Raw genomic sequence first — 288358 nt, forward strand, 5'->3', positions numbered from 1 at the left:
GTGCACTCCCTAAGTAGAATGTCATAGATGTCAGACGAAGTCAAGTTAAAAGATATATTTATATATTATGTTTTTCTAAATATGGTTTATATTCCTCAGTTTCTAAAAATTACTTGACTAATATACCTGAGACGTACAACCAAATTGCAATAAAAAAAAGTAATATCTCAAAATACATAGTTGTATAATGTCATAGATTAGATCTCATATAGTTAGGGGCTGTTTGGTTATTGGTTAGACTTACGCAGTTTTTAGTAATGCATGGTTTAGTTATGTAGGATTTAGTTATGTGGTATTAATTATGTTGGTGTTAATTATGCAAATATTAGTTATGTAGGTATTACTTAGTTATGTAGAGATTACAATACATAAATTATTAATTATTGAATATATTATTTACAAATAAATAAGCAAGCAAATAGTATAATTTCCAAAAAAAAATAAAAATAGAAAGAAATCTTCTCTATACTTAAGTGGGAATTCTATTTATTTTTTCTCTCTCTATTTTTTTTTAATGTTTAAAGCTTATAAAAATAAAATACCATAAATATATTTCAAGTACATTATAAAATCCTATTTTATATAATGTAAATTTCTATCAAGATGCTGCATGTATTGTTTGTACATTTTTAGTATACCAAATATATGAGTTATATATAAATTTATATTCCGAATAAAAAAACAATACATAATAATTAAATATGTGGAATATATTTAGTAATATATGGTGATAATATATGATTAGCATATGCGTTGTCAAAGTTATACATTCCGATTCATCATATTAATAAAATATTTATATTTTGATTTCAAATGAAAACAAATAAAAAATTGTTCGTATACAAAAGAAATAAGACACAAAAATAGCTAGGAAAATAGAATAGTTATGTAAAGTTTTTTCTAGAGTTTTCAATATAAAAAGGTAATAGGGATAAATGTGTAGTTTTTTTAATACATGTATAACTAATACCCTCATAACTTATTCCATCTTTTATCATGCATAATTTATACATAGATTCCCTCATAAGTTATGTAGGTATCAATTATGTAGGATTACAAAAAATGTAACCATACACCGTATAGAATTAATACAAGAATGAAACGTATCAACCAAACATGGTAAGTCATGTTGGCTTTTCTACCTAATACAAAATTTCTACCAAATATAGTAAAACAGATACAACTTTTTATATATGAGAAAAAAATGCATCTTATACGGTAACCAAACGGCCCCTTAAAATATTAACAAGGTTTTGAATGTTTTTCAAATTTCAAATACAACTTTAAGTTATATTTGTAATTTTCATAATCAGATGTTGATTTTCAAATAAAGTGAAATAAAAAGATTATCTATTTCTTTGTGTTAATTTATTTTTCATATCTATTAAAAATAAATAATTAAAAATAATTTTATTATCTTAAAATAAGATATAATTTTATTTTATTTTTCATGTTTATACTACTCTAAATGTGAAAAGAATATCATCAAATTAACTGTTTAATTATGTTTGACATTATGTTAAAATAACCATTGGTGCATATTATATTGTATTGTTAATTAAGACAATTTAAATAAGTTACAAGTTATGATTTGATAAAAATATATGTTTATATATATATATATATAATTAACTGTTTAATTATGTTTGACATTATGTTAAAATAACCATTGGTGCATATTATATTGTATTGTTAATTAAGACAATTTAAATAAGTTACAAGTTATGATTTGATAAAAATATATGTTTATATATATATATATATATATAAATTATTATTATTATTGTTATTAATATAAAGTGTGATTTTATTATCATTTACTCTCGTTTTTATTAGAAAATATTAATGATAATTTTTCTTTTCAAAAAATTAATTAAATACCTCTTAAATTTGTAATATTGGGCCCGTTAACGGGCCCTTTCATATCTAGTTTATAAAAAGAAATGACATATAAAATGAAATGGAGAGAATATTAGTTTTTGAAAATGGAAAAGGACAAAACACATATAAAAAAAAGTTGGTTTAACTCTCAAACATAAAAAGTAACATATGTTATTAAAAACTTTAATAAAAAGTACTATAATTTACAATAAATAATAACTTAAATTACTATATAAGAAGAGGAATAACCAAGCACCACAACCAATATATTCATAAAAAGAAATGACATATAAAATGAAATAGAGAGAGTATTAGTTTTTGAAAATGGAAAAGGACAAAACACATATGAAATTAAAAGACATATAAAAATAAGTTGGTTTAACTCTCAAACATAAAAAGTAACATATGTTATTAAAAACTTTAATAAAAAGTACTATAATTTACAATAAATAATAACTTAAAATATCTACAAGACAACAAAAAAAAGACTAATTTTTGTACTGCTTCTGTCACATAAATTAGGATTGGGATGATTTTAAAATTTTAATTTTGGTTATACATTATAAAATAGCCGAAAAATTGAATGATATAATTTTTTAAAAAATAACCGAATGAATCGTCCTATCGATAACCCTAATGTTACTTCTACTCTGTTTATTTTTACTTAAATTTAGAAAGATATGCTTCATTTCTACCCTCAATCTTATCGCTACATTTATTTGCTATTTAAAATTGAAATTAAAAAGACAAATGACAAATAAGTTTCTATATTAGCTCACTTATGAGCAAAATATATTATAACAATCTTTACTAATTTTATAACAATACATAAACTATACTCCCTCCGTCTCATATTAGATGGGCACTTCCAACTTTACATGGTAATTAAGAAATCATTAATACATTGGAAGACTTCACCATTTTGCCCTTTGTTTATATCAATGCACATTGAAATGAGTTACAAAAAATTCACATACAATATAGGAATGGTCATATTAATTGTAGGGGTAAAATGGAAAAAGAATTAATTAATTCTATCCTAATTTAATAAGTGCTCAAATAATATGAAAAAAATATTTTTAGTAAGATTCTCATCTAATATGGGACGGAGAGAGTAACAATATAACTTTATTAATGTGCTGCCCAGGCTTTCTTTACTAGTTATTTTAGAAAGCACGATAGATAATTTGTGATAAAAAAAATACAATAAATAATTTGATACGAATGGAGCATGTTAGTGTAGGATAAAATCGTATACAAAACTAATGTAGATTACAAATGGTATAGACAAAATTATCCCAAATTGAAATTCACGTGAAAATTCATAGAAGGGTCACATGAAGTGTCAAATCTACTCATTAAATGATATAATAAATTAATAATGTTTCATGGTAAATGACAAATGGAAACCATAATTAATACAGTAACACTATAGATCTTGAACACTGTTTTGTTTCTACAGAAGTTGTAAAAATAAAATAGAAATAAAATTTGTAAATTGTAGAATGTAAGAACAATTATTTGCTATTTAGGGTATGAAGTTAAATGATTCAAATTTGATACTCATTATTAACAATTTGCTATTTCTCATAGACTTCCTAGCCTAACGTGACATATAATTTTTTTTAAATATCTAAATAATTATTTTATAAATTAAAATATTTAACTGACACATAACTGATGAGTTGAAATGTCTAAATGTTACTATAATCATGTTTATGTATTGAAATTATTATGCCTTTAATTTGATTATAACTTTATTTTCAAAAAGTAAAAGAAAGAAAAAGACAAGTGTCCCAATCTAAATCCAGTCTAGCTTTGCATGTGAATCTATAAACAACGACCAGAAAAAGTTAAAAGTAACGGTTTTGTCCACTTACATCAAACTACAATAATATAATATGACTATATGATAAGATAATTTAAATAATTTATTAGGAGTTATTAAATAATAAGATTAATGTCACATTAGTATCGAGTGTCTACGAGACATCGTGAGTAAAAATTAAAAAATATTTAAATATCAATCGACATCAAATTAATATGAAAAAATTACTGAAATACACGTCTTATGTTTTCTTATTTCCAATATCCCTTTCCATTTCTAAAAACCTCTAAAATCTCTTATTTCTTTAATGTATTTGAGCTACATATTAATGTATCCGAATCAGTATTTAATGTATTCGAGCTACATATTATATATCCGGTTTATTTTATAATGTATCCGAGCTTGTTTTTAATGTATTCGAACTACATATTATGTATCCGAGCTAGTTTTTAATATATCCGAATTATATATTATGTATCCGATTTATGTTATAATGTATCTGAGATACTCTTTAATGTATCCGAGCTACATATTATGTATTCGATTTGTTTTATTTTTTAAGGGATTAATGTAATTACAAACTAAAGAGGTATAAATTGTAATTTCATATTAAAACTATGTGATTCCTAAAATTTATCCATATAATATATCTAAATATACTTTCTTATACTTGATGCTTAATTTGAGTGTCTGTTTATATAGTCGATCAAATTAATTATTATTATTATTTCTCCAAATATTCGGATCACCACAGGACTACTTCCATTATGGCGCCTTTTATTAACTTCCTCAAAATTACCCCTCATTTCTCTCTGTTATTTCCCTTTCATCTATTATTTTTCTCTTGGTGTATTTTTCCTCTTTAACAACTTTTATCCTTTCTGGGTATTCGGTTTTTTTCTTTTTACCACTTTTTCCTTCATATATATGTATTTTTTATGATGACCCACTTCTTGTATTTTAATAAAGATTGATTCTTTTTAGGTTTCTTGAATTTCTTTTTGGAATTTTCTGGTTCTGTTATTATCTTCTTGTTGAGTGAAATTAACGTGAAGTGGTAAGGCTTTTTAAAGTTGTGTAAAATTTCTTGTCAAGAACTTGTCTTTGGTTCATGTCAAGAAGCTGTTTGATAAAATTCCTGACTGAAATTTTTTAGATTAGAAAGTATGGGCTTTGATGACAAAAACAAGGAGGGCAAAGAGGAATCAGCCCCTGTTTGTGAGGGAAAGAAAGGTGGAATTGCTGATTCTGATTCTGAGATTGAACATGAGGTTCATGAGAATAAAGTTAGCAGACAGATGAGTGAAAGTTCAATGTATACTACTGAGGATGAAGATGAAGATGAAAATACTAATAAGATTGAGTTGGGTCCTCAATGTACTCTCAAAGAACAATTTGAGAAAGATAAGGTAAGGTGTCTTTGAAAAAATTGAATCTTTGTGTTTTCTTGGTGCTTAATTGTCTGTTTTTTATGTGGTTTTTGTTTGTAAGATATGATTTGTATGTTCAGTTTTGGGGAATTTAGGATGACAGAGGGAACATATTCTTGGTGCTTAATTATATGCTTTTCATATGTTTTTTTGTTTGTAAGATTGTGATTTGTATGTTCATTTTTTGGGAACTAGAGTTTGAGAAGATGGAAGGAATAGGTTCTTAATTGTATGCTTTCATATGTTGTTTTGATTGTAAGCTATGATTTGTATGCTCATTATTTGGGAATTTAGGATGATGAGAGTTTGACAATGATGGAAGGAACAGGTTCTTGGTATTTAATTGTATGTTTTTTCATATGCTTTTTTGTATGTAAGATGTGATTTGTATGTTCATTTTTTGGGAATTTATGATGATGAGAGGTTGAGAAAATGTAAGGAACAGGTTCTTGGTGCTTAATTGTATGCTTTTCATATGTTTTTTTTTTGTTTGTAAGTTGTAATTTGTGTGTTCATTTTTTGGGAATTCATAATGATGGGAGTTTGAGAAGATGGAAGGAACAGATTCTTGGTGCTTAATTGTATGCTTTTCATATGTATTTTTACTTGTAAGCTGTGATTTATATGCTCATTTTTTGGTAATTTAGGATGATGGGAGTTTGAGACGATGGAAGGAACATGTTCTTGGTGCTTAATTGTGCTTTTTCATATGTGTTTTTTTTTTGTAAGATATGATTTGTATGTTCATTCCTTGGGAATTTAGGACGATGAGAGTTTGAGAAGATGGAAGGAGCAGCTTCTTGGAAGTGTGGATATTAATGCTGTTGGAGGTAAATTAACTGATTGTTTTTGGTTCAAGATTTTCTTCATCAACTTTCATGGATTTATGTGCATTTAGAAATTTATGGCTTTTCTACCCTCATAAGGTAGGGGTAAGGCTGTGTACATACCACCTTCCTTAGACCCCACTTGTGGAATTTCGTTCGGTATGTTGTTGTTGAAATTTATGGCTTTTCATCTGCCTTTTTGTAGATTTTCGTCATTACCCCTGTTTAATCTTTCTTTTTGGTATCAATGACTATCCCTCTTTACAAAATGACAGCTTGAAAGAGCATATCATGTTATATGAGATTTCCTATTTTCAGAACATACTTTTTAGATTGAAGTTTTTTTATTTCTGTGAATAAATCTTGGGAAGGTAACTTTTAGTGGTGTTTCTATTTAATTCCCTGCATTGATCTTTCTTTTGGTCCGCGCAGTGCATGATAAAATTATTAACATTCAAATGTATGTCTTACATAAGAATGTATTTTGGAATATCTTAATAAGATTCAAATCATGTCCATATCCATGCAGGTGAGAGGATGCATATACACTGTAGAATAGTCGAGGTCCGTGTAAGCTGATTAGTCACGATTGTTATTAGCAAACATATATAGGAAAACACAAATCTTGTGGAATTTTTCACATCTTTCAGATCTTGTAATCAAAAGCTTCAAATTAAAATCTCTTTATGCATAGTTTACTGATTGTTAATTGTTGAATTTGAACAATGCTATAGACTGTGAAAAGCAAAGAGGGATCTTGTTTCTATGTGCAATTTGTACATAGAATGGTTCTTGTTTCACTGGCATATGTTCAATTAGATGGATCAATTGGTACATTTGGTAGGATCTTAAGAAACAGATTTGCTTTGGATAAAATTAATAGATTTGGTAACAAGATAGAAATTTGGTTACCTTTAGTGTTAATACTAGTCCCAAAAGTCATGGCACGAAATTCTAAGTTTCGGTTAGTAAATCATGGTAATTCAGTTTGCCATTAATGTAAAATTCTTCTCTGAACGTTGCTGTCATTTGCATGATGTGGTGTGCAAAATGTCACAACTCAAGAAACTTATCTTCTCGAATTTCCTGTAACTAGTTTATTCAATGTTCTCCCCGTGGGATTTGAGACTGGTAAATTCTTAGTGACCTTTCATACAAGAAGCGTTTCTATTTCTCCTACGAAACCATGTGTTTGATAGAAAATTCTGACTCTTGCCTCTGCTGCTTAAAATTGTAGAGTCACTCGATCCAGAAGTGAAGATCTTGAGCCTTGAAATTAAGTCCCCAGGTAGAGCTGATATTGTTCTCCCAATTCCGGAGGATGGAAAACCCAAAAGTCCATGGTTTGTCCTGAAAGAAGGGAGTAAATACCACCTGAAATTCACGTTCCAGGTGAACAATAATATAGTGACAGGTCTCAAATACACGAACACAGTTTGGAAAACTGGTATCAAAGGTACTATGACTACCCCTTTCATCTCCATCTCTTTGTAAAATGTCAATGTGAGGCCTAACAATTTATTTATCTTTTACTTTTTTTCGCAAACCTATCTAAGTGGACAGCATGAAAGAAATGATTGGGGCCTTTAGTCCTCAAACTGAGCCGTATACACATGAGATGCCAGAAGAGACTACCCCGTCTGGCATTTTCGCAAGAGGATCTTACTCAGCTAGGACAAAGGTGATTATGGTTCTCATTTCATGCTTTCAACATATTCTCTGATAGTAGTGTGTTGTTTTATGCACTTTGATTATCGTATTATTTTTCTGTAGTTACTATTCAGAATGATTTGTTATGCTTTCACTTCCCCTATCCTGGAATTCTTTGGACTGTTTTTCCTTGAGCCGAGGGTCTATCGGAAACAACCACTCTACCTCTAAGGTAGGGGTAAGGTTAGGTACACTGTACCCTCTTCATACCTCACTTTGTGGGACTACACTGCGTATGTTGTTGTTGTAGCATATTCTCATCTACCATCCAACTGAGTACGTCCTGTATACCCCAGAAATTAATTTTTTAAGCTTCCACTAGGGTCATGGTGTAGTTTTAAGGACCATCAGCACGTTTATCATGTATTAAATTTTGTGAACAGTCTTTTCTCCAGTATGATAGATTGACAGTAATGTTGCGGTTCATTGCACATGGTCCTTGTCTTTACCTTATAGTAAGGGGACCATTTGAGCTTCTTTGTCTTTTGTTTTCTACTACTCTTCAAGTAAGCATAGGACCAGAAACAGCGACATAGCCAATGTAATCCCACAAGTGAGGTCTGGTGAGAGTAGTGGGCTCAAGTAAAAGTTTAAGTAATCGTAGGACCAGTTTATGAAAATGCCAAATGAAGCAGAGTCATGTCATGGTTTCAAAAACATCATTTTTATGTAGGCATTCTAGACACGTCTTTCATCCCACACACTATTATGTGTATCAACTAATTTGTGGCCTTTTTTTGGTCTTACTTTGTAGTTCCTTGATGATGATAACAAGTGCTATTTGGAGATCAACTACACATTTGATATTAAGAAAGAATGGCAGGCAATATGAAGCAAAAAATCTGTTGTTGCTCGAATCGTTTTCCTAGGACCTTCATGTGCTTTTAGTTCCTCATTTTTTGTCAGTTTTTTTCAAAAGAGGAAAAAGGAAGGGGGAAATGATAGCTTATTTTTGTTTTGGTGAGTGTCATTCAAATAAAGCTGAGCTTTGTCTATGAATGATTAGATTAACCAAGAGTTCTTTTTTTCTTCTTTCTTTTATGTGCTTTAGGTGTGATTGGTTCCTTTTGAATGTCTAGAAATCAAGAAGAGATTGTTTCTAAGGAAATAGAAAAACTTTCATTCACAATTGTCATAAGTTTATTGCATTCTTTTGCTCTCCTTTCAACTAAAGATTTCCAATTTAGGATCTTTGGCTGCTTTTCTCTTCAGCCTATAGTAACTTGCATCTTTTTCTAGTTCAACAACCCCCCCCCCCCACTCCCCCTCCCCCCCCCAACTTTCATCTTTCCTTTTCTTTTCCATAACTGAATTGACATGATTGTTCATCATTTCTGAGTTATAAGCCTACAAAAGATTGACACTTGTCTGTAAACCCCATGTGTTAGATTGTTACTTGTTGTCATGTGATTAGGGAGGTTATGAAAATAGTCTCTTGTGTAGGCTAAGATTGCGTACAATAGATCCTTATGGTTCGATTCTTCTCTGAATTTTGTACGGAGTTTAGTACATTGAGATACTTTTTGTTTAGTTTATCTTTTCTTTATTTGAAGCAAAAAAAGATGAAGATATTTTTCCATTATTTTGACAGTCTTGTTGCCTAAAATCAATTTTGAGAAAACAAAAGATAAGATAATAGCAAAGTGATTTGGGTCCAAAAATAAAAGAAGGAAAGATAAATAAGAAATTTCGAGATTGATTCTTTTGGGTACCAACTACTCAAATCAAGACCACTAAAGACATAATTGCTCATAATGGCAACAAAAGTTATTATTCCATCTGTCTTTTTTTCTCTTTCATCTCCTTTACTTCAAATTCCTTAATAGATAAGTGGATAAACTTGGCCAAACATACTTATCATGACAAGTCCCACCTTTCTCCAACCTAACGAGGAGCCGAGAATCTTAGTAGCTTGATTGATTGACTATTTGAGTTTTAGAAGTGTGATCTCTTGCTTAGTATTTTCTATTTTAAATGAAAAAAAAATGATGATAAAAATTACTCTCATTTTAATTGTCGATTTAGCTCTTTCAAGCTCATTAAAAAAATACAAAATATAATTTAATAAATTATCTTTAATACTAATCTCCAATTTTAAATGGAAAAAAAATGATGATAAGAATTACTCTCACCATCTCATTTTAATTATCGATTTAGCTATTTCATGCTCATTAAAAAAAATACAAAATATAATTTATTAAATTATCTTTACTTATTACATATTTTGTAAAAAAAATTGAGAAAATATTAAAAAAAGACTTTCTTTATAGTTGGAAATAGTTGTAACATTGGTCTTAAAAGTGAAACTACTTGTTTTGGGATAATTTCTTAAAACTAAAGTGACCATTAAAATAGGACAGAAAATTATTACTGAGTGAATAAAATATTTGATCTGTCCAATAATAATTATTCACTATATTATTTTGGAATGTCCAACAATATTTGTTCACTTTATGAAATCAATGGATAATTTTACACTTAGTTCTTAATTTAACCTTTCCATTAATTGTTGTCATTTTTCTATTACATTTTTCAAGACATTGTATTTATTATATTCAAAGAGTGATATAGTAAAATTATTCTTCTATTTATTAATTCTTAAGAAATATACAAAGTCAATAGTGAACAAGTATTATTGGACAGAAAAAGTAATAGGATATTTTAGATAAAATATTTTTAAAAAAACTTATTCTTTCGAATTTCATATCCAATCAAATAGTGTCACGTAGATGCCTTTAGTCCATGAAGAGTAAGAGGGGCAAGTATAGAGCAACAAGGAGATGAGGCACTATTGAGGAAACCAAGACACAGCCAACTTTTAACTGCAATGTACATTAAATTGAACTTAAATGCTCATAAAGACCAAGACCAGAGAGTGATAAATTTTAAGTTAAAATCTGTGCCAAAATATGAATTCTGTCTAACAACTAGGGAAAAAGTTATATTTGATACTTACCTCAAATCAATTTAACTTATACTTTTTCTGACCTTAATTACTTGTCCATCTTTGAATTAATATATTTATTACGTAATAAAATAATGATTGACATAGTGAGTTTACCATTTTATCTCTATTAATCATGAAGTAGATGAATTAAAAACTTAAAATTTTCAAAAAAGTTCTATCTTTTTCAAAGTAATTAATTGAGGATATAATAGGTAAAAAAATTGTCCTTTCTTGATTTATCAAAATGAACAAATAATTAGGAACAACTAAACAAGAAAAAGTGGAAAAGTAATTAGAAACAGAGGAAATAATAACTAGTAATTGACTTAGTAAAGTGAATATTAATGTAATAAACATGTTATATGCATTTGATTTGATGTAAACATTGAAGCAGAACTCTTCAACCCAAACCCATACCCCTCCTGTATTCATTGGAATTCTCACATTTATTTTGGATGGGTCACACTAATAGAATGAAGGGTAAATTTTAGGAATCACATAGTTTTAATATGAAATTTCAATCAATCCCTTTTTAGTTTGTAATTACATTAATCTCTTAAAAAGTAACACAAACCGGATACATAATATGTAGCTCGGATACATTAAAGAGTATCTCGGATACATTATAACACAAACCGGATACATTAAAAACTAGCTCGGATACATTAAAAACTAATTTGAATATATTATAAAATAAATCGGATACATAATATGTAGCTCGGATACATTAAAGAAATAAGGGATTTTAGAGAATTTTAGAAGTTTTAAGAAATAGAAGAGGATATTGGAAATAAGGGAAACATAAAACGTGTATTTCAGTAATTTTTCCAATGAATCAAATGAGTTATGTATCATGAACTTTGTATTGCGCACCAGGTCAAAGACTATACATTTAAAGCATGGACAATTTTTTTAATATGGGAGTCCAATATCGAATAACAAAAATTGAGATGAATCTACTCTGATACCAATTGTGTTAAACAAACACTCAACATTGACTACCCTCTATAAATAGATCTCTTCCCTCTAGTCACCCTCTCATCACAAGTCACAAATAGGGTGTCTTTAAGCAAAGACATTTGTATACAAGAGACAAATGGGAAAGGGAAAGAGGCTAACAAAGACACTACTCTTCGAGTGTTTGATAATTCTAATAATAGTGTGTGACATAATCATTTTGCCTAGTTTTGGTTGTCCTACAGATGGTAATGGATGCAGAAATTGCATAGTAAATCACATAAAAATCGACTGTCCAAAATGCGCGCCTATTATGCGCTGCATGGCCAAGTGCTTGTGGTGTGGAACGTCGCGTTCAAAATGCATAAACAAGTGTGATTGCAAAGGTACTTACCCTAGGCTTTCGGATTGCAAGAATTGTTTGTCACAATGCAAATGTAGCTGCAGCTCTGTGTAAAACATGTCTCATTTTGCATATGTAAGTTCTCTGTTGTATCAAGTCATGTAGAGAAATCAAGCTAAGAGAATAGAAATGGTTGTTTGAAGGGTCTAGTTTATCATGTTATATTCACTTTGAAAGAAATATCAACTGCTAAAATGATGTAGACAAGTGTTTCAATAATAAGAACTGATTTTACTTCATTGAAATGAACTGCATATGCTTTTGTTAGAGTACTATTATATGTATAACTGTTATATAGGTGAATTCAGAATTTAACTTGAATTTTCCCATATTTTGCCTTTTGTATCTTATATAGACTTTTAATAAATAGTAATTACCAACACCTGGACAATCAACTTCGCCTTCAACTTATAATACAAGGATCTCCTCTTCCTTCATTTTGTAAGCTTGCTAGCTTACCGGCTAAATAATCATGTCATTATCTACTAGCTTGGTCACTTTGTGATAAGGCGCTTAAAAAGATTCTGGATTATATATATTTTGGGAACTAAAAGAGTGACTGGTTGAAGGGAAAAGGAAGCCAGAAAATCCAGGGAATCAACGTCCCTCAGACCGTTTGATATCTAGAAAAGAGGAGTTTGGTCGCCATTTAAACCCTTCTCGTGAATAGAGGAAATATCCAATCCAATTTCAATACTTGGTAGGATTCACTAGTTGCTAGACATAGAAAGGCATCGAACTTTTGGGCATTGCTTGGGCCGAGCTAGGCAACTAAGTGATTTACAAGCACCCTCACCGCACACTTTCTATATATCTATCTCCATCCAATCAAACGTGTTCCTGCCATAGAGAATCGGGCTCGGCAAAAACAAGATAGGGACCACACTCTTCGCTTTCTTCCTATGGTGATGCTTTTTAAAAAAAAATCCCATCCAGTGTATGGTACCCGCATTGAGGCCCAAAGTAATTCGGATTCTCATTGGGTATTTCATATAAGGGGGAAACACTAACTATCACAATTTTTTCCTTACCAGGGCTCAAATCCAAGATCTCTGATCAAGGGTTGAGGGATCCAATCCATCCACCACAACCTTGGTGGTGTACTAGATGGGTTCATCAACCTTTAAGTCTTGACACTCCACAACCTTGGTGGTGTACTAGATGGGTTCATCAACCTTCAAGTCTCGACACTTAATAAGTTCCTTTTCTTCATACATTCATCTTTCTTTTTTCTTATCAGATCAGTGTTAGTATTTTCTGCAAATTTTATAATAGAAAAATGCTCTGAAGACATATTAACCATAAAAAGTAATGTCTATGTTGTGGTCTACATCATGAAGACTTTAAAAAGTGTCCTAGTGCAGGAAAGAATTTTTAGATCAAAGTTTCCATTAAACATATAGAAAGAAAATGCTACCATATGTTATTAGCTATGGTGCTCAAACTCTTCAGAAAATGTCGATTGATGTGTGTAGGAGTGCATTTTTGGAGAATCAAGCACATATGCGATAGTATTTTGGAGAGTTTGAGCAACATAGGTTATAAGCACAGAGAGAAGGCAAAAAGGCAAGAGAAGTCATAGACAATAAGATTGCAAATTCAGATACATGTATAGATATTGATATAGATATACATATTAACATATTAAGATCATTGATCGTGGAGAAACCTTTGTAGGCATCGAAATCCTAAATGCTCAGCACAAAACGTCTCTAGTTCATCGCCGCCACCTCTCTCTTTGCATACATCCATTTCCATCCTCTCTACAACATCATCCCAATCCATTAGAAATCCATCCCAGTTTTGAATTTTAGTGTCAGAAACAGCATCTAGTATCTCTTGCAGCCCTACAATCCGGCGACTCAGATCTCGTCTCAGCTCCCTGACTGTTGGATCAATTCCTGGAACTGAGTCTAATCTCAATAGAAGATTCATTAGTGCCTCGTTCATCCTGATTCTCTCTCGTTCACTGGACCTTACAGCGTCAACTGTGTCCTGTTTATCAACAAGTGACATGTTACAAACGTGATTTTAGTGGGATTTGAGGAGAGTAGGATGTACGTAGACCTTACTCCTACCTTACCTTTGTGGGGTAGAGAGATTGTTTCTAATACACCTTCGTTTCAAAAGAAACGAAAACAAAACATGTTTGCAAGAAAAATATAACAGTACACTAGCAAGATACAAAGCAAAAAGCCATGATCAAATTTCGTTCACAAATCATGAGGGATGCGAGGTTTTGGCGGTATCTGACCACAATAACATACTCACTGTAATTTCACAAGTGGGTATGAGGAGGGGAGGACATAAGCAGACCTTACCCCTACCCATTAGAGATGTTGTTTACGACAGATCCTAAACTCAAAAAAATTGAAATCAAAGCAGGATCGAAAAGAAAATAACAGCATCGCAAAATATATACATAATGGCAACATTTCATCAATTTGCAACTACAATTACCAGCTTAAAAATTCTAAATCCGTCACTTTATTTCAGAGTATATGAACTAAAATAAACTGAAATTGTTCGGAACATATATATTTATTCAAAATTTTCATTTATTTTTACTGCATCTACTAATTCAAAATCCGAAATTTTTAGAGAGCAATAATAAAGTGATAGAAGTAAATAATAAATCAGTCAATACCTGCCGTTGGATAAGACGCTGTAAATAATTGGCTTCAGAATTGACGGCTGAGATCTTCTTTACAAGGTTTCGGACTACGTGAGATCTGTAAGCTGACTGTATCTTAACAGCAGCCTTTCCGATCGGAGCCGACGGTTTCCGAAGTTCATTATTTTCCGGCGGGGACTGAATCGGAATTTGGATAATCTTCGGGGTAGATTGGTCATTTTCCGCAAAATAGGTAACTGTAGAAGCACCCACACCAACACGAGCACCAGCACCGACAGAAGAGTAATAGCTAGTTCTACGAGAAGCCTTCATAGCTATTAGTACAGTAGTTCAAAATTTACTGATTTGATTAAATTTGTTTAGTAAAAAAAAGAAATTTAAAATCTACTAACTCGACTAATTCTGAAAAGAGGAAAGAAGAGGGGATGAATGTTGAAAGAACTATATTTATTAGTGTTGAGATCATACTTTTTGGTGGGTATTGCGCATAGGGACCGTTTGGGGACCCCTCTTTTTTTTTTGTCTTTTGATTTTACTTTAACGGCCTTGTTTTCTGGCTTTTCCATACGTTGGTGGGGGCTTGTGGCTGTCGGTTGTTTTTTCTGTATACCAATTTATCGTACTTACCTATGTATTAGTTATGATAGTTTCTAAATTACAAATCAAATAGTAGCTTATTAATTTTACGTGAATAATGTATCTTCGAACTAATTATTAAATTAAAAAAAAAAAAAAAAAAAAAACCAACTATTAAATATGATATTACTTATACATAATTTAATAGTGGTATAACTCACCTCCAAATCAATTACCAAACAAGTGAACAACCCTTTAGAGCTGTTTTTTTATGAAGGAAAATGCTTTTACCGAATTTTTCTTCTTAAAATAAGTGGTTTTTAAACTTATTTTCTGGTGGTTGGTTATTAAGGAGAAAATATTGTTCCAGGAGTATTTAAGTATAGCTTAGGCAAATATTAACAAGGACTTGGACCTTTGTACCGACCCAAGCCTGGTTAGGAACTTAACTCCGACCTTTGAGATCAAACCCCCACCTGACATCAATCCAGTATTCAGATCTTATTGATTCGATTAATTTAAATTTGTGTTACAGGAGATCTAATTATTGTAAATAGTTCTTTATGAGAATTTTTTTCATTCCCAAGTCTGTCGATTATTTTTAACATTTTGTTTGGAGTGCCCAATTTTAGAAAAGATACTCATTCATACATAATATATGTATCAAATTAGTAAGGAATGAGTACATGATGTGCGTAATTTTTATGTACTAGTCATGGACACGTGCGTTGCACGTGTGAGCCATGTTAAGTTATATCATTCTTGTTGTTGCCTCAATCATTATGTGCTACGTCACTACAACAAATGTGATTATCAAGGACAAATAATTTTGTCATTAATAAATCATATTTCGTCACTAAAAATCTTGTGTGACGAAAAAAATTTCGTCAAGTAATCATCCCTAAATGTGCGTCTCCAAAATTATTCAAATACGATTTAGTGCTTCGTCGCTAAAAGTATTATATTAACTACAAAAAGAAGAATCGTCGCCAAATGAATAATTATTTGTAACAAATTTATTTGTCATAAAAAGTATAATTTGTTTGTGGTTAATAGTATCTTTTGTCACTAAAAAGGTTATTATTACCGACAAAATTGTATTGTTGCTAATTAATTAGTTCAAACAGTGACGACACCAATTGTCTCTAAAGTTATATGTATTTCGTAGTTGAACAAATGTAATTTCGTCACTAATGACTACTTTTTATATACAAAAATAAATTTGTCCTTAAATGTATAAATTAGGGACAAATTTATTATTCTAAAAAAGGGTAATAATTTTGTGGTTAAATCTATTCATTTTGTCAGTAAAAGTATTGTTTTTACCGACAACACATATTGTCACTATAAATTATCATAATTAGTGACAATTATAATTGTCATAAAATGAAAAATTAATTCGTATTCAATAAAAAAAGGATAGTGGGACAAATATATTTTTGTCACTAAATGTAGTCAACTTATGTCAAATTTATTTATTTTGTGAAAAAAATATTTTGCCTTAAAAAGTTTAATTTAGTCGTTGCTAAATGTTACCTTTAATGAAAAAATCTTTTGTCACTAATTGCATTCATTGATGACATTTAATTATTTTATATTAGTGAAATTTTTTAAATTATAGAATTGCATAAATTAAAAATTAAATAATAAAACATGCTAGATAATAATGAAATCTATCCATTACAATTAAAAACAATTAAAATATCTTAAGGTACTTTAACAAGCTCCATGAACTAAAGTAAAATATGTCCAATAACAAGAAAATCTAACTGAAATAGAGGAAATATTAATCCTAAACCAAGACAGAAAAGTAGAAATTTCTTCCAAAGTATCAATAATATGGTGATACTTGTCTTGCATTAGTCTTGATTCAATTCTCACTTTTATACCTGTGTAAAAGAGAGAAAAGAAATTCATAAGAGTTAATAAAAAGTAGAATCTGTAACACAATATGATTTTTCATATGTTGTAATGTCCTGTTTTATGACCACTGCAAAAATAAATCATATAGAATGTGAAGCTATATATTAGCTATACATTTGCTACGATAAAACTCTCTATTTGTTTCAGGGCTTAGACTTAACATATTTTAACTATATGAAATGTTTAAGCTTCTAAACTCACTGCTCATAATTCAAAGAATGAAAATTTTTATTCTTCTATCTTGCAATAAGATAGACATTCCTGCTGTTATCTTTTTGTCCAAACCTGTCGACTACCACATTATCTAGTAATTAACTAGTTGACTTTGCCTTCACAAAGTAACACACCTCCAAGACAACTCTATAGAGTAATATCAACTTTAACAATAACAAGAATCTAAGGGGAATGTGTGACAACACCGGAGCATACAATAACCCAAAATGAAGGAAAACATGACAACTTTAAAGGGGATCACTGATTGTATGATATGGAATGCAGATGCAGTGGCAAAGTATCTATGGAATATAGCCAACATGCTAATAACCTTCGAGTAAAATGGGTGAAAAGTGTGTGTATAAAGGGGACTGATTGGTGGCAATATACACCTAGCAAGACAGTTGTTGGTAATGGATACTGTGAAAATGGATGGCTCAAGGCATTAGGAAAATAGTGAACTGCACCAGTGAAACTAGTCTGCTCAAACATGTTGTCATAGTAATCTTACTCTTTTTCAGAGAGCCACATTGAAAGGGCAATCAAAGCATCAGGGAGATCCTCAATGCCTTTTCCTTTAGGAAAATAAAATGGTGCAGGATCGCGGTATGCCAACATTTTATTAAGGACAAACTTAACACAAATTGGAACAAATTTAGCTTCAGTATCTCCTTGTACCTGCTGGTTAAGATCATACTGAATTTTCAGACCTAAGCCCCTATCTAACAAGGTGGTCTACGATCATTAAATCACTAGAAACAGGAGCAAGCTCTATGTTACCGCTAAACGATAAGCCTAGGGGCAAAGTCTCCAAACAAGTCGTAACTTTTCAACAACAGATGCAAAAACATACTCTTTCAAATCAAAGTGGGCAGACTAGGATGAAGTTTAATGTAAAGTTGTTCCAAACAAATTCATGAGATAGTTTATTGATCTTCTTTTCTTTTTCATATCATCTGCTTTAAATTTGCTGTGCAGACTTGATGGGATAGAAAATATATAATGGCTATCAATTATCATACAATAGATCTTTCACTTTGCTGGATCTTTTGTCCAGAGAAATGTAATTAGACCTATCAAATTTTAAAAATCAAGAATGACTTCGGCAGAAGAAAAGTTCTTAGGATAAGCTCATTTTACCATAAATTCCAAACTCTTCAAAAAGTAAAGTTCTTGCTATGACACTTGAACTCTTAAAAAATGTCCGATCCTCCAAAAGTAGTGCATTTTTGGAAGATTCGATACATCTGTAATAACATTTCTAGAGATTCCGAGCAACATAGGTTCTCAATATATGATCATCTTACCATAAATTCATTCACCACCATTTGGTATTTACTATTTGTACCCATCTTTCAAACAAAACTAAGCAGTATATTAATGGCAACTCAAAAGAATCTAAAAAAGAGTTAAAAGATTGTATTTTTGCAGCAGTTTTGATCAACCCATAAGAATAAGATTGACTTTTCCTTTTAGATTCATGAAAGAATGAAAAAAAATGGAAGTTAGTAGTAAGTGCGAGAAAGAAGCTATAAGAAGAGAAAGTGAATTAAGGATTCGTTAACAAAAGAAGAGCAAGTCAAACTCAGAATGTTGAATGAGAGGAAGAAATCAAAACGCTATGCCAATGATATTGGAAATAATGTATGGCTCATTCACACTTCTACTAGTATGTTTTCTCTTTCTACACTAAAACTACACATATCATATGAGTTTTAAGTTATTTTTCATGTAAGGTTTGAATTAAACCATTTAGCACCAACGGTATTACAATATTAACAAAGATTAACACACAATTTTATTCTATTCTAAATTCTAATCATGATTTTGCTTCCAACAGCTATACTGAATTATATATCTAGCACTACCAATCATATATCTAAAGGACTACTGCACTACTAGTAGAGTACAAAAGTATTCCAGTAAGCATATGAACAACTTCCTGTCAATTCTATGGCTAAGATATTAGAAACCTTTCGGAATATCTCCCAACTGTAAAAATGTTGGTTCTATGTGCTACTGATTTCCCTAAGAATACAAAGCTTTGCTATTAAGATTTAAGGAAAATCAAACTATATCATCACTAAATGACCAGATACACCCAAAGCAAGGAGTAAGAGACTGAGAAGGATAAGAATTGCAGCTCTACAATATTGATATTCTATTTCCATAGTCTGAAAATCTATAAAGTAGTGTAAAAAGGAAGAATCTTCTCTTTATATCTACTTAGCTACTTGCAATGTTTCCCATCTATATAAGGTATGCTAGCCTCTTCTACACTATGTCCAGTAAGATTAGGACGCACCTAGGGCGTAAAGTATATGGCATGTTCAATACTAACTTTTTTTTCTTGAGCTAAGGTATTAACGTATTAATATAATATAAATAAAATAATTGATATAAACTATAACTTTTGAAACTGGACTTTACGGGGGCGAAATAAAAATATACCTAAAGTTGGCATTCTCATGGAGCTCCTTCTCTGTTGCATCATAAAAGAAAGTATGCAAAGTTAGATACTAAATGCTACATATTTATATATTTCATAAAAAATAGTAAGCAAAAATTATCACATAAGTTTGTGTTACTTCTAACCTATTAGAAGGCGATGAGTGAGCAAAACATTGCATTTTCCTAAACATTTCCTCTTGGCATGCCACAATAGTATTCAATTGAGAGTTTAATGCTTCTATTTGAGATTGTTGATCTTGTATTTGAGACTGCTGGTCTTGTATATGAGTCTGCTGGTTTTCTACCACAGTTTTAGCAGCATTTAATCGATTCTGTAAATTATTTTGGACACTAGCAGCTTCCTATTTTGCTTTTCTGAGGGAGTCCTCTAACTCTACCGTTTTCCTTTGTGTAGCTCTTGTAGTATTAGGTTTTGGACCATAACCAAGTCCTCTTATGTACCCTGACTTTGTACCAAGTACGGTATCCACAATTTCATCAGTAGTCATGGAAGCCTCTCCCGAAGTATATAGTTCTTACAAATCTTTCATGTTGTTCTGCATAAAAATATAAATACTATTTAAAGGAGAAGACACAACTTCAGAAGAACATTAATCGAACAAACGTGTTGGATAACCATCCTTACATAGTGAGTCTCAGCCTCTAAAGATGACCATCCTTTCTTACTCTTGTAATGAGTATGCTTGTAGAACTCGATTCTGTCAGGCTCTACTTTTTCAGGTTCATTTTCACCCTATGAAATAAGAAAAACAATTGAAATAGCACTGAAGTTTTATTAGTAAAAAAAATAAAAACAATATAACTTACAAGTTCAGCACGAGCCGCTACAAATGCTTTTGATCCCATGAAATGATTAGATTTAAGCTTAGTTCGATTGACCTTGTTTATGTCGCATCGTTTCTACAAAGAAAATATAAATATCATAACTTTAATAATAACGAGAATAACATGAATTTAAATTACCTTATGTTTTGGATCGATCCACATGTCACCAAGTCTATTCCAATTTTCTGGGGTCAACTCTGGCACTTCAATTTTACGAGCTTCTTCTTCTAAGCGTGCACTTTCAAACAATTGTTTTAACTTGTAGCGCCATTGTCGGCTTCTGTTTTTCAGAATATCCTCACAGCTATCTTTCACGTAATGCTCGTCCAAATTAATCTCAAACCTCTCCTAATTATTTGTTTTTGAAGAAACATACAAAACGATCAAAATCCCTTTCATATTAAAATAATAATCATCAAAGCTACTAACATACTAATTAGCTTCAAAGTGAAGTTTCCTTAGAAAGGCATAAATTGTAGTTCAAAAAAATTCTTTGCACTGATAAACGTTGCTATTAACAGCCTATCTACATACCTAAAGTCACTATTTCCTATTCCCAGTGAGGTAATGTTATAATTTGATAAGTTAAGGAGAGACTTTCTATGAAAAGGAAATAGAAAAATTCAAAATTTTCATCATATCATGTGGCTCCACATCACTCTTTCTGAATATCTTGGAAGCTTAGGTATCAGAAACATAGCAGGACATAATAGAGCCCTTCTAATGAAACGGCTATGGAGGTTCAACAATGAAGACGGGTGCTCTCTGGAAAGAAGCGGTTTTTTGCAAAACCTAAAATACTATCACATTGGTCCACTAATGTATTCATATCTCCATATGGTGTTGGTCCATAGAAGAGCATAGCAAAGCTATGGGATATTTATTAACCAGCAATGCAGCTACAAAAGAAGATAATGACATTCACATTAAAATGGTGTAAACAGAACTGTATAGAGAAAGTAGAGGAGTTGGTTGATTTCCTAGGTACTTTGTAAAGTTTAGATTTGAATCTCACTCCCCTGTAACATGTTTTTGGTGGTAGCCAGCAGTCCTAATGCTGAAGAATACAATAGTACTAATTCTCAAAAGGAAAATTGGAAGGAAAAATGGTCAAGGAACACTACTCTACAAAGTAACTTTCCTACTCTCTTCTCAATAGCCTCTAATTCAGACACTATTATCTCCCAGAACAAAAAAAATAATGTCAGGGCACCATTGTTCAAAATAGAATTTCCAAGACCGGGAACTAGATAGTTTGCTACAATTACTATCCAATCTGGATTGTTGTTGCCTTAATGATCACAACCCATAGAGAATCTAATGGGATATGATGACAAATGGACAATACACAATGAAAGAATGGTATTCGTTATGATGTCCTCACAATTATATGATAGAGAAGTGGCCTTAGAAGCTTATTTGGCATACCAAAGCCCCTCCCAAGGTCAAATACTTCATCTCATGAGGGTAGTGTCACTCAGGACAACCTTAGGAGAAGGGGCATGACAAAAGTCGATAGATGTTTTACGTGCCAACAAGCTTCTGAGACTAACAGACTGTTGATTTTTTAAATTTATTTTTTTATGACGTATACATGTTAATTATAATAGTTGCTAAATGGCACAAGTTGATTGTGGCAATACTTATTGTGGGAGTTCTACAAACTATTGTAACAATAAGTTGTGAGTATTACTATTCACTGACCTTTTTAGTGCATTATAAAAATTAATGGTTTTCGTTTTTATTTTATTGTAATACAACTTAAAAATATGCATATGATTTTTATTAGCTGCAATTGTTCCAACGGATCTTGATATACACCTTTTCATTGAGTTCTTTTGTTGGACGTGTAAATGACAAACTATTTGAAAACTTGTTGAGACACTTGATAGTTTTGAAAGATTTATTTGTATTTTCTTAAAATTCAAATTATCTTAATGGTGTTTTAACATTTGATTTTTTTTGTTATGAGATATAGTCTATATCGCTTGTTGCACTGCAATATGGTTTAGTATTTTAGAAAAAATATTATGCTTGTGTGGTGCTTAGTATATAATCTTCCTCTAAAATATTTTTGTGTTGGTTAAAAGGTTGTTTAAAATTAATGATGTTATATTTTAATAACTGTGAATCTTTTCTCGTCGTCCATAATTGCACTATTCCACTTGGAAATTTAGGTTGTAGCAATTTGAACATATATTTTGTTGTGACAATTTTTTTTTGTAACTAAATTGTAGGTTAAATAGAGACAATAATACGATTGTCACTAATTTTTTGAACTATTAGTGACAAAAATGACGGTCACAATTGAATATAAAATTTTGTGACTAAAGTTTACTTTGATTAACTACAAATTCTAGTGCGTCACCTATTGTCAATATATTTTTTTGACAAAGTTTTTCATATCTAAAATCTAACTAATTTTAGGACAAAAAATGATTTGTCACTAATGAATCAATATATATTTTCGTGACGAAAAAAATTGTATCCAAAATTTATCTAGTTTTAGGACAAAAAATAATTTGTCACTAATATATCAATGTACTTTTTGCGACAAAAATTTTTTGTATACAAAATTTAACTAATTTTAGGACAAAAATGGTTTGTCTTTGATGTGTCAATATATTTTTTGTGACAAAAAATTTTCGTATTCAAAATTTCCCTAAATTAGGGACAAAAATGATTTGTCACTAATTGAGAATATCATTAATGACAAAATAATGTGTCACCGGTGACTTCAAATTCGTGGTTAATAGTACTCAACAAATGGCGCCAATTTACTTTTTGGTGGGAAACTCAATTGGACAAAACTTTGCCACGATTTTTTGTGTTTCGTCACTAATAATATAAGCCTCATGTATTTAACCACAAAATTTATTTTTTGTCACTAAAAGTGAACAATTAGTGACAAATTTCATGTCGTAGCTAAAAATTTTGTAGCTATATATCACATTTGTTGTAGTGACCGGCCTCATTGCCTAAGAGTTATAATTAGTAAAATGACATATTTTAGTAGTTATTCCTACTACAACCCATAAAATAGGATAAGAGGAGAAGTATAACCAAAGTACATCTTTGAGTTCTCTCTTTCATTTGATTTCGTGTAGTTTTTCTTGAACAATTCTATTCGGGTCCATTACGAAAGCAAAAAAAGATTACACGTTTTTAAATTTAAAAAGAAAGAAAATTATGGTGATATTCAAAATCATAAAAGTTATAAGAGACATGCACAAACATCCTTAGACCACAAAGTAACATGGTGAATATAATATTAAGCCAACTATTATTAAATATTAATAATAAAGTAGAAATAAAGCAATTCACGTTATATTAGAGTAGTAAAGCAATCTACTATAAAGGAAAAAAGTAATTAACCATCACATTATTCGTAATCTCATAAGTATAAGTTTCAAAATGGTAGGGAATTAGCAGAAAATATGGGGAAAAATAACCTGAGCGTTGTAGTTGTCGTTAAGAATTGACAGAGAGAAGAAGAGAAAACTGACAAAATGATGGAAGTGATTTAACACTTTGCCACTTTGGTGTCGACTTTTATAAAGTATTGTATAATATATGTAAATGATATGCGTAAATGTTAATATAATTAAGAACTTCTTGACCACATTTTCTACTCTATAGAAAAATAACAGAGAATAGAAAAATGCTTGTAACACACTATTATCATTGCAGTAACAAAAATAACTTTCAAGTGAAAATCGTAGACGAACTATAAAGTAATAATGAATCTATTAGATAAAAACTTACCAAATATTTCCATCAACTCGTGGAATTAAATAGAAAGAGAACTATAATATCATCATCATCATTGGTAATCACTCTAATTTAATTTCAACATGTGATACGGAATTCTTTGAAGATGGAAAAAGGTTTAAAAACTATCACAATGTAATTGGAATGAACTCAGAGACCACTATATATAGTTAGATTAAAAGTTGAGTGGTCAAGTAGAGAGTTGGAAAGGACAAAAATAAATAGCAAATTAGATATAATTTATACTTATAATGGTATATGTACTTCTAGTAACGATTGGCAAAATGATACAAAGAGATCTCATTGAATTTGTGAAGAAAAATGAGGAGGGAGACAGGGAGGATTTAGCAGAGAAGCCGTTTTTTATTTACTCAATGCTAAGCTCCCTTACCAACTTTATTCTATATATTTTCTTCTTTGAGTCATTAAAGTTGTTTACTCTTTCCAATTAAATTGAATTTGTTCCTCTCCTTATTTAAGATATAATTATTGTATATAGTGAAAGATGTAATTCAATTCCAAAATCTCCTCCTCTTCCCTTATTTAAGGCTCATAAATCATACTGTAATCATTTTAATTAGGAAAATCATTTCGAAAATTGAGATTTTATTGAAATACGGATGAAAGTTTAAAAAATCTGAAAAAAAGAAAATATAAACATATATAGATGCTGAGCTTTGGAGGTGTGAAATCACCATTTTCATTTCCCAACTATATAGTTATATATAGATTTTCTAAGCCAAATTTCGAGTAAAATTAGAATTGCACGGTTAGTAATTTTTTTTTCAAAAACAAATAAATAGAATGAAGTTGAACCAAAGAGATCTAGAGCCGTTAATTAGTTTTTAATGAAATGATAATGATGAGAAAAGTTTTTGGGTATAAATGAATTAATGATGTGCCAAACTATATTTATAATTTTTTAGTTTCTAAAGAGTAAAAATACACTTACCCACTTTTTTTTAATTTTATTTTTTTTTATTATTATTATTACTATAATAATAATAATAATATTATGGTTACTATTTAAAGTTTAATTTTATTTTATATATATATATATATATATATATATATATATATATATATATAGGAATTAATCTAAGAAAATTCAAAAGTCATTACTATTTTAATTAAATTTATTATAACATTTAAATTATAGGAGGGTAAAATCGTTTAACTTTTGACTTGAGTTCTTCCCACTTATAATATAACTAGTCTCTGGGTACGTGTGTTGCACGTGTATCCTATGTAATTTTATTTTAGATTGTTAGAACGATTACAATTCTATGAAAACATGTATGTAATGAGAAATAAAATGCAACAATTACAAATAATTAATCATTAAAAGTGTGACAAGAAACACCAAACAAGGGGTGCATTTTAATGTTTAAAAGCAATTCGTTATAAAGTAACCAACAGTACATCTGAACTTTGGTTAGTAGTAGCAAACTTTCACTAAAGTCACAAATAACTAATTTGAGCCTGATAAAAATATAGAAAATCGTAGAAAATTAAACTAAAGAAGTCTAATAGGGGAGAAAACACACAAAAAATATACATGAAAAAAATACAATATACACATCCTTCTTAAAATTTTAATCATAACAATGCATATGGACAAAAAAGGGAGGACAGAATTACTACATAATTTTTGGAAGGATAGAATTACTAAATAATTTTTGGAGTTCTTGTCTACACCTTCTCCCATAACCAATTAAAATTCAAGAGTCTTCTCATCGAATCAAAATAAATTTTATATATATATATATATATATATATATATATATATATATATAATGATTAACAAATCACTTTGTTACTTACTAATGAATATGATCACTTTATGATTCTTTAGCTTGCAATTAAGTTAGGAGGTGAAAAGGTTCTAAAAACATTATGATAATTAATATTTAGCTTATGAAAGAACTTATGTAGCACACCTATAAAAAAAAATACAAGTTTATCATTTCAAATGATACAAATAGAAGGATCTGCCTAAAAATGCAACATAAAATAAAATTATACATAAAATGTATTCATAGAGATAAGACCACACTAAATAAAACATAAGTGTATGTTTGTCATAGTTCCGATGTATCCATTTGAATTCCATACAGTGGAGGGTACAAGCCTATTTATAGTGATATAACCCTTTAAATTTCATACATAACTGATTATTGTCTTTTCATTTTTTATACACCCCTACAAATTTCCTAATTACGCACCATTCAACATGAATTTGTTGCTTCCTAGGCACCTACTCAAATAACCAGGGGTGCATGTTTAGATGCTTGCGGTATGCATCGGAGATGACTTCATTATAAGTATCACAAATTCAATGTAATATAGTACAATCACTCTTACAATTTAAAATAGTCATTTTACATCTAACAATAAATTATTATATTTGAAATAGAACTATAATTATAAGTATGCAACACACTAAAAGATCATTCACAATGGTATACCTATCATTTTACTTTGTTTTCAAGATTTTTGGAGGTTGATTCCTTTCTATATGACGATAACATCACCTATTAGAAAGTTAAAATTGTTAAAAATCAAGCAAAATAAAGGGAATAAATGAAAGAGATCCTGTCATAGTACTATACCTAAGAATATACCTAAAAAATTCTTACTTTTATTTTTCAATTTTTCACAGTCTTATATGATTTTGCCTCTAATTCAACTTACAAATATATTTTTCCATTTAAAAAAACATAAAAAATTTATTTTTAAAAACAAACGTAATTAATTAGCAGTCAAAAATTTAACCACATAACCAATTAGAGAATATTCTAGAAGAATACGTAAAGATAAAAGCTATTCAATAAGGTGATGGTTACACTTCCCAACTTATTTGTCCTTCTGTCATTTAATATAATTTGATTACAAATTTATAATAATTTAATGGTAATATTTTATGAAATGTTTTCTTACAATTTTGTATAACTTGAATATTGAAGAAATAGTTCATGACTAATCAGTAAAAATGTCCTTCAACTTATAATGGATATTTCGGTAATTCATTTTTTCAACTTAAAAGGCTTCCACTTTCAAAATAATAATATAATATATGCAAAAATGAAAATTTAGAAATTAATATAACATAAAAATGAAAATTATGTTTTGGAGACTTAAGTACAATGAATTATGAAGTATAATATTATATTTTATCCCAAAGATAATATTTATTATTGAAAATGGTATTCATTAGTAAGTATATTTCGAGATTTTGAAATGTTAAAAACAATTGATAAATAAAAAAAATGAGAAAAATAGACTTTTGCAATGAACAAACAATTGATAAATAAAAAATGAGAAAAAAAGAAGCAAACAGGAAAAAATTAGTTTGATAGTCCATAAGAAGTGCTAAAATATTGAATAGAACAGTTACCTAAGATGCGAACCGAAAAGAAAGAAATTATATCTTTTCATTGCTTCAATCGTATAAAATATGCATGCAAAATATATATAATTAATTGGTGTTGCAAAGTTAAGTTGGCATTCTATTATCCCAAAACCCTTGTATAAAACAACAATGTATAATCACACATATAGATATTCATGAAGAACACTAAAAAAAGAAAGAGATAATAAATCAATCCATGTTTAGAAAGATACAACTGACTTTATGATATTTGCCATTTTAGAGCTGACCTTCCCTAAATTAAAATTTTGTTTTCATGTTGCCCAGAAGATTAAGCTGATATCTTTCTTCAGCATCGTCTTGTAATTGATTTTGTTGATAAAATATGAATGTTTGTTGCCCTTTAAAAAAATACACGTGATAAGACAAAAAAATCTTTCAATCTCAACAATAAGAAAACAAAGAGTTGAATGTGGAAGATAAATAAATCTCTCAATTCTGAAAAACTTATGGGGGGTTATCTCTTAGAAGGTCATTGAATTCCCAGAACAGAAACGGTTCTTTATTAAATAAAAGTAATGACTTTTGGTCTTTTTTGTCTCTTCTTTTTTTGTAAAAATAAATTCAAATTAAGAGATTTTTGTAGAGAAGGGCAAAATGGTAATTTAACTTTGAAGATAGAAGCTTCCCACTTATAATAATAGATGAGATATGATATATGAACATTGGAAGAGCAGTTTGCTTCTGTAAATTTATAAACCTACTAAGAGTTTTGCTAAAAAAAATTGGCAATAGTCTTAGTAGCCTTAGTATATGGAACCACTTTCCTTGACAATGAGTAGCTCCATCTTTCAAAAATTGAGGCAGATTCAAAATTTAAAGTTTATGATTTCTACAGTGACGTCAAGTTAATACTACACTAATAATCAGGTTCACTATCAAATATTCATAGATATTTCTTAATATATCTACGAGATTTGGACAAAATCTATTGAATTCACGTGAACCAGTAACCAACCCACTAAATCCGTTCCCTGTTGTTGGCCTCAATGTTGGAAGGATAAAAAAAAAATATGACAACAGAAAATAAGAACATACTGCCAGGAGCCAAGACATATTTCCACAATCGAATAGTTTTATTGCTCAAATTGGTGATACTGCATATATAGTTCGCGTTACATGTTACAAGTACAACAATTTTGTGCACGAGTTTGCTAGTATCCTCCTAGTTTTATTTCGACGAGATTGAAGAGGACTGGATTGGGCTAACAAATTCATGTTCTCAGTATGGTGATGGAAGAATTTTACCAGAGCATTTTCCGAAACCAACTGTATAGCCATTTCCCTGCATACAATAATGAATCAAGTCCTCATCAATTTGCAATGCCCAATCAACTACAAATTCAAGAATTGCTTACTTTTGATGATAGGTGATCTAAGATAGGAAATGAAACTTCGAAAACAAGAAAAGATAAAGGAGTTAGCTAGCTCGTTTAATGTTTTCATTTTGTATAAACAAGCAATTTGTAATGCCCTGAATGTAGTGGTAGTTCTGAAATTTACATGTCTAATCGATATTTTTATGCTCTCTGTTATATTAGTGAATCGGTCAATCGACTCTTTTTAGTATATTTATTGTCTTAGTTATAATTGTCCCATGTTTGCATTGTTAATGTCGGGTAATTTCAATCCCAGCAATTAGGTGATGGATATAATAGGCTTATGAAAAGGAGCTTACTGATTATATCAAACAAAAAAATATCAGTATATCGAACCTTACAACACCCGGTGAAAATAACTTCATCTCCATCTTCAATGAATACACGAGTAACTCCACCTAAAGACAGAGGTTTTGTTCCGTTCCACGTTAGCTCAAGAAGGCTTCCGTAAGTTCCTGGTTCCTGGACGACGGAATATTAGGCATTACTTCACAAGACCAACATAAGAAGCACCTTCTAAAACTTGACTTAAGAAGACAAGAACAAGGAAAACCGGAAGACTTCAAAATCTTACAGGTCCACTCATAGTCCCGGATCCAAGAAGATCACCGGGCCTTAGGTTGCAACCGTTGACAGTATGGTGAGCAAGTTGTTGCGAAATTGTCCAATATCTATACCACCAAGAAAGAAATAATGTTTCTAAATCTCTACCTCAAGCTGGTTTAAGGGGAAACCAAGACAATATTAACAATGCAATAACATAACTACTTCGGACTCTATGATCACGAGAATGACAGTGGTGGAGACAGAATTCTTACAAGTGCTTGAAGTTGCTTTTCGTGACAGCATAGGAGTGTTCTTGTCCAGCAGGTTTAATGAAAACCTTTAAGCAGAAGGAAATCCACATTAAGGAATTATATAGCACTATTAGATACTCATGCAGCCAACAACATTTAGCAGAAAATCTAGAATACCTCCAACTCTATGTCGTAGTTTCTGGATTCCTTCTCCGCGAGATATGGTAAGGGAGGAGGATTCTGCAATGTAAAATGTCTTAGTATTTAATGGCGTATTTTCTGCGGTGACTAAAGTAATAAAGCTACCTGCTTTGGACCATCACAAACAAATGGTTCCAGAGCATCTAAAGTCACAATCCAAGGCGATATAGTTGTGCCTGATACAACATTTGTTACCGTATAATTAGAGGGAAGAAGTTTTTATCTTTTGTAAATAATGCGAGCAATGAAACTAGCAAGCACAGAATTCCTTACCGAAGCTCTTCCCAAGAAACGGACCGAGAGGTACACATTCCCAACCCTGGATATCTCTAGCTGCAAAGCTCGACGTCTAGTTAGTATGTTATCAACATTTAAAGCTGATGAAGTAGAAACAATACGAAATATATCATGTATATACCACTCCAATCATTCATCAAGACGAGGCCAAATATGTGATCTGCAGCTTCATTAACATCTATTGGCTTTCCAAGTTCATTTCCAGGCCCAACTACAGCAGCCTTCAACCACAAAATCAGAAAATTATTGAAAAGGTAGTCTAAACTAGTGTTATTGTAACAGTCATAAGGACTCTTACCATTTCTAGCTCAAAGTCCATTTTACGAGATGGTCCAAAATATGGTGGTGAGTTCCCTTTGGGACGATCCTGTCCTCTACATAAAAATATGACTATGGTAAAGATGAGAAGAAATCCAACTAACATCTGTCTGAGATTCTCTCAATCTTGATCGGAGAATATGTCTCACCTTGGTCTTATAATGTCAGTGCCCGATACAACAATAGATGAGGCACGTCCATGGTATGCAATAGGAAGACAAAACCTGACAGTAAGTTAATAATCACATTGAGTAAAGAACATATAAAGGAAGAATAGAGTGCTTTAGAAATTGGGATAACGAATTCTGGCTTAATCATTTGTCTTATACCAGTTTGGTTTGATTGGGTTCTCAGAGCCACGAAACATGAGCCCACAATTCGTGGCATGATTTATGTTTGAATAAAAGTCAGTATAGTCTCCAACTGCAACAGGAAGAAGCATTTCCGCATTGTCCTACAAAACTACATATCAGCCAGACCAACACAAATATAGAGCCCTCTATTACACATTGATGAATTTGAAAATGTCCTACCATAGGCTGAAGAGCTTTTTGCCTCAGAAATGCATTGTCACGCAATATTGGTTCAGTATCTATACAAAGGAATAAGTCGAAAACATAACTTTCTTCTGGCCGAGAATATAGTGAACTTCAGACAGATGCAAAAAGTAACTAAAGAAAGTGCAGACCAGACAATAGCTTTTGTAATGTAGCACGAGCTTCCTTCCATGCAGGACGTCCCAGTTCCAGGAACTTGTTGAGATTAGACTGCACCATCGATGAGAAAAATCAATACCAGCTCTGGCTTCCAATCCAAAAACTCAATGAAACAAAACGGAAGACAATTAAGAAAGCAAGATTTAGTCTCGTAATACATGAGATCGCCAAAATGAATAGTACTTCGAAGTCTTAAGTTTCGAGTACCAACAATATCAATCTACAACACTAAAATGGTTAACAATTGTGTTCTCTTGTAGAGTATATTACAAGAAAGACAGGTGATTTATATTTTTCGAAAATGTGTTTTTTTTCTATAAATAAACAAGAAAGTGAAGTTGCTACCGGAAGTGATTGATGATAAGTTCTATTTGGCTAACTTTGCATCAACATTTTCACATTTTCATCGAACTGCTTGTAAGTTGGCTCTAACACCACGACTAGCAAACTCGAAGAATCCCTTCCTATTTTTTCCTCACATATCAAATTCTGATTCCCACATGTGGGACCTGATTCCTATTTCACAAATTTTATGATTCTTATTCACATTCTTCGAAAATTCAGATTTTATGACTAACCGTTTCTCTTTGGTTAAACAATTTGAAATACACTTTTGCCTAATATTAAAGCAGCAATTTGTGCTTGGCTAAGGTTTCAAAGGCGCTTCGAGAAAAAACACATTTTTTCAAAACACGTTGAAGCACTAATATATTTCATTTTTACTTGTTCATTTTAAGTACTTATTCTCCATACTACATTTAGTCTTAAATAACTATATAAAGTAATATTTCCTCCATCTCAATTTGTTTGTTCAACTTCCTTTTTTAGTCTATTTTCATTTTTGACAACTCTTTAATTTCAACTTTCAATTTTGTATGTTTAAAACCACTTTCAACGTGACACATTTAAGACCACTTTCAACGCGACAGTTTAAGATCACAAAATTAAGGATATTTTGGTACATTCAACATATCTTAATTAGTTTAAGACCATAAGATTTAAAAGTGTTTTTCACTTTAAGTTACATGTTAAGTCAAAATCAGATAAACAAATTAAAAATCAAAAGAAGAACTACATATAGTAGTAGTACTCAAATTTAGAATTCTAAAATATCATTAATAAAGCTAGTTTAGTACATTACACACCTAATTGTTTCTCAAGGGATGGGTGAAGTCAACATAAGCCAAGTAAAATGAAACTTGTTAAACCGGAAGAAGTGAAGAAATTTGAGAAACCTGATTGAAACAATCCGAATTTTTGAGAAGAGGACTGTCAAATAGACCGGCGGAAGCAATAACGGAGAGATCCAAAACGTAATCACCAATGGCAACACCAATTCTAGGCTCAAAATCCGGCGCAGGCCGGAAAACACCGTACGGAAGGTTCTCGATCGGAAATTGGGAATCCGATTGAACTTCAACGAACGATTTCAATCCCATACTTATCGGAAAACCGCACCGTTTTAAGCTCCGGCTAAAATTGAAAACAGAGTAGAAGAAACAATAATGGAGGTTGAATTATACAAGAATTTTTATTGTGGAATTGAAGAAGATTACATAATTTATTGAAATACGCCATGAATGAATAAAATAAGAATCACAGTGCTAGTTTGAGAAATGTGAAGCATGTGACAAATTCAGTGAAATTATTGCTGACCTGAACTATAGTGTGTATACGATTTGTCGTTGCACGAATACAGTGACAGCGTCAGAATTTTTATTAACGAATTCAAATAATTTTTATTAACGAGTTCAAATATGAAGCGCGAACAGAGTGGGACTTGAAAACACGGAAAAGTTTTTCTAAAACTTGAATAGAAACATGAATAGATCATAATTCTAGTGTTTAAATGGTTGTGTAATGTCAATATTTTGCCTATGACAAGATCCACGAGAGTCTAAGGTGGCTCGAGTCGAAGTCATGATTAAATATGACACTTGTTTGTTAGACTTATTTTAGAAATAAAATTGCGATTTCGCTATCGGCTATAATTTTTTTTGACATGATGATAAGCATTGATTATGCATGAGGCAGGTGCTATGAGAGGATAGTAGGTTAATGCCAACATCTTGTTTGGATCGGAATTATGATCGAACATGATCTTTGCTTGGTGAATTTAGTTAAGAAATATAATTGCGTCTTAATTTTAATAGCCGTTATCATTTTTGACATGGTAAGAATTTGATCCCAACATATTTATGAATTGAAAGTATCTAATAAAAACATTTTATTATGTGATTTAGTGTCTAAATAGAACAAAATATAGTTCTAAATTAAATTTATCAATAAGTTTTAAGAAGTTGTTCGGGTATTCAACTATTATCTCAATCAACGTCATCTTCTAATAGAATGGTAAAAAATCAATCATATTTGGTGTGTATAGTATTCAAATGATATGAAATTCTTTAATTTTTTCTTTTTTTATATATAAATATTGAATACGAGTAAATATTTATAGTAGGTAAAAGTATCAATAATTGGAGAACACCTATATAATTAAGCATAGTATCAAACAACTTTTCATCGTTGATGTCACCATATCCCTATAATTATTGTCTAACAAATTAAAAACCTATGAAAACAACTATAGCATCTCAAAACAAAATTTATTCACTATATTTTATTTAAATCACTATATATTGAATATAGTATAAAAGCATAGATTTGTTTTGTTCCCTACGTGGGGATTATTTGATTCAAACTCTTTTGGTGGTTTTCTTCTAGGAATTTTACCAACTAATCATAATTAAAACAAGAGCAATTTTCACATATAGCAAATATAAAAATCATATTTATATGTTATAATTATAATTTGCATAATTGCGCCCCATAGCAAATTTTATGTTTGTTATGGAGCTTTTGATTTGTATAATTCGCTACAAACATTCAATTTTATACAAATTGTTCAGTTTTGTATATATTCATTTATACATTATAATTTGTATTTGTATAATTATAAGTGTATAGGACGAAAATATATGTATTTGTATTTGTATATACATTTTCCTCTCGCTTTATACAAACAGAAACACTTTTTATACATTTAATACCGAAATGTATAAAATGGCTAATTGTATATCGAAAATGGATAATTGTATACCGAATCAAATGGCAAAAAAAGGTGATGTTTGCTGCAAATTACAATTAAAATAAACTATAGCTATAACATTTAATTTGAATTAATAGTTTGCTAGTTCATATAATTTTCCCATTAAATATCATTAAATAATTAATTATTTATAGAATCCTTCTATAGAGTTACAAAATTAAAATGAACCTCTACATATATAATTTCACAATTCTCATGCATTTTCTCTGCTGAGTATTCAGAGGCTTATTCGGGATTTCAGAATGATGGGTGCACTATTATGAAATTGTGGATCTAAACAGTTTGACATTTAGGTTCGTATCATTGAAAACAATTGAAATTTTAAATTTATACATCCAAAATTGAAATGATTAATTAATTAAAACACCAAAAGTGCTACCAATAACCACTCAGAGAGGTGTTACCTAATTTTAAAAAGAAAAATAATACAAGATAGATATAAAATTCAAATTTCTAATCTCACTGAGAGATGCACCCAATCATCATTCCATTATATGATACTTCGATTGTGGGTTCACACATCCATATTTAACAAAAAAATTAAAAATATAACACTACTATATATGATTTCAAGAGGCGAGCATGGATTCACATGAACCCGATGACCCCTCCTGCATATGCCTCTGCCAAGTAATACACATGAGAATTCAAAATTTACGCAACATCAACAAGGATAATTGCTACGTGATATTGCTTGGTGGGACTTATTATATATTAAACTGATTGACATATATTAATTAAAGGACACCAATTTATATAGTTCATAGTTCATTGCGTTGTAAGATTATTGAAGAAAATATTAATCATAAATTTAGAAAGTTTGTTACTTCCTCCGTTTTAAAAAGAATGGCCTCATTTTTTTTTTAGTTTGTTTCAAAAAGAATGACCCATTTCCTTTTTTGGCAACACTTTAACTTCAACTTTCCACATGACATATTTAAGGCCACAAGATTAAAGAACATTTTGGTACATTTGACATTACTTTAATTTTGAACCACAAGATTTAAAAATCATCTTTATTTTCTTAAACTCCGTTCCAAGTCAAACTAGGACATTCTTTTTAAAACGGAGGGAGTACTATGTGGAAACGAACAACTTCGAGAATAATATCTCAAATTAATAATGTATATTACAAATTAATTAATAACACAGAGAGCATTGCATCACCAATATTAAATCATAAAAATAGTAATTTGATAGGCTTAATAAAAAATATCATTAGCAGCAACTAATTAAGGGTAATAGCTTAATTGCCGCTAAATATGTATTTTTAGCGACAATTAGCACTCTTTGTATATGTTCCTAAAACCTTTAGCGACATTTATTCTAATGACACTTAACTAGTGCCGGTAAAAACTTTAGTACTCTTTATTAATATCTATATTTATTTCGGCTAAAAGTTAGTTTTGTTATAGTGACAATTGATTACTTCGACTAGTCACACCCCGCCAAAAAAAAAAAAAAAAACCACAATTCCAGAGATATATATTAGAAACTATTTTAAATGGACTGGTGAAGGAAATTAATCTATAAGGGAAAAAAAATCATTTCTTCCCTTCTAACAAAAAATAGTTTCAAGAAAATATTTTTGGTATTGCCGTGAAATTCATATAACCAACTTCAACCTAATAAAAATTGAAACACAGTGTATACCCATTATAATGTCACACGAATAGAGTCTGAAAATGACAAGTTGGTACACAGATCTTAGAGAGGTTTTTTCCAACGATTGAAACATAATTATTATATTACCAAAAACAACGGACTTATTTTTTTTCAAAATATTTTTCTCCATACCGAACACACTCTTATTGTTCAAAACTCTTACTGCTATTTGGGGAGTAAAATATGATAATATCAGCTTCTTCAGGTAACCTAAAAGTCACTTTCTTCTTCAATTTTCCACTTGGACTTCTACTCATTGCTTCAAAATACCCTAATTCTCCTCCAACATTACCTCCAGCAACTAATCTTTCAGATGAAATACTAATTCTTGGAGAAAATAAATTATCTTTATTGATCATGAACTCTGGTGACAAGTAAACACTAGGGTTGACATTTGATGAAGCCAAGAGGATATCTTTCAAAGTTCTGTGAACTTGAAGAGGACTAGTTGTATTTTCAAGATTTCTTGAACAAGGGTTATTTTGTTTGATCTTTTTTGGTTCTTGGACTTCTGAATTTGGCTGGTTGAGACAACAAAGTTTAGCACCCATAATTGGAAATTTTGGAATAATTTTATTCTAATAAGAGAACAAAAACGACAACAACAAATCCAATGTTCAATGAGTCTAGAGAGGGTAAGATATAAGCAAACCTTACCCCTATTTAAAAGATAGTAAAACTATTTTTGTTAGATCCTCGACTCAAAAGAGAAGTATTTGAAATAGATATAATTTAGAAAGTAGCAATATCCAAGGAAAGAGAGAAGGGGTTAGAGAAATTTTTGGGAAAGGAGATTATAAAGGGACATTTTTGGAGAAACCTATAAGAATGGTTGTATTTTAATTTGCTCTATGTTTTGGCTTAGTTTTTATCATGGTTTATACTTTATGTGGATAGTACTGATCTAAATTCATTGTATTAACTATTGAGAGTTGGTAAGACATTCTTTTTACATTATTATCTGTTTTCAGAAATATTTAAAGAACTTTGGTCAACGCAGGTACTTCATGAATTTAATCGAGTAGCACGCAATCTAACACAGACAAATATGCTTTATATAAACTATGGCTTCATTCATTTTTCATAAAGGTAAATAGGTTCTTCAATGCTATTTAAAATAATGAGGGGTGCCCTGAAATTTGATTCTTTCTTAAGTAGTTCATTGATATATTCACTTAAGACAAACATTTTTTTTAATAAAGGTAAAGTTACCTAAGACAAACATTAGATGGGAAAAGCATGAATTGTCAACTAATTGAAACCTAGTTTTGCAAAGATTGATGATAAATGCAAAGCAAATTTACAATCCTACCAAGCTTGTTTGCATGTAAATGGATAACATTGGAGTTTCAGCACAAGGAAAGACCAAAATAAGCCAACTCTATCACATCTACTTATCAACAAATCGATTTGGCAATACTTGTAAGTTGCATCACCACATCAAACTCAACTGTCTGCTAAAGGTACACAAGAACAGCAAAAACCAGAGAATTTTAGTAGTGTTTTCTTGTATGCACTTATAGACGCGGACTGCTGGAAGTCCAAGCAGTCAGCCTGGAAAGTGCAGAGATGATTGGTTTAAGAGAAGGGCATTTTGAAAAGGCTAAATTCTATGCCATTTCCTTCTTCTACCCTTCTCATCCAAGGGACTAATATCGTGCCTCTGTTGTGTGTGTGTATGCGGTCATAGAAAAATGAATGACAAGTATTGGAGATGTAAGAAGTTCGGTAAGCAGATATGTCGACAGCAGAACAACAACCGGCCAGTAAACTCCTCAAATTGAATTCATGTTGCTACAGCCATATTGGCAAAATCAAGATCAAGGGTACATAATTTCACCCTTTTCTTGGTACATGTAGCTTTCAATCAAGAATAACATCACATATTGACAAATTCAAATTGAGTGCAGTTTATTTCATGTACACATATACACATAATGAGAGAAGCAAGATATCAGAGCAGGAAACATTTAAGATTGTAATAAAGAATAAATAGTTCCAACAGGGAAATCTCATATTGCATACTTTAATTTAAGATGATTCTCATCAACAAAACCTTTCGTGAGAACAACTAAACTCTTTTCAAACAGAACACAGGCAGAGATAACAAGATCAATTCAACAAAAAAGAGTATTGTAGAAATATTTAGCCTAAAAAACTAGCTCATGTGGTTTCATGCCTGACTTGAGTGAAAACCTTGCGGATAAATAACCCTTCAAATCAGGAACAGCCTCAATGGCTTTGATCAATGATGCATCTACAGCTTTCTGGGCATCTTTCTTTTCCTGTGGAAGCTCATTCTTCTCCTGAATTAGCAAGAACAGATCAAATCAAAAGAATCATCAGTATCTTAGTCAAAATCAATTAACACCATCTTAACCTAATCTTAGTTAAACTCAGCTTCAAGGGAATTCCACATATCTTTACATCCATTTAATTACATTACAAATAAATGAATTGCAACAAATTGGGAATGTAAGAAGTTCGGTAAGCAGATGAGTCGACAGGAGAACAACAACCGGCCAGTAAACCACTCAAATTGAATTCATATAGCTACAGCCACATTGGCAATCAAGATGTTGGATACTGAATTTCACCCATCTCTTGGTACATGTAGCTTTCAATCAAGCATTACATTTGATCTACTCTAATATTAGAGGCAGCTCAATCATTTATTGCCAATTTCACAGTATCCCCGTGTTTATTTTATAAGTACACGAGAGCCATGGCACCCCTGCTAACATCTTAGATGTCAATATAGCTAGTCAAAACTTTGGAAGTTTAAACAGTTTTCACAAGGAAATCCCATATTGCATGTTCTAATTTAAAGATAACCAGCTTTTTAAATTCTATATATCCATTTTTCAAAGGGAATACTTCATATCTGTTCCATCCATTTAATTCCATTACGAGTAAATAAACTACCACTAGTGTAAATGTAAGAAGTTCGGTAAGCAGATAAGTCGACAGCAGAACGACAACCGGCCAGTAAACCACTCAAATTGAATTCATTTAGCTACAGCCACGTTGGCAATCAAGATCTCGGGTACTGAACTTCACCCTTCTCTTGGTACATGTAGCATTCAATCAAGCATTACATTATGCTCTTCTCTAATATCAGAGACAGATCAACATTTGTTGCCAAATTAACAGTGTCTGTATTATAAGTGCACAAGCAATGGTACCCCTAAACATCTTAGATGTCAATAGCTAGTCACAATTTAGGAGGAATAAAAAGTTCTGACCGGAAAATCTCATATTGCATGTTCTTAACTTCTAATTTAAGATGACCAGTTTTGTTAATTCTCCATATCCATTTTTAAAAGGGTTATCCATATCTGTTCCATAACTACAACTAGTATAGGTAATGTAAGAAGTTCGGTAAGCAGATAAGTCGACAGCAGAACGACAACCGGCCAGTAAACCACTCAAATATAATTCATTTAGCTACAGCCACATTGGCAATCAAGATCTTGGGTACTGAACTTCACCCTTCTCTTGGTACATGTAGCTTTCAAACAAGCACTACATTTTGATCTTCTCTAATATCAGAGGCGAATCCATCATATACTTTAGCACACAATTAGGAGTCAATCCATTCCAACATTGTTGAAGTCTGTTATTTGAGTTAATCTAAAGGCTTCACAAAACTAGAAAATTACTAAAAATTAAGACTTTAAACTAAAATCAGTTAATTTAAACCAGAAAATGAACTTTACCTCTTTCTTCTCTTCAAAAAACTCCCCTTCACCCTTCTTCTGCTTCTTCTCAGCTTCCTTAGCAAAATACTTATCATCAATCTTCTCAACATTCACTCCACTAACATCAACTTTCGTTGAAGTACCAATCACATAAGCTTGATTAACACGTCTTAAAGGAACCCCATTAAGCTTAAACGGCCCAGTAACAAGAAGCAACCCAGATAAAAGCTGCTTCAAGAACACAACTCTCTTCCCCTTAAATCTACCAGCAAGGATAATCAAGACTGTACCTGGAGAAATACTCGCTCTTAGCTTTGTGGGTTTTGGTTTGTGTTTGTTTACAAGGGGTTTTTTTACGTCATCAGCTGGGTAAAACTTTGGGGATTTCTCAGCTGGTGGAGCTGAGATTGGTTTTTTCTGGTGTTGAGGGAATTTTCCACCGTTTTTCTTCTTGATTGCCCATAAACCCTTTTTGTGGTACATTTTGGAACGTGAGAACTTACCCACGCCGCGGATTAGCTCTGGGTTGCGGAGTGTCTTCTTAGCCGCCATTGTTGAAGCTCTGAAGAAAGAGAGAATTAACAGTAAACCTAGCAGATTGTTATATACAGCTAGGGTTAAATGTTGGTGCCTAAAATGTCAGCTGTCCATTTTGGGCTTAATGTTTTGGGCTTAACTTGGATTTAATGGATCATTTCATGTAATTAGATCCGGTCCACCTTTTTCACAAATGGCCTCTGGTGGTAGGGTTGTTCATGGTTATAGTTAAAAAATCAAATTGAACCGTAGTCGAGCCGATTAAAAAAATGATATTTGATTTGGTTTGGTAGATTTGGTTTTAAATTTTGAAAACCGATGCTATTTGGTTTGGATTTGATTTTATTAAAAAACAACCGCAAAAATAACCAACCCGAACCAATAAATTAGATATATAAATTTTATAATTATTTATATATTATTCATAAATAAAATACAAATATTTTAAAAATTTTAATTAACTTGCGTCTTTAACTTTACTATTTTCTCATGCCCAACACTTAAAATTTAGCCCAACTGTTACAATATTAAGTTGAAGTCCATCAAAATCATTTACTTTAGTCTTTACCTACCCTACCTCACATAAGATAGTCACATTTTGTCTTAATTGAAACACTTTGTCCGTGTATAATAACTCTAGTATTGTTTCATTTTTTAATTGAACTGATAGCAACTTTCATGTGGATTATTCATGTACTAGGTGTTTGTGTCTATCGAGATATGTATATCCTCAAAAAAATTATTACTTTCAAATCAAAAAAACCTGAAAAACTGAACCAAATTGAACCAAACCAACAATAACCAAATCGACAGTTATTTTTTTTTGTTTGGCATGGTTTGGTTTTAGAAATTTAAAAAATCGACTAGATTGATTTGATTTTGGTTTTAACCAATAACCGAACCACGAACACCCCTATCTGGTGGTCTTGATTTTTCGATCTCGCTTGATAGAAATTTCCAAAAATAACTTTTGTTTTAGAAAATTCGTTGTCCAAATTCCTTATTTGTCCATCCAATATAAGTTGTGGACATAAATTAGTTTTTGTCTATAAGGTTAAAGTTTAAAATATTTCAAGATAGTGAACTTGCTCATTTGACTATCAATTTTGTCTTATACGTAAAAATTAGAAATTATGCTTAATAGAGCAAACTCGGATGAAGTCTCTATTAGAGAAGAAAGAACAAACATATATTATAGAATTTTTGAGAAAGTTTTCGATTTCTTCCAAATATAGATAATTAATCATTTGTTTAACACGTTTTGTGAGTAGCCAGGACAATAAGAGATATCCACCAAGTCATCTCGTAAAGGACGATGACTATGTTGTTTTCTCATGTCTTTCTTTGTTTATGATTCAATATTTTAGTATCATAAACATAGAGGAACCACACCAATCCATTTCAGATTTGATGGTTAAAGCTCCAATACGATAAGAAAGGTCTTGCAAAAAAATTATCCGATCTCAGGATAATAAAAAACTTGACACCTTTTATTCTTATTATTTTTTTCAATGTGAAAGCGAGAAAGCTTAAGAGGCAAAAAAAAAAAAAAAAAGGTGCGTTCTATAGATATGAATTTTATAGGCAAAAGTTAAAACTTAAGTCCTAAATCAGATTTATTTTTTTTAATTAATAATTGAGGTAGGTAAATAAAAATCGTTAAGAAACTCGCAAATATATTACACTAGGTAATGTTCCCAATAATATAAATGGTATGTTTTGGAGCTAATAACGGAGATTTTGAAGCGATTGTTTGCGTGGATAAATGAATAAGTTTTTTTATCACAAACTTGTACTTTATTTGACGCTATTCAAGGCACAATAAGACTATCCACATACAATATTTTTGAAATATTTTATGTTGTCAATTATCATGATTTATAGTATTTTTACGATAGATTCACTTAAAGAATGAGTGGAATTTTTTGTATTTTTTTTCAAAACATATTTTATGTTGTCAATTATCATGATTTATAATATTTTCACGCATTTTTTAAATATAAAAAACCCAAAAAAAAATAAGACAAATAAATTAAAATGGACCCAATATATGTTATTTTTGTTGTCTCAATTTATGTCACACAAATAAAATTTGGAGAGTCATCCAAATTTTATTTTTAAAAAAATAAAATGTTTTAAGTTATTAATTATTGTGATTTATAATATTTTGATGTAACTTTCAAATAACCAACATTACTGGTCACTTTGTCCTAATTTATGTGATATGGATAAAATTACAAAATTAACCCTTTTAAAATGTCTTTAAGATATTTTAAGTTGTTAATTATTATTATTTATAATACTTTTTTGGTAATTTTAAAATGATATGTGTTATTTTTTCTGTCATAATATATGTGAGCTTGAAAGAATTCTGAGAGTGAACCTATTTTATTATATAGGTTTTAAATATTTTAAATTGGTAATTTTTGTAATTTTTAATACTTTTCAAGTCATTTGTAAATGATACATGTTGCTTCCTTTGTCCCATTTTATATAGTATAAATAAAATTCCCGAAACCAACTAAATTTTTAATATATTTTTAAAATATTTTAAATTATTAATTATTGCGATTTATAATATTAAAAAAAAAGTACAAAACTTGTATCAGCCTAAAAAATGACCACGATAATTCGAAGCCTACAGAAAGCAATATGGCTGTACGTAATTTTTAAATACTTAATATATATTACTCCACTTGTCTCAATGTATGTAGCATTGATAAAATTTTAAGATTCAATCAAATGTTGTTAATTGTTAACATTTATAATACATTTTACGTAGTTTTCAATAATTTCACATTAAACAATACATATTACTACTTTTGTCTCATTTTATGTGACATTGATAGATTAATTTTAAGAATCAGTCAATTTATTTTTTCTGTTTTTTTAATAAATATTTTAAGTGGTCAAAATCACGATTTATTGTATTTTATACATAATTTTTAACGATAGATTAATTTCAAGAATTAATCGAATTTTTTTATATGTATTTATTTTTGAAATATTTTATGTTGTCAATTATCATGATTTATAGTATTTTTACGCAATTTTTAAATATAAAAAAAATTAAGACAAATAAATTAAAATGGACGCAATATATGTTATTTTTGTTGTCTCAATTTATGTGACACAAATGATATTTGAAGAGTCATCCAAATTTGCATTTAAAAAAAAAATGTTCTAAGTTATTAATTATTGGTGATTTATAATATTTTTATGTAACTTTCAAATAACTTACATTGCTGGTCACTTTGTCCTAATTTATGTGATATGGATAAACTTACAAAATTAACCCTTTTAAAATGTCTTTAAGATATTTGAAGTTGTTAATTATTATTATTTATAATACTTTTTTGGTAATTTTGAAATGATATATGTTTTTTTTTCTGTCCCAATATATGTGACCCGGATAGAATTTTGAGAGTCAACTTATTTTATTATATATCTTTTAAATATTAAATATTTTAAGTCATTTGTAAATGATTTATTATATTATATTATTATATATTATATTATATTATATATATATATATATATATATATATATATTATATTTATTTCTACTATATAATAAAAGGGGTTTTATTATGATATTATATAATAGTAGAATATATATTATATAAACTCCCTTTTATTATATAGTAGAAATTACAATTACAAAATTAATCCTTTTAAAATGTCTTTAAGATATTTTAAGTTGTTAATTATTATTATTTATAATACTTTTTTGGTAATTTTAAAATGATATATATTATTTTTTCTGTCCCAAGTGACCCGGATAGAATTTTGAGAGTGAACCTATTTTATTAGATATCCTTTAAATGTGAAATATTTTAAGTCATTTGTAAATGATTTATTATATTATATTATTATATATTATATAAACTCCCTTATAATAGAAAAATAAATATATGTTATATAGTAGAAAAAATGATTTATTATATTATATATTATATATTATATATTAATGTCCAATCATAAACTCCCTCTTATATAATAAGAGAATGTTAGATTTATATCCCTACATAAAAAATAGCAAACTGTTTATTTTACTCCCCAACTAAGCACATCCCAAACCAAAAGGAAAAAAAATTCCACTAAAAAGAGCAAAAAGCATAAACGACTGATCGGAGAAGAAACAACTCGCCGCCGAGTTAACACCGGTTCGCCGTCGTAAATGGATGGAGTAGGTGCCCGTCTCGGCCGGTCATCAGCTAGGTACGCACCGACAACTGTATTTACCGGTCCGGTTCGTAGGTGGAAGAAGAAATGGATCCAAGGAGCGCCGCCCAGCTCCGGTAACAGCCATAGTCGGACCACTGCTAACGGCGGCGTTAATGGCAGTAACGTCTCTCATCTATTGCTTTTCAAGTGGATACCTATTAATGCGAGCCAGAACAATAATGACAGTTCCGCTAAGGACGACGTCGTTTCGGTGGAGGAACCACCTAAACGCAAATTCAAGTACATTCCGGTACTAATCTTCCTGATTTTACTTCTTTATGAACTTTATATACTGACTACTGTGCATTGTGTGTATATATGTATATTTTTGCTATTACATTTAAGTATCTGGTATCCCGAACCTACCGGCCTGAATAATCCAAATTGACGCTGTGTATTGTATATAACTATAAGCATACTTCAATATTGTGCAATTTGAACTAGCTTTAATGTGTTTTTTTTCTTTTTGTGGGATGTATTCTGTAAAAGATCAGACTCTTTGAAGAAATGAACTGGGTGTTTAGGGTTCTGGGTTAATAGTTGGGTTAGGAAGAACTGGTTAGCATTGGCGGATAGAGTGTTTCGCTTCGTGCACAGAAGGCAAGGAAATTCAGGTCATGAGACTGTAGTTGAGTGGACACGAAGTTTCTTACATTAGCTAGATCTCGTTATTGCCACCTAATTATCAAAAGATAAAGCGGTAGATGAGTAACATTTGGAGTTGTGCTTGCAGCTGCAGACATTGGCTTCATAAGTTCACCCATAGGTATAGTGATACACTACATAGCTTCCTAAATAGGACTTTATATGAGGTTGAAGCCCGGACACGCGAAGCAAGAGGAAATAGGTATAGGTTAGATCAATAAAAGAAAGACGAGGAAAGTGTACAAGATTCCAGTCGGGCGACCTCTGAGGAAGGTGGTGTCGAGGAAGGGTATTTTGAATCTCAATCAAATAGCTGCAGTGACTTAAATGCTGGATCTGCCTTTGCTTATAGATACTAGTGCATCTGCCCACGCTTCATGTGGTTGTGGTAAAGATTCTCTTACAAATACAAAAAATCATAAATTTGATTGAAGAAAAATGAGAAGTACAAAAAATTTGACACAGATAAGTAAAATAAAGGTATGGACATTAATCCCACATTTAGTCTAAAATAATTGTTTCTACCAAGGAAATAAAATTTTAGGATATAAATGTTGAAAAGTTAAAACTACCTTCTAATAAGGGAAATGGGTCAAAAATATGCCCCTACTTTCATTTAATAGTTAGGTTTACCTTTCGTTATACTATGCGGTTATTCATGGCTCACCCGTATCCCTACTTGGATGCAAACCCCCAAATATGTCCAAATTAATTATTTTTTTAAAAAAATGACCCATTCCCAATTGAAACTCATGCCCGACCCATCTATCTATCTTAACCTAAATTAATTTAACCATTTTCAAATGAACTTCATTTGGAGCTATTGCCATGGTTCTGCAAATTGTTTTTGCACATGTATGATGAAAAAAATTTGTTCTTCCTTTTAAGTTGTATACTCCTTTTATAATGGCCTTTATAATATGCAACTAAATTTTGTGCTAAACTTTTTCAATTTAAAATAAAATCAGCCGATTCTCTTTTTTCTTCCATAATCCTTCTTCGCCAAAAATTGAGTTTTGAAGAATTTTTCTCCTTATCAAAGTAACAATGCAGCAACCAAGAAACAATATAGGATATGAGAATTATAATACGAAAACAACCCGTCAATGAATTTTATAAGGGAAAAAATGAAGCTTCGCCGGAGCAATGATTTCGTCGATTAGATTCAGTGTTAATAAAGGAGAGAGGGGGAGGTGTGGGTGGCGTGGTTTCAATGGCATTGCCGGAGCAGCGCCTAAAACACAAAGATCCGATCAGATCTGGGCACTTTTAGACGAGTATGAAGGCTCTGTAAATGGAGGAAAGAGGGAAGGGGAGAGTGGCATCGTGGTGGATGGCCGGCTAGGGCCATTGCTGGAGCTAGCAGTAGTCATGAGAGAGTTTTTTCTTACTTTTTCAAGTCAATAACAAAATAAAAAGTTAAAAAAAAAAAAACAATGTTCTTGATGAAGCTTTTTTATTTCATCAATCTTAATGTGTATTGTAAATTGTTATAGGTGTTCTTGGTGTGGTAGTGGAAATACATGGTAAAATTGGGGACTTCTTTTTTTGACGAAATGTTTATTGATGAAGAAAAATAGGTTAAATGATTAGGTGAGTCGGATTGTGTTAAAGGAAGAAATTGAGTGATTTGGGTTGAAATTGGGGATTTGAGGTCATTTTGGGGGAAATCGTAAGTTTGGTGGGTATGGGTGTTAAGTTAAATTGAGTGATTTGGGTTGAAATTGGGTATTTGAGGTCAATTTGGGGGAAATTGCAAGTTTGGAGGGTATGGGTGTTAAGTTTCGTAACGGCGAGAGTATGAATAACCACATAGTATAACGAAGGGTAAGCCTAACAACCTAACTGTTAAATGAAAGTTTGGGGTATTTTTGACCCCTTTCCCTTCTAATAAAGCATAACAATTCTAGATTTTGTGACAAATAAGAGAGAAATATGGGTCAAAAGAAAAGGACATGGAGAATAAGAATATAGACATAAAACCTGACAAATATGTTTGGGTTTCTAATACTTTGGGACTCTTATGTAACAGTTTGGCTATTGATATTGATTGTTGGACTCTCCAGTAACTGCTTCTCCTTCAATAGTGAATTTGGAATTTTCAAAAAAATAATTAAACGAAAAGAATGCGTAACAAATACTAGAAAAAAAGATAAATAGGAATGTTGTCCATAAAGAGATGCCATATCACCTAGTCTATGCTCACCTTCATATAGATATATTGATTGGTTGGACATAAGGGATATGTTCTTACATTCTATTGTGAGCTTGCAAAAGTGCATAGCTGAAGGACTGATATGCGTAGTTTTCCAAATAAACATGAAGCACAGATTTAGCTGTTATGTCCTGAAATGTGGAAATCCGAATTTCAGAGTTCTTTAGTTGATAGAATATGGATTTCTTCATAAACTGAGGAACAAAAATCCTCTGTGGCATGCCCCCAAGGCCTAGCTCGAGTGGCAAAAGGTGGAGGATTTGTGGCTATGTCGCAGGTTCAATCCCCACACCATGCAAAGTGAAGCCCGGTATTTAAGTGGAGAAGGGTAGAGGGGCGGGCCCATTATCCACCGAGTTTAGAAGGCTGTGATTGGTCCAAAGGGTGGGTCACAGACGGATTTCTTGGTTATCAAAATAAAAAAAAATCCTCTGTGGCACAAGAACCATAGAACTACTCTTCTGTGTTGCAAGTTGTTAGTATGAGAATTGTTGGTGTCCCGAATATCTTTTGACTTTATATGCTTTGAAGTAGCAGTACTGTCTTTAGAGGTAATGAAGTACAAGTTTTTATTGACGACCATTTTCCCTCTTTATGGCGCCAAAGAGATTTCACTTTATCTCCTTGAGAAGTATAATTTCCCTTCCTTTTCTCCTACTTTAGTTTGACTAATCTATGTAAGAGCAAGACCAAATAATTCATTAGTTTCCATTTCTATGTTCCCCTTTTCCATTGTGCAGATCCAAACATGACAGAAGGCTGAGAAGTACACTTAAGATATCCTACTGATAAAATAGAATTACCATTTAACTTCCTTATGTGTGATTATGTGGTTCTCATGTCACTGCTTTCTTTGTTGTGTTAATGAGGAGATTAGCAAGACAGTAGCTGAGCCAGGGATTTTAAGAAGTAATAGATTTGTAGTAGTTGGAATTATTGACATTCTCAGTATGCCTTATTTCCTGATGGATATAAATGGGCAATGTCAAATCAAATCTGCTACAGCTAATTGTGTGAGTTGTGCATTGTCCGTATTCTGGTGGTGAAGCATACTTGATCTAACCAAAGTAATATGCACTGTGCCAATTTTTTTTTAATATTTCTTTCCTTTAAGTGGATTGCTTCTTGTATGTCAGTAAAGATAACAGGATTGGTTTGTGCTGTGCGAGTATACTTTTTCATTTTTTCTTAAAATGGTTGAGATAGATTAACGTGCTTGAAGAACAAAAGAATGATGCATCTGAACAAGCTGAAGATGATATTAAACCAATTGAGAGTGACACAAATAGTGAGGAGCCAACATCTCAGGTGGATGGTTTTGATGAAAAACCTGATATCAACGACGTGCCCATGGAAGAGAATCAGGTACATTAAGGCTATATAATATTCTTGCCAAACTTGGTATATTTTATTTTTTGGTTCTGTTTGATCTTTGTTTGTTTGTCCTTCCTGTTGATGCCTTTCTTTAGCTTCTTTGGAAGTGTTTTTTAGAAAATATGTCATGATTTCTCCCTCTGTCGTTTTCTTCTATGTGTGAACTTTATCTGGTTATACACTCCAGTTATATGGCTAGAAACACAATCCAGATTTCACAAGTCTAACAATGAACATGAGATAATGTGTACGAGTGTCTAAATTGAGTCTTTATCTTTCAGGATCCGAAGAGAAAACCTCCAGAACGACAGGACTTAAATGAAAGGACTTTGGACTTATCTTTGGGCTAGAAAGCTCGCGATGAAAACAATTCTGACTGAAAAACAGGTCAGGCAAGTGAGCTACAGGAGCACCAAGTCATTATGGCATTCCCCAAAATGTTGCCCTGTGTCAGTTGTGACTAAACTGCCTGTGTCTTCATATGGCACCGGCTTAATGTAATTGTATTCTGAAGCTATTGTGTTTACTTTGTAGAGGATTCGATTTTTCTGGGAACTATAGCAAAAAACCCTAATGTTGTTCCATCACATTTAAGTGCTAGAGCACAATGTGTGGATATGTGTTGTTTAGGCGCCTATTAAGGGTTCGAACCTTGCTTCAGACAAGAAGCCTGATATTTGAGTAGAGAACAGTAGAGGGGTGAACTCATTATCCATCGAGATTGAAACTGCTCTTCATAATTTCTCTGCATAAAAAATCACATTGGAGTGCTAAATTCATTTCTTTTATTCTCATAAGAAAGAACCAATGCTTTTAGCGTTTGGGAAAATCTTTAAAAAATGAAATCTATTCTTGAAAGTTAATTATATATACATGGACCAGCCATTGCAATTCAAAGTTGTGTTTTTTTTTGCATAAAATTACGCGGAAGTGAGGCTTGCCACAGACTATTTCCAAGAGAGGAAGTCTTTAAGTATCTTGGGTTGTGCTCCAAGGTTGTGGGGAAATCGATGATGATGTCATACATCACATTGGAGCGGCACAGGTGAAGAAGAGGTTTGTCTCTGGAGTCGTGTTATAAGAAGAAATCACCTAAACTTGTTTTGTGGGTGGAGTGTTGGCCAGTCAAGAAGTTACACATTTAGAAGATGCATGTTGTGGACATGAGGATGTTGAGATGGATGTGTGGACATATTAGGAGCAACAAGATTAGGAATGAAGTTACCCGAGAGAAGGTGGAAGTGGCTTTTGTGGTGTACAAGATAAGGGAAAGGAGTCTGAGATGGTTTGGGCATGTGCAAAGGAGGTGTGTTGACGCCCTAGTGACAAAATGTGAGAGGCTGATTGTAGGGGTACCTAGAGGGGTAGGGGTAGGTCGAAAATGTATTTGGGAGAGGAGATTAGACAGAACATGACACAACTTCATATTAACGAGGACATGTCTCTAGATAAATAGGAGTGAATGTCACATATTAGTGTAGAAGGTTAGTAAGGGTGAAGTGTTGTCTTGTTGTGCGTAGGTTGAGACTTGTTAGTGCATACCGTAAAATCTCACTCAGTGGGATTTTCATTGAGTATGTTGTTGTTTTAATATCTCATATTCACTTAATTTCTAAGTACTTTGTAGCATAAAATATTTAATATGTACCACCAAATGCATATTGGGATCCTTATTTTTAACCTTATTTGGTGTTTAAATTCTAAAAATAAAATATTGTTTTAACTATTCTTATCAAAGATCTAGATTCGAGTTTTGGGTAGCCGGTCGTCTTTTAATAGGAATGTTTTATTAAAAAGAGTATTAAATGAGCAAATTAAATTAACTTTGGACAAGTTTAAACAGATTAAACAATAAACTGGCAAGTCATTAATCCATTCAAATTACTTTAGTCAAAATAGAGTGAACAATAGTATATTTTTTTATTTTAACTAAAAAGTAGGGGTGTGTCTCGGTCGGTTCGGTTCGGTTATAAGTATTATCGGTTCGGTTTATCGGTTTTTTAAATATGCTAAACCGATAACCAAACCAATAAGATATTTGTTATCGGTTTTCGGTTTAACCAATAAGAAAATGCTTTCAAAACAAATATATGACTTATCCAATAATTTGACGCGATACGCATACATCGAAATAATCATTCCAAACGGGACAACAAGGACCAACTTGTTGTATTTTGGTCATCACAACAAAGACTTGGTTAATTTTCGATCACCATAATATATATAAAACGAGGTCCCCTTTATGCAATAAAGAGAATCAAATAAAACCAAATCATAGACAAAAGTCAAAACAGTAGCAAATGAGGCCATGCTTATGGTAACTAAATGAAGTTCTTACGTTATTTTAAAAAAAACACACACACAATTTGAATTCCTAACGTTAATCAAATTGCAGATATTTACAATCGTGCAAAAGCTAATATTAGTCAATTATAAACTAACTAAAGTAAATAAGTAATACTAAAAAGTAAAACCTAAAGGTTAAATAACTAAAAGTAGAGAGGAGAGTTAATTGTTAAGTAGTGTTAATTATTGCGTAGGGTTTTATATATTTAGTCTAATATACTACTAATTATATTAATATTTTTTTAATATATTATATATATGTATAACTAAAAATTAAAATAGTAAATTATTATATTCTTAATGGGTTATCGGTTAACCCAATAACCCAATATTAAAAACCAATAACGAACCGATAACCCAATAATTTTTTTTTGTAAAACCATTAAATAACCGTTATCCCAATAACCCAATAATAATAAACCAATAACACTTTTTTCGGTTCGATTTATCGGTCGGTTCGGTTTTTGCACACCCCTACTAAAAAGAGTGAACAATAGTAATAGATTTGCTTATGATCATTTTTAGTTTTTATTAATATATTCATTTAATCACCAAATATTTTAAAATTTTTTTATAACATATAAAACAAGATAAAAAAATGTTTTTTTTTTAAAAATAAAAATAATTATGAGTTAATTTAAGCAATATTTTATCCAATATATAAAGAAAACTAGTTACATGCTTTTATGATAAAAAAAAATAAAAATTACAGGCAACAACTCAGAGCTGAGACTATCTCCGACCGACCGGCAACTGCCGCTCTTCTGCCACTCATACTTGCCGCCGTTGAAGGTAAGGTATGATTGACTTCTCACTTGTAGATGCCGATAACAGACCTCTCGCTGGCTCCTTTTTTTAATAATAAAAAAAATATTTCGTGCCTGTACGTCTTACATGTGTTTGTATTTGAGCTTCGTTTCTCTCATGCATGATGTGATGTGTCGTTGTGCGTTTGAGCTGAATTTGGGGGCATTTTGGTTCTTTCGGAGCTTCAGGGATTTGTAATTTGAGGACCTTATTTTTTTGGTCCTAAATCCACTGCTTGCTTTAGTGGCTGGCTTTAGGGTTGAGCCGCAGCAGTCGAAGTTATGAGTGATGAATTCCTCCAAAAAATGGAAAAAAGAGAAGATGACAAAGAGTTAATGAAGTAAGTGGAATATGATTAGTGAGGTTTTGAGATTGTAGGACAAATTTGGAACAGAGAAGCAACATAATTTGTGAGGTCTTGCTGGTTGCTTGTTTAATAACCTGCAGATCTCGGGTTCAGGGCAATTGAACGATTCGAAAAAGCTCATTCGGAGTTGAGTGAATGGCTACCCCGAGATAAAACAAGAAAATTTGAATTTGATTAATTCAAATTTATAAGTCTTTTGAACAATTAGAAAATTGCAAAAAACGAAATGATTCAGTTTGAATAGTAAAGGGAGATTAATCAAGTCCGACAATGAGTTTGAGTGTTGAAGGAAATAGCCCCTTTGCAGAAATGCAAGAGGAAGACACTGAAATGTTAGGATTGCTTGTTTGATAATTAGCAGGTCTTGGGGGTAAAGGCGGAGGTAAGATTTGAAGTTTATGGGTTCAGGGTATGGGGGATGGAATAGACAAGGATTTCTCATGGGATTAGCTAACCCAACTTCTATATGGGATAGCTAATCTCAACATTTTAGTACATATCCCATAAGATTGTTATGCTGCATCCTGCCAACTAAATGTAGGATAAAATAATCTCTTGTAAATTAATAATTTATACATATTAAATAGATTTCTTAAGACAAATATAGAGTTCGGACGAAAGTTGTTGATTTCGGCCAAACCCGTACCTTGAAAGAGTACAGGGTGGTAAGTTTAATGGACATAATACTTATAAGAGGTAGGTTTCTCTTCTATTTTCCGATTGATTACAGAAGATTTAGGTTTCTGATTGTTCCTTAATTATTTGACTGCAGAGACCTCAGAACCAAAATCTCCAAAAACTGCACTGAATTAGGTTTTATAGATTCTGTTTATTTCTCCACATCTAGCTCGCTCTATGGCATTACGATTCAGTAATCTTTTTCTCCTGTCCCGACAGCTTCCCTCAGAATACCATGGATTCGCAAAGCCAGAATACTTCATTGCAGCGGCTGCAAAATGTTGAGAAGGTAAATGTTTCTACAGGATTATTGACTTAAGATGGATTGATTCAGTAGCTGGTATTCTTTGTCATCAAAATACTTAAAGTTCTGATTTCAGAATTGATACTACAATATTATTCCTTCCTTACTTGAGTCCTTGTTACTTGCTCTCCTATCCTGTATACCAAAATGTTTCAAGAAAGAAAGAGAAAGAGGAGCGTACTTTTTGAATTTAGGTGAAATCCATATTTCGTTGATTGGGTGAAACACATAGACAAGCTTGAAGATATATGGATGGTGTTATGCCTCGGAAAGGGACTCCACCATTGAGCTCTCCTAAGCCTTCTGGAGTTCCGGATCCTTCGATTTCTGGGACAAGAGAAATGAATGAGGACAAGAGCCGCTTGGCCAGATAACCATGACTAAGAATTTCATGTCACCCACCTATATCTGCAGCTTCCAAGAAAGTAAGTTCTGGCTGAAAGGAATGAGATATTTAGCTCTTGTGAAAGCCACCCTCACAAAGCCTTAAATCTTGGGTCTAAAACCGTCAAGTAAATTCAACTTCTCATTGTTCTTGAAGATTAACTATTTCTTCCTTCAATTTTGCATCTGAATCTGATCATGATCAATATAACAACTCTATTTTTTATTCATCCTATAAGCCATACGACCCTCTGACTAGTTACCACTCCCCTAGAAATTATCTAAACTACCAGGCCCAGCCATATAGGTGCCGTGGGACTTTTCTCCATCAAGAAATCATGAGAGGATAGGATGACGATGCTGTAGGATTCAAACGAAGCAGTTCTCTTGATTCCCAAAAATCTAATGATAATCAAGGGCCATTGCAGCAAGCTCAAGACTCCTCAAATCAGCCAAAAAAATATAACTCGAAGTCAGAGAATGAAGATGGGAATAGTGTTGAGGATGACGACAATGATGAATAAATGAAAGACGCTGTGGACCAAGAATAGGATCTGAAATGGCTATTCAAATTTCTGCTTCTGTTGGTTTCTTTCTTCCCGTCTGGCTCATTGAGTATCTTCCACGAACTCCAGGCTGATCTTCAACAGTTAGAAATCAAATCGTATTCGAGATCGTGCTGTCATATGCCCTGAATATCTCCTGACACGAGTTTTCTCTGGTCTAAAGGAAACAGCATCTCTGTTGTTTCCTAGTCTTTGGTTTTTTCAGATTAAAACGCGGGGGTGATGTAGCACGTCAAATGCAAAGACAACTAATTGTAATTTGATGAGGAAATCATGATCTTAACTTTCAATGGGGAATCAGTAATCACTTTTCTTTATAGAAAAAATGTAACTGAAACATTACTGACACATACCGTCTGTTGCTGTATCTTCCTCTGATGCTTGCAGAGGATAGTCAGAGTTCTGGAGCTAGCAGGAGGTGTAATGGATGAAATGGCAAATCCGAGCGGCCCCAGGAAGGAGCTTATTAACAACCATTGCAGTGAGTTCATGCAACTAATCAAGGTAATGACATACTTTACTATTTTGCACCTAGATATTCTTGAAACCTTTGTAAGAAACATGATAGAAAACCATGTAAATGTGTAATAAGAAGCCGTTAAACTTTCTTGTTGTCAGTCCTGGCCTTTGAATGTATGATTCGATGACTATTCTCATGCTTACATACTGTTTTTGGTCCTCCTTTTATGTGTATTTATTTGGTGTTTGTATTAAATTTGAAATTTTGTTCCATGTATACAAGGTAAAAATGGACAATTTTGGTTTGGTTTGGTTTGGTTTGTGAACTTTTACGTTGCGAGCTAGCTAGTCTGCTGTTGTCATGGCCAGTTTAATATTATCTTTTGTCTGGAAATACCGTCTGTAACTTGAGATCTGATTGGAACTAGATCAGTTTGAGAACTAAATGGATGATATTTTACTAATTACAACAGGACATCCAAGTCACACTGCGAGAAGAAATCAAAAGTGCATGTGAATATCGTCCTTTTGAGAAGTGTGACTATGTACCAAGAATATCAAACGAGATCTGTTGCAAGAAACTCGAGTATGTCATTTCTCAGTTCGACAATATGAAACAAACAATTGAGGGATATCATGCTGCAGCATTAGACCATATGGCCCTTGATTAGTAGGTAATATACTCAGTGTTGCTTCTTGTTCATGTGGAAACATAAATATCTACGACAGCAACTACTACACCTCAACTCCATGCAAGTTGTAGCCGGCTAATCTGCCAAAGTTTATTTATTTAAAGCGTTTAAATCAATACCTCAGGATGACCACTTTTGTGTGAATAAGTTTGCCGCTGGATCTCTACCTTAGGTTTTTCTTGGTTGTTCAGTAAGCGATGATGAGTTGAAGTACTTGGAACCTTGAATGGAGAATTCTCTTTGAAACAATTCCGAAATGTCCCTATACTGCTGGATTTGTATCTTATTTGATTCAATACTTTAGTTCAGTATCTGCTGTTGAATTGTAGGAATGATACATTTGGTGTTCACTTGTTTATGCAATGAACTTTGCTCAATCTTGCAAAATTGCTCTATAGTTGGTTATTTATGTCATAGTTCAGCAAACATAGTTTCCATTATTATTCATCATTGTATATGCAACCTGACACATGGATGATGTGTGATTTAAGTGTTCGCTTCGTGCAAGACATTGCTTAGAACCAACAGGTCAGCATGGTAGATGCACGATCTACTTTGCATGTTTCATCCTTGAGCCCTTCGCCTATCAGCTTGCTAGACAAACTAGCTTGATCCTTCTTCCGCTTCGATACGTTACACTCGGAAGATCCAACAAATCCTAAAGTCTCTTTCTGCCTATAACTAATCTGTAAGACTGATCCCCAAACTCAGTCAAAGACCATTGCATCACAGGTGACTCGATAAACCTAAAATAAAAAATTATATTAATAGTATTTAGGATTACTATAGACTTAACCAAAGATGTAATAGGATGCAAATATAAGATTCATCATATATAGATTGTAGATGATGATATATGTACTAGTGCAGGGTAGGATATAATATTATTAGAGAACTTTCATATTATTTTTGTTATTATTTATATATTTTATCTTATTTTTGTTTAAATGAAAAAGTGAATGATTACTTCAACTTAGTATTTTGGACTGAACAATAATTATTACTTTCTCAGTTTCAATTTATTTGTTTTATTTTTCTTTTTTCGTTTATTTAAAGAAGGTTATCTCTTTTCATTCTTGACTACATTTTTATTTTAACTTTTCACAAGGCAATTGACATGTTTAAAACTAGTATAAATTTGATACATAGTATATATCTTTAGTTTAAGAACATAAGATTTAAAAGTCTTTTTTATTTTTTAAATTTTATGTCAAGTTAAAATCAAACAAATAAATTGTAACGGAGGGAGAATGACAAGTCAATTCTTGTCCATAGGTAAACACTCCTCAAACCCTATCATCATTCATATACTATTTAAAAAAAACCCAAAATGTTGTCATCAACTTCCATACACCACCTCTCTCTTTTCTCTCATCATATAAAACTAGACCTCATCACCTCTTCAACCACAAAAAAACCCCATAAATTCTTTCTAATTTTCTTCTTTTCCCCCCTTAGTATTTTCATTTCTTTGAAAATATGACTATGAAGAACAATCCTTATAGAAAATCCACAGGTCATCCAATTACTCAACCAGACCAACAACTTTCTTTATTACCAACAACAATCTTGACACTAACAACATCTTTATCTCAAGAAGACAAACAAATCTTGTCATATTTAATTTCTTGTTCTTCTAGCAATTTCTCCAATAATCTTGGAAATTGTACTACTCACAACAATAACAACAAAAGTTGCTATTGTTTTAATTGTTATATGAGTTATTGGGTGAAATGGGATTCATCTCCAAATCATCAACTTATTCATGAGATTATAGATGCTTTTGAAAATATGGTGTTGGAGAAAAAAAAGGGGAAAAACAAGAAACAGAGGAGGAATAAGAATAGAAGTTCTTGTGGGATTGAGAAAAATTCTGAAATTTGTTTAGAGGAAAATTCAACAAGTTATGATGGTGATAGAGAAGAGGAATTAGGGTCTGTTAGAAGATTTGTGAGTTTTCTTGGTGAAAGTATTTGGAGTGTTTGGCATGTCTGAAATGTTTTAAGGTAATATTGGGAAAATCTAGGTTCTCTTTTTATTTCATCCGGTGTTTGGTATTTGTATTGGAATTCGATGAAATATGACTTCGCGCATGAAAGTCTCGATTTCATACTTGGAACTCGTATTTAAAACTTTTGGTCAAGGAATAGTTACCACCACTCAACTGCGACCCTCGTTGGATAGTTTTGTTCTATTTTATTTTTTTCCATTCGATGTTCGATACTCGTATTAGGATTCAACTAATCTTAATTCATGCTCTTACCAAAAAGAGATTTCATACTCAGAGCTCGTATTCGAAATTAAGGATGAAGGAACCCTTTATGGATGATTTTGTTCATTTTTCACTTCTATAGAGGTTTTTGTTGTTTCTTACTTATTCTTTGTTCCTATGTAAATACCTTTATAACAATATAAAATATGGTCCTTTTTGAATGTTCATGAGCTTTCAATTTTATTGTCTTCATAATTTTTTTTCATTAGTGTCTAGTTAGGACTTCCTTTATTTTCCACTTTTGCTTAAGAGTTATCTATGGAGTAATTGAGATGACAAATAAACCAAAAATGAAAAAAGTGAGTTTGCTTCTTGATTGAGGAAATGTTTTGTAAAGGAGATACATTCTGTTGGACTTTTTTTACTGCTAGTTAAAAAAGTATTAAATCTTTAGTTATACTAGTACAATTTTACATTCTTGGAAAATGGAATTTTAGTGAATTTTGTTTACTATTCCTTCCGTTTATTTTTAATTGTTATAGTTTTCCTTTTTTTAGAGTCAAACTATAAGAAATTTGACTAATATTTTACGATGTATTTTTTCATCATATTGATATGCAAAAAAAAAATACAATTTATAGTACTTTTTGGATAGTTTTTGAATATCTAAATTTTTTGTTTAAAATATTAAATTAATGTAATTTAATTTAACTTTAAAAATTAATTAAATTGACTTTCGAAAAGTGTAACGTGAGAAATTAAAATGAACAAAATGAGTATATTTGTTTTATTGATAATAGAGAATTTTTTGGACAGTCCATAATTAATGGATTTTAATCCTCTACATTTTTTCATTTAAATATACATTTAGAGAGATGCATGTTCAAAATTTCATAAATAATGGACACATCCTTTTACCCATTTTAACTTAAAATAAACTCTCTAAGTGAGGTACGGTTGAAAACTTCATAGATAATGAATAATTTTTTACCTTTCTTCACTTAAATATAAATTTAGAGAGTGATGCATCATTCCGAACTTCATAAATAATAGGTTTATAAGCACGTATTTCTATCCCTGTTTACTTATATATAAATTTAGAAGTGTGACACGATTCAAAACTTCATAATTAATGGATACGTTTTTCGATCATTTTTCACTTAAATACCAGAGTTAGAGAATTTTGTTTATTTATTGCCAACGAAAGAGGATGGAGATTCTCTGTCATCTTTGAAGAATTAGAATAGGTCAACCACAATTACTATTTTTTATTTTTTATTTTTTGTGAAATTGAAGAAAGTACTCCATTGACCTTTTATTGGCTTGGGAAAGTCTAAAAATTGTGTTCTACATTTGACATTAATTCGAATTACACGAGTGGATGTGTGAGAGCGATATTTTCGAAGGATTTTTTTCATTCTTAAAAATTCAACTACGAGTCCTTTAATCAACATGAAGAAACTTCAACGATTCCACCATAATACTAGTGACTTTGTAAAACAATTATCATTCAAAAATTCATCATCAAAAGATAGAATAGTAGATGTCAATTTATTCTAATTATCTTTTATTTTATTTTTCTATGTTATTTATGTGATAAGTAATAAACAAATTAAATTATGTATATTAAACTTTGGTTATAATTGAGACAGGTCATGATCCCCTCTCTCCCTACCAACAAACTTGCTCCTGCATCAACAGTATCTTAATTAATAATTAAAATAATTATTCATTAATATAATGATCAATTATTGTTACTTAATTAAAGCCTCTCTTTTTTTGTTTGGTGAAGGATGTTGGTCTCAACTCCTTTAACCTTCATAATCAAATTATTAGATGTTGTTATCATAACCAAATCTCTAATTTAATGATATTATAATCCTATATTATATGTCCCCCTTTTTATGGGTTAAGGAAGTTGATCGCAACTCCTATTCCATCCCTCATCAAACTATTAGATGTTGGGATAAAAACAATCAGAATGCGAAATACTTTATGTATTAGATTGATTATTTTTTTTAATTGTTTTTATAGTATGAAAATAATCATAACTCAATATTTAGTTTAATGGTAATATATATAGTCCCTTGTCATATGGACATTGATCTCAACTCCTATTCCTTTCTTCATCAAATTATTTGAGGTTTGAATAAAAAAAATCAGAATACGATATGTTTTATGTGTTAGACTGTCTTTTAATTTTATGATATTTAATAATTCCTTGTCATATGTCATCATCATTTTTAAGAAATTATTATTTTGGTAACTACATTGATCTCAACTCCTATTCCATCCCTCATCAAACTATTAGATGTTAGGATAAAAATAATTAGAACACGAAATATTTTATGCATCAAATTGATTTTTTTTATAGTATAGAATAATCGTGACTCAATATCTAATTTAATGGTAATATAGTTACTTGTCATATGGACATTGATCTCAACTCTTATTCCTTCTTCATCAAATTATTTGATGTTCCAACAAAAATAATCAAAATGCGGAACGCTTTATAATGTATCAAACGTGGTTTTTAATAGAATAAAAATAATCATAATCCAATATTTAATTTTTAATGATATTTTTTAATAGAATAAAAAAAATTATAAACCAATATTTAATAATTCCTTGCCATACGTCATTTTAAAAAAAAAATTATTTTGGTAACTACATTGATCTCAACTCCTATTCCCTCAATCATTAAATTATTTGATGTTGAATATAAATAATCAAAACCCAATCTTTAAATATTTATTTGTATTATAATACCTTGCCATGTGCCATTTTTAAATACTTTTTTTTGTCCCACAATCATCAAATTATTAGATATTGGATAAATATCTTCTTTTTTTTTAAAAAAAAAAACCGTCTTCAATTTGATGATATTATAATTCTTTACAACAATGTCAGTATTACAATAAATTTATCTTAGGTTCCCTTATCATTATTCTCTACACGCTTCGTACTATAATCTTTTTTTCTCATGAAAATATCAAAATTTCTAAGTAATATATATTTATTATTGAAAATTTTCATTAAAAGGATTTAAAATACAAAAATTAGTTAAACGCCTGAATAAGTCAAGAATTAATATGATCTTTATCGCTAATGTAAATATCGTAATTAAAGTGGAACAAGATAGTCATGGATTTTTTATCTTTGAATTGGTCATTAGTCAAGTATTATATATGACTGCAAATAATCAAATATTACACATAACTATCATAAAGGCATACTTAATTCCTCTTTTCAATTTGTGCGCCACATTTCATTTTTCGAGAGTCAAACCGTTTAAATTTGATTGTAAATTTGCGCATAAACTCTTAAAAAAAAACTGAAATTTAAAAGATGTATGAAAAATTTACGGTAAAAAATATACTTGTTTGAATTTTGAAATCCAAATTGTGTCAGATAAATTGAGACAGAAGGAATATAATTTTCTTTCTTTGACTTCTTAGTGAATTGTGACTTAGTCAAAATTAAATCTACTAGTTGAATGAGTCTTTAAATTCTACGTCTGAAACAAGTCAAGATAAAAGTTGAAATCAGTGTGTTTTGTCATTATGGAAAAGAAGTGGATATCTTTTTCCATAGATAATATATATTAGAATATTGGAGAAAATTTTGATGGAGATTTTGCGTTCTAAAAATTAACAATAATATTTATATTATTATATATTAGTTCAAGCAAGTAATATGAAGTCAAAATTTAATACTAAGCGTAAGGAAATGACTTCTCCCTATAAATGAGCGAAGTTATTTGAAATATGACATCATTAATCTTGAGTACAAGAAGTTATGTTTTGATGAGATATACCCATAGTGTGACAGGCGGTATGTATAAGGCTCATAAATGAATTAACTAATATATAGTTGATTAGAGATTATCAACTATTCTAGCTTTATGCCGACGAGTTAAAGCCTGCAAGTTTGAACTAAGATCGCGACCCTTTGTCCAGGTCATTCCCGTCAAACTATGGAAAAACACATTAATGGTGTCACTTATAAGGTAATTACATACAGAAAATCTATATGAGATACATTAGTGTTAGAATTTCTTAGACACAATGTTACATCAAATAAACTACAACACAATTGATGAATATACACTACACAAGTAGCTAGTTAATTAATTTACCAATGTACCTATTGAACAATTAGCATGATATATTAAATGACTAAGAATTATTATTGATTGATAAAAGATTCAAACATTTACAGGTATAGATGAAGAACTCATGGATACACAGCCTTTCAAACGTTCAATAATGGCATTCCGGCTAACTAGCCCTGAATGAAGGGTCATTGGAAGCCCTTCCTTGACACATTCATCGTACTTTTCGAGTGCAGATACAATGTATGTGAAATCTGGCCTCTTCGAAGGGTTAGCTGCCCAGCAACGCTTTATAAGTTGTGCAAGCGCCAGTTGACAACTTGCTGGCATAGGTGGTCGTTCGTTCTGCAAAATAACAAACGTTAATCAATCAATCAACGAACCAGCTTAAACGCGAAAAAACTTTTGAGAAATGTTTAACGTGATGCCAAAAGTAAAAGAAACTAAGGCCGTGACTTCTATTTGGCGGAAAGGTTCAAGCAGAGGTGGATTCAAGATTCAAACTTACAAACATATCAATCAACTACAAGTTAATCTCAAACCGGTTGAGACCAACTTAAAACGCGAAAAAAGTTTGAGAAATGAGGATGACTTCTATTTGGCTTAAAGGTGGACCATCACAACTCACAAGGAATACGGTCCAAGCAGAGGTAGATTCAAGATTCAAAATAACGAACATTAAATCAATCAACCAACCAACCAACTACATTATCTCAAGCATGTTAAGGCCACGTTAAAATACGAAAATTGGTAATGTGGCACAATTAGGCCTTTTTCAGGTCTAACTAAGAATCAGGTAAAAGTAAAAGTAAAAGAAACTAAGGTCATAACTTTCATTTGGCTGAAAGGTGGCCCGTCACTACGGATATGATTCTAGCAGAGGCAGATTCAAATTCAAGATTTAAGCATGATGAGTTCGATCTTCATATTCTTACTACTTAGCCCGCTATAACTTTAGAATTATGGTATCAAAATGTCATATATATCTAAGCTCCGTGTCAAAACTGTTGGGTTCGGTTGAACCCCTAACTTATTATCTACGTCCACCATCGGGTTCTAGGTAGGGAAAAGAACTTCTGATATAATGTTGAAGTCAATTCTACTTTTCATACATTTGGTTGAAACTTCTCTCACTGTTTTTTGTGCTTCTAGGAAAATAAACTATCCAACGTCACTACCTTATTCGAAAGAATTTTGAATGCGAACTCATTAAGTTCAAATTCTGAATGCACCTCCGCAAGAAGTAATATTTAACAAAGGCTATTTGCACCCTTGACTACTTGGCCTAGCTCAGGAAACAGGGCAATTTGCCAAATTTCAATTAATCTAAAAACACAAAATCAACTATGAAAAATAATAATTGAGTTTTGAATTAGGCAAACCTTTTCAGCAACAGCAAAAGCAGCCTGAACTGGTGTCATTCCTTGAAATGGTAACAAAGCTGTTGTGAGTTCCCACAGCACAATCCCGAAACTGTAAACATCAACTTTCCGCGTATAAGGTTTCTCCTTGATCATCTCTGGTGCCATCCATCGATACGTTCCCATATTACCTTTAGCCTCTCTGCATTGTGTTTCAAGACACGAGGTGCCAAAATCCGCGACCTTAACGCGCATCTCATCATTTAAGAGTAAATTACTCGATTTCAGGTCTCTATGGATCACCCCTTGTGAATGAAGATACTCCATTCCTCGCGATATATCGAGGGCTAACCTCAGAATTGTTTCTGTTGAGAGTGAGTATGGCTCTTTCTTGTTGAGGTACATCCTTAGAGTTCCTTGTGACATGTACTCTGTGATGATACAGTACACAGGAGGTTTCTTACACGCGGCGATGAACTGTAAGATAAACAAGAGATGTTTTAGTAAGAAAAATTGGACTCATTGGCAAGCATTTATAAGTAGCTATGTTGCTCGGATCCTCTAAAAATGATAGCTTTTGAATGATCCGACACAAGACACACACTGACTGGCAATATTTTTGAAGAGTCCGTGCAACATAGATTAGTAGGGTAGGTATTAATTTGTTGAAGCTGCATCAACTTTATTAAATTTCATATTGAATAAAATTACTTAGTGATAATGTTCTCTGTGAACTTTCTACAAACAGGTCTTGAGCTACTTCTCTGAAGCTGAACAGGAAAAATATAAAAAATAAGGAAAATCATGTTCCTTTATACTTGGAAACCAAAAAGTATATTAAGTGTGAATGTACCAAGTGCTATAAAGAAACTTTAAACTGTAACAAAAAAAGCATACTCCAAAAACACACTCAAAATTTGGCCTCAGCCGACAAGTAAACCTCGTTTCCATTGTGTTAGTTTAACAATCCAACTTACAAAATGATCAATAGACACCTCAACATCGGGTGTATACGAGACAGTGAGGACGAGTTGGAGTGTATAATTACAAGTTGAGGTGTCTAGATCCGCATTCTCAAAATTGGAGTGTTTATTTATCAATTGATGTCAAATTTGAATGTGTATTTATGTATTATGCCAAAAATAAAATACTTCAATTCAACTATGACTTTTCATAAATAATCATCTAAAACCCTTTACTTGTGAATTTATAGGTTCTGATTCTGCTTTTTCAACCAAAAGACCACAATTAAATGTTATACTCCCCTGTTTGGCATCTCCTTTTTACTATGTTACAAAAAAGATAAACGAATATCTATATTTAGAAACAATTTAACTTTAAACTTCTCATTTTGCTTAATGAGAAGCTTTGATTATGAAGTCCAATTATTATGACATGTTTAAGACTACAAGTTTCAGAACTCTTACGACCACACAAATGTTATGACATATTAGTTTCAAAAATCTTACATCCACACAAATTTTACAACATGCTTTAGCCCACAAGTTTCAAGACTCTTCCCCTCTACCTAAAACTCTATATCAACTTGAACTATGTCACATAGATTGGAACAGAGAATATAAGTAGAGAAAATTTGACCTGAACTATATTGGGATGATAGAGTCTAGAAAGCAAAGCAACTTCAGACTTGAACTGTTGTTCAAGCTTAGCTCTAGTCTCCTCCTTATGAGTTGGAATCCTCACCATTTTCACAGCAACTGCTCTCTGCTTATAAATACCTCTATAAATTCTGCTATGAGCACCAGAAGCAAATTTATTACCAATAAAAAGCTGAGATAAATCAGCTGTCCATTCTTCTTTTTGATCCTCTTTTGAAGTTTCCCAAGTCTCAAAATTATCAGATTCCAATATCATTGACCATGATTCCAAACTATCAAATCTCTTCTTCTCCATTGTTTCTATATTAGATGAATTCCACTGTGTTCTTGATGAGGAGGAAGGAACAGATAACGGTTTGCTCCTCGATCTTCGCAGCTTAAATGGATTGAAACAAGAAGTAGCCATTGAAAAGTTGAAATAGAAACCAATTCTTGGTTAAAGATCAAATCTTTTTCAGCCTAAAAAGATGTTGGAAAGTTTTAACAAGAAGTGGACATTGAAATAGAAACCATTTTTTTGGTTAAAGATTATATCTTTTTCCCTTGTTTCAACCTAAAAGGAAGTTGAAAAGTGTTAACAAGAAATAGCCATAAAAATGGAAACCAAATGTTGGTTAAAGATCAAATCCTTTTCAAGATGTTGGAAAGTGTTGACATAAACCAAATATTGGGTAAAGATCAAATCTTTTTCACACTTTTAGCCAAAAAAAAAAAGATGTTGGAAATTTCCACAATAGAGATACTTTCAAAGGGTATTTTGTGTTTTTGGATTTCAAGAAATGCATGAACTAATTCAAGAAACATGGATTTCAAAAGGTACAAGTTAAAAAGAAGTGAACTTTCTATCAAAAAAGAAAGAAATATGAGTTAATCTCAAAAGAAGAAAAAACCCCATCAAAACTTTCTACAAGTTAAAAGAAACAACTAAAGAAAAAAAAAAAATTGGTTAAAAAAATCAAATATTTTTCACTTGAAAAGTGTCAAGATAGAAACTTTCTCAAATGGTGTTTTTCTTCTAGATGTTTGCATTGATTTCAAGAAATGCATGAAGAGATTCAAGAAACATGGATTCCAAAGGGAAAAAAAGTTTAAAAGAAATGAACTTTATCAAATGAAAGATGAACAAAATGGCTGATCTCCAAAGAAGAAAAAAGAAGAAGGCTCATGAAAATGCAATAAAAAAAAAAGCAGAGAGTTTTTTCAGGGGTGTCTCGTGAATGTATTTGAAAGAGGAAATTAAAAAGCTTTTTGTATGTAAAATCTAACACTTTCTCTTGTTTTCCTTTGCATCTATCAATCAATGTTTAAAAGTTGGCAAGTGGCCACATTGTCAAAAAGCTTTATAAATTATCACTTCTTTTTTTGGAAAATTTTGTGAATTTTCAATTCAACAACAATAACATACTCAATGTAATCCACATGTAAAGTCTGAGAAGAATAATATACAGTAATATACTCAGTATAATTAGACGAGTGAAATCTAATGAGGATAATATGTATGATACCTTACATCTTTACCCTTACCTTTTGTGGAGTAGAGAGGTTGTGTAAATCGCACAAGTGGGGTTTGGAATTTCAATTCTCAAATTATTAATCAAAATTAAAAGTGTTTTTAGATTAATAATATTGTTGAAAATTATACCATTGAGAATTGTGGTGGGATGAATATGATTCTTCCTCCTTAACCAGAATTATGGAGTTCGAACCTTAGGTACATGAAAAATTGTGGTAGGTACGTAGTGCTTCCACTTTAATAACTCTTACATGGCGAGAATATGAAATAGTCGTGATCCAAATGTGAATAGCTAACCCAAAATTATAGTCAATGTTACAACATTTTGAAGCAAGATTTGTTTGTTTTTATTAAGATTAAAACGATTTGATCTAAATTTACATTTGAATATACATATACTATTATATTTTTAAATACTTATTTTGAATTATTCATCCTATGTGTTAGCATTCCATCTCTTTCTTTAATTTCCTTATTGTCTAAATTACATCTCATTATTATTTTTTTGTAGTATAATACACTACACAATAATTGGTGACAAATAGATGGAAAAATTTTCAAGAACTATTTGTATATGGTATCAGCAATTTATTATTGTCATTTCAACATTTTCTATATTCTCAAGGATAAGAGAAGCCTTAATAGGCTATCCTTTAATTAAAAGTTCATTATTCTTGTTAATATTATATTGTTTGATTGGCAAAAAACTGAATCAAGACATAGCTAGGAGATCCTTAATTAGCTAAAGGAATCAAAGTATAGCCTCATGTGTCTTCTATTTGCTTGTGAGATAAGTCTGCTATTCCAAAATAATTCCTATAAGCTTGGAATTGTTTGAAGTAGGATACCTTCCTATTCAAGATAGGATAAGACCATATTCTCACGAACGGTAATTTGACTGATGATGAAGAAAGATAATTTTCAATAGATTTAGCCATATCTATATCCGAAGCTACTATATCAATGGTTCTGCCATCATGCTGTAAAACAGGAGCTCTTATGGAACCTCTAGTGAATAACACTCAAATCAAAGTACTTTAAGTCATATATAATTGTATTGCATAAGTCAACTATATGGTACAAATGTCAATTAAAAATAAACAATTAGTACTACATAAATCTCATAAATATTTCATTTAGTAAGATGGACAAATCTCATAAATATTTCAGCTTGGGTTACTTTAAATTTCAGTCTTTTAAGAACAACCAAAAGATGGTCCACCAGGAAGATGATGGATCTGGAGTGACTTCAGGCCCAACATTTGAAAAACATAAAACTGTTCTGGGCTTGGGAGGAAGCCCAAATAAACCTCAGTTGGTCATGTAATTAATTAGAAGATTTTCGCCGATTTATCTCTTTTTGGAATAACTGTTTAAGATATGATCTTCTTTTTATTTCTCTTAAAACTCATGAACATGTTAGACTATGGTAAAAATATCTTTGTTGAACAATTCTAAACTTGTGAGAAAATGTTAGACCAACAACGTATTCACTATTCAGTGTGATATACCACAAGCGAGGTCTGAGGAAGATGGTGTGTATGTAAATCTTATTCCTTACTTGTGAAGATAATGAGATTGTTTCTGATAAACATTAGGCTCATGTAAATCATTTCAAAGTTGGTTTGAAGAAGAAAAATACACTAGTGAAAAAGTTATATAAAAAATAATGAAAAACGTTAGGCCACGCTCTAAAATTGTATAGTCTTAAACGACAATCTAATATTTCTTCTGTTCCAAAGGCTATATTGGCACAAGTTTTAGAAATAAGTAAAATATCTATGTGATAACCTAAAAGAGAAATTTACGTATTTCAAACATACCTAATTTATGTAGGGTTTTTTTTCAAATGCAGCAAACTATTTACAAAATTTAATTGGCAATACCAAATTTATTTTCTCCTAATAGGAAATGGATGAAAGAGCCCCACTAGTTTGAATTTTGAAATCACAATATTTCTCCTTGTACTTAATTTTGTTGACAAAACACCTCAAATGATTTGAAAATTAGACATCTATCAATTTTCATCATTCGTAGATGCTAGTGTTAATAAATAATAAATAGAAGTTTATACTCATTTGGTGTGAGGGATAAGCATAAATAGTCCTGAAATAAAAAAATAGTCTTGGGATAAAATTTAGATGTCTTGTTTGGTTGACATGCTTGGGATAACTTATCCCACCATTTATAGCATAGTGATGGGATAAGTTATCCCATATATATATACATGGTGGGATAAGTTATCCCAGGATAACTAACCCCAGGATAGTTAATCCTGGGATAACTAGTTCCCAACCAAACGATCCCAAATGAGTTATTATCAACTGATTAATAAAGTAAGGGGTCGTTTGGTAGGGAGTATATTATGAGAAATAGTCCATGTATTCCTAACCTTACGGATGATGATATGTTGTTCCACTTCATGGATGGGCTGCAAAATTGGGCTAGGACGGAGTTGGAACGCCAACAAGTCAGGACTATCGATGCAGCCATCACGCAGGCCAAAGCTTTGACAGACTTTAGGCACGAAAATCTCGATAGAGCCAGAGGAGAAGAGATAAGAGGTAGTCATGACCATGGTGGGGGAGATCGTGGCAAAGTTGAGGAGCAGCGGCCACATCCCAAGAATCATGATACCCATAGGTCCGATGGCAAGAAGTTGGACGTCATGGTGACACAGAGAGAAAGGCAGAAACTGTCAAAAGAAGTGGTTGCTACATATGCGATGGGCCGCATGGCTATGCAAGGTGTCCTGAACTGAAGAGCCTTGGTGCTATCCTGCGAGAGCGGAAGGAGAAGAACACATAGAAGCAATGACAAGGTGTAAAGATGACACAGTTGGGTTTGATAAGACTATGCGGATCTATCAAGAAGCAACCAGGAAAGCCGAAAAAATATGGCGCGCAGTATGTCGACATCACGATTAATGGAAAACCCGCTCGTGCGATGGTCGACACGAGTGCAAAAGCCAATATAATGACCAAGACAATAACGATAAGGTTGGGGCTGAGTTACAGTCCAAGTGACGCCCAACTAAGGACAGTCAATGCACCACTGACTCCCGTGTAGAGTTGCGCATGGAGTAATCATCACGCTAGGTGAGTGGCAAGGTAAGACCAACTTCACTGTCACTCCTCTAGATCTCTTTGACATCATTCTAGGGCAGGAGTTCTTCCAAGAGTGCCACACGGTGATCGAACCTTACCTCCAACAACTTCTAGTCATGGAGCAAGAAGGATCATATATGGTGCCCTTGGTTAAGGTACCGAAGACGGAAGAACAAGTCAGTCTAACAACCATGCAGCCCGTAAGAGGCCCTAAAAAGAAGGAGTCAGCGTTCATAGACACCATTGCAAGTTTGAAAGAAGACAATGGTGCAAAAAGGTCCTTGCCACCCTGCATGAAGAAGGTTCTGGAAGAGAACAACGTTGTGATGCCGAAGAAACCGCCAAGACGCGTGCCCCACAAGAAGGAGGCAAATCATAAGACCGAGCTGAAATAGATCAGGAAGCAGCTGAAAGAGTTGCACGAGGGCCATGATCAAGTTAATGGACTATTGGTCGCGCATTCACGAGACTCGGATGCTTATGATGCGACGCGGTCGTCGCATCAATATGTGGGGGAGAGTGTCACACGTCCCGTCACTTCATAGTTCAAATTCAACACCAGAATAAAGGAGAAGAATCTAGAGTTGTGGGGAGGTTAGTGGAAGACTCTAGAACTCCCTAGAGAATTTCTAAGAAGGCTTTAGAAATTCCTAGGTCTTTCATTGGAAGACTCTAGAATACCTTAGATATTGTCTTGGAAAGCTTTGGAAAATCTTAGAATATGTAGAGAATTCTAGAAAGGAACCAAAGTGTAATTATTAGAGGGACGCGTAAAGTAAATTTTATTTGGACTTTAGCCCTTAGGTTGTAGTATAAATAGATGGGGCATTCATTTGTAAGGCATCCAACAACTTGTAAGCAATCTTCCAAGCTTAATACAAAGCCTACTTCCAAAAGCTTTCTTGTTCTTTCTAAGTCTTTCTTTGCATTCTCTTAGAAATCTTAGTCTTAAAGGCTTACTTGAGCTTACGAGATCTTGAAAGAATAGTGAGTAAGTTATCAAGTGCCACACAGAGCTTTAGCAAAAATTCTAAGTCCGTGACAGTAAAGACTTCATACAAATTTTCTTTGTCGAAAATCATATATAAAATATTAATATATTTTATCACATAGAATTTACTATAACAAAAATAACTTTTAGAGACAATAAATATGTATATTAATAAGAGCAACTTTCACATATAGCAAACACAAAAACCATATTTATATGTTATAGCTATAGTTTGCATAATTGCGCTCCATAACAAACTTTATGTTTGCTATGACTATTTCGCTATACATATATACAAAAGAAGCAATTGTATAATCTGTTTCGGTATACATATACAAAAGAATCAATTGTATAATCTGTGTTTGTATAAAGCGATCAAGAGAGAAAGACAAAAAAAAAACTGGGCAGGGGAAGATCGTATTTGTATAATCATAAGTGTATAGGACGAAAATATATGCATTTGTATTTGTATTTGTATATACAATTTTCTCTCGCTTTATACAAACACAAACACAATGTACACATTTGTGTTTTATAAAGTGAGAGAGGCGAGTTAGAGCTGGGAGAGGGGAAAGAGAGAAACGAAAATATTTGTATATATACAATTTTCTCTCGCTTTATATAAACACAAACACATTTTATACATTTGTATTTGTATAAAAGCGAGAGAGGTGAGCGAGACTGCCCAGCGTGAACGAGAGTGGCGAGCGAGATTCACCAAGGAGAAGAGGCGAAATAGCAACATATTGCTATGAGGTACAATTAAATCAAACTATGGTTATAACATTTAATTTGAATTAATAGTTTGGTATTATATACAATTTTCCCTATTAATAAAGAGTGTTAAAGTCTTTACCAATACTAATTAATTTATTAGATCCAATATTACTGTAAGGTCATTTAAAACAAAAAAGCTAATTGACAATTGCCTGTAGCTAACAATTATCAATTGTCTATAATAAAATAATTCGTACCAAACATAGCGTACAAAAATAGCTTTCTTAAGCCTAAAGTTAGGTGTTTGTATAATATTCCTGCAGCTCAAGTTTCCCTACTATAGTTTTTTCCCCTTCATTTGAGATATGGTATCCGCATTAAAATTTGACTAAATTAAAATTTACACATTTAGAGCTCAATTTTTAGAACAACATCACTTCCAATATAATTTTTCTATTCCCATAAGTTTGAGTTTGAAATTTCTGACTAAGGATAATTTTTTTTAAATCATTCCAACCACGACTCATGTTGATTCCTATGATTGTTGGTATTTTATTAAAATTGTTATAGTGTTGAAGCATATGATTAGCTATAAGTTATTTTAATAGAATGATTTGGTTGGTGCGATTTTTAAAGTTTAAAATTAGAAACCTTGCCCATGTTTAGTCAACAAATGCATTAGTTTATGTCTACGTCAAATAACAACCTTGCTATTTTAAGAAACATTAAAATAAATAAAATACTTACCAAGATATAAATAATATGTCCCGTAAAAAATTACAAATTTTAATAAATAATAAGTAGAAAAAATTAACAAGTTATTTCATGTGTATAGTCACTTGAAAGATTTTTTGAGTCCTTTGAACGTGGAATTTCTTTTTCATGTTTTTTTTTTTAAATATGTATATTATAGATTACTTAAAAGAAAAATTATATTGGATATTTATATAGAGCTCAAATTTAATATTAAAAAAGTAAAATTGATCGAAATCTAAGATTTTGTTTTTTATATCTATTTTTCGGGGTCGGTTAATTCGAATTTGCATAGAATGTCTCATTTTTATTCACGCATACATATTCCACTTCATTCCCTATATTAATAAGAGTTATATTTGTTCTCTTTCCAACCACAACGAAACGTTTTCATCGTATGAGACTTTTCGAAGTGTTTTATTATCAAACATCATCATAATTTTTTAGTTTACCTCTTAGAAAACAAATCACAATCCCTTTTTTTCTCAATATATAGTCTTTAATCGTCACTAATATTTTTTTTTATACTTTGAATACTTGATCGATCCATACTTACTTTCATTATGTCAATTACTATTGTTAGAGGTATATCACTATATTAAGATGAATTCATTTTCAAAATACGAATCTAAAATCTCTAATTTAAAATGAAGAATATATATCACCTTATTATAACTTCTGGTGATAAATTCAAGATTATTTTCATTTGACCATTACATTATCAGGTTGGTATATAATTAGTATGATGTGATAATTGCAACATTTTGTCCCATATTAATTTGGAGTTTATTAAGCTTGAAAAAATGAATGTGTTTCATTAATTTGAGTCTAAATTGTGACAACAAAAGGTCAACCACCCTTTTTGGACACAGGATTTGAAAGTGACTATTAAGTTTAACAAATCAAGAAGTTCAAATATCAATTATATATCTTCCATTCATTTGGTACCATCTAAATTTATAATCTAGATACCTTTAATGAATTTATTTTTAAAAATTAAGATATATGAATTTATATATGTAGTAATTATATATTGATAAATATTTACTCTAACTCTATATAATAGTCTAATAAAACTTTTTTTCTCTCCACATGTGTGTATAGACGTATTACGTATATAACAGATGTCAAGAAGAACAAAAGTCCTTGGACACGTAATCGATCTTGATGTCTTTTCTTCGTAGATTATTAGCCTCAAATACTTATACCAAAAGGACATTGTGTAATTTGCATGAAATCTATTTTCCAACTTCTTCCTTATTCCCAAAATCCTATTTCTTTATTCTAATTCATTTTAAATCCACTCAAAATAGAATTTTCCAAAAATAGGATTTGCTTATTTCTCTCTCTCTCTCTCTCTTTATATATATATAAAATCTTTTTTTCCCTCCCTTGAAAGGGTAAGACACATGGACTTGGTTCTATTAGTTCGTTATTATGAATAATTTCTACAATGGATAGGACCAATGGCGTATACAATACTTGAATTTTTAATGTAAATGCTAAATAATTGATTCTCCTCCTTATTTTCTTTATTTATAACTTGATGAATACAAATATAGTACATAATCAAAATATATTAACAAAAAAACCTAATTTATAAGGGTGATATAAATTCTGTTTCAGGCTAGAATGGAATTAATAAAGTGAACGTAATATAAAGTATGAGAACTTAACTAAAAAACAATTGTAACTAAAGATTGTTTTATAGTAATTATATTTTACAATAATATTTCACTATTCCAGCCAGGTTTTCTTTGTAAATGATTTTCATGTTATGTTTTATTATTTATTCTCTACAATAATATTTTGTTGTAGCGGCTAAAATAATTTCAAAAAAAATAATATTGTTATAAAGAGGTTCGATTATATCGTCGTTAAAATATAAGAAATTATTCACTAATCAAAATTTTATGAGTTCAAGCCTTGAATGTAGCCCCTAATGCTTGCATTAAGATAGATTATATAACACATATTTTTTAGAAAGACTCTTTCTGAATTTTATGTAAATACAAAATACTTGATGTACCATGTTATGCACTTTACTAACTAATCAAAATTCCAATAGTTAAACATACTTAGTATTTACTAAAAGTGTCTATTTATATTTATTTAATTAAAAACTTTGAATAGTAATAATAATAATAATACGTAGGGGTACCTTGGCCCAAGTTATTCACATGATAATTCTAGGACATACAGATCCCCAATAGTTTTAGTATTTGCCACCGACACAAATAAAATAAAAAGAAATAAAAAAATAAAATTTAATTATTTAAATTATAATTATCATAAAAAGCCAAAAAATTGATGGAGTAAACTGTCAAATCAAGATCTGCTGTCTAACGTCATTTTAAAAAAAACAATAATAATACTATTAACAACGTAAATAGAAAATGCTTAACAATATGGAATATGGATTATTGGAGGATGGTCCGTTCCCTTCATTCATAATTTAAAGTAACTTATGTGAGTGAAAAAAGTTAAATTGGGAACATAGATAGATGCTATAATATAGTTGAATTTTAATAGCATAATTGATTATTTGAACTTTCACTTTATTAGTAAGGATTGATTCTCACTTTATAATTCTTTATCGAGCCTCAATATCAATCTTAACCACTAAATAAATAAAAATATAAATACAAATAACACAAGTTGATAATAATTCATACAATAAAGCAAATGAATAAAACTAAACTAGAGAAAATGAATATCATCTCTTATATTTTTGTATTTATGTATATTCCTTCGCTTTTTTCTATATTTTATCTTAATTGTATCGTTGAGCGAACAAAAATACCAACACTAAATACAATAGCACGACAACCAAATTTTACTACAAATTATAAATAATAATAAAAATTTCGCTGTAATTTATAATAAGGAACCAAACTATATTTATTTTTGAAATTTGCCTTTTTACTTCTATTTTTGCGTCATGAACGTTACATTCATTGCAATCTTTATTTAATTGAAGAACATAATAATGTAACAGTAGTAGTAGTGATAGATTTAATTTAATTTTTATTTGATGTTCGATAATTATATTAAAATTTGATTATAAATTCATACATTAACAAGATTTAACAATATTTTTTCCGGAGATAAAAACTTGGAGCGCGTAATACAGCGACACAACAAAGGAGTAGAAAGACAGCTCACGTTGTACTGAAAATTAATAGACAGGGGACAGAAACGTTATTATCATAATCTTGAGGTCCTTTTTCGTCTTTTCACACTTCCATCACCTTCATTTCCATCACCATTTTCACTCTCACTCTAAAACACTCTGCTTCTGCAACTTCACACTCTCACACACACACACTTTCTCTCTCTAAAAAATGGGTTCTCGAACCGGGTCACACCAGCTAAGCAATGGCTTGATAGTCTCGGGTCGACCCGAACAGCTCAAGGAACGTCAGCCCACAATGGGTTCCCGCGCAGTGCCGTACACCGGCGGTGATATCAAGAAGTCTGGTGAGCTTGGGAAAATGTACGGTGTTGGGGACTACCCGGGCCCACCACCAATTTTGAAACCTTCGTCAAGGGGATCATCTGCTTCACAGCATAACAGTGGATCCGTGAGATCCGGTCCGAATTCCGGTCCGGTTGGGCATAAACTCACTAACTCCGGTTCTATGCCGAAGAAATCATCTGGGTCTTTCTCCGGTCAGCTTATGACTCCGATTCAACCTACTGGTCTGATTACTTCCGGTCCGTTGAGTTCAAACACTGGTCGGCGGTCGGGTCAGCTTGAACCGGCTGCTTCGTTTAAGAAAGTTGTGTATGGTTCGTCGGTGACGAGCTTAAATGATGAGATAAAGCTGGGTTTTAAGGTTTCAAAAGTGGCAATGTGGGTGTTTCTGGTGGTCGTGTTGATGGGTTTAGTAGTGGGTGCTTTTCTGATGGTGGCGGTGAAAAAGGCGGTAATTCTTGTTGCAGTAGCTGGAGTTTTAGCTCCATTGGTGGTGATTTTACTGTGGAATTTTGCGTATAAAGAACGAGGATTGTTGGGTTATCTGAAGAGATATCCTGATGCTGAGCTTAGAGGTGCCATTGATGGACAATTTGTCAAGGTCACTGGGGTAATTTCACATCCATATTCTAGCTTTGCTTATATTAGTTCTCAATTTGCTTTCTTGTTTGTCTGGTTTTAACTGGACTCGGAGCTTAAGAAAGTAAATGATTTTTGAATCTCGTGGTCATTTATTGAAATGTCCTTTTAATCTTGTGTGGTCTTAAACACGTCAGGTGTAAAGTTGAAATTAAAGAACAAGGAGTATTGAGTATGATTTGGTGAGGTTGATGTGTCTAATTCTTGTCTTTAGTTATGGTTTTGTCATTAGGTGGTAGTTGATAACTTAGTTGTAGTTGATTTAGCAGGGACATAACTAATGCTAGTTTTGAGATTTACCATTTTGTCCTTGGAGGTATAGATTAGTAAAGATTGCTTATTTATGTTCTGGAATGAGATTCTATATGTGAGGATCTTTATTGTTCTTTCATTTTGAGTTGGAAAGAAATATATGTTCATATTGGTTTAGTTAGAAGTAACCAAGATTCTGCTTAAGTGTGGGTTAAAGCATATAACTTTATCCGTGGTTGCAGAAGTATAGATACTCTAAACAGTTTCTAGGTTCTTGATGGGGCAGATTTGTTGTAGGAATGTCAGAGGGGATAGTGTCATGACACAAACCTATGGGATCCGTGACAGGCACCTGGTCACTACCCTTGCCAAGCCAACCTGGCTTATTGACATTCCAAGGCAATAAACCGTAGTTAAAATACCGATAGAATCCATAAGATAGAGTAAACTAGCTAAATAAATCCCACGGTACACTGATATAATCCAAAGTTCTAGTTTGGACACAACTTGTTGACATAAATGAAACAAAAATAGAAAGTAAGCAGAGCCGCCACAGTAGAAGAGTTGATGGTTCATCTCTCTGTGGAAACTCGATGTAATCTACTAGCCACACTGCTCACTAATGCTAGGCATCCAATCTGCATTTTATGCAATTTTTGGTCGTAAGATATTTTAAATAGTTTTCAAATTTAAGGAAAACTGAAATACATTAAGTTAGTGACGAAAGAGTATTTAAATATATGTAAGGTTAGATTTTTTTTTTTTGATGTGCAATAAAATTCGTCTGGGACCAACCGCAGTCTTCGAAACTCGGGGTTAATGAGCTTCCCCCTCTTACCTTCTCTTCTTAAATATCAGGTTTAGTTGGCAGGACGCAAGGCTCGAACATGTGACTAAGTCACAAGTTTCTCAACCTTTCCCACTTGAACTAAGCTCTGGGAGCTATGATTGAAGGTTCTTTTAAATGTGAAATACTTTAGTAGGACAACTCTGTAATTAGTAGAGGTGTGTAGAAACTAACCCGGACACCATAGTTTATAAACAGATCCATTTTAGTAGGATGGTTTAGATCAAGGTGAAAAGTAAATCCTCATGGTTGGTATCCTTTTTTTTTTTTGAAAATGGCAAAAGTATTATAAGTAAAGGTACAAAAGTACAGGACTTTATAAAGACCAAAAGATACTAAGCTACATCAAATATGCTCACTACTTCCTTCCTCCAAACATTTCTAGAAAATCCATGTACTGTTCCATACCCATAATTTGCCTACTTTTACACCAGAAAACAGACCATGAGATTGTTCTTGATTCTAGAAATACGACATTTTTGGCCTTCAGAACAAGCTCTATCCTTTCCGATTATAGAGAAATGCATAAAGGAACAGGTGAAACATAGCTGTTTCAGATCCTTCTTAAATTCCTGTCCCTGCCAGCATTCTAGCAAACCCCTACTGCATGCTATTAAGCATTTTACAGGAATACCGCTTGAAAAGGAAATTCTTTTACTGGTGTATGTTTGAAAGGTTCATGAACCGTAAGCACTCCTAAATAGAAAGTAGAACGATGAATCTGGGTTTAAATTGTATTTATGTATCCGTTGAGGGTCTTTTGTTTGGTGATAAGAGCAAAATACGTGATGTGTCGGTTAGGAGTACGTCACGAATTTGAATCCTGTTGGTGAACTAAAATCTTGGTATTTAAATGGAGAAGGGTGGAGGGACAAGTCCATTATTTATCAAGTATCAAACCTTGTGTCGACTCTCCCTTGGAAATCTCTCAGTTATAAATCAGTTTGCAGGAGTCCATCTTTAAGGTTCCATGGTAATCATCCTTCTCAGACTGCAAGAGTACTTAGAATATGGTGGTTATTGGTTAACCTGTGCGATTGAATGTCTACTTCTATCAGCCAAAATGAATTTTATATTCCTCCTTAAAAATTACTCTCAAGTTCAGAAATTGGCATATGAGGTGGGTTCTGCATATTTGGCTGGACACTATACAGAATTACTTGCACATTTTCTGATTAAAAAAATATTCTCACATTTGAGAGCCTTTGAAGGAGAATTCTACAGAGATTAGCTCACATATTTTTTTTCACAGTTATTAATGATTGTTTTGAATTTTCATAGCATACTATTAGGGTGTAGTCAGATATCCAATTCTACATTGAATTCCGAGAACAATATGAAGGATATAATATATTGTTTTGTGTAGGTTGTCACTTGTGGAAGTATCCCACTTGAAACTTCTTTTCAGCGGACAGCAAGATGTGTATATGCTTCAACAGAACTGGACGAGTACAAAGGTTGGGGTGGAAAATCAGCAAATCCTAGCCACCGTTGCTTCTCATGGGGACGCAGGCATTCAGAGGTTAGTTTTGCATATATTAACGATTGCATTTATAGGTTTATTTGGCAGACTGAATTGGTGTTAACAATGGTGGTGTTTTATTACAAGTATCATATTATTCTTTTATAACACAGTTGCAAAGATATACTTGCTGGGTCCTTGTATCAATATATCCCCCATGAGAAGTTTTGTAATGCTTCCAAGTGACTGCCATAGTATTATAGTTTTATTATGTAGGAACTTGAATAAAGTTATATCAACTTGATGAACTGAAAGATTGAGAGCCAGGGCATGTGGGGAGCCCATAGACTGTTGCTGTTCAAGGTTGAACAATCGGGAGTTGTTTGGTGGAGTGTATAAGAATAGTGTGGGGTAGGGTATATTAGTAATGCTGATATTATTTCTTATACCTTTTTTTGGTTTGATGTATTAAAAATAACATGCATTGCATAATTTTTAAAATATAAGTTGTTTGTTTACAAAAATACCCCCACAAATACAGTGGAAAGGATGTGTAAAAGGTTTTGAGGGGCAATTGTATCTTTTAACCATGCTAATGCAGGCACTAAAAATTCTAATATCATGGTTGTCATGCATTAGTTATACATAGTATAATACAAAATAGAGAGGTTGAAAAAGTGTACCAAACAAGATATTAGTAATACACAAAGCTAATACATGTATTATTTTTTCTAATATATCCTACCAAATGACGACTTAGTGCTACATGTTAACCCTTGCAAGTTCATAGAATGTCAAAGGGCCTGCCACGGGTTATCACTGTTCAAGGTTGAACAAATTTACATGACATGCCAACACCCTCAAGTTTGTATAATGTCAACAGGCCTCCTGATCAACATCATATGCTAACAACTTGACTTTTTCAATATCAGTAACTTCATCATATGCTAAATTCCTGACTAAGGCTTTAGCTGGTTAGCTTTTGCATGGTTGTTGACTTTGTGTTGCTGCAGTATTAGTGATAGTAAATTCTTCTGATGCTGTCTGAACACCCAAGACATAGATGCTTCTTGCCAACTGGGTTTCTGTATTGGCCCCAACTCCAAATATTTCATCCAAAACTCCTATCAGAAATTCATGGGTTGTTTTTTACCTTTTGATAACAGAAACATGTGGCTGATTTCTACATCTCGGACTTCCAGTCTGGATTAAGAGCTATAGTGAAGGCAGGTTACGGAGCAAAAGTTGTCCCATTTGTCAAGCCAACTACAGTCATTGATGTAACAAAGAATAACAAAGAGTTGTCTCCCAACTTCCTGCGCTGGCTTGCTGATCGGAGCCTCTCAAGTGATGACCGCATAATGCGCCTCAAAGAAGGGTAAGTTGTGGATTGTGGGTTTATCTCAGCAATTTCACGAATTTGATAGATCATATTTACGTGCCTTCATTATAAATTTGTGACAACTTTCTGAGACTTAGCTGATTCTTTACGGTTGCTCCTAATGACAGTTACATCAAAGAAGGAAGCACCGTAAGTGTAATGGGGCTTGTAAGGCGCCATGAGAACGTCCTAATGATTGTTCCACCAGTAGACCCTGTTTCAACAGGTTGTCAATGGACCCGTTGTCTTCTCCCTACTTACATCGAAGGTCTCATCTTGACATGTGACGACAGTCAAAATGCTGATGTGATCCCTGTATAAGTTTGCTCATATAGTTTCAATTTTGATTTCTGATAAGTCATGGCGAAAGATTTGAGCAGATGGCAACGCGAGGACAACATAGCCTCGGTTATGCCCCTGATAATCCCCATAGGGAACATGAGCAGAGAAACACTGAAGATTGTAGATGTCTAAAGTTTATCTTCCCAAGTTTTAGCTGATATCCGGAAGGATGAGGAGGATAAAAGCGTGCTATATCTTAAGCAGCTACGCGTGTTGTATTGTGCTAATCTCTATCTGGTGTGATTTCAGCTACTTACTTTATTATGTATATAAAACTATCAAGGTGTTTATATATGTTCATATCTTTGTTCAGCTTTCATTTCGTATGCACATTTGCCTGTGGGATTCTCTGTAGAATTAGTTTCCATATCAGTGTAATGATTCAGCTTCTCTTATAATTGTATAAGTAATACTATTACTATTTCATTAATTCCTAATATCTACTATCACCAGCTATTAATGAAAAGTTTATTTCTCACATTTTCTTATACTTGACCTGAGGGTCTATCAGAAACAACCTCCTTATTATAAGGTTGGTGTAAGACTGTAAACTTATCATTTGGATACAGTGGTGAACTGATAAGGATACATGTGAACAAGCCAATGCTTAGATATTTATGGTCCTAATAGATGCATCTTTGAGAGGGTAATATGTGCTTATTATCATCTTGCAACCTGACGTTTGCAAAACTATTGGCAAAAATAATAGGTAAAAGGGTTTTGAGGACCCTTGTACTTGTATCAGTTTGTATTGTGAATTCTTTTACTTATCCTTTTGTCATTTGAACTTTTAAACTCAATTAAAATGAGACTTTTAAATCCCTCCAGCTATGTGTGTAGCTCACTCTCCCTTGCATAAATGACATGTCATAATTTTCTTAAATATTTTTTTGATAAAAAATATTAAACAAAAGACAAAATCAATAAATTTTTTATTTTACCAAATAAAATAAAGTTTTTGTTTCTCTCACCATTCCTCCACCTCCCCTAACCTTCAATCATTGTCAACATAGCCGAATGACTCGGAGACTCGCCCTTGTTCTGTCTCATCGCTAGTTAGTGCTTGCGTTCAGCATCTCAATCTCCATATCCCCTGTTCTTTTCTTCTTCAATTTTTTTTCACACCAAAAAAAGACATCACTTTATTTGAAGAGATTAAACAGGAATAGAACAACTTTGCGAAAAATAGACTGGGGCATTTTTGGGGTCTTCGTAGAAGAAAAAAGAAAAAGAAAAGTATGCATAGTCAAAATAAATCTCAACGCATTGTCAGATCTGCAGAAAGATGATTGCGATCATGAGAAATCAAGCAAGTTTCTGTGACTTGAAGGGAAACCAAGCAAGATATGACAACCATTGTTAGATCCGCAGGAAGATGATTGTAAAATTCATCCATGAATCAATTTGCAGGAAAATTAAGAAAACAACTTCAGCACATTTCCCCTAAAAATGATTATATTCAAAAGGTAAAATCCTCAAAAGTCAAGACCCCTAAATTTGATATTGAAAGGCTGATGAGGTTTATGATGACACCTTTAAAATTTGCATCTAATTCTTTGCCTTCAAGACAATGATGGGGTTGGGGACGTTTTCTTTTTCTTTTTATTATTTAATATTTTTTAAAGCAAATTCATTGCTTCCACTTGCTTTTATATGTGTGATAGCACGCGCCATATCTTACTCAGCAAAACAAATGCCACATAAGCCTGGTCAACGGTCAAAGGGGTTTAAAAATCTCATTTTAATTAAGTTTAAGGGTTCAGATGGCAAATAATTAACTAGAATTGTTCACAATACAAATTGATACAAGTACAAGTGTCCACCAGACCATTTTGCCAAAATAATATAAACAAGAGCACACTTTCCAAACTTCTAAGGCTATTTACCTTGATAATGCTAGAGAATTTTCATCTCAAACTTCTGTTGATTATTATTATCTATCAGTTGAGATAAAAGTTGAACATCTTGTAGCTAATCTGCTCTCAAGGTGAATAGAGCTAAAAGAAAGAAGTTGTACAAAAGTAAGGAATAAGGTAATGGAACTCCGGTGTAACGACAGGCAGAGAGCAGTGTCTTATTGGTCTGATTCATGCTTCCCCTTGGTATTGCATAACATCATAAGCATGTCCCTCCTAGGCTGATGCAAGTGAGCTAAAACCAGAAGGAGAGGCACTGCAATAGAGAAGTTAAAGTCTGGAAGGCATTCCTCCAGCAACAACCAGAGTTTCTCCAGTTACATAAGAAGCATCATCAGAAGCCAAATAAGCAACAGCAGCGGCCATATCTTGTGTTGTTCCAAGCCTATTGAGTAATGTCTTACCCTCAATATCTCTCCTCTAAACACAATCAGCAACTAGTTAGTAAGTAAATAGCGAATATTCGCAAGAGATTTAATTTAATAAGAACTTACCACTTGTTCATTACTTGTGATGAAATCAGTAAAATGTGTAGGTACAAAACCCGGTGCTACACAGTTTACACGAGTATCTGGACTCATTTCAGCTGCAAGAGCCTGGCTTTCCAAACAAGACAATAAGAAGAAAGCAGTAATAGGTATGATATATATATATATACTCCATAGATTAGTTACTCACTCATGTGCCAAGTTAAATAGTACCTTGGTAAGTCCGAGTAGTGCAGTTTTTGTTACCCCATACATACCCATTGAAGCTGGTGGGGAGTAACCAGAAATTGAGGAAATCAGAACAACTGATGAACCCTTGTTAAGGTATGGAGCTGCATCCTATAAACAGATAAGCGCAATAGCAGAACATGATCGGGAATTCGAGAATTTGGAGTATATATATGGAAATATGTGAACAATTAATAGTCAATGTATGTATGCTCCACACCACACAACTTACTTGTAGTAATAGTATAGCGGCCTTGACATTGATATCCCACAGCTTGTCAATGACTGATGCTTTAGTTTCTAATATTGCATCTACTGAAGGATTGACAGCGGCATTTGACACAACCACGTCTAGTTTCCCATATTTCTTAAAAATTACAAACGAAGTACTCCAGTAAGCATTGATTGACTTGTCATTGAAAAACCATTCCCAAGCATCATTTCATACCTGAATGGTCTTGTCTATCAAATTCTTCCTCTGTTGTGCATTTGAGACATGACATACTAATCCCAACACTTCAATTCCTCCATCTCTCAGTTTCTTTACTGCTTCATCTACATTTTCCTATAGACAATACCTAAAGTCAAAACCTCAATATGAAGAGATTAAACAACACACATACATATACAGAAAAAAAAAAAACACAAACCTGTTTGCGAGAGGAGATAACAACAGAAGCACCTTCAAATCCAAGTCTCTGAGCTATGCTAAATCCAATACCTTGTGTAGAAGCTGTAACAATCACCACTTTCCCTTCAAATCGTTTCTCCATTTTTATATGATTTTTGTGATTACATAGAGAAAGAAATATGAGACTTACTTCTTCTTCTTGGATAGACGATAACCATGTTGTGAATTTAATACTAATAATCAAATCGCCGATGTCAACATTAATTAGCCGGAAAAATATGTCATGACTCATGACAGGCTGTTTAAAGGTCGGTCTGCCAAAAAAGTCATTGGTACAAAATTATCCTTTTTCTATCTTTCGGGCCTAAAATATCCTTGCCACCTACCTTTTTGCCTTCATCACTAATTCATAACCAGTGGTGAAATGTGGAGAGGGCCATGGTATGTAGCCGAACTCAGAGTCTTAAATCTCAGGAACAATAGTCTTACGGGTTTAATCCCTCCTTCTGTTGGAAATGACACAAAAATGTGTCTGGGAATAGAGTCAGTACTCAGTGGCAACATTCCAAAGGAGGTCTGTAATCTGAGCCAACTTGCAAACGATGACGACGTTGTGAATTTAATATTAATAATCAAATCATAAAAATCACCAAAAAAGTCAACATTAATTAGGCGTAAAAATGTGTCATGAGTGGAGTGTTCGTGGTTCGGTTTGAATCGATTATTGATTAAAATCAAAATCAAACCAATCTAGTTGATTTTTAAAATTTTTTAAACCGAACTAAACGAAAAAAAATAACCGTCGGTTTGGTTCAATTTTTCTGGTTTATTCGGTTTGAAAGTAATATTTTATTTGGGAAGTACTTATCTCGATAGACACAAACACCTAGTACATGAACAATCCACAAAAAACTATTGTCGGTTTAATTAAGCAATACTAACTTATCGGTTAGCAGGATAGGTAAAGACAAATGAATTTTGATAGACTTGGACTTAGGATTGTTATAGTTGGACTAAAGTGTTGCGCTTGAGAAAATTGTAAAGTTAAAGATTTCGGTTAATTAAAATGTAACAAAATATTATATTTTATTTATGAATAATATATAAATAATTATAAAATTTATATCTAATTTTGTCGGTTCGGTTTGGTTATTTTTGCGGTTGTTTTTTAGTAAAACCAAAATCAAACCAAATGGTATCGATTTTCAAAATTTAAAACCAATACCTAACCAACCCAAACCAAATATCAATTTTTTAAATCGGTTTGGTTCGGATTGCGGTTCGATTTGATTTTTTAACCATAACCATGAACAGCCCTATGAGTCATGACTTAGTTCAAAGGTTGTTTAATGGTCGGTCCGCCAAAAAAGTCATTTTAACTGATCATCATATCATATATTATTATAAGTGGGAAGCTCCAAAGTAAAAAGTTGAATTATCATTTTGTCTTTTTACTAAATTTAAATTTGATTGATTATTTAATTAAATACGAATATTTTAATTACATAATGGTAGAATTTAAGTCCTTAAGCCCTTTAATAATTAAATTATTATTTTCTTGATAAGTGAGTACATTGATATTGCTTTTAATTATAATCATAATTCTCATAACGGAAGAATTTGAAAAGTTATGATTGATAAAACAATGTATATATCATCATCATCATATCATATATATTACTAATCATATATTATATATCATATATATTACTAAAAGTGGAAAACTCCAAAGTGCAAAGTTGAATTATCATTTTATCCCTACATTCAATCATAATATTATAAAATATTTAATTAATGAAATATTAAGTAGCTAATCATATTATATTATACTAAATACTAAAAATGAGAAGGTGTCAAATTAATATAATGAGTAATTCACTTTAAAAAAGCAATGCATTACTTTTCTTAGTTACTCTCAAACTGTTAAGAATCTAAAAGGTTACTTTGTATGGTTTAATGATATGGACTAGATTCAAATGGAGGTATAATGTATTCTTTCAAAATCAATGCATTGATTTCCTTAATTAATTTGAAAAATGGATAAGTAATTTAAAAAGTATAGATCAGATTCATATGTTGCAGTATAAAATGTATTTGAACAATCATTTTCTAAAGTTATTTAGAAGCTAATGTATAATGCAATGAAATCATAGAGATTTGTAAGAGTTACCTGGCACAATAATTTTATGGGTTACACAAAAGTTTAAGGAAAAATGCAAGCCACCCTTATTAGAAAATGAATCTATTTAGTTATATTTATTGTTATTACAAAGCACAATCTTATCAGAAATTGATATGAGATGAAGTTGAAAGGATCATTCTTGACCCATCTGTTTTATCGGGGAGTCAGGTAAGGCCGAGAGGGTTCATTCAAACCATTTTTGACGGAAAATTACACTATTTATACATATTGTTTAAATAGTTTTTATGTATATATTATAGATGTTGAACCTTTGTTTGTTTTGTTCTTCATATTTTGAACCCCTTTTAGTGAAAATCTTAGTTCTGCCGTTGATTCTATTATTAATGTCTTAAAATCATATTTTATGTGTTCAATTTTGTACTAAATGACTATGGTTCATATTGACTATTTGTTGCAATTTAGTGATTTTTTACACATAGATTTACGCTCAATATCGAAAGTGTCGTGAATCAGTCCTTACTTGAATATACGTACAATGCACTTACTCAAATACTAGTTTCTCAAAAATCACTCGACTAACACATACTACAAAAAACAAATGCATAGAGGAACGGTCAACCATATCTGTTTCAGATCCTTTTTAAATTCCTGTCCCACAGATATTTTGGCTGTATTACTAAAGTGGCAAATTCTTTTACTGGTGTATAATTGAGTTTGATGAAGCTTAAGCACTCCTAAGTAGAAAAGTAGAAAGATTAATCTGGGTTTAAATTGCATTGCTGTGGGCCTTCTGTTTAGTGATAAGAGGACAATACGTGATGTGTATGTCATGAGTTAGTGACCTAAAATCTTGGTATTTAAATGGAGTAGGGTAGAGAGTCCATTATTTCCCAGGGAATGTGGGACAGTGGGAGCCCTTAGACTGTTACTGTTCAAGGTTGAACAATTAGGAGCTGTTTTGATAGAGTGTATAAGAATAGTGTGTGTTAGTGATGTTGGTATTAGTTAATGCTGAGACTATTCTTATGCATAGTTTATTTCTCACTTTCTCTTCTACTTGAGCCGAGGGTCCATCAGAAACAACCTCCCTACACTTACAACGTAGGGGTAAGACTGCATAAACTTCTCATTGGGATAAAGTGATGAACTAATAAGGATACATGTGAACAAGCCAATGTTTAGATATTTATGGTCCTAATAGATGCAATTTCGAGATGGTAATATGTGCTTATTATCATCTTGCAACCTGACGTTTGCAAAACTATTGGAAAAAATAATATAAACAAGAGCACACTTTCCAAACTTCTAAGGCTATTCACCTTAATCAAACTTCTGTTGATTATTATCTATCAGTTGAGATAAAAGTTGAACATCTTGTAGCTATTTCCTCTCAAGGTGAATAGAGCTAAAAGAAAGAAGTTCTACAAAAGTAAGGAATAAGGTAATGAAACTCTGGTGTGGGCTTCTGCTGTTGTAACGACAGGCAGAGAGCAGTGTCTTATTGGTCTGATTCATGCTTCCCCTTGGTATCGGTCACAGGACTTGCATAACATCAAAAGCATGTCCGTCCTAGGCTGATGCAAGCTAACTAAAACCAGAAGGAGAGACACTGCAATCGAGAAGTTAAAGTCTGGAAGGCATTCCTCCAGCAACAACCAGAGTTTCTCCGGTTACATAAGAAGCATCATCAGAAGCCAAATAAGCAACAGCAGCGGCCATATCTTGTGTTGTTCCGAGCCTATTGAGTAATGTCTTCCCCTCAATCTCTCTCCTCTAAACACAATCAGCAACTAGTTAGTAAGTAAATAGCGAATATTTATAAGATTTTTCTACGAGTAAGATTTCATTTAATAAGAACTTACCACTTGTTCATTACTCGTGATGAAATCAGCAAAATGTGTAGGTACAAAACCCGGTGCTACACAGTTTACACGAGTATCTGGACTCATTTCAGCTGCAAGAGCCTGGCTTTCCAAATAAGACAATAAGAAGAAAGCACTAATAGGATATAATAGTTACTCATGTGCCAGGGATGCCAAGTTAAACATTAGTACCTTGGTAAGTCCGAGTAGCGCAGTTTTAGTCACTCCATACATACCCATTGAAGCTGGTGGCGAGTAACCAGAAATTGAGGAAATCAGAACAACAGATGAACCCTTCTTAAGGTAAGGAGCTGCATCCTATAAACAGTATAAAGATCAAAATATTGAGCGCATTAGCAGAACATGAAGGAAAAGAAAAGGAATTCGAGAATTTGAAGTATATGGAAATATGTGGCACTAGAACAAATAGTCATTGCCTTTCAATGTATTCAATAAATGCTTGACGAAGTAACACATGCATTTGCAACGTTGTTGTCGTGATTTTTTTATCATTAACTTACTTGTAGTAATAGTATAGCGGCCTTGACATTGATATCCCACAGCTTGTCAAGGACTGATGCTTTAGTTTCTAATATTGCATCTACTGAAGGATTGACAGCGGCATTTGACACAACCACGTCTAGTTTCCCATATTTCTGAAAAATTACAAATTTCAATTAACAAAGTTGGATCATACAAAGTAGTAAGCATTGACTTCTCATTTTCCGTAGTTAGACACCAGAAAAACCAACTAGCTTTACATAACTTGTTAGATCAAAAACCATTTCCCAAGAAAATAACATACAATTGACCTAAGTTGCTCAGACTCTCCAAAAATGTTGCCACACCCGTGTCGGATCCTTCAAAAATACACTATCTTTGGAGGATCCGACACGCACCCGTCGACATTTTTGAAGAGTCTGAGCAACATAGCAATTGACCTCCGAGATATGCAAGCACAGACCAAGAAGTGTTAATTTACAACAGAATCATTTCAATTCATACCTGAATGGTCTTGTCTATCAAATTCTTCCTCTGTTGTGCATTTGAGACATGACATACTAATCCCAACACTTCAATTCCTCCATCTCTCAGTTTCTTTACTGCTTCATCTACATTTTCCTGTAAAATGAAATAGACACTACCTAAAGTCAAATCCTCAATATGAAGAGAGTAAACAATACACAAATACAGAAAAGTCCAAGAAAAACAATGACGCTGTTTCTATTTCTTTGACACAATTTTTGTTACAAATTACTTGTAACTATAAAAAGTTTTGATCAGCTGAAATTCAAGTCAGTGTAAATTCTTTTTTCGATAACTCTAGTGGCCAGCCCAGCCTGTGTACACCTTGATCAATTCCATGTGGTACCTAATATCTCCACCAACACAGGTAACTTCCCACCAAGGCTTGGACATATGTGATTTGAACCTGAGACCTAAGGCACTAAAAAGCTAAATTCTGAATCCAAACAAGTAACTACCCACCAAGGCTTGGACATACGTGATTTGAACATAACACCTAAGGCACTAAAAAGTTAATACCCGGATCCACACGGAATTAGATGTGTTCATCCTCTGTGGTTACAAAGTCACACGTAATTCTTTTTTCGATAACTCTAGTGGCCAGCCCAGCCTGTGTACACCTCAATCAATTCCATGTGGTACCTAATATCTCCACCAACACAGGTAACTGCCCACCAAGGCTTGGACATATACGATTTGAATCTGAGACCTAAAGCACTAAAAGTTAATTCCTGAATCCAAACAAGTAACTACCCACCAAGGCTTGGACATGTGCGATTTGAACATAACACCTAAGGCACTAAAAATTTAATACCCGGATCCACACGGAATTAGATGTGTTCATCCTCTGTGGTTACAAAGTCACACGTTGGCAGTTGAAAGATTGGGAAGCTACATCTAAGATGTAGGATCTCTTAACGACGTAACTCCTTTTTGAGTTAAACCATGAGGTCTTGTCTTAAAATGGACAATATCGCACCATGTTAAGAGCATCTTTGAGCTGATTTAGCCCAACAATCTGCCATTCATAGGGATCATGTGTATGTGTGTGTGTGAAATTCTAATAAGGGGAATTCTCAAATGACACAAAGCACCACGTTGGTAGCTGACAGATTGAGAAGCTTCATATAAGATGTAGGATCTCTTAACGACGTAATACTTTTTTGAGTTAAACCGTGAGGGCTTGGCTTAAAACGGACAATATAACACCATATTAAGAGTATCTTTGAGCTGATTTAGCCCAACAATCCTCCATTCACAGGTATCATGTGTATGTGTGTGAAATACTAAAAAAGTTCCAGCTCTTCAGTTCATCAAACCCATTTGTTAGTATATACAATCAGATGAAAGAAAAGACATGAACTTTAACAAAATCTGCAAAAACCCATTTGAAGAATCACCCAAATTTTGGCAAGAAACAAACCCTTTTAGCATACAACCAGATAAAAGGGATAAAGACATTAACTTTAAGCAAAATCTGAAATACCCAATTGAAGAATCATCCAAATTTCCAAAAACACAAAAAAAATCCCAAATTAAAAAAAAATAATTGGAGTGAAGACAAAACACCTGTTTCCGAGAGGAGATAACAACAGAAGCACCTTCAAATCCAAGTCTCTGAGCTATGCTAAATCCAATACCTTGGGTAGAAGCTGTTACAATCACCACTTTCCCTTCAAATCTTTTCCCAATTTTCTCCATTTTTATATGAGATATGTGATTAGAGAGAGAGAGAGAGAGAAATATGAGATTTAGTCCTTCTTCTTCTTGGATAGACGATGACGACGTTGTGAATTTAATAATCAAATCATTAAAATCATCGATGTCAACCGTAATTAGGCGGAAAAATATGTCATGGCATAGCTCAAAGGGTCTTTAAAGGTCCGTCCACTAAAAAGTCAATTTGACTAATTTTCTAAAAATAGACTTAACACTAGGGGTGTTCACGATTTGGATAAAACCGATCCAAACCGATAAATCAAATCAGACCGATAAAATAAAACCGATTTTATTTGGGTTTGGTTTGATTTGGTTTTAGATTTTGGAAAATCGGTAGTATTTGGTTTGATTATAGTTTTATTAGAAAAAACCCGAAGAAATAACCGAACCGAACCGAACCGATGAATTATATACATATATTTTATTAATATACATACTTAATATATTATTTTTATAAACAATTTTAATGATCTTATATATGTTTTCATTAAAATTTCTTTATACTTTACTTATTGAAAGCAAGAATGCTCAAGGTGAAAACATTTATCTTATTGATTTCATGTATATGAGTGTCTGACAATTCTTTGTGGGATTGAAAATATTATTTTCTCTCCCTTCTAGACCAATATAATGAATTTTAAAGTTTTATTGATAGTCAATTCAGTGATTGAAAGTTTGGTAATTTAAGTCATTCTAACTATTATTTGTTTTGAATGGATTGTTGTCACTTTTTTCACATTTTGAATGAATTGTTTCTTTTTATTTTGTGTATGGTTAACAACCGAATAACCGAACCAAACCAAACCAAACCGATAACCACAAAACCGATAAATGTATATTATATTTGATTTGGTTTGGTTTTGATAGTTTTAAAACTAATTAAGTTGGTTTGGTTTTGGTTTTGACTAATAACCGATCCAAACCGACCCGTGAACATCCCTACTTAACACATGTATAAAAAAAATATTTAAAATCTTGAATTTTTATTTGGGGATGCCAAAATACTGACAAAAGAGACGTTGATGATGAAACTTGAAAACGTAATAATTATTGGTCTTTAGGCTTGTGATGCTTGATTTAGCCAAGTTTGAAGGGCAACGGAGAAGGATGAGTAATTTTCAGAAAACTAATGATATCACACAGGAAAACACTTTAAATCTTAAATTTCTATTTCGTGACACTGAGTACAGGTCATCTCACGTGTGAGACTTGGCCTGGCCTAGTTTGTGAGCCAACATAGTCAATTGACTGATTATTGGAAAAATCAATGAATTAACATATACAAAAAATTTTAAAATTCTTGAATTTCTATTTTGTGACACTGAAACTCTGCAAAAGAAAGACGCAACTAATGAATTTGCAATGAGTATTGGTTACCAGGGCCTATGGCCCCAGCTTGACCAAGTTTTGGGGGCCAACATAGTCGGTCAACTAATTTTTGAAAAACGAATGCACTAATATACACCAAAAATGCTAAAGTTTTGAATTCTTATTTCTCAACACCGAAACACTAAAAAAAGAGATGTCATTAATGAAAATGCAACGAGTAGAGGTCACTAGGCATTGGATAAGCTTAGGGACCAATGGAGTCAAGCGACTAATTATTGAAAAATCAATGGACTAACACACATGAAAAATGCTTAAAATCTTAAATTTCTATTTCATGACACCACAACAGTGAAAAATAGATGCCATTAATGAAAATGCAACGACTACTAGTAACTAGGCCTTTGAGGGTCAACGTTACCAAGTTTGGGCCAAGTAGTCAATCGACTAATATCTGAAAAATCAGTGGGCTAACACATACAAAAATGATTAAAATCTTGAATTCGAATTTTATAACACCGAAATATTAAAAAAGATATGTCATTAATGAAAATGCAACGAATACTGGTGTGAGGCCCAACCTGTCCAAGTAGGGGCCAACGGAGTCGGTCAACTAATTTTAAAAAAATCAGTGAACTAACACATTAAAAAAAGGCATAAAATCTTGAATTCCTATTTCATGACATCAAAAAGCTGGAAAAAAAGAGACGTCATTAGTAAAATTGCAACAAGTACTGCTCCTAAAAGGCCTGGCCTGGCCAAATTTGTGTACCAACAAAGTCGATCGACTATTTTTCAAAATATCAGTGGATCACAAAAAAAAAACACTTAAAATTTTGAATTCTTATTTCATGACACCAAAACGATGAAAAAGAAACATAATTAATGAAGATGCAATGAGTACTAGTTACCAGGACTGTGAGGCCCGGTCTGGACAAGTTTGGGGCTAGAAGAGTCGGTCGACTAATTTTTGAAAAGTTTTGTGGAATAATAATCACGAAAAACTCTTAAAAACTCACCGGAGTCAAGCGACTATTAATTTCATTCTGGTTTCTTTCAAGCATTCAAAACATAATTACAAATAGATAAAGTAAAATAGGTTCAAATCACTCAAATGAAATTACAAATAATACATGACTCCAAGTAGTAAGTACTATACGACGACTTTACTAAAGAAACAAAAAACATCATATTAACTTGCAGCTCAGAAAAGAACACCATCCGAACAGATGCTGATCACTTCTATGTTTCCAGAAATGTGTTGTTGATTTTGTTAAGCCTCTTCACTACTTCTTTCATGCTTATTCTTGATCCTGGCATTTCCATTGTGCAGTCTAAACCCAATTCTATCATGGACGCAATGCAGATTTCACTTTTTGAAGTGATCTGTTCTTCCTTGGAAAAAAGATTGGTATCCACAACGTCCATCATAGTCCCTGGAAATGATTGTGTGATCCATTTCCTCAAGTCAAGATTTTCATTGCATATCTCTTCATCTGTTGGCCTTCTTCTTGTCAAAACCTCCATCAATATGATGCCGTAACTATAAACATCGCCACTAGCAGATACTATTCCCTCCGAGCCATATTCTTAGAAAAGGTTTGAAAAAAAAATTATTCAATTGAAATACAACAATAATTCTGCATAAATAAAGACTTGCTCTTTTTACTTTTAAAATTTGGAGAGGCTTAATTATGATAAGAGAAAATCAAAGAGAGTAGATTTTTTATACCTGGTGCAATGTATCCAGGAGTGCTCAATGTCTCGGTATAAGCCATGGACTTGCTTATTGCTAAAATTTTAGAGATTCCAAAATCACCAACATGAGCCACCATATCTTCATCCAAAAGAATATTGGCTGGCTTTAGGTCACAATGAACTATTGGAGTGGCATGACCATGATGTAGATATTCAACTGCCATAGCTGCATCAAGCATTACAGTGACTCTTTGATGAAGGTTCAAGTGGCGATCTTCTTTGTACAGCCAATTCTCAAGACTCCCATTGGGCATAAATTGCAGAACAAAGGCTCTTATATAGTCACTAGAACATGTAGTAATCACTGGAACAAGATTTCTGTGTCTAACATTTCTCATCACTTCACATTCGGTATCAAACCTTTTGCATACTTGCTCATTTTCCAAATCTAGAACCTTAATGGCCACTGCAGTTCCACTAGATAATGTGCCTTTATACACAGAGCCAGAGCTTCCCTCACCAATTAAATTGGATTCATCAAAATTATTTGTTGCTCGTTGAATCTCGTGATAAGAAACTAAATGATGAGTCCTGATCTCCAGTACCTGTTCCACATGTTTGGACTTTCCTTTCTTCTGTTGTTTCATTATCCAAATTAAAACCAACAAGAATATCAAAAAGGATGCAATAACCACTGGAGTAACAATTTTTAGTAGAACCTCCTTAAGCTTTGATTGTTTTCCAGGATTATTGATAGCACAAGCAGGAATCTCCAATATGTGCATTCCGCAAAGACCTTTGTTCCGAATAAATGATTGCAGAGTTGAATTTGCAAAAATGCCACCACTCGGTATTTCACCTTCTAAATCATTAAATGAAACATTAATGCTTTTAAGGTATGAGAGTTTTCCCAAAGACTTAGGAATAGTACCTGACAATACATTTAAAGACAAATCCAAGTATTCTAAGCTTATCAAGTTGGCAAAGGATAATGGAATTTGGCCAAAAAATGAGTTGTTTGATAGGTCAAGATACTGCAGGTTTTGGAGTTCCCCGAATCTGGTTGGTATCATTCCTGAAAAGTGGTTACTGTAAAGATATAGTTCTACAATGGCTTTCAATCCTCCAATATCTGATGGAACTTCTCCCTCTATTGAATTCTGTGACACGTCTAGATAGAGAAGACCACTCATCTTCCAAAGGCTCAATGGAGATTTTGATGAAAATTTATTAGAACCCAAAGAAAGCTTTTGTAGCATGCTAAGATTTCCTAAGCATTCTGGAATTAATCCAGAGAGTTCATTACCATACAAATATAATTTAACCAAATTAGATAAATGGCATACCGCCTCTGGAATATGTCCCTGCAATTTATTGTTAGTTAGATAGAGCCCTTGGAGTTGTTTAAGCTTACCAACATCAGAAGGAATACTCCCTGTCAAGTTGTTTCCTCGAAAGTCTAGTGTCATTAGACTGCTCATGTTGCTTATACCTGTGGGAATGAGGCCGTTGATGTGTGCATCTTGTATATTCAAGTATGTAAGAGTAGATGAAAGATTCCCAATAGAATTGGGCAGATCGCCATTCAACGGATTTTCACCCACATCTATACATTGCAACATCCTACAGTCCGCCAAAGAATTGGAGAATAACAACTCACGCTCTCTTGGTTCATTGGTAAGTTGATTATGATGTAGTAAGAGTGATCGCAGCTCATGAAGATTCCCCAAATTAGTAGGAATAGCTCCCGTGAGAGAGTTATGTTCTAGCGCCAGTATCTGAAGCTTGGAAGCATTTGTTATGAACAATGGAATTTCCCCTTCCAGCTGATTGACTCCCAACTCAAGTACTTTAAGGTTCGGAAGATGAAGACCTGTAGTGGTTGGAAATCTCCCTGAGAGGTTGTTGAAATTGAAAAGAATCACTTCCAAAGAAGATATGTTGAAAATAGCCTCTGGGATTTGACCAATAAGATTAGAATTATTGGATAAGGTTAATTCCCTCAAATTTGATAGCTTCCCTAATTCTGGAGGAATTGGCCCCACCATGAGATTGTTTCCAGAATAAAGATATTGCAGAGTTGAAATATTTCCCAATGAAGTGGGAATAGTCCCTTTTATTGAATTATGATGAATATAAAACTCCTGGAGATTGGATAAACAATCAATATTTTTGGGTATGTCTCCAATTATGTTGTTGAAAGATATGGACAAAACTTTGAGCTCTCTGAGTTGGCATATGTTGGAAGGAATGCAACCAAAAATCTGGTTGCGAGATATCCTTAGAAACTTCAGATTTGACAAAAAAATTCCTTCATCTAGCAAGAGAGGACCGGAAAGTCTATTGTATAGCAGATTTATGGCAAGTAGCGACGAGATATTAAATAGTCCTACAGGAATGGAACCTGTTAATTGATTATCAGTCAAGGACAAGTCTGCAAGTTGGCTCAGATTACCGACCTCCTTTGGAATGTTGCCGCTGACTCTATTCCCAGACAAACTGAAGTTCATCATTTTTGTGGCATTTCCAACAGAAGGAGGGATCATACCCGTGAGGTTATTGTTGGTGAGATCCAAGACTCTGAGTTCGGGTACATACCATGGCCCTTTCCACATTTCCCCACTGAGTTCATTGAAAGCCAATGAAATTACTTGAACTCTCCGGTGTTGAAATAGACTTGTTGGTATACTTCCGTTGAGCTGATTGTTTTGAATATCAATCACTCGCAAGCGAGGCAAGTGGCCAAGTTCATAAGGGATGCCACCGCGGAAGTTGTTGTTCTCGAGATTGAGAACACTGAGGAAGGACAAATTGGCCAAAGACGTCGAGATTGTGCCTTGAAGATGCAAATTAGGAAGAGCCAAGGCCACAACCCTTTGCCTTTTTGGAGTGCAAGTGACACCAAACCAAGAGCAAAAGGAAGTATTTTTGGTCCAATTGTTGGCCAAAAAATGAGTGGGACTTGTAATAAGATTTTGGAAAGCTAATAGAGCTTGCTGGTCAGTCTCATTAGAGGAAGCATGTGATATAGAAAATTGAATTAGAAAGTGAAGAATCAATAAGAAGATGTGCTTCTCCATATTAATTTGTGTGTGTTGTATTTCCAATATCAAAGTTACTCCACTATATATATATATATATATAACACTAAAACAAATAAAGTGTTGAAAAGTATAGACTATAATTTCCAAAATGTGAAAACAGATTCATACGAGGAAAATAAGTAACAAACAGATTAATGTAAAGACAGATTAAAAGGAGGAAACTAATGGCCCGCTTGGCCATGCGATACCATATCACGATATGTTATCGTGAGATGGAAGAATATATTAATCCCGGTATTACTATTCCAACCAAAGATAGGAATAACTTATCCCAGGACTAATTATTAATCTTGGGATAAATTATCCCATGTTGTGCAACCAAACAAAGGATTAAATGGTGCTCAAAATTTATCCCAGGATTAACTCCCCTTATCCATCACACCAAACGACCCCTTAAGACTTGAGAGCAAAGTCAATAGGAGTCAATCTTTAAAATCAAATTTACAAGACTGTGTTACACAACACACATTTACTAATTAGCACAAAATGGAAGAAATTTTAGGGTGTGTTTGGTATGAAGGAAAATGTTTTCCTGGAAAACAAGTTGATTTTTGACTTATTTTCTCATGTTTGGTTGGTGAGTAGAAAATATTTTCCGAAAAAGATTTTTAGTGTTTGATTTATGAATGAAAAATATTTTTGAGAAATATCTTTTATTTCTATTAGAGTAGAAAATAATTTTTAAAAACAAACTTAAATTTTTTTTGGGGGGTGGGAGGTCGAGGGTAGGGGTGAAAAATTGAAATTTTGAAGTTGAAAATATTTTTTAAAAACAAACTTAAATTTTTTTTTGGGGGTGGGGGATGGTAGGGGGTGGGTGGGGTGGGGGGCTGGTAGGGGGTGATTGGGGGGGTCGAGGGTTGGGGTGCAAAAATATTGAAATTGAAAATATTTTTTCAAAACAAACTTAATTTTTTTTTTTGGGTTGGGGGTGCTAGTAGGGGTTGGAGGGGTGGGGGGGGGGGTTGGGTAGGGGTGAAAAAAATGAAATTTTGAAATTGAAAATATTTTTGAAAAACAAACTTAAAATTATTTTTTGGGGGTGGGGGGGGGGGGGCTGGTAGAGGGTGGGTAGGTGGGGGGTCGAGTGTAGGGGTGAAAAAATGAAATTGACCAAACTTAAAATTTTTTTGGGGGTGGGGGTGGGGGGGGGGGGGTCTAGGGTAGGAGTGAAAAAATGAAATTTTGAAAATATTTTTTAAAAACAAACTTAAATTTTTTTCTTGGGGGCTGATGGGGGGAGGGGGGGTGAGGGTAGAGGGTAAAAAAATAAAAAAATGAAATTATAAATATCTTTTAAAAACAATTTTTAATATTTTTTTGGGAGGGGATGGGGTAGGGGTGAGGTGGGGTAAAAAATTTGAATTTAAAAACAATTTTTTTTTTTTTTTTTGGGGGGGGGGTGGTTGGGGGGCTGGTTTGAGGGTAGGGATAAAATAAATTGATTTTTTCAACCAAAAAGTAATTGTAATTTGAAGTTGGAAGAGAGTTTTGAAAAATGTTTTCTTTAAGTTTTGAAGGGAAGTCATTTTCCTTAAATTTGAGGAAAATGAGTTGATTTGGAAAACATTTTCCAAAATATTTAACACAACCAAGCATGAGAAAATTGAAAAACATTTTTCAGAAAATATTTTCCTTCATACCAAACACACCCTCAATCTCAACTTTTTCAAGCTTTAACACAATTTAAGAGAATTTTAAATTGAACTCTGAAGGGAGTAGGGAAGAATAAAGGAAGACCACTTATTGATACCTTTAACAAAATCAAAGAAACCACTAATTAATACTACTATTAAAGACATTAGAAAACTCTTCATTACCCACCTATACAAGAACTCTTCGACTATGAGAGGTTAAAATATTATGTTTCAAGAAAAGAAAAGGTTGTCATTAATTGGTAGAAATAAATTATAAACTATTTAAGTGTAATTTTACTTTAGATTAAAGTAAATTGGTTGTTAAACATTTTTGAACAGATTAATAAAGGTGGATGGTTGTGATTTGCTCAACCTTTTATGTCATCACGTTAGGAATACATTGGCCAACTTTATAAAAGCAAAAGCACAAAAAGACAGGCGAATTGATTGACAAAGAAAGAAAGAAAGAAAATATTATTTATATTATACGGTCAGTCAATTATTTGGAGTTTGGAATCAAAAGGGCAACAAATTTTTTTGAAAATTTCAAAAGAGCAACTAAATTATTTATCAAATCAAAGGGCAACAAATTTTAACGGTGTTTAAATCAGGGTTTCCGCCGCAAGGCACAGAAATCCATGCGCCGTACAAGGCTATGACAACTTTTAGCCTTACAAGGAGCAGGCCCACCTGCGTTTTGCAAGGCTATTTTTTTATTTAAAAAAAAATATTTTTTGGATTGAGTAAAAATTTGCAAATCAAATTCCATTTTAGCATATGAATTTATATAAATTAGTAAATTCCATGTTTCAACGAAAAAATAAAATAAAATACTTCAAGTAGTAGTAAAAACTAATTAGATAAAGTGAATAAAAATAATTTAATAAATACTATATTAAAATTACAAATAAATAATTTTTTTTTAAAAATAATTAAAAAGTATATATATACCAAACATAGATTGAATGTATAAATAATGCAGTTCATTTGTAGTTGTAACCACAAAGGAAATGTGAACAACAAACAAGTGGCAAACTATAAGTTAAAGCCAGAATCAAATAAAAGTTCCTAAGTCCATTCATCGAAGAAATTTATTTTTATAAACAACATATCAAGCATAACATACTTGGATCATTATATTTTTTGATTGCTTGCGAGCACAATTTCTGTTACTAAACAACACTCCATACCTAAGAACAACTCATGTTTTAGGACAATTCTTCATGCCTAAACACAAGTACACGACAAACTCCAGTAATAGAAATACAAGTTAATCAAACACACCTCAATTATATCAAGTTCTAGCAAGAATGATACTTGTTTGGCCGAAGTAAATAACGGAGTTGCAACTGCTAAACATGTATCCACAATAGACGCAACTCCTAAACATGTACCCACAATAGATAGTTCAACACTATGCTTCAAAGCTATTATATATTCATATCACCATCAGCCTATATATGTTCTTGATTTTTTATTTTACGAAGTAATGATTGTTATCTCCTGTATTCAGATTAGCAAACCAGAAATAATAAAAATGAAAAGAAAAATACAAAGAACTATCCGAGTCCACAGAACCCACTGTGTGTCCTTAAGAAATTTAATCCCCCCAAGTACCCGAGGTTGCAGATTAATTCCTCCCAAGATAAACCGGATTAACCATTAAAGAATTAGCGGTACCTCAAACTTCGATAATTTCAACGAACTCAAAATGATAGCAACGAATCACACAGACACGATCGATCGATTTTGTTTTGTAAGAAATGTATGCAAAAGAAGGAAAGAATTTGATACAGAAAAATGAGAGAAAACCTCTCTATTTATAGCCAATAAAGGGTAAAGGTCACAACCCTTTGGAAAGAAGACAACCTTTCAGAAAGGTCACAACACTTTGAAAAAGGCCTAACCTTTCAAACGGTCACAACACCTTTAGAAAGGACATAACCTTTCATAAAGTTCACAAAGCCTTCTTTTGGAGATTTAATCCATATAAACACCCATTGCAGTCACAAAAATCACTAATTTTATGTCACTAGTATTTTTTTCCCCCTTTCTGTCACAACTAGACAAACCACTTAGTATTTAGAATACTAACAATAAAGATTCAATCTTTATACAACTTGTTTCTAGTTTAACGATGAAGTTTTATATTCTTCTAATCGTTAACCGAATGAACCTTGATTCTGATGAAGTTTTTATATTCTTCGCATCAGTTTCACATTTAGACAGATTAGTAAATCAAAAAGGTTTTAATCTCTAGAAACCTCATATACAACAATGTTTCTAGCTAACGATGAAGATTTTATCTTTTTCAAATCATTTAACCTTAATAATCCTGTCGAAGATTTTGTACTCTTCAAGTCAGAATATTCATTAAAACATAGTATTTAACAAATTGGTGAAGTTTCTATATTCTTCAAACCAATGCACAATCTGATTTGTTCGTGAAGTTCTTATATTCTTCAAACCAAAGGACTAAAAAAAATTCAGAAGATTTTAGTCTCCAAAAGTCAAACACAATCAAATTTCACATGGAGTAAAAAACTACAAAAGTTTTTCTCTTTTTTTTTTTCTCGTCTAAGCAGAATACATATTAATATTAATAAAGATATATTCTGAGATCATCACATAATGATCTTCTATCCTAACATTTATGAAATAAATCTCATAACTTATAAAGGATAGAAAAAATAATAATCAAGGGAAATAAAGATGAAACCTGATTATTACCCCCATTGAATCACATTCTATTTGTCAGTAATGATTCCATGCAAGTCACTTTTCTTGCTAATTTTTTCCTTCTTTTCCAGTTTCTATCATATTCCAATATTTCTTAGAAGACATTGAATTTCAATGAGAAACTAAACTCATGTTCAAATATTGTTAGGAGACAACATCTGTTCATTTACTTCTTCTCATAGTTAAATAAAACCAAGAATATAGGAAAAATAATTAAAGTGCACATCTTAGCCTTTATGCACAAAATAACTTTTCTCATTGAAAAGAAAATTGAAGGGGTGCGATGCTTGAATGCACTTGGGAAGAAAATAATAATAATCTTACCCATCCAAGGAAAACTTACTACAAAAAATATACTCGAACATACTAAAGTAGTACGAACTCAAAATGACAGCAACGAATCACACACACAGACACGATTGATCGATTTTGTTTTGTAAGAAATGTATGCAAAAGAAGGGAAGAATTCGATACAGAAAAATGAGAGAAAGCCTCTCTATTTATAGCCAACAAAGGGTAAATGTCACAACCCTTTGGAAAGAAGACAACCTTTCAGAAAGGTCACAACACTTTGAAAAAGGCATAACCTTTCAAACGGTCACAACACCTTTAGAAAGGACATAACCTTTCATAAGGTTCACAACCTTTTAGCATAGTCACAACTCTTCAGGAGAGTCACAACCCTTCATTTCTTGTTCACACCTTTAAAACCCAACAATGATTTCATTAATGGCATCAAGAAGATGCAGGAATTTACATATGTTTTTGATTTCTTTCGAGGGACCACGTTGATTTCTCTCTATCTCCTGGATTGGATTTTAGAAATATTACAGATTATGAGTTGCTATGCCAATTGTGCTTGCTTTATTTGATGAACCAGTTTTTTTTTTTTGCTTCAGCTAGAACCCTGTTTCCTCGACAAGTTTTGCCTTATCCTCTTCCTGCAACAATAGCTTATTCTCATAACAGAAATCTTGACTATTTAAATGATGATAATAACATTCACTTTAGTCAAGTATACAGGCAAAATAACAAAGTTTGTTAATTCATATTAATAGACGTATCTAGATCTGATCAATTAATTAGGTGACAAACTCACAGTTGGATAAGACTATTTTGAGTGTCATATCAATTCTTCAAAACAAATTGTATTACCAGGTAATTTTCCTTCACTCCCCTTCTAAGTCATTCCCTATATTCAATTATTTATCCAAATCCCAGTTGGTAGCTATGATATCCAAAGCTAACCACCTCTTGCTAATTGAGATGCATTATATTACAGTAGTTGTATTACCAGGTAATTTCCTTCATTCCCTTGCTATTGCTTGCTGCATTGAACACTAAATTGAGTAAACCAAAGTTCATAAAAGAAAAGTTATTTATCTATTAGTTAGAGATACCCGTATCAAACAGAAAGGTCAAGAAATGTGGTTTGCTTTCTTCATCGGCTGAAACAACCACAATGTTTCTCTTTTTCACATTCCACTTCTTTCAGTTGAGGAGGCAATAGCTTCATTTGTCATGCCTCCAAGAGGCAGATTCGAGCATAGATACTCAGATTCTCACACGATGTATTTTTTTTTTTTTTGTAAATAATACACCTTTAAAAATCAAAATATATATTTGTTATTTCTCTGAAGTCTCTTTAGATTTATCATTGCTCTACAAATAGTTCATTTGTTTTCTAAGTCATTTACATAACTTCAATACATCCCCAAGTCAAATTGGAAAGAGTGATGACCAACCGAAATTCCAAAATACATACACACGACCAAGCACATATACAATGTACCTCCCTATTGTTTTAGTATGTAAATTTCTATTATTAATAAGTAAACACAAGGTGTTAACAATTCAGTTTATAGTTAATGGTATTATAGAGTTGGAGCTATCTCATTGGTAATTACTAATTAGATGCATTCCCTGCCTTTCTAGTACTTCAGTAAAACTCATGTATCACTTTAGATCTAACTATTACTTTTATGGATTAGACTTAACTCTACAATTCTCAATTTCTTTCACTATATTATCTTTCTCTACAACTCTCATTCTCCTTTGCTACTTCGAGGTGTCATCCAGCTTTGGGTGAGTTTCTTCGTTGTCCTTCCCTCTTTCTTATTCACTCTCTCAATGTTAAATTTTGTAGTTTTTCTGTCGACGATTTCTAAATTTTCTTTTAAGTAACACTATAATTTAGTAACACTATAATTTAGAAATTTGAAACTTTTAGTTAAGGTATGATATTGGTGATTTCTAAAGAGAAATTTATCCCTTACCTTACTGGTGGACCAAACAATTGAAGAGTCTCCAAATGTACATAGAACATTTTTAGGATTTCAAGTAGAATAAAAGGGCAAGTACGAAAAATATATTGATGTACGAGATCTTTGAGTAGCTCATATTGAAAGCTAACTCCTCAATTCCTGAGAAAACTGTAAGATTTCTTTCCATATCAATGGTCATGTAATTTCCCCTATTGTCATTCCAATGTTTCTTGGTTTAAATTATTTTATTAGTCTCTTTGTTGTTTGCTGGAAGCAAGCTTTGTTTTCGCTGCATCAAATTAAGGAAAGTATTGCAAGATAATAAGTAGACTATAGAATTTGTTATTTCAAGTATTTGGAATGCATATTTCGTGTTTCTAACCTTCTATTATCTCTTTGAGGAGTGGGCAGCGCAATTTTTGTTTCTTCATCCCTTCTCTTGGAAGGAGAGATGGATCAATTCGGGAAAAGCATAATTTCTTTCCGTGCAAAATAAAACGACCAGTATAGTAGTCATTTTATCTGAAATTTTGAGTAGAAACTTTGTAGCTGAAGAGTGAACAGTTCACCAACCAATTGTCAAAAGGAGAACACACCAATTAAGATCTACATAACATGATATCAGTGCTAAATTATAATGAGAAAGCATGGGAATGTGTTATTTATATTTCAATGATATCTTTGTGTGAACCTTGATAGTGAGAGTTTCATATGTTTGTTCGGTTGTCATGGACATTGTACAACTTCTGTCTATAACATCAAGCTCAAAAAGGCAACTGCAATGAAAACAAAAGTTACATATAAGCCACTGCCTATTGCACATGATGGTGCAAACCAAGGTAACTCATATGATTTGTAAGGGTTATGTAGGGAAAAATAGAGCAATAATGTTGTCTTATTGAGTAGAAAATATGGTAAAAAGTTTCAATTTAGGTTTTGTACCCATGGAGATATGCAGCCGATTAAATGAAAATGGGGAGCTACATCCAAAAAAAAATTGAGCAAATACATGATAACTATATGGAAAGACATAACAGAGGATTGGCGCCATATGCTTTTTTCAACAACTTCTTCGAATAACCAAGAAAGTCCCCACGATACGCAACATACACATCTTAGTTAAACAAATCAGTTTCAAAGAAAGAAAACAACATAAGGTTGTTCTATATTAACACAAGCATACAATTTTATACGTATGCCAAGTTAGCGGTTACCATATTTTCAACACACCAATATCACTTTGAGGAACGAAGTAGGAATATCTTATCTTCGGTAGCTACTGGTTAATTCATAACTACAAGTACATTTCAAAACAAAGAAAAAACTACTTGTTAATTTTGGGGAGAAGCTACAGTAAATAGGCAGATTAAAACTAATCTTTTTTTATAAATCTAGAAAATTTTCATGAGTAATAACACGTTGAGTTTTCATAGGTGATATCTTTCCCAATTTAAATATATCTACTTTTACATTCTAGAATGAAGAGCTTTGCTTTTATGACTGGAATTTATGTTCACATGTGCTAAATCAGCCATCAAAAGGAGTACTCATGAAGAAAAAGAGTAAATTTGCTACATATTCGGGTATTCTGTTGATTTTATTTCTCAATATCGTATCCAAAAGGTGAGTACATTATTTTTATATTAGAAGTAGTAAAGTTTTTTTTTAAACTATCTATTGAAAAAAATTTAAGTCGTTGAAGGTCTTTATACCTAGCACCTGCAAGGTGAAGGCTACAAGCCTACAACGAAACAACTCCGGATTAGTAACGGCCTCAGCATTTTCGGTCTCTACAAGACAGTTATACTTATACACATCATTTTTTATATCATACACTGCACAACTCCCACAACTCCTCGGCAGTGAGGAACTCTCCCCTACGTCTTCTACCAAATTCATTTCTATATATACGAGTTCAAACTCCATAAAAAAACTCTTGAGAAACTGAATGAATAACTTTTGTACAGTCAAAGACTAACAATGACTTGTAAACAACCAATCATATCAAGGAATGCGGAAATTAATACAACATCATTCAAAGATCGAGATTTTATACACAAACAATGAAAGTAAATAAGAAATTCTCATTTATTCTATAGATTAGAAAGCATTTAGAAAATGAAAAAAAAAGTTGAAGTCCGTAGAATTTACAGAGAACTTGTCAAATTCAAGAGAAGAATAAAAGAAATTTACAAATAACTTACCTGAAATTGAAAGAATCCGAATAACAGAGAAAGGTAGAACCTACAATTTGGCAAGCCAGGAGATGAGCTCTTTGATAGAAACCTATCATGTTTATTTAAAGCATGAATAGAAATTTCTAGAGAGAGATATTTTTGCACTTGTATTTGATATTTCTCCATGTGGAGAGAAATTAGGGAACAAGTATGATAAAATCAGATATTGTGTAAAATAACAAATTATATTCTTTAAGATAGTTTCAAATCTATGTACAGTGACAACCATACTTTAAAGATCATTCCAAATCTGCTATAAAATAGTGTATCCTTTTTCTTTTTCTTTTTTTCTATTCACGCTTTCTTAACAACAATTTTCCTCGAACAACATATTAAATTTACCTCTTGTACTTCTCATCTCATCCTATTTATTAAGTATAATTATGATTTACCTAAAAAAAAATGAGGTAATTTATCGTTCATCAAACAAACTGCAAAGTAATTGATATTTTTATTAAAAACTAAAATTTTAAAAAAATATTTTTTTTTAAAAAAAACATAAAGACGGGAAAAATTAAATGAAAAATCTAGATAAAAAGAAAATTGGGTAAGAATTTTTCAGTCATCAAACTAAAGTACTTGAAATTTTTATTTAAAAAATAAAAATAAAACATAAATCCGGGAAAAATAAAAATCTAGATACAAAGAAAATTGGATAATTCTTATCTATTTTCATTAACAATACAGTGCGAATTGAGAATAAATTTTTCAAATATTTTTTTCCTTTTAAAAAAAATGGAGTAGAAGAGCAAATCCCCAATTATAGATGTGTTGTAAGCTTTGTAGGAAAAGTAACATTAAGAAATTTGAAAGAAAAACATACCTCTGATTTGCTGAGCGGAAAGAGAGTGTGCTGAAATGCTGATGAAAGATTGTGATGAAAGAGAGTGCTGAAATGCAAGTGTAATATGAAAGCTCCTGCCTCCTTTGCGAGTGCTAGAAAGAAAGGGGAAGATCAAATCTTATATAAGATGAAATTACTATTTTACCCTTATATAGTAATGATTTTTTCTAAAATGTCAGTGGTCGGAAAAGGTAAAAAAATAAATAAAAAAAGAAGTAAGTATACAGGGAGCTTGCGCCTTGTTTCAATAAAAAAAAAGTAGGCCTCTTGAAGAATTTACTAATTTGTATAAATTTATATGCTAAAATGGAATTTTATTCATAAATTTTTACTCAATTCAAAAAACGATTTTTTTTTTTTAAAAAAACCACCTGCAAAACGAAGGTGGGCCTGCGTCTTGTAAGGCTAAAAGTTGTCATAGCCTTACAAGGCTAAAAGCTATCATAGCCTTGTAAGTGCATGGGTTTATGCGCCTTGCAGGGGAAACCCTGATTTAAACGCTGTTAAAATTTGTTGCCCTTTTGGTTTGATAAATAATTCAGTTGCCCTTTTGGAATTTTCAAAATATTTTGTTGCTCTTTTGGTTCCGGACTCCAATTACTTGCATTATTAGGAAAGAAATAGAAAAACATATGTATATACTCCCTTTGTCCCCTAATTACTTGTTCATTTTGACAAATTAAGAAATGACAAATATTTTTTATCTACCATACCTTCAATAATTACTTTGAAAAAAATATAACTTTTTAAAAATCTCAAATTTTTAATTCATTCACTTCATAAAAACAATGGTCAGGGCAGCGATTTTGCTGTTGTAGTTGGTACCAAAATGGTGAATTTCTTTCCGGTGTAGCGAAAGAAAGGTTCAAGTTGGACACTTCTTTGTACAACCATTCCTCAAAGACTCCCATTGGGCATATATCGCAGAACAAAGGCTCTTATATAGTCACTAGAACATGTAGTAATCATGGGAACAAAATTTCTGTGTCTAACATTTCTCATCACTTCACATTCGGTATCAAACCTCTTGCATACTTGCTCATTTTCCAAATCCGGAACCTTAATGGCCATTGCAGTTAAACTAGATAATGTGCCTTTGTACACAGAGCCAGAGCTTCCCTCACCAATTAAATTGGATTCATCAAAATTATTTGTTGCTCGTTGAATATCGTGATAAGAAACTAATTGATGAGCTTTGATCTCCAGTACCTTCTTCACATCTTTGGACTTTCCTTTCTTCTGTCGTTTCATTATCTAAACTGAAATCAACAAGAATATCAAAAAGGATGCTATAACCACTGGAGTAACAATTTTAGTAGAACTTCCCTAAGCTTTGATTGTTTTCCAGGATAAGTGATAGCACAAGCAGGAATCTCCATGCATTCCGCAAAGACCTTTGTTCCCCAGAAATGATTGTAGAGTTGAATTTGCAAACACATCATCACCGGATATTTCACCTTCTAAATCATTAAATGAAACATTAATGCTTTTAACATAGATACAGACCTTGGAGTTGTTTAAGCTTACCAATCTCAGGAGGAATATTTCCCATCAAGTTGTTTTTTCCAAGGCTTAGGACTGTAAGACCGCTCATGTTACCTATACTTATGGGTAAGTTGATTATCATGTAGGAGCAGATATCTCAGCTCATGAAGATTTCCCAAATTAGTAGGAATAGTTCCTGTCAGAGAGTTATTATTTAGCTCCAGTATCTCAAGCTTGGAAGCATTTGTTATGAACAATGAAATTTCTCCTTTGAGCTGATTGAATCCCAAGTTCAGTCCTTTAAGGTTCGGAAGATGAAGACTTGTAGTTTGGTGGGAAGGATAATACCAAATAGTCCTGAGATTAAATTATAGTACCACTTAATTTGTTGTTTGGTTGACAAGTTCGGGATAACTTATCCTGAGATTAATAATTAGTACCGGGATGAGTTATCCCTCCCCTTGGATGGTATAGTAATCCCGGGATAACTTATCTCGGGATAAAATAAGTAAATGACAATAATGTCTCTTTCAACCCTTTTTAAACATTACTTTATACATTCATGAAGGACATTTTTGTAAACAAATAAATTGTTCTTAAAATTTATTATTTTGAATACAACAAACTAAACACTCAATAAAAAATAGGCAAAAAGGAAAAATATACCCCTGAACTATCGTGAATGGTGTGCAAATACCCTTCGTCATACTTTTGGGACATTGGTGCCCCTGCCATCCAAAAACTAGAGCATATATACCCTTCACTATAACGAAAGACTATATAGGGACACGTGTTGCAAGCTTATCCGTCGGGTCAGTGGATAAGATTATGACGTGTGTATCTCCATTAATATAAAGGGTATATACGCTTTAGATTTTGGACGGCAGGGGCACCAATATCCCAAAAGTACGACGGAGGATATCTGCATACCATTTACAATAGTTCGGAGATATATTTGTCCTTTGTCCCTAAAAAATAATCTTATCATAATTTATCCTATCATAACTAATTCCATCATAATTTATCCATCATAACTTGAATTCAAACCAAATGACCCCAGTGGTTGGAATTCTCCCCGAGAGGTTATTCAAACTGAAATGATGAAGTGGGAATTAAGCTCATTAGAGTAAAGTTAATTTACTAAATTCCCTTAAAAAGTAAAACACACCTAATTACTCCTTATCTAAAACTCCAATTATACCTTATGGCTTATGTAAAAGCAAATTATTTTTCATTAATTGACGGCCTGATTAATCATTTTGTATTTGACCAACATAGAAAAACTAAGTAATTAATTTATATTCATTGATCAAATTAATTAATCAAAATAAATTAATTCATATTCATTTATTGAAAACTTGACTTTAAAAGAATACTAGATAAAGGTACAATGACAAACTTACGGGACATGAAGTCTAAAATGATATAATAACTAATTAAATAGGAACGGAGGGAATAACATACAAAACGTATATTGTATTCCAACAGCCTTATTTATCTTTTTGTATTCATCAATAAGCTCATTATTTCCGTAAAATATAGTACTTACTAATGAGTCTAAAAGTAATTACCATTATTTTTACAATCTTAAAAACATTTCATTATTTATGATGAGAAGTCATAAGAGTAAATATCGTAATTTACAAATGTCATAAAGAGTAAATATTACTATAATTTACAAAATCACTTGTCTGTCACTCATTTGCATATCTGAAAGACTGAAAATGTACAGTAATCGAAGTGTAATAATGTATCATGTGCCCAGATCCATCTTTAACCTTGTGCAAAAGGAATGTTATCCCAGGCTTCTGCTATCGCTATCCGTGCTTGTTCCTTTCTTTTGTCCTTTTCTTTTTTCTCTAAACTCTAGAATCTTGAATTTTCCCTCTTTACTTGTTCAATTTCGAAAAATTGGTTTAATTAGTTTAGAGATATCAAAAGAAAAACGATGTAGGGGGTTGTTTTGTCAAGAAAAAGGGGGGGCTGTACATTTTCTTGAAATAGTTTCAAAATAAATGTTTTACACCTTTGAGCCCGCATAGAGCCTTTAATTATACCTCGCCGAAAATCTAATTGTTGCGAATAGCTTATTAAAGTCACTTCCTCCTTAGGATCGTTAATCGTGTTGTAATCAATAAAAATAGCTACACGTTTGGCTTTTCTTGAATGAAGTTGTGTGAAAAGCGCATGGGAAAACAGATTCTCGCTGAAATAGTGGAAAACTTCCTTGTTTTTCTGTGTGAAAACATTACTTTTTTTTCCATTTCACACCAATTTAATCAAAACATGTGGAAATAGCTACTGAACATTTTTAGATGTTGAGCGTGTTTAGAACATAAGTATCACAGAACTATGCTCCACACATGAGTCTCGGGGGTTTTCGTCCCAACTGTCATGCCCCGAGCCTACACCCTGGGCGGGACCGGCACTCGGAGACCATTGCTGGCCCTAAGCGAACCCTTGGCCTGGCTTTCTTAACTCAGCGGAAACCTAACTCAACAGAATAACTCAATGCAATGAAAGGTCATAAAGCAACCCAACTAATAAAATCTGGCCAATAGGCAACTCGTGTCTCAAAATAAAATATTTTTATATATACATAGATAAGAGACTCAATACTAACTGACTGACTGTCTATGAAGCCACTATAACACTGAGATGGATGTTGGGACAGACCCCGCAACATCCTAATAAAACAAAACTAGGCACACAAAATATCAGAATCCTCCGGAAAACACAAGATGCTCACCACTGACTCTGGAGTGCTCAGTTGGATCAACGACGTGCTAGATGCTGATCCTGGGTACCTGCGTCTGCATCATAATAAGATGCAGGCCAACTGGCATCAGTACATTGAATGTACGAGTATGCGAGCTGGAAAGCTAAACCACAACTTAAGCATGAAAGGAATACAAAAGAACTCTTACCTTGGCTCTGTTCAACTCATGAATAACTGAACTCAATATAAAGCAATAAGACACATGCAATATATAAATATATATATATAAAGCTTGTAAAACAGTGTAAACAACTTAGTTCGTTAATGATTAAAGCAATAACAAACTCAACTTTACTTATACAAAAGTAATATAACTTTAGTGGGAGATTCTTTAACCGACAACCACCACTATGAGCCTTAGTGATGATGCAACGTTTTACCTCACGTTGCCCAAGGACCATCCTATACCTTGCCGTGATATAGGACCTTACTTAACTTAGTGGATCCACTAGCTTAACTTACGTGATCATCTCAAAAGTATGACCAGTTAAATCCCATGTTTGGCTACATGGTTCTTATGGAGAGTTGAGTTAATATGAACTCGTGTCCCCAATTCGATGCTCAAGACTACTCCCAAAATATACTTTAGCTCATAAGTGTTTTAAACACATCTTTCTTTAGTTTGAGATAATTGCTCAAAGCTTAGCCCAAAGGCTCTCTTGGAAAACATAGTTCCTTTCTTACTCAAATGTAAAAACATTTATAAACTTCTTTGGGAATAATTAGTTCCCTAATAACTTTTGAGAAATGAACTCAACTTTATACTCTTGGCTTAGCTTGAAACTTGAGCCTTAAAAACGAAGTTACACGTTCAATAAAGACTCTTGAATAACTTTTAAACTTGCTTTGACTTGCTTCTTAACTTCTTGTTGACACCTAATTTTGACCCTCCCCGATAATAATTAATTTCGAGCTTCTTAATTTTCAAATGTTTTGAAGTAATTAATTTTAGAAATTTCGAAAAATAAAATATAATAGAATAATTTGCAAGTTGTTTCAAATAGTTGTCACTTGTTATAATTTTTAAATAATAATATGTCTTTTATATAATTATGTATATAATTAGTGTATTTTATAAATATTGGAAAATCGTCTCAAAAAGATTTTGTTTAATTAGATATTTGGTTAGTTTGTTTAGTTAACTAATAGTTTACAATTTTGAGTTAAGTAGTTAGTTTATAATTAAGTTAATTATTATATAATTATGTGTCTAATTAGTATATTTTATAAATATTTGAAAATCATATCAAAAGATTTTTATTTCTTTTTAGCTAAGTGTTTTACTAACTTAGTTTAATTTATATCATAATTACGATTTTGAATTAATTAGTTCATGTTTAAATTAATTATATTATTATCAAGTTAATTATTTTATTTCGTTAATTAATTAATATTAAATTCATCTTATTTATTTATTTATATTTTTAGCCACATTCTCCAAGTAAATCTGATTTGGTTAATTTCGTAATCCTAATCGGTTATAATTGCAATTCATTTGGCCAAATCCTAAATTACAAATTCAATCCATTCCCTACCAATTGTTTCAAACCCTTTCAGGCCATTTTTGGGCCTCATTTCCAGCAAAAATCAGCCCAATTTTCCCCATTTCCTAAACCAAAAATAATTCCAACCATCCCAGCCCACTTCCAGCAGCAGTCCAGCGAATTCCCAGCCCATAACTCCTTAAACCCAGCCCAAATTGTTTTTCCCCTTCACAATAGAAACCCAGGAACAGTAGTACGACGTCCAAGCATTAGCAGCAGCAACCAAACAGAGTAAGACATCGTTTTCAAGCTAGAAGGAAAATGACAGAGCCATTAAATGCTCAACAACAACCAACGTCCCTCTCAAATTGTACGTTTCCAGCAGCGAGCAAGCACGCGTCTGTTCCCATTCCTCTTCCGGAATGGGGTGAAATCTTCAGAAAAAGGGTGTCTCCCCTAAATGGTGAAAGGATTCGAAATTCAAATGGATGGGCCCTATTTTGTCCAAAATTTCCATTTCGTTTTCCCCCTCATTTTTTTTTTGAGAACCCTAATCTTCCTTCTATATATGTTGCATAATATTCATTGTTGAGGGAGATTTTTTCGGTTGGAATTTTTAGAACAAAAAACACCTAAAAGCTTAAGCCAAAGATAATTAAGAGATATACTAAGGAAACAGAGAATTTTCCAGGAAGAGTAGTCGTCCTTTGGTGTTGAAGTCGCGGTGCATTCTAGCTCGTTGCCTGTCCAGTTCGCTGCATTCAGAAAGGTAAACCCATTCCCCGATTCGTGTCGTTCATTTCTTAAGGTGTAAATCGTTTACTGTCTGAAGGTTGCAAGCTATATGAAATGTTGGGGGGTAATCTTGGCTTGCTCTTAGATTCGAAATCGGTGGTGCATCTTCGTTTGTTTATCTAAACTTTCTAGTCCATTCAGCTAGGAGTCTCGCCGACTCTATGCGATTTTGAATTGATTTTTCCTTCTATTTTCTTAGCATTATACTATAAATCTTGTTGCTTGGTTGTAGCTCGAGATGATTGTGATTTCTCTTTTCTGGATTTAGAATGCCATTTTGTCTCAGTCCGATAGGCAGGGTCATTTTTCTTCACACATTTTTTAGCTAGCGTGTCAAGTGATTTTATCGTTTACTTGGTACGGTGCTCGCTCTGTTTATGCTCGTTTAAATAATATGGTTCATACACTAGCTATTTGCGGCTCTAAATCTCATTCATAATAGTGTAGTCGTACGGTCCCTATTGGCTTACACTTTGAGTTGGATTTCTCCCTAATTTGTCTCTATCCGACTACGTTAAAGGCTAAATCGATAATTTTCCTGAGTGTTCGTTAATGTCAGTTTGCTTTGCTCCAATTTCGGCCGTCTTGAGTAGATTTGTTGTTTTGCATTTCTCACTAGCCGCATCATGAATCATGCTAGCCTTTGAAGTTTCAATAGTAGCTATCAGTGAGTCATTGCTTGTTAAATGTAAGAAATATTTGAATTAAGTCTTTGCTTTTCATTTTTATTCGACAAAGCTTTGTCAGGGGTGATTTGCTATTTATAGTAATGTTGTATAAATGTAAGACAATGTTTTCCTCTAATTACTAATTGTTTCTAGGTTGTTAGTATTATTTGCTATTTTACTGATCCCATGTAGCATATATTTACTAGGCCATAGGAAATCTGTTGTTAGTCTTTTCCATCATACAAATAAAAAATAAAATAATAATAAAATAAAATATACATATATTTATATATACATATATTTATATATTTATATATATATATATATATATATATTCATTCCTTTCCTCATCGTTTGGGTTCACTGAGCAACATAAAGAATAATATTTCTTTTCCCTATGTCATTTTATTTTCTCTTCATAACAAGCACATCACTTGTTTGCCCAAGACTCTAATGCATTAATGCGAGGATGAATTTCTTTCCGCTTTGGTCTGTTTGTCCACTTGAGTTGGCATTACTATTCTTTGAATGCGCACTTTCTCATGTCATTGAACTTTGGATTTTCTAATGTATTTCTCTTTGTCTGTGGCATGTGAAAATCTTCTTGAGTCCATGGGGATTCCACTTCCTATCCTTGCATTTCGGGGGTCATGCTTCCCTTAATCGAGTCTAAAATAGATGACGAACAGGGCACGCAAAATATATGGGCTGGAAATTAAACTTACAGATTCTGGAAAAACTAAAATCAGGCTGAAAAATGGCCTGTATACACTGATATACATGCTGTGTACGTTAGTATATAGACGGAAACGCAGTATACGAGTTTGAAATATGAAAACACAGGTTGCAGGCATCAAAAGGATTGTATACGCTTGGTATATGGTCCGATATACAACAAAACGGGTCAAAATACGACCCGAATGCAAAGTATACACTCACTGTATCACGATTTTCAGGAGCGAAAATGGGCTGAAAGAGGCCCAAAACACAGCAATAGGCCCAAATTGGAATATTTCCTTTCCTTCTCTTACTTACTTTATTTGTATTTGACCAACACTTTAATTATCTTATGGTTTAGTTTAATTAAATTCCAGAGAATGGTCATTTCATTTTTATTTTCAAATTAAAGTAAATATTTTATTACTTAGTCTTTTTTATTTTAACATTAGTCATGTTGATATTTCATGAACTATTCCCCTTTAGAAAAAGCCCCATTTAGTTCATTCCCCCTTAAAATAAATAAAAATGATAAAATGATAATTGTAATAATTAAATAAGTTAAAATAAATGAGTTCATTTACTTGGTTAACAATTTAAAAAATAGTTAAAATAAATGAGCTCATTTACTTAGTTAAAATCTAACATTAGTTAAAATAAATTAATTCTTTTACTTAAGTTAAAGTTTCAAAATTAGTCAAAATTATTTTGGTCAAATCGCCGGTCAACCGCGAGTTAGCGGGCATTCCGAGGGCCTAACACCTTTTCGAAATGTACATTGAACTTCGAACCTTTTTATTTTCAATTGATTTTATCTGTTTAAATCTTTTGAAAACCTTAAGTATTTTTTCTTAATTTTTTTACTAAAAATTAAGTGGCGACTCTGTCCTTTCAGAAATTCGATTTTGCTTAAATCATAAGTTTAATCGATTTTTTGAAAACTCAGTCATTTTCCTTTTAAAATATATTTTTAAATAAAACACTTCTAAGCTTGACTCTAACTTCACTTGACTTTGATCCTAACTTTCCTCGAATTGGATTATAAATTCAAGGATAATGATCTCAGGTTTATGGATGAGTTCTTGATGGTTAGATGTACCTTAGAGTGTTGAAAACAACTATAAAACATAGGTACATTACCAATGAACATGCATGAAAAAGTGGGGAAGGAATGGGGAGGATTGGCGCTCTGAGAGGCGTGGGGCGCCAGCCTTCAGACTTCAAAGGGGCCTGCTAGGAGCTCTGCAAGGCGCGCCGCCCCAAGGGGGAAACTTCAGAACCCCCGTTGGGGCGCGCTGGCTGGCGCGACGCCCCTCCCTTTTTCCCCGAAAAAACCCGACTTTTCTCCTTTGTTTTTCCAACTCTAAACCTTCTTAACTTCAAAGGTTCCAACCCCAAACACTTAGAATAATAAAACCCCCTTAACGTACAATAGATTCAACTCGAAATCACAATCGGTAACATGCACCAAACCAACAAGAAGCTTCAACACAACCACAAGATTTCAACAACCACAACCAATCTTTTTCTCGAAATTAAAACGAGTTTGGCGTGTGGGGGAATGAACCAACCCAACACTATGATCTCACATACCTTAATAGGGATCACCCCCGACGAAAACCACGATGATCTTGACGAACCTTGCTTGTTTTTCTCTTTCTCCTCTTCTTTCCCTCTTCACTCACAAACCCTCACTCTCACTTTTCCAAGGAAAAACTGATTTAAAATCAGTCTAAACCCTTAATATAACCAAAAGAAATGGTTAGGGAAAAGACCAAAATACCCTTACAAAAATTCGGATTGACTTCCCTGAGCAATAGCCCAACTTCCAAAGGGCATAACTCACTCATATGAACTCGGAATCGTGCAAACTCAGGGGCGTTGGAAAGATAATTCCAAGGGCTTTGCAAACATAACTTGAAATACACCTAATTCATCCTGAGCTAGGAGTTATGACTGTGTGAAGTTGACCAAAAACTCATTTTTTTCCATAAACTAAATTTCCAGATTTTGAATTCTTTCCAAAAATGACTATTTCCAATTTCAAGCTTCTTCATAGTTATTTCAAATTGGAAGATGTCACACCAACACTGCTTTTTAAAACACTGGTGATATGGCATGGTTATAGGATGTTTTCTAGCTTCCAGATGCCCCGATTGCTCATGTGATTATATGCTCTCATAATTCACTTATGTTCACATTAAAAGTAACAGATGCTAGTAGATGAAAACTTTCCATCTACTTAACCCTTGTTGATAGAAGGTACTTGTTTGAATAATCGAGGTGCTGACAAGTTGCCAGGCAACTACTGTTAAAAAGAATGACAGAGAAATATTTGCTATTACAGTAAATGTTTAAGAGACAGTATGTAATTTACTATTGGATTGAAGCTACATAAATCTCCTCTTCTAGAAAACCATTCAAGAATATTTACTTGCACTTACTTTGACTGATACTGAAAACAGGGTGATCAAATTTAAGTTTGAATTTAAATTATGTGTACTTACGATGTAGAAACTATTGAATTATTAGAATCTGATCTTTCATTCACCTACAAAATTCAACAAGTCCAACTATTAAATAGTTGAACATATCTATCGGAAGAAACTAATGAATCAAAAATATGAAGTAGAGACAAACAGAAAGTAAAATAGTGCAGCTAAACACATTCGTAATATTTCTTAGTTTTATTCAAGTATTCAAAACATTTTAAAGACTACTCAAATCTGAAATCACAAAATGAGGGAGATGCAACACTCTGAACTACAAACAGTAAATGTCTACAGGTAAGCAAAAAGCATCATATTAACACCATCGGAAGATATGCTAACGTCTACATTTCCAGAAATGCATTCTTGATTTTGTTAAGCCTCTTGACTACATCCGTCATGGTTATTCTTGATTCTGGCATTTCCTTTGTGCAGTCTAAACCCAATTCTATCATGGGCGCTATGCACATTTCACTTTTACAAGTGATTTGTTCTTCCTCGGAAAAAAGATTGGCATCCACAACGTCCATCATACTCCCTGAAAATGATTGTGTTATCCATTTCCTCAAGTCAAGATTTTCATTGCATATCTCGTCATCTGTTGGCCTTCTCTTGGTCAAAACCTCCATCAACATGATGCCGTAACTATAAACATCACCACTAGTGGACACTATCCCCTCCGAACCATATTCTTAGAAAAGGGTTGGGAAAAAAATAGTTATTCAATTGAAATACAAAAATAATTATCTGCATAAATAAAAACTTGCATTTTTTACTTCTAGAACTTGGAGAGGCTTAATTAATTATGATAAGAGAAAATCAAAGAGAGTAGATTCTTTTTTATACCTGGTGCAATGTATCCAAGAGTGCCCAATGTCTCGGTATAAGCCATGGACTTGCTGAAGGCTAAAATTTTAGAAATTCCAAAATCACCAACATGAGCCACCATATCTTCATCCAAAAGAACGTTGCCTGGCTTTAAGTCGCAATGAACTATTGGAGTGACATGACCATGATGTAGATATTCAACTGCCATAGCTGCATCAATTCTAGCCCCAGTATCTGAAGCTTGGAAGCATTTGTTATGAACAATGGAATTTCCCCTTCGAGCTGATTATGTCCCAAGTTCAGTTCTTCAAGGTTTGGAAGATGAAGACCTATAGTGGCTGGAATTCTCCCCGAGAGGTTATTGAAACTGAAATCAATCACTTCCAAAGAAGATATGTTGAAAATAACCTCTGGAATTCGACCAATAAGATTAGAATTAACCTCAAAGCTTATTTCCTAAACTTTGATAGCTTCCCTAATTCCGGAGGAATTTGCCCCACTATGCGATTGTTTGAAGAATAAAGATTACGCAGAGTGGAAATATTTCCCAGTGAAACGGGAATAGTCCCTTTTATTGGATTATAGCCAATATAAAACTCCTCGAGTTTGGATAAACAACCAATATTTTTGGGTATGTCTCCCGTTATGCTGTTGAAAGACATGGACAAAGCTTTGAGCTCTGTGAGTTGGCATATGTTGGAAGGAATGCAACCAGAAATTTGGTTGTAAGATATATCTAATAACTTTAGATTTGACATAGTATTCCTTTCATCAAGCAAGAGAGGACCGGAAAGGCTATTGATTCCAAGAGATAGGGCAAGAAGTGATGAAATATTAAACAATGTTACGGGAATGAAACCTGTTAATTGATTATCGAACAAGTACAAAAATGCAAGCTGGCTCAGATTACCAATTTCTTTTGGAATGTTCCCACTGACTCTATTCCCAGACAAACTGAAGTTCATCAATTTTGTGGCATTTCTAACAGAAGGAGGGATTATACCCATGAGGCTATTGTTCCTGAGATTTAAGACTTTGAGTTCTGGTACATACCATGGCCCTTTCCACATTTCACCACTGAGTTCATTGAAAGCCAATGAGACTACTTGAACTCTCTGGTTTTGAAATAGACTTGTTGGTATACTTCCGTTGAGCTGATTGTTTTTAATATCAATGACTTGCAAGCGAGGCAAGTGGCCAAGTCCATAAGGGATGCCACCATGGAAGCTGTTGTTCTCGAGATTGAGAACACTGAGGTAGGACAGATTGGCCAAAGACGGGGAAATTGTGCCTTGAAGTTGCAAATTAGGAAGATCCAAGGCCACAACCCTTTGCCTTTTTGGACTGCAAGTGACACCAAATCAAGTGCAGAAAGAAGTATTATTGGCCGAAATTTAAAATGATTAGTACTTGTAATAATAAGATTTTGGAAAGCTAATAGAGCTTGTTGGTCAGGCTCATTTGAGGAAGCAAATGATACAGAAAGTTGAATTAGAAAGAGAAGAATCAATAAGAGAATGTTCTTCTTCATGATTGATTCAAAGCTTGATTTGTTTTTCAAATGTATTATTCCATTATATAGCAGCACTTACGGAGCAATTGGTATTTGCCCAAGTCTTCACGGTATCTCTATTTCCATTGTCTTTTTTTTTTTTTGCTTTTCCACCCAGTGTTTGGTACCCACATTGGAGCCCGACAAAATTTGAATTCGCGCCGAAAAGCCCCACATTGGGGGTAACCGCGCTCCCTAACAAAGACGACTCCATACCCAAGGGCACTCACTATTTCCATTGTCTTCTTGAAAACGTATCTCTGTTGGGTTCGTGATTAGGGCGTCATGCGGAAGCTTACACTAGAAAATCATATGGTGTATAAATCAGATGACAAAAACTTATATTAAAATCAAAATATTATTATATGGAATTTGGCCAATTGGCCTACATATTAAAAATTAGTTAAAAATATTAAAATTGTAGAGAGAAAATCTCCCCATAAACAAAAGTCTCTAAACAACTACATTGTTGATACTATTGTGTTCTTGGTATGAGAAGATGAATCTTCAATTTATAGATTTCCTAACTTTTCCTATAAGGAAAGAATAAACCAAATATGGAAGAAAAATATATTTTCCTTTCTTGAAAAGTAAAAGCATTTATGGTAATGTGTTGTCTTTTCTTTTACGAAAAAATAAACTTCAAATAAAGTAAGAAAATAGGGCAAAACCCTAACAATCCACACCTGTACTATCACATCAATCATACAAAACATTAATTTCTTTGTATGGAATGATCCTTAAAATGAAAATTATTTGATACATAAACCACTAAAATATTTTCGTCCAAGAGTGAAAATCATACTGAGAGATATAGTCAGTTCATTTTTGTGTCAATCAAATTCAATGTCAAGATGTATTTATTATTACCTCTATGATCCTCCAATACACATTAATGATATCCGTGAATCTATTTCAAGGTCTTTACTTTACGAAACTCGCAAAAAAATTATACTTCTTTCAGGTATTTTTGGTTATCTCTTTCAAGTTTCTGGCCTTCAACAGCTAAAGCCTAAAACAGTATCGGAGATGCATCTTCCAGCTAGTATTACATTTTTGTTTTAGTAAAAATAGCAAACAATAAGTTATCAGTATAGTATAAAATGAGAAATTATCTTTTGATTTAAAAAAAAATATATAATTTAACAAGTAAAAGTAAACATCTACTTTTGATGTTATGAACAAGTAAAAATGAACGGAGGAAAAATTAATTAACTCTTACCTAATCCAACTAAAGTCAACAACCATCTCTATTGCAATAATAAATATAGTGACACATACTACTTACTAGACCATAGTTATTTCAATGTCATTTCCTTGAAATTTCTTTTGGAGCAATTTCACGGTAGTTTCTACTGTCAATTATAAATACTATTTATTGAAATTTCAAAGAAATTCATTTTTTTTACTTAGTGAAATTTCGGTTGATTCTCTTTCTGTTTAAACTTTCAACTTATTCATGATGAGGATTCGATCTTCCACATTATAATCTCTGTCCTCCCATCTAGCTTATGTGGATTCACATGAACACATACCACATTAACTAGATCTGCCCCTGACCACATCACAACTTGCATTTAACATCTATTACCATTGCAATATCTATTCAAAATATTATGTCTCATTTCCGAACAAGTGAGCAAAATTTATAGACAATAATGTAGAATTCAATTGCACCAACCAACCTATAAAAAGATGATACATTATCACTTTCATACTACAACTAGGACATTTGATCCCAACCAACTGGTTATCATGTAATATGAATCTTTATCTCCTATATATCGTGCTTGATAACTCTACATTGATTCCAGTAAATTGTATATATTTATCATGATAATTCCTTTCGTATGATTTTAGGTCTACCTTATTGCCTTTTAACTCCATCAATCATCATGGCTGTACATGCTAAACATAATTATTAAATTATTAATATCAGGATCTTGAACATGATGAACTCAACTGAAAGCATCATCAAATACGTATTTGAAAATTAAATTTATACCATATTATAAGGTTATCAATTCAGCTCTATGGAAGTGACAATTGATAACTCTAAAAAGAACTTGATCATTACCACCAAGATATTGGGAAAGAGCCATGAGCTAGAAGCGATAGTTTCAAGACTTAATCCAACTACAACTCATGATATTGACTTGGGCGGTGACAAGTTTGACGGACTTAGTCCAACTAACTATAACAGACTTAGTCCAACTATAACTCATGATATTGACTTGGGCAGTGACATGTTTGACGGGGATGATGAGTGATTTTATCATGTAAAATTATTATTTTTAATGGTAAATTTGATTGAGTGATTTTATAAAAGAAAAACTCAAAGTTAAGTGATTTTATTGATATAAAACAAAGTTGAATAACTTAACAAGATAATTTCTCAAAATTGGGTGACCTTTTGAGATATTTACTCATTTGTATTTGACTAATTAATTTGAGAAGAAATTAATGATTTCCACAAACTTTTATTGCAATATCATCTCACATTGGCCAACTTTATAAAGACAAACACAAGAAGAGAGGTGAGAGTCTGGGGCAAGGAAATTTTTTTCATTTAAGAAAAGTCAGTCAACTTGCATTATTAAGCTAAAAGAAAGAAAGAATATATTTATATTATATGGTCAGTTAATTACTTGCACTATTAAGAAAGAAATATGGATATATATTATATGGTCCAGAACCAACTCAATGGGAGTCTTCACAGTCTAAGATAAGCTAAGCAAAAAGCCTGTTGTTTGACCTTTTGTTATTGGGTGAGTACAAAATTTATGTGTGTAATTTTACTAATAGTAATAAATAGTGGACATGAACCTATAACTTTAAAAATATTATGTATTCAATGTTGATTAGAAATTTTAGAGGTAAATCCTGAATATGCTTTTGATCACGCAATCAGTAATGAAATAGTCTATAAAATGTTGTTGCAATAAACACAATAATGAATCATCATCTTCAAATCATATATCATCGTCATATCATATAGATATATATATATATAGGAAAAGGGTCAAAATTACCTCTGAACTATGTGAAATAGACCGTACTTATATCTTTCGTTACATTTTGGGGATCAAAAATTCCCCCGCCGTTATTTTAAGAGACCAAAAATACCCTCAAGAGTTAACACCCCAAATTTTTAGTGATGTGGCAAGCCACGTGGGACTAATCCTTCCACCTAAGTGTTGCCAACTAGGATTCACTACAAAAGAACTAGACCTTTGGCGGCGACAAAAGTCGCCACAAAAGACTAGAATATCGTCCACTAAAGGTTTTTTAACATTAAATTCTGGTTTGTGTTTTTTTTCTTCATTGTTTTTAAAAAGACAAAAATAATATCGATTAAGGAGGAGTTTGAAGACACTATATGTTTTATTTTTATGTCATATGTAAATGCATAAAATGTAACAATGATGCATTATGTAGTAGGAGATTTGAATCGAGAAGTAATTTTGTTGTTCGTAACAAGATTGAATGTTTTTCATATTGATAGTGCAAGTTATTTATTTTAAAAAATTAGGTTGCAACCAAAAATTAATTATCATTTTTTTTTGTTGAAAAAAAATAGATTTTACTAGCGAATGGTTGTTGCAACCTTAGTTGCCACTAAAAATCACTCATAACCTTTAGTGGCAATATTTTGGGATTTTGTGGCAACTTTGTTGCCGCTAAAGGTCAAGATCTTGTGCAGTGAATCATAGTTGGCAATGATTAGGTGGAGGGATTAGTCCAATGTGGATTGCCACATCACTAAAAATTTATGTAGTTAACTCTTGAGGGTATTTGTGGTCTCCTGGGATAACGATGGGTGTATTTTTTATCACAAAGTGTAATGGAGGGTATAAGTGGTCTATTTCACATACTTTAGGGGTATTTTTGAACCTATTCCGTATATAATATATATATATATATCTTCTATCTATATCTATACTACCTTAAAAGCATGAACTCCTAAATTGAATGTAGAATTACTATAATACCCCCAATTAAAAGTACTCAATTTATTAATTTAATTATTTGTATTATATTAAATGTAGATACCCTTTCATATTAAAGGGTTGTGATTTTCTCAAAGAGATGTGACTTTACCAAAGGGTTGCGACTTTTTTGATATTTTCGATGAGTTGTGACTTTTTCGAAGGGTTGTAATTTTTTCAAAGGGTTGTGACTTTTCCTAAGGGTTGTGCCTTTTCCGATGAGTTGTGACTTTTTCGAAGGGTTGTGATTTTTTCAAAGGGTTGTGACTTTTCCGAAGGGTTGTGCCTTTTCCGATGAGTTGTGACTTTTGCAAAAAGGTTGTGATTTTTCCGATGAGCAGTGACTTTAAGGTTGTAACTTTTCTGATAAGTAACAATTAGCACCTATTCATACTACTATTTGCTAGCTATAAATAGAGGATTTCGTCTCACTTTTAAACTACTATTTTTGAAAGTTTTCTACGGTTCTTCTTTTTAAAAAATCTAAGGGTTATTTACAACAATTGATTAAGTGCAAAATTCAACTAAATTTGAGGTACCACATAAGAAGGAGTTGATGAATAAATTGTAGCAAATCATTCATAAATTCACACTCGTATTTTTGATTTCCATGAGTTAACAGTGACAAAAAGTTGTGAAAAAGACAATAATAATAAACAAACATGAAAAAGGTCACATGATTTGGGTAATATATTTCTTCTTTGGTTTTTTATTTTTTATATTTTTACCCTCAAATGAAGCAGTTTCTTTCTGATTTTGCTAAAACAACGGGCATCAACGTTGTCCATTGAATCATTCGTTTTGATGTTAAATCCACTATTTCAAAAAGGGAAAAGGGACAGATTTAGCCCCGAACTTTAATAAATGGTACGTATATGCCCTCCGTTGTACTTTGTGTCCACATAAGCCCCTGCCGTCCAATTATAGGTACACATATATCCCTCTCACTAACGGACTCCTAATTTCTTACACGTGTCTTAATCCTATTGAACTACCCGTTTGACCATTTTTTTAACCCATAATCAAACTATCCGCCTCATAACCCAATACCCACCCAATTTCCTCTAAAAGGAATCCTAATTAAAACACCCAAGTTAAAACACCAAAATTAACCCACCACACTTCTAAAATCTCAGATGATGAGACAGTGAAGTATACCTATCTAACCAATATCAGAAGAAGAGTGAAGCCACCATTGCCAGCAGGTTACTGGGGCAATGGGTGTGTGCCAATATACGTTCAGCTCCTTGCAAAGGACCTCATCAATGAACCTATCTGGAAAGCAGCAGACGTGATAAAGAAGAGCAAGAACATCATCACAGATGAGTATGTTCATTCGTTCATTGATTTCCAGAAGCTGCATTATGATGAAGGGATCACATCAGGGAATAAAGTGAGTGCATTTACAGATTGGTGGCATGTAGGCCACGAGACGGTTGATTTTGGATGGGGTGGCCCTGTGACTGTCTTTCCTCTGTCTAGACACTTGATTGGGAGTGTTGAACCTTGTTTTTTCTTGCCTTATTCTTCTGCCGCTCAAGGTATGAAAGATGGTTTCAAAGTTTTGGTATGTCTACAACAAGAAGCCATGCCTGTTTTCATGGAAGAGTTATATATGCAGCTCCTCTTATTTACTAATAATATCACTCGAGAGTCAAACAAGAAATTCTTTTAACTATGATTTATTTATATGTGTTTTAAGTATTAAATTATTAATTGGTGTGTTAATTTGGGTGTTTTAATAAGGATTCCTTTTAAAGAAAATTGGGTGGGTATTGGGTTATGGGGCGGATAGTTGGGTTATGGGTTAAAAAAATGGTCAAACGGGTAGTTCAATAGGATTAAGACACGTGTAATTAAGAAATTAGGGGTCCGTTAGTGAGAGGGGTATATGTGTACCTATAATTGGACGACAGGGGCTTATGTGGACGCAAAGTATAACGGCGGGCATATACGTACCATTTATTAAAGTTCGGGGGTAAATCCGTCCCTTTTCCCTTTCAAAAATAGATTTTCACTTTTACTTATAATATGATAATATAGACATGATAATAATTATTTTTTAATAGATATGTAAGTAAAAATGAACGAAGAAAGTAAAGTGTTGGTGACAAAAGATTTTAATCAAATGAAACACTATAATGAATATAGCATGAAAATATATTTTCGTCTTCCTTCTTCATTGGCTATGTATCGTTCCATATATTTTTTTTCCTATCTTTTGTGTTTATTTGAATTTGAGAAAATTTTATGTCACAAGATACACTCCTTGTTAACTATATAAAAATAGATAAGAAAATAGTGATTGACCATAAAATAATCTTAAATCAAATTGAAGATTCTATAAACAATACTTTAAATTTTATTCATCTATTAATTTTTATTATTGAAAAGTTTAATATGTTATATCACGATACAACTTCAATAAGATTCTAGATACTTTCATTAGACAACAACTATATGATATGTATGCGGTAGAAAAAAGGAAAAGACTACAATTCTACAAAGATAAGGTAGAAACTTCAAGAAATAAAATATTTTTTTACCAAAGGTGATGTTGTTCATATATTAAAATTAAATTATGCTACTGATATATATACAAATAATTGGTCAAGCTAAATATTTGACATATACTCAAACCTCAATTTAACCATCATTCATCATAACAATAAAGTACCCCCTTTTTTTTTGTAGAATTACCTCTCTATGATAGTCTAACTCAAATATTAATTGGTAAAAGATAGATTACGTATAAAGATAAAATATTGAAATTTTTATGGTAGTCCTTAATAGTGTCATGCACATACTAAATTTCAAGAATAATATTTAAGAGAAAAAATATACTTAAATGGTGTCCATCAATTATGTCACAGCCTCAAGAGGAAAGACTATGGTGACTTTTTTGTATTGATAAATTTTGTTGGTTAGATTTGCTTACAAAATTGAGTGAAGTAAATAATAATACTACTAAATATATGTCACTTTCTCCCCATATTTAAACTTTGAATGTATTTTGAAATGTTTCAATAATATCTGATCATTTTGATCTCAAAATACAAGTAACTCTATGACAATCTTTATTAATCATTTAAAAGCACTCGTCCTATGTTCTTTAAATTATAATTATTTACTAAAAAACTTTAATTTAGTAATATTAATTCTATTTTACAACATCGTATACTATATATATAATACGCACGTGCCGTAGAACTATTATATATATATATATATATATATAAACTTCAAAATTGAATCACCATTTTTCCCCTATACTAAATCAAAATCTAATTAAATAGTAAAATTTAATTTAAGAGTTATATTTTATTTATGTAAATGTAGAATTAAAAATCCAACACTTCAATTTCTTAGTTATATCATTGTAAATTCCCTCAATTATTAATTAATGCAAATTTTATTCTTCTGTGTGTCTTGCCTTCTGTGTGTCATTTAGAGCGTTCCTGTAGCAACCCCAAGTCATTTATGACTTGCTGGGACTGACAGTTCAGTCACCTGATCGTTCATTTGGTTATGGTGTGAGTTTTAGTGTTTTGGAGCTTCTGAACCTTGAACGAACATTTTCGATCAAAAGTTCGAGAAGATGACATCGGAATCCAATTCTGACGATTCCATTAGCTCCGGAAGGGTCATTTTAGGCTTGCAGCCTGGTCAGCATGACTCTCGAGGTTTTCAGTGTGAGTCGGTGCGATTAGGCGTTTTAGCCTTTGAAATTTGGCTTAAGGTTGACTTTGGTCAACATTCTTGGAAAACGCTCTCAGATAAAAATTTCGTTAGCACGGTTAGCTCCGGAATGTCAAGTTTGGTCTAGATTGACCTTTTTTTTGTGTCTCGAGGTTTTTGATATTTTTCGTAGCTCTTTTGTAGTTTTTGACTTAAAAGGGCATTTGGAAGTGGGACCCACTTTTTATTGAGATGACCTTTGATGGAAATTTCGACTGCGCTATTGGGTCTGGAATGTCGAATTTGGTATGGTTGCATATCTCATTTGCGTGCACGGGGTTCCAAACGAGTTCGGAGCACCCCGTCGGAGTTTTTAGTTTTTGGAAAATTGCAGAAAATCTGCCGTAAATGCAGAAAATCAGCTATAAATGCAGAAAATCAGCAACATTTCCCAAACTTCAAACCCTCTTAACTCTCTCATCTCTCAACCGATTTGGGCGATTCAAAAGGCAAAGTTGTGAGATTTTTCGAGGACAACGTGTTGGTGAGCTCGGATAGTGATTTGGGGTCCCCGTTTGAGGTAATTTTTGTAAAACACCTGCTGCCACGACCCTTTTATGAGCTTGATTTTGGAAGATTTTGAGACTTGTTTTCTCAGCCATTCTAGGTCCAATTTCAGTGATTTTTGAGGCTATCTTGAGTGGTTTTTCGAGGAGAACCATCGTGGTGTTGTAGCATTTTACTGTAGACCTCCAGTTTCTGGTAAATACACTGATTCAACTGCTGTCCCATTTCTAATTTTTGAGAAAATTTGGGTTTTAGTTGCATGTTGATATTGTGTTGTTCCCAAGCCCTGAATTGTATCCCATTTTGGGACATGAGCTGGGGGAACTGGTTAGGATCCACTTTGGGGGTTAATTCTGGAATTTCCTGCGCGGGTCCCACTTTCCCCGTTTTGACCCCGAAATTGGTCCGTCTCCGTTTATTGTGATTTTGGTGTCTAAACGACCATAATAACGTTGTGACTCTATTTTGATAGCGGGGCAGCATTTCGAGGACGTTCGAAAAGGGAAAGCTCCGGAGAAGTGATTTTGGAGCGCGTGTGATCGGCTTACAGGTAGGCTACGGTTTCCCTCTCTTAGATTGAGCTTGAGAGTGTGAATGCATGTTTGATTAGTTGGGATTTTGGTTGGTAGTGATTGAATCACGCATAGGTGTTTGGAAATCATGTTTTCGGCTTATTTCGAGAATTATCGAGTAACTGTGAGCATGCTTTGTGTTATTAATTAACCCTCCTCGCTATGTGGAGTGGTTGCATGCTTAATTTACTATTTGTTGAAGCATTTGGGCCTTAGTTTAGGTTTGACTAGGGCTTGCCTTAGAAATACATGATTCGGATCCAATAGGCCTTAGTTTTGTCCCGACGTCGCTCGGCCGACTTAGATCCCTGTAGACTGGTGTAGCAGACTTGAGCCTGATAGTTTGGGCCTTAGCTAGGCGATACGTTTGCTTCGATGATAGTTATCCTTATTTCCCCGATGTTACAACTTCAAGAGTTACGTTGACGACACTAGATCTGCTTCGCGATTTGAATTTGATTTTCGATTCGGTTCCAAGGACTTTCATTGATTGGCTAGGTGTGGACGGTGATCCACGGACATTTATGAGAATAAATCGATTGGGACTCTTTCAGCAGCTACAGTGACACTTTTATAGAGCATCCGGTTAGAGTTCCGGCCTCTATTGCCCAAATACTTATATAGAGCATCCGGTTAGAGTTTCGGCCTCTATTGCCCAAATACTTATATAGAGCATCCGGTTAGAGTTTCGGCCTCTATTGCCCAAATACTTATATAGAGCATCTGGTTAGAGTTTCGGCCTCTATTGCCCAAATACGTATATAGAGCATCTGGTTAGAGTTCCGGCCTCTTATACTTGTTACTTGTGATTGGTTACTTGGGTACTTCTTGTGAGCATCCGGTTCGAGGTCCGGCCTCCGTACTGTCAGATTCTACTAATTAGGGTTGAGGTTCTGGTTCGATGTTCTTCGTTCTTAGGTTCTTATATGCAATTCTCTTTAGTTATAGTTATTATGTGTACTCGTCGGGCTTATGGGAGTCCGTTCGGGTTTTTATTTAACTTGCGCACGAGTGTACCTTCTGGGGTTATGGGGTCCAGTTAAGTGTAGTTAGCTTATAGATTACTTTAGTTAGTTCTTTGTACACTCGTGTGCATTCCTTTGTTAGTTAGATTTTTGTTCTTGACCTCAATTTGTGTATTCCTTCTTTTCATACTGCCTTTACTTTTCAAGTTCAGTCGGCCTATGATGCCTACTGGGTACCTCTTGTTTTGGTACTCATGCTACGCTCTGCATCTGTTTCGTGATGCAGGTCCGGGCACTAGTAGCCAGCGTTGATCGAGCTTGGAGCAGTCTGATCCGGAGACGGGGGTGAGCACACGACGTTTTGTACTATTTCAGTCTCCATCTGTATATATAGACTTGTCTTTTTCCTTTCTAGACAGTCCAGTCTTTGTTGTCCACTTTTGGGACTTGTACTCATTTTGTTAGTAGCTCTGTACTAGTGACTTTCAGGTTCTGGGAGGGATCTTTATTTGTATATATGTTTTTGGTTTGCTTCCGCCTGTTTATATTATTATTTGCCTACTCTTGTTTAGTTTCTACCCTCAGACTCATTACTTGTTGTTTCGGGTTACGGGTTGGCTTACCTGCTAGTGGGTTATAGTAGGTGCCATCATGATTTGAGAAATCGGGTCGTGACAGTCTCCTTTACATAAATGACATGGCATATCCACATCAGATATATTAATGCCATGTCATAATTAATTTTTAAAATTATTAATCAAAATTATTTAATTAAAGATAAAATAATAAAAATTTAATTATATTCTTTAAAGTTAAACCCAATACATTTTGTTGTGAAAGAAAAAAACCAATACATTTTCTCCATTCCCACTGTTTCACGCCCAAGCCGTCGTCGCCATCACCATTTTTGTTGGCGAAACCACTAGTATTCCTTCCACTTTAATCTCCCCACATCATTACCATTTTCCTTTTCCTCCTCCAACCTCCACAAAATCAACAACCTAAGCCATCGCACCAGATCTAGTCAAACACCATTACCATTTTCACCTTCATCTCCGCTGCACACCATTGCCATCTTTGCCGCCATGATTAGATCCTCGCACCCTCACCCACCTCGTTCTCCTCTCCGTTGACCAACTGCACCTCTCTCTCCCTCCACTGCATATCAGTGGTGTCTGGCGAGCACCACCGGCGCTGCTCTCTTTCTCCGTCGGTAAATTGGTGGACTCAAGAAGATGCCAAGATCATCTAAATAGATGAAAATAGATTGTGAAAAGAAAGAAAAAGGGGTTGGGCAGGGAAGGATATGGCTGAAAAGGAGGAGTAACGGGTGAAAAAGACAATATTTTTAATTAGTTTTGAAAAATATATTTCTTTTATAATTTTTAATATTTTTTAAAGTAGAAATGCTCCTCACTCGCCTTAATAGGCGTGTGTAGTTGCACACTTTTGCCAACTCAGACATCTAATGACACATAAGCCTGGTCAATGGTCAGAAGGATTTGTTAAATTGTGTTTTATTGAGTTTAAGGGTCCAGATGACAAAGGGGTAAGTAGAAGGGTTCATAATGCAAACTGATATAAGTATAAGGGTCCACCAGACCATTTCGCCCAATACATATTATAGGCCAAATTCATTTAGATAGTGAAAAGTCTATATGGACATACTCCAATATAAGCAGATAAAAACGTAAGATATATATATATATATATAAGTGGGAAGCTCCTAACTTCAATGCTAAACTACCATTTTGCCTTTACATCATGTTAAAATATAATAAAAATAGTGTCATATCACTAATATGATACAATAAATTTATTTCATAGTGATAGTTCATGATAAACATATTTATTTAATACCTAAAAATGTTATAAACCTGACAAAACTAAATAGAAAAAGAAAACCAATAAGCAATTACTCCTTGAAAACAAGAAATTAAATAGATACATGTATCTTACAAAGTTATTGTTCATGAATTATCCTTTTTATATTTATATTAATATTATTTGACCTTTCAAATTTTTATGTGACTTTTCATATTCAACAATTTTTGTTCTATAAATTTAACTTTTCCAGAAAAGATTTTTATGTGCTACTCCTACAATTCCTATGTGTAGGAGCTCTAAATCGGTGAAATAATGTCGTAATTTGTGGGAAACGTTGTGTGGTCTCCCTTATGTAGTCATGAGGATAGATAAGAATTCAATTACTGAAACACCATTTTTATCTCTATTTATATAGTTGAATTGTTGCTTTGTTTATAACTTGCTTTTAGTTTAGGAGTTTTATGTGTTCAAAAACAGATTGATTGTTACATTAGATTTTGTTTAAATTTTCATTATCAAGACAAGATCGAAAAGAATAATTAATTGTCTTGCTTATGTGTTTCTTTTTTGTTCTTTGTATTGGTAATATCAATTTTAAGAATGAATTTGATAGAGCGGGTACTCTTTCTTTTTATTATTTAAAGATGAAACATATAGAATTAGATTAATGATAGGTTCGATTAACATCATCTTTGGGTTTCACTGAGATGACTGCATCCTAGTAACGGTCTTGAGCTTCTCCAGAAGCTATATGTGCCATCATTTCCCATACATTATTCAATTTTCCACTGATGATAGTGGAGAATAACTAAGAGAAGAATCTGTCCAGGGCTTTTATTATGTCATCTTTTTAAGAATATTTTGATCTGTATTCTGTAAGTTAAAATTTGCTGACTACTAACTAAAGTTTAAAATCTATAAAGATTATTTACATACAAATTCTAAATCGTCTATGTCATTATTCCTTCTTACTGTTTTAAGAATCTCACATTTGAAGCCCACTCGACCATTATTTTATAGATTAGTGGAACCAGATATGCCCAATAAGGGTAAAATTCTCCCCATTAAGAGGGTTCTTCATTCATAAGGGTTTAAATTCGAGACATCTAGTAAAGGGTCGGAGAGATTTCAACCATCCCACTAGATAGTGATGCCATAGTGAGACAACAGAAACCTCAATTAGCCACAATTTTTTAAAAAAAAAATCAAATCACATTATTTAATACTATTTAATTTTTTAACATATAATATACTTATTAATACGTGTTACACGCGCAAAGCGTGTACCCAGAAACTAGTATATTAAAAGTGAGAAACTCCTATCTTAAAAGTTGGATTACAATTTTGCCCCTATATTAAATTAAAATATAATAAAACATCTAATTAAATATTAAATAATAATATTTTAATTACCTTTCAAAAAATAATAAAATTGTATTATCATGGTAATTTCAAGAAAAATTTAAATGAGCAATTGAAAACAATAATTCACTATTAATTCCAATAAAGACTCTACAACCAAGGTTCAATGCATTACCATGGCAAATGAGAAGGGAAACATAAATAAGAAATTTATAACAAAAACCTTTTCAAATTTCAGTCTTTATATTTGTTCCTTTCAACTTCCATATCAATAATATATTTACAAAGCATTTTGAAGTTCTTTATGCACTTTTTACGAGCAAATAACAAGGTATCAAAATTAAATCAGCTCATCATTTTGTACCAATCATTTTTTTGCTTTGTGAAAAAATTTATACTTTTTTTTCTAGAAAACTTGTTGCTCTTATAATTCTGTGTGTTTGCGGTGACGCTCACGTACACACAACAAACATGTAAGTATTTTTCTTTATTACTTTATCAACTAAAAATGATTAAATCTTATTTAAGATCAAAGAGATTGAATGAATTAGCTATATTATCAATTGAAAGGAATTACTAATAAAAATCGATTATAAAACAGTAACTAATGACTTCACATCTATAAAAAGTTAGAAAAATAGATTTTAAATAAAAATATATATGATGAATAAAAAATATTAGGGCCCTCTCTTAAAGTTTTGTTTTAGGCCTTCAATCTTGTTGAGTCAACCCTGCACATCAAAGGTTGCTGGTCAAGTTATGGCGGTTTTGTGAAAATATTAGGTTAGGGCCTGATGGGATTTGGAGAGTCGTCATAGGAAATGAAAGAGAAAACAGAGGAACTACTCTTTTATACAAAAGCGAAGATTTTATTCACTGGACAGAAGCAGAGCGCACTCTGCATTCGTCAAGTGAAACTACAATGTGGAAATGCCCTGATATTTTCAAAATCTTCCTTAGAAAATTTGGTATTCAAAACAAATGGTGTAGGAATTGTTTGCAACTTGCATTCTGAATTGTTTCAGCATCTCCGGGACATACTTTTGCTGATTGATATGCTTCCATGCATCCCAAAAAAGACTCCATCCGAAGCAATTCTTGCTCGTCACTGCCCGTAACAAGCAAATCGTCAATATATAAAGAAACTTCTGACAGATACTGAAAAACAGGGAGATCAAATTTAAGTTTGAGTTTAAATTATATGCACTTACGACGGTGTAAAAACAATTGAATTATTAGGAGATGATCTTTCATTCACCTGCAAAACTCAACTAGTCCAACTAAGAATTCCATTTATTGAATACTTGAATATATCAATATGAAGAAACTAATGAATCAAAAATATGAAGTAGAGGCCGCAAACAGAAACAGAAAGTAAAATAGTGCAGCTAAACACTTCCGTAATATTTCTTAATTTTATTCAACCATATTAAAGACTATACTCAAATCTGAAATCAAAAATAAGGGAAATGCAACACTCTGAATTACAATCGACTAAAGAAACCAGGCAAACAAAAAGCAACATGTGAACTTGCAGAACAGGAAAAGATGCTAACTTCTATGTTTCCAGAAATGTGTTGTTGATTTTGTTAAGCCTCGTGACTACATCTTTCATGGTTATTCTTGATTCTGGCATTTCCTTTGTGCAGTCTAAACCCAATTCTATCATGGACGCAATGCAGATTTTACTTTCTGAAGTGATCTGTTCTTCCTCGGAGAAAAGATTGGCATCCACAACGTCCATCATACTCCCTGAAAATGATTGTGTGATCCATTTCCTCAAGTCAAGATTTTCATTGCATATCTCTTCATCTGTTGGCCTTCTTTTCGTCAAAACCTCCATCAACATGATCCCGTAACTATAAACATCGCCACTAACAGACACTATTCCATCCGAGCCATATTCTTAAAAAAGGATTGAAAAAAAAGTTAATTCAATTGAAATACAACAATAATTCTGCATAAATAAAAGCTTGCTTTTATACTTGTAGAATTTGGAGAGGCTTTATTATGATAAAAGAAAATCAAAGTGAGTAGATTTTTTATACCTGGTGCAATGTATCCAAGAGTGCCCAATGTCTCGGTATAAGCCATGGACTTGCTTATGGCTAAAATTTTAGAGATACCAAAATCACCAACATGAGCCACCATATCTTCATCCAAAAGAATGTTGGCTGGCTTTAAGTCGCAATGAACTATTGGAGTTACATGCCCATGATGTAGATATTCAACTGCCATAGCTGTATCAAGCATTACAGAAACTCTTTGATGAAGGTTCAAGTGGCGATCTTCTTTATACAGCCAATTCTCAAGACTTCCATTGGGCATAAATTGCAGAACAAAGGCTCTTATATAGTCACTAGAACATGTAGTAATCACCGGAACAAGATTTCTGTGTCTAACATTTCTCATGACTTCGCATTCGGTATCAAACCTCTTGCATACTTGCTCATTTTCCAAATCCAGAACCTTAATGGCCACTGCAGTTCCACTAGATAATGTGCCTTTGTACACAGAGCCAGAACTTCCCACACCAATTAAATTTAATTCATCAAAATTATTGGTTGCTTGTTGAATGTCGTGATAAGAAACTAATTGATGAGTCCTGATCTCTGGTACCTTTTCAACATCTTTGGACTTTTCTTTCTTCTGTCGTTTCATTAACCAAATTGAAACCAACAAGAATATCAGCAAGGATGAAATAACCACTGGAGTAACAATTTTTAGTAGAACCTCTTTAAGCTTTGATTGTTTTCCAGGATTAGTGATAGCACAAGCAGGAATCTCCAATATGTGCATTCCACAAAGACCTTTGTTCCCAAGAAATGATTGCACAGTGGAATGTCCAAACACACCACCACTTGGTATTACACCTTCTAAATCATTAAATGAAACATTAATGCTTTTAAGGTATGAGAGTTTTTCCAAAGACATAGGAATACTACCTGACAATGCATTTAAAGACAAATTCAAGAATTCCAAGCTTATCAAGTTGGCAAGGGATAATGGAATTTGGCCAAATAATGAATTGTTTGATAGGTCAAGAGACTGCAGGTTTTGGAGTTCCCCGAATCTGCTTGGTATCATGCCTGAAAAGTGGTTACCAGAAAGATGTATTTCTACAATGGCTTTCAGTTCTCCAATATCTGATGGAATTTTTCCCTCTATAGAATTTTGTGACACACTTAGATAGAGAAGACCACTCATTTTCCAAAGGTTCCCTGGAATTTTTGATAATTTATTGGAACTCAAAAAAAGGTTTTGTAGCATGCTAAGATTTCCTAAGCATTCTGGAATTAGTCCAGAGAGCTCATTATTACCTAGATAAGAATGAACCAAATTAGATAAATGGCATACTGCCTCTGGAATATGTCCCTGCAATTTATTGTTATGTAGATACAACCCTTGGAGTTGTTTAAGCTTACCAACATCAGAAGGAATGCTTCCCCGCAACTCGTTTGCTTCAAAGCTTAGCATTAATAGACCACTCATATTGCCTATACCTATGGGGATGAGGCCACTGATGTGTGCACCTGCTATATGAAACTTTTGAATAGTAGATGAAAGATTCCCAATAGAATTGGGCAGAATGCCATAAAACGGATTGGAACCCACTTGTAGATATTTCAACATCCTACAGTCCACCAAAGAATTGAAAAATCGCAACTCATACTCTCCAGGTTCATTGGTAAGTTGATTATCATTTAGGATCAGATATCGCAACTCACGAAGATTTCCTAAATTAGTAGGAATAGTTCCTGTGAGAAAGTTATCAATTAGCGACAGTAGCTCAAGCTTGGAAGCATTTGTTATGAACAATGGAATTTCCCCTTCCAGCTGATTGACTGCCAAGTGAAGTACTTTAAGGTTAGGAAGATGAAGACCTGCAGTGGTTGGAATTCTACCCGAGAGGTTATTGTTACTGAAATCAAGAAATTCCAAAGAAGATATGTTGAAAATAGCCTCTGGAATTTGACCAATAAGATTAGAATTATTGGCAAAGCTTAATTCCCTTAAATTTGATAGCTTCCCTAATTCCGGAGGAATTTGCCCCACTATGCGATTGTTTTGACAATAAAGATATTGCAGAGTTGAAATATTTCCCAATGAAGTGGGAATAGTCCCTTTTATTAAATTATGACGAATATAAAACTCCTGGAGATTGGATAAACAACCAATATTTCTGGGTAAGTCTCCAGTTATGTTGTTGAAAGATAAGAACAAAACTTGGAGCTCCGTGAGTTGGCATATGTTGGAAGGAATGCAACCAGAAATTTGGTTTTGATATATACTTAAAAAGTACAGATTTGACACAATATTGCCTTCATCTAGCAACAGAGGACCAGAAAGGCTATTGAGTGACAGAGATACGGCAAGTAGTGACGAGATATTAAACAGTGTTGCGGGAATGGAACCTGTTAATTGATTATTGAACAAGATAAAAAATGCAAGCTGGCTCAGATTACCGACCTCCTTTGGAATGTTGCCGCTGACTCTATTCCCAGATAAACTGAAGTTCATCATTTTTGTGGCATTTCCAACTGAAGGAGGGATTATACCCGTGAGGCTATTGTTCCTGAGATTTAAGACTCTGAGTTCGGGTACATACCAAGGGCCTCTCCACATTTCACCACTGAGTTCATTGAAGGCCAATGAAATTACTTGAACTCTTCGGTTTTGAAATAGACTTGTTGGTATACTTCCGTTGAGCTGATTGTTTTTAACGTCAATGACTCGCAAGCGAGGCATGTGGCCAATGCCATAAGGGATGCCACCGTGGAAGCTGTTGTTCTGGAGATTGAGAACACTGAGGAAGGACAAATTGGCCAAAGATGTCGAAATTGTGCCTTGAAGTTGCAAATTAGGAAGAGCCAAGGCCACAACCCTTTGCGTTTTTGGAGTGCAAGTGACACCAAACCAAGAGCAAAAAGAAGTATTTTTGGTCCAATTATTTGCCAAAAAATGTGTGGGACTGGTAACAAGATTTTGGAAAGCTTGTAGAGCTTGTTGGTCAGTCTCATTTGAGGAAGAAAGTGATATAGAAAATTGAATTAGAAAGAGAAGAATGAAGAAGAGAATGTTCTTCTTCATGCTGTTACTAAGAATTACTTGAACTAGAAAATTGACAGAGCAATTGGTCTTCACTGCATATGTATCCTCACATCAAACATACAAATCATTAACTTCTTTCGTATGGAATGGTCCTTAACATGAAAAAATTTCGATTACAAAATAAATGTTGAATGTATTCTATTTATAGGGATGGCAATGGGGTGGGTTACGCTTCAAACCCACAAAAATTCAACCTGTACTACTTAGTAAAAAATTTTGCTTTCAACCCGTCCCACCCGCCCTGTACAGAAAAAAATACTCCCTCTGTCCCAATAATATGTGATATTTTTCATTTTTCGAGAGTCAAACAATTTAATTTTGACTGCGAATTTGCTCATGGAATCTTCAATTCATTTTGAAATTAAATTTATACATTTGTAAACTATGTAAAAGGTACTATAAGTCACGATAATTAATAATTCAAAATGTTTAAAAGATCTATGAAAAAATTACGGTCAAAGACACTTGTTTGAACCTCGAAATCCAAAAAGTGTCTTATAAAATGGGACAGAGAGAATATTATTCAGCATAAATTTATACATTATTATATCATTAAAGTTAGGATGAAATCATGCATTAATATTCTACAAAGATTAAAGCTTAATTATAATAAACTTGACTAATAAATCTCTAAACCCATACCATTTATTATTTAGTTAAGTCGCATCAAATTGTGAATAAAAAAATCTTTTATTTTTATGCTTTATTTTGAACCATATCAAAACAATTTTGCATTGTTATTTAATTTATAAATAATATTTTCATAAGAATACAATTTAATTCTGGTAATCATTGGTCATTTTGAAACATGAACTTTTAGATTTTAAATTTGAGATAGTCGGTTGTAATTTTCTTATCTAATCTATAAAAAAAATGGAATAGAAATATTTAAGGGGAGATCTTATTTTTTTGGTATAAATAAAAAGGAAAGTTTTACTTAATATGTTTAATATCTTATAATTTGCATGTTAACTGTGTAAAGTTTAGCCTTCAGTTGTAGGTTAATAATATAATGTGATTCACTATTGAAATTAATTCACTACTTCACCCCTCATTTAAGGTTTTTGATTTATGAGGAAATTGATGAAGACCAAAGGTTACAATAATTAAGTAGCCTCTTTTATTTTTGGCTCATTTTTTTTTTTTTTAATTTGATCCATCTTATCTCCATCACGTAAGATCTTTCTATTTAAAGTCACCTAGAGAGGGAGCTAAATTTGCAAATCTAATATGAGTTTCTTTTGTTACTAAAGTATGATAATTCTCTCTTATAAATTAAGAACCATTTTCTCATAATTTTATATCATTTCTATCGTCTTTTTTGGTTTTCTTTTCCGTCTTAGTCAATAGACCGTAAAGGAAAAGTTGGCATCGATCTTTGTAGAATTGTTAAGGGCAATCACATTATTGTTGCATTTAGATCAAAGATGTTATGATTGATTGATAGTAAAAGAATATTTGGAAGAAAATAATATTTTTTTATCATTTATGAACTACACCAAAATAACTAAATTTTTGTACTATTTTATGTAAAGTGATTATAGTGATGATCATTTGTAAGTGATTTTTGTAGTATATTTGTTTTGAATGTTCTTTTATAATGTATTTTTTCTTTATCCTTTTTTTAGTTAAATATGTTCTCGGCTTATATAAAGAAATTTGTGTAGAGATTACAATTATATAGATATTACTTATTTAGACTTTATATAATTATTGGCATGGAACAAAATATTATATTTCTTATTTTCAAATGAAATTAAAAATTAACTTAGTGAAAGATTAAATATTTTATGATCTGCAGATCATTGTATTTTACATGGATAATATGAATACAGATTTGTTGAATGACTATACATGCATTAATAATTAGTTCATTATATTAATAATAAGGAGACCTAAAAGTATAAAGTTGTTAGATCAAAATATTCATATAAAATTAGATAACTATTTTATTTTTCAAACAAACACTCTTACTCTATAGTATCTGTGTAACAGAAATAGGTAAAAATTCTTCCTATATCCAGTGTCAGTTATACTTTCAAGGCAACACTAAATTCTATAAACAATTATTCCCTCCGTCTCATTTTATGTGGCAACATTTGACCAGATACGGAGTTTAAAAAATAAATGAAGACTTTGAAATGTTTACCAAATTGCCCTTTAAAAAGTAGACTCACTTTTCACTCTCCTCATAAATGTTTTGGAGTATTATTTTAAGATTAAATGGGACCAACAAGGGTAAAAGAGGAATTGTACCTTTAAATATTTACCATATAAGGAAATGTGACATTCTTTTTGGGACTGACCAAAAAGGAAATGGTGCCACATAAAATGGGACGGAGGGAGTAATATTTTACGATCTAATTTTCTTAGACATAAAGAGATTATTATTATTATTATTATTATTATTATTATTATTATTATTATTATTATTATTATTATTATCTTAATTTCTTTATATTAAGTTTCTGCAAAAGAAAATTAATTCAATACCTTGAGTTGTTTTAGGCAAAGTGAAACATTATAATAAGATGTCTAAGGACTTATGTAGGGGACATGCATCATATACTATAAATTTATAAAAATTGTACACTTAGCTACACACATACCCAGAAAGTAGTTTATAATCTGCGGTTGTTCGTAGTTATTATTATGGTAAATCTTCCCCTAGAAACTTGTTTGTGCATTTCGATTACATAACAGTGAATCTGAAATCATAACTAATATATTTTTCCATTCACTATAATTAATAACTGTTGTGAGCATATAATATTCTTGAGCAATTTTTATGTGTAATATGTAACTGAAAGATAAAGTGATCATAGCATTCTTAAGAGTGAATAGGTTAATAAACCACTAAACTATTTTTGTCTTCGCAAGTTTCATACATAAACTATAAAATTCATATTAAATGAAATATATTTAAAGTCAAATCTTTTTATATATATGGTTGAGATTTCCACAAACTTTTATGTGATGTATATATTACAAGTTATTGAAATGACGTCACATTGAGAAATACATTGGCCAACTTTATAAAGACAAAACCACAAGAAGACAGGTGAATTATGCGTAAACTGAGGGGTAAGGGAATCGATTGAGAAAAGTCAATCAACTTGTTTTATTGAGAAATCACAATTTTTTTAATTAAAAAAGTTGCATTATTTATATGGTCCAGAACCAAGTCAACGAGAGGTCATGAAGTCTAAGACAAGTTTGGAAAAAAGTGTATGTATGTTGCTTGACCTTTCAATATAGACGGATTCCTGATTTAAAGTTGATAATTTTTTATGATAATTTTAAAAGAATATATCTATATAATAATAACTAGATTCATAGTTTTTAAATTGTTTTTTCTTTATTATTATTTTTTTTTAAAAATTGAATTCATAGTCAGATGTTTATAAATATTTTGTGAATTTCTCAATTATAAATATATAATTTGAGAGATATGTTTTGATAAATAATTGGTGATAGTTCAAGTAGGAAACTAAAAAATCTTTCATGCATAAAACTCGCCAAAAAATGATACTTCAAATGTGTTTTTTACCATTATATCTTGTCTTTTTTGCTAAACATGTTTTAGCTTGAAACTCAATCATAATAACCAATGGGCGATGAGCCTATACTCATACTAAGCTTAGTAAAGTTATAACAGAGATGTTTATTGCTAGCTTATATAAATGTGACACTGTTTATAAAAAATCATGGAATTTAAGTCATTTCTAGCGATCAAAGTGTTATTCAACCTATAAATGAATGATCATATATCTGTAGCATATATACATGGATTGGAAAAAAACCATCTAAGACATATTTTCAACCTATAACTATGATATCAGGGTGCTATTTCAATGAGATTGTTAGATTATTTTTTTCTCAATTAAACTCATGAATATAGCAGAAGCCTCACACTTACCTGAATATAGCAGCTGCACAATGAATGTCGTTGCGACTTTTGCATAAATCTTGAAGGTAAACTAGCATCATTAAATCATATCCTGAAGTCTTCAAGTACAAGAGACTTCCAATCAAACTTCTATAATACGAAGCATCACACTATCCGACTCCATCCTCCTTGAAAAAATTAGTATTCAAAACAAATAGTGTAGGAATTGTTTTGCAATTTGCATTCTGAAATAAATTGATAGAAAGTGAAACAGCTTCACATTTTCCGGCTCCATCACATTTTGGTTTATTCAAGCATTCAAAACATAGCTACAAATAAAGAAAGTGAACGAATGACTAAAGAAACCAGTACTCAAATCTCAAATCACAAAATGTCTCAAGTACAAACAGTACATGTCTCCAGGTAGTACGAACGACTAAAGAAACCAGGAAAACAAAAGGCAACATGTTAACTTGCAGCTCAGAAAGAACACCACCAGAAGAGATTTCTATGTTTCCAGAAATGTGTTGTTGATTTTGTTAAGCCTTTTGACTACTTCTTTCATGGTTATTCTTGATTCTGCCATTTCCTTTGTGCAGTCTAAAGCCAATTCTATCATGGACGCAATGCAGATTTCACTTTTGGAAGTGATCTGTTCTTCCTCGGAAAAAATATTGGCATCCACAACGTCCATCATACTCCCTGAAAATGATTGTGTTATCCATTTCCTCAAGTCAAGATTTTCATTGCATATCTCTTCATCTGTTGGCCTTCTTTTCGTCAAAACCTCCATCAACATGATGCCGTAGCTATAAACATCACCACTAGCAGACACTATTCCCTCCGAGCCATATTCTTAGAAAAGGATTGAAGAAAAGTTACTCAATTGAAATACAACAATAATTATGCATAAATAAAGACTTGCATTTTTACTTCTAGAATTGGAAAGACTTAATTATGATAAGAGAAAATCAAAGAGAGCAGATTTTTTATACCTGGTGCAATGTATCCAAGAGTGCCCAATGTCTCTGTATAAGCCATGGACTTGCTTATGGCTAAAATTTTAGAGATTCCAAAATCACCAACATGAGCCACCATATCTTCATCCAAAAGAATGTTGGCTGGCTTTAAGTCGCAATGAACTATTGGAGTGACATGACCATGATGTAGATATTCAATTGCCATAGCTGCATCAAGCATTACAGTGATTCTTTGAAGAAGGTTCAAGTGGCAATCTTCTCTGTACAACCAATTCTCAAGACTCCCGTTGGGCATATATTGCAGAACAAAGGCTCTTATATAGTCACTAGAACAAGTAGTAACTACCGGGACAAGATTTCTATGCCTGACATTTCTCATCACTTGGCATTCAGTATCAAACCTTTTGCATACTTGCTCAATTTCCAAATCCAGAACCTTTATTGCCACTACACTTCCACCAGATAATGTGCCTTTGTACACAGAGCCAGAACCTCCCACACCAATTAAATTGGATTCATCAAAATTATTTGTTGCTCGTTGAATCTCGTGATAAGAAACTAGTTGATGAGTTCTGATCTCCGGTACCTTTTCCACATCTTTAGACTTTCCTTTCTTCTGTCGTTTCATTATCCAAATTGAAACGAACAAGAGTATCAATAAGGATGAGATAACCACTGGAGTAACAATTTTTAGCACAACCTCCTTAAGCTTTGATTGTTTTCTAGGACTAGTGATAGCACAAGCAGGAATCTCCAATATGTACATTCCGCAAAGACCTTTATTCCCGAGAAATGATTGCGGAGTGGAATTTACAAACACACCACCACTCGGTATTTCACCTTTGAAATCGTTAAATGAAACATTAATGCTTTTAAGGTAGGAGAGTTTTTCCAAAGACTTAGGAATAGTACCTGACAACACATTTAATGACAAATTCAAGAATTCCAAGCTTATTAAGTTGGCAAACGATAATGGAATTGAGCCTGAAAACGAATTGTTCGACAAGTCAAGAGACTTCAAGTTTTGGAGGTCCCCCATTTGGCTTGGTATCATGCCTGAAAAGTGGTTACCGGAAAGATGTAGTTCTACAATGACTTTCAGTCCTCCAATATCTGATGGAATTTTTCCCTCTATAGAATTTCGCGACACACTTAGAAAGAGAAGACCACTCATTTTCCAAAGGCTCAACGGAAATTTTGATGAAAATTTATTAGAATCCAAATAAAGATGTTGTAGCATGCTAAGATTTCCTAAGCATTCTGGAATTAATCCAGAGAGCACATTACCATCCAGAAATAATTGAACCAAATTAGACAAATGACATACCGCCTCTGGAATATGTCCCTGCAATTTATTGTTAGTTAGATACAGCCCTTGGAGTAGTTTAAGCTTACCAATCTGAGGAGAAATATTTCCTGTCAAGTTGTTGTCTTCAAAGATTAGGGTAATAAGGCCGGTCATGTTGCCTATACCTGTGGGGATGAGACCGTTGATGTGTGCATGTTTTATTCCAAAGTATTCAATAGTAGATGAAAGATTCCCAATAGAATTGGGCAGAACGCCATTCAACGGATTGGAACCCACTGATAGATATCGCAACATCCTACAGTCCGCCAAAGAATTGAAGAATAACAACTCGTGCTCTTTTGGTTCATTGGTAAGTTGATTAGTATGTAGGAACAGTTCTTGCAACTCACGAAGATTCCCCAAATTAGTAGGAATAGCGCCTGTGAGTAAATTATTGGCTAGCTCCAGTGTCACAAGCTTGGAAGCATTTGTTATGAACAATGGAATTTCCCCTTCCAGCTGATTGTATGTCAAGATAAGCTCCTTAATGTTTGGAAGATGAACACCTGCAGTGGTTGGAATTCTCCCCGAGAGATTATTGGAACTGAAAGCAATTATTTCCAAAGAAGATACATTGAAAATAGCCTCTGGAATTTGACCAATAAGATTAGAATTATTGTCAAACGTTAATTGCCTCAAATTTGATAGCTTCCCTAATTCCGGAGGAATTTGCCCCACTATGCGATTGTTTGAACAATAAAGATATTGCAGAGTGGAAATATTGCCCAATGAAGTGGGAATAGTCCCTTTTATTAAATTATCACCAATTAAGAACATCTCGAGTTTGGATAAACAACCAATATTTCTGGGTATGTCTCCAGTTATGTTGTTGAAAGATATGGACAAAGCTTTGAGCTCTGTGAGTTGGCATATGTTGGAAGGAACACAACCAGAAATTTGGTTGTCAGATATACCTAATAACACTAGATTTGACGCAATAGTCCCTTCATGAAGCAAGAGAGGGCCAGAAAGGCTATTGTTTGCCAGAGATAAATAAACTAGCGATGAGATATTAAACAATGTTGCAGGAATATGACCAGTTAATTGATTGTCGCGCAAGACCAACACTGTAAGTTGACTAAGATTACCGATCTCCTTTGGAATGTTGCCGCTGACTCTATTCCCAAACAAATCGAAGTTCATCAATTTTGTGGCATTCCCAACATAAGGAGGGATCATACCCGTGAGGTTATTGTTGGTGAGATCCAAGACTCTGAGTTCGGGTACATACCATGGCCCTTTCCACATTTCACCACCGAGTTCATTGAAAGCCAATGAAATTACTTGAACTCTCTGGTGTTGAAATAGACTTGTTGGTATACTTCCGTTGAGCTGATTGTTTTGAATATCAATCACTCGCAAGCGAGGCAAGTGGCCAAGTTCGTAAGGGATGCCACCGCGGAAGTTGTTGTTCTCGAGATTGAGAACACTGAGGAAGGACAAATTGGCCAAAGACGTCGAGATTGTGCCTTGAAGTTGCAAATTAGGAAGAGCCAAGGCCACAACCCTTTGCCTTTTTGGAGTGCAAGTGACACCAAACCAAGAGCAAAAAGAAGTATTTTTGGTCCAATTATTGGCCAAAAAATGATTGGGAGTTGTAATAAGATTTTGGAAAGCTAATAGAGCTTGTTGGTCTGTCTCATTTGAGGAAGCAATTGATATAGAAAATTGAATTAGAAAGAGAAGAATCAATAAGAAGATGAGCTTCTCCATACATATGCACTAGACAAGTGATATAGAATGTTCAAGGGAATTAATTTGTGTGTGGGTTATTTCCACTGATCAAAGTTACCTCACTACATATATAGCACCAAAACAAATAAAATGTTGAAAATTATAGACTATAATTTCCAAAATGTGAAAACAGATTCATATTGAGGAGGAAAATAAATGACAAATAGATTAATGTGAAGACAGATTAAAAGGAGGAAAATAAGCAGCTAAAAGAAAAAGACACTTGTTAGGTTGTGTTTCACAAAACGAAATAAAAGTCATAATAGAAAGAATAATTGTTGCTATCAATTTTCATTATATTGTTAAAAGCCAAGTTTGTGTTACACAGCACACATTCACTAATTAGCCAAAATGGGAGAAATTTTAAGGTTTTCTCTCATAGAAAATAAACCGTGACACACACTACACCCGTTGTCATATGTAATTTGACATATACATTTTTTTAATTAGTATTTTTGTTTTCTTTTAATTCCAAAATATATTACATTTAACCAAATTCAAATGAAAAGGGTAATTGTTATGGTATGAACTTGAAAAAGAAGGGCTAGTTTCAAATATATACAATAAAATAATTAATTTACAACAAATATAGTCATGTTTTATTTACATAAAAAAAAATAGCCGAAAATCAGACGGACTATACAATATAGTTTGACAAAAGTCATAGAAACTAAGGGAATTTTTGCATATAGCCACTCAAAAGTAGCTTAATTATGCTCCATAACTATAGTTTGCTAATTACGATTCGTAGCTTCGTGTTTGGGGAGGAGAGAGACGAGCGAGAATGGGAGAGAGAGGAGAGAGGCGAGCGAGATTGAGAGAGTGAAGAGAGAGATGAGCGAGAGAGGGCAATAATTTGTACAATTCACACCTCGTTGTATAATTCGTGGGCACGTTTGTATAATTCGTGTGTACTTGTATAATTGAGTAATACAAATACTCAATTATACAAATATGATAAAAACTCAAAATAAGGAATTTATACAAATACAAACATCTGAAAAACAATTATACAAATTATATTATACAAATTACATTCTACAAATTATATTATATAAAATTCAAAAATTACACATTTATACAAACTTTAAAAAGTTATACAAAATAATGTATTTGGTGATAAAAGTAAAAAACCAAAGGAACTCACTGTCATAGACAAATACAAACCATCGTATACAAATACAAATCAAACGAAGAATTGTTAGTTGTGAATTATATAAATGTGGTGAATTATATAAATGTGGTGAATTATACAAACGCGGTGATTTATACAAACTCGAAGTCAACCCACGTAATTAATGCTTACTGTTAGTCACGAGTGGTAATTATAGCAAACTATAACTATGATGGTTAATTAAGATGTATAAGCTTGCTTAACCGCGTAATTTTCCCTAGAAACTATACACTGAGTATACAATATAGTTTATCTATACATGAGTTATACACTAACTATACATTATGATATACTCAAAGAGTTGAATAAGCTAATCGGGTTGTGCTTCACAAAACGAAATAAAAAGTCATGATAGAAAGAAGAAATGTTGCTATATACCATATCATATATATATATAAAGAGAATCTTAAACCCGCATATGTGGCGCTCTCACAGATCATAATTCTTATTTAAACCTTCTTAATAGTCACAACCTTACAGAATAGTCACAACTCTTTAAAAAAGTGGAAACTCTTCGTAAAAGTCACAACTTTTCACAAAAGTCACATTTATTCACAAAAGTCACATTTTTTCACAAAACTCACAATTTTTCGTCAAAGTCACAACTCTCAGTTTTTCATTCATACCTTTTAAAATCCAACACTTAATTCCAAGGCACCAAAGAAAAAAGAATAAACAAAGAAAATTGATTTCAATTGTAATGCGACATTACTACTCTTGCGCCTCTCAGTCCACAACCCATAACGTTGCTGGAATGGTTGAATTCATAAGATTTGGTTCTTTAGTAAACAAAACTTCTATTTCTGCCACTATTATTTGTAGGTTTTTTCCCCTATAGGAAAGTCGAATGCAACTACATTAATTAAGCTTCTTATGAAGTGAGTTTCTTTCTTCAAAGTTTTCTTCCTGCTGTTTCATGAAGCTTAATCTTTTACTGTAAGTCATAGTGATTCATGGAAATATTGCTATTTTGGTGATTTTTTTGAACTCTATTAAAAATCCTATCAAGGTTGATTGAAAATTGATCTTCTTTTTTGTCCTTTTTTAGAGGCTTTTTCATATACTTTTTGGGAAAATTGCTTGTGGGGTGTGCTATATTTGATAGCACACAACAACAAATATGTGATAACTAATAAGAACCAATAGTGAAGTTTCTTAAAAGAACCAAACAGATTGTTTTCTTGCTTGCCACAGTTAATATATAATTTTGATTGTTTTATCTTACGTACAAATATTTTGTATGCCATTGCACTCTTCCTAGAATATTAGTATAAAGACAATTAGTCCACTTCTTTTATTGCAAGTTGATTAATTTGTCATATTTCTTCCTCTCTTCTTTTTGGGCATAATAAGATATCAAGTTTTCTTGAAACTAACAGATGCCCAAAATACACTATAACAAAAACAACTTTTATCGGCAATAAATATAAACATTAATGAAGAGTGATAGAGCTTTTACCGACATTAATTTATTGTCATTAGATTCAATGTCGTTATAAACTTTAGGGACATTTATAGAAAGTACTAATTGCCTCTGAAAATACAAATTTAGCGGCAATTAAGCTATTAAATCATTTTTGTTGTAGTGATAACTCTTTCTTTTGGTTTCTTTCAATTAAATTTGTACGAATTGTAAACATGGATACAGCCCGACAGACTATCTTTTTAAAAAAATATGTTAAGCAACATCTCTTTTTCTTCTTGATTGTTAGGAAAGTAAGGTCGTCTGTATTATTATTTGTGGATATTTTTGAGTTCAAGTGCTCACAAAATTATGCTGTGAGATTTTAATATGTTATATATCAAAATTTTGATTTAGAATATCCAGTTGTGAACAGTTCCATTCAAAGGCCACATACTGCTTGGTTGATCATTGCATCAATTCTTTGTAACTGCATATTATAACCATAGCAATAACTATGGTTCAATTCCAAATAAGTTGGGGCCGGTGATATGAAACATAAGCAATAGTAATGACTATTCTGAGACAATGAGGAAAAAGTTTTATGATATTAACAATTTTAGGATCATTTTTGACATATACATGATACGACATACTATAATAAAAAAAGAGCTTGATAGAGGTTCATAAGAAAGGAGTCGAAGGTCCTCCATTTGAATTTAGTTAATTATGTTCTTGTATGAACATAATGTTCCACTTTACTTAGGAGTGATTTTGTTCGAGGCTTTTTGGTCTCTTCTTTAACGGCTAATGTTGTTCTTTATAACTTCCTGAAATTTAGAAAATTTCATTACTTCTAACCATCAAGTAACAAGTAACAAATAACTAGTAACGGCGGAAGTCTGGGTTAAAAGCCTAGTTTATCCTTTTCCATCGGAGGACCGGACTAGTGATGCAACAACAATCAAGTAATAGATAACTAGTAAGAGTTTCACTATGTCTATTTTCCTCAATGTGATTTAATTATATTTGTTATTTCAACTCCAGAAATTGCATGTGTAAACAACATTTAGACCATATTGCTTTTGGTTTTGTCAGTCATTTTCCCTTATTAGAAAATCGCCAGATAATTTTAAATACTCATTCACCAATGTTTCATATTTCGTGGATCGGATTTCATTTATCAATCTCTACCCTAACAAGTTCCTTAAATATGTTCCCTACAACTTTTTCATATCGTTATGTGTATGTGTCATTCAGACACAACGTAAAAAGTTCATATCAAAAAGCTAGGGAAAAAGGTCTGAAATATATCCGAACTTTGGAAAGGACCTTTTACCCCTCTGCAATATTTAATAGTGTATTTTAAAGGTATATATGTGTCCACATGGACATCATAAATATTGCATCATTATAAATAGTAATGTGTTCATGTGGACACATATATACCTTTAAAATACACTATTAAATAGTGCAAAGGGGTAAAAGATCCTCCATAAAGTTTGATATCGTAACAGCAATTTCGACCAAAGTTAAAGTATTTTTCAGACCCTTTTTCCAACCATTAAGTACTCTGCTATCAATCACGATGGTTTGAATATGAATCACTCGCAAGCGAGGCATGTGGACAATGCCATAGAGAACACTGAGGAAAGACAGATTGGCCAAAGACGGGGTAATTGTGCCTTGAAGTTGCAACAAGGCCATAACCCTTTTACTTTTTGGAGTGCAAGTGACACCAAATCAAGAGCAAAAAGAAGTATTTTGGTCCAACTATTGGCCAAAAAATGACTAGGACTTGTAATAAGATTTTGGAAAGCTAGTAGGACTTATATATATATATATATATATTAGATGTAATTGAACGAAGAAACTAAAAAAATCATCAATATCCTTTTAATAATATCAATTTAATAGAATTCATGAAATTTCTTTTCTATTTTTTCTATTTTATTTTAGAGAGATAGAAACTAAACTTATTTGATTTATTTGTCATTTATTCTTTTACAAATGATGACTAACCTAGTAAATTGAACTACATGAACGAAAAAAATTGACGATGTCTTTTATTTATCTTCTGAATATGCATTATAATTTAATAATGCTATACTTACACACTTTTAGAAAATCTTGATGATTTTCCTAGTAACGTATATTTGAGTGGATACTAATTTAAAATTTTTAAAAGGTGCAAAATAAAGTAAAACCATTACCAAATAAAAGTATAAAAAGCACAAGAAATTTTAAGAATGTTCAATAGAGTAAAATAAATGTAGGAAGAAATGCTTAATGCAGTATAATAAGGTAAGTTTAATTTAGCGAATTAAAGTAAATATTTTTCTTCTTCGACTCACTTCCTTTTTCATCATTTATATTTCACGTGTTTTAGGAATTAAATTATGTAAAACAACTGATCCACTAATTTTTTTTTAAAGTAGTTTTGTTCTCACTATCTTTGATTAGTTTGGTGTTTATTTTTATCAACCAATGAAACATCTATGGTTGCTTGTACAAAGAGTATGCCAAGGATTACTATGCTCATCGCGCACTTACATTACCACTTTAGCTTTTTCTTTAAACTTCAAACCCCCTTAACAAAATTTCTGAGTCCACCACTAATTGTCATATGAATACTTTTTGATAAGTCAATTGATTTGGTAATGATAAATTAAGGGATATTCAAGTTCATTATCATACAGTAATTGTCATATGAATACTTTTTGATAAGTTAATTGATTTGGTAATGATGAATCGAGGGATATTCAAGTTCATTATCATACACTAATTGTCATATGAATACTTTTTGATAAGTCAATTGATTTGGTAATGATGAATTGAGGGATATTCAAGTTCATTATCATATAAACACCCACTTTACTGATGAGATAACTTGTGAGGTTACATGGTATTTATTGAATTAAAAATTATTTTTTTCTAATTTTATAAATTTGTTTACAAAAAGAGTAATCATGCATATGATAAATGATATAAATGCATCACTTTCCATTTCACCTATAAATTCGAAAAAAATTATTGTGGGCGAGGTACAAGTAATGTTAGTTGTATAAGGCTTATTTGGCTGCCATAAAAGTATATGGGACCCACGTTTCACTTCCTTTTATTTTCTTTTGTATCCATCTGTAACCTTTTTTTCTACTTTTTCTTTCTCCTCACAACTCTTTTTTCCATTTTTTTTTGTAAGGGTTAATTCTTGACATAATTTTATTTTTATATGATATTTATTATTTGATTTTTTATTTTGCATCCCATAACTGCATTAAAATTCGACAATTTTAAATTTGCATTATATAAGACTTTGTTCAAAGAGACCAAGAAATTTTCATACTCAAAATTTGAACTAGAAACCTCTAGTAAAGCGAGAAGCAACATCATCTTCTGCCCCATCATTTATTTGAGGAAAAACAAAAATTGACGGTCAAAAAATTTAAATAATTTAAATTTTTTGAATGTGTTTTAAGAAAGTAGTTGAGTTATAATTACACACATATATATAATAAGTTGAGTATGAAAATTTCTTGATAGACAAAATATCTCTCCGAACAAAACCTACACAAAGCAAATATAAAATAATCAAATTTTAATATAAATATCAAATACAAAATTAAAAAAAAAAAACAAAAAACAAATATTGTACAAAAATAAAATTATTATATTAAGAGTTAACAAGTAAAAAAACAATGCAAGAAACAGTGGGGATGTAGAAGAAAACGTAGAAAAACGGTTAAAATGGATGAGAAAAGGAAATGAAAGACGTGGAATGGAGGTCCTATGTATATTTGGTAGCCAAATAAGCTCGACTAATTTAATAGTCCCTCCGTTTCAAATAAAAAATAATCTTCTTTTCCTTATTAATTTTTTTTACAAAAATTGGTTTTTCTTTTATGACAACACTTTCTACAACAAGCTTAACACCACAACAAGATTAAAGGGAATTTTAACGAAGGGAGTAGTGTATCACATCTAAATTTGCATATTTGAGAACCCCAAGTGTCGTAAAAAATCTCAAGATGATGCTTATGAAATTACCTCATTTACTTAATGGCTCGAAGTGAATAAATTCTTTTCAATTAACATTTTAACCAACTTTTGTCAAACTAATCTAAATCATAAAATAAGTTTGAATTTTAATTTTTAGAAAGAAAAAAAAAAATAACAAATGGAGAATGAAGAAAAGAAAAAAAAAAAAGATGTAGACGAGCAACAATCGAATCGTTAACCGGAAAAAATAACGATCGAAACGATATCTCGCCAATATCACTTTGCCTCCTGTAATTTCATATAAAATGATGAAACACACCAGAAAAATTGTTCATCATTCGATCAGAAGGAGGCATCAAACATATATACAAAGATATTATTTCTATTTAGCGAAGATAGAAAAACTGATTTCATATAATTATTTTGAGAAAAAAAAAATACAAAATAGGTTAAATTTAGATTCTGTATAAGATTAGAGAACAGAAGCTGCCTTTAGATACCTGAGAACTACCATCTGCTCAAGAGAAGAGTGACTTTTACAGAAGCTATTAAGGCCATTTATATAGATGGCCAAACCCTAGAAAAACCTTCAGAAATGGGCCTGATTTAGGCCCAGTTAGGGCTTTATGGGCTTTGGATAAGTGAGTTTATAAGTTTAGCCCAATTTAAAATCAGCCTAAAACAGGAACATAAGAGCAAATAACTCCTCAACTGGCCCAATTGACCCCCTGTAGCCCAATTACCCACCCCCAATCTCTGCCGGAAAAGTGGAAGAAACGCCATATCTCCTCCGTCGGAGTTTTACATCATTTTGCTCTCTCAAATTTTCTGATTCAGTTGAACTCAAAAGTATTATTATTCTACATTGAATTCCTCCGGTACGCTTTAGCGATTTTTTTCTATGTCCTGATCTTGTCACAAACTTAATTGTATCCCCTGGAATTAGTCTGAAGCAGGGGCGGATTTAGCAAGGGCTATGGGGTGTCGCTTGACAGTTGACACTGATTCGTTGGAAAATTTTACGAAATATGTACCGTGTGAGAAGGGAAAAAACAGATATATCGTTATATATTATAAACTAGTAAACTTAGCCGTGCTATGCGCGGTGTGAAAAAATTATTAAATTTATGATTTTTTATAAAATTAAATTATTAAAAATGTTTTAAAGGTTCTTTTCGAACTTCAAATCCAAATAAATAAGACAAAAAAATTCTTACACTTGAATTTGTAATTTTGATTTTTTTAAAAAAACATTTTTTGTAATTTTGATTTGATTCTTAAAATATTGATTTTATTTGAAAGAAAAGAATAAGCAAAAAGACTCTTTAAAATTTATGACTTTATTATTCATTTGAATGCATTTTTTATAGGGTTATGACGTGTAAATGAAGGAAAATATACATTTACAGTAGATAAATAAAATAAAGATTTGTAAGGATTAACTTAAAGTTTGCTTCCACTAAAATCATGTTATTTTTTCTAATATAAATGCATAAAATGTAGAACTAAATGAAAATTAATATAAAAATAATTGATCTATCAAGAAAAAATGAGATTATTAGAATTTTCAGTCTAGCCTCCTACATCTTTTGCTTTATAATATTTACCTTTCAAAATTTATAATTTTACATTTATCTTTCTTATTTTAATTATTTTAACACTTCTTTTGACCTAGTTAATATATATATATAAATATAAATATAAATATAAATATAAATTATTATTATCCCATTTATTTGTTTAGATAAATCTAACTCAAAAATCTCGATTAAAGAATCTTCTAAGTAGCATCACACATATAAATAGAATTTCCACTCTAGCCTCTTAGATATTTCAATGAAATATTTGATGCAGTGAATAAATGAACAATCTCTAATCTCCATACGAAAAGTATTATTACAACCCTTTTTAGGAAGTGATCTAATTTCAACCTATTACATTAGGTGGTTTTATTGTGGGAAGGAAATAATGCTTCCAATTGTTCATCACTTTTTTTCTTTTGCTAACCATCAAAGACAAAATTATTAGACTATTTACCATAATAATGCATTTAAATTTTTTGAATGGCCTTAATAAATTATACTCGCCGAATTTTGAGAAAAATGTGAGTTATGGAGATATTTTTTAAAAATAATATAATTGCAAAAAGAGTCAAGAAAAGGATGGGGAAAAAAGTTTGATCATAGCAAGGTGTCACATTACTTTATTTATACATAGCTTTATTATATATAGAGAGATTATACAAATATTAATGTTCAATTTACATATCTTTTGTGATTCTGACATTTTTTATGATTTTTTTTAAAAAGCATTATATGAAAAAAAAAATATTTCAACTTAAATACATAATGACTTAATTAAATAATGTATGTGAATGTAATTATGAAAAAACAGAAAGAGAAAAAAAATTATAAAGAAGAAAAGAACATGATGTAATATTTTGGGAATGTAAATTTGATATATAGCCGTCTTTGTGTATTTTATTTTTTAGTATTAATTGGCAACATTTATGTTTGATAATGTTGATATGTTTTCTCATTTTGATAGAAAAAAATAAAATAAAATAAGTTATAAAATGAAATTGGAAATAATGAAATGGAAATTCTTTGTTAGCTCTCCTCTTTTTCATTTAATTTAAAATATTTACAAACATAATTACAATGTGTCAACAAACATTTTAATCTCTAATTAAATTGAAAAATTAATGTATATTAATGACTATGCATTTTATTTTTCTTTCATGCTCATTTGCTATCACTTATCTCCCCTCAAATTTATTTTTCTTTCATGCTCATTTGCTATCACTTATCTCCCCTCAAATTTATTTTTCGTGTGCCATCATAATGCCATTGTATGTTATCACAAATTTTTTGTTTTCTCTCTATATATACAGTAAAGGAGATTCCCAAGTTGTTCTCAAGAGTCAAATTAGTTTAAACATATTTTTCCATATTGATAATAATTAGTAAATAGAAATTATTTCAATAAAATTAAAATAAATGAGATAAGGTAATATCATAAATCACAAAAACAAGAGAGTATTATGATGAGACAAACATGAACAAAGATCTTTGAAATTATTCAAAGAAAAGCATAAAAAAAAAAAGAGAATAAATAAGTACACACTCATTGTTAGCTACGGACCTCTCCCTTAGAACAACCTGCTAAAGTAAAAATAACAAAACAAAATCTAAATTTAAGAAATATGAAATTAGGAGTATAAACAAATTGCACAATACAAGTACAGAGAAAAAAGGTATAACCATCTAGAAACGAAAAGATAACCCAGTTAAGAATAAAAATCCACAATTATATTGAGATCTTTATTTTTCACTTACCTTAAACTTTATATAGCAATATATAAAAAAAATTCCACCAACAATGTGTATCCTGCATTAACAAAAAAAAGAACAAATCAACAACCAAAAGAAAAAAAATAATAATTTTGATACTACATATAAAAAAGTAAAAATGAGATTATGTAGAATGATATATTTTCATCCGTTGATATATAAGTAAGAAAAAGAAGGATGTCCTTTGGACTTTCATCATTGGAAGGTGAAGGGGTGAGTTAATTGACAGTTACTTATTTTTTTATTCAATAGTTACTTAATTTTTTTAATGACTTTAAAGGTTGTTAAAATTTAATTTAAATAAAATAAATAGAGAGATGAGAGAGAAAAAGCCATAAAATCACAAAAAAAAATAAAATGTTATTTCTGATCTATGAAGTGTGCCACATCAGCGGCCTTATGTTCCTGCTTTATAAGTAAAAATAAAAGAGCAAAATCTAAATTTAAGAAATATGAAATTAGGAGTATAAACAAATTACACAGTACAAGTACAAAGAACAAAGGTGTAACCATCTAGAAACGAAAAGATAACCTAGTTAAGAATAAAAATCCACAATTATATTGAGATCTTTATTTTTCACTTACCTTAAACTTTATATAGCAATATATAGATTTTTTTCCACCAACAATGTGTATGCTGCGTTAACAAAAAAAAAAGAATAAATCAGCAACCAAAAGAAGAAAAAATATTTTTAATACTACATATAAAAAAGTAAAAATGAGATTATGTAGAATGATATATTTTCATCCATTGATATATAAGTAAGAAAAGGAAGGATGTCCTTTGGACTTTCATCATTGGAAGGTGAAGGGTGAGTTAATTGGCAGTTACTTATTTTTTTAATTCAATAGTTATTTAATTTTTTTAATGACTTTAAAGGTTGTTAAAGATTTAATTTAAATAAAATAAAGGGCTAACCCATCGGTGGCCCCTTAAACTTGGCACGAAATTTCACTTAGGCAGCTCAAGTGGGTGATGTTCATTTTAGACACTTCATGTAGGGTTTTGCTGTGTCATTTTGACACTCTTTTGCCAATCAACAAAAATATATGAGGTGTGTGTTTACACTCGTGGATGACGTGTAAAGTGGCAAATTAAATGACGACATTTGTCAAAAAACAATTTGTAGATAATAAATTTTGAGTAAAAATATAAAGTAACCAATGACTCAATGACACATGTATTTTTACCCAAATAATTTTTTTAAAACAAATTAAATCAATAAAGTCCCCACATGACCCCCCCCCCCCACCCCCCCACCCCCGCAATTGTCTTCTCCAATAACTCATACCCATTTGCAGAAACACCCGCCACCGCCACCGCCGCCGCCGCCACCTCCTCCAAATATCCCTACTCATTTGCAGAAAAATCATACCCATTTGCAGAAACAAACCCCCCTCCCCCCTCGCGTCTTCTCCAAATACCCCTACTCTTCTTCAAAAAAAATTTCTTTTTTACCCTAATTAGCAAGTTTAAAATTCACCAAAAATTAAACTTACTCCTCTTTAAAATTCACACTATTATACTACTGCTTCTTCACTCCTCAGACACCCAACAAATTTCCAAAAAAATTTCTCCATTAGAGACAGACAAAATTCCTTGTTTCCTTCTTCCCCACTGCCTCTGTAATCTCCATTGTCAGCTTTCCTAATAAACCAATGCAACTCTCATTTGTCACTTTTCTATATCCCTGAAACCCAACTCAAAAATTCCCAATTCTTTCGTTATTTTCTTTCTTTTCTTCAATTCTTGTTCTGTAATTCAGGAGTGAACCATTTGATCTTTCTATACTTTTTTGTGATTCCCTTTTGGACGTACTGTAGTGGGGTTTTCGAGATGTTTGATCTAAATTTCTAAAATAGTTTCCATCATTATTCATCATTTTACTTTATCTATTTTTATTCACCATGTTGGATATTTAAGTTTGCAAAAATGGTGGCTGAAAATGGGAAAGAAGAAGAAAAAAATAATTAAAAAATCGACTAAATAGGTTTTCACGCGCGCTCAATAAGTGTATTGCACTCACTATGCCATGTAAGCAAAAAGTGTCAAAATGACACAGCGAAACCCTACATGAGGTGTCTAAAATGAACATCATCCACTTGAGGTGCCTAAGTGAAATTTCGTGCCAAATTTAAGGGGCCACCGATGGGTTAGCCCTAAAATAAATAGAGATGAGAGAGAAAAAGCCAAAAAATCACAATAAATAAATAAATGTTATTCCTGATCTATGAAGTGTGCCACATCAGTGGCCTTATGTTCCTGCTTTATATTAATATATAGATGTGACACTCCATCAATCAAAGTTGTATGTAGCCCAACTTGGTTGTGACTTGAAATTTGCAAGTGAGGTCGCGGGTTCAAACCTGTATGGCCTCATTTTTTGTGTTCTTTTCATTTGCCTTCTTTCTCACATGGTACTATTTTGAATACATTTTATTAAAAAAAGGAAATCATCGAAAGTTATTATTTTTTTTAATAAAAAGGTATAGTAATATTATATTGTTTATTTACTTTTTCATTTTAAAATGTGACACTGCTTACGAAAATTTATGCGTACGCCACTGGTCTGAAGTGTGTCCAGGCTAGCCCGGACACACGGTTATAAAAAATATATTTTTTTTTTTAGAATTTGGTATCAAAGTTGAGGAATTTTATTGTTTGAACATTTGGTTGAGATTGAATTTGCTGTAATGTATGACTTGTTGCTTCCTCTTTGGCCTTTAGTCATTGGATATCTTGTTAGAATGAAAAGCTTTATCAACTTGTTATAAAACTATTGAGAATACAACACAATGAAAAATTCAATACTAATTAATCGGGGTTAAACTAGTTACTTCTTGTTGATATTGTTGTTCCGTGTTTGACGTTGATGTTGTAGATATTTTGGAGAACTTTTGTAATTCGTTCATTGATATAGTGGAGCTTTTGGTCTCGTAGTTCTTACTCCACACTGAAGAGGTTTTCCATGTAAATTTAGTGTCACGGGTGGTTGAATTTATTTTGGTCTTGCTATATTAATTTTGTTGCTGATTATAGCTGTTGCCTGGACCTATTTAAGCTTGTGTTTGAGGTATCTGAACGTAGACACGATTTACAGAAGCTACTAGAAGAGAAGAAAGAAGAATTCCATTTATGAGCTCAAGAGGCTAACTTGTACAATGACATGAACATGTATTTATAGTTGTTTATGTAACTAACTATTGAAAGAATTAGTTATAACAACTTTTAAGAGAAAAGACTATACTGCCCTTAATCATCCTAACCACCTTTTAACTACTTAACAACCAACTACTCTAATGAAGTCTCATTACTCCCCTTCAAGCTAGGAGGGGCAAAAATGTTCAACACTCCTAGCTTGGATAGCAAATACTCATGTTGACTTCTAGACATCCCCTTTGTCAAAATATTTGTTGGTTGTTCTTGTGTTGGTATATAATTCACTTTGATTGAACCTTGTTGTATCTTTTCCCTTATGAAGTGACAATCTATTTCTATATGCTTTGTCCTCTCATGATAGACTGGATTTGCAGCTATTTATATTGCTGCTTTACTGTCACTGTATACTTGTATTGGCAACTGCACTTCAATTCCTACTTCCTTTAACATCCCAAGTAACCCTACTAATTCTGATACAGTCGATGCAAGACTTCTGTACTCAGCTTTAGCTGAACTTTTGGAGACTGTGGTTTGTTTCTTTGCTTTCCATGACACTAAAGAGTTGCATATCTTTGATCATGTAGCCTGTAACAGACCTCCTGGTAAGTGGACAAGAGGCCCAGTCTGCATCACAACATGCAGTAACCAATTCATTTGAAGAACTAGTCAATAGCAGACCCTGTCCAGGCTGTTTCTTGAGATATCTCACCACTCTTAAAGCTGCATCCATATGTGACTTCTTCGGCTACTGTAGGAACTGACTTAGAGTCTGAGTGCTAAGTGATATATCTGGTCTTGTCATATTAAGATACAATAATTTCCCAATTAGCTTTTGATATGATGTTGGATCCACCAGCTGATCTTCAGAATTCTTCTTGTCCCTTATCTGCTCATCATACTGTTTTGATGTTAGCTTGATATTAACATCAATGGGAGTTTCTGCAGGCTTTGCTGCTGACATTACTGCTTCAGCTATAAGCTCCAAGATATACTTTCTTTGATGCATAAGTATGCCTTGTTCTGTCCTAGTGAACTCAATGCCCAGAAAATACTTTAGTTCACCTAGATCCTTCATTTTGAAACACTTCTGTAAGGCTTGCTTTGTCTCTTCAATCAATTTCAGACTGCTTCCAGTAACCAACATATCATCTACATACACAAGTACAATGACTATACCAGCCTCTGAATCTTGAATAAACAAAGAATAGTCATACTGATTCTGTCTGAATTTGAGAGCAATAAGAGCTTCAGTCAGCTTGTGATTCCATTGTCTTGGTGCTTGTTTGAGACCATAAAGGGACTTAGTCAGTCTACAAACCTTCTCCCCTTGACTGAAAAAACCCTGAGGGAGCTGCATATAAATTTCATCTTCTAAATCGCCTTGAAGAAAAGCATTAAAGACATCCATCTGATGAATATGTCATTTTCGAGATGCTGCAAGAGAGACTATAGATCTCACCGTGACCATCTTAACCACAGGTGAGAAAGTCTCCTTGTAATCTATGCCTTCTTGTTGATTGTAGCCTTTAGCCACCAACCTTGCCTTGAACCTCTCAATTTCACCAGTAGCCTTATACTTAATCTTATATACCCATCTGCAACCTATAGGTTTCTTTCCTTGGGGAAGATCAGTAACCACCCATGTATTGTTGCTTACTAATGCCTGAATTTCCAACTGCATAGCATCTATCCACCTTTGATCTGACACAGCTTCAGAATATGTACTAGGTTTCTTCAGTGAGGAAGAAGCAACAATATAACACTGATAAGAGGAGGAGAGATGGTTATAGCTCACATAATTTCCCGTAGGATACTTCACTGTCTTTTATGTAACAAAATATGTCAGCCAAGCAGGAGACTGCTTAGTTCTAGTGGACCTTTTGATCTCAGGTGATACAACAACCAGTTGACCCTCTTGACTAGAATCCATAAGAGTGTCAGTATCGAAGAAGAACTACCTGAGCTTGGTTCTGCTAAAGGATCACAAACTGCAGTCAAGTTATCATCTGAATTCTCAGGCATATGCTGGACATGTTCTGGATCTCCAAATTGTTCAAGCTCCTGATTTGCAAGGTCAGGTTCAGGACCTTCATGCTCAGGATTATAAGATACATAAGCTGGCTGAGACAACTTTTGAAAATTGACAACTGAACTGTCTTGGAATATATCTATGAATAACTGGTGTCTTCCAGAATGTTTATCATATACAAAGGGAAACATGTCCTCCCTAAACATGACTTCTCTGCTTACAAAAAAAACTTTGGTGGTAATATCCAGAAGAATGTACCCTTTATGTGTTACTGAATACCCCATATGAATAGCAGACCTGGCTCTAGGCATTAGTTTATCATGTTCAGTAAGACTTTTGGCAAACCATAAATAACCAATAGTCTTAAAATGAGACAGTAATGGTTTGCTACCATATAATCTCTCATAGGGAGTTTGAAAATCAAGTACACTGCTAGGAAGTCTATCGATAATGTAGGCTGCTGCTAATACACAATGCCCCCAGTACTTGATAGGAATTTTTTCTTGAAATCTGAGTGCTCTTGTAACTTCAAGGAGATGCCTGTGTTTTCTTTCAGCCACCCTATTCTGCTGGGGTGTATATGGACAAGATCTCTGATGTATAATACCTAACTTTTGAAACATGCTTGCACAAGTAGAGTTTACAAACTCAGTGCCATTATCAGACCGTATTTTCTTAACAGTCTTGGCAAATTGATTATGAACATATTGCACAAACATTTGTAAGGAAACACAAACATCATATTTATGTTTAAGAAGAAACAACCAAGTCATTCTTAAGAAGTCATCCACTATAGTAAAAAAATACTTGTTTCTATCAAAAGTAGTTGTATTATATGGACCCCAAAGGTCTACATGAATCAACTCAAAACAGTCACAACTCTTGATACTGCTAGTAGTAAAACTAAGTCTAGTTTGCTTGGCATAAGGACAAACTAAACACTTAGACACCTTACACTGACTTTCTTTATTCATAGAAAACATTCTAGCAAGGACACCAGAAGAGACATGTCCTAGCCTTTGATGCCACAACTCCATATCTGTAGAAACTTGAGACACACTTAAAGCTATATCCCTTTGATTACTGACATGCTTGTGAGTATACAGACAACCTGTTTCTTCACCAATTTGCTTCACCTTTCCACTGTAAAGATCCTAGAAAACACAGCATAACTGAGCAGTCTAACTCCTTTGTTAATTTGCTGACAGACATCAAATTGTACTGGAAGTCGGGTAGATACAACACATTGGAAATAATACCATTATCTCCTAATGCACATGAGCCTACATGTGTCACATGAGTACTATATCAATTAGGTAAGTGTTGACACCTAATTTTGACCCTCCCCGGTGATAATTAATTTCGAGCTTCTTAATTTTCAAACGATTTAAAGTAATCAATTTTAGAAATTTTGAAAAAAATAAAAATAAATATATATATATGTAATAGAATAGTTTGCAAGTTATTTCAAATAGTTTGTCACTTGTTATAATTTTTAAATAATAATATGTCTTTTATATAATTATGTATATAATTAGTGTATTTCATAAATATTAGAAAATCGTCTCAAAAAGATTTTAGTTTTACTTAAATATTTGGTTAATTAGTTTAGTTATATAATGGTTTATATTTTGAGCTAATTAGTTTATGATTAAGTTAATTGTTTTATTTCGTTAAGACTAAGAAGCTCGTAAATTAATTATATGAATTCGTTCTATTTAAATTTTAACCGAATTTGTCAATCGAGCTCATCCGGTTAAATTCCAAATCCCAATCGGCCACAATTGAACTCGATGGGGCCGTATCTTAATTTGGAATATAGCATTTTATTTATGAAAGCAATCATTTGCCTTTCAATTCTTTAAAAGGGCCAAAAATTGGGCCATTTTTCCTCACATCAGCAGCCCTCCCAAACCAATTTTCAGCTTCTCCAATTCACAGCCCACTTCGATTCCCCTTTTAATCAAGCCCACTTTAATACTCCTAAACCCACCTTACCCGGCCCACTTTCTATTCATAAAAGATCCCAGATCCTTCACGATAGCAGCAGTGAAAACCGAGGAACAACACGACAAATATAACGGCTACTGTTATACCCCATTTTAACTCGAGGTCAAAACGTGTACAACGTATTGGTGATTTCCAAATTAATTAACTTAAGAAGTCGTCACCTAATTATTTTAAGGTAAATTAGGATACCTAAATTATTAACTAAGTAATACTAAAATTGACTTCAATTAAGGTCTACTAACTTATATGATTCTAGGTAAGAGTTCTAATTGATCCTAAAGGGAAGGGGTAAGGCATCCTTTAAGATTAGTTTTAAAACTATTAACCGGCCAAACTTAGGTTAATTAAAGAAAAAATAAAATAACCATTAAAAGCTAAGAAAAAACTAGTATTAATTAAATCATGGCAAAGTAACCTAAAAAAGATTAAAGTATAAAAACCTTAAAATATACTAACTTCATATAGAAAGATCTAAAAGAATGAAATGAAACAACCATTAATTTAAACTTGATTTTTTAGCGAGAAAAAAGGAGTTTGAATGAAATATGCACAATTTGTTATCTTCAAAATAGCTGGCCAAGTCAAATGCTTTTTGTTTAAGAAAGAAAATCTTTTTTATGAAATTGAATTAACAAGGAAATCTTGAAGCTAAAGATAATGAAATATATTTTGCCTTGATAAAAAAAATAAAAGTTTTTATCCAATTGAAAGTCTTTTATCTTCAAATTCGCCTACTCATAATTCCCAAAAAGAGTTGTGTTTTAAAACTCTAGACATATCAACATTTTATAAAGTTAACATTTTAAAAATATAAACAAAGACATACAAACCGGCCCTTTTTAAATTCTCAAAATAAATCACTTTAGAGTTCAAATACTTACACTTTTGTTCTTAATTTTAACAAAGGTTTGTGGAAAGTGTTAGAAAAGTTGTGTTTAAGACCTTAGTTTATGAAAAAGTACAGCAACATACATATTCATTAAAAAAGGGTCCAACTTCTTTGCAAAACAAAACTTTCTCAAACTAACAAGCGAGTTAAGCAACAAAAGAACTTAATTTATAGGTCATTGTTCTAAGCCAAATTAATATATTAAGCCCAATATCTAGAGGAGGGGAAGGTGAGCTACTAGGTTTGCTTAAGTTCTTAGTTAATTAGTTTGCATAAGTTCAAATATAAATTGAAACGAAATATAAATATAGGTGCCAAAAGAAGTGTAAAATGTTAGTCAAAGATAACAACATATATGTATGCATAAAAAATATAAAGCTTTGAGATAAGGAGGAAATGCGGGATTTTCTTTTGGAATGAGTGAATCATTCTAGACACGAGCTAAATGCAAGATAGGTCGCTTCTCTAATTTGGATAGAGGTGGAGTCATATTGCAACTCCATATGCGCCCCCGAGTGTACATGTAAATAAAAAGAAAGTAAAGAGGAGATTAGTGAGACGATTCGACTTTAAACGATAGTGAAAATCAAATGTAGAACTAAGCAAAATTATACAATGTATATATTATTACAAACACAAGATATGCAAGCATCAAATAAAATACTCATTAGCTATTGAAGACTTCTGAACCACCTAAAAAAATAGCTAAATCATAAAATATATATATTGAACATAAGCTAAACCTGAAATTCTTCATATTCAACTAGGAAGAAATAATTCATAGCCTTCATAATATCAAACAGGCTTCCATGCATATCTCTAATAGAATATAAAAGAATAAAAATTTACACTCATATAACGTGAACAATGAGGCTACAACCATGGCTCTTTTGATATTGATTTCTTTATATATAGCCAACACATAATATTTTTTTTAAAAAAATAAAAATAAAAGAAGAAACGAAACAAAAAACGGTTATACACTAACAGAGAGTTAAAAGAAGGCTTAAGCTCAAGTTTTACATATAGCTACATGAGGGAAATCATATGCAGTGTGAGATAATGATATGCTAACACTCATCACTTAATTTCTAATTATGCCAAAATAGAAGCTATACCCTTTAGATATACTTTTACATAACAATATACGAGCTGTAATTTTATAATACAAAGACACCAAACGAAAAATTAACTAATAACCAAAACTGATTTCATGTGAAACTAAAATGGAACCATTCTTTCATTCACAACATCTAAAACGTATAACATTTGAATGTCGAATAAGAAGGGTCTAGCAACTGACAACTTTGAAACCAACTAGAAATAGATTAAAACAATAACATCTTTCTCAAGCTTAAGATAAACTAAAAAAAAGCAAAAAAAAGAAAAGTTGTAAAACTTGAAACAAAACAAAATAAACTGATTTCCACATTATAAACTCAACCTAAATAAGAACAAGTCCAAATCTGTACATGTCTCAAAAAAATACAAAATACTCTCCATATAACTTTGATCACAGCCAACTTAAGCAAGAATCATTCTGGGCATATAGATTTCTTAGAATGTATATTTAATCACGATGATAAAACAGAGATAAAAAAAGGGAGTATTACCTGTTGCAGGGCAGTGAACAAGGTGCTTCGATCACAGGTCTACACTCGAACAAAGACGAGCTTGAACACACTCAAAACAAGAAATCTGATAGAGAGCGGAAAGATGAAATGTATTAGAGCAAATATTAATACTTATGAGAGTATCAGCCGCCCCAAAATTCTTCCCGAATGCGAGTATTTATAGGCGATTTAGAGCTAGGGTTGTGTTTTGGGCGGGATTTTTGATTTTTGAATATTTTCATTACTTTGAATCCGAACGTTGACAAATATTGGACGACTTTCTGATCCTTCACGTCATTTGGATGAAGGAACAAGACTTGCTTCAAATGATACTTGAAATGGAGGAGCTTTAACTATGCTTTTGCTATGGGTATTCTAAAATCATGAAAAAGGAAAGAGGAGATGGAGACGTATCTGGTGAAGCATTCTTTGCACGGGAATGGTGCAACCAGCGTCTGTCAAATGGTGAAAGTACTCAAATGTTTGCTGGAAGAGGAAATAGTGACCAGCTGCGCAGCACCAAAGAAAAACCCTAGCTTCTAATCGTATTGGGTTTATTTGGGAGTTGGGGTTTGGGCTACTGAAATTGGGCGAAAATGGGCCATTCAAAGGCTAGATTTCGAACCGAATTTTAAAAGAAAGTGGGTTGATTACTTGGTGTGAATATATTGGGCTTTTTCTTTCTTCTTTTGAATTGTTTTGGACTTCTAACTTAATAACCAATACTTAAAATGTTATAAGATGACAACTAATAATTTACGTGAATAAAAAACATCAATATTACGATTTTACGCTAATATTAATTACGAATGCAAAATATTGATGTGAAATATAATGACGACAAACAACTTTTAAAGAAAAGGTGAAAAAGTGATAATGGTAATTTCGATAATAAATATATAATTTTAGTAGATAAATAAATATAGTAGTAAAAATAGTTGTGAAAAATGATAATTTGATACGTTATTAAATTAGAAGCTCGAAACAATGAAATAGAAGAAAGAAGGGTCAAAATTGGGTGTCAACAGCTACAACGCGAAGAGCCACTCACAGCGAGCAAACGGAAAGCAGTGGCTATATACGTCGAGTTCACGACGTGATTTCAGACGCGTAAGTCAACACGCAAAGGCAGTACGATGCACCTACATTGTCGTCTTCCTCGATGTCGCTTTCAAATTTGTACGAACAGACATGCAGGACAGAACACGCGTTTTACCCCCTTTCCTCTTCCGGAATGGGGTAATTTTTTAGAGAAAGTATGTTTCCCTTAATTGGTGAAAGAAATTGGGTTTTTGAATTTGGATTTGGGCTCTCACTCCTATCCGAATTCTATCATTTTTTCCCCCAAAAACGTGAACCCTAATCTCCTTCTATAAATATTCTTGTTCTTTTTGGTATGGGGGGATTTTTTTTTTGGGCGAAAATACAAAGAACGACTTGAGCAAGGGTAGGCAAAACACATACTAAATATATTAAGAAGGCAGAGAGAATAGTTCAAAAGTTAGTCACAAAATACATACATTCGAAAAAGGGAAAATTAAGTTTTTCGCCTGCTATTCCGATTATGTGGTGAAAATCGTCGTCATTCCCCTGCTCGTTTTCGTCTCATCTCGCTGCACCGAAAAAGGTAACATTTTTATTATTATTTCTCAGTTTCTTTTTCGAATGAGGCGTGTTCTGTTTTGTTTTCTGTCCTAAAGGTCTTTATTTGGAATCAATTTCGTTATCAGCTTGTTACATGTTCTTGATATAGTATTGAATATGGTTGAATATTAGCGAAATACTCTAAATGCGGCTAAGTTTTTTATTTGAGCTCTTGCTTCTCTTATTTGACTCTTCATCTTGCTTGTTTGGTATGGTTTGAGTCCAATTTTTGCTATGTGAGGTTTAGTTTTCAGTCTTATTATCTTCTCTGGAGTTAGCTGTTAAGATTCGAAATGGTTAGTTTAATGTGAAATTTTCTGTCAGACTTTAAAGTACTTTGATTCACTCTTAATTTTGTGTTCTTAACATGAATACGAGACCTCTTTACATGTTTTAAATGGTGTGGTTCATTCGTCTCTCTTATCGACTATTGATTGCCATCCCGCTTAGTTCTTGTTTCGTGGTCTGTTTTAGTTACTTAGGTAAGTTCGATCATGTTGATATAGATCTGGCAATTTTGCTCACATTTTCAATGCCTTAAATTGTTTTAATCTCATAGGTTGATGTTTGACGTGCTCAAATATGAATCGTCGTTTGTTGCCTTGATTAGTCTTGGCCATCCTCTTGGTTTCCTCTTTGATCCATGTTGTCTGTTCGAGTTAAATAGCTTAGGCGGGGAATTCGTAAGTTGACTCTTTGTATTGTTTTGAGTGCAACTTATAGTGAAATGGTATTCCGTCAAATACGTTGCTCCCTAAAAGCTAAGCAGCCTCTTTCGATATTTCAGAATAGTGTTGTTTATTTTGTATTCATCAATTTTGCTTGACCACTTCCTTTTTTTTCTTACTTTGTCTTTTTTTTATTAATTATTTATTTTTATTTTCTTGTTGTTATATGTTTGTCCGACTTATTCTTGGTTTATTAAAGTGAATTTTGTTTGCTCTGGAGAGTATTACTGTTGGCATACCTATCAATTTAAATAATATATGAAGCAGTGAATTACTCCTCACTTCCCTATTTCAGTTTAAACTTGTCACTGTATGAAGTATTTCATAATATCTAGCCTTGTTGGTCTATTTACGTGGTCTCATTTTTAATAGGTAGTATTTGCTAATAGTCGAAAATCTGTTAGATTAATTATCCTATCTATTTGTTCTTGGTGACTGTATTGTTTAACAAATCGTGATTCAAGACCCATCATTTGCAAAACCTTTTGGCTATCCGGAATGAGCGGTAATTAGTCTTTGGTTAAGTGGTTAAGTGTTAATCTGGTTTAAATTCCCAAGTTGTACTTAGTCGTGTTATTCTTTTATAGTGTTAGTCTGATATTGAGTCATTACTTTGTCTAATTATTTTAACTTGATATGTGTTGTGCTAATTTTATTTTACTTTTTTCTCTTTATCCTTTCTTGCATAGAATTTTAATATATGAGTCCTATGGACTCTATTTCATCCTCCTGCATTTCAAGTTGGGGTCCAACCCAATATTTTGTCCCTCATCGAGTCAGCCAACTAGAGGATCGAAGAACAGATTTCCGAAAGTCAACGTACAGGTGTTCGGAAACAAAAGATGCAAGGTTCGGAGCTGATACAGGATTGTATGCACTAGTATACGCCTAGTGTATACGAAGATGGGAAAATGGGCCTACAGGGCCCAAAATTCAAATTTGTATTTTGTTATTTTGGGCCTAAGCTCTTGTCGTTTCATCCCTTATTGTTTGTTAGAATTTAGGACAGGTGCAAGATTGGGCCTAAGGCCCAAAGAAAACTTTATTATTATATTTTCCTCGTTAGTCTAGGACAGGTGCAAAGAACAGGCAAGAATTGGGCCGAAGGCCCAAAAAACGAAAATAGGCCCAAGTGCTGGCCCAGGCGAACATAAACCAGACTTGGGCCTCCAAGTCTCTTCCCCTCCTTATCTTTTTGTGTTTGTTTATTTGCTAATATCCGTTATTAATCTTAAGGTTAAAAAATTCAAATCCCCGAAAGACGCTTATTTTGTTTTAACAACTTTACCAAATCGATCACCTTTAAAAGGACTTAAAGAATTTTTGCAAGGAAAATACCTCACTTAGATGATAGTATTTCAACATTTTTCTTTTTCCCCTTTAAAATAGTTTCGACTACAAAATAGTTCAATTTTGCAAGATGAGTTAAGTTAAAATTATTTTAGCCAAATAATTAATTGTCAGATAACCACATTAGTGGACATTCTAGGTGCTTTTAAAACCTTCCTAGACTGTTAATAAGAACCTCGAACCCTTTTTAAAGTTTTCACTAGAGTTCTGTTTTAGTCTTTTGAAAACAACAGTTTTCTTAATTTTGCTTTAAAATTAAGTGGCGACTCTAAACCAGTCTAAAATACATTTTCCAAATAAAACAGTAAGTACACAACCTTAGGAACCTCTAATTTCGAAACAGTGCCTTTGATAAACATATCTAAATCAGATATCATATGGTTAGTAGCACCAGTATCTACAATCCACACTCTGTTAATATCAGGAACATGTAATAATTTACCTGCAGTGTGAGCAGCAGCAGGTGTAGCATTACAATCCAATGAGGCAATGTCTGTCTTATGCTGAAAACCTTTGAGAATGTGATCATATTGATCCTTTGTGAAAGTGCAACCCTTCAACAACTGCTTCACATCATGTTAAGCTTGACTCAGCAACTTAGAAGAATTGGAAGGACCTGGTACACCATGAGCACTCTGAGAGCTATCAGTTTCTCTTCCCCATCCCGGTACCTGCACATTCGTATTCATACCATAGGAGAAGTGAACCTGATCAGGAGTGCCATCTGATGCAGTACCTTGTGGTTTCCTTTTTGACTTGAAGTCAGGTGGATACCCTACGATCTTGTAGCAATACTCCTTGCTATGACCTTTACACTTACAAAAGTCACAAATCAAGACTGAGTTCCTCTTGAATCTCTGATTTACACCTGAGGTAGATGCAGATTTAGAATACATAGCCACAGAGTCAGCACTAACTGTGTTCATTCCCATGCTATTGCTGTGAGACATCACTGCTTTTTGGCTTTCATCTCCTACTATCATAGCATAAGCATGATTAATAGTAGGTAGAGGATTTAGCATCAGAATCTGACTTCCGGCTTGTTGAAAGGACTCATTTAACCCCATCAAAAACTGATACAACTTCTGCCTATTCATATGAGCCACAAATCCTTTTGATTTATCACAGTTGCAACAAGGTGCAGGCACTAAAAGTTCAGACTCATCCCACAAAGTTTTAAGTCTTGTATAATACTCAGAAACTGAATTAGTACCTTGTTGCAATGTTACAATGTCTTTGTGAAGACTATATGTTCTAGAACCATCTACTCTATCAAATCTCTCTTTCAAGTCATTCCAAACTTGCAAAGCACTCGAAGCAAAAACAACACCACTAAGAAGACTCTTAGAGACTGAGTTCATTAACCAAGACAATGCAATGGCATTTACCCTCTCCCATTGCCCCCACAGTTCTTCATTATAAACTTCCTTCCTACAGGATCCATCTACCAATCCTATTTTATTTCTTCCCAATAGAGCTAGTGTAATAGATCGATTCCACAATGTATAATTCTCAATGCCAAGTAATTGAAAAGAGATAAGGCTAACACCACTCACATCAGTAGAACTAAGAAACAAAGGATGATTGTAATCAATACCTTGAGATGATGAGACTGTATTAGAGGGCAAAGCGAAGAAACCAGAACCAATAATTTCTCCATTGTTGATACCTTGATTTAGTTCTTCAGCTACTCGATCTGGAGACATAGTAATCAAACTTGTTGCGGAATAAGAATCAAACTCAGTTAATAACAGAAATGAACTCCAATCTGCAGATCAACTGAGAATCTGATGAATCTGTGAATTGATAAAGCAACTCTCTGATTCGAATCTGTGAATTGACAAAGCAACTCTCTGATTCTTCAACCTAAAACGCCTATCACAGCTTGTCACTGTGTATGGCTCTGATACCATGAACGTAGACACGATTTACAGAAGCTACTAGAAGAGAAGAAAGAAGAATTCAATTTATGAGCTCAAGAGGCTAACTTGTACAATGACATGAACATGTATTTATAGTTGTTTATGTAACTAACTATTGAAAGAATTAGTTATAACAACTTTTAAGAGAAAAAACTATACTACTCTTAATCATCCTAACCATCTTTTAACTACTTAACAACCAACTACTCTGATGAAGTCTCATTAGTATCCTTTTGGTTAAAATAGAGTGAAAGATTTAAACTTGGGTATTCTTCCGCTGCAATCTTGTCTTGCACCACTTTATTCGTGCTTGTCCCCCCCCCCCCCCCGCGGCCCCCCACACACACAGAGTTACTTGTGTACAGAAAAGTGTGAGATTTAAACAAAATTTCCGCTCTAGATGAATTATTTGGTATTTAAATGAAATAGACTTGAATGGTGCACGTTCTGTTTGCAGGGTGCAGAGTTACATTGTTACTGCATTCTGATCTCTTTCTCTACCATAGTTGCATTCACATATTCACGAATAGCCAAAGGCAAGAAGAACGCACTGGAAAATATGGAACTTCGAGGGTGGAATACCTTCAGGTTAGTCCTCCTTACTCGATATAGTTGATAGAAAGAAGATTGGAATAACAAAACTTTATCTGCTGAAGTTAAGCGAACATTAGTTGTACATGGAATTTGGATAAGCAAAAAACTTGGTTTCGTATTTCAATAATCAATACTTACATTCTTGTTTCAGGAATTGGTAACTCAGTTTCAGAATGCATCTTCTGAAGGTATGCTTAGAGTTCTCTGCAACTTTTTTGGAAAGTCCGAGCAATATAGGTTGTGCTGGTATATTCTTGTTATTACAGAGACAAAAGAGAAGATTGTTGCTAATTTGGCCAACTTTGCATATGATCCTTACAACTTTACCTTCTTGCGTCAAGTTAAGAAACTTCCTAATGAGTATTGTAATCATCGAATTTTCCTGGTTTCTTGCCCAAACATATCTTGTGATGTTAAACAGCTTAATGTAATAGAACTTTTCCTCGACTGTTTAACTGAGCCTAATGAGAAGCTCGTGGAATTTGGGATCGGAGGAATCTGCAATGCGTGTGCTGGTAAGATAAAAGTTTTTTGTAATAAACTGCTCCAAGAATTAGCTCTTCTCCATATCAGTTGATGCATTTGTGACTTGCAGATCCAGCAAATGCTGCTCTTGTCACTCAAAATGATGGTATCCCCCTCATCGTCCAGTGTTTGTCAAGTCCTGTTAGGAGCACTGTAAGCACATTAACAAACATTTTGTGGTTTTGCTAGTTTATTGAGAGCTTTGATCTTCACATGGTAAAATTTGCACATATACATACCGCGGGAACACTTCAGACTAGCTGTTGTAAATTGATTCGTCGAGTAACAATTATCTGTCAATCTTGTTACTAAATTTGAGTAGGGTTAGCTAGGCACAAGCTTATACAATGTACTTATTGTTAATAGTTGGTCTTGTGACTTTCTGCGACTTTAGGCAGCACGCCGAGTAAAATGGTGTTGTTTCCTCATTTCTGGAATTAGTTCTTCAGCAAGACTTGAATCTTTTTAGTATTCTGGTCTAGTCTCGGACTGTTCTTTTTTGTGCTGGTTGTTTTTACTTCCCAAAGTTCAATATTAAGGAGAGGTGATTAGATAGGACAAGACACACCTACAACTTATGGAGAACATGACTCTGATAAGTGTTCGGTTTAGTAGGGTGTGAATGGGAAATAAAAAAGAGAAAATGGAAAGTGGAAGAACCAATGAAAAAGGGGGAACCAATTTTGGAGGGAAAATGAAAAGTCATCATTGCAAAAGTGCAAATGAAAGGTCATTTTTACCATATCGGTAGAAGAAAGGAAATTGTTGTCCTTATATTAGGAAACACTTCTTTTAGTTCTTAAAGGGTTAAGAAGAAGGTACCCCCTCGCGCCGTCGTCGTCGCTCGCTCGGCCTCGGCCTCGGCCTCGGCTTCGGCTTCGGCTTCGGCTTCGGCTTCGAATTTGGATTTGGATTTGGATTTGGCAAATGATAAGGTACCCCCTCGCGCCGTCGTCGTCGCTCGCTCGGCCTCGGCTTCGGCTTCGGATTTGGATTTGGATTTGGCAAATGATGTGATTGATTGATAATATTTTTGGACAAAATTTATTTAATCAATCTTGTTAAATCATTTCCTTTCTCTTATAAATTAATTCAGAATGTTAATTAAATAACAAAATTAATTTGGCGCAACTGAATTTATTTGAAATTCACGTTGTAACGGTAATCCTTCCAAAAAGTCGTTACTTTTCCCAAACGGTATTCCTTCCGAAAAGTCGTTACTTTTCCCAAAGGACACAATGTTCTGGAAAAAAATGGGTCTGAACAGATTTTCTGAACAGACGCGTTCCTTGCTGCAAAATGGCTATAAATAAAAGGTCTTTTTTGTTTTTTCAAACACTGAAATTTTCCCTCTCTGCATACATTTTCTTACATAAATAAAATTGTCGATCGACTAAGTCTGTGTGTGCTCTTGTTGCTGTTCTTGCATTCGCTGAAGTTATTGAAGTTTGAGGTACCGCTACTTCTTTAACAGGTTAATCCGTTTTATCTTGGGAGGAATTAATCTGCAACCTCGGGTACAGTGAGGGGATTAAATTTCTTAAGGAAACACAGTGGTTTCTGTGGACTCGGATTAAAAATCATTCTGTCAATTTCATCTTTTTTCTGTTTCTGTATTTTTTACTAACCTGAATACAGGAGATAACAATAAGGAGATATGGAGGTCAGGATTAGGTTAGAAGATTAGTAGGTAGTCACTCCTGTTGTTTAATTTCCCTCATCAGTGAAAATATTTTCTTTCCTTCGATTTTCATATTGATCGTTGTTGCTACAGGTATTCTTTACGTTCTACTTGTTTTGTTTGATATATGTTTAATTGATAGATAGTGTAACCTCTCTACCTTTTATAAGTAGGATCAAGATTGCATACACCCCCCTCAAACCCCCACTTGTAATGATATGAAGTTCGATTTTTCAGGTAATTTATGCTCTAGGAACTTTGTATTGTCTTTGCAATGCATCAAACAAAGAAGAGATCTTAAAGCCAGAAGTAATCGATGCAATAAAGAGTTATGCTGCTGCAAGTGAAGTTAGTACAACCTTCAGTAATTTGGCCCAGGCTTTCTTAGATAAACATGTTCCCCAAGCTTAATTGAAATAGATGAAAATAAAATTACTGTTGAAAAATCATTACTACTAACATCTTTAAAAGCATGGAATTGTAAAATTATTGGTCAGGTTTAGGGGATTGGAATATAAATATTTTGTTAAACCTATTTTGATAGGCTCTTTCTTAAATCGATAAATGTTGTACTTAGACCTCACTCATAAACTTTTAACTATTATAACATTTATCACAAGAAACTTCACAATGTTTTCTTCCCAATCTCACAAGTGAAACATTTAGCATTTTGACAAAGACAAGTGTCTCACAAATGACAAACAAGAAGCCAACAAATATATATAAGATGATAAACTTGAAATATAACAAAGTCCCACAATCATCTCACATCCAGCACTCTCAAACAAAAGCCAACTCATACCCTAAGAAATCAAATAAATAAAATCCCAAACAAAATACTATACAAAAACGAAAGAAAGTAAAAATACAAAGTAGCTCTTTTTTTTTTAAAACAAAATAAGACATAAACTTTAGTGTCTTTTTTTTTTTCACTTTTGAGGACTGGTTTTCACAACAGTGACAGGACATGTTGCATTTTGCACCACATAGTTACTCACACTTCCAAGTAACACCCTGCAAATATTAAACAGTTACAAATTAACCCCACATAATGTTTTTAAAAAAATTAAAACTTAATAAGTAACATTTCACCCACTCATTTCAGTACAAGTAACATTTACTCTCCCATTTTGAGTTTATTATTTCGTTTATTAACTCAGTTCATTTTGATCATCTAAATTTATACTTTGTGTTTACCTTTTAAGAACTCCTAAGCCTCTGCCTCCAATTACAAGTGAATCAAGTTTGAGACTTTCAGCAGCATCACAAAGTTTCTCTCTTGCATCTCCCCAATACACCTTTGACACCACTGTCACCTGGTTTTTTATCCCACAAATTATTAATTAAACAATACTTATTTTTCTTACTACAAAAGAAAAAGTAAAAAAATCAGGTATTCGATTCATCAAAGAATAAATAAATAAAATATATTTTCTTGACGGTTTAAACTTTCAGATGAAATAAATAAATAATTCAATAAAAATCAAATTTCAATAACAAAGTATGCAAAAAAAAAAATCGAATTCTTTTACTCCAGATTATGAACACATCCGATCAAATCTGTCAAGAACAAGCTTAATTTTTCAGTTATTAATTCGAGCTCCTTAAAATAAAGGGTAAAAATTAAAAAAGACATTTTTGTAAAAAAAAATCAAATGAAAGTTCAAAAGGACACGTGTCGTTAGATTAAATCATCACCAAAGAGTTAGAAGCAAAGAGCAAGAGAAACTACTACTAATATTTTAGTACATCACACTCTTTAATTCTATGTGTGAACGCAAAATAAAATATTTTATGCATCAAATTGTCGAAAGAGCAAAAAGAAGAACAAGAAATAAGAAGAGTAAATTATTATTAATTACCTTTTTGAGTTTGGCAACAGGCTCAAGCATATCAATAACCTCTTTATCAGGATTTAATCCATAATACTTAGACACATTAATCTGTTTAAATTCATCCAAAGGTATCAAAGCTGCATTAAACAAACAAAAAAATCAAAAAAATCATCAATAGATATGTTTAATTAATTAAAATGAACAACATAACCAGTATAATCTCATAAATAAAATCCGAAAAATCTACACAACCTTGTGAAAGTAGAGAGATTGACAAAAATTAATTTAACTACAACAAACAACAACATAGGTGAAATCTGAAAAAGCTGATGTATATACAAGAGAAACTGTTTTTGATAGATCCTCCACTCGAAAATAATTGATTAAAATGAAATAAACAAAAAAAGAAAAAAGACTTACGTGATCCTGTATCTTCAAAGAGTTGTTTACTAGTTGGTTCAACTTTAGAAGAAACAACATGAATAATAATAATTGTATCACCTTCTTCAATTAAATTATCAATTGCCCATTTTAGAGCTATTTTGCTTGTTGCTGAATAATCCATTCCAATTCCTATTATACGTGCTTTCCCCATTTTTTTTATATATAAAAAAAAAAAAAATCTCTCTTTGATTTTTTTTCTCTCTCTGTGTATATATGTTAGTTTTGTGGTGTTTCTGTATTTATATTAATCTGTGGGTTTGGATTTCTAATACGTAATCCAAAAGAGAAGAAGTTCTTGAAGGACCTAGAAGGTGGAAGACCTTTATGTTTCTTAATTAATAATTAAAAAAAGGGAAAAGAGATAATTTTGTCTTTGTTAATTGATTCGATATATGAATTTTACAATTCTGGGGGCATTACTGCTGATTATTTAAGTGATGATACCCTTATTTTTTATAGTCAAACAATTTAAGTTTGAGCGAAATTTATTTATGAAATCTTCAATTTTTTTAAAAATGAAATTGATATATTTATAAATTACATAAAAAGTATTATAAGTAATAATAAATAACAATTTAAAATATTTAAAAGATATATGAAATTTTACGGTAAAAAATAGACTTATTTAAATTTCAAAATTCAAAATGTATCACATAAATTAGGACAAAAAGAGTAATTAAAATGAAATATTTAAGAGAGATAACTGATACTCCTAATTTGTGTAATTAATACTCAGTATATGTACTACAGGTAGTATAAAGACTATAAGAAATGTAATATTTTGATTTTGTTTTTCTTGATTTCTCACTCAAAATTTTACTCCATATTCAAAATTTATTTTAAAACTCGTTAAAAAACTAAGAAAACATTTTTTTTTTTGTATCGAAAGGTTATTCATTAATAAATAAAACTCGTAAATCCAAATTTCTAATTAAATATAACAAATTATATTCATTTCATCATAATCATTCAATAATTATTTTATTATTTTTAAGGCAAGAAACATAATGATTTGAAAAGAAAAAAAAAGTAAGGAATATATACCGTGTTTTTATTATGTCTTTAATGAGATGACAAGGGAATATTGCAAGGTATCTTCTTGATTTAAAAAGAAAAAAAGAAGTTGTCCCAATCTTAATTAATGTCATTTTCATCCTTTTTAAAGTTTTTAATTTCCTTTTTTGTAATTAATATAAACTCCCACAATTTCTAAATTAGTTTTGTGTGATATCAAAAAATAATTAGAGAATTACTTTCTGCTTTTTATGTTCTAAAATAAATATAATGAGTAAATTATTTTGGTTTTCTTGTAAGAATGTAACATATGTATATTTTTTTGTTAACCAAGAAAAGCAAGCTGGTGGATTCTCATCTAAACTTCTAACATACTTATCTGTCTTTTGAATCATAACCTCATAATTTTTTAATTTACTTTCATTCAAGATTTTATATTCGTATTGAAGTTTTGATTAACTTATATTTCTACGATAAAAAGGATGGCAATTATTATTCGGTTTTAAAAAAAAAAGAAAATCACATAACTCAAATTCTTTTAATTAAAAACAAAAAAATATATTTATTCCAATGCAAGGCTCGAGAACATGATTTAACATGGTGCTGTTTGTTTCTCATTCCTCCACGTGTATAAGAACAATACTAAGGGTGTGTTTGACACACTAAATGGAAAATATTTTTAAAAAAATATTTATATAATTTAAACAAATATTATCGGCCACAAAACCAACAAATGTGTAATATTTTTTTAAAAATATTTATATATAATTTAAACAAATATTTTCGAGTAGGCACAAAACCACCAAAAGAGTGGTGGTAGGGATTAGTTGTGTGTTGGAGGGTAAGTATTAGAAGATTCAGAATGGAATGGACACATACGAATTATATTTTTTCCCTATTTCTAATTAGAAAAGTCATATCCTTTATCTTTAAAGAACTGTTTTTCCCAAAAAAAATGATTTTTAAAAATTTTCATTTATCAAACTTAGAACTATTACTTATTTAAATAAAACAATTAAGGTGAAGTAGGGTCAAGAATGACGGATCTTTTTATGATAATAGATTCATTTTACAAGCTCGTTATTATGAATAATTTCTACAAAGGATCAAACATATATATAATATTTAAATTTTCGATGTAAATGCTAACCTAATTGATTCTCATCTTTCAAAAACTACGAATCAATAAAAACATTTGTCGACAAAAAGACCGCCCTAAAATGTGGCTATTAAGAATGCACAAAATCAGATAGCTGAAAAAAATTCAAAAATTGCTCCTTACCAAACGCATCCTAATTCTACATCACATTTAGATACTAATAATAATTCTTGTCTTCATATAAGAGTAAGCTTCTGGAGACAGGATCACTACAAAATAGAAGTGCAAAATTCTCATGTTCCCTCATTTATATTCACAAATTAAGGGCCATAACATATATCTTATATATTTAAAAATAAAAATATATTAAATTATAATGTATATATTATATATACTTCTTTTATTTTAATCATTTTGTTTGGTTTGATTAGGACTTAGGAGGATCAAACTAATTAATATTTGATGTAAATTCAAAGATAGATTCTTCAGTTTTTTGATTTTTTTAAGGGAAAACTAAGCGGTTATGCAAACTTATACTACTTAATTACTCATCATAGCTATAGTTTGCTATAATTATCACTCGCGACTAACATTAACCATTAATTACGTGGGCTGACTTCGAGTTTGTATAATTAGTCATATTTGTATAATTCGCCACATTTGTATAATTCACAACTAACAATTCTTCGTTTGAGTTGTATTTGTATACGATAGTTTGTATTTGTATATGACGATGATTTCCTTTGGTTTTTCAGTTTTGTCATCATATACATTCAATAATTTTGTGTATAACCTTTTAAAGTTTGTATAAACGTGTAGTTTTCGGATTTTTTATAATATCATTTATATAATGTAATTTGTATAATATATTTTGTATAATTGTTTAAAGTTCATATGTTGATGTTTGTATCAATTCTTTATTTCGAGTTTTATCATATATATTTGTATAATTCCACACTTTGTATTACTCAATTATACAAAAACACATGAATTATACAAACGTACCTGTGAATTAATCAAACGAGGTGTGAATTATACAAATTATTGCCCTCTCTCGCTCGCCTCTCTCCTCCCTCTCCCAATCTCGCTCGCTAGAATATACAAATACATATGTATAATATACAATTATCTAACCGATATACATATACAATTCATCTATATCCCACTCTCTACCCTCTCTCCTCCCTCTCCCAGTCTCGCTCGTCACTCTCCTCTTTATAACATGTAGCTACGAATCGTAATTAGCAAACTATAGCTATAGAGCGTAATTAGGCTATTTTTGAGTGACTATATGCGAAAGTTCCTCTTGTTTAAAGGCAAACATTGTTATGAACCAAGTCCAGCCAAATATGGATACCAAGGTCACACAAGTAGTTATTGGGCTGACAAGAGCTATTGGACTGAGAGCAAGCAATAGGTCCAAGCTAATTTGAGATCCAGGTCGAGTAGTGGGTGTGAAAACGGTTTCATTAAATGGGGTAGTGGTCAATGATATAGGGATTAGGCATATTAAAGAAAAACGTTTGTTTCTCGCTTCTTCTTCTAGAGTCTAAGCTTCTCATCTTAACTTTTATCTCTATCTTAGTTACTTGTTATTTTCATATTTCCATGTAATTCAGTAGTTTGGCTATTGCAATTACAATTCTAAAATTGTAATCGCATTTCAATTCTCTTATCAATATAGTGAGCAATTCAGATTTGTTACAAACACCATTGAGAAATTCTAATGGTGTCACTTCTAAATTATAATAAAATAAAAAATGAAAATTTAATTCTTGAGAAAGTTTTTTTTAAAATACTTATGTTGAGCTTTATTGAAGAATAATAGACACACATAGAGACTTCTAGATTAACAAGTTGGATAAAGAAACTTTTAAGACGTTTTTTAAATCAAGTTAAGCATTGTAAACTTGTACAACTAGTTAATTAATCACTTTGTAGCTAGCTAAGTGGTAATTAAAGGCTTTAATTTCACTAGGAGTAAATGTTCAAAAAGATGGTCCCATTTTTTTTTCAAAAAGAAAGGTTCACTTTATCAATATTTCGACTTTCTTTTTTCAAGTTATTGAATTGCGATTGTTCTTAGCATTGATGCTATTCATTTAAATCTTCTGATAGACTTAGCGAGTGAAATAGGTTTGATATTCCTTCCAGGTTTTTTTCGCCTAATCTTCAGTATTGATTTGAGATTTAAATCTTTAGAATCATGTATCTAAAAGAATAACAATTTTTATAGCTATAATTCTTTCTCTTGTAATTATAAATTTTCAGTTACTTTAAATTAGTTGATAATTTAACTTTTTATCGATTCTTTTCGATAAAAGTGCAATATGAGAAATATATCAAAAACAAATAACCAAAATTCATTATTATTATTATTATTATTATTATTATTATTATTATTATTATTATTATTTATGAAAATGGACATGAATATGTGTGGAACATGCATTGAAATAAGAAAAAGTCAATATTTCAACTTCTTATATGATAATCTGAGTCCGAATTCAAAAGGGTAAAGAAAATTGTCAAAAATTTCAAAAGGGCATATCAATTGGAGTATTTTTTTAACCAAAAGGGTAAAATCGCTTCTGACGGAGCGATTTCCTTATGACAAATTTGATCCTGTTACTCCGCTAAAAAACATAAAAATCACTGCTGGGGCAGCGATTTCGTTCAATTTTTTTTTTCTTTTTTCCTTAACAAATTAAGCTGCCCCTGCAGTGTTTTTCTCAAAAAATTAGCTGAACTGTTTGGTACCTGCCTCTATTGCTGCAAAGAGACGAAGATCAAAATGGGTGCTTTTGTTAAGCTATTGGACTTGCTTTTTTTCGTTTACTTCTTGTTAATCGCCATTGTTGCACCACTCTTTGATGCCTAAGTTTCCCTTCCTAAACACATATTTCCTCCTGTGTTGGTTGACCTAAAGAGCTGGTACACTTAGCAATATGGTGATTATTTGGTTTCTGAGAAACCCCATTTCTTTGTTGGCTTATTTGGTTTATGAGAAGCCCCATTTCTTTAAGCCTTGCAAGCGATTTTTTTTTAAAATTTTTTTTAACTTTTTTAAGGAATAGGTTCAATTTTAAAAAGTTTATTTTTGAGAAAAACGCTGCAGGGGCAGCGATGTTAAAAAAAAAATTAACGGTGTCAATTTTGTCAGAAGAAAATCGCTCCGTCAGGAACAACTTTTCCCTTTTGATTAAAAATTAAATTGATGTGCCCTTTTGGAACTTTTAGCAATTTTTTTTGCCCTTTTAGCTCCAGACTCATGATAATCTCATATGATTGAAATGAGTAACCAACATAAAAATCATATTTAGGTCTTGCTCAATTTTCACTAAACCATTATATACATGTGGCAACAAAAGTAACTTAGAAGTAATGTTGAAGATTATATTTTTTCTGAATTATTTAGTAAATGTCCATATGCCACCAACACCTCTCTCTCTCTGGTAAACCTTTGGAATAATTGCTTCAAACTACAATAAGATTTTTCAATATAATAAGTATTATCCTTTATAACAATATTTTATTATAATATAATTATAATATATTTAATAAAACTGTGTAGACCTCCACAATGGGGTGTAAGGGAAGTAACGTATACGCAGATTTTAATTATGTGTAGACCTCCACAATGGGGTGTAAAGGGAGTAAATTATACACAGATTTTACTCCTATTTTGTGGATATTGATTTTGAAGCGACTCAAGTGCAATTTTTTATTATGATAATCATGTTTTTCGTGGAGTCAATCTTTTATATCAATTATGTTATATTTTCTACATAACAATATTTTATGATAATAATAAAAAAAAATATATTAAAAACAAGCGACGTTATTAATAGAGATGCTTAACTGTAAATGTGACCATAGCGATGGAGTAATAAATATTTTCCCAAAGTGAGGTATCTAATTTCTGAACAAAAACACTAGGGATGGCAATGGAGCGGTGCGGGGAGGGGTGGAGCGGGTTGAGCTTAACTCGCAAAATTTTTAATTCGCTTCGTCCCGCATAATTATTTTTTTTCATTTTCAACCCGCCCCACCCCGCCTTGCATAACTTTTTTAATCTTTTCTTTTTCTAGTTAAGTTTGATACTAAAAATAAAATTCATAAAAATAAATTCATTTTTTCATTAAGTTGTATTAATATAATAGGATAGTGACTTAAAAAATTTGTTTTTTAGAGGTCAATTGGAAAACATGTAAGAAATTGTACTATTTTTTGTGAACCATTTTCATTTACTATCTTGAAATTTTAGTAGCTTTATAGAAACTATCTTAATAAATAATGCTCTATTTCTCTTATAACATGTAAAAAGTTAAAATTAAGTTTGAGCCCACATAAAATCACATAAACCCGCAACTCACTCCGCCCCACATTAATTTTTAAAAAAACTCATTTCAACCCGTCCCGCATCCTCCCTGCCCCATTGTCATCTCTAAAAAACACACATTTTTGTGTGAAGTGCACCCCGAGAAAATGATCAACCTATGTGCTAGTAATAGTTAAAGATTGCAATGGAGTAATAAATATTTTTCATTCATTTGATAAAGAAAAAGATCTTGAACTAGGATAATCTCAAAACTATTTTTATGAGATGAAAATTATTCAAGGTCATAAAAGAGATAATCTCATTCCTAGAAAACTTATGTGAAACTCAATATCACTCAAACTAGGCTTGCCAATTGGAGCATGGACAATATGATATATGAAGATTGAATATCAAGTAAACTGAGAAATTGAATGAGTCTTAACTTTGATATCATGATGAAGAAATTAGATTTTGGACATAACTCAACCTTAAATATATCTTATGATATGAGAATTGTTCAAGATCATGAAAAAAAGAATCATCTCACCCCTAAACCCTAAAGAGCCGATGTGGGACTCAACAAAATTACATGGTCGAATTTTGGGAATGCAATCATTTTTAACATAGAGCTTTTTTTTTCAAGTGAAATTTCTCAATGTAGATTAATCTGAATTAGTTGAACTATAATAATACTCGTTTTCAACTTTAACTCAAATACCTTTCTCTTTCAAATTTAACCAAATATTGTCCAAACGCTTACATAATTTGTCGATTTTCGAATATTCTCAAAATAAAGTTTAGTTCAAATATCAATTTTTCTAACAGAAAATTAAGGTCACATTACAAACAGGGGCGGATCTAAGGGTATAGGTAGGGGTGCCACGGCACCCAGTGACCTCAGTTAAAATTTTGTATATATATGTATATATGTATGAAAAATGATATTTATTGTACGTTCCCACTAGAGCTGTCAAAATGGGCTGGCCTAACCCAACCCAACCCAACCCTAACGGGCTAGAGAGTTAAATGGGTTGGGACGGGCTGTCCCTTTTAATTAAAGGGCCGATAAAATAGCAGCCCAACCCAGCCCTAAGCGGGCCACGGGTTGGGACGGGTTGGCCCTTCAACCAAAAAACGGACAACATTTTCCTCTTAAAAAGGATACGAACGTTGATGTCTGATGGACACGGCATCAATACATACATAAATTCATTCATGAATTACACATACTTCAGTGAACATTTACAAAACAAATATATAATAGCCAAGATACAACATTCATAAGATTCATCCGAGCAAAAAAAAATTACATGATCATTATTTTCATAAACAAGACAATAAAGGAGAAGTGAAAAATTAGGCATAAAAACAAAAGCAAAAGAGGTCAAAGATTTATAGTTATAATGGAGTAATGAACTTGGGCTAATAAGAAAATTTAGTGGGCTAATGACCCTAAAATGTAAAAGATATGTAAAAAATATAGTCTTGATTTTATATTGATATTTTAAAAATATTTATTGAAAAAATCTTAACAAGTAAAACACTACTTAAAATATATATAATAAATATTTTTAAAATTCACAGCCCATGGGCTGACCACTGAGGCTTGCGGGTTGGGCCTACGAGGCCAGCGGGCCAAATGAGGTTGGGCTAAAAAGCCTCGTTCCTAAATGGGCAGAAAAAGTTGAGCCCAACCCCATTTAATTCAAGGGTTGGGTTGGGCCGACCTAGCGGGTCAAGCCCATTTTGACAGCTCTAGTTCCCACCCATCAAATATAATTGTAAATGGTGCAATTGGCAAAAGGCGCTATGTCGTACGTGAGGGTTGAGGGTTCAAATCCTCTTGACATCACTGAATATTTTTTTTTTACGTTTTGCTTGTGAGGGGGCTTCAGCTCTTCCTTCCTTTTTTTTGTTCTCTTCTTTATCTTTCTCATTAATGTGTCCAGGGGTTTAGTTTTTTTTAAATGAGTTCATCTTTGTTTGTTAAGTATTACTTATTTATCTTATTAAGAGTAACTATATTTTTCTCTTTCTAAATTATTCTTATTGACTTTCTTTTTCGCTAAGTTTTTTTTTTTAATCAAATTTATGGAGTTCAGGTCTCTCTTTTATTGAGAATTAACAATTTGTACAAAAGGGTCAAATGGGCCCCAATTTTATTTTTTTTCACTAAGTATTAATCTTAAATTCATACGAATGTCATGTGTGAATTCTATATTAGTTAAAGATCAATTTAACGTCTCATAAATATTAATAAGAATATATTTAGAGAATAAGGTATTTTATTCTTTTCTTTTAAAAAAAAAACTACTTCAGCATATCTTTAATAATAGAATATCTTAAAAAAGTAAAACAATATATATTAGAATATCTAAAGGAAAACACTACTGAATATGCATATTTAAGCAATTTGTGTATAAAAATTGAAAAAAAAAAACTAAATAACTCAAAGTATAATCTAAATTGAAGGAACCGACCCGTTTACCCTATATAGACAATATGACACCCACAACCTTCAAATCTTGAATCCGCCTCTGATTACAAACAAGATGAAAGTTTCTTGTACTTGTTGATCTTAATGTTGAGAAGTTGGCAAATCAATTCACTAGCAAGGACAATAATTAATTGCATTACTACCGAACCTAAGAGACCTAAAAGCTGTAATATTTGACATTAACATGTGGAAAATCTAATTACAATATTTGGACCAATTTCAACAGTTAATTGATCAAGTTTTCATCAACTGGATAACTTAATGGAACAATGGATAGTTAAAGTATGAAATTAACAAAAAAAAATCATAATTTTTTATACCATTTACTCTTTATTTACGGCTACTAGGATAACTAAAGTTTTATTTGATAAATTGAGAAAACACATTTTTGAAAGTTGCTGAAGTGGGGAAATGAATGAGATATCAGCTTTAATTAAAATTATTGGGAATTAAAAAATTATTACAACGTAAAAAACGTTCCTCCGTTAATAGCTTTTAACGGCAAAATTTTGAATAATTGGATCCTACCTACCAAGAAATCAAATTAATAGTGACAATCAATCTCAAATATCCCATAAATTCTTGGGTATTTTTAAAGATCAAGATCTCAAATATTTCACAAACTCATGGAATATTCATAAATAGATCAAATTCAAATCATCTTAATTTGAGAAATACGCCACTAATGACCCTCAAATTATCCAAATCATCTTAGTTTGATAAAAAACGCCACTAACGGCCCTCGAATTATGCAGATTAAGTCCAAATCATCCTAGTTTGAGAAATACGCCACTAACGGCGGTCAAATTATGTAGATCAAGTTCAAATCATCCTAAGTCGAGAAATACGCCACAAACGGCCCTCCTCGAATCATGAATAAATATCTTATTAGAGAAGAATCAAGAGAGGAACGAAATTGTACTCGCATTGATTTATCAATAAAATATTCATTTTTTTTATTAAAAAAAAAACAAATACCAATGGTTATTACCATAATTAAAAAGAAAATAGATGTAGCGATACGATGCATTGACGAAATTCCTTATCCTTCAAAACTTGCAAATAAAGAAATTCTTAATCGAAAGCATTCTCGTTTTAATAATCTCACGACAAATCTAGATTAATTGATGAATTCTAAGGTAAATTTGGTGTATACGCTAAAACGTGTCATTCTTAATAATTTCATTCTTTATATTGGTAATTACATTCATATTCATTTAGCGTATACACCAAATTAAGCAAGTTATCTATAAAATTAAGAATTATATATGTATATTTAGCCTTGTTTAAATGATGAAAAATATGTATATGAAAGACATATACTATATATTCATTGGTCTAATGTATATAACGAATAAATTTGGGACATTAGTGAAAGAATAATGAACTTGAAACCTCAATTGAGGTAAATTAATCATTAGTTTTCTAACTTAATTAGTGATATCTACAATTAAGAATTCATAGCCTAATTAGTTAAATATTGTTCATTATCAAGTTAGATTCAAAGTATGTTTCTTAAATATGTGTAATATATTCATAGAATGAGTTCCACGTTGTTTGCTGAGAAATTCTAAAAGAACTTTGAAATTTGTGTTTGATTATATATGTGTTATTTTCTTTAAAAAAAATTTTTTATGAAAATTAATTCTTGCAAAGTTATTTTTTAAGGGGTATTTTTGAGCTATGATAAAATTATTTTTGTATAATCTATAAGTCACAAATTTGAAACATGAAAGTCACTAATCTAAATGGGATCAAAAAGAGCTAAATCCTACTAGAGCAAAATGCTTTATGTTTTGGATGGTTTGTTTTGAAAAAAATTCCAGCAGAGTTTTTCCTTTGTCCAAAAATTGTCTAAATGTCGTCTTTTCAAATTTTAACTTGGAAAAAAATAGAGAATTACATAATTATTTTTTTACAGAAACTTAAATTTTCTATAAGTAAATAAAATAAAACATAGGATGGATATCTTATTATTTTTCTTAAAACAAAAAATGGTATAAATTCTTGTATTTCGTACTTATTATACTAATTAATCTAAGATCACATCGTATACAGTCATTAGAGGGGAAACCAATACCTATAAGATATTTCTCTCAGAACTCGAAAGCTAGATCTCAAATTAAATTAATGTTTGATTATATATTTTGAATTTTATCTTCAAATATTTATGTTTGACTGTGAAATTTTATCTTCGAAATCTGATCTTCAAAACTAGTCAATTTTTGAGAGAAATTTCACTTTTACGACAATTTATTTTTTCCAAGTAAATACATATTCAATACAACTTCAACAAAATTATACCCAATATATTAAATTTCATAAATAAAGTTTAAAAAAAATTGTATACAGACATTAACTCTACCTCATAAGGATAGAAAATCTATTTGTGCAAAACTCTTGGTGTAAATACAACAAATCAAAGTATTCAAAAAAATAATAATACAAAAATGAAAAAACACATATCAAATAAAATAACACAAAACATCCCAAGAAAAAGAAACAATAACAACACCAAATTAATACGGCAACTAAATAAAAATTGCATGCATAAGCTCCCAGGCTCCTGCCAAACTAAAACTCGATTACCCACTAACCTTCTACTAATTCACGATCTTCATGCAATCATGCCCTCTTATTTAATATCATATTCTGAATAAATTAAAATAATATCATGTCTAATCTAATAACCTCTTTTCAATACTTTAAGTTTCAAAAGTCACAACTAATCTAAAAAAAATTAAATTTAAATTTCAACTTCAAAATCTAGTGTCGAAGCAGATCTAAAGTAAGAGAAATTCCGGTCATTATTGTATAAATATAAAATTAATTACTTAATAAGTAGATAAATAAAAATAGTCTTTTAAGTTGACGAGTCACGCTCTCCTTCCTAACATCCGTTCAAAAGTCGACGTTTTGTTTGAGCTTCACTCTCCACAAAAAGCGCGTGAAGTAAAATCCAACTCCCTCTCCTCCTCCATATCTATTTCCCCATTTCATTTCACAGGGAGATCGAGATCTGTGCTCACACCCGACCCCACCCCACCACCCTAAACCCCCTACCCCTACCCTTCAAAATTCATATATACAACATTGATGTGCACAAAATTCGTGAAGGAAATGGAGAAGATGGCGTTGTACGTCGTCGTTTTGCTTATCATCTGCTATGCATCGCCGGCGAGATCAGACGGTTCCGATCATAAGTATAAATCCGGAGATCAGGTTCCACTTTATGCTAACAAAGTTGGTCCTTTCCATAATCCGAGGTAAGGAATTATCTAATTAATATATTGCCGTTAGATCTCTTGCTTTTTTAAAATTGTGAAGCTGAATTGTACATTGTGTGTTTCTCTTGCTATAAAAAACTAAGTGATTTCTCGTGAAAATGTGGTTTTTTGTGCTTGGAAAGTTGTCGGTGGTTATGAAAATGAGAGATTTCTGTTGAACTGTGTTGATTGCTGGTGTTTTGAGCTGACTTACTTGTTGTACAGGGTAGAAAGAGTTAAGATTTGGTGAATTTGAGATCTCGTACTGTTATGAATACAGTCTTGATGAGACTAAGAGTTCTTTTAGTCTAGTTAGAGGTTTGTATGTTCATTATATGGAATAAGGGTGAGATTTAGGGATTGTGAACATTTACTACGTGTGGAGTTGAGTTAACAGTGTATTCTATCTGTCTTGATCAAGCTAGCAGCTGTGAGATTTCTCGTTGAAATGTGGTAGTGTTGATTTCATTGTGCTCAAAGAGTTGTTGGTGGTTGTAGAAATGTAAGATTTCTGTTCAAATGCGTTGATGCCGGTGTCTGAGTTGACATATGTATTGTACAATGTAGAAAGTAAGATTTGGTGAAATTGAGATCTCTTATTGCTATGATTTCATATTTCTGTAGAAAGGCTTAAATTAAGTCATTTTCCAGGAGTTCTTTTAGTCTAATTAGAGCTTTGTATGTTCATGATGGAATATGGGTGAGATTTAGGGGTTTTGAACACTTACAATGTGTGAAGCTGAGTTAAAACTGTACTCTATCTCTCTTGATCAAGCTAGAGGCTATCTGCTTTCTGGTTGAAATGTGGTAGTGTTGATTTCGTTGTGCTCAAAAAGTTGTCAGTGGATATTAAAAGAAAGATCTCTGTTGACCTACGTGATGCCTGTCTGAGCTAACTTGTTTATTGTACAATGTGGAAAGAGCTAAGATTTGGTGAAATTGAGATCTCTTATTGCTATGATTCCATTTTTGTGTGGGGACTAAGAATTAGTTGGTGTTGATATGCTTAAATTAAGTCTTTTTACTGGAGTTCTTTTAGTTTAATTAGAGCTTTACGAATAAGGGTGTAATGAACATTTACGATGTGTGAAGATGAGTTAATACTGTATTCTATCTGACATGATAAACTAGAAGCTATGTGTTTTTTCTTTCTGATTTGCAAGGCCTAGCTCTTGTTACTCTCTTCTAAGTGCCATACTCACCTACAGCCCGGTAAATAAGCGAGTTGATGCAAATCTAATTTACAAATGTTGAGGCTTAGATCGTATAATTTCCGTGTGTGTAGCAAGCTCTTGTTATTAAAATTTGAGTGTACATGTTGATGCATATGAAAAGAGAAGATTATAAAATGTAGAGCAATACACTCATAGTAACTTTTTCCCCCACATAATTTGTACAAGTAGTTGATACTGAATCCCCTAAACAGTCGCTACTTCCCATGCCTTTTTAACAGATGGGTGATAAAGAAGTATAGTCAGGAAACATTGAATTTGCCATGTCTTTTTTCCCCACAAGTTTTGATGTTCAAATTCTTTGGAAACAAATAGTTGCGTATGGCTCTGCATGTATCACTTATGAACATGTCTCAGTTCTGTATTTTTTAAAATTATCTGGGTAATAACTGATGGCTTGTTATGTTTTGGATTATCCTTCCAGTGAAACATACCGGTTCTTTGACCTTCCTTTTTGTACTCCAGGTATGTAACTATTGTTCGTAAGTATCCTTTCTTCAGTTACCCTGTAGATTTTTAAGTTTCAATTTACCGAGGGATGTTCTTACAGATCATGTAAAAGAGAAGAAGGAAGCTCTTGGTGAGGTCTTGAATGGTGACCGATTGGTCAGTGCCCCTTACAAGCTTGACTTTTTGTACGACAAGGACTCAGAAATAGTTTGCAAGAAGAAGTTGTCCAAGGAAGAAGTTTCTCAATTCCGCAGCGCTGTTGCTAAAGACTACTACTTCCAAATGTATTACGATGACCTGCCCATTTGGGGTTTCTTAGGGAAAGTTGACAAGGAAGGAAAATCTGACCCCAGCGAGTACAAATACTACTTGTTTAAACATCTTCATTTTGAGATCTTTTACAATGATGATCGTGTGATTGAGATCAATGCACGAACTGATCCTAATGCCCTGGTAGATATTACAGAGGATAAGGAGGTTGATGTTGACTTCTTGTACTCTGTAAAATGGAAAGAGACAAAAACACCTTTTGATAAGAGGATGGAGAAGTACTCACAGTCTTCATCGTTGCCGCATCACTTGGAAATCCATTGGTTCTCAATTATCAATTCCTGTGTGACAGTTCTTCTCTTAACTGGTTTTCTTGCCACAATTCTTATGCGGGTCCTTAAGAATGACTTTGTCAAGTATGTAGTAATTTTGTTATTTTGCTTGTTATGTACTTTTGTTGGTTTTTTGGTACAAAATTGTCTTAGTCTTTGGCTCAAATATCATTCATATTTTTTTTATAAAGGTATGCACATGATGAGGAGGCGGCTGATGACCAAGAAGAAACTGGGTGGAAATACATCCATGGTGATGTGTTTAGGTACCCAAGTCACAAATCCTTGATGGCTGCAGCACTTGGTAGTGGCACACAGTTATTCACATTGTAAGTATTTTCTGAATGGTTTACTCTGAAAAATTAAGTTTTCAGTAGAATATTAAAAGTCTGTTCAATGTGTATTTAATCTGACAGCTTCCTGCTTGGTAATTAGGAAATTTGTCATCTCAAGATGCCTTTGTTAACACTCGTTTCCTTTCAATTTGTAGGACCATCTTTATTTTCCTTCTCTCACTTGTTGGTGTTTTCTATCCATACAACCGCGGAGCTTTATTCACGGCACTGGTCGTCATATATGCTCTCACATCTGGTATTGCAGGCTATACTGCTGCCTCTTTCTATTGCCAGCTAGAAGGGACAAACTGGGTTTGTTTTCTTGTCTCTATTATTCTGCTTTTCCATTTGAATATAGTTTGAGAATTTTATCTACTGTGCTAAGTTTAAATCCCTAATTCTGAATATTTGCTTACTATCATCCCATAACAAGGGTAAATGCTTTGATTATTTTTTTTCACAATCACAAGCTTCCGTGAATATTTTCTCTCTCATTTTCTTAGGACACTGAAAATTGAAGGTTTGTAAATAGTAAGTCAAGTCATTTGTTTGCTGAAAGGCACATACTCTGATGGCATAACATAACTTTGACCCTCTATATTTTAAGGGTTAGACGATTCATCTGCTATTCCCTTGCTCTTTTGCTAATCAAAGAAAAACCAGAAGTTGGCTACTCAAAAATCCTATTCAAGCAGGCAAAACAAGCTGCACATAGAGTTCTGTTCTTTTTCCTTGATTTAGGTGTGTCATGTGTGATGTTTTGTATGGTAGATGATTTGTTGCTTATTCCTTCTGGACAGAACATTAAGGAAGCCATGGTATTTAGAAAAGCAGTTTATGTTTGTTCTGTCATACAATTAACTTCATCTTTTAGAGGTCAAGGCCAAGATATATTACATGCTTCATTCTTTTTTGGTTTGTCTATGCCATCAAATAACTGTCTCTGTGTTTGTTTAGTTCATTGTTGCCTCAGCTAATAAAACAAAAAGTTTAAAATGGAAGCATACAGCAAAAGCTTAATTATTAGATTTCATTTCTTCCCTGCAGGTCAGGAATTTGATATTGACCGGAGCCTTGTTTTGTGGACCCCTGTTTCTCACGTTCTGTTTCCTTAACAGCGTAGCAATTGCATACAGTGCCACTGCTGCACTGCCTTTTGGAACCATTGTGGTCATCTTTCTCATATGGGCTCTTGTGACATCACCTTTACTTGTATTGGGAGGGATAGCTGGAAAGAACAGCAGGGCTGAGTTCCAAGCTCCTTGTCGAACCACCAAATACCCAAGAGAGATCCCACCATTACCTTGGTACCGTGGAACTCTACCTCAGATGGCAATGGCTGGGTTTTTGCCTTTCAGTGCCATATATATCGAACTTTACTATATATTTGCAAGTGTTTGGGGTCACAGAATTTACACCATATACAGCATCTTATTTATAGTCTTCATCATTCTTATAATTGTCACTGCTTTTATTACCGTGGCCTTGACATACTTTCAACTCGCTGCTGAAGATCATGAATGGTGGTGGAGGTAAGTCTGTCATTTCTCTGGTGTGACTGTTCCTTAATCTTTCTTATGAATAATCTATGCATTCAAGCAATTCGAGAAACTCTTTGCTATGTGTCAAACGTGATATACATTTACCAGTACATGATACGTTCCTAACTTGTATGTGTTTGATCTGAATAGGGCTTTCCTCTGTGGTGGATCCACTGGACTGTTCATCTACGGCTACTGCTTGTATTACTATTATGCCCGTTCTGATATGTCTGGCTTCATGCAAACCTCATTCTTCTTTGGATACATGGCTTGCATCTGCTATGGTTTCTTCCTCATGCTCGGGACTGTTGGTTTCCGTGCAGCCCTATTTTTTGTCCGTCATATATACCGGTCAATCAAGTGCGAGTAGGAAGCAGGTACGACGGTCTTCCGTCTCGTACAGAATGCTTTACAAATGTGGTAGGGCAATATGGTATCCAAGAAGACCTTGTAGGATCTTAGGATCTCTTGAGATGATGAAGCATGTATTATCTTACACCGGAAAGTTAAGAACCTTTTTTTTGCCATTTTTCATTTACAGCTCAGCAATTTATATCGATTAATAGGTATATTAGAGTTTCTGTTCCATATTTTAATCCTTTGCAACACAATTACCCTAATATTGTCTAGTATTATTCCTTTTTACTGCATTGGACAAACTTTGAGCTATAAATTGTACTGGTCCCAAGTTTCAGAAGATTTTATCAAAAATGTGTTTTAAATCTTTATTTCAATTTCAACTTATTATCTTGCTCCTAAAAGCTTTTCTCTTTGCAACTCTACGGACAAATGTCACATTTTCCCGACATACAAGCGTGTGACATCTTAGGGCTTAATTTTTGCCCTTCTCCGACATTAAAGACATCAAAAATCATGTGTAATCGGCGTAAGAGAGGATAAAATGTACATAGAACTTATCGTGAAAGATTAATTACTATCCTGGCATTTGATATCAGAACTAACGAAGAATATTGATTTCTAACCTCCAAGTGATCGACTTGACAAAGAGGATTAGTATATAGAAACTTAGGAATTACTCTCCTCCTTTTGTTTGGGTTTATGTGTTTGGGGGAAAAGAGGCTAGTGAATAGTGGAAACTCAGTAAATCAATATCCCCTAATACAAACTAAGAGTTCATATCTGCCAAAAGAGGGAAGAAAAAATTAACCAAAAAAGGGAGGAAAATATAGAGATATTACTCCCTCTGTTCCTAATTACATATCCACTTTTTCTTTTATAGTTGTCCCTAATTTCTTGTTCATTTTGACAAATCAAGAAAGGACAAAATAATTTTACCTATTATATCCTCAATTAATTACTACTTTGAAAAAGATAAAATTTCTTGGAAATCTTAAATTTTTAATTCATCCACTTCATAATTAATAAGAATAAATGGTAAACTCACTATGTCAACAATTGCTTTCTTAATAGGTGTGCCAATTCAAAATGAACAAATAATTAGGGACAGAGAGAGTAATAAGCAACTTGCCAATTCCATAAAGTATCAATCTATCAGTTGCAAGACAACACACTAGGGATAAGCAAAGCATATAGAAGATAACAAATCCTGCAATGATGAAGTCTTACACGTTTGTCAATTGCTTTAAGTAGTAATAATAATGTTTTAACAAACAAAGGGACATTTGAAATCCATCCAATATTGTAACACAAGTCTAAAATAGTAGTAAAGGAAATCCAGTTTACACGCAGCTTTGCCCGACTGCTCAAACATGAAACAGTATCTCCTCGCTGCAGCTATCAGTTGCATATTTCCCCTTCGACAAAAGGTTAGCCATCAATGTGCTCTTCTGGGAAGGTGAGACAGTGTGAGAGTATCCAAACTCTTACAAAACGTTAATGTGACCAACTACCTCCATGTAGAACCACCAAGTCTGATAACCTCCTCAGTACTTGTATCCCTATTTGGAGCCCTGCCGTCACCTACGTTCTCCTTTTTATTGCCGAAGTCGCCATATAGATCTTTAAGCTTGGCCAGATTGCTAGATGCAGCCTTCTTCTCCTTGCTCTCATCCCTAGGTGGAGTTCGCTGCTGATCAAGACTTGTACCTTGATCATGCAAGCTTCGGCTGTGGCTTCTACTCCTACTACGGCTCCTGCTCCTCTCATAGTCTCTTCTGCTTCTCTCAATTGACCTTCGATCATAATCATACCTCCTGTCTCTATCCCTTCCCCGGTCTCTGTCATAATCATGCCTCCTGTCTCTGTCCCTTTCACGATCTCTTTCGTGATCATACCTTCTATCTTTATCCCGATCCCTGCCCCTATCCCTTTCTCTTTCCTGGTCCCTATACCTATCCCTATCCCTATCACGTTCTCTGTCCCTAGTTCTTTCATTGTCCCTGTCTCTGTCCCGGCCTCTGTCTCTTTCAGAATTTTCTCGGTCAGATAAATCACGACTTTGACTCCGGCGCATGCTGGGGGAACGTCTTGAACCATTTGCACCATCCTTATCATATGGTGGTGGTGCAATTGTTCGTCGGATGGGAGATGAATCTCTAGTTGATGCACGATGAGGTGCGCGCTGGCCAAAGGACACTGAAAGGGAGGCTTTGACAGAAGGTGGCCGGCGAGAAGTTTCCTCAGATCCACGACTAGAGTCACCGATCGACCCAGAGAGTTTGGTCGGCAGATTCATTTTTTCGAGACTGGCAACTGCCGTCCGCACGACAGGAACAGGAATGCGGGGTAGTAGTGTGTCAAAATAATACTGCAATAAAGAAAAATGTTCAAGTAAATTATGGGAACAGGTATGAAATACAATAATAGCATTATCCAAGAAAGTCTCAGGTAGTAATTGATGCATATGAATGGAAATTGAAGACCCCGATCCACCAAAGCATAAGTCTTGCCTCCTCCCTCCGGTAAAGGTTCCCTTACTAGCAAGTCAATGACATAAATGATAAATGTGAAGTACCCATACAAGCTCATATGTGCTGTGACAAATGATAGATCTTCCAATGAAGGGTCAGGCAGAGCATGAATTACATTCATCAGTTCAAAATGTAATAATCATCATAATCGGAAGATGTAGACTGCGCAATTCGAGATTAAGGAAACAATAACATGAAAGAAAGACTCAGATGTTTTTATCAAGTACTAGTCTCCAGGCACACGTGTTGCGCGTATACCCATATGTCAATAAGTAAAAACTCTTATAAAATCACATAAATATTATTTTAAAATGTGATACCAACTTAACCTCAATCAATCTATATTGCTATTCTCTTACTTAAAAATAGGGGTGAAATTATATGATTATAATCTTAAATCATATGTACATATAACTTTAAAGTAATGAACCAAATTAACCTTCCAAAGATAATTTATAAGAAACCACGAAAATCTAGAATCAAATGAATTTTTGTTAATATAAATATAAGGTAATCAAACTTAGTCATTCTCATACAATTGTTGAAGTCATACGTGATATTTATAACATTATGAATTCATCTTCCTCAAAATTCTTTTCGGTGTTGCTAAATAAAGTGAAGACGTCCAACTTGCTACACGTTCTGTTGTTACTCTCAGATCATAGCCTAATGAAGTTGAAAGACCAAACAAATGCCTCAATAAATATAGAAATATCAAATGTCATTCAGATTGAAAATAAGGTTTTGTATTCTGTAATTTATAAGAAGAATATCATATCGACTTTAGAAATCATATGCAAAGAAATATCGTTATCAATTTAAAGCAAAATAATCACTTACATGAATAGAATAAAGTACTTGAAAAACAGTACTTTTTTAATTCACCCAACAATTTGATAGCATTGGGAGAGGTTTAAGTAGTTGTTCCTAAAACAAAGAGATGGTGATGTGAAAAGTAAAAAATCATTGACAATTCCATATTGGAAGATAATTTCCATTTTGCAACCATGACAATTCACATATTTCTCAACAAAAAGGAGATAATTATGAAATAAATGAATAATACTAATAATTGAATTAGTCACGATTCTTACTATCGCAAACTGATAAAGAATTAACAGTTTCTAGTACTTTACGCCATATATCTAATTCACTCCTCTTTTGAAAAGGAAATATAGCACATTTGAGCTTTTTGATTGAAACTTAACTAATGACAATTCCATATTTATAGCAAAATTCTGATCACTTCATATTTGATAGTGTATAATAAATAGGATAATGTTTATATTCTCACAAAGCAACTTTACATTTTCAAAATGTATGCAAGTCCCCCAAGGCCTAGCTCAAGTGGCAAAAGGTGAAGGATTTGTGGCTTAGGTCGCAGGTTCAAGCCCCATACCATGCAAAGCGAAGCCCGGTATTTAAGTGGAGAAGGGTAGAGGGGTGGGTCCATTATCCACCGAGTTTAGAAGGCTGTGATTGGTCCAAAGGGCGGGTCACAGACAGATTTCTTGGTTATCAAAAAAGAAAAAAAATGTATGCAAGAATTATTTTAATTAAAAGTTATTAAATGAAGGCAAACTAAACCCTTTTTTTAATAATTGAGCTGTTTCTGAGAAGGTAAAGGGACTGTTTTTGTTTTTGTTTTTTTTTAAAAGTGTGCCACGTTTTTGTGTCTTTCCTTTCCTTTTTATTAATTGACAATTAAATGACAAATAATAGACATAAATTGTACATTTGAAATAACTACAAAAGGACAAAAGTAAATGAATCATCTCAAATAATACTCCCTATGTTCCTATTTATATGTCATCATTTTAGATTTCACGTCCCTTAGGAAACCAAGTAAGTTATCCATTGTAAACTTATTTAGTGTTCTCTTGAAGTCAAATTTTCCATTAATGAACATGAATTAGTTTATTTTGATTAATTAATTTGACCAATGAACATGAATAAATTATTTAGTTTTCCTATGTTGGTCAAATTCATATTTTCAAGGCTAATAACTCTCCAGGGTAAAATAGAAAGAATAGTGTTATTTATGCATTGATTTTATGAAATGACAAGTATTAAGGAACATCTATTTTTAGCAAGGACTACATATAAATAGGAACGGAGGGAGTAACTTGCCGTAAATGCTAGGTAGATAAAGAAATTCACTCTAGTAACATCTTATTTAATTGCTTTGTTTATCATGTAAAATTTACTATTTAGTACAAAAATATCATCATCATAATAATAATGTTCAGATGAGGGGTTAGTATTAGTATAATATGATTATTATTTAATTAATTAGATACTTTTTAACTTGGTGTAGGGGGAAAATGGTAATCCAAACTTTGCACTTTAGAACTTCCTACTTTTAATAATCTATATCTATATGATGATGATAAGCACATATTCATAATTACAGTCACAGAAACAGTTGGGCAAAACTATTACACAATTGTCTTTTCATTCAGTTGTTAAAAGCACACATATTCGAGAGCAAGAGTTCATAGAAGTATCTACTGTCCAACTCCTTTGGAGGAACTGCTTCACTATTGAATACTGACTAAGCTACAGTCATGTTCTACTTTGTAAAGTTAGCAAACAACATAGAGGCAAAATAGGAACCTCAGAGATGAGCATGCATTAGAAACATCATAAGTGTATATTTATTGCATCACTGCTAACTATTCTCTAAAAAGTGGGTTTTAGAGGTGGCACCTTACCTGCCCGAGAAATAAGTCACGCACATATACGCCCATTGTGGTCATTTGGCCACTGGATCCAGGAGAGAATTCCTGAAATAAATAGTTAATAATCAGAATGAGCCCCTCTGACCATGAGTAGGCGAACAAACTAAAGACATAATGGTTCAGTTTTCTTAGATGCAGCTAAAACTACTGAAAAGGCTCCCACTGCTTCAAAACCCCAGTTCACAGAAAAAGAAGGAATAGAAGACGGAAACTGTAGAAAAATAAAGAGCAAAAGGTTAAATATCAGATGTGTACCACCATACAAATATGAAAATCAGTTCACCTGCAAAAAAAATCATGTCCATGCACCTTCAAGCAAGAGTGGTCCTTGCATCCTAAGGCATAAGGAGTGAGAATCATAGCAAAGTATGCACAGATCATGTAATACTTACGGCACACATTTTACCAATTTCGGAAAAAAAATGTAATACTTATGGCACACAATCAAGATCAATATCTCAGAAACAGAGCTGAGACCGACATGGTTCTATGCATACTTATAACCTGTTTGGCCAAGCTTCTGGGAAGCCAAAAGTGCTTATTTTAGAAATTTGAAGTGTTTGTCTAAGCTTCTAGGGATAAAAAGTGTTTTTGAGTAGTGGCAGAAACTGTTTTTTAAAAGCTAAAAAAAGTGGCTTTCTCCAAAAGTACTTCTGGAACATTGGCCAAGCACAAAGTACAGCTATAATATTGGCAAAGTGCTTTCAAAATCGATTAGCCAAACACAAAATGCTACTCTTCAAAAGAACTTTTCTGAGAATCACTTCTGACAATAGCACTTTTCAAAATAAGCAGATTCAGGAAGCTTTGGTCAAACAGGCTATAAAAAAGAGAAAGAAAGACAATTCTACCACTGAAGCTATTGGAAAGTGAGTTCTTGCAGTAGAAACAGTAAAGTGGTGATTCAAAGGAGACCATTAAGATTTTTTTAAAAAGAACTTATTTAAAACAGATCAGCTAGTTTAAAAAGAACGAAAACAGAGAGGAAAAACATTATCGTTTCAGGAGTGCCAGGAAATTAATTATAGAGGCAATGCTTTGAGAAGATTGACGAGACAAGAGAACAGTAACAAATGATTTCACCTCTCCTTCAAACACTATATTCCATGAAATTGAAGAAAATAGTCAAAGTTGCAAACAAATCTATAGCGTGGAAATGATCAGAATTGACAGATATGTCGTTTGTATGCAAAATGCCAGAATCCTAACAGAATGCACCACTGCATCATCTGAATCCAGAAAACACAATAGAATGATCTAGTTGAGGTAGAGCATTTCATTTTTACCTCATCATCTTTGAGGTAAGGTTCATACCAACCCCATAATGTCTTAAAATCACCAAGATATCTCAGATAAAGGAATCCAATCTGCAAAAGAATAATAAAATCATTGAATCCATAGCAAGAGGCTCAAAAATGCAAGTCCAACAATGTAAGAAAACAAAAGCCCATGAAGTTGAGGAAGAAGGGACATGGTTTGATTGGGAATGCAACTGAATTCTCTATTCATACATGTGCTATTTTAAATGGATCATGAAAGAAACTGCTGCACATTAGATGGAATTCCAAAAGTATTATTTGATTCTACTTGGTAAAACAGTGAAGGTGATGACAAGAAAGTAGAGGAGTTGGTTCCAGTTTGCTTAAAATCTAGCATCAGCAAGAACAAAAGGTAATTGTGTTAGCTTTCTGCAGCATTTAGCAGAGAAGAATAGAGAGAGGAAAAAGTATGACATAACATAGCTGGTAAAGAGAAGACTGAACTCGGTACGCCTCATTACTCAATATCACCATACGGATGAAGTGGGTCAATTCTCTATAAAAACTTCCTTACAACATAAATTGTAACTTCTGATTGTCTATCAACAATTATTGGACGAGTAGAAGTAATATTTTATTTTCCCTTGTGCTTTTGGAAACACATGACACACTCCATGGATGACTTCCACTCCTTTACTTCCAAATAAAAACCTTTTAATAGAAAATACTGTTGGAGGTGGTTAAAGCTGTGAGGGTTCTCACTATCCAACTCCATTTATCACTTTTGACTCTATTATGGCACCTCTAACACAAAAGCATCACAAATTGGACCAACTTCCAAGCCAACCAACAGCACCGGAAACTCTCAACTTTCATTAAGGGTTCTTAGGTCTTTACCAATCAAAACTTAAAAATGAACAAAGGTTTTTAAGGGGAGAATATGCGCACGACTAGTCTACTACTAACAAGGCATGATCATCAGCTGAAAATAAAATCATCCCCTAAATATCTATACAAAACTCCAAGGGAATCAAAGACAGTATATAGCGGAAAAAAAACAATTCACAGCCAAGAAAACAACAAATCTAATAGAAAAAGGGTAAGATACAGAACACCACTTACAGCTCTAATGTAAGGAGAATCTGGATGCTTTAACAGGCCATGCATTTGCTTGACAGTAAGTTTCATTGTAAAGAACTTGTAGAGAAGGCAGAAGGCTGTTGAAGGACCACGACAGTTGCCAGTCATCCATGGTTCCACATGATCAACTTGATTATAGATTTCATCAATCACTTCATGATAAGTTTTCAGCCGCAATAGGTCTCTGAAGTAATCAGAAGATAGAATGTTCATGCAGAGAACCTTCTCCAACAATTGGTCAATAGGTCTCCCAGAAGTCTTAAGCTCAGCCATGCCCTTAGTGATGTGGACACCAGAGTGTTATCTTTTCCTCCCTTGTGTGGCCAACAATAGAAATGATATTGGAAAAGGTTTAGGTTCAGATTCTGAATTACCTGTCACAAGAAAAAGTGAATACATTATAACCATAACAGCATTGATTGAATTGAAACAGCAACAATAGTGTGATCCCACAAAGTGGATCTGAATTGATTAAATTAAAACTTGTAAGAAATGTTCACTGATATAACCAAGTTTGAGCTAAGACAACCATCCCATGTCTGAACAGCTAAATGATCATTATTGCTTGGCACATTCATACAACCAATCAACTAAGCATCAATCCAACTTAACTGTGATCGGCTATATGAATCGTCTTTATTCATTCAGCTCTATTTAGGTCCAGTTCATCTGAATAGTAAAACAATTATCTTTCAAGGCAAATAGTGAGTTAACTAAAAGGCCTCTAAAACCAACACTTACAAACATGCAACTATAAGTCTCTTGCCAAAATAAAAAGACTCTTGACAAACATCAGACCAAATGCAAGTATAACGGTACAGTGATTCCCACAAACATCCACAAAATTATCACTTTATTGCTGTTATAGATCCACTACTTCTTCATTCAGAGGGAGGGAGGGAGCGAGGGAGACTAACCTTATAGCTTTCCATTGGGTAATAGCCATATGTGCACCTAACCCACCTATCAACTCATCTATATGATGTTCAACTAACTTGCACTAGTAGACTCCTATTGTATTGGAATTAAGTACCTATCTTTTTACTGCTGTCAATGATTTCTTCCACGTTTGATTTTTCTACATTAAAACATTTCTTCAAACCATCTCTGATGCTATTGAGGGGCCACAGAAGGCTACAAAAATAACAAAAAGAAGCTAACACAACCCTCATCAAGTAATTTCTTTCATTTCAGATGCAAAAATTGAAAAGTAACAACAAAAAAACAGTTAATTGGAATCAAGAAGCTGTTTTCACTCCAATTTTCTCACAAAAATTCAAAAACAACTCCAATTCCAATTTGTATTCATGGCCAAATACAACTCCAACATTTCAAACATCATTATTCACTTTGAAAACACAAACTCAAATCAAGAAACACTATAAAGGAGCTAACTTTCAAAACTAACCTCTACATGAACATTTAGAAACCCTAGATTCCAATTAGAACTCAAATTAGGAAGATTTCAATGATTCCAAGCTCAAAATACCAAAATATAAATGGAAAATTTGAGTTATTCATACCTTTTATCGGTTTTCCGCCGGAGAATCGATGAGGGAAAATGGAAAATTGACGAGGAAGAGAAGAAGAAGGAGAAAGGAACCGGAGATCGAGGGGTACAAAAGCTACTGATAAAGTTAGTATTGGGCTTTGAGAGATCCAATTGAAATTATTTTTGGGCTGAGTAGTTAATGGGCTTCTCGTGAACAAGAAAGTTGATGGGCATTCTGTTATCAGAGCCCAGTTTATAGAAATTGTTGAATATCATGATTCATGGTAAATACTTGAGTTCGATTTCAAGTTACTATATAGATAAGATTATATTGTGAAAAAATCGACAGAGATCGGATTTATTTTTTCTGTACTTTCGTAATGATTTTTAATAAAAAATTATATTTGTAAATTTAAGGAAACTTCCTCGATTTTAATCGATAAAGACCGTTGGTTTTCTTGAACTGATTCACCATTTTTCGATGTAGTCTAACCCGTTAGTTTTGGGTCAATTTTAGTATAAAAAGTAAGAGATGGATAGGTAGGATTATTTGTTCTTTTCTAAAGTCTCAGATTTAAGCTTTGAATATGAAAAAATTCAAATAGGAAGTGCTTCCCCTTTTAATGAGTCTTACACGTTAAAAATCCAAATTAATAGTTATCGAATACTGAATTGAAAACAAAAAAAATCATTTTTTTCATGTAAAGGAACTATACATGGATTGCATTTCTTTATTCAACAACAATGGCAAAGATTTAAAGTACACCCAATTAAGTAGAACCTAACCCATTAGATAGAATCTAAATAACCTAACCAAACTTACAAAAATCTTATATCACGAAACAAACCCTTTTAAGTTTTATTCAACAATGGAAAATTGAAGATGTCAAAAAAAAAAATAAAAAAAAATAGTTGTTACAAAGCATTTATATATCTACAATAGACAACATTGACAATTATGAAACTAGCTTCATTTTGCCTTCATGACTATTCACTTGACTTGCTTCATAGTGTTGAACATTGAGAAGTTCATGTAGCTAGAACATTTGCCATTCAACATGAAACTTGGTTCTTTTGGAATAGTCAATGGCCTTGTTGATCTGAAGTAAAAAGAATGCGAACTTAGAAATTTTACTAAGGGGTGTAAATATATATATATATATATATGAAAAAGTTGAGAGAATTCAAACATATATAGCATATAAATGTGTGTGTGTACGTGCACTGAAAATTCCGAAAAAATAATATAATGTTAGGTTATGAACCGATATTCTCAAATTAAAGACTCGGAATCTTTGATTCATTAAGTTAAAAATCAAAAACTGTGTCACAGTACAAAGAGTAATTAAGATATTTAAAGTTAGATTATTTGTTCAATAATAACTTTTTTGATTAGTATCATCAAGGGCGAAGTCATTGGTACAGTTACAGATTCAAAAAACTTTATAGTCGTATTAAAGAAATTCGTTAATATGTATAGATAATTTATTTTGAACCTAGTAAACCAAATCGATTTTGGTCCACTACAAATCCATAAACTAAAAATTCTAGATAGACTCTTACTTGTCCTTTGGCTCAATTTATAGAGAACCAACTTATATAGTCCTTTAATTTGTTTAATTATCATACCTCTGTGGAAGGAAGGGCTTATCAAAAAATGGCATCAATTGAGCTCTTGGTATCATTTCTTTTCTTAGCAAACGAACTTCTTCTTCTTCTATCATCTGTCCAAAGAAAATATTTGTTTGTTACATAATTTTTTTAATAAATAAATAAATAAATTGTAATATATATACTATAGTAAGAATGTGAATTTTATAAAATAATTAATGGAAAAAGACAAATATACCCCCGAACTAACGTAAATGGTATGCATATACCCTCTGTCATACTTTTGGGACATTGGTGCGCCCTCTAAAAACTAGAGCATATATACCCTTTATACTAACGGACATACACATGTCATAATCTTATCCACTGACTCAACATTTATTAAATATCGGATCAACGGATAAGATTGTGACACGTGTCCCTATTTACTCTTCCGTTAGAGTGAAGGGCATATGTGCTCTAGTTTTTGGATGATAGGGGCACCAATGTCCCAAAAGTATGACGGAGGGTATCAACATACCATTTACGATAGTTCTGAAATATATTTGTTCTTTTTCCCAATAATTAATGATTTTGAAGAGATATATATTTGTTCTTACCTTTTGTACTTTCTCTACTGTTTTCTTCTGTTGCTCTATGAAGTAAGATTTGGTTTCCATCTGTGAATTTAATTTCTTTTGTTAGAGTAGTATTCAAGGTTTTCATTTAATTTTTTTCTTGTAAGTGAAATTAGAGAAATGTATATAGGGATTTTCTTCAAAACAATTAAAATAATATTTAATTTAATATAATTCTTAAATAATCACTATAACTATTTAATATCGTTTTAATCGTATATGAACAAAATACGTGGCATAAACTATCAAAAAGTATAGTCTTAGATCAAATGTCACACTTTTTGATCAAATTAAGATATGGAGTGTACTTGCTAAGGCAATGATTTTCAAGAGGCAAAAATACAGTTTACAAAAAAGTGTTGCCTTTTCATAGACCAAAACCTAGCTTGTACGTTTCCAATATACCTACGTCTTTCATATTATACGAGCAATAGTGGAGTCAGAATTTTTCCTAAGAAAATTTAAAATCTAAAGAAATAGATACACAAATTAGTCAAAAGGGGTTTAATATGTACTATATATAAAAATTATTTTAATTATATATAAATAGTATAATTTTCCACGAAAATAGCTCCACCCCTACTACATTGTACACACTTTCATGCACGTGTGATAATTTAAATAAAAAAAATATATACATTTTTTTTCATAAATCTCATAATAGTGACGAATCAATTTTCAAGAGACATATCGTTTATTACCTTATCTACAATTACATTTATTATATATTATAATATAAATTAAATAATAGTGAGTAGTAAAATGTTCTTCATGATTAACAACTTCTAATGACATGAATAAACACTAATTATAATTAATTAAAACACTTACTGAGTAATTGAATAAAGCACGTCTTCTTGCTCTTTGTTGAGTATGAAGTTTGATCTCCACTGGTTTTATATTATCCTTTGCTAATGACTTTTGTTGAGCCTAATATAAATAAGTTTAATTTTAATTAATTAGCTCTCAAATTAAATTTTGAAGGAAACTAATTAATTAATTCATTCATTCATCTTACACAATATTGTACCTTGTTTTTGTCAACTGATTTCTCCTTTGACTCATATCTCAACTGTAAAAAAATAATATTTTAAAGTTATATATATTAATGTTGAAGCATCTTTAAAAAACCTAGACTTTTTTTACCCCAAAAAAATGAAGTTCAATTACATAAAAAAATTAACAGTAATGACTTTTTTTTAGTAGTGTGTGAATTAATTAGAGTTTAAATCATGTTAATTACCACATCATTATTTTTCATCGATTGATATAGAGGAGAACTTGATCTCACTGTTCTTCCAGGAGATTGGATTGGAGATTGTGAACTGCTCCTCACAAGCTGAAGTTGAAACAATCAAAAAGAAAAAAAAAGTTTGAATTATAAATCAAATTGTAAATTAGTTTAATTAATATCCATCGAAAATACTGTAAAAAATTTTACACTATCATCATTTAGCGGGTCACTTAAAAAAATATTTGTATGACATAACTCTCCATAATAAGTGTAGGAATTATAATCTTGATAATAAGACAACTTACTCGTTACAATATATACAAATGATATGATGGTGTAATTCTTTTTAAAAACTTTAGTGTAGGTAAGTTTGACTCATAAATAAGAGTATCACCAAGGTAACGGTGGAATAAACAAGATTACTCAATCCTTAATTTTAAAGGTCTTAGATTCGAACTCTGGATATAAAAAAAATTATGGTACATAGTGTTTCCCCTTTTATTGAAATCTTATGTACATGTGCAATTCTGGATTAATCGAAACCTTCAAACAGATATTAAAATTTGGGTGGAAACAAAAAAAAATCTCATTGTAAAGAATAAAATCCGTGATGTGAATTTGAATTAATTAAAATATCAATATGAATACCGAATTTTGAATAGAAAACAAAAGAAAACCTCATACTAAAGATTAAAGCATGTGTGAAAAAACAGGTAAAATCATAATTCTCACCTTTTGAGAAGATTTGGTGTTTGGGCTCTCCATGTGGTTTAGCTAAAGGGGATATGATTAATTCTAACTAAACCCTATATTTATATATAATACAAACACACCATGTGATAAAAATAAAAGTTTCAAAAAAATATTTGGAGATTTGCATTTGTCTTTGGATCAGAATCACTTGTTGTTGCTCAATCACAAGAATATTTCTTTTTTTCAGAAATTTGTGATTTCTCTTTTCTACCAAACTTTCTGATTAAATCTCCCTCTCATATCATAATTTAAACTTTTTAATTGCACATATATAGTTCATGCTTAATTCTTCATATGATGAATATTCACTTAATTAATTATTATTAATCATGCATACATATCTTATAGCTTAAGTTTAATGATAAGTTCCTTTAACATTAATAATAAATAATTAATGGATTACACTCTTCAAGTCTGGTCATGATGACAATATAATTCACTAAAGATGACTACAAAAAATACTCGTGTAAAAATCTTAATAGGAAGCACTTCTCGCTTTAGTGAGTCTTACACAACTCATATTCGAATTTGTTAGGGACACCATTACTGATATCAAACATCAAGTGAGAAACCTTTTTTTTGGACTCTAATTATATGATATGTACTTTGTCTAATTATTTCATACATATTTTTTTTCTCTTTTTGGTTGTCACCTGGGGTGTGTTTGGTATGAAGGAAAATGTTTTCCTAGAAAACATGTAGATTTTGGACTTATTTTTTCATGTTTGGTTAGTGAATAGAAAATATTTTCGAATTTTTTTTTTTAGTGTTTAATTTATGAATGAAAAATATTTTTGAGAAAATATCTTTTTTTTAGTAGAGAGTAGAAAATATTTTTTGAATTGAAATTGAAAATATTTTTTAAAAATAAACTTAAATCTTTTTTGTGGGGAGGGTGGGGGAGGTAGGGGTGAGATCGGATAAAAAAATAAAAAATTGAAATTGAAAATATTTTTAAAAACAAACTTTTTTTTTGGAGGGGGGGGGGGGGGGGTCGCAGGCAGGGGGTGGAGTGGGGTTAAAAAATAAAAATTTGAAATTGAAAATATTTTTTAAAAAAACAAACTTAAATTTTTTTTCGGAGGGGGGTGGGGGTCGCGGGTAGGGATGGGATGGGGTGAAAAAATAAAAATTTGCAATTGGAAATATTTTTTAAAAACAAACTTTAAATTATTATTTTTTTGGGAGGGAGGTGAGCTGGTAGGGGGGCTGGACTGGGGATGGGTGGGATGCAAAATAAGAATTTGAATTTGAAAATATTTTTCGGAAACAAACTTTAATTTTTTAATTTTTTTTTGGGGGGGAGGGGGGTGGGTCGAGTGTAGGGTTGGGATTTTGTGGGGGGGTAGGGGTTGGCAGGGATAGGGGGTGAGGGAGGGGTAAAAAAATAAAAAATTGAAGTTGAAAATATTTTTTAAAAAATAAGCTTTAAATTTATTTTTTTTCAACAAAAAAAAATTGTAATTTGAAGTTGGAGGAGAGTTTTGGAAAATGTTTTCCTTAATTTTTGAAGGGAAGTCATTTTCCTTAAATTTGAGGAAAATAAGTTGATTTGGAAAATATTTTACCCAACCAAACATGAGAAAATTGAAAAACATTTTTCGAAAAATGTTTTCCTTCATACCAAACACATCCCTGATCTTCGATATTCTCTTGGAACTCGACTAATAGGATACTCGTCGAAAAGTCCCACTACAGAAGTAAAGATCTCCCCAAAAGTCGAACTCCATTCTTAATACTCAAATTCAGAATTTCTAATTAAAGAATACTTAGAGGAGTATTTATTGCTCAATCACAACCTTTGTCCTTCTTGTTCCTCTTGCTGAAATTATTTTAAAATTACTTTCCCATACTCAAAAGCAAGAATCGTGTATTACAAGAATATATGGTTTTTTTTAAATTTAAAAAAAGAGTCAAAATCTATGTTCTAATTAAACGTACTAACTGTTTAACAAACTTGATGGTGTTATGCGTTTGTGGAATTGTAATTATGAAAAGGGATCAACGTAGGGATTAAGATTTGGTTTAGACTAATTGTAGTCAATTATTCAATTAGTAAAACAACAACAACAACAATTCCAGTGTAATCCACAAGTGGGATATGGGATCGGAGGGTAAGACGTATCCAATCTAATATCTATGTCCTTTTGGGGTAGAGAGAGTACTGTTTTTTGGTTGATCACTATCGACAACTCTCTTCTCTTATTTAAATTTGAGACCGACAATATGAACGAGCTCACACGAGTAGAATTTTATTTAATTAGTAAAACAGATAAAGAAAACAAAGATGGAAGGTAGCCTTTCATTTCTTGGGCAGTTTGTTGGTATCTTATCAAAAGGGGATAAATTAAATTGAACATGTCATATAGTTAGGTCATGAAATCGAAAATCAACCAAACTAATTTTGAAATGCTTATGTTTCAAGTTTGTTACTACTTATTACAACTTTATTCATTGATAACATAGTGTTCATGATCACTTGGAGGAAAGAGTTTGGACGAAAAATAAATTTTATATTAAAATAAGACTTGTTATGTGAGTGCAATAATATTGACTACTACAAAAACAAAGAATTTTGGATCGAAATTTTTCATTGAAAATTGATTAATCGGAAATATTTCCAACAAAGCATCTATCAGAAATCTCTAAATCCGATGACGTTTCGATGGAACACCTATCGTAAATTATTATTTTTTTAGTCCGCACACGTATAATAATAAATGAAAGAATACGAAAGAAACAAATTAAACAATAGGGAAGAATAAGAAGGCACCATATTTTGAGACCATACTTTAAGGGCTATTGTCTCGATTTCTTTGTGGGAAGACGCTTCTAGAATTACGTTTAACACTCTTTATGATTTTTTTGAGCACCTCAGGTCCATAGCTAGGCTTTCGTTTTGAGATCATGGACAAAATTCTTTTAAATTTCGATCGAATCGTTATATATTTTCTAAATTTAGATTAGAATTTCTTGCCACTCGCATTATTTTATCAACTATTCTTGTTCCCTAAGTTCCCTTTTAACGCCAAATTAAGCTCTTCTATTTTTATTTTCGACCTGCACCAAAAATATTTTTCCTCAACAAATTAAACACCTATTAATAATTAAACTTAAGTTTACTTACTACCACATTACTTTTCTACTATTAAGGTAAAAAAATATGTGTTAGTTAATCACGGTTAAGTGGTAAAAATTTATATAGAAGACAAGTGTAATATTATCATGGGAAAATTGTATGAAATAGCAAACATTTAATTCATATTAAATGTTATAGCTATAATTTACTTTATTTCCAATTCGCAGCTACTGGCACATAATTTGCTATCTAGCAGGACCCAAGATATTGTATAAAGAGGCGAAAGGTATATGTGTGTAAAGATATATACAAATCCAAGCAGTTCTTTTCTATCCCCATTTATAACATTTTCTCCTAAAATCTCTCACCCAGATTAGTTTCCTTTTACCCACATTATTTTTGAATTTTCGGTTATTTTCTCTCCTAAATTCTCTCACCCAGATTAGTTTCCTCTCACCAACATTATTTTTGAATTTTGAATTGTCGACATTACCCTCCCGATTGTGCTATTAAAATTTCAGGTAACCGCCAAAAACATGTTGAAATCAACTTTATATTTTTTTTCTTTGTATTTTGTATAATATTTTTAATTTTTTTCATGAATTTTCATATACATATACAAATTCAACTAATACAAATTTTTATTTATATACATATCACACACACACACACACACACACACACACACACACACACACACATATATATATATATATATATATATATATATAATTGAAAAGCACAACAAAAAGAACATATACTTATACAAATTACAGCTAATACTATTTCTTATTTGCATATAGATTTCACATATACACTTATACAAAAAACACGTACATATACAAATTACAACTATATGTACATATACAATGGACAAACCCAACAAAAAACACATATACATATACAAATAACATCTAATATACAAACACAATTATCATAATTAAAGACGAACATGATTGTATACATATACAAATATAAAAAAAACTGAAATGTTTTATACACAAATTATCTAATTGTATAAATGAATTTAACAAAACTGAACAATTTGTATATAAATTGGATGTATTTAGCGAATTATACAAATCAAAAGTTTCATAGCAAACATAAAATTTTCTATGGAGCGCAATTGTGCAAACTATAGCTATAGCATACAAATATGTTTTTTATATTTGTTAAACCTAAAATTCACTCTATTATCATTGATTTTCTTCTTGGGCAATTTACACATGCATTTTTAAGAAAATGAGAGAGCAGGCCCAATAGAGTGGGCCTGAAGTAGATGTGAAATAGTTTAGGCTTAACAGGCTGATGGGTCAGCCTACAACAATGTTAGTGGCAAGATGCAGTGGCGGAGCTAGGTAGAATTACACTTGTGCTTCGACTTTCTAAAACAAATTTGGATCATTTTTCAATTTGTGTGTGTCAGCATACTCTTCTCAATTTGTGTTCACATTTTTGGTACTCACAAGTAATTACAACTTGCAGGATACATAAACTGTCAGAACATTAGTACAAACACAAAAAGTTTGTTTCTCTATTAGTAAAATTTAACATCACACACACCGAGGGAATTTCTGTTAGGGTATATACTATTAATCATGTGTTTAGACATAGTATTCTAACAATTTTCAAGATTAAATATCTAAGTGGGAGATTGTTAGGGTATATACTATTAACCATGCATTTAGATATAGTACATTACAACAATTGTGATGGTTAAAAGTCTAAGTGGGAGATTGTTGGGATATATACTATTAACCATGTGTTAAGAAATAATATTTATTATAGAATAAATATTTGCTCAATTTTAATAGATCATATGTTCGTTTATAGTGTCTGTTTACTTATATAGTAGAGGATTTAGTGTGTAGAGTTTTAGCTTATACACAAAGGATTAAATCATCGGTTCTTATAAGTATAAATTTTTTTGTTCACAATCTAGGATGGAAAAATTGGACATGCCATCGGTACGATTGTAGCACAAGATTTATGTAATTTATCTTGATTATGGGAGCAGTATAGTTCCAGCTTCTTGTGCTAGTGCATTTTGTTTGTATTGAACGGGACCGAGTAGAGATAGTTATTTTAGACTGGCTGACAAAAACATATTCTCTAAACTATTAAATGTACTTATATTTTTAATCCTGATATAACTATTATGATCTGTATTTATTAATTATCGTTTGATTTATTAAAAGGTGAGATTCTGAGATGGGTCAATATGCCTGGTAAGTTGGATGATAATAATATATATTGGTGAAATAATAAGTTAGTTTATGGAATCCATGTCTCGTTATAGATATTGATTGATATGCCTTTTTGAGAAACTTATAAGTTTTCATCGTGTCAAACCTTGCAAGTGGATTTATGAATCCGACACATGAAATAAGGTAAGTAGTGCTCTAAAGTAAATTAATCATTAAGTTAAATTCGTCAGTAATTTAATTTATTGATTAATATCTGAAATCTTAACATGGGGAATTACATAAGTGTTTAGTGGGGAATTACGAAATATAAATAAAGGAGTGCAATTACGAATTTCTAGTGGAATGATTTGTAATTTATTAAGGTAAGAATAATTCAAATTAATTATTTGGAATTATTTCCATAATAGGAAGCCTCAATAATTAATTATATGGTCCCTCCAGTGCCCATATTTAACTAGAACTCAGAATCATATTTCTTAGGGCAAAAAGGAGTAGGCGTGTGTTTTCTGGTTTTTCAAGAAAACTGGTTTTCTTCTCCTTTTTGGATTGGGAAGAAATCTCTATAAATAGAGATTCTCGTAACCTAGAAAAAGATTGATTAATTTCTATTCGATACTTGCCCACTGAAGTATTGAGAGAGTTCAGATGTGAACCTAACTTGTGAATTCGCTTGAAGGTCCGTCTAACTTGGGGATTCGCTTGAAGGTATCTGCTCACGCTTCAAGAGGTATTTATCGAATTAAATTCAACAAGTTTATGTGTTCTAGCATAAACGATTTGGTTATCTATTATTCATGTAAGCAGTAAAATTCTAGTATGGTTTCGTTGTGCATATAGTTTTCCAACAATTTCCCCCCTATCTTAAAAACATCATTGTTAAAGTAAATACTAAAATCATACCATTGTTACAAGTCATACTCAATACATTCACATTGTACAATAATTGACAAAAAAGGGGCAGTCTGGTGCACTAAGCTCTCGCTATGCACATGATCCAGGAAAAGACTACTACAAGCGTCTATTGTACAACAATCAACTAACATTCCCCAATACACTGACCTGACGAGCCCTTATCGTCCGTTTAGTGATATATATATTCCAAAATGCACACATTTTCGTAAGAGAGCCAAATATTGAAGCGACTCGCTATTCAAGTACTACTGCTCAGAGCCTCAGTGTGAGATCTGGTGTCGAATTGTCTTTTTCAACAGACGGAGTCCACTCTACAGAATTCACATTCGAACATCCAGTAAAACTAATAGTAGGATGATGAGAGATGTCAACATTAGTTACTTGACGAAAACTGCCAGGCCATAATAAGTGATCAGCCTCATCGATATCCTCAACGTATAAAGACGGACTCTGATGGTGTACATATTCAAATCTCGCGCTCGTCCTGAAATCAAGTGATCCCCTTGCTTGTGGAAACCCCTGGTGCATTGAAGAATGTGCTTTGATTCCCAAGGACCGGGCAGTAGACCCGTGCAAAGGCAGAGCAGCCAAATTACCATACCTTTCCGAAAAGATTCCCATTCTCATAGCTCGTTTAGCTAATGTTCTCTCACGTTTATGAGCATTCTGGTGACCGCCAAGTGCCTGTGAACTATAGAATTTACGCTTGCAGAAATTGCAAGTGAAAACTCTTCTAACTACTGCTTCCCCTGAAGTTTGTGATGCTGCAAGTTCATTGCTGCTTTCATCACAGGTGCTTGATACTGAAAATCCTATCGAATCTTGGCTGGCAAATTCATCGGTAACAGAATTAAACCCGAGAGACAAGTCAAGTGACACGGGCTCAGGACTAAACTGAGAAAACTCAATGTTAGAAGCAACCTGACTAGTTATATCAGAATCATTTCCAGATGATGCTTCCATCTTAATTCGCTTATAATCCGTTACAACGGAGGGACTAATATACAGAATTTGGTGATCAAAATAACAATGAACTACATCTGCATCACTAACGTTGTCCTGCACGTGATACGAAAATCAACATATTATTTTCTGAATAAAAAATCTGTACTTTTGCACTTGTGTCAGTTCCTCCAAACATGCACTGCTTTTGCAGGATCCGACAGAGCAATATGACATAGGAAAAAATCCGGCAGTCATACACAAACTTCAAATCTGTGTCTAAAAGTATCTGTTTTGAAGTGTCAGGCTACATAACAATACAACATAGTGCTGAAAATCATTCTATTGTAAAAAATTGTAGAGTTAAATGGTCAAAAACGCACCTAAAGTATCCTGTTTTTTCGAGTCTCATATCCAAACTATCAGGTGTGCGAGTTTTTTACATGAACTATCACCAACTATTTATCAAAACACACCTCAACTATCAGGTGTGCGAATTTTTTTACATGAATATGAGAACTCTAGAAAATAAGAACTGTTCCTTTTGCAATAGTTTTCCAACTATTGATGAGACAAGACAAGCTATTGAGAGAGGGGAAGAAAAAGAGGGATTGTTCTACGTCTGTCGAGACATTTTCTTTTATGACCATCAAGTATTCGAAATTCAAAGCCATGAATAATCCAAATTCACATCACGTAGGTCCATTCAAGATCAAAACACTTTCTACTAGGTTTTTTACCCTTAATTTTCAAGGCTACAAGTAGAACGTAATGAAACTTCTGGTTAAGGGTGGAGGGATCTCATTCGACTACACTCCTTGGTTGGTGGTGACTTCTATCCCACAATAATAACTACTACTATAGACAAATAATTAATCACATAAGACATGTTTATTGAGGAAGATTAATCCATTTTAGGTATCACAAATGTTACAAAAAGGATCTCATCACTTAAAACTAGATACACAATTTTGTAAACTTATGAAGTCTATATCTAAAAAAAAAACACATTCTATAGCTTCAAATTTGCAACAAGACATGATAAATTCTAACACAAAATCTAGTCTCCCCCCCCCCCCCTCCTCCCTCTCTATGATCAAAGTTCAAGATTGATGGAAAAAAGTAATTATCCTTGTTTAGTTTCAACCATAATCCAAGCCAAAAAAAAAGAAAAGAAAAAAGAAGCAACAAATACAAAAAGAATCAATTGAAGAATTTAAAGAACTAATCAAAAAACATGAAGAAAATAAAATACCTGTGGTAGGATACATATTTTTGTTGAAGAGGAAGAGGGGAAGTTGTTGTTAATTGTGGTACCAAACAGTACTTTTCATCAAAGGACAAAATATGGTGCTGTATAAAATAGGCCCACAACTTTGATCAAAGTGTTACAAGAAAAAGGAACTTTAGGAGTGGGGATATATGAAGGTGTTCTTTCATGTTTAATTATGAGAAACCCAAGGTCAATTTGTGAGGTGGGTGGGGGAAATAATGGTACATATTTATTTATCAGTTAGTCATCGCGTGTTTTCACCAAATCAAATAAAGTGGAGATATATTGATGTACTCATAACTCTTTTATTATAAAATTTTACAAAATGGTGTCTCTTGACATCGCTTGGCCTAAGGTATACACGTGTCACCTAAAGAGTGTAATCTACGCAATTTACCTAGGCGTAAGTATCAAAGATAAATTCTACAATTTGGATCTACGACCTATAAAGTCATGCAAAAATAGTTTTACTGTTGCTCCAACATTCACTTTAAAAATTTAGTTATGAAGCTCACACAACTCTACAATCGTAAAGAGTTCATTCAAATTTTCTTCAGCGAAAAATTATATCGTATGTATAGTAGATATTGAATTTCATTAACTTCTTCCTACATTTCATCATTATATTTTAAACTTTGTTAATAAAAATTCTGATTCCGTGACTATCCGGAACCTCGAACACTTTAATTGTACCATCTCTTTTTGGTTATAATATAAAGTAGAAGACGACAGAGAATCTTTGGTGGAAACGACATGAATGACTATATAGTTTAACTGTTTTCTATGATCTATTCTAGATTTTCTTGAAACTCCAAATATCTTTTCTATGACATCCCACAATTGTTCCTCTTATAATTTTTCAATAAAAAACATATTGTATCGGATATTTAAATCATATATATATATATATATATATATATATATATATATATATATATATATTCGAGATGATATATATAAATCAATTTGAGTGGATAATGTGTGTTTACTTATTTAATTATATATAAATTTAAGTGTCTATTTGTACACATTCAAAATTAAAGGTCATGTCAATTGATGTCAAATATTAGACCTGATATATTTTTTACTTACTTATCGAATGCCAGAAAATAAATAAGAAAATCACTTATTTTTATAAATAAAAAATTAATTAAAATATCTTTCTAAAAGAAGAGATAATCTATTATTTTTTCTTTTTTAAAAATAAAAAATTCAATAAAAAAAAGGAAATAAAATTATATCAAATTTAAATCATGAATATGTGTCCGAGATCGACCATAATAAAAGGGAAAGATGGCCTTTCATTGTAATGAATCCATATAAAGTCACTTTACCAACTTTTTTTTAGGGGTGGCATGTCCACCATGTCTTTCATAATACAATATATTATTATCATTCAATTTTATTTGTTTCATTAATTCACCATGCAGTATTGCAGACTGAATATATTGAATAATAAGTTTGTTTTTGTTTCCTTATAATTATACAGTCTACTTCCTTAATTATTACCAAAACACACAGGCCACATGCCTGGTGCAGTGTGTTCACTTATATTAAAATATATTTATACACAGAGTCATCTTTAAGAGATTTAAATTTAGTCTTCTTAGTAAAATATGTCATGTTTTTTTTAGTTATATGTATTATTTTCATAAATTAGAGTCGTATGAGGTTTTATTGCTTATTGAAATTAATCCGTATAGCGAATGGTCATGACATATTTTAAGTGAATGACTAATAAGAATATGTTATTAGAGCTCAAATGGAACAAGCTGAGGTAATTCAAGTATTTAAATAAAATTTACTGACAAGTATATTAAAAAATAATAATCATATATTAAGCCTTTTTTTTAATTAACCAAATTTAAGTGCAATGCCCTTTCTATATTCGTTTTTCCATGATCATATCATTTCCTTTATCGACCATAATTAATTGTCTTTTTTTCAATTAATTATCATAATCTTTGAGGAAGCCCATAATATTATTTCATTTTCACCAATCTCTAGGACTTAGCCCAACCAACACTTGGTACTCTTTAGTAAGTGGACTTCTCTTAATTAGCACCATTATCCTAGGTTAGTATTAAACTTAATTTTATATATGTGTTAAACCATTTAGATTGTATTTACGAAACATAGCTACAGTTTTAAAATGTTTATGACATGTAGCTACATTTTAGGTTTTGTAGCAAATACACAACACACACATGCTTTGATACAATATGCATTGATATAATTCTTTCGCATGCGGCTTTCCTTTGATACAATATACATTGATATAACTGATATTCGTTTGATATAACTGATACTTGCCGTATGAATACAACTCTTTTGTTGATACACATTCGATACAACAATGATAGCTATACTTCGTAAAAAACGTAACTACAACGATATCTATGTTCTAATAAACTATAGCTATTTATGAAATTTTCTATATTTATTTTCACTTTATTCTAAAAGAAATTTAATAATTTGTCCCCCAAGTCCATCACACATTTTGCACGTGACTCCCTTAGATCCAACATAAACCATAGATTAAAATTAAGTTTTGGCTTAATCCCAAAATTAACCGACAAATGCACGTTAGCGCCGCTTAAAACGCGGCTCAAGAACCCTTTAACCTTAAACTAATCTTCAATTAAGTACCCGTTAAGGATTAATTAATCTTATTGAAGCTTTTGTCAACTAGGACTAATTTTATTATAGTACACACTCATTGGTTCTCCACCAACCTAATAAAGCGCCAACTAATTATCTTTATTTTCATTTTTTTAAGATTAAAAAATGTGTAATGATCCAAAATTTATAATACTAGGTTAACAATTAAGACAAGGCACTATAATTAGAGGCCATTGATAATATTAATTAATTGGAGTATACATTCTTAATTCCACCAAGTTAAGGTAGTGCACTTGCTTTTGTAAATTCACATGCTTTGCTTTTTATTAATTGTCCTTTAGGTTAATTGTTTATGCATAAACATATGGAATATTTTTCTACATCTATGTGGTATATGCCTTTCAAGAAGTTATTGATACATCTTTTCTTTGGTATTAGATTCTCCAATTTGGTAGGATGGGGAGGGAAATTGAAAATTAGTTATATAATATCAAAGTTGTTGAGTTGTCCATATCAAAATCATTTTTTTAATACAACATAGAATTGAATTTATAGACTAATGGTTGCATGTATATATATATTCTTCGTATACTCTCTATGTCTCAATTTATGTGATACAACTTGACTTTTCACAAAGTTTAGGATGGAAATGAAAACTTTTGAAATTTGTGGTCAAAAATAAATTTTAGACATTCGTGTGACTATAAATTATTTAATTAAGAGTAAAAGGAGGATATTAAATTTAAGTTATTTTTAATTATAGAAAAGTGACATTCTTTTTAGGATAAAATTAAAATAGAAATTGTGTCACGTAAATTGAGACAGAAAATATCAGTTAGGTGCAGAGTTCAAATACTAGGGCAAAACTCTTTCCGACTTGTTATTACCTTAAAAATAGTGAGAAAATGATGGAAATTAGTTTACGTATATCGGTCATGGAATCTAATGATGATTTGTACAAATAGGATCTTTCGATGCTATCGTTAAATTTTAATCCTGTTAAAAAAACATGTATAATTTACATAAATTTCATTGGGTCGTTTGGTAGAGTGTATAAAAATAATATCCAATAGAGTGTATTAGTAATGCAAGCATTAGTAATGCATGTATTAGTTATACTTGTATTAGTAATGCATAGATTATTTCTTAAGCATTGTTTGGTTTGGTGTATTAAAAATAGTATGCATTGTATAAAAATATTTATTTACAAAAGTATCCTTCACAATTATGGTGGAAAAGATGTAAAAGTACTTTTGAGGGGTAATTGAGTCTTTAACCATATTAATGCATACACTAAATCCTTTGCATTACTAATACCATGGATTTCTAGGTATTAGTAATACACTCCTCAATACACAATAGAGTGTATAACTAATGTACCATGAAAAAATGCACCAAACAAGGGATTACTAAAACATATAATTAATGCATGCATTATTTTTGCTAATACACTCTACCAAACGACCCCATAGTGTTAAGAGCTAATTATATTATTTCTCTACTCTTTTTCAAATTACAAAAATCCCTTAAAATTAATGGATTTCGGATACATCACTAGACTTCCGGATACATCACTGGACATCCCGGATACATCACTAGACATCCGGATACATAGGTGAGGGATGTATCAGAGAGGGGAGGGATGTACCCGAGAGAGGGATAGAGATGTATCCAAGCGTGAGGCCCATCATCATCCCATGTCCAACTTATGATTTTGAGTGAAGACGGTGAATTCTCTTCAAAAGCCCAAATATAGGACTAATCATAAGCATTAATTTCTCATGGACTTTAAAATGGGCTGGTGACTATAATCAAGCCCAGTTCAGATTGTCCCTCGGCCTTGGTCCAATTTAATAGTGATATAATAGTTGAATTTTTTTGACTTTTTTTAAATATTACATCATTTCTTTATATTTTGAATAGCTTTAGTGAAAAATTCTAATTCCCCAAAAAATAACTTTTTGTCTAATTTTCGACTTGTATACACTATCACAAGTATTGAATAACCTTTTAACTTCTACAACTTGCAAGAAAGAAATTGTGATACACCATTCTTTGGTTTGCATATATTTAGCAATTCTTATGTATACACATGCAAGTTTTGTCAATCCAATCGAACCCTTGAACAATCTAACAAGATAGATAAAAACAAAAATAGTACTAAATCTGAACAAGTTTTATTAATCGATAGAACCAAAAACTTGTGAATACTTATAAACAACACGTACAAGTTCTACTCATCCAACAGAACTTGAGAACAATTTGGATTAAAATTACGTCCCACTCAACAATATGCAACGTATGTGGATATGGAGCGTGGCAGGTTAATATATCTTTTCTACTAAATGTTTTCTCCCATACAAAGATGTGGATACATATCAGCCATCAAAATGACAAAATTAAGTCTTGGGGGGGCCTTTAAATTTCAGTTTCTCAACTTGCTGAATTGGACAAATATTTAAAATGTAATGTGCACACTAACTTATCTATCAAAATTAGAAGGTCCTACACTACTATTTTTTCCACTGCACATGGCTTGACTCTTCTAATACTCAAGTCCACAGTGTTGTCATTTTTTCTTTCATATTACGAGTTCGAATGGTGAAAATAATCAATAAATTAAAGTAATAGATCGTATATAACTGTATATCACATTTTTGGGATGAAACCCTTCCTCAAACCCAACAAATGTAGAATATTTGTGTTCCGAACTGTACTTTTTTATTTTTATTTTTGGGAAAAATATCCAAGGAGATTTCATTTTTTAATATGTTAACTGAGCAACGTGGCAAGATAAAAAATAAATAAAAATTCTGGTGATGTAGTTATATCAACAAATACAATGCTTAAAAGTTTTTAATTACAATATACGATTGACACGTTAAACAAAAGGTATGAAATCTATCAAAAAAGGAATTCTTTAAAAAAAAGAAAAGGATACACGTAATATATTAGACAAATACCACGCATATGGAAATGAGATTAGAAAATAGAAGACTTTATAGGACAATATTACAAATCCATGACATGATAAACACACTTTTAATTTTGCTGGTAACATATCTTAAGAGAAAAATTTGTGGTGTATATATAATAGTACTGTCATAAGTTTGAATCGCAATAAATGTGATATCATTAAATAGTTTCTCAATACATTTATGAATAAAACTTCGGAAAGAAATATCGAGTCTCTAAAGGAGATGTATATTACGTATGATGGAGGACGGATCGATGAGGAAATCATGTTGAACCTAACATTTGGACTTTGTCGATTACCGTCGGCTGATACCTCAACGACTTCTCTTTTGGGGATTTAAAACCATTGAAAAGTATATAATTGCGGATATTCTGTTTTATTTTATTTTTGGTCCTAATATGTGGATATTCATTTATAACATGTTAGCTTTTTGTTTGACATTTTCAACCAACTTCATTTAAAACGCCAAATAATGTGTGAGCAACATTTTCAAATTCACCATTGATAATTATAGGGGATGAATAATTTTTATTTTTTAAAAATTCTTAAATAGAAATTTTAAATTTGGAATTTAAATATGAAATAAATATGAGAAGGAGCCTTTCTCCTTTAAATAGGCGTCACACCAATCCAAATTAATTAGGATTTCAATACGAATATCAAATAAAATAAAATAAAAGTTTGAAGTCACGAAAAAAGAATACAATACACTTTTTTTTTATAATTTGTTTTATTACCAAACAAAACTAACCAATGTAATTTTCTCTTAATCTTGACTATATAACATATCAAACAATATATTTTTTGATAAACTTTTTTGTGAATCTTTATGGAGATACATGTTGGATTCAAATTAGTTGAACTTCTAGATGCGCAGAATTGAATCAAAACTGGTTGAATTAATAAATAGTCAAATTTATTAACCACATTAATCGTAAACAAGCTAGTCGGATCATAATATTTATGAGTTAATTTTGTCATCCTATGTGACACGTCCTCTATTCCCCTATGACCACGCTAACGTACAGGAGCGTTAGAAGAATTAATTGTAAACCCCAACTAGAAGAAGAATTATGCCAAATTTTTAATTCTTTTTGTTTCAATTTTGCCTGCACAAAAGTATAATATTTTTCTTGAACGACGACCCTAAAGATTTTCAGTATATATATATTTTCTCTACAAAGATTCTTTTTAAAAAAATAAAAATAAAAATACTTCAATCATTATAAAAGACCCATTCATATTGTTTTAAAAAAAGCCTTATAAATATAGGCAGCGTGCACTAGTAGATGATACTTATTAATATTTTTCTTGAAGAAAGATCAATTAAATACATATAAACTAAAAGTGGGTATATAGTTTGGTTAATTTCCTCTTATATCAAATTAGAATATTAATTAATGGTATTAAATTAAGGTCAAAATTGTTGATAAGATTATAATTATTAATTCGTACAAACGTCCCAACGCATGACTCGCGGACCAACCATGGAAATGTCAAAGTAGTACAATGATACAAGCTTTAGAAAATGAAGGAACATAAAATAAATAAATAAATAAAATAGTACAAATGAATAAATTTATGGCCCCATCGCGAGAGTGGCACAGACGAATCAAATTATTAAAGATTATGGTTGGATGAATTAAATTTTACCACCCTTAATAATAAGTCTGAAGTTCGAGTCTTGAGAATTAAGAAATTATTAGCGAGAAATGATGTTGAGGAGTGGACCGAATCAGATGAAAAAAAATGATGGTCTCCTTATATGATCTTGAACTAGTTTTGGATAGAATTATGTCAAATATTATTAATTTACATGATATCACAGTAACACCCCTCCCAGCTCTTGTTTCTGATGTTGAATCCTCATGTTAAACTGTTTGCGCTTTACACAGTCTTGATCATGAGATAGGCCGTTGAAGTGTTTCACCTCAGATGGAAAAAAAAATGATAATCTCCTTATATAATATTAGAAATTAAAATTCTCCCTTTTGAGCTAATTTTTTAGAGTTCTTTTTACAATCGATTTCCTTTTTAATGGGATATGGACAATAAAATCAGAATTAATTGAACCAATAAGTACAACTAAATATCATACGACTACTCAAAAGAGTATAAAATTTTTACGACACAACTCAACAAAGTCCAGAACAAAAAAATAACTTAATCTTTATTTATTTATTTACATTTTTTTTTAAATTAATATAACCATTGGTATACACTTGAGTATAAATCAAGGCGACTATAATATATTATAATTAGGATTCGAAATATCTATAGTTGACTGGCTAAAAATATTTAAAATAAGATATATTATAAGGTACTTAAACAAAATGCTAAATTAAACACTAATCAATAACTTAGATAAAAATGATATCTATTCCGCTACCACATATCAGATTGTATTGATAGCGTACTTTTTTTACACGGTTAGAAATTATATATATTATGAATCATAATATAATATACTAACTTAATATTCACGGGAGCATTAAGACAAGAAAAAAAAGGACACGTCACTGTTTTACAGCCTGGAAAGGAGGAAACTCGACAAGACCAAAATATATTGAGTTATTTTGATAGAAAAATAAACACGTCACAACTTAGAATTAATTCTTGGTAATCTTTTAGTTTTATCAATTTTTAAATTAGAAGTATTTTTAAAAGGTATAATGTGATTTTAACTTAGAAGTTAGAACATTTTAAACGAGAAATTTAGTCCTAATTAAATGATGAAATTCCAGAAAAATATGAAAGTGGTCACTGGTCACTATATTGAGGGGTGGAGAGACAAGACATGATTGCAACCTAGGAGAAAAGTATTTTCTTACTTTCACTCTTCATCTCATAGATGTGATGTGATTTCTTCACCTTTAGAAGTCTCGAATTCGTCCCTTAAAATAATACTTCATTTGTCTCAATTTAGATGACATTTTTCATTTTTTGAGAGTCAAATCGTTTAAGTTTGATCGAAAATTTGTGTATGGAATCTTCAATTTTTTAAAAATAAACTACGTAAAAAGTACTAAAAGTCACAATAGTTGACAATTCAAAAAATATATATGAAAAATTTACGATCGAAGATAGACTTATTTAAATCTTAAAATCTGAAAAGTGCCACATAAATTGAGATGGAGGGAATAATTTTATTTTATTTTTGATAAAATTCACTTTTCTCTTAATGCAACTCAAATTCAAATTAGTGGGGTAGTGGTTTCTTATACCACATGGGTATACAAAAGAAAAACAATAATAATTTATGTTAATCAAGATAGGATGGAACATTTATGATCCTTCGTTCTTAACTAAAGATCTCGAACACTAAAAATCTCCGATGAAATTTGGCTCATCCAAAGCTTTTCCAACAGAAATTCCATTGAGAATCGCACATTTCCAACATGCATCCTTTGGAAATTCATGTGTTCATAGTAATAATATTAAATAATATGGACAAAATTTTTGATAGGCAGCATTTTCTTCTTTAATGAGCTCCAGAATAATTGAATCGATGAATTCTGAAGACCAAATAACTATACACATATAGTGAGTGACATGAAAACAAAATATATAGAAGCAATTTTTATATACAAACAAGTAGAAGAATTATTGTAAGATGAATTAAGTACTCATCAAAAGTTCATCTAACAATTCAGCACCCAAATCTTCAAAAACTAAAACATTATTTTCCCTTTTTCTCTTCTTCCTATTTCTCTTATGTTTAACACATCTCATTTTATTTGTTGCCTTTAAAACAGCAGCTGGTGAAATTCCATCTTCACAAATATACTTAATATTTTCAAGTGATTCTCTTACTTTATCCATTGGAAAATTTAAAAGTGCCAATGGACCTCTCATTGTAAGTGCAGCTTGATCATACGCTAAAGCAGCTTCTTCGCCAGTATTAAATGTTCCTAACCAAACTCTAATTCCATTTCTTGTTGAGTCTCTTATTTCTGCTGCATATTTTCCCCATGGCCTCTTTCTAACTCCTATGTAGTGTTTTTCCTCTTCTAGTTTGGTGGAGTTATTGTTATCATGATGAGATGTGACCTCTTCCATGTCATGATGATTATTGCTTTCTATAGAGGAATTAGTGTCTTCTGAGTATGAAAAACTTCTTGGTAGTTGATGATCATTGTCCTTTTGGTTGGAGGAGGCAACTTCCCATGTGTAACTTCCTTTCGAGGTTGAGAATGAAGAACTTTTTGATAGAAAATGATCGTTGTTTTGGTCAATGTAGTCAACTTTCAATGGATAACATTCTTTCGAGGAGTTATTTTCTGAGAATGAACAACTTCTTGGTAGATAATGATCGTTGTTCTGGTCGATGGAGTCAACATCCCATGGATAATTAGTCATATATTCATCTAAGAAATGTTGATCATTCCATGGTAATGGTGATTGATCTTGGAAGAAATTGAAATTTGGATATTGAATTTTAGGGGATGAAAAATCCATTTCTATTATAAGGAATTGGATAAATATTTTTCATGACATTTTTGTTGGTGTTTGGGATGTCAAGAGTCTAAAAAACTCTTGGATAACTAAGATTTATATAGAAGGTACATTGGATGAGGAAGGGGAGGTCATACGAATATGTTAATTGTTGTAAGAACTTATTTATTGATGGACAATTATTATATGTGGACATGACAATTTCAAAATTGTTCAAAGACTTTTCCCACTTCCTATCTTGACTTGACTTGATCCAAAACACCTCAAGTCTTCCTCATAAAGAATCAATAATTATAATGAAATTTTTGATAAAAGAAGTGTCATATTCATCCTTTTGCAAAAGCATAAAAATTTAGATTTAACTTCAAACATGTCGACAATAACAATAATATATTTTGTATAATTTTACGAGGAATTTTTGAAAGACTGGTGAATATACAACTTTATTCTTATTTTATAAAAATAGAGAAAAAAATACAATAAACCCTCGACTTAGGTATAAGTATTCTTGTAGAATTAATATCATTTTTTAACCTATAACTTTTTAATGTTCATCAAGAAATTCACGTAACTAGGAGTAATAAATAACCTGATCGGATAAATATTTTTAAATAGTCAATATATATTAAATTTTAAATTCTAAAAAAAAGCTAGTAGGGGGCAGGTGTAAACCCAAGGAGAAGCAATACACCTAATTGGCAAGAATTTAGTGTATGATTGTACTAAATTGACATATTGTCCAAGTGGCAACATTTAAATGTTCATATTTTAAGATAAAAAAACTCATGAAATATCTAGAATGTAGGGTTTAATAATTTATGTATCGATATCTATATTAATTAATATATGATACATGTCTTCACATATATTAATATATTTTGGCAAAAATATTAAGTGTTGTTAAATTTTTACGCTTTATTAGTTAAAAAAATATGCCAAAACAAAAATGTCTCTTTCATTCTATTGGAGATATTTGAAGCAAATCGAGAGTGTTTTTCTATGCAAGTAAATTAAGCTACTGCCACCTTGCACGAAAAAAAAGAGAGACTACCTATGGTCAAGTGAATACGATGATTTTGATTTAAACATTGTATTTATATAAAAATAATTATTATTATTACATAAATAAAAAAATTAACTTCAAACTAAATTATTAACATCTTATATTACTCTCCTAAAATTAAAACCTATAAAATTTAGATTCAGAATTGATTTTTCTCCTATACATAAAGTTTCTTAGAGTTTTTTTTTTTTTTTTTTTTTTTATAAATTTTAGGAATCACATAGTTTTAATATGAAATTACAAACTATTTCTATTTAGTTTGTAATTACACTAATCCCTGAAAAAGTAAAACAAACCGGATACATAAAAATTAGCTCGGATACATTATAAAATAAACCGGATTCACAATATGTAGCTTGGATACATTAAAAATTAGCTCGGATACATTATCAAATAATTTAGAATTAGGAGAGAAATAAGGGATTTTAGAGGTTTTTAGAAATAGAAGGAAATATTATAAATAAGGGAAACATAAGACGTGTATTTCAGTATTTTATTTTTTTTTGAATTTTTTATCCGATTGTAATTTGATTACGTGTTAAGTAAAGCATTTGTAATGACTTGACATATTAGTTCTCCATCGTTAAATGCATATATATCATTTTCATATGTCTAGTCCATCAATAATGGATAAATTATTGTGTTTTTCCTTTTCAATAAACATAATTCTCATTGCAAGAGTCAGGAGAATTACTAATAAGAATTGAAGTAGAGTGGCATATAGTGATGGATGTTTGATTTTTCGATTTAATTTTGGCTTTTGATCGAGTGAGACAGCGAGCTAGTAGTCGAGTACTCACTAGTGTCGGGTGTACAATATTTTTAATTATTTGAACTTATGTTAGAAAATTTCAATTGAAGAATTGATACCCTAAAATTGAGAAGCGAATCGAATATCAAAATTTTAGAAAAATAGTACGGAAGACCCAAATTTATTTGGTTAAGTCCATATTTTTTGGCATTTATGCATATCCCTTAGTAGTATGTATTTCTTTATTCTTAATTAAAAGTCTCAAAATTTGAGTTTCAGATGTAAAACTTTCTTACGCAAATTTAAATTTAATTGAATCCTAATATAAATACAAAATATCAAATAGGAAAAAAAAAGGTTAGGAAAATTAGAACCCAAAAAAAGAACCTCATTAACTTTTAATTTTTCTGCTATGTTTGTTCTAGGATTATCATTTCCTAACTTCCGATCTATTTTTGTTAAATTTATTTTTATGAATCGAATAATTTCTGAAAGATAATGATACACGATTTGAAATTCGACGATTAATTAATAGGTCTACCTCTACTCTTCTCCATCCTACCTTTTTTGTTTTAGTTTAAAAGTAAGAAAATATAAGTAAAGTATAAGAAGAGAGACTCTATCTAGTCGGCAAAAAATTAGTCGCATAAGATATTTATACAGAAATTCAATAAATGCATGATATTAATTTGTGTATCAATCATTCCATTTCAGAATCAACCTCCTCACCCCTCCCCCCTCTCCGAATAAGTAAGACCTCGTGATTCTCTAAACTAGCTCTTGGCCTTATCTGGCGGAACCAGCCGGGGTATTTGACATAGACGAAGAGAGCATCTGAAGGGTTAATTACTTCACCAAAGATAATCACTCACAGATCCGAATAATCACTAGCTACAATTGATGAAATTTTGATTAAAACTATTCATAAAAAAAGCCGCATGAAGCTCCCACATAACCATAACAAACTTTCTCTAATGTCATACCAAGCCAAGACCTTTCCTATAAGGAAAGAAAGAACCTGCAACTCCCCTTTTTAAATACCCCTGACTCCCTCCGAAGTGAGTTCTTTTTACACGATTTAGGATCGACATCATAATTGGTTATATTATAGTTGATTGATGCAAATTCTAATCCCATTCTGAAACAACTTTGAGTGTGATAAAAAAGGAATAAGGCTCGAGAGGCCTACATCGAAAGAATAGGAAGTTTTTAAGTGGTTGTACCAGATTCTGCCTTAAATTGCTAAAGAAAAAGCAATCCAACAACAATAAAAGAAGGTTCTTTATATATATTGGAGGATAAATTTAAAATAATTTCTCAAATATTTCTTTGAGCAATTTTGATCTTTTGAATTTGTCAAAAATAAATAATTTTAGTTTTCGCTAAATATTTAACTAAAATTGCCGGTTGAATTTAGCGTGAGTCTAAAAAGAAAAAAATGATAAGAAACTCAACAAGTAAATATCAGTTTTTGTTAAATCTAATAGGCAAACAGGTAAAAATTGATAAAATATTAAGGGAGACAAAAAACTCAATTTTAATAAACTTTTAAGGACCAAAACTATCTTTATAGTTAAGGAACTATTTTAAATTTACCACCTATCATAAAGAAATTATTTCTTACATATAATTTTTTTCCCATATAACTATGAGTACTTATTTTATATGTTCTCACATCATTAAATCACTTAGCTATAATAAGTTGATATTTTGTTACTTTAACGTGTACGTCGATATCCGATACTAGTAAAATTTTAATTGGTTTAAATCCTAATCTACTTTTAACACCTCTATAATTCAAAATTTGGTAAGATGAGGTGGAGCACGTGCAAGAATCAACTTGTAATTCTATAAAACTTTATGTGAAGGCACTAATTTGTTGACTTTAAATGTACTTAATTACTAATTAAATTGAATTAAATAGTGATTAGTCTCGAAAAGCTATAGACATCATAATCATTCAGATACAAATGATTTTTTCTAGTCTAAATTAGACACGCAAGCACTTAGATATGCAAATGAATTTGAATATTGATATGTTGTGATTTTACTTCTTTTAGAAAAATTAATTTTGAAATGTTAGGTATACAATTTTTTTTTAAAAAACACTTTAAAAAAGAATCGTCACTTAATTTTTAAGAAATTATGAAAAACTTAATTTAAGAAGGTCTAAATAGATAAATTTTTAAAAATCTAGAGAAAATGGAGAAGAGATTTTTAGTTCTACTTAAAGATGGTAGCACTTAAAAGAGTACAATTATATGTTGATTTAACTAAAATATTTGACTAACTTTTAAGAAAAAATAATTAAGTAAAGAAAGCATTTTTAAAGGTCATTTGAGGAAAATGTTAACCTGAAACAATTGTAGTATTTAAAAAGAGAGAGTAGAATATGGTTGAGTAAAAGAAAAATTTAGATCATTCATTTTTTAAGAAAAGGGTTCTAACTAGAACAAAATTAAACAATTAAAGATAAGTAAAATTCGGTCAACATATTTAATTAAGTAAATAAAAAAACACATGACTTGATGAAAATGGAATTTTTTAAATTAAGCCAATAAAAAAAAGCTCATCTTTTGGAAAGTTCGATTAAACTAATTAAATAAGTTAAGAGTTAACTAATATTAATCAAACATTTACAATCAAAATAATTAAAAAAGCAAAGAGATGATGAATTTGGGCCCCTTCTTGGGCCAAATTCACTACTGTGGGCTCTTGTTACCAACCCCTTTTACACATGTATATCAGTTGTATATCATCATGTATCAACACCTCCAGAAACCTGTATATTAGCTTCCATTTCAACTTTACTCGAGGGAAAATGAGGTTTGCGCCTCCATGACCCATCTCGAAATACAAGAGAGAGAAATGGAGTCCAACACAAATATTAAAAAGAAAATGAGAAATATTATTTACATTCAAGATTTTCTATAGTAATTATACTAATAGAAAAAACAACAAAAAACTAGGTTCACACAAGTATGTTAAATACATGATGTTTTTAACATTACTCTTTTTCCTTCACTAGAATTATGTATATATCAAATAGACATTCAAGGGGAAGTGTTATAAACATATTTATATTATAGTGAATGTACATCATGTAGGTTCCTCTGGAGAAAAGTTAGGAACCTAACTTTGTGGTCAATTTAGTTTTTTCCTATAATTAAAGGGTTTCCTCATGGTAAAGAATCCCTCAATCTCTAATCCTTCAGGAGAAGTAAGAAGTCTACTATCTTCTCTCTACTTTATGTTACTTATTATTATATATATGGTTTCATAACAAAAAAAAAATAGTTTTTGAGAAAAAGTGCAATACAATAGTATACGTGAATTGTGTTATATTCATATTTTGTTATTTTCTTAAAATATCATATTATATTATTTTATAGAGTGGTGGTTAGAACCATCCTTATTGTATGGGGTGGAGTGTTGGCCAGTCAAGAAATAACATGTTCAAAAGATGCATGTTGTGGAGGTACAAACGTTGAGATGGATGTATGGGTGTACTTTGAGCGATAAGATTAGGAATGAGGTTATCAGGAGATGGTGAGAGTGGCCTATGTAGCGGGCAAGACAAGGGAAGTGAGATTGAGATGATTTGGGCATGTGTGGAGGAGGTGCATTGACACCCCAATGAGAAGGTGTGAGAGGTTGGTTGTATGGGATAAACAGAGCGGTCGAGGTACGTTGACGAAATATTGGGGAGAGGTGATTAGATAAGACATGTCGCATCTTCATGTTTCCGGAAACATGACTCTAGATAGGAAGCAGTGGAGATCGAGTATTAGGATAGTGGGATAGCAAGGGTGGAGGGTTGTCTTGCCTTGCGAAGGCTTAGAATTGTTAGTGTGTGTCGTAGTACTATTCATACCCTTGTAGTTCTTAACATATGTTGTTTATTGTGTTTTCGAGTATCATACGTCCTCTAAACATATAAAAAACAAACCACACAAATATTGAAGGGATCAATCCCAATTAATTACATGAGTGAATACAACAAGCCAAACCAGAATATATATATAAATATATATATGAGTAAATACAACACGCCAAACCAGAATATTATATATATATATATATATATATATATATATGTATATAATTACATGAGTGAATACAACACGCCAAATATATATATATATATAGCTTTATTTTTCTAACCCCCACCCCCCACCCCCCACACACAAGAAACAAGACATACCAATATTTCAAATTATTCACCCTTTTTCCATTTCAAGAAACCCAGTCTTTTGCTAACCATTGGTGACAAGTCTTTTTTTCTGAACTTCAACATCCTCCAAATCCTCATCCTCAAATTTGGTTATTAAAGAGAAGTACTCAACATTTTCTTTAAAAAACTTGACAAGAACCAAATAAAGAGAGAGAGTAAAAACAGTAGTCCCAACCAAATACCAACTAAATTGAATATTTGCTAATGCCTTTGCTCTTTCAAGTGCTTCCTTGTTATGACATCTAACCACTTGACGCCCTTCTTCCCATGTCAAAAAGCAATCTTTTGGGACAAAATGTGGAGTCCAAAGCATGATACCCGTGACCATAAACCAAATTCCTTGAAACATAATGGTATAAGATCTCACAAAACTATTCAAGAAACTTTTAGGAAAAGGAATACCTAAAAGAGTCGTGGCGAAAGACGAAAAAATAACAATTTGGAGAAGCCAATGGTATTGTCCTTCAACACCTTTATGGTCAGTAGAATGAAGATGGAATAGAAGGAGTTCTTGACCAAAAGCAAGACTTGCAAGTAATAATGTAAGTCCATTTTGAACTAGGGTTGAAGGGACCATGATTTTATCGAATATAATCGAAAAGATTGCATAGACAAAGAAATTAAGGGAAATAGTTGCATGTTCAAAGTTATGGAGATGATATGAAGGTATAGTTCCATCAATGTCAAGAGGTTGATGTTTTGATGGACCAATAAAGAGTTCCATTAATATAGAGACTATGGTGCTAAACATAATCACAAAAAGCTCTAAATATCTTATTCTTGGAGATGGGAACCATAACAAAGAAGTGTAGGATTTTGGGTGGAGACAATGTAATTTTATGTGGTTAAGCAAATGCCAAATACCAATAACAAAGAAACCAAATCCTGGTGCTACATGGCCTATTAATGTGCCCATTTTTGTTTGTTTGTTTTAGTGTAATGAGAATATGAAATGATGGAAAATCAAGAGGGTTATATATAGAGATACCTAAGGCACTGTGTATTTATATTTTTACCTTCATAATGTATTAGGATTTGAAATAATTATTTGATAACTTCCTAAGTTAGCATTGTACATATTCTATCTATTTTACTCCCTCCCAATTTATGTGACACTTTTCGAATTTCGAGATTCAAACAAGTCTATCTTTGACTGTAAATTTTTCATATATTTTTAAGTATTTTGAATTGTCAATTATTGAGACTTATAGTACTTTTTATGTAGTTTATAAATATATAAATTTTATTTTAAAAAATTGTAATTTATTTTGAGTAATTTGGTTTGCACGAAATTTAAGAAAAAAACTTAAAATATTTCGATTTCATATTGTCATTATATGGGTGGTTATAAAACTCGTGGCAAGTTGCAATTTGAAAAGTTGAATTACTATTTTAGTAGGTTTACACTATATTAAAATATTGTAAAATATCTAATTAATTAATTATTAAATAACTAATAAAGTCCGATTTTATGGACCAAAGATTTGATTGCAAAAATAAATAAATAAATAATAATAATCATATCATATTACTTGTATCATCAGCATGCATATCACATTATATCATATATCATCCTATTATATTTTAAATATTGAATGACTTTTTTTTCCCAACAAACAAATAATACCATAATACAATAATAGAATTTACACATTCTAATAATAAAAAAGAAAAGTGAAGGAAAAAAAATAGCCAAAGTCATCTCCGGCCCCTCAAAGTTGTCCTCATTATTCATTTAGACACCTCAACTACACCTAGTACCTATTGAACACCTCTACCACCCCAGATTTGAACCGTATAAGCATTTTTTTTTATCACATTTCATAACTGTGTGGCGCCTGTATTTAAGCTCCCCACGTATATCCGACGTGTTATAATGACCATTTAACAACTACCACGTGTATCCGATGTGTATTTATATATGTCTTAATTGGGGAAGATTCCTAAATCATTAACTTTGACATAACACTTCTCTCTCTTTCTCTTCGCGATTTCTTCCAAATCGAAGCTCTCCATCTTCGCGATTTCCTCCAGATTGAAGTTGGATTTGTCTTGTTCGTGTTACGATCTTGAAGATATCCTTGTGGAAGTTAGGATTGTTAATGATTTTTACATGCTTTGTTAAATGAATTCCAAAAAGGTAGGGTTTTGTAAAAATATAGGGTTTGTGATTTTTGCGAATATTTTGTCCCCTCTTTACTATTACCCAGAAATTATGCTTTAAAGCTTTGTTTTTTAATTGTTGTATGGGTTATATGAGTATATTCTGTTATCTTAAGCTAGGGTTTGTTTGATATTTTGTAGGGCTAACAATTGACCATGAAGGAGATTATATTTACAAAGATTTACCATGGTGGAATCTTATCCGAGATACATGTCCCTACCTATGTTGGAAACTGTGTGTCTACACTCAGGTATATTATTAAGGACCACTTTTCCATTTTGGAACTATTGTATTATACTAAAGAATTGGGGTATGAAACTGTTGGAGGCTTTTATGTGACGGATTTATTGAATAAAAAATGGGTCCTAATTATAACTGACCAACATCTCCTACACCTAATTAAAGACTTAAAACATGAGGACACTTTTGAAGTATTTGTCTGTCATGTATTAGATGAACCCTTACTTGACACTGAGGGACCTAGAGGCTATCTAACTAATGTTGGTGGTGAAGGTGTTGATGTTGACCTTGGTGAAGAGGGTGAGGCTGTTAACTTAGGTGGAGAAGGTGAGGTTGTTGACCTAAGTGGAGAAGGTGAGGTTGTTGACCTTGGTGGTAAGGGTGTTGATGTTAACACTGGTGAAGAGGGTGTGGATGATAACCTGGGTGGAGAGGGTGTGGATGATAACTTGGGTGGAGAAGGTGAATCTGATTTCTTGAGTAGTGATTCAGATCTAGATATACCTTCATAAGATGGTTCAGATATTGATGAGGAGTTGAGAGCTTTTAGACAAGAAAGAAGAAACAAAAAACAAAGAAAAAAAGCTACTGAATTTGAAGAAATACGAGTTGGAGAGGCTGGTGATATAGATAGAGGCTTTGAGGATATTGGGAAAAATAAAACTGACAAACATGCAGGGAAATTAAGTGAAGATGAGGATTATATTGATAGCTCTGACTGTTGGAGTGATGATAGTGATGAACAACTAGATGTGGATGTTGTTAGGGGAGTAGATATACCTGCTAGAAGGAGAAGCAAAAAAGTTAGGTATGATGAAGATTGTGAAGTTTCAATATTTGAGCTTGGAATGGCCTTTGAGGGTGCAAATCAGTTCAGGAAAGCAGTGGCAGATTATGCTGTAGAGTACAAGAGGCAGATAAAGTTAAGACCTAATGAAAAACATAGAGTGAGGGTGAAGTGCAAAAATGCTAACTGTAAGTGGTTGTTATATGCTTCCATTGACAGGGACTCAGGTGATTTCATTATGAAGAACTATCATCCTGTTCACAAGTGTATTCCATTAAACATGAACAAGTTGTGTAATTCAAAGTTAATTGCTAGAAAATTTAAGGATAAAATTGTATCTCAACCATACATAAAGATTTGGGAAATTCAAGATTTGGTTAGAAAGACATTGGGTCTTTATGTTGGTAATACTCTTTGTTACAGGGCTAAACAGAGGATTATGAAGGAAGACATGGGTGATTGAAATGTGGAATTTGCCAGATTATGTGACTATGCAGATATGATCAACCAAACCAATCCTTAAAACTCTTGTTGGGCAAAGATTGATAAGGAAACTGAACCAGGAAATAACCTTTTAGTGTATTTTTATGTGTGCTTTCATGCATTTAATCAAGGATGGTTGGAGGGGTGTAGGAATATAATTGGATTTGATGGTTGTTTTTTCAAGGGAACTTGTAAGGGTGAGCTATTAGTTGCTGTTGGAAAGAATGGGAACAATCAAATGTATCTCATTGCCTGGGCAGTTGTTGATACATAAACAAAACATAGTTGGAGCTGGTTCATAAGATATTTAATTGTTGATCTAAACTTGGGAACTGGTGTAGGTTTGGCTATAATGTCAGATATGCAAAAGGTATTGATAACACAATTTCTTATATTTTAGTTTTAATTTGATCTTTATTACTTCAATTACTTATTCTGTACATATTTTTTGTTAGGGACTTATTCCTGTCTTGTTAGAGTTGTTATCAAATGCTGAGAAAAGGATGTGTGTTAGACATATATGGAGTAATTGGCATGTGAACTGGAAAGGAGAAGAAAGAAGGAAACAATTTTAGAGATGCTCCAAGGCCTCCTTTGAAGTCAAGTTTGGAGAAGAAGTTCATGCAATGTCCAAGCTAGGTAAGAAGGAAATAACAGAGGACTTGCTACATTATGATCCCAGAAATTGGTCTAGGGCTTTTTTCCAAACTCACTCCAAATGTGATGTTATAGAAAATAACATGTGTGAGACTTTCAATTCCTGGATCTTAGCTGCTAGACATAAATCAATTATTACTATGTTAGAGGATATTAGGCATAAAATGATGAACAGACATATAGACATGATCAAATTTGCTGAAACATGGATATCAGACATTGCACCTATGGCAAGGGCAATACTAGAAAGAAACAAGGAGTATTCAAATAACTGTAATGTTCAATGGAATGGGTTGAATGGTTTTGAGATTAGTGAGGGGGAATATTCATTTGTTGTTGACTTGGAGAAGAAGTATTGTGACTGTAGGTTGTGGATTTTGAGAGGTATTCCTTGCCCTCATGCTATTTGTGCTTGTTATTACTTGAATCAAGATCCTGATCAACATGTAGAGCACTGGTATAAGAAGGAAACATTTCTCAAGGCTTACAGCCATTTCATCTAACCTATTCCCAATATGATGATGTGGCCTGAAACTACAAATCCATCAATAGAGCCTTCAAAACCAAGAAAAATGTCAGGCAAACCTGGAAAGAAGAGAAGAAATAGTAAGGATAAGCCAAAAAAATAGGGGAAACTTTCAAGAAAAGGAGTAAAGATGACATGTTCCCTATGCAAGAAAACTGGTCATAACAAAGTTGTGTGAGCAAGAGTAAGTAATACTTCATATTCATATTTGTAAATTGCTTAAAGTTTATATATATTATAATCATATATATTATTTTGTGGTGACATAATATGGGAGGGGGAGCACTTCTCAACCTACAAGTCAGGGAAATTCAAGCCAACAAAGTTATTCTCAACAAAGTTCTGTTTGTGCTGATACCACTGCTATGCCAAGAACTACTCAAACAACAGTAAGATTAGATTTAATAATTCATTTGCATTTTCTGATTATTCTACAAGTTATTCATATAACCTTATTTATGCTATATAGTCTACAATGGGAGGACCATCACATTCTACTTTCAGAACCACACATGCAACTACACAAACATCAGTAAGATTAAATTTAATAATTCATTTGCATTTTCTGATTATTCTACAAGTTATTCATATATCCTTATTTATGTTATATAGTCTACAATGGGAGGTCCATCACATTCTACTTTTAGAACCACATATGCAACTACACAATCAAGTCAACCAAGTTTTGTTTGTGCTGACACAACATCTGTGCCAAGACCTCCTCAAAATAGGGTTCAAGTTGGGATTAAAAGAGGATTGGGAAGAAAAAAAGCTAATGCAAGAGGGACCCCATTTGTTACTGAAAGAGATAGTGCTTTTAGTCAACTGCCACCTTTATCAGGTCACAAGAGACCATACAGTTCAGCCTCATTTGCTGCTGCTACTGGAGGAAACAGAAGGCCTGCAACTGGTTTTGGTGTTTACTCTGATCCTACAACTGGAGCCCAAGTATTTAATGTATGTTCACTTAATATGTTTACTCTGTTTTGGTGTATATTCTGATAGCCATATTATGATCTTACCTTACCTTATCTTACACTTTCTTTATTATATTACAGCCTGGTACATTAAGTGAGAAGATTCTACATGGGCCAACAAAATTGAAGAGTGCTTCACCAACCAATATAGACATTGGCTTTAAACCTCGTGGCCTAAAATGGAAGGGAAAAGATGCAGTCGGCACCTCACAGTTGCTATAAATGAAAGCAAACAGGAAAAACTAAAAGTAGTTCATTTGGAAAGTTGTTATGATTTTGGCCCATGTTGAACACTCGTGTAATGTATTTTTGAACCAAGCCTTTGTGTTAGCAAGACTATGTATTTTTGAACTATGCAAGACAATGGTTTTTTATTACCTCTCAATGCATTTGTGTTATGTATTTTTCAACCATGACTTTGTGTTATGTATTTTTCAGCCATGCATTTATGTTATTAGCTCAGTTTTTGAACAACAACTACACTACCTCTCAATGCATTTGTGTTTTTGTTAATAAGAGTAGTCGATTCCAGAACTAATTTTAGAACACAGGGCAAGTTAGAAAACAGAGGCAAGTTACAAAAGAGACATTGATCAATTCATACTGAAAGTTACAAAAGAGACACTGATCAATTCGACACTAATCAATTCACATTCAAACTTCCAATTTGATACAAAATATGAACTTAACAGACCAATTAAGTACAACACTAATTGATCTAGAATAGCCTCCTAACTACTGCAAAACTAAACAATTAAGTACAACACTAATTGATCTAGAATAGCCTCCTAACTACTGCAAAACTAAACAATTAAGTACTACAATCTTGAACTACTATGAACTACAGAATATTAAAGAACTATTTTATAGTTAGCAGACAAAGAAAAACAATCACAACTCGGTTAAATTTGACATTTTCCCAATCCCTTTGGAGTTTAACTTCCTTGAGCTTCTTGTTCAATACCATTATCTTCTCTTCATTTTCATTCAATTGAAATTTCAAAGAATCCCTTTCTTCTTCAAGCTCTTTCACTTTTCTCTTTAGTCGATCAATCGGATTTTGACCATCTATGAATCTATTCATTAAGGATGATTCATCAACATTTTCAAGTGACATATCAATCCATCTAAAATAGCCACATCCACCATTTTCCTACAAACCACATAACAGTAATAAATATACAAAAATGTTGATTTTTCAAATAATACAATAACAATAGTTTTTGTTCGAATAATTACAAACCTTTGATGCTTTGCATCCAAAAAATCGACGACCTGGGTTCAATGGAGTCCTCGAAGTTTTCAGTCGACAATAATAACCACACTTACATACATCGACTTTCTCGATATTCACTAAACTTTGCGACATTTGATAAACAAAAATGGCTTGATTTAGAAGAGAGAAACGTTGGATATTTTGAGAAAGAAGAGAGAATTGGGGATTTAGGGCTTTAAAATGGATTTGGGGGAAGAAGAATTGGGGATTTTATATCCAAGTTAAAATTTTAACGTTGGATGTCTTAAATGCAGGGTAAAAAATGGGAGAAAAAATAATTCACGCGCCCCATTTACGTGAATCACAAACGATTTGCCATGTAGGCAAAAAATGCTTAGACGGTTCAAATCTGGGGTGGTAGAGGTGTTCAATAGGTACTAGGTGTAGTTGAGGTGTCTAAATGAATAATGAGAACAACTTTGAGGGGCCGGAGATGACTTTGGCCAAAAAAAATCATTGAGATGTCAGGATAATGTTATGGTGGGTGGTACTTTAATGAATAGTGATGGCTTCTACAATAATGAATAATGATGGTGCATTTAAAATCTCAATCTTTTTATGGGTAGAACAAAATTAAGCAGTTGAAGAAAAATTTAAGTTGCACAATTTAATTGTTAATGAAATTATTTCAATACATAATTAAATTTTGATAAAAGCTTCACTTGTATAAGTAGAATCTGAAATTGAGATTTTTTTAAAAAGAAAAATTTATAGCTGACCCTCCAAAAGAATTTTAATTTTTTTTCATTTTGAAATATATATATAAATGACTATAAGAAACCGAATATAACAAAAATAAAAAATTTCAAAATTGAACAATTCAAAAATTAAAAGAGTTTAAATGGTAAGCATGTGATATGCTATTAATTATTTGAATATGAAGTTATATATTCTTTGCTAGATGTTTGCCAATTTTGTGTATGTGAAATATTGTCACTCCTCGAGCTTACACCCTGGGCGGGACTGGCACTTGAAGACCATTGTTGTCCCCAAGCGAACCCTTGGCCTGACTTACTTAACTCAGCGGAAGACTCTAAGCATGATTACAAAGATCACATGAACTTACTCAAATAGCTTAATAATATAACTTAGAATGTTAAAAGAGTTAAACATTCAACTTGGCCAAAATGGCAACCCAAGACTTAACATAAGATAAAATGAGAAGACTAAAGAACTAATAACTGATTGTCTATGAAGCCTCTAAAACAACTGAGATGGTTGTTGGGACAAACCCCACAACATCCTAATGAAGTAAACTAGAAAGCAAATAAATGAGTCCTCCGAATGCAAGGAGGCTCACCACAGACTTTGAGTGCTCAAGCTGGATCAACGAGGTGCTGGATGCTGATCCTGGTTACCTGCGTCTGCATCATAATAAGATGCAGGTCAACTGACATCAGTACATTGAATGTACGAGTATGCGAGTTGGAATGCTAAAACAAGATATAGGCTTGAAAGAATTCTGAAAGGAATACTTAGTTCCCATATACTTCTTTGAAGAATGAAACTTCAAATATTTACTCTTTGCTTAACTTGAACTTAAGCCTTAAAACAAAGTTAAAAGCATTTGCAAAAGACTTCTTGAAAAGACTCGAAGAACTTCTTAGACTTGGATCTTAATTTTCCTTGAATTTGAATTTATGGATTCAAGGCTATGATTAATGTTTCTGGATGATTTCTAGGTGTTCAGAAGTCCTTTTGAGTAGTAAGAATCAATGGAAAGTGTTAGGACACTTTAGAATAACTTAAATAGGCTAAACGATAAAAAATTGGTGAAAAATACCGATCCGGGTGTGTCGCTGGCGCGCCGCGCCAAACCCCAACTTACTGGGGATTGTTTTGGGCGCACTGCAGGCGCACCACCCCAGCCTCCTGGCGCTATGAGGGCGCAACGCGCCTGGCCCTCCCCAGGTGCGTCTGACGAGTTTTTCAACTCATTTTATTAATCCTAAATTGTTTTAATCTGATTCTTTCTCCAAATTCACTTTAGATTCATGTACCCAAATCATATACACAAAATCCAACCCAAACAACTCAAGGAAACAACACTTAGTCATCAAGAAACTCCTAAATCCTAACTCATATTCAAGAACGAAATCAATTCAAGAAGATCAATCAAGAACATCAAATTCTCAATCTTTTTAGGACGAAAATATGTTGAATTAAACATGATTGGCACGTGGGTGAACTAACTCTACGCTATGTGATCTCACATACCTAGTGGGGTCAATTCCTTGGTGAAATCCGCAACCGAAATCAATTGTTCTTGGCGAATCTTGCTTTTCCTCTTCTCCTTTCTCTTGCATTCTTTCTCCAAAAGCCCTAACTCTATTTCTCAAAAGTGCAAACTGAACTAACTCAGTTTTGACCCCAACTATTTTATTCAAAATGGATTTAATTAATTGGGTAAGGAAAAGACCAAACTACCCTTCAAAATCCGAATTGGGCATTTTCAATGAAGATGATGACAAACATATCTAAATAAGGTTTGAAGACTCTATTCATAAGATCCATGAACGTTGCTGGTGCATTGGTCAAACCAGATGACATGACCAAAAACTCATAATGAATATATTTGGTTCTGAAAGCTGTCTTTGGAATATCACATTCCCTTACTTTAACTGATGGTAACCTGATCTGAGGTCGATTTTCGAGAAACAGGAAGCACCTTGAAGCTGATAAAAAAGATCATCAATCCTTGGAAGAGGATACTTGTTCATAATGGTAATCTTATTTAACTGACGGTAATCTATACACATCTTAAGGGAACCATCATTCTTCCTCACAAATAAGATCGGAGCGCCCCAAGGTGAGACATTTGGTCGAATAAAGCCCTTATCTAAAAGACCCTTTAACTGCTCTTTCAACACTACTGGTGCCATTCTGTATGGCGGAATAGAGATAAGACGAGTATCTGGAATGAGGTCTATGCCGAAGTCTATTTCTCTCTCAGGAGGGACTCCGGGTAGGTCATCAGGAAAGACTTTTGGAAACTCTTTTACTATAGGAACTGATTGAATAGGAGGTACCTCAACATTTGAGTCATTAACTCGGACTAAGTGATAGACACAACCCTTCGAAACTAACTTTCTCGCCTTAAGGTACGAAATAAAACGACCCTTAGGCACTGCTGAACTACTACTCCACTCTATGACTGGCTCATTAGGAATCTAAAACTTGACAACTTGAGTTCTACAATCTATCGATGCATAACAGGCATGAAGCCAGTCCATACCTAGAATGACATCAAAATCTACCATGTCTAATTTAAATAAATCAGCCATGGTGTCTTTGTGATTGATAGAAATGACACAATCACGATAAACTCGTTCAGCTAGAATAGACTCTCCAACAAGTGTAGAAACACAGAAGGGTTCACAAAGTTTCTCAAGAATAACTTCAAACTTATTTGCAACATAAGGGGCTACAAAAGATAAACTTGCTCCTGGATCTAACAAATCATAAGCATCGAAAGTAAAGACTTTGATCATACTAGTGACAATATCTGGAGAGTTTTCTTGCCCTTGGCGACTCGTGATCACATAGAGGCAGTTTGCCCCTCTGCCAGTACCGAAAGTAGCTCCTCTAGGTGCAGCCCTGTCTGGTGGAGCAACTGATGAAGATGGGCTCTATTGCCCGGATTTCCACTACCTTGCTTATTCTTATGACACTCTTTCAAGAAGTGTCCCTCTTGCCCACACTTGAAACAACTTGTCTGGCCATCACGAACTTACCTGAGTGGTGTCTACCACACCTACCACATACAAGAGCCCAATTACCTCTTTGTGCCACACTACCTTGAGACTGTGTTGGTCTAGTTCTGAAGTTCTGCGAATTCTGGCCATTATACTCACCTATGTTTCTGGGTGCAGGTGTACTAGCAGATGATGGTGCAGACCCCTTTTGCTTCTGAAAGGACGGATGATTCACACTACCTTTCTGCTGCCCAAACTCATTATCTGTCTTCACTTTCTTATTTTTGAACTCTTCCCTATCTCTCAGCTTCTCTTCCTCAACCTGCTGGACATAAACCATCAATTTTTATATGTCCATGTCACCTATCAACATTGTTGCCCTACCCTCTTTGCTTGATAGACGGCCCAACCTAGCAACAAACAAGCTCATTCTACTCATCATGTTCTTAACCATCTACGGAGCATAACGGGATAGTTGGGTGAACTTCAACCCATATTCATGAACACTTAGAGAATCCTGCTTAAGTGTGAGGAACTCACGTACCTTGGCCTCTTTTAGTTCTTGGGGAAAGAAACGCCCCAAGAAAGCCTCTTCAAAACATGCCCAACTCGCAGGTGGTGCATCCTCAGCTCTACCTCGTTTCCACTAATTAAACCAAGTCCTAGCAACATTTTTCATCTGATACGCAGCTAGATAAACTCTCACAGTAACATGCATCACATCGAACACACCTTTTTCAGTTCTTCAATGAAGTTCTCTGGATCATCTGTAGTGTTTGAACTAGTGAAACTTGGAGGATTCATCCTCAAGAACTCACGAATCCTTGAAATGTCAGCCTCTTCTTGTCGAGCTCCTCTCTGCTGCCCAGCTTGGTTGGTCACAACTTGACTGAGCATCCTTATAGCCTCTCTGAACTCAACATTAGTGACTTCTTCTTGAGGTTGCACTTCAGGTGCATTTGGCAACTCTTGCTCCTCAACATTATGCCTAGCAGGACAACCTCTGACAACTCTTTGTGGAGGCATGATTATCTGAAAACACGTACAAGCACGAATTAGAAGGAAACTTTTTAGAGATCAAATTCTAACGCACGAAATGAGTGTAAAAGAAGTGAAGTAATTCCTAAATGTTACAGCCTCCTAATTATAGATGTGGTGCGCTTCACACCGATAACCAGGACTCTACAGACACAACTTCATAGACTCCCTAGGACTTTTGAACTCTGTGCTCTGACACCAAATTTATCACACTTCGAGCTTACACCCTGGGGGGACTGGCACTTGAAGACCATTGTTGGCCTCAAGCGAACCCTTGGCCTGACTTACTTAACTCAGCAGAAGATTCTAAGCATGATTACAAAGATCACTTGAACTTACTCAAATAGCTTAATAATATAACTTAGAATGTTAAAAGAGTTAAACATTCAACTTGGCCAAAATGGCAACCCAAGACTTAACATAAGATAAAATGAGAAGACTAATAACAAAGTAATAACAAAATATAATGACAAGGGCATAGACCCAAAATAACAAGATACAATTTTCGAAATTTGGGGACTTTAGGCCCATTTTCCCTCTTTCGTATACACTAGATGTATACTAATGTATACGATCTTGTATATCTGCTCCGAACCCTGTTTGCCAAATTTTCGGGGGATCTGACTCGGTACAAGAATTTTGGGGGCCTCCATGGCCCCCTAGGAAATGCAAAGATACAGTCCGTGAGGACTTGGACGGATTTTACATGTAACAAAACGATAATAAAGATTAGTACCAGATGATAATAAAGCAACAACATATCTAAGGCGAATCATAACAACCCCTAAGCCAATACAAAGTGAATAACTCGATTGAACTTTAAACAACATGGGCTTGAACAAGAGGATACAAACCCCCAAAGGTACTAAATTCAAGTCATGCTAGAATAGAGACCGTCTAAGCTACTATTTGACACTCAAAACCCATAGCACATAAATGCATTTCAACTTATTAAATAAACAGACATGCTAAAGAAAGATGCTAATAATTAAAGCAATAATTTATATTCAGAGACATTATATGAAGCACCCAGCTTAAAGGAGTGATTAGAAAAGCACACTGATTATTCAAATCAATAAATTAAAATGGTGACTAACAACAGTACACGTAACCAATAAAAAAAAATCCATCATGCTTTCAAATAACCAAAAATTATGCATGTAAACTATAGTGAACTTCATTCTTAAATAATAATCAAATTAGAAAATTCGTTAAAGTTAAACAAATCATCGAACTTTTGACGGAAGAGGTGAACAAATAAATGAATAAACCAAGCTAAACCACTACCATAGATAAAAGGGACCAGCCACAACTTGCGTGCAGTGATATTTAAATAAACAAATACAAGTGATCATGATTAATAACATATTTGAGAAAAATTAATCGGTCCTTTCCAAATGTACATATTTGTTAAAGGGTCAGTTGAACAGAGAGACATCTAGAAATATTTTATGCTAAAGGGAACACCTCTTCGAGGAAGGCACACAACCCACGATATGAACCAAGCAGCTATACAAAACCGAAGTAACGAAAGTCTTATAATAACTAAAGCTCTATTAAAGAAAGTTTCAACCGCAAACCGATATGCAAAATCACTCAATACGAATATATAACAAATACAAAGATATCTCTTGGTATGTAAGCCCTTGGAGACCCACTCAAAACTATAACATCTTCACTTAACCAAACTAACCGCAGGGAGACGAGCTGTGGAAAACGCTACGTATAAAAATTGGAGCATACTACCATAATAGGACATATTAAGATTAACTCGGTTAACAAGTAAGTAAAACAAAAATAAAATAAAAATAAAGTGTCAATATTCAAGATGCTTCACAAATGAACCCCGCAGTACACAAATGACCGCTAAATAGCACAAACTTACACATTTAAAGAGTACACGAAAGATAACCATAATTCCAGATTTAGCTCTCGGCTAAACGCATAAACAGAGGAAATGCAAAATAATCAGAGGGCAAACGGGCAGAAGTAAAAGGAGAGGTTTTTACCTTCTTATGGGCGGCGAACAAGGCAAAACGAGCTAGCCACCAGAAGACTCCACCACCAAAACCAGATTACGAGGATTCCCTTTTTTGCTTATTTATTTTTTCGCTAGAGTAACTCTTTGCTCTCAAAAATTTCTTGTCTCCAAAAAAAAATCCTCCCTTTACAAATGAATAATCCAAGAATATATAGAAGAAACAAGGGTTCGAGATAGGGGAAAACGGATGAAAAAATCCGAATAGAAAGGGGACCATTCCAAATTCAAATTTCAAAAAATCTTTCACAATTAAGGAAAGACACCTTTTCTTGTAATTTTCGCCCCATTCCGAAAGAGGAAAAGGGAGAAAACGCGTGCCTCTGTCCTGCTGTCAGTTGGTACGAACTGAGAGGGGCGTTGGCTGCTTGCTGCACTCGGGTCTGGGTTGGTCGCTGCTGGACCGCTTGACGATTTATGGGTTTCGATTTGCAACGCTGGTCCGGGAAATTGCTGGGTAGAGGTCTGTGGAGAAGAAGACATCGGTACAGGGGTGGGGTCTGGTACATGGGTTTGCTGTTTGTTTGGAATTGTATGTATTATTGTATGCCTCGGTCGGCTGGGAATTAATTGGGCTGGGAATATTAGTGGGTTGTTGGAATTTTATATTGGTGTATGTATTGTGTTTTGGGTTTGTTTAGTGGAATTAAAATAATGGGTTTTGGCTAAGAATGTGAGGAAATTAATGGAACCGGTGGGCCGGAAGAGTTGAGAGTGTGTCCATTGAGTTGTGAATATAGCCAAATTGAAATTACTTAGCAAACTCGACTAACAAATAAGTAAAGACAAATTAATATAATTAACCAACGAGCTTCCTAATCTTAACGAAATAAAATAGTTAACTCAAACATAAACTAAATAATTTAAAATATAAACTGTTATATAACTCAACTAATTAACCAAAATATTTAATTAAAAACAAAATCTTTTCGAGATGATTTTCAAATAATTATAAAATATACTAATCATATACATAATTATATAAAACATATTCATTATTCGAAATACTATAAAAATAGATTGAAATTATTTAAACTAATCTTGAAACTATTTGAATTTTATAAATCTAATTATTCTAAATCGTTTGAAAATTAAGAAGCTCAGAAAATTAGTTATTATCGGGGAGGGTCGAAATTGGGTGTCAACAACAATAAAAATAAATTTTTTTGTATAATTTGTTTCTATATAACAGTGAAGTTTATAGAAAGTCAAAAGTACAATATTGACTTATTATGTGAAGTTTTCATATTTTTTAAACCAATTGCATAGTCTGATTTATCCAGAGTAGAAACTACAAAAGTTTTTAGTCTACAAAAATCAGACACAATCAAATTTCACATAGAGTACAAAACTACAAAAGTTTTTTTCTTCTCCAAACATAATTAAACATATTCTTTATCACATAGAAATGTTTTTCTTTTCAAATAGTCTTCCAACTATAACATTTTGACATACTATTTTATCAAACAAAAATATGCATCTCTCATTTTGCAAACTAAAGAATTTTAAAGGCAACAGTATTTGCCAAGCAAAATTCATTCCACAACAAATGGTTTGCAGATCTTTTTCTAAAGATACACATGATAAAAAATCAAAATTGTTAACTCTTAGAAACTATTTTCCTCCTTAGATAAATAATAAGAAGGTTACCTGGTGTAATCTTTAACCGGAATAGCACCAATTTTTTTTGTACATTCTCACATCGACCTTGCTAAACAAAGCACCGAATTCTGGAGAAGTAATGCATTAATCTTCTACTTTCATGATTTGTTTCTCTCAATCAGTAGAATACAAGAAATACCAACAGTATAATAATTTTCTTAAGATTGTTATTCATCTTGTATTCCTAAGATACTTAGAACAAATCTTTGAAGAACAGAATTTGTAAAAACAGAAAGAAGATAATGCCCACTGAATGCACAGTGTTTTGAAGAACAGAATTTGGAAAAATAGAAAGAAGATCAAGCCCACTGAATGCACAGTGTTCCCTTAAGGAAATTATTCCTCTCTAGTATCCGAGGTTTGATTTGGAATATGTCCTCCCAGGATAGAATGATCTCAATCACCAGTGTATTGATACCCAAAACGCTGGAGTCAGCGAACCACTCAACGACAGTAAAGTACACTTAGAATACTAGATTTAGTAGTAGAAAAAGAAGTCCAGAAAAATTGGTTCTATTAAAATGAGAGGAAATTCCTCAATTTATAGAAAATAGAGGGTAGTGTGAAAAGGTTCTTATTGTGCATTACCGGAAAGGTCACAAACCTTTGAAAAGTCACAATCTTTCGGAAAGTTCACCACCTTTCATAAAAGTCACAACTTTTCATGAAAGTCGCAACTTTTGATAAAGTCACAACTCTTCATAATAGTCGCAACTTTTCATCAAAGTCACAACTCTTCACAAAAGTCGCAACTCTTCATTTTCCATTCACACCTTTTAAAACCCAACACTCAATCTACCTCATGTGACATTCTATCATATGTATTAGTATATTTTAAAAAATAGTCTTACTTTTAAATAATTTGGACCTTTTCATTTTAATCTAAGTTTTTATTGTCACAAAATAATTATAATTCTATAACATATTTGAAAACACAAATTTCAAAAGTCTTTATTATTTTTCTTAAACTTCGTATATAGTCATATACCAACACAAAAATTAAATGTTTCTTATATTACATATACATTTTTTTTCTTCTTACACATAATCTGAACTACAGGCACTATTGACTGGCTAGTTGACACGAAATAGTTTTGGATCTAACTCAACAATAAAAGCTATATGTATCATGACTTTAATCAACGTATGAAAAGCGATTGTCACCGCCATTGCCTGCCGGAGCATGTTTCTCCGGCGATCGCGGATTGCCGAAAAATCTACTACTCCCCACCACAACATCATGCCTTGATTTACACATCATCATGCCATATTTAAACCATAGCCACCCTTTTGATTTCTTAATCCTCATAATTTGCACATCATGACCAATTTTTTGACTTGCACTACTAGTTTCTATGTAGTGATTTAACTCCTTTAAGATTCTTTCAATCTCATACTTATCAAGAAGGGAAATATTATTATTATTATATTTATCATGAATTGGAACAACAATATTTGGTGATGGTTTTCTTATGTGGAGATGAAGATTGCATTTCTTGATAGAAAAAAATATGGATTTTAGAATTAGAATATGTGGGACTTAAAAGCTAGTTCTATTCTTTATTATATATGAAGAAATATGGTTGCTTTTAGCATAGTGGGGTTAGTAAACAAAAAAAATTAGGAGGGTTTTAGTAACTTAATCAGTTGGTTAGCTATCTCTTTTATTTTGTTGGTCAGAATTTGATTTTTCATGTGAAATATATTTTTTTTTAAAAATAAGGGAATGATTCAAGAACAAGTTATTTCTATAGCCATAGCTCATATAGTGTAGAGAATTTTTAAATTACTAATTTAGTATACGTGCTTTGTATGTGTCTGATTCAACAAATAAAATTATATATAATAACCAAATAATTTTAAAAATAGGAGTTAATGCTTGTTTTATTTAAAAAAGAATAAAAACGACGTTGTTTTTTAAGAGTCGTCACTTAATTTTTAAAAGAAAAATTAAGAAAACTAATTTTTTCAAAAGATTAAAACATAAATCAATTGAATATATTAAAGGGTTCGGGGTTCACATTAACATTTTGGGAAGGATTTAAAAGCACCCGAAATGTCCGCTAACACACGATTATCCGATAATTAACTATTTGGCTAGTTATTTTAAAGAAAATTGGCATACTTGATTAAATAGAGGGAATCAGCAATTAAGACTTAAAATCATTTTTAGGGTAGAGGGATATATTAAAAATATTATTAAGTAAAATTTTAAAGAAATTTAAGTAGAAAAATAAGCATATGATTATTTAGTCTTTAGAAAATCCCGAAGTGACTATCTTTTGGGGAATTGATTAGGAAACCTTAAAATTAAATAAACATGTAAACATCTTATAGCAAATAAATAGATAAGGAAAGAAGATTTGAGCCCAAGTCTGGTTCTGTCCGCCTGGGCCAGTACTTCGGCTTAATTCTAATTTGGCCTTATGGTCATTCACATCATATGTACCTGTCTTAGTCTAATATAAAGAAAATGCATTTCTTATGGGCCTTAGGCCCAACTCTTTCACCTGTCCTAAACTCTAACAAGATAATAGTAGAGCAACTTACAAAAATGACTATATTTATAGGGTTATTAAAGTACAATAGCTATAAATATGGTATTTATAAAAAATGACTACAATTTAACTTTTTTTCTAGCTATAATATTGTATATGTTTTTTATTTTTCTATTTATACACTAATACAGTTTTAATTAAAATGAACTAAATAAGGAAACTGTATTAATTGTACAAATTCAAATTAGTATCTTTATTTATAAAATTTAAAGTATTAATATATCAAGGATACAAGTATTTGTAAAAACTTCATGTATTAATATATTAAACAAGATAAAGTATCACAATTTAGCATATGAACACGATAATTTGAAAAATGAATACATTGTTGTTAAACAAAAAATGAATAAACCAATATAGTATACATATGAATACATTGTTGTTAAACAAAAGATGGATATATTTGACAATACATAAACAAAAAAAAATGAAAAATAATAGAATGTATAGGTAGCAAAAGTGTGCAAGTATTCGACTATATAAAAAAATGAAAAAAACCAACAAACGTCAATCTCTTTTTGGTCAAGTTTTTCTTATATCCATATAACATAAAAATAAAAATAAAAACTGTAGCTATTTATCTTTAATGTATATTGATGTTTGCCATATTCTGTAGTTTTTCCATATAATAGTAAGTGGACTTAGGCCCAAAAAATAACAAAATACGACTTTTGAAATAAAGAGTGGGCCTTTGGCCCAATTTTTCAATTCTCCAATCTGCTACATATTCTTTCAACTCCGGGACCTGTTCGTTGATTTTAATGGTTGTCTGACTCGGAAAGGGTTTGGGTTTCAAACAACCCGATATGCAAGAAAAAATTGAATCCAATGGACTCCGACAGCGTTCACATGTGACAAGAATGAATAAAACATGTAAATAACAAGTCATTCATTTAATGGAAGACATTAAGTAAAAAGGAACCCATATGCTATTGTTTCGAGTATCGAACATTATAAAGAGATGAAGATAACTCAAGCATGATTTAGACAATGAGATGAAACAATTTTAATTTGCCATAGCAAATCATTACTCACAGAAAAATTTGACAATAAGCAAGTTCAGTGAATAGGAGCACAATATATGGGATTCCAAATTCTAACTTAACCAATCAACCACATAAAAGAAAAATCATGATTCAAAAGTATATGTCATAAATTACATGTGACTCTAAATATGTAGCAAATGACAAATTACTACTATTCTTATCAACAAGCAAGACTATAATGGATTAATGATGAGAGTTCACATGCTACAAATTGATTGATAAACAAATAGAAGAAGATTCAATATTGGGATTAGAGCATTCAAACTTAAGAAGGTAGATCAACTCATACTAAATAATAAAAATACTAACGGACAAGCCCAAACGCATAGCAGGTTCACAAGGCAATATGCTAAAAATAAAAAGGAAACCAAACAGGAGGGAGATTTTTAAGGAGAAAAATTACTTCGGCAGGTTCATTTTAAAACAAAGACAAAACAGATCAACTTTTGGAAACAAAAATGAAAAAGACAGACCACTTACTTAAGCAACCACATTCAACAAGTTAGTACAAAAATCTTATATCAACCAACTCGAACATGGGTCTAAAGATAACGAATTAAAGAATTAAAAATGCATAAGAAAGAGCTTTCACTGATCCGAGAATGACTCTTTGGGAAATGCTAAAGAACAGCCCCAAAATTCTCATTTTTAAACAAGTCCTTGGCTGGAAGAGTTAAAACATGCGAAGGCAATGAATGACAAACTGACTCCCAAGCAACGACATGGCATACGAACTTCAAAAATGCAACATTTTAAGAGACAAAAGATGAACCACAGAAAACGAACTTGCAGGGAAAACCTAGACGACAAGGTATATGCAACCTGGAGAAGGAAAATAAGGCTTACCCCTCGAAATAGACTCGACTCAAAACAACTAAGTAAATGATAACGAACTTGTAGGGAAAAACTGGACGACAGGGTATATGCAACCTGGAGAAGGAAAATAAGGCTTACCCCTCGAAATAAACTCGACTCAAAACAACCAAGTAAATGATCAAAACGAGCAATAGCAAACACAATCTCATTCCTTAATTTCACAATCATAGATGTCGTCACACGAGAATAGAACGATAGAAGCTTTCATGGCTCCTTCCGAAAAGGGATCGTAATGTGAGCGAATTTGAAGACTTCCGTCAAAGGCACTTTCGAACTGGCAAGACTCACAGCCCCTTTCTGCTTCCACAAATACCCAGCCTGCTGATAGGTATTATGTAATAGAAGAATCAGGATTTGCGAGATATGGATATGAAACTGGATATGCTCGAACCGAACCGCATCTCTATGAACTCAAAACGGCAGTAAATACGGAACATGAACCCAGAATATTGACATCTTAGTTCATTCCCTCAACTTGAAGTGAAAGAATGAAGGATAAGACGTCAAATGCTAAGCAGCAATACAAATCAATCGATATTCAAAAGTGAGATCAGAAAGGGAAACGACAAACAAAACTTCGAATGAAATAGCAGGGGAATATCAACAATGAATACAATCTTCAAAACATTAAATCGATATTACAGCAGACTCTAAGAACACATACATCATATTAAACAACATCAACTCAGTGGTAACTTAACAACAAATAACTCCAGAAATAAAAAAAAAACTTTCAAACATCATAATGTCACTCCGAAATAGAAGAGCAAGCGAAAAAAGTATTATGAAGACGAAGACGTTACTTTTCTCCGGGCAGCGAACTAGAACGAAGACGAGTGGAGGCGAACTTCCACGAACACAGAAAAGCTTAGAGAGTTCTTCTGAATTTCAGCACCCCAGAAATGTATCGTAGATGTATTCTTTTATGATTTTTCACTTTGAGAATATTATGTCTCTGTAAGCTCTTTCACCTCCAACTTATCTTTTCTTCCCAACTTTTCTCCTTATTTCTTTCTATTCGTCTACCAGCCCCCAGACCAACCTAAATAACGAAGAAGAATGAGCTATTTATAGATGGAAATTAGGGCCAAAAAGGGAGGGAAATCGGGTTGAAATTGGATGAGTTTGATTTCGAATTTCTTGAAAAGGATCAAGCTACCAATGGATTTTCGTACCATTCCCAACAAAAAAACGATGAGGGCCGCTTGATTTAGAGAGGAAGGACGAACGAGCTACGAGATTGTAACACCTGGAAGATTCTTCATATGGAGAGGAACACGATGCGGAAGAGAAACGCGCGCGAGACTCGATTCGATGGGCTCACTGCGTGGCTGCTTTGGACGAGTTTCTAGGTTGTTGCTCGCGATTCTGGGCTTTCGATTTCTCTGGGTTTCGCGTGAAAAAGAAGAACAACAAGGTGGGGTCGCTGGTATGGTGTTGTAGTGGGTTATTTTGTGGGCTGCTGATTGCATTGAAATTAAGGTGTTGGGTTTGTTTTGTTTGAGAAGTGGGCTAGTAAAAGGGATTGTCCCAAAGTTGGTCTTTTTGATATTACTAATTAAGCCAAATTGAATTGTAATTGAGATTACACACTTAATTAAATTAAATTTTATTTGTAAATTCAGTTAAAAATCTTAATAAGAAAAATTAATATAATTAATTTAAGAGCTTCTCATTCTTAACAAAATAAAATAATCAATTCATCTATAAACTAATTAATTTTTAAAATTAACCATAATTTAAACCAAACTAAATTAATAAATTATTCAATTCAAAAAATGTAAAATCTTTTGAGGTGATTTTCTGATATTCATAAAATATACTAATTATATATATATAATTATATGAAACATATTTATCGCTTAAAAACTATAAAAACCGAATGAAATACTTAAAATAACGTTGAAAAATATTTGAATTTTATGAGGCTAATTATTCTAAATCGTTTGAAAAAATAAGAAGCTTGGAAATTAATTATTATCGAGGAGGGTCAAAATTGGGTGTCAACAATGCTAAGATAAATATTTTATCTATATAAATGATAAAGATGTCATATATGATGGTTAAAAAGTTATTTGAAAAAATGTGAACCTTTAAAAAATAAAAAATAAAAACTTATTTTGGTAATCATAAAATTTCTATAAAAAAAAAAAATGTATTTGAGCTATTAGATACCAAAACATAAATTTAGAGGGTTTATGCCAAATTTTAGGGCTAAGTTATGCTGGCAAAATTCCTATTTTTTTCTGATGTGGTTTTACGTTGCTTTCAATCTTTTGTGATGTATCTTATAAAAAAAAATATTTTATTTTTTCCATATATTTTAAAATTTCTTAATTATTAATTATTTTAATATCTTACTAAATATTTTAGAACTCCTTAATGTTTAAAATATATTCCTCTTCCCATATATTTTATGATGGATATAAGTGAAGTTTAACTTGATAGCCTAAAAGATTTGGTCAATGTATACAACTTAATTAAATTCAAGAGTTAAGAAGTTTTATTCCCTCTAATTCACTTGGCACAATTAGATTATTTTACTTTATCTTACCATGTTTTCATAAATAATATTTTTTTTTTAAAAGAAAATTGTTAACTAATGTGACAACTCTTTACGTACTTTCTGGTATCTATATATATCGTTTCAAATAATTTAATTATTTATATTCGAATTGATATTCAGATTTAATTAATTTAACTTTCGAATATGTCACATAAAATTGAAACGTAGGCATTCGTATTGTTGCTATTACTATGTGCATCGATTGGTTCAGTTCGGTTCTATGTGTTATCTATTTAATTTATCGGTTTTCATTTTTAAATACGTTAAATCAATAACCAAACCAATAAAATATTTATTTTTACCATAAGTTTTTCAATTTTTTTCTTTAAACTATGCACCTAATTAAACCGTGTGACATAATTAAAACGAAAAGAGTACTAAGTAAAATATATTTATCATATATTAATTAGTAAACAAACAATTTGTTGTGGCGGTCGGCTGGTTGTTTAGTCTAATTTATGTGTGGTGAACACCTAGTAAGTGGCATCTAGTAAAGTCATTTAACATCGTTAAACAAACAAAAATAGAGTATAATAATAAGTCATTAGCTGTAATCCTAAAATAAAACTGATTAGTTATACTGAAAGAATAAGTGGAAAGAATTTTTTTTGCATAATATCCAATCAAATTTCAATTAATAGCCACTATATATGGTCTCTAAAAATATCTACTAATTCATAAATTTTATTGTGTGTTGTCATTTTATAATCATATCCACGCAAATATATTTATTTTTCTTTTCTATAATTAAATATTTTAGGGAAAACTTTATAAGTAGTGTACCGGTGGGGGCAAGTTTTTTCCCTTTTTTTTTCTTTCAAAACATAGCAAAATGCATTGTATTTGTGTGCCTGTAATATCTAATCCTAATATAACCGTGTGAATATATATATATTAATTAGATTTTGAATGTACATGAAGACATCAATTGTGGTGTGACTAATTGGATCTAAGGTATAACATGTTTTCAAACTGTATGTGCACGTCAATTAGATGTGATAGGGTATGTTGTAGGTAATGGGGAACCACCACCTAAAATGATACTATATGTTATACGTATGACGGGTATTCATTAACGTCTGATTAAATCACTTAATAATAGTAAATTTTACGTGATTTGATGTAAACACCTAGCTAGAGGTTTTAGTTTTCCATTCTCCTTGCTAATATGGGCTTCATAGCTCCTGTACAGAAAACTTCTTGAATCAACAAAACTCATGGGCCAGATATATAGACTTGGCCCAAATCCAAGTCTGTTTTGCCTTCATTTAGCCCAAACAGTACTAAGTTGTAGCCGAAGAAAGAAAATAGACGAGAAGATTAGGAGGTTATTAAAAAAAGGAAAATTACATGGTTAAGCGAACTTATACTACTTAATTACTCATCATACCTATAGTTTGCTATAATTATCATTCGCGACTAACATTATATATTAATTACGTTGGCTGATTTTGAGTTTGTATAATTGGCCACGTTTGTATATGTATAATTCGCCAGAATATACAAATACATATGTATAATATACAATTATCTAACTGATATACATATACAATTCACCTCTCTCCCACTCTTTGTCCTCTCTCGCTCGCCTCTCTCCTCTCTCCCCTAGTCTCGCTCACCTCTCTCCTCCCTATGATATGTAGCTACGAAATGTAATTATCAAACTATAGCTATGAAGAATAATTAGGTTATTATTGAGTGGCTATATGTGAAAGTTCCTCTTAAAAAAAGAAGTGGATGATCTTTAGTGCTTGTTAATTTAGTATAGTTTTGTTACCTCGTTAGCAGTGGCGGATCTATGCAGAGGTTTGGGGGTGCCACGCCACCCCCGAACTTCGACGGAAACTCTATATATACATAGGTATATATATATAATATTTATATTAATATAAAGCATTCCACCCACAGAACAAAACTGTCTTGTGGTGCCATGGTAGGAGGGCAACTTTAGAAAGCTGATGTTGCGGGTTCGAATCCCATTTGTACCTATTTTTTTGAGAAATTTGATGCAGACGTTATTTAAGAAAAAAAAAAGACTCCAAGCACGTTTTTTTAAGGAAAAACAGTTGGCACAATTTTTATTTTTATTTTTTTATAATTGTTATTGACTTAAATTAAATTAATTACATTATTACTCCTTTGACTTTTCTTTTATTTGATTAAATACTCAATAAAAGTGTAATATCTTATTATTTACATTTTATTGATTGATTTATGATATATATCGAAAAGACAAATAATTTAATCAAATATAAAATTAATTTAATCGATAAGTCTATTTGGCACCAACGGACTCTAAATCCTGGATCCGCTACTGCTCGTTAGGATTGATAAAGTAAAGCCTAGTCTCCTTGCTTGTACTTATTTCTATTGAGTATTTTTATTTTAATAAAAAACTGCTAGATACTCTGTCTGGTAGTATAAATAAATAAAAGTATTATAAAATATAAGCTCAGAATAATATAATATAATATAAAGAAAAGAAAACAAGATATGGAGATGAAGAAGAGGATTTTTCTTCTATTCAAGTGTATCTTTCAAATGGTGAATGTTGTCTCTATTTATAGTGTTGAGATATCACTCCCAAAGGTCACTTTGTTAAGAGCCCAAACTAGTAGTACATGGTTATCCAAAAAGGTTCTTATCACTTTGAAATTATACATACATAAATTCAAATAATTCTTGAGTAAATCAAATGGACAATCCACTATGCAGTGGATTTATAACAAAAAGAATGTTCTTTAATGAGATTCAATGTTCATTAATTTTTTCTTACTTGTTTATTTTCTTAATACCAATAAACTGATTTTTTTTAAAAGATCCTTTTAATTGTTTATTCTTTCATGGTGAATTTATGACGGGATATTAAGATAAAAGTTATCATCCTGTGATGAAGAGGTCATGAGTTCAAGCTGCAAAAACAGTTTCTTGTAGAAATGCAAGAGAAGGTTACGTACATAAGAACCTATGTGATCCCGACAATTCCTAGGCCAGCAGAGCGGAAACTTCGTGCATGGGGCTATTGTTTTCTTTATGTGAAGGAAACCTTCAAATCAACTCATGTGTTCAAGCCGCAAAAACAATCGTAAGATAAGATTGCGTACGTAAGAACCTCCCAAGCTCCTTGTAGAGTGGGAACTTCGTGCACCGAACCATCGTTTCTTTTATGTTGAAGAAATTTTGCAAACAATCACAGCTAATAAAACAGAACATATGCATTTCTGAAAAGTAGACTAAGTTAAACCCTTCCATATTGTTATTAATAAGATTAAAACTCTTATTTTTAACAACATTGCCAAATCATTTTGGCAATGAACTCAGGCTTGCTGAGTACAATACAAATTGAAACTTAGAAAACAACATAATATATCAAAATTACTAGCTACATAACTCTCTTAAGGACATGTGAGGAAAGGGTTGTTAAGAAATTCAATTCTTTCTCCATATGTTGCACCCGAGAATATTCATCCCATACGCGTTCAAGGGTTCCACAGGAGGGTAGTCTCCGCGATCATAGAGGTCACGATGTATGGATCCATGTTCGATGCAGGCCTCCTGTCCTCAAAGTATCCCTTGCCTTCCTTCTCCGTGTCTCTTCCCACACGAATGGATGCACCACGATTTGCAACACCCTAAACAATACAAAAACATTAACTCAAAATCAGATACAAGACTTATTTTCATGGAATTTAACTTATATACACTAACAGTATAAAAGACTAGAGTTTCATCATACCCATTTGAACGTGTTGATGTCAGCTGTTTCGTGTCTTCCAGTGAGACGACGTTCATTGCCTTCACCATATGCTGCAATGTGCTCCTTGTGCCTAAGTCCAAGCTTCTCAATAGCCTTCTTGATAACTTCATACCCTCCCTCATTCCTCATGGACTTGGTACTGAAAAAAAAAAAACATTCCAAAGTTTCAATCATTTTGAGATAGAGAGAAAAAAGTACTAATCGCGGAGTTGAATATGAAATGTTATTAGTTACTATTACTCTACCTGTAATTTGTATGCGCTCCTGCACCATTCCAGTCGCCCTGATAGTCAAGAAGTTACAAAAACGAGTATTTGAAGTTAGCAAACTTAAGCGTTTGGACATGATTTGATTGAAATTTGAAGGGGAAAAACGAACTATTGAAGTTGAAACTGTAAAGAGTATTTTGGTTCACACGACAAGTGCACAAAATAATGATCTTACCGGAATAGGTTTGGGGTCGAATGACACGACAACTCCAGCAATCTCTGTAATCCTCTGTTTAACAACCAAAATCGACAGAATAAGAGAAATGAACTGATATTTAGGCTAAATTTATCGATAACTTGGCTACATTACCTCGAGAATGTAACGAGCTGCCCACAACTCGTCACCTGATGCAATGCCAACTGAAGGTCCAATTTGAAATTCCCACTGCATTACGTCAAATAAAGCAAACAACAAATCAATAATCATCCAAACTGAGGCAGAGGCGAATCTAAAGCAAGTTCTGTGAGTTCATTTTGTTTTATACATATTATAGTTTTACACTCATTCTGAACTCACTGACTTTATATTCTGGATTTGCATACCTGTCCAGGCATCACTTCTCCGTTGATACCACTAATGTTAATCCCGGCATAGATACATGCCTTGTAATGAGCATCAACAATATCGCGTCCAAAAGCCTTTCCAGATCCAATTCCACAGTAGTATGGTCCCTAAGAGCGATCAAAAAATTAGTCAAAATCATCACAAATCGCGATAGGACAAGGGAAAATGTGAATTGTCACTAAATCGTCTGGTCTTAAACATATCATGTGGAAAGTTAGAATTAAAGAGTTGCTGAAAAAGAAAAGATGCATTCGTTTTAAATGTACTAAAAATGAAAGTAAGACTAACAAATTGAAACAGAGAAAATAGCATATTGAGAAGAGCAATATTTGCGTATTATCATCATCAATGCAACTATAAGAGGAAAAAGTTTAAAAGCAAGAAAAAGATAATGGTTGAAAAACTAAATATGTGATACTTTTTCCCCCTTTTATTCTATTTTTTTCCCATGTGAAGATAAGTCTAATTAGGTATTGAGAACATATGCCTGAAAGCTATGTTGCTCGAACCCTCCAAAAATATTGCCGTGTCCATGTTTCCCCCTCTCTTTTTTTCTTCCCATGTGAACATAAATCTCAATTAGGTACTAAGAACAAATGCTTGAAAGTTGTTGTTCGGATCCTCTAAAAATGTTGTCGCACCCCGATTGGAGGATCCCACGGATACGTTAAAATTTTTGAAGAATCCGAACAACATATCTCGAAAGATGTGGAAAAAAGAAGAGGAAAATTAGCATGTGAAGTGGGGAAAAGGTTGTTGAAAAATTTACCTGTGGTCCAGGAAAACCACCAATAGGCCATCCAAGAGGCCAATTAATTTCCTTTTGTAGCAAGGTGTATTCTTGCTCAAGACCATACCTAATTTACACAATATATCAAAAAGTTAAGGAATTTCCAAAATGACACAAGGAAAAAAAAAAATCAATTTGAAAGCTTAAGTGGATATGTTAATATTCACGCAAACTAGCTCAGAAGACACCATAAAAAAACGGATATGTAAGTACCATGGTTCCTCAACAACAACATCAGGGTTGCTAAATATTTTAGCAGCATTGTGCCTCTTGTTTGTTGGAATTGGTTCACCAGCTGGGGTGTAACAATCACAGATGACCTTTAAGTAAAAAAAAAAAAAAAAAGGAAAAAAATGTCAATGATATGTATAAAGTAAACTAGTAAAGGTTTTAACTTATATACACTGATAACATAAAGAATTTCTATGGACGCTTACGTGTAATTGTTGTTTTTATATATGTTTGACAGTAAATAAAAGTTAAACTCAAACGTAAATGTTTTACTCACCAGGATATTGTTGCCCCTCCTGAATGGATCCTTGAAAATTGCTTGAGGACTGCATCAAAATTACAATAAGCATTCAGATAAGTGTCCATAGGGATGGCAATGGGGCGGGACGGAGCTGAGACATACAAGTGGAGGTTTGACTCATAAAAATATCAATCCGTGCCCTCATAGCAATTTCTTTTATTTTCAACACGCCCTACCCCACCCTGCAAAACATTTTTTTTATTTTCAATCCCTGTCTTGCCCCGCATAGCATTTTTTTCTAATTTCAACACACCACGCCCTGCATAGCAATTTATAGAATTTTCAAAACTCCCCACCCCGCATAATAAATTTTGTATACTTACTATAGGATCACTTCACTGTCTTCTCCAGGAGCTTGACCTGTGCTAGAACCATCATAATTCCATTTGGGAAGCTTTGAAGGATCATCAACAGGACCAGATAGAGTCTTTATATAAGAAATAAAATAATTTTAGAATTCTTCACATATTATCCACAGAAAATAAAAATACAACTATGTTATATAAAATAAAGATTTATTACCCTGGCTTTGCTCCTTACATCCATTCCTGATCCACCAATCCTGATTATAAACACAACATGATTAACATCAAAACAACATAATCATTAATCACCATAGAAGCAAAAGATTCCATTTTACATATATAATGTTTCCTTTTGCTTTTCTTATTTCCACCCGGTGTTTGGTATCTGACTATATTGAAGTCCCATATATATGTCTCAAATCATCATTAATTCAAAAGAGAAACAATTTTTTATTTTTATTTTAAAGTTAGGGAGTTCAAAATACCAATGTACATGCTACTTCTCTTGTGACAATAAAGAGAAAAAATGAATCTAATGAATTAACTGATTATGAAAACTTAACAATTCACCATTTTGGATTTGGATTTTGAAAAACAAATTGAGACTTTATCATAACAAAATTTCAAACTAATAAAATAAGGCACAAATGAAGCATTGGAGAAAACAAATTTGTAAACAAGGTGTTGAGTTACAGTTCTGCTTATAGCTTATGGGTTCGACACAACTCAACAACTTTGACCTTTTGACTCTAACACTGTATTTGTATTAAAAGATCTATTCAAAACTCGGTAAATTGTCATTTTTTGGAATTCAAAACGTATAAACTCAAATTCGAGTGTTGCCTCAATTCATAAGAACCAAAAAGAATGATACAAAAGAACTAACCATATGTATTCAGCAATGATTTTGTCAGAGGAATCAGAGAGATTGAGATTGACAAGATCTGAAAGATGAGCCATTATGTGAAAATAATAATAATTCAAAGTTTGAATTTGTTGAATGAGAGAATTTAATTAATTTGTATAAGCAGAGGTGAAGATAAAGAGAAGCAGTTTCCTCTGTTTTTATAGGCAGCTAGAGAGAGTGTTGGTTGTATAAAAGTATTCACAATTACTATTATCATAATATATATATGTCATTATTACTTATTCAACTTCTAATTAATGTTTGTTTCTTTCAGTGTCTCATAGGTTTAATTCAATTTAAATTCGTGTCAGAATATCTTATGATGGATTATATTAAAATGTTTTCTTACCAAGACAATTTTATTACATCGTATGACTTGAATCCGAGACCCTTATAAGATGAGAAAAAATTGTTCAATCAAACATGAGGAAATATTAAAAACATTTCCTCAATACCAAACACATATTAAAGCAGCGTTTGACCATAGATTTTAAATCAAAATTTCAAGTTCTCAAAAACTGACTTTTAGGCCAATTTTTGAGTTTGTGAGACATCCACTTTTAATACTTCAAAAAAACAAATTCCAAACACAAATTCAAAAAATTATTTTTTTCTCAAGAGTAGGTAACTAGTCAAAAGAAATTTTAAAAAATAAAATAGGAGTTGCCTATAGTAGGTAATTTTCAATGCACAAGATTTTTTTATATTTTTTTTTATGATTATAATGTTTATAAGAGAGTAATTGAACTGCTGCTTTCTCTATTAACTTTATCCGTTTTACCACATTTCTTTACTCATAATGTCAAAAGATCTCGGGTCGTAGTGAGATGATTGAGATCTCTCAATCCTTAGTCAAAAGTTTGAGATTCTAATTTTTAAAAAGAAAAAGAAATTCTCTTTAGAGTGTTGCTCCTGAAAAAAGTCTTATAACATATGAATTTAAATTTAATAAAACCTATGAATCAATATCAAATATCATATATATTTTTAAAATGTCATAGGGTGAGAGATTTTATTGTCTAAACTCTAAAGTAACCTTTTGGTTTATTCTTGGAAACATGCTATCGTCCAACATGTGTACTGTTGCAAACCAAAAAATTTTATTCACGTAATTCAAAGATATTTTTAGATATTTGCAACAAAATAACTATGGTAAGTTTGCTCTGCTCACTGAACTAGAGACACAAGGGGTTTAATCTGAAATTCTTGAACTGAAAAATAACTATATTAAGTATTGAATTTTCTTTAACTTCTTTGTACATATAATGTTACACATTTTATATTTCATACCTCAATAACAAAATTCTTCCCTTTTTCTTGTCGTACCATTATAGTACTCAATCAGTTTTCATTTGTTTGTCCTATTTTGATTTGACATAAAATTAAAGAAAGCGGGAAAAAATGAACTTTATAGTCTTAAATAGATATAGATTAAAAGGAAAATAGGACAAAGAAATTAAAACGGATGAAGTATATGTTATACAAATAAGTAGGTAATATATATATATATATATATATATATATATATATATATATATATATATATTAAAATTTATTTTTTCAATGAATTAGGTTATATTTAATTTTCCAATGACGATGTAGCTTGTACGGTAGATCAATTTGTTAGACAAACCATAGGTTATATCGTCCGATTCGTAAACTCCAATGATTTAACTTAGAATTTTCAGATTTAAAAAATCGAAGTTTTGTTAAATGTGTGACCCAATGCCATCTCAAACAACCAGTGAACTACCAATTGTCTTATTTGGATTGGTTCATTTCGACCATTGAATCATCAAGCCAATAGTTTGTTAGATCAAATTTCTAAAAAGTCAAAAGTATATCATAGCAAAATTTTCATATCATTAAATGAAACTAGCTAGTTTTTTTTCTTTAAAAATTGGTTCGCGCTTCTTAAATCTTTTTTGGTTTTGATATCAAATAGATTAAATTATATGGGTTAAAAAACAAAATAAGGGAATGTTGTATCTACGTATAAATTCATTATTCGCTTATTTTTGTTCTAAAAAAAACCACAGCTATGTATTAATTAAAAGAATTCATTTGGCGTAATAAAGAATGAAAAAATCGATTAATAGGAAGTAATGAATTAAATTTGTGTTACTTATTACACGTCGATAAGGATTTTAATTTTTTTTTAGAAGGGAAGTAATAATGACATGCATGTAATCAAAGCTAAGAAAAATTGAAACTTTTAAGTGTCCTTTTATGGGTTATTTTTTTGTGAAAGAAACGTTTCAAATGAACGATAACAAACAATATATCATGGGGTGATTTAGACTAATGCTAAGGTGGATGCTATATTGATTATATGAGTCTTTTGTAAATCCATAAGTTCTAGTAACAGAAATCAATCGAAAAGCAATAAAGACAAAATGCCAAAAGAAGAAGAAAAAAAAAATGCAAATGAAGATTATACAAAAAGGTCATATCAACTTGTCTATATATAAAGAGATATTTTTTAAACAAATTTATCATTCAAGAAGAAAAAATAAATTATATATTACTATGAAGAGTTGTCCAGAGGATTGCTAACTATTTCTAAATTAATGCTAACTATCATTAGTTTCTAATTAATGATATTTTTACTATGAAGATTATACAAAAAGGTCATATCAACTTGTCTCATTGAAACTATTTCTGAATTAATGCCAACTATCATTAGTTTCTAATTAATAATTTAAAATTATTCAAAATATCTCCCCACATTTTATGTTGTATTAGATAGCAATAATAATAGGGGGAGGCAAATTGAATGTTGACTCACATAAACACGTTTTACATTGGGTAAAAATGTTATTTTTGAGTCGAGAATCTTGAAAATTGTTTTTTTTTTTTTTTATGAGGTAAACATGTTATCCCCTACATAAAAACGTCTTACATTGAATCACAGTATTGTTCATTTAGAACACATCTTACACTGAATATGATATAATTCATTGGGAATATGTTACATCTTATATAAAGTGTAAAAATAAATATTGTAAAAAATTTGAACGATCGTTTATGACTTAAGCCAAATAACTAACAAGTATTTTACAGCACATGATGCCAAACCTGAAGCCTTTGAACGACTCAACGCTAAACTGCTTTACGTGGCTTAATATTAGCCGTACAAACATGTCACAGATTTATACGGCAAATTGAACGGCAAGGATTTCTTATCGTGCCGTAAAGTTGACTTTCGCTTACCTCTACCTGGCCAATTGCTGAATACGTGATTTTGACGTTGTTATTTTATTTGTGTATGTTTTTAAAATATTTTCGTACTTTGGAATATCTTAAATATATTTAAAATTAGTTTTGATAAAACTTAATATTACATGTGATATTTGAAATTTGGAAAAATTACTTGAATTGGTACATTTTAATAAATAATTACTGATTTTAGCGATATTTTTTATTTATTACCATTTATAGCAATACTATGTTAAATCCACAATATGTATTAAAAGTGAATTATGTATGCAATATATATGAATTATAACTATTTTTTAAAAATATATTATACTTGTTTCGTAAGAAATTGACACATTGAATTATAAGTGTATTAAAATGTGTGATAAATGTACTATCCATCAATAAAACTTGTATTATATGTGAATAATAAATTGTTCTTTGTAATATGTATTAAAATTGTTTTACAAATATATTAAAAGTGATCAAGTGAAAAAAAATGTTATTGCTATAAATGGTAAATATTTTCTTAATATACTATATTTATGTAAGTTCTACATGACTGAAGTCCAAGAAAATATAATTGAAGTTTAATTATTTTTATTTAATTATAATTATTTTTTTTCTTGAGATTTAGCTACTTTTTATCTGACTTCAATCATTTTACCTAATATTTAATTTTTTTTAAGCTTAACTCAAGCATCACATGTTCAAACTCAGTATATATGTAGAATTTTAAAATAGAGGTACAAATTAACGAGTGATATCAAAATAAGTTAGTCCCATGAAAGTTTTGGGGAAATGATTAAATTTAAACATATGATGTTTGAAATTATCCCGTAAATGTATTATCCAACCATATTAATCATTTATGGTGCTTATATTTTTAATTTGAATGATCAAGGATTTTATTATGTAAATAAAATAAAGATAGTTGAATATCTTCAAATCGCCAATTCTTTTTTGTTTCCCTTCAAACATCCTACAATTAAACCTCTGACTTTAAACATCAATTCATAAGATTCTATATATTTTGGTTAAAATAATACTATAGTTTAAAATTCCTATGTGTATTAGCACAACTACAAGAATCTTATGTACCAAAAAAAAAAAAAAGAATCTTATTTGTATTTTTTGTTAATAATTGTTAAGTCAACTAAGGGAAATATAATTACTAATTTGAATAAATATTATAGTTTTGCTTGAGTCACTTTCATGGATACAGATTATCTGCATCTGGATCTATTTTCCTAACAATAAACTATAAAATATCTCCAAAAGCAAGAAAAAAATGTTGAAATTTATCTATTATATTATGTGAAACTTATTCATCTTAAAGTTACAATTAAGTACACAAAGAAAATTTGCTCTGTTTTTTTTTTCTTGTTTTTTATGTTGCGTTTGGATATACATAATTTAATGTTCGGTCAATTTAAATTCGCATAAAAAAATCTCACTTTGAAATGGGACAGGGTACAATGCTCCCTTTTAAAGACAGGACTATGGTTTGGATTCAAATTTGAGCCTCAAATTTAGAATCGAGAAATACTTATCATTTCACCACAACATAGAGAGATAGGAGCAAAAATAATGATTTAGGATTCTTTCGACCTTTAACCAGATATCTCGAGTTTGAATTTCTAAAAAAAATTATTGAAAGTGTTGGCTCCAAAAATAAGTCATTTAATACATAATTTTATATTTAATCAGATTCTAATATTGATATCGAACACTTCAAGCGAAAAACTATAGAAAATAAAGTTGCTATGTATATGTTTTTTCCGAAACCAGAAAGGCCACTAAAAGCTGAAAAGGTAAAAGCCAATGAAAGGTCATGGACCATGCAATGTTAGAAAATGACATTATCGTATTATATTATTTATTAGACAACTACTAGAGTTGAATTTTAACAAAAATAAATAAATTATTACTATTCAGTCTCGTAATCATCATAATAATGTCTTGATTAAGAATTTAATACTATAGTTGATAATTTGCAACTACTAATCCTCGCATAAATCACATCCAAGTTGGCTAAATGATTCTTCAAATTTATATCATGTAATGAATCTTTAAATAATAGTAAATAAATATGTGGATGATGGTCATGATGATGAAATACCATTTTGTGTTTGACAAATTTTAGATATATGAAGGAAAAAATAGTTGAAAAAAAGAAGAATATGAATATATATTTTACTCAATTTGAAAGAGACTTAAATCGAAGGGACTTTATGGTCACTAATACTCACCACTAAAAGCAATAATAATACAAGAAAAAAAAGGTTCAAAAATTAGTGAAAGGCTAATTTTTTTAATTTAACTCATACATAGATACAATATTTTTTATAATACATCAATGTATTGCAACATGTCACAACGGTTTCTTAGCTTATTTTTATTGTTGTAGATCGGAATAAAGATAGAAGGTGTACGTTATACGGGATTTGTCTGAATCTCCAAATATATACTACATTAATATTGAAATCTTTGTGTGTTTACTTTTTTATACTTTAAATTTTCTATATTGAAAGTTATAGCTCCTCTACTGATAGCGGTTAAATACTTAAACGTGGTGATATAAAAAAAAAACAATATGATTCTCTTGTAAATTGCTCCGTTATCTAGACGTAAATAATAGTAATATTAATAATAATAATTAAAAAATAATAATATTGTACTGCATCGAGGTTCATTGATATTTAAAAAAAAAATAGATGCATTTTATTTTATTATATGCAGATAAACACAAAAAGTTCGCGGCTAATCGAAGTGGTAAACAAAACACAAGTTAAAAAGATTCTTATTACTAAAAACAAGACTAATTAAATATATCAAGAAAGCCAGCATTGTTTGGTATGGTATATAGCAAATCGTTACTTTTAAAATGCAACTTCTTGTTCTTATTTAGATGTAATTATTTTATAATGATCTGAGTTGAAAATCGTGATATTGCGGATTTAAATTTCAATTAAAAATACTTGATGATCTTTTTCATTTATAAGCAAGTCCAAATAAACTCAAATACGATATCAGGATCGTTGAACTAAATGATTTTCATGAAGTATACATATGTACATTAGCGAATCGTGAATTTGAAAGTGGCAGAACACGCCAATGTCTTTAATTTAACATATATAGACATGTCAATTGTATGTGCACCCAAAATGAACCAAATTTGAATAGTAGGTGCACACAATAATATCTACTATCAAAAAGATATATAGATTTGACCTTATATATATGGACCAATTTGAATGGTGTAGTAACAATTTAATTTGTTTTATTTTGTTCCCTTTTTATATTCACTAGCCTATGGATGAGGAGGAAGAAAGAAGAAGGCATCAGATACCAAATTTTTTACAATTTTTTTGTTGCAAGTTATAAATGAAATCTTTGAAGGATGATGAATTGGTGATGATAGTTACAAGAAACAAATTCATTGGATGTCATGCTCTGACCAATCATGTTGAGCACATATTCTCTTCTTTTACTTTTCTTTTTTCCTGCTCGATATTTATATTAAGATTTGACTGATTAAATTTATGTCGTGTAAGGTCTATGGAAGAAAGTACTACATATAACAATAGTGACATATTAAGTAGGATCTAAAAATTGATGAAGTTTGAGAAGAATGGTTGTGTATGCAGTTTTATCCCATTTTATAAAGGTAGAGGGTATTTCGACGTTCGATTAAAAATCAACATATCAAATCAAGTATGAGGAGAAAGTACTCCATATTAGATATTTTTTCATACCTCATATTTTGAGTCGAAATCTTAATTAAGGATAACGAAATCATATTCATTCGACCACGACAATGGTGGCCCTTCCTTTACACGTTTGGCTGGCTAATTGCTGTAATCTCTAGGTACTACCCTAAAAGTTTAAGTCAAATCTTATCTATGATCTTTCTTTTCTTTTTTTTTCCATTTATTTTAAAGTTATTACATACATGATTAAACTATAATTTTATTTTCTATTAAAATTAATGATCGCGTCAACTACTATAAATCAACAATTACAAGTAAGAAAAAAATTAAATTAAATTAAAAGGTGTACTGAGAAAAAATATGTACAAATACATGTGATTAAATCGGTTTTGGTAAGTAAATTGATATTCTCTTCAACCTAACTTATTTATATTCAATGAAGTACACATTTTTAGAAAATGAAATAAGTCATTTTACATGTAAGTCTAAAATAGTAAAATGTATTTATTCAAAATGAGTCATAGTAAGGCCTCATTTGTTTTCATTAAGATTCAAACCTCTGAATCTCAATACACGTCTGAATATTAAGATTTGCATTAAGAGCTAGGTGTCTAGATCTGAATACACATCTGAATATTAAGATGTGGTCTCCAAATCTGAACACTGAATGATTATTGTTTGTTTTCAATATCGATCTGAATGTGTATATGAAATCAAACATTATATTAATATAATGTTATAAAAATTCATTTCAACAAAATATATTACTTTTTGATTAAAAAAATATCATAATCAACAAGCATAACATATAAAAAAAGTTTTAACTCCAGAGCAGTAATCATCTTTTCATCAATTTCCAATTCATACCAATAAGTTTTTTTTCTTCCCCAAAACATTTTTTTTCCAGCTGAAATAGGTGATTGGGATGGAGAATTATTAGGAGATTCATTATTTTTGTCACTAACTAGTTCAACAACAATAATATATTAGTGTTATCTACCAAGCAGGTTTGATGATCAAAGAGTCTCAATAAAGTTATTGGCCTAAGACAAAATTCTAATAAGAGACCTCAAATATTTATACATAGTTATTATTTTTAATCATTAATAGTTTTTTTTTTCACTCAAAAACCTTGACGAACATCAATACACAAAATATTATTGCAACAAGTGTTCTTGACAAACATCAATACACCCTAAGAAAATTATTAATATAAAAAAAATACATGTAAAGATTATGAAAACTTACCAGTTCAAGAGGAAAACATTGGTGTTTGATTGAGAAAAGAGAGGAAGAAAATTTGTAGTTATGAGAGAAAAAGTCACGCAAAGACGGATAGAGACGATACAATATTATTTTATAACTTATTAAATAAGTCTGAATGGTGTTAAGACTCTCCTGCAGATCTGATCCGTTCAGACCTTTTCAGGTCCATTAAGAGGTTTTTTGAAAAAAGAAATAAATAGACTTAATGGACTGAATCAGAATCATTCAGATTTAGACCTAAACACCAAACACGCTTAATGGGCTGAATCTGAATGATTAAGATTCATACCTCCATTAAGTGCAAACAAATGAGGCCTAAGAGTTCCGATAAATCATGTCATTAAAGGAATGAGAATGTTGAAATTAATTAGTTTTTAAAAAGAAAAAAAAATCTATATTATTTATGCAGATAAAAAGATTAATATATATTACATAAAATGAGATAGATAAATTGATATATATTGATTCACAAATTTACAATGGAATTACTTCTACTTTGTTTGGTTAGTTTTTCATTTAATATATATTTGATACCTACTTAAAGTTTGATTAATTTGGAATCAAGCCGAAAAATACTACTTTGAGAGGAATGGGTGGAGGATGTTTGAAATAACTTCAAGTGCATACACCATGTAAAAGATGTATCTATAAACTTGTACAGTACCTTTACTTTTGTTAGAGATCACAAAAAAATAATATTTTGAGGCTAGAGAAACGGCCCAATAACATTCATGAATCGAATTAACAAACATTATCCAAATTCGCCCCCGATGGTTCTGACCAGAGGTGTCAAATGGGCGGGTTAAATTGAAATTGGAGATATTAAAATAGGTTAAAATAGAAATTGGTTGGGTTCTGATCCGTCAAAGTTTACTTTGAGCTAAATGGATTTTAAAATGTGTTGGGTCTTGACCCGCTCAATTTGACTCGCTTAATCTCAATAATTTTAATATAATGTTATTTAAGTTTTATAACAACAATTTGAATTTCAACTCAAGATTATTATTTTTTTTAAAAGAAGAAGTTATAAATTGATAGATAAATCCTAAAAGATATGAAATAGATAGTAATCCATACATTCAATATAAGATCACACATTACAGCATTGCAAATAAAGAGTCTTAAAACGAGTTGAAATTTGAGATTAAATTGGGTCAATTGAGGATTCTCTTAAAAATGGGTTAAAACTTGAATGAGTTGAGATTTAATCTAATTCAAATTATCTTAAATTACCTATAATTGAGTTCATTTTTTACGCCTCTAGTTTTGACTTCTGACCAAATGAATAAATCATTCTATTTTATTAAGAAGTTTTAGGTTAAGTCTTGAAATGAAAAAACAAAATCTTTGATAGAGCGTATTTTTCCTCTTTAATTAATTAGTTAAAGAGTTAAAATACAAATAGCTAATACCAAATAAGAAAAACCATCCAAATTCTTGATTAACATGCTTATATAATACTCCCTCCGTCCACAATTGTTTGACAGGTATACTAAAAATAGATGTCCAAGATTAATTGTCAATTTAAACAATCAAGAAATAATTAAACACTTTTTTCCAATTCTGCCCTTAATGATAGTATAGTTCAATTGAAAAGTTATGTGGACTTTTGGTATTCTTGATATAGTAGAGTTATATTAGTCAAATTACATCTTGTATTAAATTTTTCTTGAGGGATATGCATGACCTTACCCTTGTGGACGGAGGGAGTATGCCTCTTAGACATAGCATGGGTTTCCACATCTACCAAAAACAGCTTTTTATGTGGAAAAAGAAGATAGTACTAAGAAAAGAAAAGAAAAGTAGCAAAAGTACATAGCTATAGGGAATGGAATTTGTTGTCACTTGTGGTGTTGGGGGACCAAATTAATGGATAAAAATTAAAGTGAGAATTCTTTGAAGAATAGCCGCATACTTTGCAGTCAATTTGAGGATGACAAATTCATGGAGTTAATATCTCATATGATCACTCAACTTTTAATAGTTAATTTGGAAAGTTACTCAATTTTTAATAGTTAATTTAGAAAGTTACTCAACTTTGAGTAGTTTACTTAAAAAGTCACTCAACTTTATTTTACAACTCAAAAGTCACTCAACTATTGATATTTCACTTAAAAAATCACCCACCTATTGATATTTTACTTAGAAAGTCATCCAACTAATTTAAATAATTTCTTCATTAAATTTTGTTGAAATATAATTTTGTTTAAACTATTTTTAAAAAAAAATAAAAAAAAATGCTCAGTTTAATTATTTTGTTAAACTTTGTTGAAATACAATTTTTTTTAAAAATAATAAAAGATTGCTACTGTGCGTCTTTTTTATCTTTTTGATTACGCCTTTTAATTTAATAAAAGATTGTTAAACGTACCATAGCAATTAACAAATTAATGCCCGTTTGAATTGACTTATATTAGGTGCTTTTAAGCCAAAATAGTTTTTAAGTAATTTTGAAGTGTTTGGATAAAGTTAAAAAATGCTTATAGACACTTATTTTAAAGCCAAAATAACAAAAATAAACCAAAAACCATAAGTTAGGGCCTGTTAGGATTGAGTTTCGGCTTATTTTTGTTATTTTGGCATTAACTTGCTATTGTCTTACTAAAATTAAATATGCTGAAAAATGCTACTGTACGTTTTTCAAAAAAATTGTAATTAAATGATAGAAGTAGGTCAATAAGATAATTAAAATAACTATTTTATTAATTCTTAAAAGTAATTTAAATAAAATTTAGATTTCAACAAAATTTAATAAATAAATCATCTAAGTTTGTTGGGTGACTTTCTAAGTAAAATATCAATAGTTGAGTGACTTTTCAAGTGAAATATTAATAGTTAAGTGACTTTTGAATTATAAAATAAAGTTGAGTGACTTTCTAAGTAAACAACTCAAAGTGAGTGACTTTCTAAGTGAACTATGTAAAGTTGAATGACCATTTGAGATATTATCTCCAAATTCATGAACTATAGAATAAAATAAGTTTCAAACCAATAGAAGTTTCAAAAGGTAAAATGGAGGAGTAAACGAGATAACTGATATGTTTTACATGTTCGTTTCATGTTATTTCACAATTGAACCAATTTAAATTTCTTTAAATGATATAAAGTTAAGGATTTGTGGACATGTAATGTTACACCAATATCTAACCAAAGAGCAAGCATTCTATCGAAATGATATATTGATACAAAACAATAGTTGGCCGCAGAGTAAATCAGAAAGTGTGGAAGGATTTCTTTGTAATTATTTTTTAGTTTTTAGCAGATTAAATTGTTGATTTTTTTTTTTATTTTGTTGCTTTCACCAGATCTTTTAATGTATCTAATTGATTTTGATTCTTAAATTAATGTATAATTCGTTCATTTCACCTTTATGATACATGATAATTATATCATATACAATATATCATTTTCAAATATTAGTTTTGATACATAACCCTAATTATATTGAAACATAAGTCAGTATGTATCATGATCATAGTTAAGTATTTGATACACAACTATTACAAAATTCGTTATTTTTTACTATCGATACATCCCAGTCTAATTCAACTAGTAGGAGGTTATGTATCTGTAAACACTATCAAATAGTAATGTTGATATATAAACACTAATGTTTTACAACAAAATTAGTTTGTATCATATTTATATTTATGTATATGGCACATAACTTTGTTATGTATATAAATAGTTATGTATCACATGTTGTTAATTATATAAACAAAAATAAGTGTATATCATAGTTATATTATTTTTTTTTTTGTATATGATACATAACTATGTAAAATTGGTGATTTTTTTTTTAATCTGTTACAATTTGGAAGAGATTTGAGAGAAGAAAATTTGAAATTTGAATTGTTTGGAACTGTTTATTGAAAGAGATTGGCATCAATTTGATTTACATAGTTTGGGGAACTGATATTTATTTTATATTTATTTTTCTTTTTAATCTCAACGAACTAATTGTCAATGTATCAAATGTGATGTATCCAGAAAAATGAGATGTATTCAGATAATAACAATTTTAGGAGATTTCAATAAATTGAAAAATAATAGGGATATGATATAATTTGCTCCTTACATATGGGATTCCTAAATTTTTTACTTTTCTTTATGCACCTATAAGCCACTTGAGCTACAGATTTCTCCATTGATTGATTTTTAAAATCACCTCTAAAAAAATAGGGAACTTACATAAATTCCGTAGTTTAGGAGCTAATTACTTTGATACATTCTAGTTTGCAATATTACGTATCTTACCAATTTTTGGGTTGTCTAGATATGTTCAGATACATCCACATACATGTATATGGAATACATGAGGTCAAATTTAGGTGTAATTTGTTCTAGATACATTGTATCCAGTGGATTTGCATGTATATGAGATACATAACAAATCTCACTCGCCTCTCTCCGATCTCGCTCGCCACCCAGATACACGCAGATGACTCTAGATACATATAAATAGATGTATTTAGTGTGATTCGCATGTATCTATGATACATACGAATCTCACTTGCTCCTCTCCTTATTTTTGTGTATTTGCCTATCTGATAGCAAAATACATGTATCTAAGTGTATTTTTTCTCAATATATAGTAGGAAACACATAATTAGTGGTAAAATACATATTATTTTGAAATTATAGGTAATAATAGTGTGTATATATATATATATATATATATGATAGTGAAGTACGCCTAATTATGTAGTTTTTCCCAAAAAAATATATGATTTATGATGGTCCCCCCAAATTTGTTTTAACAACATATATAATTTAATTATACAATTTAAAATTTTGAGAATTTGGCATATAACAAGAGAATAATACTACTTGGTACATATAGTAATTAGTTGATGAAATAAAAATTTAATATTTTTAAAAGAAAAACAAATAAAGAGCAAAAACTAAAAGGGGGTATGGAAAGAAATAGATGGAGGCTTTATTTAGATAAAATAAGGTCTCAGATAGGACCTCCAGTCCAGCATAACTTTTTGGGCCTTATTTGGAAGACTAAGGCTAATTCTTTTACGGCCCAAATAATTTCCTTTTGGGAAAAACTACAAAATATGGCAAACATTAATATACATTTAAAATAAATAGCTACAGTTTAATTTTTTTTTATGTTATATGGATATAACTATACAATAAATAGCAAAGTTAATTATATATAAATAATCAGAAAAGTTATTAATATTAAATAGGAAAGTTATTATTACACACCTAGTAATTGATTATGTCTAGGCATGTTTAATGTGATTGGTTCCCCATGATTACCCTCATTAATACTTTCTCTTTCATCAATCTTCCTATATCACAAAATTTCTGTATTTTTCTCCCAAATTTCTTCCAATTTAAGATCTTTTTGATGATTCTAGGAGCAATTTTTGTAATTTGAATTCATCAGATATTGCTTAATTGATTTTCTCCTCATTTTTATGAAGATCATATTTGTATACATATATATTGCATCTATTTTTATAGGCTTTCGACTGAAGAATTATTTGTTTCTACATTACAATGGCTATAGTTATAAAAAAAAGTAGTACAAGATGAACACGAGAAAAAAATATTGAGGTTTGTGTGATTGTCAAATTTGTATATAGTAGAATAGTTATATACATAATACTTGTATTCTAATATTAACACAAGTTGAAATGGTGATTTGTGAATACAAGTGTAATCTATTGAATTTAAAAGGTTAATTAGGCAATACAAGTATAATTGGATACATTAATACTATTTTTTTATAAACAAATACATGAGTCAACACCAAGCCTTAAGTATTATATGAAAAACTTGACCAAAAAGAGATTGACGTTTGTTGGTTTTATTTCATTTTTTTATACAACCGAATACTTGCACACTTTTGCTACCTACACATTCTATTATTTTCCATTTTTTTGTTTCTGTATTGTCAAATATATCCATCTTTTGTTTAACAACAATGTATTCATATGTATACTATATTGGTGTATTCATTTTTTGTTTAATAACAATGTATTTATTTTTCAAATTATCATGTTCATATGCTAAATTGTTATACTTTATCTTGTTTAATATATTAATACATTAAGTTTTTACAAATACTTGTATCCTTGATATATTAATACTTTAAATCTTAAAAATAAAGATACTAATTTGAATTTGTACAATTAATATAGTTTCCTTATTTAGTTCATTGTAATTTATTGTATAAGTGTATAAATAGAAAAATAAAAAACATATACAATAATATAGCTAGAAAAAGAGTTAAATTGTAGTCATTTTTTATAAATACCATACTTATAGTTATTGAACTTTAATAACCCTATAAATATAGTCATTTTTGCAAGTTGCTCCTTTTTTTTAGCTCTCGGTTCAAAATAGGAGAAACTATATAATTAGACATACTTCGCTATTATATATACTATTATAACCTATATTTTTAAAATATTAGGTATTTTACTGCTAATTAAGAGTTTCCTACTATATATTGAGAAAATTATACCTAGATACATGTATTTTAGATACCAAATACACTAAAATAGGGAGAGGAGCGGATGAGATAGGGATGAATGTGAGCGAGATTTGTTATGTATCTCATATAAATGTAAATCACATTATACACACACTAGATACATGTATATTTATATATCTGGGATACTAGGTACATAAAAGAGTGGGCAATAAGATGGGAGGAAGGTGAGGGAGGCAAGTGAGATTTGTTATGTGTTTCAGATACATGTGAATCCACTTTGATACAGTGTATCTGAAATAAATTACACATAATTTTGACCTCATGTACCTGGGCGTATCTGAATGCACCAAAAGCTGACAAATGTATGCAAGTAATTAGCTCATAAACAAATGAAATTTATGTAAGTTTCTCAAAAATAGTAGGCAGCAATTGCACATGATAGTCAGTGTAATCTCACGAGTGAATGCGAGGAGGGTAAATATACACAAGTCTTATCCCTATTTCGAGAGACAAAAAAATTGTCTTTAATAGACTCTCGCTCATGAAAAAACATTTTAAAGCACAGAAAAAAAAGAAATAATAACAAGGCAATACTACATCCCACCAATTTATTTAGATGGTTGCTACCTATTATATGTATCATATCGTTATAATCTGGGCAGACTCACGTGGGTTCCAAGGGTTCACCCGAACTCCCTCGACAAAAAATTACACGATATATATAAGGTAAATTTTATGTATTTCTGTAGATATACATACCCCTCAATAACAAAGAGAAACTGATGACGCAGGCAAGTTCCCCTGAAATTAGTCTGTATGTCAATAGTTCAAATGTGAAAGCATTTTATCCTTTTCTTTTTTTGTTTTTTTATTTTATTTTCAGTTTTGTTTTTCAAGTATTTTTTTGTTTTTTTTTTACTTTAAGAAACGTGCTAAAAGTGTGGTTTTAAATCCAAAAGAATTCAAGGTTCCCATTTCTAAAGGCTTATTTACACATTTATACTTTTATTTTTCGAACCCCCTAAACGAAAATTATGAATCTGCCACTGGTTATAATGTTTATTTTATTTTTCACTTAAATTTAAGTATATCATATTCTTAAGAATGTGGTTCACGTTTGTGCTGTACTAGCTCAGTGTCATAGTAATTGACCTTTGTTAATTTGACATTTTTTAAAGATAACTTTAATTAGAGATGTAGTTTATTAAATTAAATTCATTAATGAATTTTAGAATTCTAAATTTGACTATTATTATTATTACTTTATGCGTATTTTTCTTTATACAGGAGTAATATGAAAAAAAAAGTACTAAATCTCTCTTAATTTGTTAAAATAGATAAACCAAATGAAATATTTATTACTGATTAAACGTTAAGTAAAAATGAAATAGAGGGAGTAATTAAGGAATTTTTTTTCTTCAAAAAAACACTCTTTAAAGTTATTTATGAAGCGGCTAAATATATAAATTATTATAAATTATGGGCTATATCTTAAATAGGGTAGTGGCTAATATATGCATCACCTTCTTCCTTAAGTTCCTGCTAAAACCCTAGGCGCCATATTTCTCTGCAACATCAAACACTTCACAAATTTTTCTTTCTGAATCTCTAATTAACCCAAACGAATAATCTTCTAGTGAAAAGTTTGATTTTTGGTAATTACTTTGTGAATTTGTTTAATCATCCTGTCTCCATGTTGATTTGATTTCTTCTCATAATGAGTGTTGATACTCAATTTTAGCTTAACATTTTCGAAATTCGTAACTTTTAAGTTTTATTTATTTAATAATTGATTTTTTTTTATAATTTTAAATAAATTTATCGATGACTATCCTTATTTGTCAAAATTAAAGATTTTTATCAGTTAATTTTAATTACATTATTTTTTATTACAACCGGTTGAATACGTTTAAATATTTATTCATTTTGATTAAATCATTAGTTCTGTTAAATTGCATTTTTTACATGTCATTAGTTACGTTCATTACATTTTTTAATATTCATTTTATTTGTTACATTTATTAATATTCATTTTGATATTTTGCACAATCTAAAAATTCATTCGAATATGAATAAGATTCATATACAAATTTTATTAGCTAGTAATTTGATCCATGATTTTTAGATAATACTATTGTACTATAGGTGATTTTTAATTTTCTATTTAACCTATTTCTTAGTATTAAGTTGGGGGCGGTGAATATTTTTTTTAAGATTAGGAGGAAGAATACCAAATGTGCAAAAAATCCCAATTTTTCTGCCGCCACCACCCATGTCAAAATAGCAAACCCAAACTACCTGTTTCTCTCCTCTCCCACCACCTTTTTTCCAGCCGCCAAACCACCAGCAAACCAGACCTCAAACCCCACCAGTCCTCTACCAAACCCAGCCCCTTTCCTTCACTTTTCCAGCAACCAAACAGCCCCCAAACCAGCCTGAAATAGCCACCGGAAAACACCCTCTTCCGCAGCTCTCAACAACCACCGAAAACTCAACCAAACCCATTACTCCGTTCAGTGTTGCTATGGTTCTGTTTTGCTGATTTGATATTGATTTTGTTCAAAATTCATTCCAGTGAGTTCTTTTTTAGGCTCTAGTTATGGTTGATTTTTTGTTTTTTATTTATTTCTCTCATGGGCTGTTGTTTATCTTATTAATATTGATGTCATTCTATTAATTGATTAATGTGTGAGATCTCCTGTTGGAATATGATGTTATTATTATTATTATTATTATGCTATTTTTCTGTTAAAAGTTTTTACTGTGATGCTTTTTTGTTCATTAGTTTTTGAGTTAATTTGAAAGATTTTACTCTTTCCATTGTTACACTTGATTTTAGTTTTAAATTAAAATTTCATGCATTTTGTATTTGTAAAGAAAATAAAAGGATAGTGTTATGTCTTACCATTTGATTATTGTTTGCTAGGTGCTTCAAGCCATTTTACTTTGTTATTTTATTTAGTTTCATATGATTTTGTGTTTGAAAAATACATTAAATTGGGCCAATGAAAATATCTCTCCGTCGGTTTTCAAGGCCTCTCCAATGTTAAAAGATGAAAATTTAGTTTAAGTTCGTATATTTTTGTGTTAAAATTGGCCGATGAAGAAATTACCGTCGATTTTCAAGGCCTTCTATGTTAATAAGACGAGTTTTTATTTTGAAGTTATTATTTAATTCATTTATTTTTAGTTATATTTATTTAGTCCTAACACTTTTACTAATACTAAGTGTCTTTGCATGTACCTTGAGTTGCTTTCAATTGAAGTTATTCGAATGAAGTTCGAATTATATTTTTTATTCACTATTGTATATATTGTCGATGTTAGACAAACCTCATGTCATTTTTGATATTATTGTTTTGTTTTATTACTTATATATATCGCATGTTTGTTTTACTTGCATGTTGTTTTATCTCCTCCTCAATTTGAAAAAATGAATTCAAGTCGGAACCCACAGTCGTGGATTTCGAAGGATGCCTAACACCTTCCCTTCGAAATAACTTGACCTTCTTACCTAGAATCTAATGGTTTCGTAAATATTTTTATTAAAATTGGTTTCCTAGTTTTCCTAAAATTAGGTGGTGACTCCTTTAAAACTCTTTTTTTTTCTTTAAATTCTTTTAAAATTTAATTAATTGATTATTTTTTGAGTTACCGCGACATTTTTCACCCTTTGAATAAAGTAGGGATGTAAACAATGAGTTTTTTGCTTGTGGTTGTAGGTTAATAAAGAAGTTTAAGAATGATAGCAGCTATTTCATGGGTTCCCAAAGGGGTGGCAAAGTCTGTACCAGCTGAGGCTGACCCACCTTCAAAGGAGGAAATTGAACAGATTTTGAAGAGTGGTCTTCTTGATAAACGGTACGTGTTAATTTTTTCATTATGTTTTTTCCCAATATCTGAAAGTGGCGAGAACCCAAGTTGAGGAGCCTAGAAGGTAGGCAGAACTTATCATTACCTCGTGAAGGTAAAAAGAGTGTTTCCGAATAATGCATAATCGTTATTACTAATTAAATTAGTTCTGCTGAAACAGCTAGGCTAAATACCACAAAGAGTTTGAGTGAGTATTATCAGAATGAATTAGCCTTCCAGGCGGTGTATTGCATGTTGTTTGATTCGGCAACACTGATGCTTTTCTCATATCATACAATTCACATAGAAAAACTTTTTGTTGTGCATAACACTCTGTTTGGATAGTTGTTACATATTGTTTTATAATGTATTGTGTTGTATTGCTTAAATGAATACAATGTTTGGATAGATTGTATTATTCTTTCCTACATAATTTCACACATTGGATAAACCTACAAGAAAAGTAGGATACAAGATAGAGCGAACAACTACAACATATTCAGTGTAATTCCGCAAAGTGGAGGTCTGGGAAGGGTAGCTTGTATGCAAACTTGACCTTTAGCTCAGGGTAGAATGGTTGTTTCCGGTAGACATTTGACTCAAGATACAAATAGTCTAGAAAAAGAAGTAATAGAAATAACGGAAACAACAGACTATAATAAAACAACATATAGTATGGTAAATGATAAAATAAGATTATTAAATAATAAGTAGTCATAAAATGATAAGAAAAAATTAGGCTAACTACTTAATCACACCAAATCAGTCATTACACGAAATGGTACTTTTCGGCGTTATCTAACGATAGATACGATTTAATAAAATTTAAGTAACAATCCGAACAAACATTGTATTTAAACTAACATTGCAATACAGACAACCGTCCAAACAAGGTGTAAAAGTAATTAACATTGATAGATTAAAAACCTATATTTCTTGGAATTAAACTTGATACTTACGTTCTGTGTAATCTTTACTTTGCCCTACTCTTGAAAGTCTGTTTCTTTATTCCCCTTCCAGTGAAGATAGTGATGATGAGGAAGCTGAAGAAGATATGAATGTTGATGAATCCAAGGGAAATGAGGATGATGAAGTTGCTATTGCATTAGCTGCTGCTGATGCACTTGGAAAGGCTACTCAAGTTTCTTCTGCAGGAACCGATGACATAATAGATGGTTTAAAGGAATTGGACATGGACAACTATGATGAAGAGGAGGAGGGTAAATTTAGTGCATTGACTCATATGTTGATTTGGGTTGAACATAGTTTTTTTTTATATCTAATATGATGGCGGTATTTTTCATATTCAACTCTTTTTGATAAGATAAATATTTTCCATATTAATTTTCCCAAGCCTAGCTTATATCAATTTTTATTTGGAAAACTGTTCCTAACTTTTCTCTCTTTTTGCATGTGTTTGACATTGTCAGGAATTGAGCTTTTTGGTTCAGGACTCAAAGACTTGTACTACGCAAGTAATGACATGGACCCATATCTCAAGGATAAGGTTGTACTATGATCAATTTGTTGTTTCATCATTTTTATCCGATCAAGTATTACTAACTCAGAAAATTATTCTTTCAGGACAATAACTCTGAAGAAGATGATGACATGATAATAAGACCTGATGATTCTGTTATAGTTTGTGCAAGCAATGAGGATGATGTCAGTCATCTCGAGGCAAGTAGAACTTACTTCACGACTCAACGGCTTGATAATACTTCCATCTGTATGGTCCAGTTAGTTTCATTTTGACCGCCCTTTGATTTGTGACTCTGATCCGTGCCAACAGATAATGATTTTGGAAGATCTATCAGATGGTGAAACAAACATGTATGTTCACCATGCTCTTATTATACCTGCATTTCCTCTCTGCACAGCATGGCTTGATTGCCCTATTAAAGGCGGGGAGAGAGGTATGGTTCTGCTTGAAGTTGAGCTTTATGCTGTTGAAGTATTTTCTCTTACTGGTTTTGAACATATGTTACCTTTGAAAGCAACTTTTCATTTACTCACGTTAATAAATGAATTATACGTTGATAGGTAACTTCATAGCTGTGGGTTCAATGGAACCAGCAATTGAAATTTGGGACATTGACATAGTAAGTGACTCTACACTGATGTTTATGAACTCCTGAGTCACTACTGATCGTATCTCACTGTCTTCTTTCTCTGTAGATAGATGAGGTGCAACCATCTGTCATTTTAGGTGGCATCGCTGATATAAAAAGAAAGGGGAAAAAGGTAATTTAAGCAATTTGACCTTTCTATTCTTTGATCCAATTTTCGATTGGAATGCTCTTGTATGCTACGTCAGCTTGTGCAGCTGAAATTTGTTCTAGATGCTAAAGCCTAAAGGTAGGAAATACGTCAATGATTTTCATTGGTCATTCTCCATGTCACTGTGAAATAGTTTCCGGAGACTTCTATTTGGAATAAAGTAGTAGGCTACATCAAACTTATAATATCAAATAAAAAAAATGAAAAAATAGTAGGCTATGACACTTGGCAATCGAAAATGGTCAGTGTGCTCTGGTTTATGTCTCTCCTAGTGCCGATTGTCCCTCTTTCTTCATACATGTGCCACATGTCAGATCTTCAATAATAGGTTTGTACTTTGTTGCTTACTATTCTGGAGTAGGAACTATTTGCATTAGTTATCCGACAGACTCTAATTTATGGCCATTTGAGCAACCTGAGGTGGTACCCTACAAGGAGCTTTAGGTTTGTACCAACAAGTCAAGTAGCTACCTTAACAGGTTTGGACTTCGGGTCAACCGGCATTTTCTTGTTTAACTTACTCTCATTCCTCTACTCTATTTACTGCAACATGCCATACATGGTAGGCATATTGTGACTATCAGTGTTCCTAATCTCAGTACCTTCTTTTGGTTAATAAGAGCACCACAAGCACCAGCTTTTATGTGTACCTCCCCCATTTGTCCTTGTGGGCATTGGGCAATGCTCTTTTTGAGTGACAGATAGACACGTGGTAGAGGTAGGAAGAGAGACAGAGAGACTTATAGTAGTTGCTGCATTTGGAATTGAATTGTCATATTATTTGGTTTGAAGAGAAACTTACTCTAAACCACTATTTTGTTAGTCCGTCATGGCAGCAGACATGGTCAATTTTGTGGGAATTAATGCACCCCCCAAAAAAAATAAAAATAAAAATTAGGACCTTACTCTTTAAGAAAATGAAAGAAGGCCGAACGATTTGCCAGTTTTTATCATTTGCATGGTGGTCTTTACTGAGTATATGATAATTGTCTGAGAAAAACTTACTTATATGCTCTATTTACCTACTTTGCAAATTTTCTTGCAGAAATCTATCAAATACAAAAAGGATAGCCACAAGGATGCAGTACTTGGTCTTTCTTGGAACAAGGAATATAGGTAGGGTAATTTGATTGATGAGTGTTTGATGTTTGCCAGTGCCTCTCTTTGAGGCTTAGTCAAACTTCAGATCTTCTTATTCAACATTCTATGCAGGAATATACTTGCTAGTGCTAGTGCTGATCATTCTGTCAAGGTTTGGGATGTGACTACTGAAGCCTGTAATCTCACTATGAATGACCATACTGACAAGGTAGAATTTAGAAAATTTAGCAGTTCTATAAACGTCTCAATGTGTTGTATCAGAACCCCAGTAACCTAGATAAAGTTGAAATATCTCATCTTTGCTAGAGTTTGGAATATGACTGATGATAGTTGAATTACCTATAGAACATTAGACTAACTTGCTTACAAATTATTGAAAGAAGTATATTCATCGTCTTGCTATGTTTGACAGGTTCAAGCAGTTGCATGGAATCCATTTGCTCCACAGATTCTTCTGAGCGGGTCATTCGATCATACAGTTTGCTTGGTGATAAAACACTTCTCCTTTTTCCTTTTCTGCCCCCTTTATTCTTGAAAGTTAGGACTGTGGATTAGTTTCTTACTTTAAGATGCTAATTAATCTTTCAACATGTCTTGCAGAAGGATGGGAGGAAACCCTCTCACAGTGGATTTAAGTTTTCAGTTGGTGCTGATGTTGAAAGCTTGGCTTGGGATCCACATTCGGAGCATTCATTTGTGGTCAGTGCTCGCATCATGTTTGTTACTAATTCAATCTATGTTAAGGCTTTATTTGCTTTGGTATGCTACATGATATATAATTTTTTGATTCTGATATGGTAATCATTAGTGGAAAGATTGTTAACGATTTCTTAGCATTAGTATGAGAACGAAGGATGGGATTGTGTTCGTTGGTTAGGTAACTATACACTATGGGAGTATGGGTTGGGGGTGGAATGTTATTGAAATTAAGTTTGACAATTGTTTACTTTTCCCTCGTGCATATTAGTTTTACATTTTTTGCTTGTTGAACTTTTTGAATTGTATTATTTATTTAATACAGAAAATTGTAAGTATTTATCCGCCTCCGAGTCTCTATGGACTTAAATGAAAATAAACACTGGATAAATTCAAAACGACGCAAAATCATGTTTCCCCTTGGCTCAATCACTAAATTTCTGTACCTTATAATGACACCTAAGCGTTTTTTGGGAAGGATGAATAAATCCATTTTAAAGTCGGGTCAGAAATCTCAGTCTTGATGTATATTGGATATTAAGAAATTGCTAACCAAATCAGAGTTCCTTAAATCTTTCAGGTCAGCTTGGAGAACGGTACCGTTACTAGTTTTGATATCCGTGCTGCTAGTTCTGCTTCGACTTCGGAGACAAAGCCAAGTTTTACCATCCATGCTCATGATAAAGCAGCGTCCTCGTTGTGCTTCAATCCTCTAGTCCCAAATGTAAGGAACTTTTTTTTTTTGGCTTTACCCTTAATTAATGTTTCCTTTTCAACATTTGCCTTCCTCACTTTGCTCGTGTATTGTTGGGCAGCTTCTTGCAACTGGCTCCACGGACAAGATGGTACACTCTATCTGTCTCTGCTGCTTATTACCTAGTTTTGATATATTCCGTGGGATGAGAGCTATTTTGGTTATTAATTTGATAAATGTGCTGCAGGTTAAATTATGGGATTTGACCAACAATCAACCTTCTTGTATCGCATCTAGGAATCCGAAAGCTGTATGTGATTTTCAAATGTTTTGTGGTTCTTAAAAATACATGTTTGATGCTCTTATATTTCCTCAAAACCTGTTATGAAAATAAGGTTTTAGATGGTTGCTTAGACATTTTGATTGACGGAATACTAACTATCATGATGACTCTTTTGTTTTATATTGTTATCAGGGAGCCGTCTTCACTGTATCCTTCTCAGATGATTGCCCCTTTTTTCTTGCTATTGGTGGCTCTAAAGGAAAGTTGCAGGTGTGTTCTGTTCCTTTTGAAACTTTTGGTAGTCCTGGTAAATCCCCCAGACGTCGTATTTTTTGGAACGAGGTCCTTGGTAACACAACATAAAGAGCTATTGGTTCTAATTCATCTCTGATGATTATTCAACTATTTTAAGTTCTTTTCTTTCGTATTCTTGATAAACCAGCATTCATATATGCAGCTCTAGTTTCTGTGTTTTTGGGCTGAGAATTTTGTCTTTGCTCATCACTTGCAGCTATGGGATATTTCGTCTGAAGATGCCGTGTTGAAGAAATATGGGAAATACGTTGCACAAAAAAAGCCATCGCCCAAATCATAATGCAAATGTAGTTATGGAGATAAAGGTGTTATGAGTTCTATAAGTGAAAATATTGCCTCCCATTATTTACATATGAGCATGAAATTTTTTGCTGTTGCTGAGGAAAGTGAAGAGTTTGGTGGAATCAAGATAGCTGTGTGTATTTTTTTTAGACAACCAACACAAGTTCATTGAGCATGTACCGGAGCGGAGATTAGGCAGAGTTATCTTGTACTTGTGTTGGTTGAAGGTAGCAGATTCCCAATGATGTAATAGTTGATGTCTAGCTAGCTGTTCGAACACCATCATTATCTAGAAAAAGAAAATACATTTAAGATTTTGGTTGATTTTTTTAATTTATCAAAGTCGAGGGTAAAATATGAAAGTAGGACAATCTTGTTCTATTTTTACATGGTTCCTTTTAGAGCCAGATATAAGGAAATGCATTACATATTGTTAATTTTCATAGCATAGTTGTTTGTGAAAATCAGAAAGATTTCAAGTTATCACACAAGAGACTGATAATACTATGCAATTTTGAAAATTGACACAAAATTTGATAATATTATCACATATTTATATAAAAAAACAAGCATTTTTATTGAGATTTTGACTCACAAAGGAAGAAAATTGATTAATAGATGGAATCATATATACACAGTATTTAGAGAAAAAATAATTAGTTATTGGAAAAAAAAAGCATACTTTTAATGTTGAATTAGGATTAACAAGAACAAAAATAAAGCATTAGGTTGAACTCTACTTCTTGTATAAGTTGGGAAAGGATCCGGTGGATTAACATTGGGAGCTAAGTCGAAGATCTCAATAGTCTTGTTAGTAGTTGATAAAGTGTGATGGTTCCCGGCCTTTCTAATAGGTGAAAAGTAGTGGGTGTCCACTAACGACTATTCCTGGCTAGGCTCCAACTCCACCAAAAATCGATAGCCTTCAGCACCATCAGTATTTGATACTATCTTGATAACTTCAATAGTTCATTGAAAGCCTTCGGTATTCAAAAAATTTCCCCTTAAACACTCTACCATTTGCTAATATTATCATTGATCTTTTACATAAATATTTTTGGAACATTTTTTCACTCATCAATCAAACACACTTCTAATTAGGGGTGTGCACTATTTGGATTAAACCAAAAAACCAAACCTAATCAAATCGAATTCTAATTTGATTGGTTTTTTTGGATTTTTGGTTTGGTTTTGGATTTATAATTTACTTTGTTTGGGTTTTTGGTTTGGTTTCGGATTTAGAAAAATGAAAATTGAAAAAACTGAATTATACATATATGTTTAGAATTAAGTTGGAGTTAACCACTTTTGTCCCTTTTTAGTTATTTTCATTATGATTTAGTTTTTTTATTTTTATGTTTGGACATCTATAATTGATATACTTTTAAGTATTGTGTTTTACGTTTTACTTGTGATTTATATTAAAAAGTATATTTAAGAAATTCAATATATATATTTATCGGAAAAGGGTCAAAATTGCCACTGAACTATGTGAAATAGACCACTTATACCCTTCATTACATTTTTTGATCAAAAATGCCCCTGTTGTTATCCTATGAGACCACAAATACTCTCAAGAGTTAACACCCCAAATTTATATTGACGTGGCAAGCCACGTGGGACTAATCCTTCCACCTAACATTGCCAACTACGATTCACTACAAAAGAACTAGACCTTTAGCGGCAACAACAGTCGCCACAAAAGTCCAGAAAATCGTCACTAAAAGTTTTTAACATTAAATTCTAATTTTGTGTTTTTTTCTTCATTGTTTTTAAAAAACAAAAAATGATATCGATTAAGTAGGGGTTTGAAGACACTGTATGCTTTATTTTTATGTCATATGTAAATGTATAAAATGTACAATGATGCATTATATAGTAGGAGATTTGAATCGAGAAGTAATTTTGATGATTTTTTGTAATAATATTGTATGTTTTTAATATTGATATTGCAAGTTATTTATTTTAGAAAATTAGGTTGCAATAGAAAATTAATTATCATATTTTTTTGTTGAAAAAATAGGTTTTACTCAAGAATGGTTGTTGGAGCCTTAGTTGCCACTAAAAATAACTCATAACCTTTAGTGGCAATATTTTGGGAATTTGTGGCGACTTTGTCGCCACTAAAGGTTAAGTTCTTTTGTAGTTAATCTTAGTTGACAACGCTTAGGTGGAGGGATTAGTCTCATGTGGCTTGCCACGTCACTAAAAATTTGGGGTGTTAACTCTTGAGGGTATTTGTGGTCTCCTGGAATAACGATGGGGGTATTTTTGATCCCAAAATGTAATGGAGGGTATAAGTGGTCTATTTTGCATAGTTTAGGGGCAATTTTGACCCTTTTCCGTATATTTATTTAAATTGCAAATATAACTTTGTTATGTTTCTAATTATTGACATAACCGATTAACCAAACCGAAAAAACCCAAACCAAAAAGAGAAAAACCAAACCAAATTTATTTTGATTCGAATTGGGTTACACTTCTTCAAAACCAAAAACCGAAAAATCCAAACCGAATAGTATAAAACCAAACCGAAAAGCCGAATGCACACCCCTACTTCTAATGATAAAAATTTAATTTTTTTACATAACGAAAAAAGTAATAAAGATATAATTACAATTATAAAGTACTTAATCAAGTTTTATGATGCTAGAAAGACATTAACGCCTTAATTTTCTTAATTAATGCTATCTTAACTTAATGAGTTTCAACAATGATACTCTCTCCGTCCACAATTGTTTGGCAGGTATACTAAAAATAGATGTCCAAGATTAATTGTCAATTTAAACAATCATGAAATAATTAATTATTTTTTTCCAATTCTGCCCTTAATGATTGTGTAGTTCAATTGAAAAATTATGTGGACTTTTGGTATTCTTGATATAGTAGGGTTATATTAGTCAAATTACACCTTGCATTAAATTTTCCTTGAGGAATGTGCATGATCTTACCTGACAAACAATTGTGGACGGAGGGAGTAGTTGAGAAGTCTTTTGGGAAGGTGTTTATATTATTTGAAAGACTTCCATGAATAGATTCTTTGAACCCATAGAGGTGATGCCATTTAATAAAGAACCTATCCTTTTCATTAGGAGATAGGTCCCAATTTTTTAATAATTATTTGTGAAAAGTAAAATCAAAGACTTAAAAAAAAACAATCTATTTTTAAGTCAATTAGATTCATTTGTTTGTAAAGCTATTGACTTGATACATATATTTTTGGAACATCTTTAATAGTGGGGTAAATTGTCAATTATTATTTTAAAAAATTACCATCAATCTTTTTCAGATACGATTTTATTTCATTTATAGTTAAATATGAAGACTAATAAATGTGAAATTAATTTGGAGATTGCTAGAACTTCAACTTTCATTAATTTCAATGTGAATGAATTAAAGAACTACAAATTGCCACCCTTTAAAAGGTCTAAACTCCAAATCTGACAAAGTCTTGGCTCTTTCAATGCTTAAATTGGTAACCTATGAGATTAATATTTCTATTTTGACCATAGCCTATGGAAAATTTTAAAACTTGTTATTTATTATTACATTAATATAGTAAAAATATTTTACAATATCAAAGTAAACTATTAATGCAAGAAGGAATGTGGTTCATATTTCTAGAAACTAAGTCTAAATTTATGAAGTATTTAAGATTTAACGCTTCAAAATCAAACGGCAGACTTCGGATGTGAAAATTCAAACCTCGAATTGGAAGTCTCAAACCTCAAACTTTGGAATCTGAAGCTTGAACAATCATAACCTAAATTTAGACCCAAAGGTCTTGAAGTTTGATTTTAATAGTTCAATCTTCAAACATTCGAGTTTGAAGTTAGACTTTGATAGTTTTAAATTTCAGGCTCAACAATCTAAAGGAGGTGGAGTGATTTGAAATTCGCTAAATTCGACAAATAAAATCTATAGAATATTTTTTCTTCCAAAAATTAGATATATTTTATAACGATGTTATAATTGATAAGTTGGCCCCAAAGAAATATCTTGAGAAATTAAACTGATAAATAGATTCTTATCTGAAAGGGGATCCAGAATTTAAAGTTTATGAATTTTAAAAGCTTTGTTAGGTTAATAGTAATACAATAATAACTTTCATGATAAAATATTTAATAATTTTTTTTAGTATATACAAAATTTGTATTAAACATACTAAATTCAAAGGAACTCTTAGTTGGACTTCTAGATCCACCCATATTTATCTCTAGAAGATAAAGATAGACATAGCCCCTATTTTTTGGTAAGAAGGTTTCATACACAAAGAATTGCACTTGAAAATTTGGCATAAGATACGTATGATTTTCCCTTTATATAAATTAATTTGACATCAAATCAATATTTTAGATTTAAAATTTAAAAACTAAATAATGAAACCAAAAATACATGAATTGCTACTCATCTCAACCCAAGCCGATCAAAAATACGTTTTTAAATGCTGATCAAAGTTCACT

General features: G+C 32.0%; 24 protein-coding genes and 5 non-coding genes across 36 annotated transcripts in view; 8 read left to right on the forward strand and 21 right to left on the reverse strand.

The window, feature by feature from the left end:
- The first annotated feature begins 4466 nt into the window (after window positions 1-4466).
- Window positions 4467-8811, forward strand: LOC125819041 (rho GDP-dissociation inhibitor 1-like). Its single transcript, XM_049498554.1, has 5 exons — window positions 4467-5118; window positions 5903-5969; window positions 7204-7422; window positions 7523-7647; window positions 8431-8811. The coding sequence occupies exons 1-5, from the start codon at window positions 4876-4878 to the stop codon at window positions 8506-8508; spliced, it is 732 nt and encodes a 243-aa protein (XP_049354511.1). The 5' UTR covers window positions 4467-4875; the 3' UTR covers window positions 8509-8811.
- A 4754-nt stretch (window positions 8812-13565) lies between these two features.
- Window positions 13566-14979, reverse strand: LOC125818718 (BAG family molecular chaperone regulator 5, mitochondrial-like). Its single transcript, XM_049498231.1, has 2 exons — window positions 14631-14979; window positions 13566-13978 (listed from the first exon to the last, which is right to left on the reverse strand). The coding sequence occupies exons 1-2, from the start codon at window positions 14928-14930 to the stop codon at window positions 13634-13636; spliced, it is 645 nt and encodes a 214-aa protein (XP_049354188.1). The 5' UTR covers window positions 14931-14979; the 3' UTR covers window positions 13566-13633.
- A 14012-nt stretch (window positions 14980-28991) lies between these two features.
- On the reverse strand, window positions 28992-33044 carry LOC125818701 (fumarylacetoacetase-like). Its single transcript, XM_049498212.1, has 14 exons — window positions 32772-33044; window positions 31509-31587; window positions 31354-31412; window positions 31150-31274; window positions 30970-31044; window positions 30801-30876; window positions 30624-30723; window positions 30479-30538; window positions 30311-30381; window positions 30182-30244; window positions 30026-30090; window positions 29782-29878; window positions 29544-29669; window positions 28992-29113 (listed from the first exon to the last, which is right to left on the reverse strand). Exons 1-14 carry the CDS (start codon window positions 32973-32975, stop codon window positions 29051-29053), a joined length of 1263 nt encoding a protein of 420 aa, XP_049354169.1. The 5' UTR covers window positions 32976-33044; the 3' UTR covers window positions 28992-29050.
- Window positions 33045-38022: 4978 nt separating this feature from the next.
- Window positions 38023-38113, reverse strand: LOC125819179 (small nucleolar RNA snoR109). Its single transcript, XR_007442437.1, has one exon. It is a non-coding gene; the product is annotated as a small nucleolar RNA snoR109 (small nucleolar RNA).
- Window positions 38114-38286: 173 nt separating this feature from the next.
- Window positions 38287-40613, reverse strand: LOC125818699 (60S ribosomal protein L6-like). Its single transcript, XM_049498209.1, has 2 exons — window positions 40030-40613; window positions 38287-38616 (listed from the first exon to the last, which is right to left on the reverse strand). Exons 1-2 carry the CDS (start codon window positions 40561-40563, stop codon window positions 38461-38463), a joined length of 690 nt encoding a protein of 229 aa, XP_049354166.1. The 5' UTR covers window positions 40564-40613; the 3' UTR covers window positions 38287-38460.
- LOC125819180 (small nucleolar RNA snoR109) lies at window positions 38782-38872 on the reverse strand. The gene has a single exon (XR_007442438.1). It is a non-coding gene; the product is annotated as a small nucleolar RNA snoR109 (small nucleolar RNA).
- Window positions 39245-39335, reverse strand: LOC125819178 (small nucleolar RNA snoR109). The gene has a single exon (XR_007442436.1). It is a non-coding gene; the product is annotated as a small nucleolar RNA snoR109 (small nucleolar RNA).
- LOC125819181 (small nucleolar RNA snoR109) lies at window positions 39676-39766 on the reverse strand. Its single transcript, XR_007442439.1, has one exon. It is a non-coding gene; the product is annotated as a small nucleolar RNA snoR109 (small nucleolar RNA).
- A 3986-nt stretch (window positions 40614-44599) lies between the features above and the next one.
- Window positions 44600-49735, forward strand: LOC125818856 (uncharacterized). Its single transcript, XM_049498372.1, has 3 exons — window positions 44600-45025; window positions 48842-49000; window positions 49291-49735. Exons 1-3 carry the CDS (start codon window positions 44729-44731, stop codon window positions 49357-49359), a joined length of 525 nt encoding a protein of 174 aa, XP_049354329.1. The 5' UTR covers window positions 44600-44728; the 3' UTR covers window positions 49360-49735.
- Window positions 49736-52055: 2320 nt separating this feature from the next.
- Window positions 52056-55779, forward strand: LOC125818715 (mediator of RNA polymerase II transcription subunit 11). Of its 3 annotated transcripts, none has more exons than XM_049498229.1 (4): window positions 52056-52152; window positions 53427-53496; window positions 54849-54965; window positions 55394-55779. In XM_049498229.1, the coding sequence occupies exons 2-4, from the start codon at window positions 53443-53445 to the stop codon at window positions 55589-55591; spliced, it is 369 nt and encodes a 122-aa protein (XP_049354186.1). In that variant the 5' UTR covers window positions 52056-52152; window positions 53427-53442; the 3' UTR covers window positions 55592-55779. The 3 variants fall into 3 exon arrangements, with proteins under 3 accessions (XP_049354186.1, XP_049354184.1, XP_049354185.1); XM_049498227.1 differs by having other exon boundaries at window positions 52067-52147; window positions 55394-55685; XM_049498228.1 differs by lacking the exon at window positions 52056-52152 and adding an exon at window positions 53311-53342.
- Window positions 55780-57022: 1243 nt separating this feature from the next.
- Window positions 57023-57717, forward strand: LOC125818738 (uncharacterized). The gene has a single exon (XM_049498249.1). It carries the CDS (start codon window positions 57092-57094, stop codon window positions 57605-57607), a length of 516 nt encoding a protein of 171 aa, XP_049354206.1. The 5' UTR covers window positions 57023-57091; the 3' UTR covers window positions 57608-57717.
- A 4256-nt stretch (window positions 57718-61973) lies between these two features.
- Window positions 61974-66049, reverse strand: LOC125818719 (serine/threonine/tyrosine-protein kinase HT1-like). Its single transcript, XM_049498232.1, has 3 exons — window positions 64899-66049; window positions 63321-63776; window positions 61974-62283 (listed from the first exon to the last, which is right to left on the reverse strand). The coding sequence occupies exons 1-3, from the start codon at window positions 65322-65324 to the stop codon at window positions 62032-62034; spliced, it is 1134 nt and encodes a 377-aa protein (XP_049354189.1). The 5' UTR covers window positions 65325-66049; the 3' UTR covers window positions 61974-62031.
- A 9228-nt stretch (window positions 66050-75277) lies between these two features.
- On the forward strand, window positions 75278-80723 carry LOC125818704 (uncharacterized membrane protein At1g16860-like). Its single transcript, XM_049498215.1, has 4 exons — window positions 75278-76087; window positions 78582-78737; window positions 79844-80055; window positions 80187-80723. Exons 1-4 carry the CDS (start codon window positions 75344-75346, stop codon window positions 80377-80379), a joined length of 1305 nt encoding a protein of 434 aa, XP_049354172.1. The 5' UTR covers window positions 75278-75343; the 3' UTR covers window positions 80380-80723.
- A 1843-nt stretch (window positions 80724-82566) lies between these two features.
- On the reverse strand, window positions 82567-83807 carry LOC125818818 (tropinone reductase-like 3). The gene is made up of 6 exons (XM_049498335.1): window positions 83683-83807; window positions 83481-83597; window positions 83265-83399; window positions 83018-83143; window positions 82811-82912; window positions 82567-82736 (listed from the first exon to the last, which is right to left on the reverse strand). Exons 1-6 carry the CDS (start codon window positions 83803-83805, stop codon window positions 82587-82589), a joined length of 753 nt encoding a protein of 250 aa, XP_049354292.1. The 5' UTR covers window positions 83806-83807; the 3' UTR covers window positions 82567-82586.
- Window positions 83808-87131: 3324 nt separating this feature from the next.
- LOC125818817 (tropinone reductase-like 3) lies at window positions 87132-90523 on the reverse strand. Its single transcript, XM_049498334.1, has 6 exons — window positions 90264-90523; window positions 88674-88790; window positions 88190-88324; window positions 87861-87986; window positions 87669-87770; window positions 87132-87579 (listed from the first exon to the last, which is right to left on the reverse strand). The coding sequence occupies exons 1-6, from the start codon at window positions 90393-90395 to the stop codon at window positions 87430-87432; spliced, it is 762 nt and encodes a 253-aa protein (XP_049354291.1). The 5' UTR covers window positions 90396-90523; the 3' UTR covers window positions 87132-87429.
- Window positions 90524-93525: 3002 nt separating this feature from the next.
- LOC125818868 (receptor kinase-like protein Xa21) lies at window positions 93526-135226 on the reverse strand. Its single transcript, XM_049498382.1, has 3 exons — window positions 134454-135226; window positions 93563-93857; window positions 93526-93531 (listed from the first exon to the last, which is right to left on the reverse strand). The coding sequence occupies exons 1-3, from the start codon at window positions 135224-135226 to the stop codon at window positions 93526-93528; spliced, it is 1074 nt and encodes a 357-aa protein (XP_049354339.1).
- A 74-nt stretch (window positions 135227-135300) lies between these two features.
- On the reverse strand, window positions 135301-141118 carry LOC125818869 (LRR receptor-like serine/threonine-protein kinase FLS2). The gene is made up of 3 exons (XM_049498383.1): window positions 141051-141118; window positions 135377-136904; window positions 135301-135309 (listed from the first exon to the last, which is right to left on the reverse strand). Exons 1-3 carry the CDS (start codon window positions 141116-141118, stop codon window positions 135301-135303), a joined length of 1605 nt encoding a protein of 534 aa, XP_049354340.1.
- Window positions 141119-141506: 388 nt separating this feature from the next.
- Window positions 141507-145061, reverse strand: LOC125818870 (receptor kinase-like protein Xa21). The gene is made up of 2 exons (XM_049498384.1): window positions 142016-145061; window positions 141507-141875 (listed from the first exon to the last, which is right to left on the reverse strand). Exons 1-2 carry the CDS (start codon window positions 145059-145061, stop codon window positions 141529-141531), a joined length of 3393 nt encoding a protein of 1130 aa, XP_049354341.1. The 3' UTR covers window positions 141507-141528.
- A 6805-nt stretch (window positions 145062-151866) lies between these two features.
- On the reverse strand, window positions 151867-152003 carry LOC125819183 (small nucleolar RNA snoR111). Its single transcript, XR_007442441.1, has one exon. It is a non-coding gene; the product is annotated as a small nucleolar RNA snoR111 (small nucleolar RNA).
- An 18744-nt stretch (window positions 152004-170747) lies between these two features.
- On the forward strand, window positions 170748-173712 carry LOC125818733 (uncharacterized). The gene is made up of 6 exons (XM_049498246.1): window positions 170748-170943; window positions 171101-171137; window positions 171216-171289; window positions 171371-171464; window positions 171545-171627; window positions 173393-173712. Exons 1-6 carry the CDS (start codon window positions 170791-170793, stop codon window positions 173564-173566), a joined length of 615 nt encoding a protein of 204 aa, XP_049354203.1. The 5' UTR covers window positions 170748-170790; the 3' UTR covers window positions 173567-173712.
- A 345-nt stretch (window positions 173713-174057) lies between these two features.
- LOC125818725 (universal stress protein PHOS32) lies at window positions 174058-175633 on the reverse strand. The gene is made up of 4 exons (XM_049498239.1): window positions 175411-175633; window positions 175018-175127; window positions 174353-174471; window positions 174058-174169 (listed from the first exon to the last, which is right to left on the reverse strand). Exons 1-4 carry the CDS (start codon window positions 175583-175585, stop codon window positions 174085-174087), a joined length of 489 nt encoding a protein of 162 aa, XP_049354196.1. The 5' UTR covers window positions 175586-175633; the 3' UTR covers window positions 174058-174084.
- An 11637-nt stretch (window positions 175634-187270) lies between these two features.
- Window positions 187271-192507, forward strand: LOC125819063 (transmembrane 9 superfamily member 3). Its single transcript, XM_049498573.1, has 7 exons — window positions 187271-187631; window positions 189288-189328; window positions 189414-189999; window positions 190107-190244; window positions 190406-190562; window positions 191298-191782; window positions 191942-192507. The coding sequence occupies exons 1-7, from the start codon at window positions 187462-187464 to the stop codon at window positions 192159-192161; spliced, it is 1797 nt and encodes a 598-aa protein (XP_049354530.1). The 5' UTR covers window positions 187271-187461; the 3' UTR covers window positions 192162-192507.
- An 864-nt stretch (window positions 192508-193371) lies between these two features.
- LOC125819064 (pre-mRNA splicing factor SR-like 1) lies at window positions 193372-201449 on the reverse strand. 4 transcript variants are annotated; one of them, XM_049498574.1, is made up of 5 exons: window positions 201346-201449; window positions 199805-200196; window positions 198710-198790; window positions 197397-197468; window positions 193372-194519 (listed from the first exon to the last, which is right to left on the reverse strand). In XM_049498574.1, exons 2-5 carry the CDS (start codon window positions 200093-200095, stop codon window positions 193659-193661), a joined length of 1305 nt encoding a protein of 434 aa, XP_049354531.1. In that variant the 5' UTR covers window positions 200096-200196; window positions 201346-201449; the 3' UTR covers window positions 193372-193658. The 4 variants fall into 4 exon arrangements, with proteins under 4 accessions (XP_049354531.1, XP_049354532.1, XP_049354533.1 ...); XM_049498575.1 differs by having other exon boundaries at window positions 193812-194519; window positions 197392-197468; window positions 201346-201439; XM_049498576.1 differs by lacking the exon at window positions 193372-194519 and adding an exon at window positions 195327-195348 and having other exon boundaries at window positions 197392-197468; window positions 201346-201439.
- An 801-nt stretch (window positions 201450-202250) lies between these two features.
- LOC125819066 (protein WVD2-like 6) lies at window positions 202251-205546 on the reverse strand. The gene is made up of 7 exons (XM_049498578.1): window positions 205509-205546; window positions 204786-204881; window positions 204573-204614; window positions 204374-204472; window positions 203525-203584; window positions 202944-203038; window positions 202251-202414 (listed from the first exon to the last, which is right to left on the reverse strand). Exons 1-7 carry the CDS (start codon window positions 205539-205541, stop codon window positions 202306-202308), a joined length of 534 nt encoding a protein of 177 aa, XP_049354535.1. The 5' UTR covers window positions 205542-205546; the 3' UTR covers window positions 202251-202305.
- Window positions 205547-211688: 6142 nt separating this feature from the next.
- LOC125818712 (zinc finger protein 4-like) lies at window positions 211689-212723 on the reverse strand. Its single transcript, XM_049498223.1, has one exon. It carries the CDS (start codon window positions 212688-212690, stop codon window positions 211980-211982), a length of 711 nt encoding a protein of 236 aa, XP_049354180.1. The 5' UTR covers window positions 212691-212723; the 3' UTR covers window positions 211689-211979.
- Window positions 212724-223159: 10436 nt separating this feature from the next.
- Window positions 223160-223999, reverse strand: LOC125818872 (ethylene-response factor C3-like). The gene has a single exon (XM_049498385.1). The coding sequence runs from the start codon at window positions 223997-223999 to the stop codon at window positions 223160-223162; it is 840 nt and encodes a 279-aa protein (XP_049354342.1).
- Window positions 224000-230065: 6066 nt separating this feature from the next.
- Window positions 230066-230970, reverse strand: LOC125818819 (uncharacterized). Its single transcript, XM_049498336.1, has one exon. It carries the CDS (start codon window positions 230958-230960, stop codon window positions 230067-230069), a length of 894 nt encoding a protein of 297 aa, XP_049354293.1. The 5' UTR covers window positions 230961-230970; the 3' UTR covers window position 230066.
- Window positions 230971-255868: 24898 nt separating this feature from the next.
- Window positions 255869-288358, reverse strand: part of LOC125818914 (glutamine synthetase cytosolic isozyme 1-1) — a 176314-nt gene continuing 143824 nt past the window's right edge. The window contains exons 2-13 of one of the 2 annotated variants that reach the window (XM_049498425.1): window positions 259738-259844; window positions 259069-259108; window positions 258870-258973; window positions 258523-258571; window positions 258228-258334; window positions 257994-258081; window positions 257203-257331; window positions 256970-257044; window positions 256835-256888; window positions 256636-256673; window positions 256370-256529; window positions 255869-256265 (exon numbers count right to left, since the gene is read on the reverse strand). In XM_049498425.1, the coding sequence (XP_049354382.1) occupies window positions 256113-256265; window positions 256370-256529; window positions 256636-256673; window positions 256835-256888; window positions 256970-257044; window positions 257203-257331; window positions 257994-258081; window positions 258228-258334; window positions 258523-258571; window positions 258870-258973; window positions 259069-259108; window positions 259738-259811 (1071 nt within the window). In that variant the 5' untranslated portion in view covers window positions 259812-259844 and the 3' untranslated portion in view covers window positions 255869-256112. Of the gene's footprint in view, window positions 256266-256369; window positions 256530-256635; window positions 256674-256834; window positions 256889-256969; window positions 257045-257202; window positions 257332-257993; window positions 258082-258227; window positions 258335-258522; window positions 258572-258869; window positions 258974-259068; window positions 259109-259737; window positions 259947-288358 lie in introns of those variants that run through there. The other variant, XM_049498423.1, reaches the window with a different exon arrangement.
- Window positions 276024-284080, forward strand: LOC125818913 (uncharacterized WD repeat-containing protein C17D11.16-like). 2 transcript variants are annotated; one of them, XM_049498422.1, is made up of 17 exons: window positions 276024-276047; window positions 278115-278253; window positions 279265-279464; window positions 279675-279751; window positions 279829-279924; window positions 280037-280160; window positions 280288-280346; window positions 280423-280488; window positions 281570-281640; window positions 281737-281833; window positions 282038-282112; window positions 282226-282324; window positions 282902-283045; window positions 283137-283166; window positions 283263-283325; window positions 283491-283568; window positions 283810-284080. In XM_049498422.1, exons 2-17 carry the CDS (start codon window positions 278135-278137, stop codon window positions 283891-283893), a joined length of 1482 nt encoding a protein of 493 aa, XP_049354379.1. In that variant the 5' UTR covers window positions 276024-276047; window positions 278115-278134; the 3' UTR covers window positions 283894-284080. The 2 variants fall into 2 exon arrangements, with proteins under 2 accessions (XP_049354379.1, XP_049354378.1); XM_049498421.1 differs by lacking the exon at window positions 276024-276047 and adding an exon at window positions 276639-276966.

Source organism: Solanum verrucosum, unplaced genomic scaffold (assembly GCF_900185275.1).
Source record: "Solanum verrucosum unplaced genomic scaffold, falcon-dt-bn FXZP01000252.1, whole genome shotgun sequence".
NCBI lineage: Eukaryota > Viridiplantae > Streptophyta > Magnoliopsida > Solanales > Solanaceae > Solanum > Solanum verrucosum.

Bases quoted from the DNA above. Each gene is read 5' to 3' on its own strand.
- LOC125818715 (XM_049498229.1), top strand. From the start codon at position 53,443: ATGGATTCGCAAAGCCAGAATACTTCATTGCAGCGGCTGCAAAATGTT. The intron at 53,497-54,848 runs GTAAATGTTTCT...TGATGCTTGCAG, and splicing joins GGCTGCAAAATGTTGAGAAG to AGGATAGTCAGAGTTCTGGA. The intron at 54,966-55,393 runs GTAATGACATAC...TAATTACAACAG, and splicing joins AGTTCATGCAACTAATCAAG to GACATCCAAGTCACACTGCG.
- LOC125818856 (XM_049498372.1), top strand. From the start codon at position 44,729: ATGGATGGAGTAGGTGCCCGTCTCGGCCGGTCATCAGCTAGGTACGCA. The intron at 45,026-48,841 runs GTACTAATCTTC...TGGTTGAGATAG, and splicing joins GCAAATTCAAGTACATTCCG to ATTAACGTGCTTGAAGAACA. The intron at 49,001-49,290 runs GTACATTAAGGC...TTTATCTTTCAG, and splicing joins TGCCCATGGAAGAGAATCAG to GATCCGAAGAGAAAACCTCC.
- LOC125818817 (XM_049498334.1), bottom strand. From the start codon at position 90,395: ATGGAGAAAATTGGGAAAAGATTTGAAGGGAAAGTGGTGATTGTAACA. The intron at 88,791-90,263 runs GTGTTTTGTCTT...TTCATTTTACAG, and splicing joins TTATCTCCTCTCGGAAACAG to GAAAATGTAGATGAAGCAGT. The intron at 87,771-87,860 runs GTACTAATGTTT...TTGGAAAGCCAG, and splicing joins CGCTACTCGGACTTACCAAG to GCTCTTGCAGCTGAAATGAG.
- LOC125818869 (XM_049498383.1), bottom strand. From the start codon at position 141,118: ATGCTAGTTTACCTTCAAGATTTATGCAAAAGTCGCAACGACATTCAT. The intron at 136,905-141,050 runs GTAAGTGTGAGG...AAAAACGCAAAG, and splicing joins TGTGCAGCTGCTATATTCAG to GGTTGTGGCCTTGGCTCTTC.
- LOC125819041 (XM_049498554.1), top strand. From the start codon at position 4,876: ATGGGCTTTGATGACAAAAACAAGGAGGGCAAAGAGGAATCAGCCCCT. The intron at 5,119-5,902 runs GTAAGGTGTCTT...TTGGGAATTTAG, and splicing joins AACAATTTGAGAAAGATAAG to GACGATGAGAGTTTGAGAAG. The intron at 7,423-7,522 runs GTACTATGACTA...AACCTATCTAAG, and splicing joins TTGGAAAACTGGTATCAAAG to TGGACAGCATGAAAGAAATG.
- LOC125818719 (XM_049498232.1), bottom strand. From the start codon at position 65,324: ATGGCTACTTCTTGTTTCAATCCATTTAAGCTGCGAAGATCGAGGAGC. The intron at 63,777-64,898 runs GTCAAATTTTCT...TTTATCTTACAG, and splicing joins ATCATCCCAATATAGTTCAG to TTCATCGCCGCGTGTAAGAA. The intron at 62,284-63,320 runs GTTTGCCTAATT...GTTATTTTGCAG, and splicing joins CTTTTGCTGTTGCTGAAAAG to AACGAACGACCACCTATGCC.
- LOC125819066 (XM_049498578.1), bottom strand. From the start codon at position 205,541: ATGGAGAGCCCAAACACCAAATCTTCTCAAAAG. The intron at 203,585-204,373 runs GTAAGTGTTTTA...TTAAATTCACAG, and splicing joins GTGCTTTATTCAATTACTCA to ATGGAAACCAAATCTTACTT. The intron at 203,039-203,524 runs GTAAGAACAAAT...TTCTTTGGACAG, and splicing joins CAGTAGAGAAAGTACAAAAG to ATGATAGAAGAAGAAGAAGT.
- LOC125818704 (XM_049498215.1), top strand. From the start codon at position 75,344: ATGGGTTCTCGAACCGGGTCACACCAGCTAAGCAATGGCTTGATAGTC. The intron at 78,738-79,843 runs GTTAGTTTTGCA...TTTTGATAACAG, and splicing joins GGGGACGCAGGCATTCAGAG to AAACATGTGGCTGATTTCTA. The intron at 80,056-80,186 runs GTAAGTTGTGGA...TCCTAATGACAG, and splicing joins ATAATGCGCCTCAAAGAAGG to TTACATCAAAGAAGGAAGCA.
- LOC125818733 (XM_049498246.1), top strand. From the start codon at position 170,791: ATGGTGCACGTTCTGTTTGCAGGGTGCAGAGTTACATTGTTACTGCAT. The intron at 171,138-171,215 runs GTATGCTTAGAG...TTGTTATTACAG, and splicing joins TCAGAATGCATCTTCTGAAG to AGACAAAAGAGAAGATTGTT. The intron at 171,628-173,392 runs GTAAGCACATTA...TCGATTTTTCAG, and splicing joins CAAGTCCTGTTAGGAGCACT to GTAATTTATGCTCTAGGAAC.
- LOC125818738 (XM_049498249.1), top strand. From the start codon at position 57,092: ATGACTATGAAGAACAATCCTTATAGAAAATCCACAGGTCATCCAATT.
- LOC125818718 (XM_049498231.1), bottom strand. From the start codon at position 14,930: ATGAAGGCTTCTCGTAGAACTAGCTATTACTCTTCTGTCGGTGCTGGT. The intron at 13,979-14,630 runs GTATTGACTGAT...GTTGATAAACAG, and splicing joins AGCGTCTTATCCAACGGCAG to GACACAGTTGACGCTGTAAG.
- LOC125818872 (XM_049498385.1), bottom strand. From the start codon at position 223,999: ATGGATTTTTCATCCCCTAAAATTCAATATCCAAATTTCAATTTCTTC.
- LOC125818818 (XM_049498335.1), bottom strand. From the start codon at position 83,805: ATGGAGAAACGATTTGAAGGGAAAGTGGTGATTGTTACAGCTTCTACA. The intron at 83,598-83,682 runs GTTTGTGTTTTT...TATTGTCTATAG, and splicing joins TTATCTCCTCTCGCAAACAG to GAAAATGTAGATGAAGCAGT. The intron at 83,400-83,480 runs GTATGAAATGAT...GTAATTTTTAAG, and splicing joins TGATAGACAAGACCATTCAG to AAATATGGGAAACTAGACGT.
- LOC125818699 (XM_049498209.1), bottom strand. From the start codon at position 40,563: ATGGCGGCTAAGAAGACACTCCGCAACCCAGAGCTAATCCGCGGCGTG. The intron at 38,617-40,029 runs GTAAAGTTCATT...TTGCTAATTCAG, and splicing joins TTTTTGAAGAGAAGAAAGAG to GAGAAGAATGAGCTTCCACA.
- LOC125818913 (XM_049498422.1), top strand. From the start codon at position 278,135: ATGATAGCAGCTATTTCATGGGTTCCCAAAGGGGTGGCAAAGTCTGTA. The intron at 280,489-281,569 runs GTAATTTAAGCA...ATTTTCTTGCAG, and splicing joins TAAAAAGAAAGGGGAAAAAG to AAATCTATCAAATACAAAAA. The intron at 282,113-282,225 runs GTGATAAAACAC...CATGTCTTGCAG, and splicing joins TCGATCATACAGTTTGCTTG to AAGGATGGGAGGAAACCCTC.
- LOC125819063 (XM_049498573.1), top strand. From the start codon at position 187,462: ATGTGCACAAAATTCGTGAAGGAAATGGAGAAGATGGCGTTGTACGTC. The intron at 189,329-189,413 runs GTATGTAACTAT...ATGTTCTTACAG, and splicing joins CCTTCCTTTTTGTACTCCAG to ATCATGTAAAAGAGAAGAAG. The intron at 190,000-190,106 runs GTATGTAGTAAT...TTTTTTATAAAG, and splicing joins CTTAAGAATGACTTTGTCAA to GTATGCACATGATGAGGAGG.
- LOC125818701 (XM_049498212.1), bottom strand. From the start codon at position 32,975: ATGGGATTGAAATCGTTCGTTGAAGTTCAATCGGATTCCCAATTTCCG. The intron at 30,245-30,310 runs GTAGCTTTATTA...TTTACATTGCAG, and splicing joins TTTGTGATGGTCCAAAGCAG to AATCCTCCTCCCTTACCATA. The intron at 29,114-29,543 runs GTTCGATATACT...TATTGTATGCAG, and splicing joins TTTTCACCGGGTGTTGTAAG to GGAAATGGCTATACAGTTGG.
- LOC125819064 (XM_049498574.1), bottom strand. From the start codon at position 200,095: ATGGCTGAGCTTAAGACTTCTGGGAGACCTATTGACCAATTGTTGGAG. The intron at 197,469-198,709 runs GTAAAAATGAAA...TATTTATTTCAG, and splicing joins CTTACCTCAAAGATGATGAG to GAATTCTCTCCTGGATCCAG. The intron at 194,520-197,396 runs GTAAGGTGCCAC...TCTTTATTGCAG, and splicing joins GTGACTTATTTCTCGGGCAG to TATTATTTTGACACACTACT.
- LOC125818712 (XM_049498223.1), bottom strand. From the start codon at position 212,690: ATGGAAGCATCATCTGGAAATGATTCTGATATAACTAGTCAGGTTGCT.
- LOC125818870 (XM_049498384.1), bottom strand. From the start codon at position 145,061: ATGGAGAAGCTCATCTTCTTATTGATTCTTCTCTTTCTAATTCAATTT. The intron at 141,876-142,015 runs GTATAAAAAATC...TCCTTTTCTAAG, and splicing joins TCTTGGATACATTGCACCAG to AATATGGCTCGGAGGGAATA.
- LOC125818819 (XM_049498336.1), bottom strand. From the start codon at position 230,960: ATGGGCACATTAATAGGCCATGTAGCACCAGGATTTGGTTTCTTTGTT.
- LOC125818725 (XM_049498239.1), bottom strand. From the start codon at position 175,585: ATGGGGAAAGCACGTATAATAGGAATTGGAATGGATTATTCAGCAACA. The intron at 175,128-175,410 runs GTAAGTCTTTTT...TGTTTAATGCAG, and splicing joins CTTTGAAGATACAGGATCAC to CTTTGATACCTTTGGATGAA. The intron at 174,170-174,352 runs GTAAACACAAAG...TAATATTTGCAG, and splicing joins GGCTTAGGAGTTCTTAAAAG to GGTGTTACTTGGAAGTGTGA.
- LOC125818868 (XM_049498382.1), bottom strand. From the start codon at position 135,226: ATGAGTGGTCTTCTCTATCTAAGTGTGTCACAAAATTCTATAGAGGGA. The intron at 93,858-134,453 runs GTTTGATACCGA...AGTATGCAAAAG, and splicing joins AATGAGCAAGTATGCAAGAG to GTTTGATACCGAATGTGAAG.